The sequence below is a fragment of the Amblyomma maculatum genome, chromosome 2, assembly GCF_055883805.1.
Source record: "Amblyomma maculatum isolate TAMU_Amacu chromosome 2, ASM5588380v1, whole genome shotgun sequence".
NCBI lineage: Eukaryota > Metazoa > Arthropoda > Arachnida > Ixodida > Ixodidae > Amblyomma > Amblyomma maculatum.
Window position 1 is genome coordinate 107,841,661 of NC_139345.1, and position 288,358 is coordinate 108,130,018.

The 288,358-nt window shown below is 46.5% G+C and overlaps 5 protein-coding genes across 6 annotated transcripts; 2 read left to right on the forward strand and 3 right to left on the reverse strand.

The window, feature by feature from the left end:
• Positions 1-1,838: 1,838 nt before the first annotated feature.
• On the reverse strand, positions 1,839-9,492 carry LOC146199510 (sulfotransferase 1C2-like). Its single transcript, XM_084595004.1, has 3 exons — positions 9,271-9,492; positions 3,718-3,771; positions 1,839-2,902 (listed from the first exon to the last, which is right to left on the reverse strand). Exons 2-3 carry the CDS (start codon positions 3,730-3,732, stop codon positions 1,943-1,945), a joined length of 975 nt encoding a protein of 324 aa, XP_084451130.1. The 5' UTR covers positions 3,733-3,771; positions 9,271-9,492; the 3' UTR covers positions 1,839-1,942.
• An 11,233-nt stretch (positions 9,493-20,725) lies between these two features.
• LOC146199511 (sulfotransferase ssu-1-like) lies at positions 20,726-34,556 on the reverse strand. Its single transcript, XM_084595005.1, has 3 exons — positions 34,328-34,556; positions 27,755-27,831; positions 20,726-22,463 (listed from the first exon to the last, which is right to left on the reverse strand). Exons 2-3 carry the CDS (start codon positions 27,797-27,799, stop codon positions 21,501-21,503), a joined length of 1,008 nt encoding a protein of 335 aa, XP_084451131.1. The 5' UTR covers positions 27,800-27,831; positions 34,328-34,556; the 3' UTR covers positions 20,726-21,500.
• Positions 34,557-51,158: 16,602 nt separating this feature from the next.
• LOC146199512 (sulfotransferase ssu-1-like) lies at positions 51,159-58,298 on the reverse strand. Of its 2 annotated transcripts, none has more exons than XM_084595007.1 (3): positions 58,116-58,298; positions 53,961-54,037; positions 51,159-52,314 (listed from the first exon to the last, which is right to left on the reverse strand). In XM_084595007.1, the coding sequence occupies exons 2-3, from the start codon at positions 54,003-54,005 to the stop codon at positions 51,349-51,351; spliced, it is 1,011 nt and encodes a 336-aa protein (XP_084451133.1). In that variant the 5' UTR covers positions 54,006-54,037; positions 58,116-58,298; the 3' UTR covers positions 51,159-51,348. The 2 variants fall into 2 exon arrangements, with proteins under 2 accessions (XP_084451133.1, XP_084451132.1); XM_084595006.1 differs by having other exon boundaries at positions 51,160-52,314; positions 53,949-54,037.
• Positions 58,299-98,255: 39,957 nt separating this feature from the next.
• On the forward strand, positions 98,256-179,891 carry LOC146199513 (integrin alpha-PS2-like). The gene is made up of 27 exons (XM_084595008.1): positions 98,256-98,572; positions 130,523-130,644; positions 133,729-133,835; positions 134,441-134,561; positions 134,640-134,701; positions 135,180-135,228; positions 136,508-136,594; positions 137,992-138,080; positions 141,054-141,160; positions 141,687-141,789; positions 142,395-142,497; positions 144,566-144,754; positions 145,936-145,981; positions 146,909-147,013; positions 149,091-149,146; positions 150,625-150,773; positions 152,464-152,592; positions 152,960-153,027; positions 154,226-154,373; positions 154,787-154,959; positions 155,475-155,564; positions 156,203-156,305; positions 157,028-157,228; positions 158,551-158,637; positions 172,859-173,080; positions 174,954-175,079; positions 176,796-179,891. Exons 1-27 carry the CDS (start codon positions 98,382-98,384, stop codon positions 176,892-176,894), a joined length of 3,132 nt encoding a protein of 1,043 aa, XP_084451134.1. The 5' UTR covers positions 98,256-98,381; the 3' UTR covers positions 176,895-179,891.
• A 641-nt stretch (positions 179,892-180,532) lies between these two features.
• LOC146199514 (zinc finger CCCH domain-containing protein 10-like) lies at positions 180,533-216,474 on the forward strand. Its single transcript, XM_084595009.1, has 5 exons — positions 180,533-180,807; positions 181,285-181,541; positions 182,611-182,763; positions 211,538-211,783; positions 215,273-216,474. Exons 2-5 carry the CDS (start codon positions 181,380-181,382, stop codon positions 215,645-215,647), a joined length of 936 nt encoding a protein of 311 aa, XP_084451135.1. The 5' UTR covers positions 180,533-180,807; positions 181,285-181,379; the 3' UTR covers positions 215,648-216,474.
• The last annotated feature ends 71,884 nt before the right edge of the window (positions 216,475-288,358 follow it).

Consider the following 288,358-nt stretch of genomic DNA (forward strand, 5'->3'; position numbering starts at 1 on the left):
AAGCTCCCTCACTTGAATCCTGGTAAGAAGTGCTGCGTAACGCGAGCCCCGATATACAATTGGGCGCCGTAAACCGCGCTGAAGAAGTCGACGCGAGCCACCAGCTAATCACCACTTGGCTCTTCCACTAACACTACTCCCGATCATAAAGTTTTCTCTCTCTCTGTCACTCTCGCCTTTCATTATGAATGAGTCGTGGCAACAGAAGTAGAAGAGATAGAGCGTATAGCTAACCCAACCAGCTACACATTAGGCATAATATGTAGTTAAACCAAAGCTTTCACTGGTACAGCCAAACCAGAGCATATACCTTCGCAGACCACGTTCTATAGGCGAACTAGTATACGTGAATGAAATCGGTGAAATCAGACTGTCTTGACTAGTAGCGCTCTAAAAAGTCTTAAGCGATCACACGCAACCAATTGCATTACTTTCTGAATGGCATATAAGACTTGAAGCCTTCAAAAATCCATTGCACCAAAGAAAATGAAGTTTTATTATACAAAAAAACAACAACAAATAAATGAGGAAAAGAACCGTGGTAGCCAAAGGTATACGCATATATTTTGAGCGTATTCATGGTTGAGCGAGATGAGATCACAAAGGCGTAAGCTATGAGGTCTAAAATTTTTTTCGTTTTTTTTTTTTTCTTCGCCAGATGAACGCGTGCGAAAATTGAGGAATGATTCTCAGAAAAAGACCCCTCGGATACATCACAAGGTGCGTTACTCTGTTGGTATTGTCTCCCAGTCCCGTTTTTCGTGCTCACTACTTAATACTCGAGATCGCCAACTTCGGGTCCTGTGATGGGTTGCTGCGAGAGAGATTCCAGTAGTGCGTGATAGCAGCGCGCACTTCTCTGGTCGCTACGTGCGCGACGAGGAGGCTTGCCCATCGCGCGCCCCCTGTACGAGGTGACTGAATATGTGTGTATCGTTGGAGGAAGGAGCGAGTAAACATTCTTTGGCCAAGTTGGAAGCCTGTTTCATTGCAGCGAAACGCTTTCTTCCTCGGGCAGGCCAAGTGCGCGCTGCGGTGCCCCAGTGTGCTTGCGGTGACTGCTGGTCGGGGCCCCATCGGCTCGCGCTAAGCCCGAACCCGTGGTGGTCGGTCGTCGCACAGAAGTCGTACTTCGCACTTCATCGTCGCACTTCGCACCGCTAAAATCGCACACTACTGTCTTACTCCCCTCGTTTCCTGCACGACCATTCACAAGCTCGTCCGAAGGTTAGGACTTACCGTTACTTGCATTTTCGGCTTGGGCGCTTTCATCTCCAGCAGTTATCTGGCTCCACTTGCCGGCCAGGGATGTCTATGTTAATAGATATACATTATCTTGGTCTTTGCCTAAAGAAGTAGGTCACCATTTTGAAAGAAAAGGTAACTGTAGCTCCCCACTTAAAGATGCCGTTTTCAGCGCTATAAGCTATAATGAAGCCCGATTCGTGTTAGTGATGGCTCTAGCTAACCACCGAGAGGATAAGCACCTGACATGAACACAACGTTAATAAATGCCAAGTTTGCATTCCCAGGGCGTTTCGGGTTGCATTCAGTTTTCTTACCGATATTTGAAATTGACACAACGGCAAACAGCAACGTCGACGGTGTTTTACAGGCGCACCAGCGACCTCTACTAATAAACTTGCTACTGTGCAGTAGATCAGCATCCTTGCTGCCCTATCATGCCCTAAGGCGCGAGCGAGCATGACGCCTTCGTAAAGCGGAACAGTGCTCGGAAAATCTTCATGGCTGACTACACATGTGCACTTCGGCCTAGAATTCGACCTAGTTGTCATGACACTCCAGGGCTCTCAAACATTTCTGAAGTGGAAGTGCAATTTTTCTAGTCCACATTCATTTATTTGGCAACGCTTAACTAACAGAAGCAAAGAAGAAGTCATTACCTGTTTCGTTATTTCGCGTAACGATCGCCCACTGAGGTTCAAGGTATGTCAGTGTCCTCCCAAAGCTTCATGACGTCACTGTCAGTGGTCTTGAGCGCGATCCGCTCTTTCATCCAAGCGATCTGCTCCGACGAAAAGTGGTTCTTCCAATCTCCCACGATACCTTTACGCACGAACTCTCCTGTGATTGGCTTCTTGAACATCTCCCCCAGGGATGCCATTACAGGCTTCATAGCTTCCGGAATCGCCTCCATGGGTATGCTGCCCAAGTCCTTACTCCAGTTGTTGATCTCTGAATAAATCTTTTTCATAGATTCTAAGCTTACGGCGTTGATAATCTTGTCAAAAAGTTCAATATTCTGTCTCAGATTGTCACTATACTTCTTGTCTAAAAAGTCGGCGATCTTGATGACACTACCACGGGTATCCTTCTTGAGACCTTCGTATGTCAGGAATAAAACGTTGCTGTCATCGCGATGTTTGTACCATGACAAGAGGTGGTCGAAGTAGTCGCCGTAGTCCACCTTTCCTTCAACGAACATGTCAAATAACTGGTCGAACATGCCATCTTGAAGTAACTGTGGAGGGAAATCCCGCATATGGTAGTACAGCGAAACGCAACAGTCGTACGGGTTGCGAATGACGTAGATGTACTTCGCCTTATCCGAGTAAGGAACCTTGTTGAAAGGCAAGTGGGTCTTGATGGCGCCAGGCCGTGGCATAGTACGCGCAGCGTCGGCTCCCATGAATTCCAGAAAAGGAGTCATGCTCATAAATTCCAGGATGTTTCCTGGAGGTACGCCGTCGCGATAGATGCTGTACACAATGTGCTGCATCCACGTGGTGCCGCACTTCGGGTAGCTCGCCACGAAGACGTCGCCGCCTAGCGGTTTGTAGGACAAAGCAGAGCGCACATTCTGTTCCGGGTAGCCGTAGTTGAGGTAGAGTCCATCCACGTCCCGAAATGCGTGGTCAAGCGGCAGGCCGGACTTGCACGCCTGAGGTAAAACCAAATAAATCCAGCATAAGAGACAGCGAGAATATGAGGCTGATTTGCAGCCGCGTGTATTTTGTCAAGACCCAAAATGGGTTTCGTACTACGTACCACTGACTTTACAGGCCATGACTATGTAAAACAAACTGAACCGAGGGTTGAGGGATATACCTCAGACCTGTAGCGAACGTTGAGGCCTGACTTGTAACCTTTGTTTTGAGTTAACAAGAATCCATTCTTCCCGTCTTTGCTCTAAATCATGTAACTATGTAAGAATAAAACAGGGACTTGACGGTTATAATCGAATATTGCAGTCTTTGCACAATCCTTTCAGAGATCATGTGGAAAAAACTGTGTGGCAATGGCTAGGTAAAGCGCCGACCCTGTAGATCTGCTTCTCAAAAGCTGGTTGAAGAGAGTAGCCCTCAGACGCACCAACAGTTGCTTACATCATGCACTCCAAAACTGTTATGCTGTGCGCTTCCCATTATATGATCCCGGTTATGCACACTGCTGGCTTTGTTAGAAACGGACAGCAGCCACAGAAGCTCAGCTTGTGTGGCTGCTCACAAGTCGCGGTCCGCGAAATTCATCGATTCTTGACATTACTTGCATATCACCCTAATTCCTGCATTTTACACTGCTTTTAAGATTGCCAACTTGAACTTGCTGATTCCCAGGACCAACCGCCTTCAAACATCACAGCAGTGTTGAATGGTCAGAATTGACTGTTCGACCATCAATTTATTGCAGCAAGTTGCGGCACTGTTAAGGAAAGTATGGGAAACACTCATGTGACAGATACAAGTGCATACGAACCTCCGAAGATGTCATGATGTATGGACCACGACCTCGAGTCTTGTCCTTGGGTACCTGCGTTAGATGATGAGAACAGCCGGTTAGTGAAGCGATTTGTGCCAGATCGTCAATGGTAGAGCTATATATAACGAATTAAAAATCTGAACGAAGGTGCTTGAACTGACAAATAAATCAAATGCAATTGATGACGTAATGCACGATGTTGCACTAAACACGAGACAATAAGCAAAAGGCACGTACAGTCGTGAGCAACAGCGACTCAGGTATGTCGATAAAAATGGGGCACCGCAACGATTGCATCGATCCTAGATAGCTGCTGCGGGGCAAACCCCGACCTCGACCGAGCACAAGCCACCCTGCTCCGCAGATTACAGACACAATTTTTAGACACTCCAGGCTATCACTAATTACTAACGGGGAATACGACCCTGCATAACCAAATTTCAACAACGGAGAACCTGCCACTCAGGCGCACATCCTCTGGGGATGCGAAAATAACCAGTCCCGAAGGGCCCTCCTGACAGCTCTTTCTGCGGAAAGCTGGAACCGACTCCTCACCAAGCCAGACAAGAACGCACAACTTGCACCTATTTCGTGGGTCCAGGATGTCGCCCCCACCTGGGGGCCACACAGGACCCACCTGCCCTATTTCACAACATCTGGGGCAAATAAAGTTGTTTCTCTCTTTCTCTCCATTCCTTCACTTACCGCCGTCCACTGACAAAACTAAAACAGGCAGAAGCAGGACCCCTACTGTGGGAAATAAAGTTTTACCAAACCAAACCAATCCTCGCCGCACTGGACACAAATTCAGAGCCAGAAATAGACGAACCGAGATATCTATACACCAATTAGGAAGCGGCTCACCATTAAGTCTTCCCAAAAACATGCATCCTATACACCACGAGGGTAGGAGGATGGCCAGGGCCCTTGCTCTTTATAAGACTCATAAGCACCAACCGGGTGTTATCTATGTTGATGCGGCTGTGTATGCAGTTCCAAAAAGAGCATTTGCAGTGGCAGGGGTTACGGGAACACACGCCACAGCCCTCTCGGCCTCAAACTGTGTACGCACATCCGCAATGGCTGAGGAGGCAGCCATCGCTTTAGCCATTACAAATTCAGAGGCAGATATTATCATCAGCGACTCCAAGACTGCCATACACAATTTCGCCCCAGGTATAATTGCACAATCTACTCTAAATATTCTTAATAAGATTCCCTCCCAGATAGGGACATTGAATTCATTTGGGTACCGGCACATTCTGGCAATCCTGGAAACGAGGTGGCTCATCAGACAGCCCGAGGTTTAGTCGGCCGGCCGGTGACTACCTCCGCTCTAGGGAGTCGGGACAGTCAAGGATAACCTGATATCATTTCACGACCTAACCCACCACTTCCGCCTTGAGCGAAGGAAGTTTCTGCCCCCGCAGAAGCGGTTACCTGGAGGAGACTCCAAACAAACTCCTTTTCAAACTCGGTAGTTCTCTCACATATTTTCCCCAGCCCATTTTCTCCTGATTGCACACTGTGCGATGAGAGAGCTACCCTCAACCATAAACTCTGGAGATGTAAGGAGGACCCCCCACCTCCAGAATTATGAGAAATCCTGCATCCAGGTGACTGGGACCCTGCTGCGCAGCTCGGACCCGGGCACCGGATCCTCAAAGCGCGCCTATGAGGTCGCCAATAGGCTTGACCTGCTGGCCATCTAGTAGGGCAATGTAACTCGGCCCTATATAACTATCCGGCTAAATAATGGTTTCTTCGCTCTCTTTAGTTATAATAATTGGTTCACCGGAAAAGAAAGGCGCGGTATCTGTCACACGTGCTCTGTGGATACCTGAACCGCGCCGTAAGGGAATTGATTGATTAATTTGGGAAAGACGCGGTAACTATCTCACAATTGTTTTCTGTGGACACCTCAACCACGTCGTAAGGAAAGGGAGGAAGGTGGGAGTGAAAGTGGAAAGAAAGAAGAGCTATCCCGGGGATCTTTAACGTGCGCACGAGGCAGCGAAGGTGGCTCAGCTACAGAACCAGTAGCAGACCCGACACGCAGCCGCCTCGATCGGAAGGGTGGAAGGTGGCATTGAAAGTGGAAAGAGAGAAGGAGGAGATACAATGGAGGGCTCCGGATTAATTTCGACTACCCGGTGATCTTTAACGCGCACTGACATCGCACAGCACACGGACGCCTCTTCGTTTAGCCTCCATCGAAATGCAGCCGCCTGCGGTCGGGATCGAACCCGGGAACTCCGGCACAGTAGTCGGGCGTCTTTGGTTCGTCGGGATAATAGCGAAAGGAATGCGGATTCACGTTTTCAAAGGACATTTGGGCTCATAATGAACGACATACAATTGGAGGTACATAGGTCGTTGGTTCGAATTCCTGTAGCAAACTAACCTCCAACTTGACTAGCAGATGGATGCTAAATTTGAAGCGGAATGCTGCACAAAGAACGGTTGCGTCTCAATTTTGATATGAAATCGCGTGCACGTTTTTTGTTTCAAAACTAGATTACGGCGATGGCGACACGATGGGATTTAGGGTGACTGCTCCTGGTCCTGATGGGGCTGGGACAGGTAGGTCACTGTCGCTTGCGGCGGGGGCTAGCCTGCCACTGAATTTTTACTTGATGTAGGCCGTCATTTCACCCGCCACCGCTTCGGTGACGGACGACGGCTGTTACGACATGAGTCTTTCTCTGTCCCTCTTCTTTTTCTTTGTATATTTTCTATTTTCTCCCCTCTCTGCACGAGGCAGCGCAGGTGGCTCGGCTACAGAGCCAGTAGTAGGCCCGTGCATTTTCTTTTCTTCCTACAGCCACAACAACAGCGACAAGATGGGAGGGGGATGGCTCGGTGGCTGCTCCTGGCCCTAGAGCGCTGGAACTGCAATGACGGCCTAGAACAGGTACAACCGCTGGTGGCAGACTGGCCCCGCCGCAAACGGCGATGGCGACAAAATGGACGTGGGATGGCTCGGTGGCCGCTCCTGGCCCTACGAGGCTGGAACTGAAATGACGGCCTACAATAGGTACAACCACCGGTGAAGACCGACCCCACTGCAAACAGCGATGGCGACAAGATGGGCGGGGGATGGCTCGGTGGCTGCTCCTGGCCCTACGGGGCTCGGACTGGTAGGTTGTCCCCGTTTGCGGTGGAGGCCGGCCTGCCACCGGCGGTTGTACCTGTTGTAAGTCGTCATTGGTGCAATGACGGCCTATAACAGGTATAACTGCCGGTGCAATGATGCCCTACAACAGGTAAAACCGCCGGTGGCAGGCCGGCCCCCGCCGCCGCAAACGGCGGGAACCTATCAGTCCCAGCTCCGTATAGGGCCAGGAGCATCAGCCACCAAGCCGCGGCGGTGACGGACGACGGCTGTTACGACGCGAGTCTTTCTCTGTCCCTCTTCTTTTTCTTTGTATATTTTCTATTTTCTCCCCTCTCTGCACGAGGCAGCGCAGGTGTACAGAGCCAATAACCGACCCGTGTATTTTCTTTTCCTTCTTACTACAGCCACAACAACAACAACGTCGACGATGATGCTTTTTCGACCGCACGACTGTATGTGCTGTATACGAAAAAAGGCGGTGTTAAAGGCGCTATTGCGCTTACTCCTAAGGCGAAGATTAAGCATCCTCGCAATTTTCACGCTCCGGACGTTCATATTCGTAATAAATACATCCAATAACGATTTTGAACTATTTGTGGCACGTGTCGGTGGATTGAAGACATTTAGAAACTGATTCACTTTGAGAAAAAGACAATCATTCACGAAGCGATGGCAACACGTTGTTACTATCGTCTCCACACACAAGCGTCGCGCTCAGGCTATGTCACGAACATGAGAAAACAAACTCAAGAAAAGTAAAAAAGAAATATTAGCACAGAATTCTGCGGTGGATGGTAGCATAAAACAAAGGCTCTCTTTTGCGAACGTACGGACCAGGTTCAGTAAAAAAACCGTGGAAAGGTTTGTGTCAACCTTTTCTTGAACAGCATGAAAATACCACCACCGCGGCTTAAGCTGCGGATTGAAAAGACATTTTGTCGTTTTCAAGAAGAAGAAGAACTGAGTAACCTATAAACAGGGTTCTAGAGATAAATATAACTGCGAATGGTACATTAAGTTGTTTAATTTGATTGCTTATCTCTCGCCGACTGTGCATTTAAACGGAGACACTTAAAAGATTCTGTGAATTGTCGAACAAGTAGGTTTAAAAATTTGTTAGGAAATATGTCCAAAACTTGACTTGGGATGTGCGAAATGTTAATCCTTCTCGCACACGCGTGGAAAAAAAAAATCCGATTACTCACTGGAACCTCACACAAGCTTGTAGAGATCGCTTACATCTCAAACAGCGATTTCTGAAGCGCCTTCTACTTCCACGTTAGTATCTTGCCGCTGCTGTACCACACGTATTTATAGTCATTTTCATCGGCTCCGTTTTCCACCGATTTCGAAAAACTCGTATTAGTTTTGTTAGGTATTAAGTAGATGCAGTTCTTTGTTTTTTCCAGAAACGTTTCGCCGCTTTGACTACCATAGTTCTTTTACGCTTTGGTTTTATGCGTGGGCTGCTCTTGATAACCAGTCCTTATCAGACTCGGTTTCTTTAAGAACGAATCATAAAAAAAGGCATTAAAAGCGCTTAATGAACTCTGACACATTTTTCTACATGAAACATATTTTTTCCTGTCAAAGTGAGTCTCATGACGTCTTCTTCGAGCAATTTTCTGCCATACATACAGTAATTTAAGTACATGGTTTAGTATTCGTGTATTTAATCTCTAAATGTCCCTCCCTGGGATTTAACTTTTAAGTATCAGGCCAGAGCACAATTTGCAAACGCACTCACACACTCTCATGTTCTGAAGGAAGACGACATGTTTGTTAACTACTTCCAAGGGTACAACTACCACAACTTTCAGACAACAGGCTGCAGCATAAAATCGATAATTACACTCGCAAATATTTACCATTGTCAACCATTGACCACCATTCTCCCTTGTCTGTGCCTTTGTTGACCATTGTTTTATTTCATACAAGGCAACAATCTGGGCCATATGATGTCTATAGATTCAGAAGACACAGCACTAGCGCGAAAGCGCAGGGACGAAGGGAGAGCGGACAACACGAACTCTGCGCCGCTGCGGCGCTCGACTGCTGTGCTCAAGGATGTGAAGTCGCATCCCGGCCGCGGCTGCCGCTTTTCGATGGAGGCGAAAAACTAGGCGCCCGTGTGCTGCGCACGTTCAAGAACCCTTGGTGGTCGATTCCACTACGGCGTCTCTCATAGCCTGAGTCGCTTTGGGACGTTAAACCCCACAAATGGTGTGCATGCACCTAGTTATTCCAACAGGCCACTCTCTGAGGAAGCATGACCATTGTACTGGTCGACGCCACACCTTTTACAGATACAGTGGACGAGTGGACGAGAGAACAATAATAATGATAAATTATAGGGCAAGCGCAGCAGCTGACATTTATGGCCACGCTACGGCCTACTGTTCAATGTAACCGGAAAGAGAAAAGTTCCAAACCTTGGAGCAGACGAGCGGTGGTTCTTTTACACGAGCCCTGTGGAGGACGGCGTTGCGTGGAGGGAGCGACCGACGGAGGCGGATGCAGCGTCAAACACGCTGGATAAAAAAATACAGACAGTGCAGTCTGACTCGCGAGTAGGTTACGTGTGTACGTTCAATTGCCGCAGCGAAGATACGCCATCTACTGCCGCCTCTCGCGACCTTGTACAGCGACGAGAATCGAGTGTATTGCAGTCAAGGCCGCCGCTGTCGACGCCCCTCTTTGCTCTGCTACGCGTCCCGTGACGTTATTTGTGACGTTCCTCACAGATTGTCCAAGGAGGAAGCTGGTAGTGCACAGAGAATGCGACGTTTTCCGCGCGGATTTCGCAAGCACAGTTTGTTACGCCGAGTAGGTGTGCTCTGAGCAGAAGCGGATTCAACGGACTGGGAGCCGGATTTTGGGAAAAGGGGGATAGTACGTGCTTTGCATAACATTACGCAGACGTAGTAATGAGTGCACCCATTCAACACTTGGAATTACTGTACATTCGTCGATTCGTTTATTATCGAATCGTAGATGAACAGCAACATTGGATATGGGGCTATAGAGCTTGCCGGAATCAGAAGTTCAGCAGCATTCCAAACCTGGAAAATGAGACTTGAGAGGGATCGATTGCTGCTCATAACGACGCAGAAACTTATTCCTCCTAAGTGAACACAGTCTCAACACACGAAACATGCGGAAGTAGGCTTCGTTTCCTGTATGTACAACGGGAGCATACTTGCTTGAGATATTTAGTTCAATGGATGCGTACTAGCGTAGACCTATACCAGTTTACAGGACACCTCCTGCTCACGCCGAGTAGCTTCCCCTTGCTCCCCCTGCCCCCCTTAATGCTAAAGCCTCTCAATGAAGTTCATTAAGGAGCTTTAGCCACTGCACGTGCACAGTGGTTGTTCGGCTCTACTCTAGTACGTATCCGCAATATTAAAGGCCCCCTATGTGTGCATATGGGCGTGCATGAAGTTTGGATTATGTTTCGTCTGACTGTTATGGGGTTATCTTGCATATAGCTTTCCAGTGCCCAAGCTTTTAAGGCACCATTGCTAAGTGCCTTTTCTAATTTTTAAATCCAATTGTCGTCGACAAGCACAGAAAATGCAGTTGCACCTTTCCGTAAAGCTAAACTCAACCTGGAGCTGACGGCCCTATCAGCACAAATTAGAACAGGCGTGGAGCCTTGCATCACGGCATCTGCAATCTCCAATATCACTCCCTCCGGATCGGCCAAATGCTTGCACCCAAAACGCAGTCCTTGTCCAAATTGTCGTCGCGAGCAGGAGAAACGAGAACTCCAGTATTATAGTCTGTGCGCGTTATTGCACGCTCTCTCCCGATTTCTGATCTGCTTCGCCTCGGCACCGCTTTCTGAGAAATCGACGATCGCGCGATACTTTTAAGAAAGTGGCCCACTGTACGTATATACAGGAGAGAGTGCGGGTACCTGAACTATGATGCCGCACCGCATTAGTCCTCTCCCCACCAACATGCATGGAGAAGAGGGACGAAGCGCGGACGCGTGCCCTCGAGCACCATTATGGCAGAAAAGACGGCATATATTACGTGGTCATTGCTGGCCCAAACAGCATGAGTAACACCGCACCAAACAGTATGTGCGGTGTTCATTTGACGTTCATGTCGGTATGGGGTGATTGAAGACAGTAGTTCAGACCAGCTCTTAAGTGTTATTCAGGGCGGTAGGGCGGTAGGCGGTGGTGATTGTAGACGCTGGTTCAGACTAGTTCCCATATGTTAACCAGGCGGCAGGCTTCACTTCGTCTTTCTCTTCGCTGTCTCGCGTGATCTGCTGTCTCGGATACGTTACAAGTAGTTCACCAACACCGACAGGTGGGCGGGCTATCCTTCAAAGATGCTGGCTCAACACAGGCGGAGGAAGTGGTCATTGCCCTGACTGCTTCCAACCCTTCTTCCAAACATATTATTACGGACTCGCGATGGGAGTGCCGTCACTACGAGGCCGCACTCCCCTGGCAGAAAGAATACTGCGCTCGAGCATGGAGAAATCATATCCTTCAACAAAGCATATGTTGTCTGGATTCCTGGTCATCAGGGTCTATGGGAAAATGAGGCCGCGAATATGGCTGCCCGAGCACTCATTTCCCGAATACCTCCCGCAGATTCCACGGATCAGAATAAGGGTCAACTCCTCATCAGATTTGGAGAAATTCTGGGTTGTTATAAAGATAGAAATCGCCGATATCCTACGCCCGCTATGGAGCTTGGTAAGAAGAACGAACGCGGGCTCCTGAGACTTTCCACAAACACGATGACATCATGCCCGGCTATTATGGAACGCTTTGACCATGCATGGTCATCGGCAGGCGCGAGCACAGTTGCGACGCAGCAGATACATACCACGTGGCACGGGCCTGCCCGCAAAATTCAACCTTAACCCTAAACCCCAACCCTACACAAGAGGACTGAGTGGCGGCTTTGCTTGACTGCTCAGACCTCCAAGCCAAAGCTCCGGAGAGCCAGGACGGCGACTTCGACCAATGGGGTCACGGACTAGGGACACCACCTATAGTATGTGCACCCCCACTCGGGGTTTTACGCCCTTCTTTATTGTGCAATAAAAAAAAAAAATCACCAGTCACCTATCGTTGCCGCTTACGCACCCGTACGGGGCGATGGGACATCAGGGTGATATATTTATGCAAGTACCCTGCTTTTCAGATGAAACAGCGCGAAATACGATAAAGGTGCAGATGAAAATTCTCCCGTCGCGTTTAGGGGCACAGCACAGTGGGGCCAAACTGAGACTTACAAGAAGGGACTTTCTCCGGCTCCTTCCGATAATAATTAACAATACCTATAGCCACAGCAGCTTTTATTGTCCTTTATTCCTACCATGTTTTTACTGTTTACTGGACCATCGCGAGGCTCCCATATGTAAGCCTCAGATATGGCGTCATATGGCGTCTACAGGTTCTTCGCTGAAACCATGCAACGAAAACAAACTTCACTGGAAAAAGAAAAAAAGGAAGCCCGAACGGAAGTTGCGCACCCACAAAAGCCTTCTGCGATTTGTTAGTCTAGCGAGATGCTTCCGTGCGATGAGCGAAGCTTTTTTACAAACCTAAACCTGAGCGACGCGATGAGCGGCATTGCTTTGGCGACTCTCAGCTAGCTCACTGCGCTGTGCCTTGTGACCGCGAGTTTTAGTCCCATGCGGTTAAAGCTTAAAGTTAGACCGAACTGCCGATATGATATTGTCACGGTGACGAGGTCGACGACACAAATGAAAGGTCGATGATTGCACTAAAGAAACTCTTTATTTGGGCTGACTTGCGCCCGCAAAAGAACTAGGCAACTCGGCGGCGGCGATAGAAACAGACGTGCTCGTCGATCGTCGAACAAAGAATGCTCGTCACACTCGGCAACGCTCAATTTAAAGGCTGCACAGAACAATCTAGATAACGTCGCAAACAGCTACCAGCACGGGTTGGAACATTGTGGAAAGACACCCAAGTGGCCGGAACCTTCGAGACAGATCTCGGTGCATCTTGCGCTACAACAAAACTGATAAAGGTGTGACTCGCGACATCGAGCATTAACAAACAAAGATTACGAAACTGATACGCGGTCCAGAATCAGAGTGATAAGCCTGTATGCCGGCGGCTGTTAAAAAACAACAAATACTGTTTTGAAGGTTTCGCGGCAATATTATGCTTGTTGCGTTCATGAGTACTCTCTTAATCTAGTTCCACATACGCTTTAAAAAGTTTCATTTAATGTAGAATTTGTAAAACCAGATTAAGTGCGTACATGTGGTTATTATTATGTGACCAAATTCTGTGTTGCTGTGCATTACGTTCTTAGTTATTTCTGTATATTTCTTTCCTCCTAATTTTCTGTCAATTTTTCTTTTTATAGATATTTCAGCCCAAAAAATATCCTCGTTCTGTCACCTTGTGTCACTGAAGGTAACTTAAAAAATACTACTTTTGATTTTTTTTCCTGCAAAGAGGACCCATTTTGAGACCATGGTCACTGTCACAAGGAGGAGATGGGACCACCCCCTTCCTCCTCCTCCTCCTCCTCCTCTTTTCCCCTAACGAGCGCGGCATGCTTCGCCATCGCCATCTTTTCGCTTCAGTGTACACGACGAGGGCACGAATTCTGGTCGCCAGTTTCCTTGAATGCATAGCCCTATACCATTTCCGTTATGTGCCGCTGTCATGTTTACGATCCAGGGTAGAACAAGAGGAAGAAGATGGCTACACATTATGAAAGAGGTCTGAACAAGGGTTGAGGTCTCAGTTCGCAGGTCGAGCAAACGTTTCGACAAGTGAACTTGTCTTCGTCATGTTTATGCGCCTAGTGTACTTCGCATACGATCTTCGTAGTTCACCGATACGTTTCCAGACCTCTGAATCGTGTTTATATTAGTTTCCGATTTAGGCATTATTTACATTATCGTGGACCCAATTAGTAGACATAATCATACCATTTCCCTCGTCGTAACGTGATCTTGGCGACGTCGGTCTTGTTTCCGCTTCCATACACCAACTAATAGAAGACCCCCCCCCCCCCCCCCCCCAAAAAAAAAAAAAAAAAAAAAAAAATGTGACCCTGTAAATGGCTTGAAACAGCTCTTTCTTTGCTTGTGTCTGTGCCATCACCATTTCCACTGAAATGCCCAGTCAAGTTGAGAAAGACCTTGCCATCAGAGGTATGCACAAACGCGCGCAGTAGCCGAATCATGCACTAATATAGCTGTTCGAAAGCTTTGCCCTCCAGTCCACTCTTTTCGCTGTTGTAAAATGTACTGTGTAAGGAAGAACTGTCAATCTAAGCGACAGGCCAAGTCTCTGACTTATCAGTTTTCACGTGACCTATTCGCATGACCTAGAGAGATGTTTAATGCTGGCTTGTAGGTTTGCTATGATCAGTCAAGACAACGTGACTTGCGGAAACAAGGCAAGCAGTTCCTTCTTCTGAAGAAATACCACGTGGAATTTTCTCAATGGGTGTTTACATTATTACCTTCACGGGGCACATCGTGAGTTATGCTAGACCGCCTTCTCGCACGAGTGCGATAAGGCAAAGGATCCCTCTAGCGACGCTGACGCGAATGGCACGCATGGGCCAACAGACGCGAGATCGACGCTAATCTGGGCAAGCATCAAACTACTCTCCAGAACTAAAAATCGTAAATGTCGGCGATGTCGACGGGCGGCCAAGTCCAGACGCATAGGGCAGTCACTCGTTCGTGCGTAGCTTGAACAGGTCCGCGTCGCACAGCTTTGCATTTCTTCATAGCGCGCCCGATTTTTCGGGCCCAGCGTCGACGCGTACGTTTCTCAGGAATCTGTCGACAATTGCACGCACGTAAGAGAAGCGCGCGAAATGCCGCGTGTTTGCTCGGTGGACCGCCGAAAGCGACAAGGCATTTGCTGAATTAAGCCCGGCTGCGCTGCCCGCCGCCTGCTGACAGTGACATCATCATGGCGGATTACCCAACATGCATCTCTTCATGCAAGCTCCCTATACGGCTTCACAACGCAAAAATTTTAGCAGTGTTTTAAAAATAGATTGCCCTCACTATGACGTAGCATACTTTGTTGTACATTTCTTCGAAACTCTCGCCAACGTTTAACGACCGGCCACCTCTTGTGGTGCTCTGCAAGACGAGAGAAGTGTCGCGTTGTGCTCACTTGTGTTTCTGGGGGTCGCCCTCCCAACTCACATCTCGGTACCTTTCGCGGTGTTTTAAGCATACTTTGCATCTTAAATGACATTTCATGATTTCACAACCTGGTCTAGCTAGGATGTTCATAGTTCTGTAAAAAAAAAAAAAAAAAAAAAAAAAAAAGAACTGAAACGACATATCAGGTGCCCCGTGAAATGAGAAAACTGCTTGGAAAACTTTTGCTAAGATGGGTGCTAAGCCTGCTTTTCACCCCCAGACTCCTGCGGCGTCGCGAGCGCCCCCTTTGTTTGTAAACACGGTGTTGGTCTATAAGCGGCGTCTATTGTTAACTACTCTCGTGTGAAGGGTCCCCATACGGATACTATATATCTTCTGGAGACTGAAGCCTCTCTGCCTTCGGAAAATCCTTTCCTAGAATCACCCATATAGTTAAGTAGTTAGTTGACTGGTTCACGAGTTGAAACAGACTCAAGAAATGAACGCAAGTGTAAGGTTATACCATTCCACGCATTTTCCCAGTAATCCCCGGAATCGACTTTGAAAATCAGTGACAGAAGCTGCACTAGGCGTTCTATTGCATAAATCATGCACGTTGGAATTTACTAAAGTGATAACAATCAAAACGAGATGCCCATCAAGAGGTCTAACTTCAATATGTGTATTAAAAACCGGGCATAAAAATTGAAAAAGAAACTTTATGCCGTGCATACGGTGCGTCAAAGACGGAGCCTGCAGGGAGGGGCTTAGCGCCCAGCAACAATATCCGAGACTTTTCGAGCCGAAGCACTTCGTTTTGGCTTGTCTTTATCATTTTCTCCAGCGCTTGCGCCAGTATCTATTAAACAATTAACGAACAAGATCAGCACAATTTGTGTTCACAAGCAGCAGTTGTTGATCAGCGCGCTGGTGTATTTGGGTTGGAAAGAATTTGACATTCGCAGAAGTGAGGGTTGCTGCCGTGGATGGCGCTACTGTGCCGCAGTCTGCTAAATAATTCCACTTGAAATGAATCTAGCGACAACACAAATGAAAAAAGAAATAAAAGCAGAGTCCTCAGAAGCACATATGACGCAGCTAGCCTTGCATTTTGAAAACAGCGTAAATGTTGTCGGATATTACGGGAAGTAGAAACAAACCAATCGATACAGCACACTTCAGGCTTGAGCCAGGGCTTTGCGCTGAAACTTACACCGCTGCGGGTCGCCAAACGGCAGCTGACGCTCAAGGTGAAGAAAGTTTTTACATTCCTGGTTAACAAAGCCGTACAACTGTGCAGTTTCCTGCGCGCCCTTTACGACGACTTTGCTGTGAATCGCGGCCAAAAACGACATGCACCACTGGCACTCGCGTTCGCCGTTTTGTTAACTCAGCGGCTGGAAAGAGAGTGATGGAAGAAGAGGAAAGGTGGCAAGAGAAAACGAGAGAGAGAGAAGGAGGGGGAAGGATGATTGTCGCCATCCTAAAATGCGATAGAAAGCATCAGGTGCTGGCATTATGCTTCGAACATCAATCTCTCTCTCTCTCTCTCTCTCGCACACACACACACACACACACACACACACACACACACACACACACACACACACACACACACGCACACGCACACGCACACGCACACGCACACGCACACACACACACACACACACACACACACACACACACACACACACACACACACACACACACACACACACACACACACACACACACACACACACACACACACACACACACACACACACACACACACACACAAGCGCGCGCGCCTTTAAGATAGCGGAAGCTGCTGTATAGTGGACCAAAGTGCGTCTATATATTACGAAAAGGGGTGTGTCGACGTCTTTCTAAAAGTTATACCGTACAAATGAAACAAGCACAATCAAGCAGTATATTTCAAGTAGAGCTTCCCGAAAGCGCAAGAAAATCAAAGGACTTCAGCTGCATCCTCCCTGAAGATTGCTATATGCAATAAAAAGTGTATTTTAGACTGTGTATAAGTAAAAACAAGAAAATCAAAGGACTTCGGCTGCATCCTTCCTGAAGATTGCTATATGCAATAAAAAGTGTATTTTAGACTGTTTATAAGTAAAAACAAAGAATGTGCAGGCATTTTTATATGTAAACAAAGAGCGTGTACCAGAAAAAAGTGCTCTTTCAGGACGCCAAATACATCGTTTGAACGTTGTGATGATATCAAGGTAAGATAGCCGGGGCACAGCAAAAACTATAGCATATTGCGAACGGGCGCTTCGTCTTTAATTATAACCTGCGCACATGCAGGTTCATCCCAATCCTTCTCTCTTGTACAGATACCCATCGTCATCGCTGAGGGCTGTTTGCTTCGTTGCGTGACTTGTTCAGGTGCGAATAAGCCTGATCAGCCGAGCACAGCTTCACACGCTGTGGAGGGTCCAGCCGCGGTCACTGAGAAACACTTGAGGGGCCCCATGGCGCAGTACGAGGGCTCGCAAAAAGAAGCTCGCGAATTCAGGCGCTGAGCCATTAGGCAGGACAAGGTCTCAGTGTGCCGCGTTAGACGGTCAGCGGCGGTGACGATCCAGCGATTACTTTGTGCAGGCAAAGGAAGGGAGCCGTGTAAGTCGATGCCAACGACTGCGAATGGCATGGCGGGGCAAGGAAGTCTTTGGCAGGCCCGCGGTAATGAATTTCCATTTGTGGCGCCGACACAGCAGACAAGATTCGACGTATTTCGCCAAACTGGAGTAGAAGTCAGGTCAAAAGAAACAGCTTCTCACGCGATAATGGGTTTTTGGCAAAACCTACATAGCGTCATCGCTGAGGGCCGCCAGAATATGTTTTCAAAGCGCTCATGGAATCATAGCACCCAACGAGTGTCTTACTAGGGAGAGCGCACCGTTGTCAAGTCTGAATTGCTTAATTCGCTTATGCATCCTAGCCTCAGCAGGGTCAAAACCATTGGTAAAATGGTTCATTAGACAACAACACTATGGATCAGCTCGTTAATGTGACGACAGAAGGGCGAGGCGATCGGCAACAGCGGCAGAATTGACGCAGCTCTCATGTCTGGAACCCCTGATGGCGATTCGCCGAAAGTGCAATAAAGGAAAAATGTTTCCATTCTTACATATATATGTAAGAATGGAAACTTCTTTTCTTTGCGTTGGCGGATGAATACGAGCAAAAAAGCGTAAGCTGGGAAACAATTCTCAACATGGCCGAGGAACGAATAGACATGAAGGCGGAATGCATGACAAGGGCAGTACTTACGTCCGGTAGAGGGCGCACTTATGTACAAGGGCTTAGGGCTCCTCTTACAAGGGCTCACTGCGTACGTTTATTACCTTAGGAATTGTTGACGTCTATAGATATGAAAACCTGACCCTGAGGTGATGATCCCCTGTCTGTGATAACAAGCAGGTCGGCTTGGCACCGGAACAAAAGGCGATAGCGAAGCGGTAATGGAGTTCAAGCTGAAAACGAGGCACCCATTCTCTCTATTGACATCCTATTGCCACAACAACATATTTTTGCGTTGCGCTGCGTAAATACCCATACTATACTTTATTAGCTTATAAGCTTAAATCTGAGTCTTGTAACCTATCCTTGTCTAACCGCACCCATTCCGACCGCACGCCATTCATCAATTAACCAGCCACTCACTATCTCAGAATGCCAAACGAAAGCGATAAGGCGTGGAAATCACACGGTTTCACGCTATAGCTACCCCAGTGAAGTTTACGCCTGCGATTACTCACAATTGGCTACACTTCTTCGTCCTGAAGGCTTTATGGGCCTTGTGCTGTCAGCAGAGGCTCAAGGCCACGCACAGCTGAGCTTCATCCGCGTGTTGAAAGTGATTGAAGAGCGCCGTTTGGAAAGATTCATCACAAAAACCAGCCGAAAAGACGCAACCCGAGAAAAGAAGCAAACAATAAGACAGAGATTGTTTACATCTGTTCTTTTGTAGCGTCTTTTGGGCTGGTTTTTGAGATGAATAAGTACCAACCCGCACAGTCGCCTGGTTTGCAGAGGTTGGAAGCCCCACTGAGAATGACCCCTCCATGCTCAGCTGCTCGGCCAGAGGGGACTGAAAGTCCGCGTTTGATCCGTCGGTTAATAAGGATGTCTCGCCCTTACGTGATAGTTCTTCGGCGGTCTCCGCTGATGAGGCCCGTCGACTGTTTCTCATTTTCCGTCATGGTAGGGACTGGGGAAATTTGTTGCTGTACATCAGGCTCGTTGGAAGGGGCCTCGGAACGCGAATTGGCAGCAAATGCGTTCGCGTACGACCGTGGCAGTACACAGTCCCGCAACGCTTGCGTGCGGCGTTGCAGGCCTCCATCTCATGTCCGTAGGTGGAGATTACGGAAAATAGCACAACTCAGCAGTTTACAAAGCAACGTGCTGTAACGTGGAAGGTCTGTACAAACATCACTCATAGTGCCCCGCCGTAGTGGTGCATTGGTTAGGGTGCTCGACCGCTGTGCACAAGGATGCGAGCGTGAATCCCGGCTGTGGCAGCCGCTTTTCAATGGAGGCGAAAAGCAAGGCGCCCGTGTTCTGTCTGTGCGATATCAGGGCACGTTAAAGAACTCCTGGTGGTAAAAATTTCCGGAGCCTTCTACTGTGGTAGCCTGAGTCGCTTTGGAACGTTAAACCCCTTAAAACAAACCAAACTGCTCAGTCATTACATAATGTAACATGACTCGCAAATTTAAACTTGCGTACGGCAATTTGCATTGTTTGTAGAAACGTTGCCCATAGTCACAGTCGTGACAATTTTTTTTTTTTTTTTTGCGCAGTAACGATAAACGTTTATTGCACAATACCCTTCATCCTCTAGCTTAGGTTAAATAACTGATTCCTGTACAAGCTATGCATTGTGCAATTTCAGTTTCGTACGTTTGCATAACGTTAGAGAGAGTCACCAGCCTTCTCTAAGAGCATTCAGGAGCCCATTGCTCCGCATATAAGATGTAAAATGGCTTATAGGAAAGCAAAGGAGCAGTACTCTCGGTGGACACCTCTACCGTGCAATAAAGGAAGGTAGGTAGTAGCTAGTGAAAAAGAAAAGGAGAAAGAGGCGCTGTAGCCCGGAGGGCAGCGAAGATATATATTTTTTTAATTGGTTCACAAGAAGGGAAAGGCGCAGTATCTGTCACACGTGTCTGTGGACACCTGAACCGCGCCGTAAGGGAAGAGGGGAAGGTGGGAGTTAAAGTAGAAAGAGAGAAAGAGGAGTCGTAGTGGAGGGCTTCGGAGTAATTTCGACCACCTGGGGATCTTTAACGTGCGCTGACATCGCACAGCACATGAACGCCTTTGCCTTTCGCATCCGTCGAAACGCGGCCGCAATGGTCGGGTTCGAACTCTCATATTCCGGTTTAGTTGCCGAGCGTCTTAACCACAGTGTTACCGCGTCTTTTTTTTTGTTTTTTTTTTTAAACATGGTATTTATTACATTGAAATAATGTCCTATGTACATGGACTTTGTACAAATGATTTGGAAAAGAGCGTCGAATCAACACGATACGCAATAGGATACACCAATTCAAAACTCTAAACCGCATCGACTACATTGAGACTTAAGGACAGCAAATGACATTTGCACGGTGTCGCGATAAAACCATCGCGCGAAATACGAAGTCGATATAAATTATTTCCAGCATTACTTCATGCAATATGCAGCGAGTCCCTTCCACTGTACCACTGTCCGAGTCAACAGCATGGGCTAAAAAAAAAAAAAAAAATTGTTATAAAAAGATTCTGAATTCTTAACAGAAAGAAAGGGGCCCATATATGCAATTTTTGTACAAAGTTTTCATTTTCTGTAGAAGTCTAGAATTTCAGGCATATCTGGTGTTTATTTTCAAAATAAGCACAAAATTATCAGTGCTCCTTTATGATAAAGTTGAGTGTTTGCATTGAAATTGATTTCATTAATGTCAAGGTTCTAATTTTTCTTAGCATGCCGTCCATGACAGTGCATGGTTATCTGGCGATACAGCATTTCTGCCTTCCCGCCCTATCGCACAGGAAAAACTGCACTGGACGCTTTGCCTTTGGGACACATTAAAGTGGCACAGAATTGTTAACAATGCCTAATGAATGGAAGCTTAATTACTGATTAAAGTTGCTACAGTGACACATAAATGATTGATTCAATGGCGTTACTGACGCCAAATGCATACTTTGTCGAAATTTTCATATATAAACAACTTCTGCCCGCACAAGGATACACTACCTGCCCTGTCGTTGTGGTGCTTGAGCACGACGCTTTATGCAAGAGCTTCAAGGCATCACCTTTCGCTTACAGAGAAAGCTAATACGATGCACTTCGTCAGCTTGTACCGTGCCAACTGTGACGACACCCCTATCTTGGTCTAGCAGTTTTCTCAACACGTTCACGAATTCTGCTTTATGTTATTTTATTTATAATCATGTAAATAGTGGGAAGTAAATAAGAAATAAGCTTCTTGAAGAGTGCTCGGCAATGAAAATGTACAGCTGGACGTTTGCGAAGGTTCAAGGTAGGCCCGTGTCCTTCCAGAGGTCCATAAGGTCACTGCCAGCAGTCTTCAGTGCGATTCGTTTTTTCATCCGGTCAACCTGCTCTGGCGAAAAGTGGTTCCTCCAGTCTCCTACGATACCCTTACGTACGAACTCGCCCTGGACCGGCTTTGTGAGCAAACTACCCAAGGACTCCACAACAGACCTCGCTCCCGGGGGCAACAACTCCGGGGCCACCGATGTCAGTTCCTGGCTCCATTTCTTGATTTGCTCATTGATTTTTTTCATCGATTCGATGCTGATGGCGCCGAGTATCTTCTGAAGCAGATCTTGATTCTGCCTCAGCTTGTCCCCGTACTCTTCCTTGCCTAAGAAATCGGCAATTTTAAGGACCGAGCCAGGAGTGTCCTTTTTGATGTCTTCATAGGTGATGAAGAGCACATTGCTATCACCGCGGTGCTCGTACCAGGACAAGACGTGGTCGAAGTAGTCTCCGTAGTCCACTTTGCCTTCCATGAACATGTCGAAGAATTGATCGAATGTGCCATCCTCGAACAGGTAAGGAGGGAAGTTCCTCGTGTGGTAGTAGAATGACACGCAGCAGTCGTACGGGTTTCGTGTGACGCAGATGTACTTGGCCTTCGCCGAGTAAGGCTGCTTGCTGAATGGTAAATGGGTCTTAATAGCTCCAGGACGCGGCATAGAACGAGCTCCCTCGGCTCCCAGAAACTCCATGAACGGAGCCATGGTCATGAATTCCATGTGGCTTGCCGGAGGCACGCCGTTGCGGTATATGTTGTACACAATGTGTTGCATCCACGTAGTGCCACATTTCGGGTAGCTCACGATGAAGACGTCGCCCTCCATCGGTTCGTAGGAGAGGGCGGAGCGCAAGTTTCGATCGGTGAACACGTGGCTTACGTACAGCCCGTCAAAGTCCCGGTACGCGTTGAGACACTTGGCTTCAGGTTGGCATGCCTGCAACGCAAGCGCATAAAACCAGTGCAAGAAAGTAGATTAGCACAATAAAACTCTATGAAATTCCTCGAGAGGAGGCACTGCTTGCATATATACTATTCAGCATAATAGTCGAACACAAATCAATAAATTGGCATGTGTCCCTCAAAAGAGGCCTTCCAGATGACAGCATATACCAATTATCGTGATGTTGCGATTAATCTACTGTTGTGCTCGCAACCGTGACTACAGATTAATTAACCATCGCAAATAATTAGCTGCGAAGTCTTTACAATCACGTGGTGCCACTGACCGAATATCCTAACTTTTAAGTCCACTTGATTGGACTAGATTTGACTGCATTTATTTTCATGTATCATACATGAGGAGATGGCCTAGCTGTCGCGTAGTTCGTGAGTTGTATTGCACTACAGACGAGGAACGGTGAATAAACTGTATCAGAATGAAATAGTCGTTAAGCCACGTTGCTACCTTCGTAAATTTGTCTGTGCAATGCAAAACATGCACTGAGGTTGGTGCCGCTGCCAAGTAGAAAAATAGAAAAGGTGCAGAGTGGGGTCAGCATGCATATGTGATTTGTGTTTGAATCATACGTGCATTAAAAAAAAAAAAAAGGCATCCGCACTGAACGAGACAACTAACCATAGTCGAATTCAATCTCGTTGTCAGTCTTCCAAAGCGGGAGTACTATTTCAGCGTTACTGCTGCAAAAACACGCATATATGTTGTCATTGAGCACGTCTGCGTTGGCATGTGTAAATTCCAACGGAGAAAAACAAACAATATTAAGTGAACAAAATGTTTAAAAGATAGTCTTTTCGAAATAAAAGTCCTTAGCTCTGACTGAACTGCGGTAGATAGAACACCTCATCAAGGCGCCGGGCGGACATCAGCAATATCGGCCTCGACTTCGCACACAAAGCCGCATTTTTACCCATAGGAACGTCCATCTAGCGCGTGACTGCGGCGACTGAGAACGCCTAAGCACGGTAGCTGCACTCTGCAATTCAGGATTTTGCGCTACAACATGAGTGCCAGCCACAACAAAGTAAGCTACCATCAGGCAACATACGTTCAAGCGATTTCTGCTGTTATATCAAGTAAGTGTAGAAATGCCGCGCTTAAGAGGGCTCACCAGTGCCAACGTCCATAGAAAATACATGGTAACTTTCAGAAGCTCTAGCGTGTCCAAATGCGGTTAAATTTTCATGGGGTTTGTGGCAGCGTTTTCGTCTTTAGAGAATAGAGGAAATGTTGCGGGCAGATTTTATTTTTAAGGCTTCATTTTATTTCAAATCAGAGAAATATTCCTAAAAATTGCGTTTTTAGATATGTCGGTCTTCCTTGTCATCTCATAAAAAACTAGGCTAAACATCAAAATTTCCTCCGCAACATTTCCTCCCTTTTTCTTTCCTAATTGTTAATCTGCAATTTTTATCCATATCGAACCTATTGTTAGCGTTTTACAGGTTCTGAAAGTTGTGAATGTATTTTCTGCGGGAATTGAAGTTCGCGCCAAATTTAACTATTTGCGTCGTGGCTCCATCTGGTGTCAAACTGCTTAGACAATACTACACTCTACCACCAACCTCTTGCTTGTCAATGTTAGTGCGCGCATGTTTTTCTCGAAATTTTGACCAACTTGACTTCTTTCTGTCCTTTTTTCTTGCTTGGGCTGTGAAGTGAGATGCCAGGCGCAGTCAAGAAGAACCCCTCCCCCGCTGCCCGAGGATATAACATTTTTCGCACCAAAGCATAAGTGACTCACAGGGCCATTTATGTGGGAGAACAGCATTGTTCCCACCCCAACAAAGGTGTGCAGTGGTTCAGGCGACCTATAGTAGGATACAAGTGAAGGCAGGAGCAAACATCCTTGGCACCTATCCATTGTGCATGTAGAAGAGGCGCGACAGGAAAGCAAAGGAGATGAGCCTTTGTTGGCTTTTGTGCCCATGATGTGGGAAGTGGGCTCTTGAGCTCTAATCACCTCGCACCCTTTCTCCAACCTCCCCCTTCACACCTCCGCATGAAAAGCGAACATCCACTCTCCACAGCAAGGGGACAGAATCCTGTCTCCTTCCTTTTCCTGCCTAGCCTCTACTGCATTGCCCACGGATCGGTTGGTAGCGCCAGCTGAAAAATCAATCCAGCGAGCCCTATGATACCTATGGCTTCAATCAGGTTGGAAAGGTCTATACACGCTGACATCTCCCAAGGCAAGGGGTGAAATAACCATTTCGTTCCCTTTCTTGTCTAACCTCTGCTGTACTGTGGCTCCGACCTCATGAGAACTGGTCGAACCGGTCCGTCGTGTAAATAACATGACCTCAAAGGCGAGTAGCCTGGCAGGCAAAATCATTTAGTTCCACTTCTAAACCGGTTTCGCTAAGTCAAGCGTTCGACCACTGCCTTTATTCTCCCATTTAGAGCCGGCTCGGTATGCGCCGCAGCTAGCAGGACCTCCTGCACCACGCTGCAAAATACACAGCGACAAAAAAAAAAATGCAACTCGAAGTAGGGCGCCTACTAAGCCTTCCTTGGAAATCATATGAGGTAAGGAATTTCAGCTTGCAAACCAGTCGGAATTGGTTGGAAGATTTCCTTTTAGGGTTGCTGCCCCGTTTTTGCGTACAAAAGATCATACGCGGGTGGCGTGGCCACCACCCCTCTTTCCTTCTGTTTAGATTGCATTTTTTTATTTGAACAAAATAAACCAGTAGCAAGAAACCTGTTCCAATACATGATCGTGACAGTGACAAAAGGAAAGGGGAAAGATGCTCTGTAGTCAGGAAGGGTGTCCTAGACGATTTCTCGGCTGTCTTCATTTTTAGTTTTTGCATTCAAAGGTCGCTTGAGTGAGCGAGTCATCTGTGCTTCGACAATGTAATGAGGTTCGCGAATTGGAAGGCCACGGCTTCTTCTTGGGTCCACGAGTTCTGGCAGCAAACAGTGCATATAAAATTTTTTGAGACGTGGCAACATCTCGTCCTCCCAAAACGATTCGTGCCTGGAAATCACCTCAATACTCATGCCATTTTTGGTCCAGATTACAAACAAGCACTTTTGACGGCGAGCAATATTGAGCTGGCCTTGTACTTGGTACCAATAATTGCTGTTAGTCTTCAGCTGCCATCTTCAGTACTTGTTTTCGACACAGCAGGTTATTTTTTTGGCGCGAACTCCTTACGGACACTTGACTTCGACGAGGATATCCTCCCCAATGAGTCCGTCAGGGGAAGCGCCAAGAAAGGGGTTTTCCTGGTCAGCAAACAGGCCGCACTCTTTTACCACAACGTTGCATTCCTTCTCGATTTGCTTTAGTGCTAAGCACTCGTGGTCCTTTCCGTACCTTATGGCTTCAGATGTGATTTCTTTGTACAGGATATCGCCAACTGTCCGCCCACATCCCGTCGTTGCTTTCATTTTACACACAATCAAGGATTGAACGAAACACACATGTCTTCTTGGTACGAAGGAGCGGAAGATATATGTGTTCGGCGACGTGAACGCTGGCAGGCAACTAGGCAAAGTAAACGGTCATACACTCGCGGACACCTCTCTGTGGCTATGTAACCGAGGCAATGCTGGAAAGGGAAGCAGACAAGATTTTGTGCACTAGGAGTTCCTTTCTTTCCTTTTATCTGGGGGCTGAATACTAGGGTCCCCAACACAATGGATTGTTTTCCAGTAACCAAAGTCTAATATGGGGGAAGGTTCCCTTCACGTTTTCAACTCTGTCAAAAGATGATTCACACCTTTCTCTCTCCCTAGTCGAAACCAGCCCTGCTTAGTACTGCCTGCAAAGAATCCTCACCCTACCACTGTAAAGAGTAGTAAACCGGTTTCTTTTACCAGTTAACCTCCCTGCCTTTCCTCCTCATCTTCCTTCTCTTCCTTCGCACAAAAGATGGGAGGGGGCATAGGCGACCCAAACTGGAAAACACTACAATGGTGCGCTACTGGAGAAAAGGACCATTCTCTGGCCCCCACTCCGGTCCCCCAGGTTTGGCCGCATATCAACTGAAAGTTCTCGGCTCTACTTTTTGTACGCGGAAGAAGTAACACTTTCGTGTCACGGTGTAATTTACACACCTGGACGGGGAATAGAACTTTCCTCCCTTTTGTGGTGCTTAAGTGCTGCCATCTATCGACAAAAAAAATTCAAATCTGAGTTGCCTTGCAGCTGGTGAGCCCTCTTAAAATCCGCGATCAACAAGTTTACGTGCAACATGCATCTTCCATTAAGCTGAAGGTTTTTGTAAGAGTACTCGGGCACTGGGAATAGTTGGCTGACTGTTGTCATAAAAAGTGAGCGCCTTCAATATTTTTGAAAGCAGTATACATGTAGCATATAGCCAAGAATACGAAATGGAGGTTTCGCCATTTCGGTGCCCGAAAATTGCTGCGCGTTGGGTTTCTTCATTTGGAGGACTGCTGGCTACGCATCCTCGCCCTAGGGTTAACGAGCTGCGTGAAGGCACGTGTGTGGTTTGCTTTTTTTTGCTTTGTTAACGAGGCTGCCCATTGCAGCATGCTTGAATGTAAAGTTAGCACTGGACGGCATAAGAAATTGCATTTTATTTTTATGAGCCAAAATTCCGGTGATAAACTTATCTCCTAGAAAACAGGGCTGAGCTTCTAGCTGATATGCTATGATATCCAGTTGCAGCCTTAGGTTTGGACATCAGCTCGCCGTTTTTGAGCCTGGAGCGAAGGTACCAATTTTCAGTTTTTTTTTTTTTTTTTTGCATGAACGCAACTGGCCTCAGAACTACAGTCTACCCCCGACGCCTGCTTAGGGTCTTAAGCAGTATTCACCTGCAGTAAGAGGAGTAGGTTTAAGGAATCCGAGAAACACTGGGAAAGTTGAGTGAAAGTTGAAGTGCAGAATATGCATGACTACAAAAGGGATTGATAAAACAATTTGATAGCAAAAACTCACGTGCCTATACTTCAACAAAACTTTGTAAACAGCTTCTTAGATAGGGCTCTTAGCCAGAACTGCAATGATAATACCTGATGGAATTCAAGCATCAAAACTAAAATAAATTCCCCGGCTGACGGGCTTCTCCCTGGAAATCAATGCAAAAAAAAAAAAAAAAAGCAATTACAGCGAGATCGAAAAAAAAAAAAAAACAGAACTTGCGCTAAGGAAGATGCGAGCTCAATGTTCTGCGACGATTAAAAAAAAAGAAAAAAAAAAGCAGCCACAGTTCAGGGATATGCAAGTGCCCGACTAGAACAGTGCACTAGTTTTAGGAGATAGGATTCTCGCGATTATCCTCGCAGACCTTTTTAACGGCTTCCTCTTCGAGGGGGTTCCAGGACGACGGCATGGCAGACGTGCTTCACCCTTTGTTCTTCCGACCTGTGTTGTGGAAATAAACACAAACAGCTTTGTTAAGTCATTGATGAAATTCTCGCAAGTTCCACATAACTCACATATTGAGAGCTTCTCAGTAAAACATGGCTGATAGGGCAAGATGTACCGACGCTGCATATGCGCCGTTGGACAACTTGATGTCGGCTATTTCCCTGGCTGAACTGAGTAGTACAATTTCCTAAATCGGAAACAAACAGTGACACAAGGAGAGTAATAGCAATACCGAGATAACTCAAACAAGGAACCCATGACGTTGCTTAAGAGAGCGAGGGCAATTGTATGGAATTACTGTTCAATAATGTATATCGACTATCGCTTTCTTAATGTCTGGATTAATTGACGCTTGTACGACGGCGAAAAGCGCAATTATCGGCGAGAAAATTAGATGTAAGGGCATGACGCGTTAAATTATAGTTAGTCATATACGGTTTTATGGTTAAAATCAAGTTTGGCTATACGACGCTCCAGTGACGCGTTAAGGGTATGACGCGATAACAGCCTGCGGCCATCTGTCCCTCGATGCTGACAAATCTAAAGACGCGAAGTTTATACTGAGCACCTAGTCCCGAGTGAGGAACATTGACAGTACAAAGAAAACACAAAGAATTATTTTATGAAGTTACATCCTTGGAGGCGCGCGACAACATTAATTCGCGTTACATTTCAAACTTTATTTAATCCCTTTCCTATCAACCGTAACATCATGTAGCACGTGAGCGTTGATGGTTGAAGTTCCTGCGCGAGGTCACGTAGCTGTGACGTCATTACGACAACGCCGACGCCGGGTTTTCTGCGACGCGGGGCCTTTACGGTATATCGCCGTTGATAGAGACGTCTGCAATTTATTCTTTAGCCTTCTCTAGCTTATAATTATAGGTAAGTTTTTGTTTGGTTTGAACAGAAGAAGAAAGGCTAAAGTTAAACTTACTTCTCTGTAAGAAAGGCAGCCTTAACAGAACAAAATTATTTTCGTGAGTAGATGAGTTAACTCCAGTTCAGTGCGAGTTACGCTCAGTAAAAGTTGAAATTAACTATATTGGGAACCCAGGGGTGTGATGAGACGGTGGTATTGCTGTATAACTAGTGTAGTTGTGTGACAAAGAGTTGCTGCCACCGGCTCGTCGCCTTGTAGTAAGTAGTAATAGTACAAGAAATCCGGAGAAGAATACTTGGGGCATAAGAATGAGGGAAGGATAGATTTGGAGCTTCAGAGGTCGATCTTGTCAGGTCCACATTCCCCTTTGCCTCCGCCGCCCCTTTGGCCCGCGTCACCAGCATATTTTGTGCTTGAGTCGGAGTCAGTCAGGAGGGCCTTCGGCTACCTTAGGCTGAGACTATAATTTTTTGGTAATAAAGGGCTTTTTTCACACCAAGATCGAAGGAACCACGAAAGAAAGACGGTGAGATCGTCGGAGTTGGACGGGTTCCTAAAGAAACAGATAGGTTTTGCATGTAGATGCGTCCAAGTACAGAACGGAGGAAAATGCGAGATTGATAGCAGTAGCGGACGTGGAAGAAAAGATAACCAACCGTGCGTCAGTGCGCACAATGACGTACATACAATCGATCGCCATATCCCTAGCCCTGGCTAAGGCCAACCGGCAGCGGCTGAGTTGCTGGACGAATTCAATGGCTGCAGCGAGGGCATACAGTGTTGGAAGAATCGACAACAAAGTCATGGGGACCCTCCCCGGAATAAAAGCAACACAGACACAGATCTAACAACACAAACATTCAACGCCTCATCATTTGTATCCCGGACACTGGAGTTCATGAAAATGCCACAGTAGACATCGTTCTGCGATCGTTCATGAAAAGGTGTGATGGTTTGCCGGTGAAACCCTTCAGCATGCCAGCATCTTACGGGGGAGGCAATAGAGGGGTTTTTCGGAGCGCGCGAGATAAGCACTCAACTCCGGCAGACAACCTCGACAGAGAGAAGGCCACCAGGCTCACACGACCGCGACAGTGACCGCAACCCAAGCATACCGACGCACCAAAACATGCGGGCGGATAGATACTTGAAAGTGTGCAAGTGGTGTGAGGTCTGCGTCACCACGACGTACCCCGTCGCCTAGACAGTGTTTGTTTACTATCATCTAATCGACAGCTAGCTAGCTGATCGGTTAAGAAGGTTTATCAACTGCACACGTTTGACGAGGAAACGCGCATGAGCTTCACGAAAAAGCATGCTGTGGCTACTCCCACGATTAAGCGGCAGATTTATCGCTGCTGTCAAAGTGCGGGCTATATACGCGCGATACGTGATGCCCCGCCTTCCCGCTGAACATAGTGCGAAAGCTGAATGCCAACATGTCAACTAGTTGTTTTTCAGAAAACTTCCCTCTGTTTTTCTTTCTTTAACGAATACTCGGCAAAATCCAGCCGAATGGCAGAAAAAAAAAAAAAAAAAAGACTAACTCTAACTTATAAAATTTCGATTTCCGGAGAGAGTGGTATCTGTGCTTCGAACGCAACATACCTTATCAACTTCAGGCCAACTTACATTTGCCTATATACCTTGTCCCTTTAAAACTTGCTTCGACACGTAACAAGCAGGACGCCCATTTACCTTGGATCGAGTAAAATGAATACTTAATGCTCGTTCATGCATTCTCATTAAGAGAATGCCCGATCAACCATCTCCACACAGTGATCATCTATTGTATTCGGCCATTGGGTTATTTCAGGCTTTTTAGTTTTAGGCTCATCTTCTCGAAAAAAGAAAAAAAAAAAGAAAAGGCTTGGACAGATCCAGAATAAGGAATTATTTGATAGAGATAAGAACAGTCGGTATTTCTAATCAGGTTCCTCCGAGGCAAACGTCTGCATGAGTTTGTATAGTCATTATGAGAAGCGTCGATTTGTGAAATGCGTAGCTCGAATTTACTATACGATCTGTTCTTACATATGTGTCTCTTCCCAGAATTAACGTTCCTTCACCTCGCTTACTGAACTCGAGAACAAATGTCACTAAACCGGATATACCGACGCTGGCATGCCTTTGGAATCCATAAAAGCACAAAAAATTCGCTCGCAACAGCGTGACACAGCAGAATGTATACCGGCTGCGCAAAAACTAAAAAAAAAAAAGTTCAAAAACGACCGTTACACCGAGTGAAGCGTATCTTGCTACGCCGTACGCGAAGTTCGTCTGGCTGGAACCGCTCAGTTGCAGACAATGCTATGGGCGAGGGGTGCTTCGTCCTGTCAGAGCTAAGTGATCGCTATTTCTTTTCAAGCTCACAATAGATTTGCTGTAGAATTGTCTGTCACTGTCGCATATGACAGAGCGACCCTCGGTACAGTCTCTGCCAAGTACGTTTGCGAAGAAGCCAGAAAAGTGTAAACACACTGAGGCCGGTTCAACATCCTACAACGAACTCCGTCTGCGTCTGGCGAACTCCGTTAAGGGTCGGTGTTGCGAGCAACACAAAGAAACTGTGGAGCGCCTGCGCTTTCTGGAAAATGTAACGCACCCAGTAGAGAACTGGCGAGAAAAACGTGAGGCGGAAAACTAACAATAGCACGAATTTGTTATAACCAGAACTTTTTTTATTATCAGTTGTCTCTGATAGTGTCCAAAAGATGCGGCTGCTGTACACTGCGATGACATGGAAAGGCTGATTGAGATACGAGCCCTTCTACGAGCTGGATAACAAAGAGCCTGTGCAAAGGTTGAAGCAACTCGGGAACTTCGGATGGAGAAGGAGTGGTACCCTTTATTCAAGACACCCTGTCCATAGGCACTGCTGGATGGTAGCCGAAGGTACCGTCTTTGCCAAAAGTAACCAGGCTGCGTGTATCGCTTCTCAGTCGGGCAGCAGAGAATTCGTACCACTTCTGAGTCCGTAAATTTGTGCACAGTAAAGGCGAGCTCCTGTCCTCACTTGCTAACAAGTTGTGATCATCTGGCAATCAATGTTGGCTTTAGAGTACAAGCGGAAAGCAAACCATGCAGTCTGGTTACTTTTGGCAAAGACGGTACCTCTGGCAGCCTGCGTATACGTGCTAGTGTTATATTGGCGTCTCAATTTATTTATTTATTTATTTCGGATACCTCAAGGGCCCTTGGGTGAGGGCTTTACATGAGGGGTGGGCAAACAACCTGGTGTTAATAAAACAATGTCTCTATGGCTTTCTTGAAATGGTCCGGGCTTGTATGAAAGATGGCACTTGTGGGAAGATTGCCCTCATGCATGCAGAAGAACAATCGCGTCTTTGTGTGTCCCCTTTCTTGTTTGCGCAGCAGTTTCCATAAGCATAAGACTAAAGCAGCATCATGAGAATGATCCAGCTATGATACACTGTTCTAGAGACTGCGTCTGCAAAGGGGCACGTACTAAAGCTTTGCTATCGGTTCTTCGTTTTTCTCTGATTAGTACAATCTTTGGCGAAAACAAGGCGCTCATCTTAACAAGAGAGAGAGAGAGAAGGGTTCAACGCTGCTGAACCGAATATGGAGCGAAAGCATTAGCTGGGGGTGACCGAGCGTTTTTATTCCTCTTCGCGGCTGTTCAAGGTCGTTGGTGGCTGCGGCCACGGACTACGCGACGGGCCGAAACCTGGCGTGGTATTGCTTTCGCAATAAAACAACGAGATTCAATCATGCAATGAAGGATACTTATTGGGCGCAGGCTGACCATAAACGGAGTCATCTTTACGGCCGCCATCTTGGCTCAACTGTGGCACCGCCTGTAGATCGTAAAAATTGCCAATACCCCGTCTCCTCAGACTTGCTAGGCCTAAAAAAACATGCACTGCTCAGAGGCACCAACACTATAGCTCGCTTCTGCAACGCTCTCTGGGTCACACGGATTTATAAAAGCCGCCACCGCGTCTCGTCCTACGCTCTGTTGGCGCAGCGAATCAAGACGGGACACGTAAAGCAGGTTCTGCCTTTGGAACGCAATATTCCGTTCCTCTACAGACACGTGCCGTGTTTTCTCGTTTGTTTTTTGAATGTGCCAGGGACATCGTTTCGCTTCAGCGAGCGTGGCCGGGAGCAGATTATCTCCTCCTCGACTGCGCATTCACCCGCCTGAGACAAGCCATCTCACGGTTTCACTGAAACTTGCGTATAGGCGCCACTGGAAATGCAATTTCCCAAAGGCCGCGCGTACAATGATCGTACACACGCACACTACACGTATCTCTTAGCGGACGTCATTATAGTATTTCGCATGTCGCAGCGTGCATGCGATTTCCTGCGGAATCGAGGACACCTTGCCGCAACGAGGAAACCTATCTCGACAGCACGCGTACCTTTAAGACACCTCGTCCCGAGCTACAGCTATCCGCACTGTATGCACTGAAGCTGAGACAGGGACCATGCAGCTGTTTGATCATTCCATAGTGTTGCGTGTGTTGGAAACCAAGTAGCTGCCTGGTGGTTGGCGCTTTCATCGTAGCGCTTTAATTCCCGCGTCGCCAGTGCACTACCCGTCGCACAAGTAAAAAAAAAAAAAAAAATCAACGCAGCGAAATAACTGACAAGGTGCCACGATAGTAGCACTTGTTTGATTCAGCTCACCGTCAACAAACGCCTCATACACAACACACGTGAATTTGGTAGAACATGGCGAGGCACTTTTGCTTCAAAACTGCTTGTCGCGGGCAAGCTCGAATAAGTGGTAGAATTCACGCAGTTCAACATTTAAACAATAATTCGGTTGCTACATTTAACGCGACAACGTTACAATTTCCGTGCTGTCGCGGAAATTTCTTCATCGCCACCGTTATCTGCGAGCGCAAAACCCTAACGGAAAAGTAAAATTAAGGAGGAGGTCTGAAATGTTCCGATTAGCGCCAAATTTTCAGGGATTCCTGTAATCGAGGGAAAGCATTTGGGTGGGAATCGAACGAAAGATTTTCGGATCACGGACGGTACCGGCGAATCGCAAAGGATTTAAGCTGCATAAAAAAGGGACCTAGTGAGCGCGCGACGAGAACGGGGTTCGCTAACTCAATCGCGTGCCAAAACAATAAAGAAAACAGTGCTGTTTTCGTGATTCCATATTTGTCCAGTCATTGCCCTTGCGTCTGATGGGAGTATGCACCAAGAACATGCACTCTTATAAGAAAAGCTTAAGAGTCCTCCAAGTTTCTTAGCATTCGCTGCCCGTTAACTTCATTCTAGGCTAGTTACGTAATTAACTAAGAAATACAGCATAGCCGACGAACTTGGTGGCAAAGAAATTCGTCGAATAAATGCTTTGCATGAGGCTAACATCATTCGAAATATCTAGCACAATGTGTGTCGTACAATTTACTTTCGCCACTGACCCGATGGGTAGCGATGATGTAGTCCTGACTCCTGAGACCACCATTTTTCACATATAATAACCTGCACACGGCCGCAATATAGTAACTAAGAGAACTGCCGAAAACCAACTCCAAAGCGTCGTACAGAGCACCAATATCTTTCAGTTGAACGTCGCGTAAACATTGCAGAAGTAAAGGGCACAAAATGTCAACAAACCTCAGACAAGGGTACACGGAACTCGCAGAACGACCTCCGGAGTCTTCTTGACCGGTGTAACTCGTACCGAAGCCGGGCGGAAAAGACAATCAGGTAGCAGCGCGCGCGCAACCATCAACACTCAACGTCGAGTAGAAAGCTGGTCTCGCTCTCGCTGGCGCGCGTCTTTTCCCTTTTCCTGCACGCCCCTTCCGACGGCTCGCGTGCGTTTGATAGGCAAGGGCGCTTCTACGCAGCCGCCAGTGGCATTTACCGCGCTGTTGACACAGAAGCGGGGAGCGAGAGCGGGGAGAGGAGGGAAATGAAAAGGACAGCATGCGGACGAGAAGCGTGCCAGCTCGCGCTATCATACTTCCCTTTGTTAAGAAAATCGCCTGGCGAAAGGGAACGCCGACTGGCGGGAATGACGCTTGCTATGAAGGTCTCGGTGCTGTTTCTCGGCCATGTCCCCTGTTGGAGGCGTGGTCGTATGCAGAATTGCAAAGAAAACATAAAAAAAAAAGAAGAAAAGGTGCGAGATAAGCTTTTATTTCTTTCCCGGCATCGATGCAGTGGTGTGGTGCTCTTCAATAAAGCTCACCAATAAGAGAGCAGGGCGTTATCGAGGTTTTATTAAGCGCCTTCGAAAGCTGCGGGTTGATTACTTCCAGACTCTCTTATCACTTTTCGCCCCGCCGGGGTGGCGCAGGGGGTTACGGCGCTCGACTACTGTCGCCAAGGATGCGGGATCGAATCCCGACCTCGGCGGCCGCTTTTCGATGAAGGCGAAAAGCAAAGCGCCCGTGTGCTGTGCGATGTCAGTGCACGTTAAAGAACCGCAGGTGATCGAAATTTCTGGAGTCCACTACGGCATCTCTCATAGCCTGAGCCGCTTTGGGACTCAGGCTATGAGAGACCCCACAAACCAAACCATCTTATCACTTGTCGTTGAATTGCGTGCGTGCTCGATGTTTCCGGCATGATGTCGCATGGTTTATCACCATGTTTCATGTCGTTCTGCTTCACCGTCATTCAGAGCTGACCGTACTGTATATATGCCCTGTTATCATAGTGCAAGAAACGTTAACGCAATACTTTTACTCCGGTAAAGGCCTTACTTGGCTCATGGTGAAAATCTCGCGCGGATGAGATCTGTCCGCGAGAATCCGCGGGATATTGGCGGGGTTCTGTCCAACCCTTTGGGGGAAAAAAGACAAAAAAAAAAAAAAAAAAGCACCGTCCACCGAGAATTGAACTCCTACCCCTCTCATCACCAGCAGAGCGTGTTAACCTTCGTGGAGAAACATAGTTCTCCTTCCCTAGCGTTCTTGCCGTCTCCATGGTAACATCAGGGCGTGACGACTATTCCTTTAGCCCGGTCTTCAGGAGGGACCTGTGCCATCACCGCCGAGTGGCGCTGCTCCCCACGAAGTCAGCCCGGAAGAAGTCGCAGTGCTGCACTGTGTGACCGGCGGGTAATTGCAATGATTGTAGTTCCCCTTGTCTAGCTGATGCTGATGCTGATGCTGATGCGGCCATTCCCATTTGTATCGGGGGATCACAAAGTTCTGGATCAGGCCAGGACTAGTATATCAGACTATACCATATACCCAGATGCCCGCATTTGTTGGTCCCAGTGACTGAGCCAGTACTCTTAGAACAGCAATTGTGAAAGAAGCTGTTATGATACAATAACTACGTATCAAACGAATATCATACACATGTCATATATTTTCATAAAATATCGCGCGTAATGCGTGTACAAGCGTAATGCATGTAATGATAGTAGCGATGACAATGATGATGCAGTTAGTGATAATTATTATGATGATAGTAGCGATTATAATGACGCTGGAGTTAAAGGTAATAATAATGACGGTAGTAGCAATGATGGCAGGTAGTTTACTTATTAATGATGATAGCAGTAATAGCGGTGATAATGAGGATGGAAGGAATGACAATGCCGATGCAGTTAGAGAAAAGTCCTTTTGAGTGGCTTTCGTTGAGTGGCTTTCGCAATCTTGCCATTTTCTAAAAACATTATGCAAACTTTAAAAAGATCACCCTGTGTAAGGTCCACGACAGTAACCACAATACTATATATCAGACTATACCATATACCCAGATGCCCGCATTTGTTGGTCCCAGTGACTGAGCCAGTACTCTTAGAACAGCAATTGTGAAAGAAGCTGTTATGATACAATAACTACGTGTCAGACGAATATCATACACATGTCATATATTTTCATAAAATATCGCGCGTAATGCGTGTCCAAGCGTAATGCATGTAATGATAGTAGCGATGACAATGATGATGCAGTTAGTGATAATTATTATGATGATAGTAGCGATTATAATGACGCTGGAGTTAAAGGTAATAATAATGACGGTAGTAGCAATGATGGCAGGTAGTTTACTTATTAATGATGATAGCAGTAATAGCGGTGATAATGAGGATGGAAGGAATGACAATGCCGATGCAGTTAGAGAAAAGTCCTGTTGAGTGGCTTTCGTTGAGTGGTTTTCGCAATCTTGCCATTTTCTAAAAACATTATGCAAACTTTAAAAAGATCACCCTGTGTAAGGTCCACGACAGTAACCACAATACTATATATCAGACTATACCATATACCCAGATGCCCGCATTTGTTGGTCCCAGTGACTGAGCCAGTACTCTTAGAACAGCAATTGTGAAAGAAGCTGTTATGATACAATAACTACGTATCAGACGAATATCATACACATGTCATATATTTTCATAAAATATCGCGCGTAATGCGTGTCCAAGCGTAATGCATGTAATGATAGTAGCGATGACAATGATGATGCAGTTAGTGATAATTATTATGATGATAGTAGCGATTATAATGACGCTGGAGTTAAAAGTAATAATAATGACGGTAGTAGCAATGATGGCAGGTAGTTTACTTATTAATGATGATAGCAGTAATAGCGGTGATAATGAGGATGGAAGGAATGACAATGCCGATGCAGTTAGAGAAAAGTCCTGTTGAGTGGCTTTCGTTGAGTGGCTTTCGCAATCTTGCCATTTTCTAAAAACATTATGCAAACTTTAAAAAGATCACCCTGTGTAAGGTCCACGACAGTAACCACAATACTATATATCAGACTATACCATATACCCAGATGCCCGCATTTGTTGGTCCCATTGACTGAGCCAGTACTCTTAGAACAGCAATTGTGAAAGAAGCTGTTATGATACAATAACTACGTGTCAGACGAATATCAGACACATGTCATATATTTTCATAAAATATCGCGCGTAATGCGTGTACAAGCGTAATGATGTACATAAAGTAAAATATCGTACTTGGCAATGCATGATATTTCAATACATAATATAGGACAATGTATGATATTTGGATACGTTGTATAATTGCTGCTAAGTTCCATTTACCTATTTGAGGGTTCTATTTAGGTTCTTCCCGCATTATGTCGTTTTTGTGTTGGAAATATGTCTCAAACATTACTTCGTAGTTATTTGCTCGAATTTTTCAAGGACTTGTTTATTAATACTCGAAATTAGCGCATGTTCCATTCATCACGAGAGTGTATGGTGTTTGACACATCTTATTTTTTGCATGAACGAGTTTTATGAGGTCCCTGTCACTCCTTGCTAATCCATGGCGTGCGAGACTTTATGTGCGTTATGTGTTTTTATTAATATAGCATAATAACGTTTTTTTTTTCGTTAAGTTTAAATTGCATTATATGATTTATCAGCCTCCGTAAAGGAAAATGTGATGCTACAATTTTCAATCAAGATGTGTTGTCTAAATGTTTCCATCGTGCGATTTCATATCTCGCAATGCGTAAGCTCAGGCTTAGTCACGTGTCTAATACGACAAGTGTTAAAAGTTCAAGTTGGGCTAGTTGGTAATTTCTTGTTGGTATCATTTTGTAGCAGTAAAAACACGGACAAAAAGATTATGTGTCTTTGTGTCCGTGTTTTTACCGCTACAAAATGACAAGTGTTGTTTCGAAAGTGAAATTGTAGGCAAATGATCCTTGATCGCAATTGCAATCGACGTATAATGAAATTCAACATCATTGGGACTACAGCCAAATGCCGTCGGTGGCAAAGTCTAGCGGCGGAGTCTACCGTCGAATAAACGTCGTGGGAAACTTTCGCTTCGCAGTTGATCAGGCGCCAACTTGCAGGTTGGGACAAGCATCTACAGAAGTTGGCCATTATAAGTACGCTTCGCACAAGGGCCACCCTCGTGCTGTTAGCATCGACATGCGAGGTGTATTTTTGGTACGTAGGCTGCCGGCTTGAAGGAGACGACGTTTCATCTAGTTAGATAGTTTTAAAGAGTTTCATAGGGGAGGCATGGCATCATTTTATCTGCCGAGGCCAATCAGATGTTCTTATCGTGTATGTATTGCGCACTTGTCAAATATGTGACTCCATTTCAAACGATAATCAAGTGCGACATTTACACTTACTAATATAATTAAGAGCTTCAGCTAAAGGAACAGTTTACATTTCCGGTCAGTCCTTCGTGCCAAATTTACGAAACACTTCAAAAGATGCAGCAATTGAGAGAAAAAAGCGCGACGGAAAGACGAAAACGGCTACTGAATGGCCCTAGTGTTTCCTTGTCCACCATATGCATCGTTTCTTGTTCTCACCACCTTACTGAAAAATGGTGTATGGTTCCGTCTTAATTCATGTGTGTAGTTATCGCATCATACATTTGTTTTTGTATAACCGATGGTCGCTTAGGGTAACAAACTGGATTCCAAGGGAAGGAAAGCGTAGCATGGGGCGGCAGAAAGTTAGGTGGGCGGATGAGGTTAAGAAGTTCGCAGGGGTCAAGTGGATGCAGCTAGCACAGAACCGGGTTAATTGGAGAAATATGGGAGAGGCCTTCGCCCTGAAGTGGGTATAGTCAGGCTGATGATGATGACATTGTTTTTCAGCAGCGCAGTTCTGAGATTACTGTCTCAACCAACCAACTGATGCATGTCTCTAGGCGCACTGCGTGAGGCTGATATATGGTATTGTATTTCCTAACTGCACAACTGTAATTTAAGGTAGGTTTTTTAAATTCAGAGTTCCTAACCCTACTTGAAACAGTTGCATGATGCAGTAACCTCATACTAGTTTTATCATTCAACGTATGCAAATATCATACATTGTCATACATGTATTGCAATGTCATGCATTGTCATGTACGATATTTTACGATATGTACACGCAGTATGCGAGATTTTTATGAAAATATATGACATTGGTATGACATTTGTCTGACACGCGGTTATTGTATCATATATAGAGCTTATTTCAGTATTGCAGTTATGAGAGTACTGGCTCAATCACTGGGACCAACAAATGCGGGCATCTGGGTATATGGTATTGTGTGATATATATAATATTGTGGTTACTGTAGTGGATCTTACACAGGGTGATCGTTTTAAAGTTTGCTTAATGTCTTTAGAGAATGACAGGACTGCGCTTAAGTCTGACGAAAGCAACTCAAGAGGACTTTTCTCTAACTGCATCGCCATTGTCATTCCTGCTATCATCATCACTACTGTCGCTACTATCATCATTATTAACCATTATTAACTAAATTCACCGTCATTCGCCCAATTGGAGCACATACCGTCAATTACTTGAAGATCAATAAAGTGGAAGATATGTACATTCAGGATTGTCCACTTCTTGCTTAAGCACAGACACTGCCTTCAAAGCGCCATTTCGTCCGATGCGGCCGCATATGGAACCAAAGCGATACAAACACAGAGTGATCCGACGGAGGTGTTTCGCGTATCCTGCCACTCAGCTGCACTGCGCCGCCAGGTTAGATGCAATGACACTTCATAGGCAGCAGTCGTGTTGCAGCTAGAAGTTGACGGCCATGTATATCAATTACTCTGTAGTTACAAACCGGCCCTTAAAGAAGCTTAGAGTTATTTTTAGAATTACGCCAACTAAAAAAAAAAAAACCGAGGAACAGTATACTGCTTTCTTTATCAGCCACCTTGGTTTGTTCAGTCGTCACGAACTAATTACCGTAAACTTATATCTCAACATATGTTACCATCCATACAAATCACTTTGACGCAGTACAAATTAATATTGCAGAACTATCTCATAAACGTACTACTGAACTGTGTATGTAGTACGCAGAACGCAGAAAACGCAGAACGAGCTAGGAGCTAGAAACTCGTAATGCTTCGATCTTCACGATGAATTCGATCTCCCTCTTTCCGGCCCCTGACCATGTCTCATCTTGCCTTTCTTTACCCTGGGCTCCGTCCAGTCAGGTTCTTGGTCGCTTTTCCTGCTCGTAGATTTTGAATATTCTTCGCTTGTTAAGTCAAAGACGTGCCCAGATGTCCGCTGCTGCCGAAGACAGACTGCCTCCGACCGCGGCCAGACCGTATGACACCCATTTCCCGGGGTTGCGTGCCCTGCAAGGGTCTGTGTTTCACCTAAGCCGTCAGCCATACTGCGCCGGTATGCTGACACATGGCTGACACCAATGCAATGCGCACCTTTTGAAGTGTCTTTGGCCCTTGACTGGTGAGCCGTACTTCCCGCTCAAATGTGAATATGGCAGTCGGTTGACAGTACAATATGGGATTTTTGCCTGTTTTGTTGTGCTCAGTTTTAAGGTGCGTAATCAACTGAGGCTATTTTGCTCCTCAGTTTTTTAAACGCGAGTTTAAAAATCCTTGTTTGTGTATTTAGATTTTAATTATTACATTTTATATTTTAATTCAAAAATTGCTTCTTTCAAAGCCTCATAAATACAGGACAGTTCAATAAAAGCATTTTCATTTGAAAGCAACGCTCAGTGAAAAGGAATGTGTTAATTTAAATTTGGCGAAAATATCCTTTTCCGTTATAGTATTAGGTTGTGGCCACGATAAAATGTTGCTTGCAGTTTTTGATCACCTCTGTATGCATTACCTTGGGGCTTGTCTAGTTTTGTTAATATAAAATTGTGTGCGTGTGCACAGACGGTATGCAATCACTTCCTTGAAACATTGCCTGACGTGCACATGATTTCCGTTCTTGTGTCATGAGCTTTAGTACGTGTAGCTTACCATACTTGGTTTTTACAATTTTAACTTCCATTTCTTCGTCAATATGCAATAAACTATATAGTTTCCAATGATCTTTAAAATGTACGTTTACTTTTCATTCGCTTGTCGCAAGCTTGGCAGCGCATTCGCCTGCCCTCTCGTTGCCTCTAATTTCAGTATGTCTTGGGACCCAGCGGAATTTTATGTTACCTTTTTGAGCTGTGGCCGTTGAATATCGTGCATAATGTTGTGACTGCCCTTAAGGGACGTGCATGCGGAAGTCTGATCATTTCTTCCCATCTTCCTGCTTTTGCAACATAATTATCCGTTTTTGAACCGTAGGTATAAAAGCCGTAAAGCTGCTTTATTTCCTCTAGAGTTCACGGAATTCACGAATGACATATTCTGATGAAGTTTGTGCTTTCTGGAACTGAGTGAGTGTGAAGTCGGAGAAATAAAAAAAAAATTAAAGAAAGCACCATGAAGGTAGTGACTTGGGAGGAGGAGGAGGAGGAAAAAAACTTTATTTCACGAGCGAGTTTGGACCCTTCAAGGGCCCAGGGCCACCGCACGGCCCTCACCTGGACACATGCGCGTGACTTGGGGTCTCTGAGCAATGTCAGGTAAAACCAGTATGCCAACATCTTGACACATTTGTTTAGGTCGCAGGAGCAGTAACCTGGCCAGGGTAGAAAAGTTCCACATAAATCATTCTTCACCTAAATCAACGCCAGCGCCAATTCCTTTCATAGCGGCCGGAAGAAACCCTACTGCGTGAAGCGTTGTTTTGTTGTCATGGAAACTATATCAAAAGAAGGGTACTTGAAGATTCGAAGTATTCCCGGCGAAAAAGGAGTACTTTTCGAATCTCAGTGTTTTACACAATTCGGCCACCGCCACAGCTTATCGCGTCGCATGTGTGCGTAAGAATCATTCATTTTTTTTTAAATTCCCTCCGAGCCACCAGGTGCGCTGAAATGAGTAAAACCGAAACTAGAGAGATTTTCCTTGGTTTTCTACCCACGGCTTTGTGGTTTGAGGTTGTGTGGTGGATATTGCTCTAGATGGGCAGTCCGTTATACCTGAAAAGCAGATTTGTTTTGGTACAGAAGCTGTAAGTACGGTTCTTTCAAATGGAGGTTCGTTTGTTTCTATAAGTGGACTGGTCATCAAGATGCTCTGTGTGCCCTAAATTAAAGGCGCAATCCTAAGTTATGCACTGGGTGGCCTATAACTTAACCATACGCTATGCAACCATATTATAAGCAGGAACGTGCATACAACATAGCGGTAAATTTGCATAAGGCATGTTCTATCAGAATCCCAGTGATTGCTTGAATGGATTTTTAGTGTGTTAAGATGTCGGGGAAGCTTTCTTTTTCAACGCATTTATGTGAGGCGCGAAAGTGCCTATTTTTCTTTTCCCCGAAAGTTCTGTTTAGAACCTTGCGTTCAATTTTTACAGGCTATTCGACTTGATTCAGGTGCAGGGTAGGATCTGTCTATAATCCTCGTTTGAAGCAGACCAGAACGACCACTGTTTTCTGTGGATGATATTGAAAACTCTTTCTGTCGACCCATGCTGCCAATGATCTTTTTTTTTTTTTTTGGCCCGTACTTGTATTTCTTGTGTTGATATGTTGTAGGTCGAATAATCGATCTGCAGATCAATATAGACGGAATACGCAATTTTTATAGCTCACAGGATAATTTTGAGAACTCATTTTTACAACAAAGAGCACTGTATTTGAAGAAGAAACTATGCGGTGCTTCATTTTTCCGTGTGAAATTCCTCGAAAGGTTTCCTCGGTGCACAGGAAATAAACAGTTATAGATAAGAAATATTTTGGGCAGTTCCATATCCTTCCTCAGATGTGAAGCTACTTAACCATCACATTGCTTCATATGCCTTCTCTAAGCCGAAAAAGACTACAAGACAGTCTTGTACAACTTCTAAAACAGTATTTTCAGGAAGAACTTAACATTCAGCTGTGGAGCATACCTAGAAATCATGTTAACGAACGCCAAGAACCTCACGAGCTTCTGACATGAAGGTTAATCTGATGTTCAGAGCGCTTTCAAAAGATTTCAGCTGGTGAGAGCTATGGGGCTATAACTACTGGGTTTTGTTGGCGGTTTTCAGGATTTTGAAAATGAAACTATATTGGCTTTCTTTCATACCTCGCGTATTTTACCCTATACTCAAACTTCATAGTTCTACGACTAGTTCACAAACGTAGACAAGCATCTTGAATTTCATAGGAACAGACGCATTCTACTTAACAGCTAACAGCACTGTATTTTTCTTTATTCCTAATTCAGAGATTACCCCGCAGCGCTTAAAGGCGTTACAGCAGGAAGGTTACAGCACAGAAAAAAAGACATCTTCATTCACACAGCACACTTGCATTTTAGGTAAGCGATTCCACTCTCTAATAGATGCAACACTAATTCAGCACTTAAAGTATAATTGATTTGTTGAAAGAGTTGTTTGTGCCGCCACTTGCTGCAGTCTGTGTTACTCGGCTGGCTTTTTGTATTTTAGAAAAGATTCTGTTGATTGTTACGAACTGAAAGCTGCAGAACGATATTCACCCAAAATATCTACCTGTTCTACACGCTTGAATCCTGGTGCTGTCAGAAGGGAAACTGTAAACGGAAAGTGGCTGCCATTTAGCTTTAGCTTCGGAACCATTTCTCACATAATTGTTTGATGGAGCTTGGCTCCTTATGTACTGCACGTAATTTAGCCACATGGTTTTTTTCGGCACTGCGGCGAATATATCGAACTTTCGCTCTAGCATTTTTCGAAATTTGCGAAATTCTCATGCGTTGGATGTTTACAGAAAATTATCCAGGATTTGTTTTCTTTTTTTTTTTGTTAGTTATTTTGCATACTTAAACTTTTATTTTGTTTTGCCACTCCGGGGGACTGAAGAATAGCTGGGCGTGCACCGCCAATATTATACAGTTTAACAGCGGCCCCACTTGAGAGTTTGATCGCCTGCTCTAGGTTACGGAGAAAGATTTTGTAGTTTTTATGTATGTTTTTGTGCGAACCCAAGTTTATTTCTGGTAAACACAAGGCCATAGGTGCGAGTGGGGCTAATATATCTTCTACGTCCTCCAGGTTACACATCCGCTGCGGGTCGCTAAACGACAGCTGATGCTCGAGATGGAGAACGCTTTCTCACTTCTAGGTGACACAGCTGTACCACTTGGTTTTCTGCACGCCCTTTACGATGACTTTGCTGCGAATCGTAGCCTGGAAGTTGCGGGCCAGAATTGCGTCTATGTATTACAAAAATGGGTGTGTCGACTTTTTTCTAGGTCAAACAGTACGAATGACACGAGCACAATCAGTCAGTCTATTTCTAGTAGAGCTTCCTCAAAGCGCCAGAAAGTTAAGGGTCTCCTGAAGGTCGCTGCGGCAAGAAAAGGTATATTTACACGTAAACAAAGATAATGTACGTATTTTTATATGCAAATGCAAAGAATGTGTACATATGTTTATATGTAAACAAAGAATGCGACCAGAAAAATGCCCTTTCAGGGAGCGTTGTAATGATATCAAGCGAAGACGAAGATTACCGGGGAACACGTAAGTGTGTTGTGAACTTGTGAGGTTTGTGTGGCGCTTCGTCTTTCTAACCTGTGCACATGCAGATTTATCCTTTTAGACTAAGGTTCCCCCCCCCCCCCCCCCCACACACACACACACACTTACTAAATAAATAAAGATGTTTTGTCCTCCTCCTTCTCTTTTGTAGACACACATCGTCATCGCTCAGGGTTGTTTGCTTCGGTGCGCAACTTGGACTTCAGGTCCGAATAACCCTGGTCAGCCGAGACAGAGGTTACACTTAACGAATGTGCGGGGTCCAGCCGCAGATATAGAAAAACACTTGAAGGGCCTCATGGGGTTGACGAGGGCTAGCAAAAAGAAGGCTGCGACTTTAGGCCATTATGCAGGGCAACGGTCTCAGTGTGGCGCGTAAGATGGTGAACGGAGGGGACGATCCAGCGATTCCCTCGTGCAAGCAAATGAAGGAGGCCTTATATAATATAGATATAAGTATATGAATAGGTATAAGTGAAGGGCTGAAAAAAAGATACCTGAAATTTTGGAAAATATAGGTTATAACATAAATATAGGTTATAACCTTTTTTTTCCTTGCAAACCGCTACAGCATGCGTCTGCGAGATACAGCAGTTATCACCACCTGTTTTTACGTTTCATGGTTTTTAACGCCCCCAATCTACAGCGGCAATGAGGGACTCGGTATAGGAGGGCTCAGATATTGCGATTACAGGCTATTCAATAGCCTGCACTGAGATCAAATAGCACAACGGCGCCTTGCGTCTTGCATTGCAACGCGGCCACCACGGCCAGGGTCGACCCGCGTCACCTGACTGTTCAGCGTCTTTGTCATTGCATGTTTAATTCAGTCTTTGCACTGCGAGAAAGAAAGTGGGCTGAAGGCAGGTCACACTGATGCGAAAGGCTGAACACAACAAATGAAATTTAATTTTTCACCTCATGGCTAAAGCTGGAACAAAATGGCTGAATGTGCTGTCGCGCAATGAAAGGGAAGAAAACCAAAAATGCTTCTGCCTAAAGCTGCTTTACTCGAATGCAAGCCTTTTTGCAGCCGTCATTGCTGATTGCATTGGTTGTTTTTGGGAAGGCTGTGCAATAATTATCTATATGCGAAATATAATCTCGCTGCCATACAATGAAATTTAAGGGAACAAGACAAGAGCTTTTACTTAGATGGCTGCGCAGTCATTCCATGCGTACTTTAGCAAAGAAACAAAGGAAACATCTTAAATGCGCTTGAAAGTAGATTACAGTGGTGTATTGTTGCAAACAACGTGAAATGTTCGCCCATAGTTTAATGTCTGGAAGCACTTTTTGTGCGTGAAGCGGCTCGTGGAAAAGGCCAGCAGTATACATTTACTGTGACGCTGAGCATTGTTTTTCAGTGCGACGCGTTTCACATCTGTTGTCATGTATAAGGGATTTTTATTCAGATTGGGAGTGAAGGAAATGAAACAAATACCAAGCTTTAGCGTTGTTTATCAGCGCAGTCATGAGCTTCAAAAAAGTTACTCACTACACTGCAGAGGCGCAGAACAACAAAAAAATGTATTTTCTAGACCGTCTAGAACTATACAAAGCAAAACTGACGCTTCCTCACCTTAAGTTTTTCGATATCTTCAGAGTGGAGCTTTGCTCAACTCGATGCATGCAAGTGAGGCATCATGTAGAGGAGAATGGATCTGTGGCGAGGTACTCAAAAATTGGTCTTGGCTTCGCCAAAATCATTACTCTACTAATGAGTATAAACAGGCAAGACTAGTTGCACTGAGGCTGACTGATGTGACTAAGACGCCAGGAAGCGATAAGGTAGTGTCCTGGACAACACCAGCAACATACATGCAGCCGTTGGTAGTGTTGCAACGAATTTGCACGTATCACTTGAATTGGATATGCGAATCACGAAAAAGCTTTTTTTTTTGCAAGTCACTTAAAATGTCCGAAAATTTTGCATCTCTACATATAGGTCCATGTCGACGAGAGCGACAGGAGGGGTGGGTCAAGGAAGAAGCTGTACAGGACAGCTGTAGAAGAAGCGGACAGCCGTTTGAGCCGCTAGCACCGCAGACAAGATGCGACGTATTTTGCTATGCTGGAGGAGAGGCCAGGCCAGAAGGAACGGTTTTTCAAGCCATAATATGTTTTGTGAAAACCTAACTGACAAGCCCTAGCATCATCGTCGAGGGCAGCCAGAATATGGGTCCATTATTCGGATGATTATTCGATGACAGTATGTATAAGCTCGTTCATATGATACAAGGGCGTGGCGATTGGCACCAGCGGTGATCTCTAGAACCGCTGATGGCGTTGAGGCGCTGAAGGGGCAATATATGATAAACATTTTTTTTTGTCGACGGGTAAATACTAGCAAAAAAGCGAAATCTGATAAATTCTCAAATTGATTCTCAAAATGGCCGAGGAACCAATCGATGCAGCTGCAGGCAGAATGCATGACAGAGGCAGCACTTATGCCCGGTCGAGGTCACAGTTATGTACAATGCACCTTTGCTTTTTTAGGCATTGTTGACGTCTATAGATACGAAAAGGTGACAATCGCCAGTCTTTGATAACAAGTACACCTGTTTGGCGCCGTAGCAAAAGAAGATAGCGAAGCGGCGATGGAGCCCAAGCTGAAAACGACGCAGTGCATGCGTGGAATGAGACTATATTATTGACATCTTTTGCAACAACAACGTAACTTTATGCTCGGCTGCATAAATCGCTAAAGGATAGTTTATGACCTTTAACTCTGAGTTTAACTCTGGGTCGTGTAACCTACTCTTGTGCAGCTATACTCACTATCACCAGCCATTCACTGATTGGTTGGCTGGGTGGTTTGTGGGGTTTAACGTCCCAAAGCAACTCAGGCTATGAGAGACGCCGTAGTGGAGGACTCCGGAAATTTCGACCACCTGGAGTTCTTTAACGTGCACTGACATCGCACAGCACACGGGCGCCTTGCTTTTCGCTTCCATCGAAAAGCGGCCGCCGAGGCCGGGATTCGATCCCGCGTCCTTGGGAACAGTAGTCGAGCGCCGTAACCACTGCGTCACTCAGGCGGGGTGCCATTCACTCATTAACTAACCACTTACTATTACAGAATGTCAAATACTGTTACCAGTACACTATTAACAGAATACTAATCTGTAGCTAAAATAATGGTGCAGTATGACTCCCACAACGCCTTCAGCAGGGACGCACATCGGAAGCGAAATCTTCCTTTTAAGCTTTCGGTTGGTTCCTTTCGCGGCATGAAAGTGAAAAAGTGTAGAAATGAAGTACGAGGGAAGGCCAGCTTCAGTTGCACACGCTATGTTAGCATCGTCACAAGGTCTCACAGAGCTACGCAAACGAAGTATGTGCCTGCTATTACTCACAACTAGGAAATGAGAACTAGTACCACGTCCTGAATTCCCTATCGGCCTTGTGCTGCAAGCAGATGGCCAAGGCCCGTACAGTCGACCTGTCGTCGCGCGCGGAAAGTGATTAAAGAGCGCCGTTAGGAAAAGCTCATCGTGAAAAAAAAAAAAAAAAGAAAGACGAAAAGACGCGTGCAAGAACAGAAGCAAATAGCAAGACAGAGGTTGCCTAGTTCTGTTCTCTTGTTGCCTCTTTTGAGCTGGTTTTTGAGATAAATAAGTACCAAGTCGCCCAGTCGCCTGCTTTGCTGACGTTAGAAGCCCCACTTGCAGATTCGGGACGCCTAGTTCGATATGTCAGTTGAAGTTAGATATACAGCGCGACATTCCTATACGTTTGTGCGGGATTTTCAGAAGGATAATCGCCGTGTTAGATGCAGCCAGCCACAGGAAATATCCAGGTTCGACTGCAACTCACACATATATGTCTAGTGGCCTCCGTGTACGACGCTGCTTTCAGTGCAAAAAACACCATGATGTCCCACTATAACCTAAAGCTAGCCGGCGTGGCAGAAAATTTTGATGACGTTACTGAGCCGGTGTAGAATGTCACACCACACATGTTACAATATGTATAGTCATGAATGATGAGACCAAACGTACTATAAGCTTGCGAGTTATGGCTCATAGTCATTGACTCAATCATTTCGAAGAGTAGCATAAGTCAACGCTTTACTGAGTAACGTACAGTAACGCGGAGCGTCTGTACGAATATTGCTCATAGTCATGACTCACGATTCAGTCATAAACCGTACCCTGACTTGAAAGCTTAATGTTAGGTAAAGTAAGGTGTGGAGTTTGCAAAAGCACTGCGCATAATCATAGTCATGACTTGAGAGATCTTATGAGAAAAATGTGTTACGGAATTGTAATGTTTTCGCATTCCCACACGTAACAGTCCTGTCTGTCGAATGTTTTGCGCTGTAGCTCTAAACTTTTATTAGGTAAAACTCTGCACCCACGATCCTATAGGTTCAAGAAATGTTTCCTGCGCAAGCCTTGCGTTGTGCGAATTCAGTTTCGTGATCTGCATGCGTTTATAGAGAGTCGCCACACTTCTCTAAAAGCAATCAGAAGCACATTGCACCACATATAAGACGCAAATTGGTTTATAGGAAAGCAAAGGCTAAGTACTGCCACCGTTCTCGGCGGACACTTGTACCGCGCCATAAGTGAAGGGAGAAAGATAGTAATGAGAGTAGAGAGAGACAGAGGCGCCGTAGCGGATGGCTGCGCAATAACTTCGACCAGTTGGCGATCTTTAACGTGCATTGACATCACACAGCACACGTACGCTTTTGCGTTTCTCGGCTCCTGCAAATGGGCTGAGTGAAACGGAGGAGCGAACTTTAAGGCGCCTTTAAACATGTACTTTACTCTGTGCTGCCACGGCCGCTCAATGGAGGCGCACCCATCGAGCGGCCGTGGTGCTGCAATCATAATAAACCACGATCCAAACACGGATGAGCGATGCCCGCTCTGTGGGGAGACTTGTAATATGTTACACATGGTGTGGGCATCTACTCCAAATCGTCAGCTTCCCCCTTTCTCTACTCCTTCCCGAGAGGCATATGGGAGACCGTCCTTCTCAATTGCTCTTCGCTGGAGTCTCAACAGCCTCCGGTTAAACGGACTTGAGACGGGGTCTCATCATGCGTTGTCCCGGACCAGGGACGCCGACCATGTAGTGGGGCGACTCTGAGATCCCAAACTAATTATTAAACGTTTTCACCACCGCCACCGAAATCCGGCCGCCACGGTCGGGTTCGAACTCTGGTACTCCGGTTCAATAGCCAAGCGCCTTAACCACTGAGCCACCGCGTCCACCGCATGGACTATATTGAAATTTGGTAAGGAAGTCAAATTTGTACGATGTCGTGATTAAACCATCAAACCCGATGTGAAGTGAGAGTCGACGCAACATACTTCAGGCTTTCTCAAATGCAATATGCAGTGCAGTTGCCTGGTCTCCCCCATTGTCGGTGTCAGAAGTCTGGACTAATAAAAATAGTTGTCAATAAAGATTCTGAACAGAAAGAAAGGATTTGTATGCTATTATTTTATGTACAAAATAAAGCAATAAAAAAAAAAGTAAAATGTAAAAGTAAAAAAATGACAAAAAGTTGTAATGCATATGTGAGGTTAATTTTCTAAATAAGCGTCCGATTTTGAGCGCTGCTTTAAAACAAAATTGAGCTTTTGCATTGAAACTGCTTCCAATAATGACAAGGTTTCAATTTTTCATTACATATGCTACGAATTCTGTCTATGACGGTGTGCTGCTACCTGACGATAGGGCATTTCTGGTAGGGTACAGACAGAACTGAAGTTGGCAAATCACTGCACGCCTCGTCTTGATGGGAAACAATGGATTGATTGATTGGTTCACAGGAAAGGAAAGGCGCAATATCTGTCACACTTGTAGCTGTGGACACCTGAACCGCGCCGCAGGGGAAGGGAGGGAGGTGGGAGAGAAAGTGGATAGAGAGAAAGGGGAGCCGTAGTGGAGGGCTACGGAGTAATTTGGACCACCTGGGAATCTTAACTTGCGCTGACATCGCACAGCACACGGACGCCACTTCGTTTCGCCTCCATCGAAACGCAGCCGCCGTGGTCGGGTTCGAACCGGGAGCTCCGGACAGTAGTCAGGCGTCTTACCACTGTACCACCCCGGCGGGGCACACAGGTACACCACTTGCCCTTTTTTGTGGTGCTTGACAGTGACAAAGTTTTACGAAGGACCTGCACCGAATTCCCTTCGGCTTGCAGCGAAAGTCAATACGATGCATTTCGTCAGCTTGTGCAGTGTTTATTGTGACGACATCCCTATCTTGGTATAGAGCCTCCTCAATATGTTCACAAATTTTGTTTTATGTTATTTTATTTATATCCGTAACTTATAATAAGCTTCTTGAAGAGTGCTCGGCAAAGGAAATGTACACCTGGACGGTTGCAAAGATTCAAGGTAGGCCCGTGTCCTTCCAGAGGTCCATAAGGTCACTGCCAGCAGTCTTCAGTGCGATTCGTTTTTTCATCCGGTCAACCTGCTCTGGCGAAAAGTGGTTCCTCCAGTCTCCTACGATGCCCTTGCGTATGAACTCCCCCTGTGCCGGCTTGGTGAGCAAACTTCCACCCACAGACTCCACAAGGGACCTCGCTCCCGGGGGCAGAGACTCCAGGGGTACCGAGGCTAGCTGCTGGCTCCATGTCTTAACTTCTTCGTTCATTTTCTTCATCGAATCGATGCTGATGGCACCAAGGACATTCTGAAGCAGACCTTGGTTCTGTCTCAGCTTGTCACCGTACTCTTCCTTGCCCAAGAAATCGGCAATTTTAAGGACCGAACCAGGAGTGTCCTTCTTGATGTCTTCATAGGTGATGAAGAGCACATTGCTATCACCGCGGTGCTCGTACCAGGACAAGACGTGGTCGAAATAGTCTCCGTAGTCCACTTTGCCTTCAATGAACATGTCGAAGAATTGATCGAATGTGCCCTCTTCGAACAGGTAAGGAGGGAAGTTCCTCGTGTGGTAGTAGAATGACACGCAGCAGTCGTACGGGTTGCGAGTGACGTAGATGTATTTGGCCTTCGCCGAGTAAGGCTGCTTGTTGAACGGCAAATGGGTCTTGATGGCTCCAGGGCGCGGCATAGAGCGAGCTCCCTCGGCTCCAAAAAGCTCCATGAACGGGGTCACGGTCATGAATTCCTGAACACTGGCCGGAGGCACCCCGTCGTTATATATGTTGTACACAATGTGCTGCATCCACGTAGTGCCACATTTCGGATAACTTACGACGAAAACGTCGCCATCCAGTGGTTCGTACGAGAAGGCGGAGCGCAAGTTCCGATCGGTGAACAGATGGCTGACGTACAGCCCGTCAAAGTCACGGTACGCGTTGAGGTACTTGGGTCCAGGTTGGCATGCCTGCAGCACCAACGCATAAAACCAGTGTAAGATAGGATTATCAGCGAATTAAAACCACATAAAATTCTACCAGAGCAGAGACTGCTCTGCATATATTCTACTCGGCATACTATGTGTGGGGGGCAGGGACCTCTGTCAGGCTTTCACATAGCCTTTAGTCTCTGCCTCCTCTCGCTTGTATGAGGAATCAATAAACCAATTCGAATTATAGCCGGGCACAAAATAGTAAGGAAGCGGCAGACGTATCAAAAAGAAGCCTTCATGCTGTTGGCGTAGGACTTTCATGGCTTCTATTAATGCATTGTCGTCCTCACTACCATGACAAGGTATAAATTTCGTGTTATAGCGCATTAATTAAATACAAATTAGCCATGCAATCATGGAAATCAGTTGATGGGATTGATTTGGTTTACTGCGTTTAACTCTCCAAAGCGACTCAGGCTATGAGAGACGCCGTAGTGGAGGACTCCGAAAATTTCTACCACTTGGGGTTCTTTAACGTGCACTGACATCGCACAGCACACTGGCGTATTATTGCTTTTCGCCTCCATCGAAAGGCGGCCTCTCCGGGATTCGATCCTCCATCTTTGAGTACTAGGAACCACTGCGGGCAACCATGGCGGGGTGATGGGATTGGCTGGAGGGCCTAATTTCGATAAGATAAGAAATGATGAGATAAGATAAGAATCGATAAGAAATGAACAAACTATCGGAATAAAACAACTGGTAAGCTACGAACGCTGTAATTTGTGCAATACAAACCCATGTAAGGTTGATGAAGCAACTAAGTAAAAAAAAAAAAAAAACAATGCAGGCTACGTATGTGATCTGATAATGAATAATCGGTAGATTTCATTTAGATAGGCAATTTCCTTAAACAAGATAGAACTGATCGCAGTCAAATTCAATCTCATTGTCCGTCCTTCAAAAGCAGGAGTACTAGCGTTACTGGAGTAATATGTATAAATGCCGAACTAATCGGCCAAACAAACTAAACAAAAACAGTAAAGTTTCTATAAGGACTAGTTTTTTCGACATATAAGGTCTGGGCTCTGAACAAACTGTTTGGTTTGTGGGGTTTAACGTTCCAAAGCGACTCATGCTATGAGAGACGCCGTAGTGGAGGACTCCAGAGATTTCGACCACCTGGGGTTCTTTAACTTGCACTGAAATTGCACAGCATACGGGCGCCTTGACTTTTGCTTCCACAGGAAAGCGGCCGCTGAGGCCGGGATTCGATCCCGCGTCCTTGGGAACAGTAGTCGAGCGCCGTAACCACTGCGCCACCCCGGCGAGGCTGAACAAACTGTGGCAGGTCTATCAACCTTATTAGACGCTTCGCGCTTATCAGCATTTCTGGTCTCAGCTTAGCATACTTATAACGCCACATTTGTACCTAGGAGCGTTCGTGTAGCGCCTGACGACAGCGATTGAAGGCGCATAAGCAAAGACAGCTGCACCGCGTAGTCTTTCGGAATTTAGCGTTTGCAGTTTAACTTAGCCTTTAAGTGCACCATGAACGTATTTGTGACAACTAGAAAACAAAGATACGAGGCACCGTGCAGTGATATGCCTGTGCACAACTAGAATACTCCTAGTTTGAGAGGATTTGAGAAGAGAGGACTGTCGCGAACCTCATCGGAGACCTTTCTGTCGGCTTCCTTTTCGAGGGGGTTCTGGGACGACGGCATGGCAGACGTGCTTCACCCGCCGATCTTTCCACCTGCGTCGGAAGGAATAGAAAAAATAAAAATCAGTCTGCTTAAGTCGTTGACGGAATGCGCCATTAGTAAAGCGTGCGAGCTGCACATACGAAATAACCTGTTTAATTGATGTCATACTTGAAAAATGGAACTAAACATTAAAAAATGTCAGTGTAATCTTCATGGTATCTCGGCGTGCACATAGCTATAACACACTGTCCTGGAAATTACTTAATGAATATATATCATACCATGCAAGCGAAACACTGGGTTAATTACATTCGAATAAACATCTTTCTGGCTCCATCATCACTAAAATTATTATACACTACGTGTGCACAGCCACAAATTGAATTTGTTTCGTCTCTATGGGATTCTGAACGTGTCACATTGGCGCACACGATAGGATCTGTGTAGAACCGTACATCATGTTTTATTTTCCCTAACTACCATCGTTCAGCTAGCGTCACCCAAATGAAATCGTCCTTAAACCTCATGCCACTAGCTGCCCGCCGAAAGCACACCCGTATTTCTCTGTTTCATAAGATTTTCTGAAATAACACTGAACTTCGTTCCCAATGGATTCAATTAGAACCCTTTATTCATCATCGCCGGAGTCACTAAGTAAAGTCTCAGTGCCCCGTTGCAATACTGTGACACGTGCAAAATCATAATTTCCGAGGACTTTTAAAAACTGGAATTCCTTACAAGTATTATTAACTGGCATCAGTGGAGCTATTCAGTTTAAACGGTCTTAAGCAAAGCTAATTAACAAGGTACCGTTTGCGTTCATTAACTGATTTATTATACTATTTGGGTGCACTGCTCCATATTCATCGAACTTTTTATGCTCTAAGAAAGTTGTTAACCATAATAATTTTTAGCTCAATTAATTTATAAATTATGCTTTGTGCTCTTTCTATTATTGTGAATTGCCCTTCCCTCTGTAATGTATTCTGTACTCGATGGTAAAACAAACGCATATATAAAAAACACACATTGGAAAAACGTGGCTGACAGGACAGGGTGCACCGACGCCATGTATGCAGCGCGTCGGACGACTTGATGTCGGCTATTTTCCTTATATCTACTGAGTCGCACAAGTTCTCAAATCAGAAATGAGCCTTGAAATAAAAAGAGGAATAACAACATCGAGACAAATCAAACAATTAAGGAGCTCGTGGCATTGCTTAACGAGACCGAGGATTACTGTAAGTAATTATTGTTCAATATGAATGGACTATACCTCGCTCTCTGCTGACGATTGTCAAGCGGCGAAAGGAGCAATTGACGGCGCGGGAATTAGGTTTAAAGGCATGAGGCGATAACTGCATGTGATCCACCAGGATGCTTCCGCACTGACAAATCGAACGAAGACCCGCAGCCTTGCACTGCAAACGCAGTCCCGAGTGCGAACGCTGAAGCTATAAAGAAACTGGAACGAATTACTTGGACGCGCGTGGCAACATTTAATTCACAGTACATTTCACGCGAATTCATCGGGGGGGGGGGGGGGGGGATTATAGGTCACGTGGCCGTCAAGCCATGACTTTGTTGCACAATGCGGATTTTCGCGGGGAAACAACGACGACAACGCTGGGTTTTCTGTGACGTACCGCGTAAAAATATAAAGGGCATCGAAGCTTGCGTTTCGCTTGCTAAATCAGCCGTTGATGGACAAAATCTGCCTTTCATTCTTTCTGCTAGCTTATCATCACAGGTAAGTTTTTTTCGATTTGAACTTGAAACAAATAAATGCACTGAGTTGAAGAAATGCGGCGTTAACCGGAAAATGTTAGTAATTATTGGCATTGAAAAGAAAGCTAGTTGTCTGTTGAGTGTGAGTTACGCCCAGTAAAAGTTAAAATTTAAGTGAATTAGGAAGGTAGGGGCGTGATAAGATAACTAGCGTATAGTTATGCTATTTGATGAATTGCTCTGCTATAGATATGACATGGTTCAGACTCCTGGCTTGAGTGCGGCGCCAGCGGGGCAGCTAAAATAGCCAGTACTCCATTTCCTCCAATCCGCTAAGCCTTGCAGGCTCAAAAACATCCATAACTCGTTTCTAAAACGCTTTAGGTTTCACAATGCATTTTTAGAAGTCGTAACCGCGTCTTCCTCTGCCTTCCGTTGATGCAGCGGCGGCTTCCAAGCCATACGGGGCACGTAAAGCGCGGCTCTTACACCACTTCTGCCCTCGGAAAGCAATTTTCTGCTCCTCTCAAGACACGTGCCGTGAATGTTTTTGTTGTTGTACCGGAGACATCGCTTTGTTTGAGCGTGCGCAGAGCCGTCGGTAGACGATTAGCTCCTTCTCCGCCCCATCCACGTATAGAGGCGACCCCGCATTCACCCGCCTGACGCAAGCCATATCGCGGTCAGACTGAAACTTGCGTGAGCGCCACTGAATGCGCAATTCCCCAAAGGCGACGCGTACAATGATCGAACACGCAAACATTACGTACACCTTTTAGCGGGTGTTGTCATACTGTTTCGCATGTCGCAGACTGCACCTGCGTGTGTACGATTCCCTGCAGAATCCAGGGAAACTTGTCGAAACGAGGAAACCTTCCTCGACAGCACGCATATACCTTTAAGACGCCTCAACCCCGAGCGTAGCTATCCACATGGAGGCCGTGTGAGGGCTACTGAAGCTGAGACAGGTCCGTGAAGCTGGTTGATCATGATTGAAATATGCGCTTGCGGTGTGCCAGCCTTTCATTTAAGTGTTACCTGGCGCATTCTGCACACCTAGTGGCCGGTGACAGGCGTTTTTATCATAGTGCTTTAACTTCAGCGTCCCCTGGGCGCTTACGGTTGTTCATAGTGTCACAAGTAAAAAGCGACGCAGCAGAATAACTGGGAAGGTGGAAAAAAAAAAGTGCTACTCGCCTGATTCAGCTGAGCTTCAAGGCGCACCTCCCACACAACATGCGTGAATGCAATGGAGCATCGCGATGCTGTTAAACCTCTGAATAAACATTCGCTTGCTACACCTCATGCAGCAACGTTAAGGCTCGCAGGAAATTCGGCATCGACGCCACTGGTAGTGAGCGTAAAATCCTGAGGGAGCAAGTAATTAAATTAAGCAGCACTTCAGAAGTGTTCGGATTGGCGCCGAATCTTAGTGCTGGTCGTATAACTGAATAAACGTAATCTAGCTGGAAACAAAATCGGATTAATTTAGATGGCAGTAGGAATCAAACACACCACCTTCGGATCACGAACAGGGCGCGATACATTGGACCATGAAGGATTAAGGCTGCATAAAGGCGAGCCTAGGGAATGCGCGCGATGCGAACGGTGTCAGTCACTGTTCTTTTTTTTTTTCTTGGGGGGGGGGGGGGGGGGGGGGGGAAATCAAACACATGACCTTCGGATCACGAACAGGGCGCGATACCATTGGACTACGAAGGATTAAAGCTGCATAAAGGCGAGCTTAGGGAATGCGCGATGAGAACGGAGTGAGTCACTGTTTCTTTTTTCCTTTTTTTTTGGGGGGGGGGGGGGGGGGGAGTAGAACCCTACAAACCAAATTAGAACGGAGTCCGATAACGCAATCGTGTTCCGCTTTTACACGATAAGCTTAAGCGTCCCCAAGCTTCTCTAACGTCGTTCTAAGCTACGCATGTTAGTAACGCAGAAAAAAAAAAAGAAAAGAAAGAGCATAACAGGTGAACTCGACGGCGAAAATACTCTCAGAGTAAAAGTTCTGCATGAAGCTAACATCATTTCAAATATCTAGCACAAGTATTTGCGTTATTCGTCACTGATCCGATGAGCAAGCGATGGTGTAGTCGTGAAGGCACCATTTTATAGCGAAATCAAGACTACGCTAGGTCTAACCGCTCGTCGCGTAGACCCCGTCGAGGATGAGAAGACGACGACCCGCATCTAATGCATTCGCTCCATATTCGGTTCAGCAGCGTTGAACCCTTCTCATTTTTTTTTACATATAATGACCAGTACACGGCCGCATATTTATAGAAGAACAACCGAAAACAAACTTCAAAGTGTCATACGGAGCAGCCAGTATCTCTCAGTTGAAGGTCCCGCAAACATTGTCAGACTAAAGGACATAAAATGCCAACAAACCTCAAGGCACACGGAACTCGCAGAACGGCCTCCGGAGTCTTCTCGACCGGTGTAACTCGTACCGCAGCCGGGCGGAAAAAACGAACACGTAGGAGCGCGACCGCCAGCACTGAACGTCGAGTAGTCTGCTCGTCTCGCTCTCGCCAGACTCGTTTCGCTCTCGCCGACGGCTTGAGTGCGATTGGTAGCCAAGGGCACTTCTGCGAAGCCGCCAGTGTATTTGCCGCGCTGTTGACACAGCGGTAGGGAAAGGGAGAGAATGGCGAAAGGAGGGAAATGAAAGGAACAGCGCGCTGACGAGAGGCGCACAAGCTCTAGCTATCACTGTTCGCTTTGTTGATTAAGGATTCTCTTTGTAAGCTCTAGCTATCACTGTTCGCTTTGTTGATTAAGGATTCTCTTTGTAAACGGAGCGTCGATTGCGGAGAGTGCCGTCACCGAAGTCGCGGTGGTGTTCGCGGTCATTTCGCGTGGTGGTGACCTGGTCACATGAAGAATTGCTAAGGAAGCTTAAAAAAAAAAAAAAAAAAAAAAAAAAAAAAAAAAAAAAAAGAGAGAAAACTGTGCCTGAAATGAAGTTGGTTTTCTTTTCCTGCATCAGTGCAGTGATTTGACGGACTTTAAGGCGGGGGTCCCACTCCGGCAGCGCGAATGTGCCATTTTAGGCAATGTTTGCGTGAGCATTCTGCGCGTTGTTCTTTTTCGAACATCACAATGTAGGCATCATTCGAAAGCTTAATATACTCTCTGTCAAATGATGTGCGCTGCTTTAGTGTGTCAACGTTATCAACTGCATGAGAGGTGGTTTTGCAGATGACAAATTCGCTAGCGTCGTTGATATACCCTACTTCGGATTAGTTCGCTGAAGAAACTGCTGCACTTAGAACAGTTTCCTTTGGCCTACACATAGAATGGGTACTTATATTATGAAACCTGAAGCGTAATTAGTTTTAATTTAATCAGTCTTTGATCGGCAGCCTTTTAAACATGGTAAAGTTTGGCTATTTTGGGCACGAATATCTGCGCTTTATCAACGTGCACAGCAGTAAAATTTTTACCACTTCGGGCGCACATTATAATAGTTGAGTGTACGAAGTTTCATCGAAATTTATTCGCTAGTTCGTTTTTAATTACCTTTCCAATTTGAAGATTTCCGTAATACTGCCTCACATCGCATAGCTTGACCAGAAAAACCGCTCATTCTACAGCCTAGGAATCATGCATGGCGAAACTAGAATAGTCGTTATTTGTGAACCCTGATCGCAAATTGCGCTTTATACAATTAGCACGATTATACTGAGCCTTCAAATATAATCAATTTTTCGTACACGACATTCAATGGAGAAGGCCGTCATACTCAACAACGTGAGCCTTGTTTGAGTTGGCTTTTTTTTAATATTGTATTACTGTAAAATAAAGTTAAAATAAGAAGCACAAACAATGGTGATAATTAGTATTTGCACCTGTATTCGGTCATTAAAGGTTTTTCACTGCTAGCGCCATCTAGGTAAAAGCAGCAGAAGTGTGAGTTCATTCAATTGCCAGGAGAGGCGCGCGTGACTACACTCCTTCAAAGTACTGAAGCTAGTCAAGAAACCTAGAAGTCAGCTTCTCTGCAGTGCAAAAACCCCTTCACCATGGCGGCCAAACCTGTTTTGGGGGCACAAAACTGGTGCAGTGCAGGAGACGTCTATTGTGGTAATAATGGCCACGTACATTTCCTGCACCCCTCTTCTTCTTGTCGCAATTATGGGATTAAGAACCCCTCCGTTTGTGAGTGCCATTCATAACACCTCCCCTGCCCCTACCTCCTCCAGGCTCTCAATAGTGAAGGAATTCTGCTCAACACGTTCGCGCATGACATCAGGCTGGACATAGAAGTATTCTGCGCTGCACCCAACTTCTGCCCTCAAAACAGGTTTGGCTGCCATGGTGAAGGGGTTTTGCTCTGCTGACTTCTAGGTTTCAGCAACCCACCTATACTACTTTTGTGCTGTGAAGTGTCTTGCTTGTTGCTATTTGCATTGCTGTTTGTGAGGCGAGTGTCACACTTTTCAAAAATTCATTGCCTGTCGAAACAACTTTTTTCTGCAGCAGATCCGGTTTCAAACATCCCATAGAGGAAGAATTTCGACAACTCTCTCACCTGATGCAGAGGCTACAATTCATGATATAGAGGAAAGCAGGGAGTGTCAGTGGAGTGAAAGGAATGAATGGATACCTGGAGGCACCACTCGATTGAGAACGTGGTGCGAGACACCGCTGGTTCCTAGCACAAGGAGACGCATCTACTCAAAGTGGAAACACAAACAGTTCATTAGGGAAGGACCACGGAGTGAAAGCTTTTTTTAGGTGACAAGACATGACACGCACACTACGTGCGTGCACATGTTTTGCGCGCATACACTGTGGTTTATGCGGGGGCTATTCGCTCGCACGAAGAGCCTGCACATGGTCACCGCATCACCCTTTGCACCCCTGCATTGTGTGCGAACAGTGGACGCTCGCCTGCAGTGCTAAGCCGCTAACCTTCACGCCCAATCGCTGAGGGGCTTTGCGCTATTTTGTGCTTTTCTGAATATGCTTCTGGCCCTGTACTTTTCCCTCACGCATTCGTATTTCGCCAGGCGCTTCAGGCTCGGATAGCAAGTGACACGGCTAGCAAAATCCAAACAGAATGCGCAGAATCTTCCGGTAAATTTACATGTATCGGGCTTGCTTTTCGGCTGGCGACAAAAGTGCAAATTTATCAAAATTAAGACATGCCTTGACAGATTGCAGGTTGCTTGGACGAGGTTCTTCATCCGTGCGCGCAGTTGGTCCAGTGGTATTTCTCGCAAAATGTAGACATTATGTGTTTGACAGCGAGTGCTACGGATATCGCCACGTTATGCTGCATGGTGTGCTGGCAAAATGCTCGCACATGACATCACGATACGCCAGCTGGCATACCACGCGTATGATCCACCGTTTAGATGCTATGTGCGTCATGCGACCCTCAAATATTGGTCGAAAAAGGAATAGGACAGTAGACCAAAATAAATAGTTTCGGCCGGCGGTATCGACTGGTTGTCTCCTTCACATCTCCGTTGGTGCGTGCTCTGTTCCCTAGAGCTTTCAGTGGCACACGTGTGCTTAGGTGCAGCTGTCCTCTCGGAAAGCACCGTTTTGAATGTAGCTTCGCAGCCGCTACAAGAAATACAACTGCAAAAGGACGACGTCACATACGGAGTACAGATGAAAAAAAAAAGAAACGAAGGAATTCGACGCTGCTAAACCGAATGTCGAGGTTTAGCTGAAATGAGAATGTACACTGTTTTGGTTCAGTGCTTTTCATGCTTATAAACATTACAAATATGTGCTCATAGATAATCAAAAACCAGACGTCATCACCGATAATCACCGTAATGAAACGTAACAGCCGTTGTACGTCTGTCTAATTGTATTTGGTCACTTACGAAGCGTGTATGGACATCTTCGCAAAGGTGGGACAGTTCACCACACTACGCTGCGTGGAAAGAGAGAAGTTTCGACTGCAGACAGCGTAACATAAACAAAGTGACGCCGAGAGGGCAGCTGGGCGCATTTCACTGTGACAAGAGAAAAGTGCTTGCCTACATGTAAACCGAATTACCGGATTCCTTCGGCGCACACGCAGTGGCATTAGTGGGGCCAAGTAGGGCTAATGCGCGTGCGCAGCCGGCACTCTCTACTTCTCTGTGCGTCTACGCTATGCTCCAAATAGTAAGCCTCGAAGCCGTGGATTCATGTTTCAAGGCCAGGGGTCTGTTTTAATAATATTATTATTATTATTATTATTATTATTATTATTATTATTATTATTATTATTATTATTATTATTATTATTATTATTATTATTATTATTATTATTGTTATTATTATGCAATGCACCGTAAACGCTTTCGCGGACATTTAGTGCATGTGGTGGGTTGACGGAATGAAGCGCGTGTCTGTATCGGGCGGTCGTGCAGAACAGAGTACTGATATCCATCGCGGCACACGCACATCGCCACTGTTTTTAGACTGCCGCAATGAAAAAAATCGAACGTATTTATTAGCACAATGACAGCCTCCCTTTACAAGCGCACATGGTCATCCCCGATTAGTCATCGCAGTGAAATTCCAAGCTTTTTGGGTGTTTCTTGCACCTCATTCCGGTTTTGTATCGGAAAAAAAAAGTAAATAAACGTCGCGTTTGGTTTTGACATAGGACATCGTTTTCTTCACACCTTCGAACACGTCAGTTAGTTTTAGTAAAGTAAGTAGAGGAGGCTCAGAATTTTTGCCTCCGAATGGCTGAATATCGATTGACACCACCGAAATGAAATATGCGACGATGTGTGGAGCGGAAATCACATGACAGTCTGATTCGGCGCGCAGTTTTGACGTCGAGGTCACCAGCGGCATTTTTCTTTTTTTACTGAAAGCATTTCCGATAACAAACATGCAAAGCAGTAAAAGAAAATAAAACGAAAGACTAACGCTAGTTGTAATCCTTACTGCTTAGCATCAAGGAACCACGTGGTCTTACTCAAAAAGATTCAGAAATATAAGCATAGTAGCACAGCTAGCAGTGCGAAAGCAATTCCAAGCAAACACGCAGAAGACACGCGGCAATATCTACCAAGGCAGCAGTTGTTGCTTCCCTCAGGAGATAGGAGCCTGAGTCTTGCACGAAGGTGCATTCACGAACTGGGCTGAACCTGTTCAATCCGTTTCGAAATGATTTTTGATAACAATACGACGTCAATTCGATGTAGACAGCTGTATGTCGAGACCTTGCGGTGAAACCCACAGTTGACCGCGCCGAGTTATCGCTATAGCTTCGTTCCCACGTGTAGCGAACATCACCCATTTTTGCTGTGCGCAGATAACAAATGGCGACCACGCCTTGCAGACAACTTTTTTTTTTAGTGATAGGAAAACAAATTTCCACTCCTTTGCAATGATAAAATCGGAAATAAATGGGAGGGAATGGGAGGGAATGGAAACATAATGTCCAAAAAACAAAATGACTTGAAACAGCATCGCCGCAGAAGAAACTGCATAAATATTCGCAGCATCTGCCATTTTCTTGGTTTAGAGAAATTGCTTCAAGGGTCTATCAACTTGCATCTTGAGCGTTCGCGAGCATACTTCAGCCGACTGATTGGAAAGTCATTCCAAGGAGTTCTTGTGTGGACAAAAAAAGGAGGATAAGGGTTAGGTGCAACAAGGGGCCCTGAACCAGCTCTGCCATTGTTCAACTCTAATCCTGCTGAAACGCTGCATGGCATAGTGAAACAACAAAACATTGGGGTGAGGTCAACGAATTGCCACCATGATTTATCTCATGATAGAGGAAGAGAGAAGGACAGGGACTGGTCATTTTGGGCAAGGGCTAAAAATATACAGGCACGAGGGACAGGCAAAGCGCTTTGTCCCATGTCTCTCGACCATCCCTGCCTCTTTTTTGCGCTTTGTCAAAATGAGCAAACTCCACCAACTAGCCCAAGAAACAGCATTGCAGAGAGACAGTGTGCCTAAAGCTCATAGCCGCTTTTTGTAAGCCTACAAAAGCAACTAGCCCAAGAAACAGCATTGCAGAGAGACAGTGTGCCTAAAGCTCATAGCCGCTTTTTGTAAGCCTACAAAAGCTAGTAAATTCAGACTAGATTGACCAAAATTGACCAAAATAATCTGGGCATGCACTGGGAAAATGTTTTGTATAACATGAAAATGAATACATTCCGATGCCTGTGCTGCTTAGCATTCGTCAAGTTTTTTCTCTCAGTGTGGCTATTGAAGAAAGTATAAAGGCATACCACTTCCCCAAAGTACATCCAAAATTGCGTCATGTAGGGGGTAGAAGTGGCGTGGGGTGAAGGGAACTACTGGAATACATAAGCCCCGACTCCAAACACACATGCGTCATGCACTGCCGCGCTAACGTCGTCGCACGCGTCAGCCAAAGCCGGTCTGCGCATGCGTGCATCGCGAGCTCTGATGCTGTGATCTGCGCGGCTGTCCCCTACTCCGTTCTTCTCGTCCTGAAGTCCACTTAGCTCCCCCTGCTTCTTTTCTTCACAGAATAGTTTTCTTCACGGTTTTCAAATTATCTCAGTCCGCGCGAGAGGGTGAGCGAGCCAGCACCACGAACATGCAGGTGCATTCCCCTTTTGCGACGCCTGCCGTGACGGCGGCGTTGACGTCGCGGCGCATGGAAAGTGCTTTGGAGTACCCGCTTTATTTATGGCAGTTACGAGGGTTTACCTACAGAATGGATTGACAGCCATGTTTGTCAGTTCTTCGATTTTCCGTACTGTTTCCTCGGGCTGTTTTTCTTTTTTCCATCAATGATGAAACAAACCCTTCACACATTCGTGGGGACAATGTTCGCAAACGGTGTAGGTTCGCCAGTACTTGTCTAAATGGGGCGATCCCCCCCCCCCCCCTCTTCATTGGAACCGCAGACGAACCAAAAAGGGCATCTCATTGTACGCTCCCCAGACATGTCAAAAGAATTCCGGGGCTGGCAAATTTCAAATTATGAAATCATTGTCAAGAAACACATGTGCTAGTTGCAAAGCGGCGCATATTTAGATAACTGCTCGTGATGTCGCACTTTTCTGGTCGTCTTATTGCTCAGAATATGTTTATTTATTTATTTTATTTACATTACCCCTCAGGGAGGCATTACATATATTTTGAATATATTTCAGAAATATGTTGCACTCACGCTCTCGAGTGCTGCTAGTATGGCAGTCCGCTTTCTCAACGCACCTTATAGCTAAAAATGTCGCAACAAGAGCGCAGACTGACTTGAAACTAGAGCTCGCGGTAGTTATTGTAGCTGGAGTACCATTACCAATGTACGCTTACTACCAGCGCTGGTGCATTCGCCTTCAGCCCACCTGCTCATGTTGCTGTATATAGCACAAGGAGCTCAATCTAAAACATCAATCTATTCGTTGTGTCGTCTTCTGACCTTGTGCTCCCGTCCACGTTCCGCGCTGTCACCTCAAGATGCATAAGCAACACGCCCAAGCTGCTATTCTAAATAAAAACAAAAATGGGGGAGGGGGAGGGGCGGTTAGCTTACCGTCAACACTATATAGCCTCGTGTGTTTCAATGGAAATGCCTCCACCCCCCCCCCCCCCCCCCCACCCCCACCAGGGAAAAAAGAAAGCGGTCAGCGCGTTATGAAAAGGAAAGTACGCACACCCACATATATCAGCGCGCGCGTTTTTTTTTTCTACTTTTATTACAACAGAAAAATTACCAACGATTACGTTACTTCCTAATGCGAGCATATCTCATTGGCTGTTCCAGCTTTTCGATAGATTGAGGCAAAGACAACTTTTTTATTTTATTTTTCACACGTATTTCTTCAAGAAACACTCCACTAACAGTTCTTGACTGTCATGAAGGCAGCTTTGTGGATCAGGAGTTCGCGTAATGCAGCGTATGGACCTGTAGGAGCGTTGCGCAGCGAAGAGATAGCAGCGACTGACTGATGCCGCTGACGCCGCTAGCGAGTCAAGTCAACGTGGCTCTCCGTTTCGGCTTAGGATGTATGCACCGCGATCCACTTACACCGGAAAACACCGTCGCCGCCACAAAGGAAAAAGGTAGGGGGGGGGGGGGACACGCAGCGGCGAATGGTGGCAGGAGCGTGCGCTGCCCTGGCTGCGGAGCTGGTTACGAGGGACAACGCAGACGGCGACGCGAAACGCAGGAACGGGCGCCAAAGAGCTGGGCTCTAAAAAAAAAAAAAAGAAAGCTGTTCAGCACGCCAAATGGCCACATCAGGGCAGCGCGAGGAAGTACATGTCCGGATAAATTCTAGGGGCAGTAAGTAACCGAAGGGCGTCTTGCATTATTCTTTTGTTGCACATACAACCACAGAAACGAATCCTTTCACTCCAAAGAATGCCTCAGTGGCAGCCAGTTATGCATTTTACCGTGGTTAGCACGAGTGATTGCCGTTCTATTCTTGTTATGAAAGCAGGTGATGCTGGTAGTGAATAAATAAATAAGTAAATAAATATATAGAAAGTACACTGGATTCGCAATGCAGCAAAGACGTACATCTAACCAATGAAGAGTACAGAGGAGATTCAAAGGGGAAGGGTCGAGAAGGAGCGGTCTAACGCGCTTGCGAAACTAACCCGCTTCTACTGGCGACGTTGCCTCATAACTGTCTGCTACCCTCCCCTCTCCAATTCATTTCCCCCAAAATTTAGCCTGAATGCATTGCGGCAGCTGCGTGGTGCTTACCCTTTTGGTAGGTATTTCACACCTATTTCGCAATGCCGACTGTCCTCTCTAAGGTAAAATGAAATTGGCCATCGCCCTTTTCTCAGCTCATTAGGTTACCAACGTCAGTTTCTATGGTTAGAAAAGCCCGAACTAAAAAAAAAGAAAAAAGAAAATGATTACTGTTGATTGAAACCGACTTTATTGCAATTTTATTATGTGCAATAACGTTTGATAAAAGTAGCTCTGCACCAGAGAGCTCGCAAGAATATCCTACTATAAATGCCATAACTTCAAAAGCGATAACAGCTCAAAAGATGGGTATCAAAGGAAAGACAATACAGGTGTCGATTTCAGCCAGAGTTCATGACGAAACCACCAAAGATGTATACTTCGTCTCACAAAATGTTTTTAGTACTGTGAAAGGCCTGGGCGCCATGGACCAAGAGCACTTGGACACTTGCGCGCGAGCGAGGCAAACGCGTTTCCCTTTTTGTTTTTGTACTTTGTAACTAATGTACAAAGCTCCCCCTGTAATTTCTTGTTATAGCTCCCCTCTGCACTTCCCCTTGCTTTCCTCTCCCCATCATTTTGCTTTCCCGCCTGCTGCAGCTTGGGCGCTTCAGATTTTAGATAGCAGTTGAAGGGGCCGGCAGCACTCTTTTCCTTCCTTTTGTTTGAATAACCACTATCCACACCACCTATAATAGGCAATTGTGCTCCCACTGTCGCCCTTGCCGATTCGAGGGGTGCGTCGGAGCACAATTACCTATTACAGTGCGCATTTGAATGGGCCAGGGAGCCCCTGCCTTTAGCAGTGGTGCAAATCTTTTGTGAGTCAAAGTATAGTATACAAAGGCCACATAAATATCTTCCATCATATCGCACCTTTCCATTTTTGGTATACACTTGAGCTATCCTGAACATATATCGACTATGTATCATCAACTCGCTCAAGCTTCCACTTTATCCAGAACAGTGAACAACAAAACGAGGTGGTACTTTTCATTTACGTTACGCACATTCGGTCATGGCCGAATCGAGCGGCGGCGGTCCGCGTCGCCGCTCAAGTTCAGCCGTGGTAAGGCAAGCTAGCACCCCGCAGTCCTGCTATCCGCAGTAGTCAAGCTAAGAACAGGTGAACGCTTCCCCCTGCGCACGGCTGGGAGAAGAATGGGGCTTTGAAAACCCACCCTCCAACAAAAGAAAGCTTCTCTACAAAGCAATGGTTGGGCCCCTCGGCCAACTGGGGGCAAGGCCGATAGGCACTTTCTCAGTCCTGAATCAGTGGCGTAGCCTGGTGGCAGAATTTGAACTAATTCCAAGATGGCCACCGTGGGACCCCCGCCTTAACGAGCAAAAACGATATGCGAACACTGCATGGAAGTGGGACTAACAGCAACATGGGAAGAGGAATTCTTCAAATGGCTCACCGACAACAATATTAGCAGGAGCCTTCTCCGGTTCCTTACGGAAAATAATTTACACGTGTTTTTATAATATGTGCTTTATGGCAAGCTTGCATAATAATAATAAAAAAAACACACTTCATGGTCGAGGTATCATTGAGCACCTTCAACGACAGCGGGCTAGTTACTCCCGGACACGGTTGCATTTGTCGCTTGCGTGCGCGCTTCATGTTTCTAAGGCGACAGCCTTTAGGGGTTCATACTCGCATCATGACCTTGTCCGTCCAGCCACGAGAAGGGTCACACTTCTTCACGAGATTCCGCGGGATACCACGAGATTGTGACGTCATTTCCTGGTGACGTTCTCGGCCAGTGTACCGTGAGGAAGATAATTAAAAATAAATAAGTAAATCCTGTTTCCGCCGGGAATCGAGCCGACATTTCTTGGATCCCCAGCCGAGTGCTTAAACCAACGGCGCCATACCATGCCCAGGATTTTTTTTTCAGCATGGTATTTATTACACGCCTTTAAATGCAGGAAAGAGCTCTACGCATTATTTACAAAGTAATCCTCCTGTAGCCGAGAAGTCCAATTCAAATATACGACACAACACCACAAAATTACGATACAGCTTCACTAATACGGTGGCAAGGAAAGACAACACATCAATAATGGCAGAGAGTCTGGTTGATAGTCACTATCTTCGCAAGTGTTTCTAAGCTGGTGCTCCTGTCCATCTGGCTGAAATGAGTACTATGGGAAACGAGAGGTTCAACATTCCGATCCAACATACGCTTTTTCCACAAGCTGTGCAGTCCAAAGAGGAAAATCATATCAAAGCTATAGGGTTCATGGTCATGTTGGGTAGCCATGTCCAGGATAGGGAAAAGCACATCATTATTCTCCTTGTCTACCGTGGGGATGATAGTAGCGATGATGACGCGGCAGTTAGTGATAATGACAGTGATGACATTGGCAATGATAATGACTGTGCATTTAACTCACAATGACAATGAGCACACCAGCCACACCGAGTGGGCCAGACCGCCATTCGCTCTGACTGTAGGTAACAAAAGCCCCAGCAACTCCTGCTAATTAACAGCCGCTCTTCCAGGCTCTGGATTTCCTTCGCGTGCCTGGTCTTCAGCATCTCCAGTTCCGTGCTCAACTCTGTGGCTTGGACTTCGGCTTTTCGTTCGTGTGCCCACATGGCCTAGCCTCTACCTAGCCTTGTTAACCGGCCCCATCTGCCGGTTGGCTTCCTAAAGATCTGCCTCGAGCTTCTTGAGAAGCGTCAGGGCTGCCGACCGCTGCTTCCGTTCCTCATCCAGCTGCGCCTCAAGATCTCGCACCTGCTTGGCGAGGGCCCGCCACTCCTCCTCGGCTTGCTCGTCACGCGCCTGCAGGTCGAGCTCGTGCTGGGCCTTGAGTGCCTGTAGAGTGACGTCCAGCCGCAGCTTGGCGTCCTCGGCCAGCTGCAGCTCATCATCCGGCTCCTCCAGGCTCGTCTTTTGCGCTGCCAGCTGGTCCTTCAGGAAGCGCTTGGGCTGCTCCAACTCATGCACGTTTCGGTCTGCGGTGCCTTGCGAGCTGACCAGGTCGTCCAGTTCCAGCTGCCACTGCTTGCGCGATCGTTCAAGCTCTTTTAAGGGTGTCGTTGCGCTCCTAGAGCTCCGCGTCAGGGACAGGATGCGGGTCTCTTCCTCGTGCCACCCCTGCTCGGCGGCCAGCCGCTCCGACACGGCCTTCTCCTTCGCCAGCAGCTGGTCAAACTTACGCTGCTTCTTCTACAGGTTCGAAACCTTGGCTCACTGGTTCTCAAGCTCGATGGTGACGTCCTCGACCTCGACCTGGACCTTGGGCTTGAACTTGTCCAGCTTGTCGTTGAGGGTCCGCAGTTCCTGGATCTGCCGCTGCTGGGCCTCCATGTCTTTCTGGAGCTGCTAGCGGGCATCCCCCGCCTGCGCGGCCACCTCGCCCTCCTCGTCCGCCTTCTTGAGGGCCGTGCGCTCGCTCTCCAGCTGGCGAAGACGCGAGCTCAGTGCCAGCTTCTGCTTGGTTTCCTTTTGCAGCAGTTCCTGGACCTCGGTGTTCTGCGTCTCAAATGCTTGTGCACTCTTGACAGCCTGATAGGCACGCAACTGGAGCTCCTCGAGCGCCCCGCTGGCCCGGTTGAGATCACTCTTCGGCCTCCGACAGCTCTCAGAAGCATTGCTGCGCGCCCGCTTCAGGTCGGCCAGCTTCCTCTGTAAGTGGGCCTCTTGACCGGGACCCAGCTTGCTCCACTTGCCGGTCATCTCGATGGCGAGGTTCAAAAGCGGCGGGGAGCGAATCAGGGCACCCGATACGTACCTGGCACCAGACCTCGGGATCCCCGATGGCGTAACTGAAAAGCCTCGGTGCCGATCAGTCACGGTGTTCTGAGGCGCCCCTGGTAGCAGATGCGACGCCAACTCCTGAATACCTGCGACGAGGTCTTGGAGGCTTTCTCCGTACCCTATCGACGAGCACACAGAAGCGGGTATTGGAGCCTAGGTGGCGGAGGCCGACCATTAGTCTTGTATGACGTTCGGCGCTGGGCGGGAATGAGCACCACCCCACCGCCGCCGAAGAGTCCCTTTCCTGTCCTGTCCCTTCGTACCGCCCCGGTGAAAGGATCTCGAACGTTGGCCATCATCGAAGCGACAGCTTTCTGAACGCGAAAACCAGGAGGCGGGTATCAAAAATATGAGTAGCCGGACAGCTCGTCTGAGGAAAGGCATTGGCGAAGCACTACAAGAAGTGAAGTGAGACGACTCAGAAATGCACCGACAATAGGAGTTGGAAGATGTTCGTGCGTCGCGGCAGGAACTAGATCGGCAAGTCATGGCCGCCGACAAGCGCATTAGGATGTGAAGTTGCAGCACGATAGTGTCAACGAAGAATTGTCTCCGACTGAACGTGTGTGGCACACCCCCCAGGAAAACCGCGACGGGCTTTGAGAAGACGTAGCGAACGCTATGCGGCAAGTGCAGGCTCTCCGCGGAGATGCGAAGTTGATGGAAGAAAGCCTGCTTTATTTGAAGAAGGAACTCGACAGTGAGAGAAACAAAGCGCGAATACTGGTCAACACGATACACGCTGTGCAGGTTCGATTGGATGACCTCAACCTCACTGCCGAGCTGGTCGCAAAACACAACTCTTCAGAACGGTTCGCGGACGATGCGGTCGTCCACATGTGCCCGCCTGCAGAACATGGAGAAGCGTCTGTGCACGAGTGCCAGTGTGCAGAGTTCCTAGCGGAGCTGCAGAAGGCTAGAAAGCCCACACAGCTCTTGTTTGCGGCTGAACTCGAAGAGCGCCTCGCGAAGGCAGCCAATCTTCTGCTCATGTTTGAGGAAGGCAATCAGACGGATTTTGACTCGACTCTCCCCCCCCCCCCCCCCCTCCTCCCCCAGTGGAAAGTGTTACGGTGCGGAAGAAGAGGAAGCGAGGGCAAACACGGGGATAGGGGTTGAGAAAGAAGAGTAGACCGGTTGGTCAGCGGCTTGTCAGGCGTTGATGCCTGAGTCGGTCCTTAGGTGCCATCCTGCACCTTAACAATATGCTCCCACAGGGAGCAGCTTAGCGCGAATGTTCTAGGGAGTAAGTTCTACTACTCGGAATGTAGCTTCTTATTTCGCCTACCTGGTCATTACCTTGAGGAAAGACAGATACCTTGCTTTCCCTCCTTCTCTCACTGAAAATTGCAATTCGCGCTGCACCACTAAATCATACATCGTTAGTTTAAATCAAGTAAAAATGCACTACCCTAAATACAGATAATAATTAATAACCGTTAAGCAGGTAAATTTGAATAAAAGTCACACCTTTTGAACCCTGTGATAAATTTGCCGAGAGAAGAATAACTGAACCGAAATGTAAATTGTTCCTCCAAGTTAAGCTCTTGGCTTAAGATGTGGAAATGTCGCACTCGGTTATCGCCCCAAACGTGCCACACACTCGAGAAGCGAGAGTACGTACACGATAAGGACCACTGGTTCTGACCTCGGCAGATAAAAAGACGTCTCCACACGTGAAACAATTTTAACCGTTGGAATGACCAATGCACTGGAACGTTGCCCCTTCAGGCCAATAGCCCCTGTTCCAAAAGTACACCACGCACGTCGACGTTAACAGCACCAGGATGGCCTTTGAAGTGTATCGATAATAGCCGACGGCTATTGATGCTTAGCCCGGCCGTGCAAAATTGGCGCCTGATTCATGGCGCAGAAAAAATTACAGGACTGCGCGTAAATCTGCTTAAGAGGGGAAACGGTAGAAGCCACTTTACAGGACTGTTTTATTAACTGCATCGTCATTGTCATCGCTACTGTCATCATTCTCATTATCAACTAAATTCACCGTTACTGTCATCGTTACTATCCCCTCAGATAAATGTACCATCATAGTTATCACTATCACCTTTATCTTTGTAAATAACTGCAGCATCATTGTCATCGTTGCTATCCTTATTACGCTAAACAAGGCGAAATGCAATCTTCTTCTCCCGAGAGAATAATTAAGGAAGCCATTAAGGTATTGCGAAATTATCAAACTTGTGGATCCAGCATCTGTCTGGCTCCAACACATTGAAACATTGCATTTAAAGACTTTTAGTCATGTTATCTCATCCAAGTGCAGTTGAGGTTTTCTGTATGAATATTGTATATTTCAGTGCAATAGAAAAAAGAAAGCCAGGTGCGGAGTAGTGTTGTGCGCACTCGGCTGGGGAACGGAGGGATAGTGGTTCGATTCCTGGTGGACACAGGGTTTTTTGTAGCGAAAGCTACACTGCGCTAGGTTTTCAAGCCGTCGGCGTGTCACCGTGGTATACCGTGGAAGAAAAGGAAGAAGAGGTAGAAGAAGAAGAGGAAGAAGAAGAAGATAACTCGGTAGTTGGTAGAGGCGAACTAATATCTCTAATATCTCTGCACCCCAATTCTTGTCCGATCCCCCTGTGTGGGTATGTGCCATCAAATTAGAGGAGAACAACAACAACAGCCAGTTGTTAGCACAGAAGGTTCGTTCGAACGTTGTGACGGCGGCACAATTAATACAGGTGTCCGCAGAAAAATTCGCTTCTATATACTCACAGCTTTCGCTCTGTCACTAGGTTCAAGCCATGCTTAAACTCCCACAATTTTTTTTTTTTTAAGTGCCAGTGCGAAGGATGTTTTCTGGTGACACTTTCTGCTCACACTTTATGTTCACGCCAATCCTGAGAAAAGAAAGGCTTTCGCCTAAATGTTTCCCTCAATTACTGAAAATATTAATCAAGAGACAAAAACGGTAGAAGTTTGGGAGACTGTACTGCTGAGCTCACACCCTGAAATTCAGTTCAGTTCAGTTGTTCAGTCGTGTCCGACTCTTCGTGACCCTATGGACCATGTCACGCCAGGTTTCCCGTCTCTCACTATCTTCCTAACATCACATAACTTCATCTGCAGTGCCTCGAGGATGCCATCTAACCATCGCGTTCGCTGTCTACCCCTTCTCCGGCAACCTTCAACCTTTCCCAACATCAAATCTTTCTCCAGTGACTCCTCTCTTCTCATCAGATGACCAAAGTAGCTGAGCTTTAACTTTAGAATTTGACCCTCCAATGAGCAGTCAGGGTTTATGGTCGACAATATCGACTGATTTGATCTTCTGGCAGTCCAAGGAACTCTCAAGAGTCTTCGCCAGCACCACAATTCAAACGCGTCAATTCTTCGGCGGTCAGCCTTTTTCACAGTCCAACTCTCGCATCCATACATCACAACTGGAAAGACCATAGCACGAGTTATACGGACCTTGGTTGACAGACTAATGTCTCTGCTCTTTACTAGGCGGTCAAGGCTAACCATTGCTCTCTTTCCCAGAAGCAGGCGTCTCCTAATTTCATGGCTGCAGTCTCCTTCTGAGGTAATCTTGGAGCCCAAGAACAGAAAATCTGTCACAGCTTCCACTTCTTGCCCATTGATGCTCCAGGACTTGATAGGGCAAGACGCCATGATCTTTGTCTTTTTAATGTTCAGTTTAAGCCCAAACTTCTCACTCTCTTCTTGTACGCGCATCAGAGGTCTCTTGAGTTCCACTTCACTTTCTGCCATTAAAGTGGTATCGTCCGCATATCTAAGGTTGTTGATACGTTTTCCAGCAATCTTCACTCCAGCTGAAGACTCGTCCAGACCGGCCTTCCTCATGATGCACTCTGCATCATGAGGAAGGCCTGAAATTCAGCTAGATGTAATCCGACTGGGCGAATTCACGCCGCCCGGGTCCAAGCTAGGACTTAGGCCGCCGTCTCGGCGGATAGGTTGACTCGTATCTGTTGGCAATTAAAGTTTTACCACCTCATTTACTGAACGCTATAGACTTCGCACCACCGACGGTCTTGACTAAGTTCCCAGCGTTTTTTTTTTTTTGTTTCACTACGTCGACAACGATTACGATCAGTGAACATTTAAATGTCTATCATTTTATTTTTGTAACTTTCGTCATATCAGACACGCACTAAACCTGTACGCACCGTGAAATATCAAATCGCATGATGGAAACATTTACAGAAAACATCTTAGAACGCAATACAGATGCTGCATGATAAATCATACAATGCATTTTTAAACATTGTCAGAAACAAATTATGCATATTTTCAAAGAAAACACATCGCGAACCTATAAGTCACGTAATTGATTTCCAGGAACCTCTTAAACTCATTCAAGGGAAAAATAAGATGTATCAAACATTCATACAATCTCGTGATGAATAGAGGACGCGCGAATTTCGAGTAGTTCAGAACAAATTAAGTAAGTCCATAAGCAAGTCGAGACAAAACATTACGAACAAATACTTGAGACTTACGTGTTGCCATAATAAATTCAAAATGGTGTGGAAGAACCCAAATAAGGCCCTCAATAGGCACGTGGCATTGGTATGAGCCTTGGCAACGAGTTTAATGACTTATCGTCGAAATAGAAAGATCTAAACCTCCTCCTGAACCGGCAATGTACATTCTGCCTCTACCCCATTCCATTTTTTTTTTTTTTTTTTTTTGCTAGCCTACATGCGCCCCTGAAGTTACTTGACTTTATCATGCCCTTAGAACCAGTCACTGAAACTACGCGAACAACATAAAAACTAGACCTGCTAAATATGTACTTGACATAATTACTCCTGTATTAGCGCATATATGCACCTGCTCGCTTTCAACAGACCTTTTCCCAGTAATATGCAAATGGCAAAAGGTAATCGCAAACCACAGCATGTTGGCAAAAATACTCTTGGTGATGACTGGCTAGCTTATACGCTGCCAATTTTTTTAGAGGCCTTGAGAAGGTTACAAAGATACCTAGGCACTAATTGGGCTTTAGAAAAAACCGTCAGCAGAAACAATGTTGCTGATGCAAAGAGGAAACAGCACTAAATAATCTAAATAATTTTCAAGGTAAGCTATTAGTTCCCATACTACATTTAAATGTTAATAAGGCCTCGACTTCATCTATCATTCAAATTTACTGCACACACTTGAAAGACATGGGTTCAAAGGAACTGCTGAAAAACTGATGCAGCCTCATCTTGAAGCCCTGTTCCAATTTACGGACGTAAATAATCACCGGTCGCGGCTCCTATGTATTGAATTAGGGAGTTGCCCAATGAAGTATGTATCCTTAAGGCCTATTTTGCCTCTTTACTATAGTAATGATATTGTAAAATTACTCCGTAACTGCCGATTTGTTATTTGCGCGGACGAATTGTGCCATGTTTTAGAGCTGATTCTATCTAGGCTCATGCTAGACGGCCAGCGCTGCGTACAGCAAGCGTCAAAGCAAACGTCAAAGCAAACGTCACCTGAATGTTTACTATTCACTTTATTTCCCCTGTGTTCTTTCATAAATGACTGTTAAGAATGCTGCAGAACAGCGTGTTTTGGTCTGAGACGGTGGTAAACAGGCCCGTGGAGCTGTCACCACTTGCCCAGCTGTTCCTGCTAGGAAACCAGCGAATAAAGATGTTCAGTTCGCTCGGTGTCATCGCCTTGCTGTCCATAGTTCACGCATAGATTTCGTTGCGGAAGGTAAAACCTGTTGTGAAGTTCGCACATCTCCTGCCAGACTCGAACGAAGCAGTGTCACGTCAATGCGCTTGATGTGACGATTGTAAACAAATGAGCTCATCCAGACGAGCTGTCGCCCCAGTTTTGTTGCGTGAATTTAGTCATTTATATGTCAGCAAGAGCAGAAAAAGTCATGCTCTCAGCTCCCGCAACCTCGAGTACGTATACATTTTATTCTGGCGGGATTTAGCAAATTAACGCGGGAGCGCGGTATCAACGAGAAGCCAGGCTGCGCGCGCGTAATCCCATTTAGAACACCGGTAAAAATACCGAAACGCTAGGACAGCTATCGGCAGTCACGCGCTGCCATGTCGCGAGTTTAGCACACTTCATTTAGCTACTCTTAACATCGCGATTTCGACCACAGACATCATGCTGCACCGATTTCTTTTCTTAATTGGGATAGTTGAATTTCCCAGGAGCTCTCCAAGAACCTGAAAATAAGAAAATGGCCATAATATATAAACATGACATAAGAAACTTAATTTAACAAAGCAGAGGCGAGTTTAGGATGTGCGTTCTCCTTTATGACATAGGTTTCTGACTTCCATTTTAAAAAGTTCATACTTGGCATGTGCAAGCAGAATCGGATCGCCAAGTGCAAAACGTATACTAGAGGTCCAAAACTGCTCGTTTTCCTGAACAAAACTTTTCATGAGCAAATAAAAGCTGCCTTTCCATTCGTCGATTCAGCAGTGTGATGACTCTTTCCGCATCGCACCGATAGCCTAATCATGATTAGCCAATATGCTCACACACTGCAGCGTTGTGGCCATTGGCTGAGCACACCTGCTGCAATCGTTTAGAAATTAAGTTCACTGTGCTAAATTTCAACACATCTTGCCCGATATTTTTACTGTGACACCTTACTGTATTTCTGTATTCTCTCATGGTTGTCCTTTTGTGTTGTGTCACATTTCATCTGATGCTTGCATTTGCACATAGCAAGTGACCTCATGCACCTACAGTTATATACCACTGCTTTTTTTTTTACTTCTCTATCCACCCTGCCAAGATCTTGGAAACAAGAGCGCAGTATAATAAATAAATAAATAAATTAGAACATAAGCGTGCCAGCCGGCACTGCACTTTCATGAATTAAGCAGGCTGGCTGGCTGTCGCGCAACTGACATTTGAAGCACATAATGGTTTTCACAACAAATTCTTGCCCTCAAACGCTGCAGCGGGCATATGAAACAAAAAAGCCATGAACACCGAGTCTCCCATATAGTATATGCACTATGCCTATGTATATGCCTTCATTCTAATCATCCCGGAGCACACCTTCAATTCCTCTCCAGCGCATATAGATAGGCGCGCTCCCGTCTGTACGCCGAGCATGCCACCAAATGCACCGTGAGGCGAAGGAGTGTCGGGCAGGTGAAGGCGCAGGTAAAAAAAAAATGATGCATGTAGTTAGCCCTGTGACAGCCAACTCACTTTCAAAAGAAAAGTAAAATATTACTGCACTGAAATCCGGCGAGCCTGGTCGAGCAAGCCAGGGGAGCGGACCTTGCACGGGAAATACGAGTCACAACAAGCCCCGATTGCACAAACAAAAAGGAGCTAACGCAGCTAACGCCTTAAGTGCCGTGGACGAGTAGAGAGAGAAAAAGAATACAGGATCACCTTGAGAGAGATATATAACGGGCCCCAGTCCGACGCGCGCGGCTAGCGCGGTCGTTCGCGTTCTCCCGGTTCAAGTTACGAAGCACGGCGCGCACTTCGTGCACTGGGTGCGGCGTTGGGGTTCCTGCCTATGCATGAGCGCATGGAGAAGGTATGGCACTCCTCACATCCCACTAATTACCCACTCCCTCCTCTTAAAAAAGAAAAAGTCCTACTCTCTGACATTACTTCTCACAGTTTTCCAGCCGCGTCAGCGGGCGCCAATGCTGAATAGTTTTACTTTCACCTGTGCCTTCATCTGCCCGGCCACCCATCTGCCCCACAGAACAAAAACGTAAACAGAACAGAAGAGCAATATGATGTATTGGACCTCTTACCTCGAATTTTCTCTTTTTGCGAAAGCAGCTCTTGGCGGCGGAGAGGTGCTCTTGTGTGCGAAGACAGAAGGCACAGCACCGGTTTTCAATCGCGCAGATTTGATCGGTATCCCAAAAGATCGCATCAACGACAAGCTTTGGTGATAGTCACTGTCACGAAAATGATCTGAGCAGATCACTGACGATTGTGTAGCCTTGAAATCCTTCTGTTCGTTATTCCATGACGTTGGGGAGAACTTTTGAAACAACAACATGAATTTTAATTCTCCAAACTGCACTCACTACAACACTGGTGGGAGAGCGTCTCCATGAATAGTGACGTGACCGCACTGCTCCGTAAACGCTGAGTGTCTGTCACTTGAAGGGAGCACGCGTACGAGCGTCTCTCTCTCGCGCCACCCGCCGACCACACCACAACACACGCGCACACAGCCGTACCCCGCGGTGAAGAATGGGTGATTCCAGTCTGTGTACGTCCACCCCCCGTTGTCAGTGGGATGGCCCAGATGTCGTGCCGTGAAGACTGCGGAGGCGGCACCCGGAATATTCAACACCTTCCTCTTGACCGCGGCAACCCAAAGAGCCGATAGCTTGCGCTCCTTTGGGAATTTATGAAACGCGACATCCTCTCGGCCGCCAGTGTTCGAGCAGCCATAGGCTGCGCAGAACCACGGCATGGTCGTTCTTTTCGTGAAGAATGGTGCAAGATGCACTGAAAAAGCTTGCGGTAACGTTAGCAAGAAGAAAACAAGCGCGAGGCAAGAAAAAGGTTGCACTGCGTTGCCTGCAAGCGACAGGTGATGCACGGCCTGCTCGGGCAATAGAAGCGGAAGAGAGGTAGACGCCGTCCTTGACGTCACTACCGCCTGTCGTATTCCTGTCGTCTGCTACTGACATCCCCCCCCCCCCTTTTTTTTTTTCCAGCGCTGTGCACTGCGGAGAAGCCTGAACGGGGTAGCAACATTAATCGATGATTACGTCACTATTTCAAAAGCTAAAGCCAAAATATTTCGTACTATACTTAACATACAAACCCTGCAGATTCTACCCTCTGAAGCGCATCAAATTCTAAAACCGGTGCAGCTTCCCTTTTAAGATTCAGTCCAAACCTTGCTCATTTTTGACTTAGCGAGAAAAATTTGCGCTGACCACGATGATGAGTTTTAATATGGGGCCCCTACTTGTAGGATCTTCTATTCGGTCTCAGCTTTACACCCCTAGTGACTGCCTCTTAGGCACCGACAAGAGGACGTGCGGGCGCACCGTCACGTGCTCCCCTCTCTGCAGGGTAAGCATGCCGAGGTGAGTCACCTCGGAGTACATTCCCTGTCCTAGCGTGGACGGACATTTCCTCGAAAACTTGCTGGTGCTTCTTTAGCGCATTTTATAACTAGCTGCCGCGTTGTTATTGCAGCAATAAATGCATGTTTCTTGTCACCACGTGCTGTTTCTTTTGTTCTCGAGAGCAGTGCCTGCATGGGGTAGCGCTCGCAATTACGGGTTAGGGTCGGCGGTTTGAATTGTCACCCCGAGTGAGCCAGGAAAGCGTATTTTTCCCCGTTTTTAAACGCCGCAGGTTTTAAAAACGGGTTTTAAAAACCGTCCTAACCATTGAGCCATCGAAGCGTGTTCTTTCGCCCGTTACAACAGCGTTTAATTTAATTAAAGCTGTGCCTTTTGAATAAGCGGCTCCGAGATTGCGCCACAAGAAGGATTATGCTTGGATATGCCCGGCCATCACCTCCGTAATCAAGGGTGTCGTTGCACCAGAGCTATAGACCCTTTGCGAAATCTCGAAAATTTTCTCGGGTTATCTGGCAACCTTGCCGCGCCGCCATGGTGAAGCACAGCGTGGTATGACGCCACTTGGACGCCGTCGACCGCCTTTCTTGCGCTCGCTGTGTGATTCGAGTCTCCTTCGAAAGCTAATTTAGTTAACGTTCATGGCGCCCTATTCAAAACGCATTGTCTTCCCGATAACAGGGTGGGGAAATGACCTCAGCGTTGTGCCGCGTTTAAATGAAGAGAAGCTACTTGCGTTCTACGCGAGCAGGTCTGGTACAGTGCGCTGTCTTGACCAGAGCTAAAATTTCAGTCTTACACGTAATTGCTTCGACCCTGCAGAACAACAACTCCCCTGATGGGGCTGGGACAAGTGGGTCACCACCGCTTGCGGCGGGGGCTGGCCTGTCACAGAATTTTTATCTGTTGTAGGCCGTCATTGCACCCGCCACCGTTTCGGTGGTGGACGACGGTTGTTGTTATGGCGCGCGTCTTTCTCTCCCTCTTCCTTTTCTTTCTTCTCTATTTTCTCTTCTGTCTGCACGAGGCAGCGGAGGTGGTTCAGCTACAGAGCCAGTAGCAGGCCCGTGCATTTTCTTTTCCTTCTTCCTACAGCCACAACAACAACAACTGCAGGCTAAGGTATGTATGTATTTGATTACCAGGCACAGTGTGCATTGTTGACTAACGTTGAATTTGCTGGATTGTTGGCCTTGTATGGGACGCGAGTAGCTTCGTCAAGATAATATATGGCATTTTGTCCATTTAGCGCATTCAAAGCGCACGGCCGTCGGAAATGCCTGGGCGTGAAAATGAACTAAATTTGTTAAATATTGTTTTCTAGATAGAAGTGGCAGGTTAGTGGTGTGTATGCATAGATGAGACGGTGATTACGTTTTACTTTCATCGCAGTTGTAGGCGTCGTCTTCGAAAGCACTCTGTTTGCGCTTTGCGGCTAAAGGGGCTGCCAACCTGCTTGACGGCCAGGAGTGTCAGATACTCATGCGTGACTCAGGAGTAGTACTATGAGGTTCGCTGTCGGATACAGTTCAAGAAAAAAGCGGCAAACAGCCCTCAAAGGACCCCCCTCCAGCCAGTAGCATCGCTCCAAATGTGTGACGTCGCAGCACACACGGGAAAAAAAAAAAAAAAAACAACAACAAAAAAAAAAGCACGTGTTCTTCCGCGCTCACGGTCTCGCGGACTTTTACGAAAATGGTCGACTCCGGTTGTCGCTTCCGTCCGTGCGTCGGTACTGTATCATCGGTGTCGCCAGCGGTGTTGCCTCGTAGGGGGCAGAAAAGAGATGCAGTGCAGCGCAGGACAACGGAGATGTTTCGTGAAAACTCGACAGGCTGAAATTAATTCGTCGTTTTACCCGTTGTACTCTGATGAGCAAACTATATATACTATCGATCGAATTGAGTAAAGGTAGGTAATTTTGCTGGAACTCACGAAGCATTTAGGAACTATTTGCCAGTACGGACTCACTCGAAGAAACCACATTACAAGCGCTACTGTAGGCTCAAGGCGGTAGGCCGTGACGTCATGGTATATATCTGCAGCAATTGGTTGGAGGGTGGTTCCTTTGATAGCTGGATGTCACTTTTTTCTTGACCTGTATCCCACTGCTCCAGAGGAACGCACTTTATCATCCCAGGTCTCACAGACCGAACGTGGCTCAGCTTAATGCAGCGTTAACGAAAGTTCTCGACGTGTTCTTGCTTTGGCAGCCTGGCTTAGAACTGGGAAGCTCGCAACGCGTTGCTGCGTTCTCCGTGCAAACAGCACGTTATCACAAGGCTTTAACACTTTTGTAATAGCATAATTACATCAGTAGCCTCGCAAGCTAAATTTTTCCACTATTTCCGAAATTCCACGCGACATTTTAAGCCTACTGAAGGGAAAAATACATTCCATTAATGTGTCCAGTATGTTTATTTTTTTTTTTTTCAGAGATGGACTCATTTTACTGAAAGGGCCCTGTTACAGAAGCAAAAAGAACAACTCGTCGCCCTACATGATTATTATTCTCGTTAACCAGCCGTTAAGGTGATATAGCTGATGGCAGGATATATCCGGGTTGGGCTGCTCCATCCAGATAGTTGACTGAAGAAGTATGAGGAATGATGGGGTCCTTGTTCCGAAGGTAGCAATGCCAAAAGAGCGCAGACGGACGGACGGACGGACGGACGGACGGAAGGAAGGAAGGAAGGAAGGAAGGAAGGAAGGAAGGAAGGAAGGAAGGAAGGAAGGAAGGAAGGAAGGAAGGAAGGAAGGAAGGAAGGAAGGAAGGAAGGAAGGAAGGAAGGAAGGAAGGAAGGAAGGAAGGAAGGAAGGAAGGAAGGAAGGAAGGAAGGAAGGAAGGAAGGAAGGAAGGAAGGAAGGAAGGAAGGAAGGAAGGAAGGAAGGAAGGAAGGAAGGAAGGAAGGAAGGAAGGAAGGAAGGAAGGAAGGAAGGAAGGAAGGAAGGAAGGAAGGAAGGAAGGAAGGAAGGAAGGAAGGAAGGAAGGAAGGAAGGAAGGAAGGAAGGAAGGAAGGAAGGAAGGAAGGAAGGAAGGAAGGAAGGAAGGAAGGAAGGAAGGAAGGAAGGAAGGAAGGAAGGAAGGATCATGATGGATGATGGAAGGCTTCCTTTTTAATCAGGGTTTTCCATTTTGTATATGTCTAGGGCCGGCTTCTTTTCCATTGAATCAGTCTTTAGTCTCTGTGTTCTTTACCTGTCATTTAAAGTTCTTTATTTCTCCGTCCTTCCTTCCTTCCTACATACTTACTGGTTAGTTTTCTAGTCCTTTTCTGCCGGTCTGAGTGAATGCCCTTTCGGTATAAGTATTTAAATACATTACCTGCCCCCCATATACAAGCGGAGTAGACGCCACGGCAGCGGAGAAAGCTGCGATCGCCTTAGCGTGCGTTAGTACGGAGCGCGAAGGTGATCATTCGTGACAGTAAATCGGCAATAAGGAATTTCTTCAAAGGCAAAATTTCATACTACGCGTTGAACATATTATCAAAAAGCAACATAGACCGAGGGATCACCCTAACCTGGGCGAGTCCTTCTTAGCACCCCCTCGAGAGTCGCGAAGACTAAACTTCCTGTACGCATAGCAAGCGGAATGCAGACATATTAGACGTGACTTTAGTACACGAGCCTACGTATACGTCTGCCGTGCCTTTACCAAGAAGCGAATGGATAGGTCAGACGTATCTTTAGACACTTCGAATTTTTCATGTCTTGGACACCACCGCGCCATGACGCCAATTCATACAATTGCCTTTCCTCTTTTTTCTTTTTTTTACACTATGGCGATGGTTTAGATATACTGCAATACAATAATTTCACTACAATAATTTAACTGCCTTGCTTGGGCATGTATGTATGTATGTATGTATGTATGTATGTATGTATGTATGTATGTATGTATGTATGTATGTATGTATGTATGTATGTATGTATGTATGTATGTATGTATGTATGTATGTATGTATGTATGTATGTATGTATGTATGTATGTATGTATGTATGTATGTATGTATGTATGTATGTATGTATGTATGTATGTATGTATGTATGTATGTATGTATGTATGTATGTATGTATGTATGTATGTATGTACGTGTGTGTATGTATGTATGTATGTACGTGTGTGTATGTATGTATGTATGTATGTATGTATGTATGTATGTATGTATGTATGTATGTATGTATGTATGTATGTATGTATGTATGTATGTATGTATGTATGTATGTATGTATGTATTGGTGGCGGCAAGCCGATGAACAGAGAACAGAGAGAGATGGCCGATGACTATGAAATGATTTTAATCAATTGCGCCGAGCCTAGCGCGAGCGCTCTTGCCTGCGCCACTGCCCGCTTCTTCTTCGTCCGTAACATTACCCAGGGCCACTCTACTGAAAAAATTGTATGAGGCAATAACCTCACATTTTCTCACACTATATCACTCAATTCACATAAGAAATCACATACAAGTCGACTATAATAGCATAAGGTCTCATATCGTCCCGATCGTGGATAGTTTGTCGATGCCGATGAGATGCATGGCATGACGATGGGCGTGACTGGATGGCTGAAGAAGAAGAGGAAGAAATTAGACAACAGTTTGCTCTTAATGCATCTGTTTCATGTACCATCCCTAATATCACCATTTTTGGAATGTGCCGTTTCCAGCGATATCAATACCTAGCCGCTACATGCAATGATTCTTTGCTATCTACAGCTGAATACCAGCATCTCATATACTCATGGAAAGTTCGAGCATGTAAATCACGGCAGTGTGAGGTAACGATGACTCTCCTGAGATGCAGGATTCCTCGCCTAAATCTTTATTTATGTAGATGCGGGATCAGCCCCACAAACCTTTGTGAGGCTTGCGGTGAAATTGAAAATATTGGTCACTTCCTTCTCGCTTGCCGAAGGTTTTCACACCAGAGGAGGGTGCATTTAGAAACTCCAATTGCACGCTTGGGATTTACGTTGTCAGTCCCGCTTCTGCTCTCCTTCGGTGCGAGTGCGAAAGGATTTGCGTTGCCTCAAATTTGTCAGTACTTACATAACTACATCATAGCTACGGAAAGATTCCCTTGCTAATTGCATTCCACCTTTACAAAACTCCAAATTTTTGCTTCATATTTTTTCTTTCAATAACTTTTGTGATCTTAAATCTTATGTTTTTGTTTAGTTGTCAATTACTTTAATACACTATTTCAGTTTGTGTAGGACATTTGGCAGTCCACACTGAACCCTGGCCAATCCCCCTTCGTGGGTATGTGCCATATATCAAGAAAGAAGAAGAAGAAGAAGAAGAAGAAGAAGAAGAAGAAGAAGAAGAAGAAGAAGAAGAAGAAGAAGAAGAAGAAGAAGAAGAAGTTTGCCGCCCCGATGATTCCCGATGAAGCTAGGACGCTTTCGGGCCACAGCCGCCAAGAACTGATGGCGGATGCCTAGGAACGCACCGCATGACGCGGACAGGGGTGATGTCTTCGAGTGTAGCGGCGTTTGTGTCGTGGGGTCTTTGGTCATTGGTGCCTTTGCTCGGCACATCGGGTCAATGGGTTCAATGGTGCTCGGCTCTCTCGTAGTGTCTTGTGGTCGTGTGGGTGGCCGTATTGTGTCAGTCTCTCCTTTGTCGTGTCTCGTGGTCGGGGCGGGGGGAAGGGTGCGATGGAAAGTGCGGCGAGGTCGCTTCGGGTCCAGCAGGCTGGGGACCAGCCAAGCGATGCCTCCTCGACCTTCTGCCGACGACGCAAGAAGACGCAAGGCGCCAGCTCCGGGCCAGGATGAGGAGAATTATGAATTACCTGGAACCACCAACCAAATGTTACGGGGTGGCAAGCAGATGAACAGAGAGAACGGAGAGAGAAGATAGCCGATGACTGTGAAATGATTTTAATGAGTTGCCGCGGCCTGCGCCACTGCTCCCTTTTTCGTCGTCCCTAACATTCATCTAGATGGTTGTATTTTCTCCTATCACTTAAGATGTGCCATATTAGATGTGCGAATTATATTGTTCAATAAAACGTGTTGCTGGGCTAGTTGGTGACACATACTCGGAACACTTTGCTAGAGGCTTTCCACATCCACAAAAAAGCGAATAAATGGGTCAGCGACGCGTCAATAAGTTTGTACTCCTCCGAGCGCGCCTTCCTAGAGAATTATCTATAAGATGAACACTGTCCCTTAGGCGCGTGCCCGTTTTTCTAAAGGCTCTCTTCGGTGTCTGTTGGTTCTTGACACTTTTTCCCGGCTGATGATCCTGTTGCCTGTTTTTTCTGCGGTTGTAGATATGAAATGAGATCTCTATTTCGGTAAAGAAGGGTGACGCCGCCGTAGTGTCGTGTGCGCATGCGATGTGTAACCCTATATTTTGTTTACTACTGTGGGAAATAGTCAGCGGCTAGTAGCGTTCGTGTTCGTGGTTTCTTTCTTCTGAAGTCGTCCGTATTGCGCAACTTTTTTATTCTAAGAACTATATTGATATGATACACAAAGTGCTAAAAGCGTCCTAATATGATTCAATGTAAGGAGAAATTATGTGCTCTTATACTGACTTGGTTCACGGTTACACCATGTTAACGGCAAACACGGCTAGCGCCATCTGCTTTGAGCCTCTCGGCGCAGCCAGTGGGTGGTTCTGCGATCACAACCGACAGATGGCGGAACGTGCTGAACGGTGTTTCAATAATTCCGTGCAGCTCCTGCACAGCGATCGCGCACTGTTTGCGGTATATTGTCGGGAGCAATAACCCCATAATTTAGCTGCACGGAGTACAGAAAATAGGCAGCCATGCAAAGGGGGGCGAGAGGGCAGAATACATACCTCCTCTTCCCATAACTACCTTCTCTACGGAAGCAACGTCTCTGTTTGTCCTAGGCGGATCGTTCACGCTTTCGGCTTTTCAGTTGTTCATTCATGCATTGCAGTGCAGCACTTATTTGCCTTGCAAGCTCGCCGGCATACTCATCGCCGCTTTGTCTTTACCATGGCTGCTAAGTAGAATGTAAAAACGAATATTTAATAACGAACACCCTATTTGCTATGTTCGCAAGTAAAGAAGAGCTCACACAACATTTCTTACAGATTACGTCCTTGAGGTGCATGCTGTGCCGGCTACGCGGGCGCTTGATCCAAGATCGCAGACAGGTCAGATAAAAACCATTTTATAAAGAGCTGTGATGGATACGTTGACGTGGCCTTATTATCTGTTATTGTATTATTATGAACATTATTTTCATGATAGAGTCTGAAAAAAAAAAAAAAAAAAACAATGAAGGAAAATTAACTTGTCAACTTTCTAATTTTTCATTTTATGGCAATAAATACACAACGAAATTGAAGGCTGTCAACATCTAACGTGAGCCCACTTCTTAAGGCTTTTGAATAAGTTTCTAAACCTTTTAAATTACTTTTCAAATGTTTGACATGACGCAAATAGAGTTGCTGCGCGCCTTTGCGTGCTATTTTCGCGAGAATAATGACAGCATTATTCCCCGTCCTAAATGTTCAAGCAACACCACTCGATCGGAGGGCAACGTGAGAAAGCCATACTAAAGAGTTTTACTAAGCTTAATTTCATGTTCGTTACCTCAACGATAGTGACAACTGTGACATTTTAATTATTGCTCTCCAATTCAACGTTAGTGTCCTTAAATTTCGTATATTATCTTATTGCATGAAACCAGAAATTTTTTATCCTGGTTAATATAAGAATATATGAAAAAAAGCTACCGAAACAACGTCGCTTTTTATCCTGTAGCAGATCGTTCACGCTTCCAGCTTTCTAGTTGTTCATCTATGCATTGCAGTGCAGCATATTTTTTACCGTATAGGTACACGTGCAGGTTCACCAGCAGTCACCGCTGCACCAGCATATAGCCCTCAAATATATTTCACATCCTTTTTACCATGGCTGCAATGAAAAATCTAAAACGAGAAATTAATGATGAACATTCTATTTTCTCTGCTTGAATGTGAAAAAAGCTAACGCAGCATTTCTGACCAATTACGTTGTTCTGCACGGTTGAGATTCGTGCTGTGCGGGCTACTGCCGGGCGCTAGATGCCCAGTATATGCCCAAATCGTAAAGCGGCGCTTCAGATGGGCTGCGGGATCACCGAATGCGCAGATGCTACCGTAATAGCTTGCTTAGATTACGAGAAGACTGTGGTGAGAGCTAACGAGTTTGTTTACTAATTGCGAAGCGCAAGTGAGGGAATGCAATTTTAGAATGGGCGAATGTCTTTGTGCACCTCCTCGAAAGTTGCGAAGGCTGGTGGGCTTCACGTACGCGTAGCAAGCAGATTGCAGGCTTTACGTCAGACATGACTATAATCATTGCCTACAGCGACTTCCGCCTACAACGACTTCCGCCGAACCTTTACTGAAAATCGGCTGGACACGACGGACGTATCGTTAGACACTTCTTTTGAAGAATGTCTGAACTGACTCAAATGCATAGCTCGAAGTGGTTTTATGTTCGCTCGCGGTATCGGGCGGAATGACGTTCCGCTATGTGATATTTAATTTAGGAACAAACTATTACTGCGACAAATTGAATCCGGCTTGCTGCAATATTTTCTTCACACGGGCTCCTTCTTAAGAGTTCGCTCTCAGCCGCGGTTCCATTCGTATGCAATTTTGCACTTAAAAAATTTGGCGGTCGTGTATGCACATGCCTTGTTTCTCACCATATACGCTCTGTCGGCGCGAATGACGCTCACGGCTGCTTTAGCTTGCTCGCTCCAAATTTCCGAGTATATAGCGAATGTTCTCGTTTTTAGAGCCCGATAATATCCCGCCAGATATCCGAGCGATTAGGAGCATGTTTATCCTGAAAACTCCAAAATTGACAAGCGGTAGGAAATCAATGACCGAATAATTTGCTTCAACGTGAATTAAAGCACTAGAGGTAAGCACGTTCTAACCAAAAAGTTTTGCCCGTTGTGCTGACAAGAAAAAATAGCTGTCACTACCTTTTACTTACATTTTTTCCTGACACTAGTTTGCTACTACCTAGATTCTTAGGCGTGTTAAAGGAAGCATGCATGGGAACGCTTAACGAAAGCTGAAAGGGAGAATGAGAACAAACTGAAGTTCGTCTTACAGCACGTCCCAATCATATGCAATGGGGCTACTTTGTTCGAAAATAAGGCTGGGCAAAAATAAAATGAATGAAACGCAGCAGTCACCACCACGTCTTGTTTGCGCAAGCAGATTACAATGACGTCAAGTACTTATCAGTAAGCGCGAGTTCATAATTCTTTTTTTTTTTTAAGTTATCACCAAATTCATTAGCGCGAACCTAGTGAAGAAAATAAATTTTATATTCTTAAGTCCAAGTGTTCGAGTAATTTTGCGAAAGAACGAACACATAGCCACACAGAGGTAAACATCGAGCTCTATTAAAGAAAAAAAAAAAAAGATTTGATTGTAATTGTCCTGTGTACCTTAAAGCAAAGCGATATTAAGGTTTGTGTGAGTAGGTAAGAATGATCATATTTTAGAGGAACAAAAAAAAAAAAACTGGCAAAACAGTTAATTGTTATGTATTTGCTCCGAGTACCGGCAGTTTAAAACGATCCCGCTCAAAGGATTTAAGAAGCAGGAACATCGAGGGGGAGGGGTCGGGGAAAAAAGTTTTCTGGCTGGGCGGCATTATTTATTTATATATTTATTTTTGCAACCTTGAAGACCCCAGTAAAGAGAATTATATGAGGGGTGGGCATAAACAACGAGAAGTGGATCATATGGTGCACAATCTATACGGAGGGACTAAATCAAAATTTGACATAGGGAAACAGCTACAGGGTTGCAAAAGCGATAATAGGAAAAAGATAAATAGGCGGCGAACAGTGGATCAAAAACTGGGTAATGCATTGAAAAACAAGGAATAACTGGAAACTAAAATCAAAGTACAAAAGAACAATATTTCAGTAGCTAGATATCGAAAATAGGGGTGCGTAAACAGATTTTTAAAGCAAAATTTTCAGTGGTTACAGGGTTGTTTTGAAGGCCGTTCCGATCGCTTGCTGCCTGTATAAAGAAAGGCTGCGCCAATACTTCTGGTTTTGGACAAGGATATGACACATATTGACTGTTTTTGTGAAAGGGTGAAAATGGGGAGTGTTTCGTTACGTAGGTGCTTGACGGGAGTGAATAGCAGAATCGATTAAAAGAAAAGCTGAACTGGCTAAATTTCGGTGATGCCTTATAGTTGGGTGTGTCAGGACGATTTCGGTTACAATAGTGTACGATGAAAAATCGTAATGGAGAAATATAACAGCGTGATTTTGGATAGTGTCATTACTATCAGAAAGGTACAGTTGATATGAGTTCCAAACGGCGGGCATATTCTAATTTAGGGCGTATTAATGTAGTGTAGGATAATAACTTTGCGTGTGCAGGAGCGTGCTTCATGGAACTTTGAAGGTAGCCTATGGATCGGCTCGGTGCTGAAGTGATGTGGTTAATGTGGGTTGATCACGTGAAATCGTTAAAAAAGTATATAGATATTAACGTGTTTTAGTATCCTGTAACTGAGATCCACAGAGAATATAGCTATATGCCCTTAAATTGAAGCGCCTGTGAAAGTGCATCACCTTGCATACAACAGCGCTTAAGAAGATTTGCCATTTTTAAACCAATTTTATACACCTAATAAGTCGCGTTGCGAGCTAAGACTATCTTCAGAATGGGTTATTTGAGTATAAATAACTCAGTAATCTGCAAAAAGCCGAATGTTATTGTTTATACACGGATGGATATCGTTTATGAAAATGAAAAAAGCGGAGGGGTCCGAGCACCAATCCCTGGGAGACTTCGGAAAAAACATGGACAGGTTTAGATGCTGTCTTACTAATTACTGCAAACTACGTTTTCTCGTTAAGGAAATTTCTCTATCTCTGCAAGGACAAATGGGTCGATATTTAAAAGTGATCATTTGTACATTAACCGGCCAGGTACTCTGTCAAAAGTTTTTTAGGAGTCAAGAAACACAGCGTCGGTTACTAGGTTCTAATCAAAGTTTACGTGTCAGTCGTGAAAAAATTCAGCTGTGTTTCACACCAAAGGCCTTTACAGAATCCGTGTTGAGATGGTTGAATAAAATTATTGTGATCGAGGTGTTTATAATACTGGAGAAAACAAGGTGCACCGTGATTTTAGATGGTAAACTAGTTAATGAAATAAGCCTGTATATGGAAATGGACGACTTATAGCCTGATTTAAGGATTGGCACGACCTTCCCCATCTTGTATTGATCAGGTACACAGCCCGAATAAAGCGGCTGCATAAATAAACTCACTAGTGCCTTCGTGTTTGCCCTGCAGGAATTCCGGCCGGCGGCCTCTTTTCGATGGAGGCGAACAGCAAGGCACCCGTGTGACGGGGAAATTGTGACGGGAGCTCCGAAATTTCCGGAGCCCTCCACTACGGCGTCTCTCACAGCCTGAGTCGCTCTGATACATTAAACCCAATGAACTAAACCAAATCAAATAGTGTTTTTCAATATCTTAGAATTTATATTATCTGTACCGGCAGCTGATGACAGTTTTAAATAGTTGATTACATCAACGATACCGGTAGGCGCAAATACTATTGGTGGCACGAGCTAGAATTGTACAAGCTTTGCTCCTGTGTGAAGTTTGAGAAAAGAGCCGGTTGAAGGCTACTGTGGAAACACTGTCCTTAAAGTGTTGCGGCCGCCAGTGATGGCGGCCGCAGTATAAGGTGACGGATTTATTGCTTTCCAAAACTGCCGGAGGTTTGCCCTAAGCATGTTTGGAAATGTGTCCAAAAAGGCTTGTTTCGCCTTGCGTATACACATTGCGGCTTTTTTATTATGCGAAGGCATTACTTCGCTATGTTCACAGATTTCTGTCCGCAGACCGCGTCAGCAATGTCGTGTCCGCAGCAGTTGTGAGTAATTGAGAACTAGTAGATGTTAATGAGTGGTGTCAATCGATAGAGGGTGATGTAATGTTGTGCCCGAAAAATAATTAGGCCAATAAATTATTTAGGTGGTTAATTACAGGCAAAAATGTAAAAGTTGTTCGCAGCAGTTGTGAGTAATTGAGAAGTGGTAGAGGTAAATGAGTGGTGTCAGTCGATAGAGGGTGACATAATATTGTGTCTAAAAAATAATTAGGCCAATGAGTTAATTAGGTAAATAATAAAGGCAAAAAAGTAAAAGTAAAGGCGAAAATGGTCTCATTAGCCAACGGCTTGGCGCCATATTTGAATGCATCAAATACTAAAATAGTTAATTAAATCAGTCAATTAAGGTGACTTCAAAGTTGGGACGTTACGCAACCTGAAGTCGAGCCACAAAAGGGCGTAGGAAGAGATTGGCGCGCAATTTGAAAGTATCAAATACTAATGTAGTTAATTAAGGCCGTCAATTAAGGTGACGTCAAGGATGTGACGGCACGCAACCGGTAGTAGAGCCGAAAAAGGGCATATGAAGGAATTGGCGCGCAGTTTAAAAGTACTAAAGACTAAAATGGGTAAACTGGAAATGAATTAATGCGACGTCAAGGATGTGACACGACACAACCGGAAGTAGAGCCGATGAAGGGCATAGGAAGGGATTGGCGCGCAATTTGAAAGTACCAAAGACTAAAATGGATAAACAAGAAATTAATTAAGCAACTAGAAGCAACCAAAAGCAACCAACAGCAGCATCCGTGCTTTCTGATTACTCAAATGCAGATTCTGAAGTGCTCTTTTTGGCTTTGTTATATGCCTATCACACTGTTGGACTATTTTTTTAATTTTGCCATCCTATAAAGCCTCTTACTTTTATTTATAAGCGTTTCAATCGAGCTATAGAACCATAGTGCTAATGCTTTATTTCTTATTTTTATTTTTGATCATAGTGGTGGGTATGAAATTCTGAACTAGGTCATCGAGCTTCTTTTGAAGAAGACACCAGTTTTCTTCAGTAGCACGCACATGGAATGCACTTTTGCAAGTGGCATAGAAGTTTTCAAGCTCACTGTTCATCGATTGGTAATCACCGCGTTCGTACAGGCGTGTTTCCATCTTAGTAGGTTTTTATTTATGGCACATTAATGTAAAGGTAGCGAGGATAACATTATGGTCGCTTATTTTGTTAAGGTAATGAAAGGAAAGCATGCTAGAAGATTTAGACGTTAACAGAAGATCCAGTATATTTGTGGTTCTACTCGTTTCCATAGTAGCCTGAGCAATTACCTGCGTTAATTGGTAGTCTAATAAACAGTTAACAAAATCGGTGCCTTCCTTCGAAGTTGGGTATGCGTTTTGCAAGCAATCTATATTAGGGTAGTTGAAATCTTCGAACAGAACGAGTTTTGCACATGGGTACTTTGTATATAGGTAGTTTAGGCGTCATTGAAGAGCGTAATGAAGACTATGCTCAGTTTAGGGGCCGGTAATACACACCTATCACGATAAGCCCTCGCGAGCTGTTACAGGTGACCTAAAGCATTTCCAGGGCAATGTCAACCCTTTGGAGCGACAGATGTTTTTTTTTTTTTTTTTTTTTTTTTTTTTTTTTTTTTTTTATCGCGATCAAGACGCCACCGCCTCTACCAAGCAAGCGATCTTACCGATATATTATAAACTCAGGCAAACAAGGAAAAAATTCCGAGTTTTTGACGGTGGGTGAGAGCCATGTTTCTGTTAACAGAATGATGTCTTATTCACAAGATTGCATTACTGGGCTGATATCGGCTTGATTCGATAGAACGCTTCTAATGTTCATGTAAAGAATTAAAATAAAAAATTAAAATTAGCTTGGTTTAAGTTTATAACGTCCGAAAGCGACTCAGGCTATGAGAGACGCCTTATGAGAAACGCCGGGCAGCAGAAAATTCGGCCACCTGGGATTCCTTAACGTGCACTGACATCGCACAGCCCACGGACGCCGATACCTTTTCCTCTCCATCGAAAAGCAGCCGCCGCGACCGGGATTCGATCCCGCCTCATTGAGCACAGTATAGTCGGGCGCCTTTGCCATGAAAATGAAGCATTGTTTCTATGTCCTCAAGTGCGGCTTCGGGAGGTAAAGGATGGTTGTCTAGTAATACGTCGCGATGGGAGGTGCTTATCTAGTTTTCAGGATTTATTTCCTTCACAGCCTTTTCGGATCTGCTCTAAATATAAGACCTTGTGCATATGATCAACATCTTGTACCGGAGCTTAAACCGGACATCATTTTCTCGTGCAAAACGTACTGTTCCTTGCAGGTTGAGCGGGTTGCGGACGAAAAGTCTTCACCGATACTGTAAGACGTATCTTTAAGTTTGAATTCCTTCGACAGAATGTGCTCTTTTGTTTTAAAAAAGCGCCAAGCCAGAACAGGATGGGGTCGGCATTTCGTCTGAATACAGTCTGACAATGCTCCTCTCTCAATTTAATTTATATTGATTTCGACCCAGAGCTCCGTATCGTAACAATAGTTTATAGGTTTTTCGCTGTCCTGCCAAGTATCTGATTCACCCTCGGCAATGCCATAACAGACGAGATTTTGGCAATGTGACCTATCTTAAGCGTCATCTAGGTGATCATTAATTTCAATGACAACTTTAGTAGTCTCAGCAGATGAAGGTAGCAGCTGAATAGATTAGCCTTTATATCTTTGAGAAAAAGTATTTATGAACGGCATTGCAGTATTAAAATCGCCTCCTCACAAATGCCCGCCATTTTAAGAAAACTCTCATACAGCTGCAAGTAAATCAGCCCCTGCCCCATCTCAATTTTTGTGCGTTCGTTTGAGCGAGAACTTTGCTACGTGCTTCTACGAGTGCGACCCACGGTTTGCATCGTAGGCCCTCTTGGAAGCTACTTGTCGGATGTGCGCGTATGCAGTCATCTCCGGCATAAGCCAGAGCCGGATATTTTTGTGCGTTCGTTTGCGCGAGAACTTTTCTACGTGCTTCTCTATATGAATACGAATGCGACCCGTGGTTTGCCTCGTAGGCCCTCTTGGAAGCTACTTGTCGGATGTACGCGTATGCAGTCATCTCCGGCATAAGCCAGAGCCGGATATATGAACGAGTGTTACTCCGTTGTTATTTTTTCTCGTTGTGCGTCACTCACCGACGCCTGGCAGGACGTCCTTCGTCACCCCGCGGTGGTATATGACACTTGTTACAAGTTACAACATACAGACTCGCCGAAGTGCTCGCGGAAGCGTCGATCGAAGCGAGCCAAGGAGCGCCTGTTTTGCTTCGTCCTGACGGCTGTAAATAGGGATATATATACATCTGCGAGAAATCCCGAACACCGATCTGTTCGCACAACTTTTCTAGTACCAATCCAACAATGAACACAGCAGTATATTTTAAACCATCATTCTAACATCGGCGGATAAGCGTAATTTTGCCTTCGATTGAGAAAGAACGATGATCTTTAGGAAGAAACCATTGCCTTCAATAATGGAAACGCACATATGAAGCCAGCCAGTACCCTGATGTGTACAGTGGTGCTTATAGTTTCCGAAGTTAGTGCTAGTGCTGATTCACTTACGTCATGATGTTTTCCCTACTTTGAACTTCGAGAAACCGTTCGCGCGTATGCGATCCGGACGCCTATTCATCCCTTTTCGTTCGTTTACGAGCAACTACAAAGGCAGAGCATAAATGTGCTTAACGATCATATTCTTTATTTCAGTATAGATGGGCAATTTCAGTGCATGATTTGTGCGCTTGAGAATAAGTAACCAATTTTGCATTTGCATTGCCAAACATATGGTGAACGGTCGAATACCAAATGGAAAACTACCGTCGAGAATAGAGGCAAGCCCGAAATTAACTGGAGGGAAGGCAATACTTCGCTCATGGGCGTCGCACATGTTTCTTCTCCGGCACCGCTGACGATGCGTTTGCGCTACCCGCTTGAGGAATGGAGTAGTTTTGCGTTTTTTCCACAGTGTCGAAAATTTATTTAGGCTCACCTCTGTGTTGACATCGTGTTTTAGGTGTCCGCCAGGGACTGTAGCAAACCTAGAAGCGATATGCTCTCAGTTTTGCACCACGAAACCAGCATGGTGTAAAAGGCCCCACTGGGGCGCATATAGGCTACTTTATGTGCATTGGCAGCGCAGCATGTAGACACCGTTATTCTAGAGCACTATAACACCGTGCATGGTGTGACCCTCGAGACTTCGTTTAGCAATCGCATTCGTGTTCTCCTTTTCTGTTCGCGTCTGCCTGTTACCCCCGGTGGCGCGCCGACAACGGTCGCTAAAAGCATTTGGTGCTTAATAAATGGTTCTTGTCTCTCGATGGGCGTGGCCTTCGGTCCGCTGCCCCAGCCGCCTGTGCTGTCCACTACGGCCTGTCGATCAGCCGGAGCCAGTCTTCAAATTACCTTAGTGACCAGCGCGGCCTTCCAGTGCAATGCTGCAGTAGATCGGGGCAGTATTGGATTTGGGGCATGCACATGCTTTGTGGTAGAGCGAAAGTATTCGAATAGTGCGGGCATCTATTACTGTAGTGTAAGTAGTCCTTGTGAGTATTCCATATAATTCCTTTCTATGTATTGATACAAACAAACATGCAGGGTCATCCGAATAGGGAGTATACGGGACAGCGCTGGTCCCGTGTACTCCCTATTCTGGTGATCCCGCCTGTGTGCTGTGGCAAATATGTTTTATTCGCACCAGATGGTCCGCATGGACACCAATTAAAAAAAAAACATTTCTGTATGAGAATTACTCTAGTCCTGAGCAGTGGGAGGACCTTCTAGCCGACTCGGACGCATAGCAACAGCTCATGCTGGTGCAGCGGGCCAAAGCCGCTGTTGAGGCCAACGGGCTCCTGGACAGAGGACTGCCGACTACTGCTCTTTCCTAACCCACTACCCCTAACCCCAATTTTCCCCAATAAAGTTTATCAATTAATCAAACTAAAATAAAGCATGAACTAGGTTAACAATGGAGTATTTGCGAACACTGGATGCCCCTACAGATGTTCATTTTATGCCAAATTGGACGTAACTTCAAATCGTAATAAGAACTGCCGGACAGAGCGTTGCCTTTTACGCACAATCCGTTAGAATTATGGGAAGCATCCACCATCCGGGCTTACTTTAATCTGCTGATTTTAGTTTCCTATGCTAGCGCATCAGAAAAAGCTACAGATTGTATCCCGTGTAGAACATCCCGGTATCAGAGATAGGGCCCTGAAGATTTCAGCGCTTGCTGAAAACTCATTGCGAGTAAGTTTAGGCTGTTTCACCATCCGTAAAACATATCTTATCGTTCTTGGTTTCACGTCGGCGGCTGGTTGCTCCCCATATCTTGCTTGCAAGTCAGCGGCTAGACATATACTTGTATGTAAGTGTTGAACGAAGTCGTTTAAAAATTCCCTGTGCTTTCTTCTGTGTTTACTTCAGAATTCAAGTTTAGCTTTTTCTTGCGGATATTATTTCCTGACTTTATTTCTGGTGATTTAACGTGGCAACCCTGTAGCGTTAAAGGTCACCTGGAGTATATCCCGGCGTTCGTGTCGAAGTTGACAATTTATTTGCTCGTAATTAACGCGGAGATGGTGGTACTTGGAGTTATGCTTGTTGAAGAATTTATTAAAACAGGAAGACATTATAAATAAGGCTGCTGACAGACAAAAAAACACAATTAAAAACTACATTTAAGAGCTAAGTTTACCATTCGTCGCTATGTTGTCGCGCCCATGTACGATTTCGTTTTTATCCTTACTTGAAATAAAGAATTGGTTAACCGATTAACTGCTCTAATTGGCTATCTCAACTAACAGGCAGTGAAGAAGTTGTGCCTCCCGCGATCGTCATATACCGCCGTGTCGTCCTGCCCTAGCTTCCCTACTTACTGATATTCAGATGTTATTGAGTGCAACTCGTACTCAACTGCCTACTAGCTATGACTGACATGCCAAATAAATTGACCTTTTACGGTTCAGAGCTAATTTAAAAATCTGAATTCAGAGTAGTTTTGTTTTTCTTTCTATTTCTGTGATTTTAAACCTCAAGCGACTTCATCCTCTACTTGTGTGACAATCGAGGGTAGCAATACTTTCACAATGCCCACTGATTTTTGCTAGGAGGAATCAGGTTGATACAGATGCCACGAAGCTTATTTTGCATCCCTATCTTCTCCGCTTACCACCTCCAGTTTTCAGCGATTAGCCTGTGGGGGTCAAGGATTTATCAGTGCAACCCGCGTAAATGCGTTAGTTTGAGACCTTGAACTCGAGAACAGGAGACCCTAATATTTCGGCGGAATTCCGGCCCTTTAATCACCGGCATTCCTTTCATTAAATGTGTGCAGTACCATGTGGTTTTTGTGGAGCCATCCCTTGCAATTATGCACCCGCAGCTCTCCATATGATGACCAAGAAATTAATCTCAGAAAAAATACGCAATATGAATGCTCCAAAGATACTGCGGTCAAGTATCGACAATAAACTTGTTTATTCCTCCTCCAATCAGCTCACGCCAATTAGAGTTCATGCATAGGCGGCAGAGGAGGGCGCATTGCGCAGGCGCTTCTGTCTGGAGCAATGTTTTTCGGTAGTGCATATTGTTTAACACACTCTGTTTTGGAAATAACGTGCTTGGCACGGGCTAAGGAGTGAATCGAGTAATTCGAGAGGAAGTCAGTGCGGGGCCATGGTTCAACGAAAATGTGTCGAGAATACGATGCTTTCAGTAAGTACTGTTAAACGCATCGGCAAAATCGGAAACGGGGACGGAGAGAACGTATTCCCATTTGGGACAGCTCTTCTCAGTAAAGAAACCGACGGAATCTCAAAACCAAAAACAGATGCATAGCGTGCAGGGTGGAAGCGAGGTCGCGAAAGAAAAGTCCCAACCTGGAAACACGGGAGGGGTCGCAGGGCAGAAAAAGAGAAGCGGCGAAAATTAAACAAGCAGAGACAGAGAGAGCGAGAGAAAAACCGCAGCAGCAGTAGCGGAGGGTGTGCAAAGTGAAAACGCTCGCAAATCAGCGTTCTTGCCCTCCGCCTTCCTTCCCCGCCACCTCCGCACCTTTCCCCCTCCTCCTCGCGAGGCGCGGAAGTCGCGGCTGCTCCCCCGTGGCGGAGACCCGGCTTCGGAGCCGGTGCAGCCCCCGCCACCGCTGGCATCGCTCCTCCCGGGCTTCGCATCTCTGCACTGGTGCTTCGGCTTCGCGCCCGTTTCCGCCGACAGAGATGCGGACGAACAGTCGTCCGCACGGACTGACGACGACCATGTACAGCCTCCGGTTGTTGTTAGTGCTCCTCGCTGTCCCGCTATCGCGGGCCTTCAACATTGACCTGCCATCCGCTCTCGTGCACCGCGGAGCCGATGGGTCCATGTTTGGATTTGCCGTCACCGTACACAGGGACCGTGGAGTCAACTGGTGAGTGGACTCAAGCCTCCGCCCCTTCCTTTCTAGTTCCCGTCTTGTTGCTAACACAATGGGAGAGAGCGAGAGGTTGCACACACACTTCGGACATTTTTGGAAGGTGGCCCGAATCCAAGGGGTGTGAAGGCGTACCGGGCTGCGACCCAAGACAAATTAGGGAGACAGAGTAGCAGCACAGCTTTTTCAAATGTATAGTCTCTCGAAGGTGATGTCGGCTTCAAGACGTGGTCGTTGCGCGCATCGCATGATTACATAACGCAGATGCTCTCTCTATGCGAAGGCTGGCCGTTATTCGGATCAGGAAAATAGTTGCACTCCTCAAGACTCATGCATTTGATGGGTGTCAGACACACGGCGGGTTCAATCGGTGCGATGCTGGCGAGGCGCGCATTGCAGTTGTATCAAGCGAATGTCTCAGCTTCCGCATGACAGTTGCCTTTCCCTGGAAGAGTAACGCCACGTACAAAATTCTCAGGGACAAGAGGCGCCTGGCTTTTCTAGAAGTGGTCTACAAACTTTCTATAGTCCTTTTATCGACTATATTACTATCAGTCAGACATATTCTATCTTTCGGCAAGCAGCTCTTTCTGCAGCTCTTTTCATTTCCTTTCTGCTATAGTCTACTCATACATATATGGATAGACTGAAGTCTGTAACAGCTTTTTGGGCCTTACAACATCCTTGAGGATTGATACTGATGGATTTAACTCCATCCTTGAAGAGGAGAATATGAGACAAATTACTAGGCTTCTTGCAACGCACACGAATACCGTAAGGCGTCTCATTCCTTAACAAGAGTCTCCCGGCTAACAACAGTTAACTAGTTAACTGAGGGGCACGGTGGAAACATTTCTAATCGGTTTCCTTTAGCCTGCTACACTGTACACGTGCTTCACACAAAGCACCCGGAAAAGATTCTTCACTGAAGTGCAAATGTACGATCGAAATTTTAACGTACATCTCGCTTGCCACTCTAACGAGTTATTACGTTTTACTAAACCTTTAAACTCTAACTGCTATTTATAATCTATATTGTTTCCACGACTCTCCTAATTAACGCCGACACAGAGGAAATTGCAGGGTGATTGGTATATATTCAGCTTAGAGAAAGGTCGGGATCCCCGCGTCCTTGAAGTAAAGCAAAACAATATGCGGTCTTAATCGGGATACAGTGTCCCCTTTGGATTGTGCGTGACTGTGTATGAGCAGTTAGTTAATCCCGCAAATGTGCGCTGTAGCTAGTACGCTGTAGCTAGCACGTTGTAGCGCGTTGTAACATCTCTGGACGTTACTTATGGTTCAGCGTCACACAGCGAAACCTTGCGCATCTCCACAGGCCCAGTTGGGCTTATGGAACCGTCCTTGTTATGGTGTCGTCTGCCGTCCTGGTTAACTCAGTTGGTACAGCGACTACCCAGGCAGGCGATAGGCCCAGGTTCGAGTCTCGGACCAGTACGAATTTTTCTTAGGCTACGAAATTTGTGAGAAAGTTGTTTAGCTCTCATTTAGCCGTATGACTGTTCTTAAGTGGATCTACTCCGCCTTGGAGGATACCCCTAAGCACTGGACCATATCCACAGACCTGTATGTGCCAAGATTCCTCAAAATTGAGCTGCGCTAGTTATGATTCTCATAAAAGACGAATGCATATTGTGCAAAAATTGAAAACGCCTGGTACAAAACAGCATAAAGAAAGAAAGCGACTGAAAAGGTACGCGAAACACTGGCCGCTCACTGAAACACGCCTGTCTCCTCATCTCTTTGTTGACACCGCCGGAACGCGCTCAGGCGAAGGGAGCGGGCCATGTAGGTCCCACTTCGACGAAGTCTTGAATGGGCCATGCGATGCACACGCCCGCTTGGAGCGGGGCGCGTCGACGAGAGATACGATGCGTCTGGCGGAAACTCGACCCTGCCGCCGGCGGCCGGAGTACCCCGAGTCGCGACACAAGCAAACCCTGCAAGCAAAGAGCCCACAGCTCCCTGCTGGCACTCCTCCGCCACCACGCGCATCTCCAACTCAACAGCTGGGCCGACCCCGTTTGAGCATGCGCGCACGTCGTCGCGTGGAGCAGCAAAGGCGTTGCGAGCGCAGTGTTCCAAGAATGATGCTTTATAGCGAACACATCGTTACAACGAACACAGTGTACACACGAAGTTTATATAAATGTATTTATAAGGGCGTACGTTGTGAGCTTGCCGCGATGCTTTACTACGAAAGCGGACCGACGGGAAGACCACAATAAACAAACAGCCGTCCTTTGAGCATAACGCTTTCCATTCATTGAGTCGCGTGCTGCTTCTAGAAGCATGTGCTGATCGTGTGGCGATGACGTCAGTACGCGAATATAACATTAGAGAGCGGCGGAACTCATGAAAGCTTTACCAACGGCACTGTACACGGCATTTCTTTACTCAGCTTGTGACATTTAGGGCCGATGAGGATTGTGCGTCGTGATTTTGCTCTCCGGCATCTTCGTATCTATTCGCCAGCACCGGACCGAATTATCGTGTTTTCGCCCGACAAAACTTCTTTCGCTCTCTTTCGTGCGGGAAAACAATAACAAAGCAGTTTCCTCCAAGCGGACTTGAGTTCGTCAGGCACGGTTTTGGCAAGTTAACAAAATGTGCGCTTGAAGACAGTTTTAAACTTGTAAATTCTCTCTGTTCTCGGAATGAAAGTTTCCTTGAGTTCCGTTTGTCATTTCTGGGGCTAAGAAAAAAAAAGAAAAAAGCACTTACACGTAATCGCAAGCGCCTGTGGGATGTCTATGCGTGAAAAAAAATAAGAAAGAGAAAGTGAGAGAGAAGATCCGGCAGTAAAAAAAGCGCCCACGGGCAAAGGAAAAGAAAAATAAAGATGAAAAGGTTGCTCACGTGACAGCGCATGTTCTGCTTCAAAGGGGTTGTATTTACGAACGAGGGCGTGTGTTGGTTTGCCTTTCCGGAAGCAAGAGGAAGGGGGAGTCTTCTGTTCCTGCCGCGCTACACTTATGATGTTTGCCCTATAGATTGTTTTTCTGACTTTGGTCGGTGTGGGTCTCTCCTTTTAATTGGGCGCAGGTTGCTAATTGAAATTAACATTATTTATTTTTATGTTACGGACTACTTGGAGATAGTCAAGACAATACACAGGCAAAAGCACATTTCGCCCATGAGCCAAACATATGAATGGAAAAGTCATTTATTTATTTTTATTTTATTTATTATTTTTATTTATCACATAAATGACATTTGTTCAAACAATTAAATCTGTCTGAAGGGTGCAACTTCGTACTGCACAATTTTGGGGTTGATGCTTCGAATGGAGCATTGCTCGCTATGCAAACCATAGACGGATTTATGGGTTGCTCTTGGAGGGGCGAGCAGTGTCATTCGAACTATGTATTTTTTGGTGTTCTTAGCTGGAAAAAATTTGTGCCATGGCATTCCTATTTACCTTTGTTTGTTGTTGTTTTTGTGTGTGTGTGTGTGAGGAGAGAGCGTCCCTGCCCCGTAAAGCCATCTTGTATGCAGCACACTAACTCTCATTGTGTTATCCATCGTTATGGATGAAATAAGGGGGAGGGAGGGGGACGCTCTGGAGAACGCTGTCAAGGTCACCTTAGACATAACTTCAATACACTATAATCTGCAAAAGGCGAAACACTGTTGAGCAAGGTTTTGAGAGAGAACATGGAGGGCACTGCGTACTACTTGCTGAGGTCGTAGGTTCAGATCCCGCGCCTGACATGTGGTCGTGTTTCCTGCTACTTTTTCTTTTTCAAATATTTCCCTATTTAATATGATTGCGCCGCTAATTTTCCACACTGAGAACACTGACGCAGAAATTATTGCCCGATGCTATCAGTGGTTCCAAAGAAAGTTGCCTTTTTCTCACATGCATCTCGTAATAAGCTCCACATTATTACACACGAAAGACGTCTTCTGACGCTCTTGCCGCTCGGACGCTTCTGCATTCCTGTGCGGCCGAGGGGCGGATCTTGCGACTCAGATTGAAGCGAAGGTAAGCGTTTAGGGCGTGCAAAAATGTGCACTGTACTCAGGACGGAAGCAATGATTTCCTCTTAACTCTTTGAAAAACAGTCCACCGGAACGGCAGTCATTGCGGGCCGCGTCAAATAAATCTGCGAGTGTGTCCTCATACGGCGGCGCGGTGGCTCAGCACCGGGGCGTGTGCTTCGACATCGCGTGTTTACCTTAGCGAGCGGGGACGTCTGCCAAATGACGCGGGAATACGTCGTGACTGTCGTCGCCGCATGTTTAAACGCTCCCTCCAGCTACCGCCCCCTCGCCGGACCACTTCCGCTCTTGACTCTGCCGGGCACCCTCTCGCTCACTCACTCGCTCTCTGATTCTCTCCCCCCCTCTCTCGTGTGACACTCAGTCGCCCGGTTCGAACCGTGTTTTCGACCGGCAGGAGTTACGATCCACTCGGTGATGACGCCCTTAACGGAGTGTGCGGGCTAATAATAATAATAGTAATTGGTTCACAGGAAGGAAAAGGCGCTGTATCTGTCACACTTGCTCTGTGGACACCTGAACCGCGCCGTAAGGGAAGGGATGAAGGTGGGAGTGAAAGAGAGAAAGGGGAGCCGTAGTGGAGGGTTACGGAAGGCGAAATGGAAGAGGCGTCCGTGTGCTATGCGATGTCAGCGCACGTTAAAGATCCAAAATATAGTTTTTTTTTTTTTTTTTTTTTTTTTTTCAGTTTTTAAAGCCCGAACACAGCCCGGAATAAGTTAGTGCACCTGAGCAGTAGCCAATACCAAAAGTCGACGAAATGATATATTCATGGCGGCGGCTAATCAAAAAGGCATCTGGCGTGTTACTGAATGAAAGATAAGTTCTGATTTTTTTTTTTATCCATAACAACACTTTGTTTGAACTTGTTCGTGGCGCACATATTTTCTGGTCGGACGATATCCAGGATAAATTTCGACGCAGAGACAGAAATAATATGTACGCTTATCAACACATATGAATTGTGCACACTGTTCCCGGTTGAGAAGACGGCTTATCCAACGCCCACGATACTCCGTCACCATTAATATTATACATCCGGTATATTTACTCGAAACATCAAGCTAAAATTTGGCGTAATTAGGCACAGAAAATAACCAAATAAATGCAATAACAACAATGAGAGAGCTGCAGTCGCGTGCATTCGAACTTGACTCTGTTTATAGGCTGGGCGCAGAGAAGCATTAAAGCCACGGAATAACAACAAAGAGAGACCGGCTTGGAGCACCAACCGCGTGCATTCGAACTTGGCTCTAGTTGCTTCGGGGCTACGGACGGTGACACAAAGCGCTTCCTTTCAGCCAACTGCAGCTACGGGCGGCCGGGCGCGCTCCCTCCAAGTGTGGCCATTTTCGGGCTTCGTAGTAGACGGCCTGGCCAGCCTGGGCGCACGCATGGATTTTCGGCGCGATCACGCACCAGGATGGCACGTGCGGCCCAGCTGGAGCCGTCGCTCGTTACAGGGGGCGACCATCGGGGCCGTTTACGGCCGATGCCAAAGCGCGGTTAACTGCTGGCGCCATCTGGGAGGGGAAACTTCGGCCGACCGACTGGCCTGGCCCTAGCCCGACTCCGCATTCTCCGGGGCAAGACAATGGGGTCACTACGCCTCCCATTCCGAGAATATGGGGTGCAGAGAGGAGAGTGCGGAGACTTCGAGAAAGCAGCGATCTCTTCGCAGGGCTTCAAGGCGAAGCGCATCCAGGACTGAAATCGGCTGTAGGCCTTCTGCCGATCGTTCTGCAAGTTCTTCCGCGATTCTTCGGCCTGTAGCCAAGTGAAGAAAGTCGAAGCACGCGACCTTCACTTCCTTTCTTCTGCACTTCTATGGAAAACTGCACGAGTCAAATAACACTGCTGCATCGTGATCATTCAGTTTAATCATCAGCAGACTGCACTCCGAAGGCAAAGGAGGCATTTATTACACGACGAAAAAAAAAAAAAAAAACGCTGCTTTTGGGCAGCCAAAGAAAGGTATGTGTCCATTATCCGAGCGCGTCCATTACGCGAGTAAATATGGTATACCTGAACGCCAACTGAAAATGAATAAGTGGTTTGTAAATGACGGATGTGAACGGGACTGACATGTTGTAGCATTTGTAATAATGTTTGCAGGCACGCGTAAATAATCAGTCTGGAAGCGCACGGTAACGCGAAGCGCGTAGAAGGGCAAACATCATAACCGCGCGTCAAACGGCTGTCGGTGAGAGCGTTGTTCCGTGCAGACAAGGTCAGCTGATCAGTCTTGTTTCCTGCGCTCCCGCCAGCGATGGCCTCACTCTAATGCGAAAATATTTTTGACAGAGGTAGCTGCGCTATCTTTTATCCTCAGAATAATGTAAATGATTCGGCTTGTTTGACTCCATGCGAATGTCTAAAAACTGTCTATTATTTCGAGCGATGAATTTCGCATGTATAGCGTGCACGGTAATATTTCTTTTTATCAGCTGGCAAAAGGCACATATAGAGGATTGAATGCACAAATTTAAACCAGGCGGAATTCCGAGACTGTAATCGTCGCACAACAGGGCTGGAAAATGTCGTTTGCGCGTCACAGCCATGTCACCCCGTTTCACTGCTTCGACAATCGACAACAAGCACACTAATTCATTTAAGATGAGAGAATAACAGAGTCAAACACGCTTCTCAAGTAAATGTAGATGCATACTGTATTATAGCTTTTCTATCCCTAAAACTTACGTCTGCTATTTTCAGCGAACATACATGCACCTTGGGGCATACACATATATGAGGGGGGAGTTCGATTTTCATGGATTATGAAACCGCTATGCACTCCGTATCCAGCATTTCGGAGAAGGCCAATCAACAACTAGTTTATTGTTTTGTCATTACATATTTATATTACTTGGATATTATAGCAGGCCGATCTATAGCAATGTGACATCCTTTCTTCACAAATGTAGATGTGTCCCAGCTGGCTAAATATATATATATATATATATTCCCCAAGAAAAAGAAAAGCTGGCTTTCGACGCTTGCTAGTACATCATTAGCTTTTGCTTCAATTCATTGACCCACATGCCTCATATCTCGACTGCCAACCCAAACTCCTCGCCATCCTGAAACGGTTATTATCGACATCGCCTCAACTCCTCAACGCTGCGTTTACAAATAGCTTACAGTTCCGTTTAGAACAAGTGCGCAATGGAAACAGTTAAGCATATTACTTTTGAATATATCCAGTGCATGCCGAAGAATATCTAATTAATAACAAATGGAGTCGCTCACCCAAGGGGATTGTGGATTGTGTGTTAGGTCCCTTAACTTGCTATACCCCGCAGATATGTGAAATGAACTTATTACCATCCAATCTTCGGCCATAATTTCTAAAGAGAAGACACTGTCAGCGAATTCGTAAGACATTGCACATCATCTCAAATTATTTTATAGCACACCATTTTATGTATCTCATTCCACATTCATGGCATCCATATTTCTTTTTATTCTCTTTTTTCCTTTCTTTTTCTCCTCAAGTACCTTTCCTGCGCAGAGTAGAAAGTTAGCGGGTTTCAAACGCTGGCTAAATTACACATCAAACAACTTCTCTTTCCCTCTCTCCAGTCTGGAAGCAGCCTCGAATTTGTAAGGAAATGATAGATATAGAAATCCCCAAAGTGAGAGAACAGCAAATGCCCCAAAACGGCTTGAACACACTCAAAGCACTGACACTGCACTGTGCGTTGCTTATGTGGTGAACAGTCAGTTGCTGCATGCGCTGCCATATTATATTGGCAGATTGGCTTTTTAAACACTGAGCGAAAAAATATTTTTATACGCGTGAAACGGGCATGGCTTTTTAAATGAATTTTATCATTTTCACTATTATCCATCTGTATCATAAAGCAAAATGCCTAATATGCTAAGCGTTTCTTATTGTTTATCACTAAGTGCAAATCACACGCATGAGCGCACTTTATCACAGACATTACCAAAGTTCCCATTTTAATTAAAAGGGAAGAAGAGGGAAGATGTAAAGACTAAGATCACAGATCATAGTGCGTGTCATGCAGCTTATGCAGCTCACATAACTCCACTCCCTACTAAAAAGGTGCGCTAATGAGTTGTTTCTCGATGGTTTCAAAAGTAGGTGCCGTTCTCCACCTGATACCAAGTAAATTTACTCATTCATTCATTTATTCATTTCATGGATATATTATGGTTATTTCGCTCACACAGCAGAGGTATAGAAGAGAGGGAGAAAGGTGTGAAACAATAAATGATATCTTGCACATAAGAAGGGTAACGGACAGGCTGGCGAATGTAATCGGGATGAGCATATTAAGCCTTGTTCACTCCAGACAGAGGTGTGTACAAGCAGATTGCGACAAATAAAAATAAATAAATAAATAAAGTGAAATAAACCGGCGTCGAGAGGAAAAGGTGAGAAGAAAATATAAGGAACACAGAAAACGCAAGCCGCGGATCAGGCTTTTGTTAATTAGTAACGCACTAGTGCTGAGGCATGAACTAAAGCTCCTGATAAAGCAGTAAGTAGTCAATATCTAGGAGATTAATTAAATATTTGCTACAATCGTACTATTATACCTTTAACAACAATACTGACGCACATGAAAAGATACACGTTAATTACACGAAGGTGGGAGAACGTGCATGAAACATACTTTTACTAGCTCTGCAGACAATCCGCACTCAATCAAATGACACCAGCTCTAGCTTCCACAATGCTGAACGGTTTCAAGGATGGCTAGTAAACTTCATTAAAAGCGCTTAATTTTGTTTTGCTAGCGCTGTAGCAGTTCAATAGAAATCATTGTACTCGACGCTGAAAGAGAGCAGGTATTACTTGCTTGTCTGGCATGTTTCCAAGAGTAGCTCGAACGTTTTTGGCAGTTTGACAGCAAATGCTCTCTCCTGTATATTAGATAACCGAGCATTGCTACTCAAGTCGGTTAAGCGCTGTTTAATGACCAGGATGTTTCAAAACTACGTGTCATCGTTTTTGCCGCTTCTGGCACGGCTATCTCAAGTTCAAGGCGACCGCGTGGCCGCTACTCCGTGAGAGAGAACCGAGAATGAAAGGAGCGGCGAGACGAATAGGAAAGAGAGAGGAATGGCAAATATAAATGCGCGCGCGCGCGCGCGAGAGAGAGAGAGAGAGAGAGAGAGAGAGAGAGAGAGAGAGAGAGAGAGAGAGAGTGAGAGAGAGAGAGAGAGAGGGGGGGGGGGGGATGGAGATGAAGAGGACGTAGAAGCTCGGCGTTGACGGACGATGTTCGTGCCTCAGCCCCTTGCCCGGACAACGACCGCAGCAGGGTTCGATGTGCCTCCGCAAACCAGGCTGAGACGAAGAGACCATGGCGTTGCGCTGTTCTTGCGCAGTGTGCCGATGGGACTGATTCCTCGGTCGTTGTTTTCAAACTGCAAAGCGCGTTTTGTTTTCTTCAACAAAAAACGATTAGCGATCGGAAAACGAGCGCGACGGTTTCGTAAAAGCCCCAAAACGATTGGCTGGATGCTGGTTGGTCATCGAACAGAAATAGAACGTGTGCATCAGAGCACTTTCGACAATACTCAGTGAAAAAGAACTTGGGATCCTGTAAGCAGCATAGTATTACTCAAAACGCTTAGTATGTTATTTCTTTTCTTGTATGCCGGTTTACGGTTCTTTATCGGGTGGGGTTTTAAGGATAATGACACATGACTTAATCCTGCTCATTCATGATTTATATTTTGACAGAGGAAGCCCATATACAGCTCAACTCGGCTTTTTCATTTGTCGTTTTCATCGATTGTTTAGCCGTGACCGTGAGGCATATGCTTGCTCATGGTACTGTATGCTTCACCTGTGTGTGTGTTTTTTTTTTTTTTTTGTGATAGGCTGTTTCTTGTTACTTGTTTTTTTTTTGTTTTTTTTTGTCAATGCTTTGTTAGGAGAAAAAAATAAACGGTACATGCGCATATGAAGTTTTGACTTCGGCTCAGTCACATGCTACAAAAATGTGTCTGTATAGAACGGACGCATAAGAGCTGCGGTCTAAAAAGGAGAGAAAAATAAACAGGACCTGTAGTAAGGTCTGCTGCTGCCCTCCAAGAAGACAACAGACACCTCTGGCCATAAGTCTATGGACAAAGGGGATACCGAATGCGAGAAGAAACAAAGATTTCTAGTGTTCGTTCGTTCAACACATTTATTCGTGCTGTGGACCTTTCTGTTTGAGCGCCAAACTGAACTCCATGCGAGCCGCTCAAAAGCCGGCTTTCACTCGACCAAACATTTCTTAATAAGGCGTTGCGCTACCGCAGCCTCCTCCACTTTCGCCCTTACTCAATCGACGGTAAGCTTGTCGTATATATTGCGCCAGAAGAAAATGTGAGTCACGACGCCCTCGCCGTCGTGGGTGCGGCAGCAGCAACGGCAGCAGCGTTCATGGGAAACTTTGGCTACTGGCACACTGAGTACGACCCCACCCACTCACTGTCCACAGTAGGAATTTGTTTGGCCCACGTCCAGCTGAAATGGAGGTGTTTATAGGCGAGAATCTCGGATTTCAGAACCTTTTCGACAGTCGCTTTCTGAAGTAGATGGCGATGGAGCGTAGCCTCTGCGATCACCGTAAGAATCGGTGCCTACACATGCATTTTACTTACAGAAATATATTGTAACAGTTGCTACACAGATGTACCGAATGCAGAAGCGCAAAAGTTCAAAAGTGCAGAGAACTACTGCAGCGGCTGAACGAGGGCAGCAAGAACGGGCCAGCACTTCGACGTACTCTACCTCTACTGCATGTGATCTTTCTTCTTCTACACATAACATACGTGTCAATGTAAGGGTTGTGAGGGGCGCCTTTATTTCTCTTGTTATAGAGTTTAAATGCTGTTTTTTTCTTTAGAATGACTTCTTTGTAGTTAGAGTTCTACGTCTTATCGATAAAGGTTTTTCTCTTTGGTGCTTCTTTAATAAACAACTAGACTTTATCGAGCACTGCTTTGACACTTTTTGCTTCGTCGTACGGCTATAATGACAGGAATGTGTGTAGCACCGACCCTTGCTTTACTTTGCTGCTCACGTCAATGACAAGAGAGGCAAATTCATTCTTCTGTGAGCACTCAAACAACAGTAACGTTTTTTTTTTTTTTTTCTGTATGTGCATAAAATGCGTCGCCTGAGGTGCGCACCGACGTTTTTTTTTGGTGCGTGACTCGTACAGGTGTGGGCCAGAGCGAAAAAAAAAAAAATAGGTGGCGCCTGTCAGGAATGCTTAGTTAGGTAAGTGCGATACTGTTGGCAGTTTATTTGGCAGGGCCTAAATGGCTGACTTACTTAAACTGAGGACAACGCAGGGAGCTTGGGAGCAGAAAATGGTAAGGGTAACGTTAAGGGATAGAAAACGTGCAGTGTGGGTCAGAGAAATAACTCAAGTTGCTGACATTCTAGTGGAAACCAAGAAGAAGAAATGGGCATGGGCAGGACATGTAGTTCAAAGAAAGGATAACCGATGGTCCCTAAAGGTAACAAGTTGGATTCCGTGAGAAGGAAAGCGTAGCAGCGGGCGGCAGAAAGTTAGGTGGGCGGATGAGATTAAGAAGTTCGCAGGGGTCAAGTGGATGCAGCTAGCACAGAACCGGGTTAAGTGGAGAAATATGGGAGAGGCCTTTGCCCTGCAGTGGGTATAGTCAGGCTGATGATGATGGTTATGATGATGATAATGAATAAGAGCCCTCATGACATGGGTGCGTTGGAGGGAGCTGCCAAATGGGGTAGGTGGGAGAGTGAGATACAAAATAAACCTGAAACCCTTGAGTCCCGAACTTAACATGCTATCCATATCCCACGCAGACACGTTCGTGCGGCTTGGATAAAACGGGGCTCTATATCTATGTCGAGTTATCTTTCACTAATATGGTAGATCACACCTGTATGATATGTGAGAGAGAACAGATGGGCAAATTAAGGGATTAGTGATATTAAACGGGTAGCAAAGGGCAAGCACGCGAAAGAGGGTCAGTGGTAGTGGCAAGGCCGCAGGCAAAAAAGAGAAGAAAGGTGCAATAAAACTGAAATCAAATCATTATGAGGCTGACTTACACTAGCAAAAGAACTGAACAACTCGGCGGCAGTGATCGTAAGAAACGTGCTCGCTGGTCGTCGAATTTCTACCCCGTCGCACCGACAAACGCCCAATTTAAAGGCGGCGAGGAAACATCTAGATAAATCCGCAAACGATGACTAGCATAATCTGAAACATTTTAGAAACTCACGCGAATGGCCGGAATCTTCGAGATACATTACGGCGCATCTTGCGCGACAAAGAGAAAGCAGCATCTCGCGACGATATATATCAGCTTGACAGTGGTTTTTTTTATGTGCTAAGGACTCCATGCGTCTATATACAAATACTTCGTGGCCAATTTGCGAGGGTTCTTGAAGGTGTGTCACGAAAAAAGAGAGCTGCACAGATTAGACGTGAATCACGAGAGGAGTGCTGACATCAGCCAATCTGCCGGTTTGAAGTGCTCGCTATACCTGTATCGCGACAAGGAACTTGTGCACCTTGCGCACTATGTTTGGTTGCCACTAGAGAGGAAATAGCGAAGTTCAAAAGCGGCAATGTGCGGTTGCCATCGCAAACAAGAGCGCACGTTATTCAGGCTATCGCACGCACTCAGTGGCGCTTGCCAGCTATCTCAGCATGATATTTTTTTATTATTATTCTCCTCCTTTCAACATCTTCACCTGATCGCAGAGGAGCGTTACGCGTCTACTCTTGCCAGCTGCCGTGCAACATTTCTGCTGACGTCTTCCTCATCCTTCCCAGTGCAGTGAGAAACATTTGCTAAAGGAAAGAAAAGCTTTTCAGCTACTGCGCCTCTTTCAGTCTCAGTCTCTTTCAGTCTCTTTCAGCTCCTTTCAGCCCCTTCCGCCTGCAAGGGTGGTGCTGAGGTTTTTCCTGATTTAGGCACTTACCTTTCCAGTTTCTGCTTGAGAATTTCTCCCTTGACAAGAAAGCAGATTATACAAAAAACAAACAAGAAAGCAGAAGCACGTCGTACATAAAAATTTAAGTTCTAATACTGTGAGAAACCATTTTCTTTTTTATCCAACTATGCGCTGTTCAAGCAATAATGCGACCAATTGATGTAGGAAGGAGAATGTAAAGTCGAAAAGTCGAAAACAGCAGCAATAACATCGTACGTTTTCTATTAAAAACTGAACTCTTAAATATCTCGACAACATTTATGCTACCTGCAATAGTCGGTCAGCTTGGAGTGCGTCGGAGCGCTAGTGCCCTCGTTAGCACCGAAAGGGCCCGAGAGGAGGACTAGGTAGATTACAGAATATATATGAACCGCCGAGTGATATTTGCCTAGAGCCACTAAATAATATATATTTTATATTATTCTCCCCTGCTGCATCTGTTTAATCAGTCAAGCGGCGGCTGGGATGTAAGAATTTGGTTAAGGTGACGTTCACTTGGTGCATTAAAAACTTTATTATAATTACTGATTCTTTTTGTGTTGTAATTTTGGTTCTACAGTCAGGGTCAGGGTACAAACGTGTTAGCAAATTAAGGAACGGTTATATTGCAGATTTTCGCACCTCACGTCACTGAACTTAAACGCCACCGCCATCGTGCGGCCTCTGAAAATGAAACAGAGGCTATAGGATATGTCGTAAGTGCTTACTATGTAATGATACATACCTTACTCATTATTACAAACACGTGCTTGGCGCATGATAGCCCTAGTTGTTTATGCGCCATCAAAGTCAACACACCACAGCACTCGTAATTACAAAGAACAGAATGTGCGCGCAAGGACTCCGTGCCAGCCGTAACAGTGCTGTTAACTCCCCCCTCCTAAACTCGTAAACTCAAACAACCATCAGATTTGCTACAAAATGTGCGGCGCCTCATTAATAAAAGGTTCCTAAACCCGCTGCAAGTTAACGAAAAAAGAACATAAAAGGGCCAAATTGTTTCGCATGCCCGGTGCGTACATTCCTTTCCTTCCCAGTTACTTTTATTTATTGGAACTGTATACATAGACATTCGGATTTTCCCACGCTTGGGTCTTAACATATAAGCGCCATGCATGGATGCGTCAGCGTCCCTGCGCGACCGATCTTTCTCTCGTCAGAGTCATGCAAATGGCGCAATTGGCTACGGAGTCACACCGCATTCGCTGCACCAGACGGGTGTGGATCGAGACGCGACGTTGCGAAACGAGTGAGGAATCGTGAGAGCCTCGAGAGAGCTGTAAAAAAAAAAAAAAAAAAAAAAAAAAAAAAAAAAAAAAAAAAAAAAAAAAACACTCTCCAGCGGGCCATGCGAGCCATAGCAGGTGTCGTGAAGCATGTCTGTGTCCTGAAGCATGCCGTGTCGTGAAGGTGTCCTGAAGCATGTCGTGAAACATGTATGCATCATTAAAAAGAAAAGAAAAATCACCCAAAATTTGGTGTCGATACTCCTTAAACGCTGGTTTCGCGAAGGCACGTTTTGCACAAGCAAGAGGCCAAAACAAGGCTTCTGAGTCCTGAGGTCAGTGAGGAATCACTAGCCTAATCGAAGTTCATTTTTATTCTTCCTTTATCCTGCTGTTCGCGCTGCGTTGCGTTAAGTTAGCACACATAAAACTCGCCAATCATTTTTCCTTACTTCTTGGTCAGTTTAACCACATTTTCGCCAGCTAATGCAAGTGAAAAATTTTTTTTTGCCGAGATCACTGCAGAATCTTCCCTGGAGAAATGCGTAAAGTGGAGCGTTGCTGTGTTGTCAGCGAGATGTGTCAGTGGGATTCCGCGAGTGACAGATACTGCGCCTTTCCTTTTTTGAAAACCATTATAAAACGCCGGTGATCTTTGATGCGTACAAAGGAACGACAAGGGGAGTTCCACTGAGACATGTGGAATCCACTGAGACACGTGACCGGAAGATAAGAAGCGAAACTGGAAGTTGACTCGCGGCCATCTTGTCCCCAATTACACACCTAATTGGCTTTAAATGATTACCTAATTAACCCGCATCAACCATTTTGTCACTTGCACACATTATCTTGACGCTCTATCCGATGGTACCATTATTTTTCTGATATACCAACTAGTTCCTCGTTTAATATTCCGACAAGGTCACGCCCATGCGAAACTAGCTAGCCTACATATAGCCAGGGCTTAAAGTCAGGGGGGTCTCGGGGGGTCTGAGACCCCCCCCCCCCCCCCCCCCCCCCGCCAGTATTTAAGAAAGGTCTGAGAACCTCCTCCCCCTCGAATGTGTAAGGACTGCATGTACAAAGCAGGCTGCCATCTTTTATCCTTGTCAGTGGTTGTCAGAACTTAGCCCAGTGAATTTTAATAAGAACATTTAATATATTTTCTAAAACCCAGAACGAACAAATTTAATTTCTCCCCTTTGCATAAAACATTATGCGAAGCAGGTCACCATGCCGCTTTCTCTCTCTCCTTATATGTTCCCCTTTCCGCCTGTGCTCGAATTAGTAGAGACCCCCCTTCGATGGAGCCCCAATTTAAGCCCTGCACATAACCATGCAATGCTTACGCATTAGTAACGCTATCAAGACGCTTCTTTGGGATTGACGTGTAAGCCTGACACCAGGCCTCGAACCGCATCAATGACTTCTACGCCGTAAAACATAACACACGAAATTCATACAAGGGGGTCATTGACAGTCACCGACACAAAAGAAAACATATATTGTTTTTTTTACGTGAGTCAAAGTTACATAATACTTTAGTTGCGTGCATAACTGATTGGAAAGTACAAGAAAAAAAAACAATCACATGCCACAGGTGGAATTTGAAATCACGACCTCCAAATTTCCCCATTCCATCCTTGCCCGTTAGATCACACCATGAATCAGTTGGTAAAGCACCGTAACCGAAATTCAGAGGTCGTGGGTTAGAATCCAACCAGCAACATATGATTCTTTTTCTTTTACATCCTAACCAATGGTCTCCATAATTAAGTTATTACTGCACATAGTCCCAATCCCTCCCCCCCCCCCCCCCCTTTTTCCCGAAAAAACAAAAACAAAAAGAGGACACCCCATTGCTTTCCTTTATGTCAATGCATGTTGGGCCCCTGCGTATGAATTTCATAACAAAGCCCCTCAGTTTTCCCTGCCTTTTTTGTTTAAATTGTTGTTCCATCATTAGGTCTGTCGCCACGCCGAGTCGCGGTGATGGTGGCTTAACTGTTATGAGAAGTAACTATGGATGTTGTGTCGACGTGGCTTGCACTGGCGAAGCGGAACCAAGTATTCACCGCGCAAGTTTTTCTGCCGCTGTCGTAAGACGCCTCGGTCACGGGAGTGACATCATGCGCTGACCTTGTGATGTCCCGTGGGAAGGAAGGTCGTGGTTATGGTTATCCGCCTGCGCACGATGTGCAACCGTATCTGCTCTGCAAAAAAAAAAAAAAAAAAAAAAAAAATGCAAGTAAGACTGCAATTTTTAAACGCGACATCCGCTGCCCACCCCCGATAAGAAGAAAATACAAAAATGCGCACTAGTATTCTCATGTCCGGCATTCGGAGGATCGTACAGGTGCATGATGATTAGAGCAGCCTATAGATTCCTCAATATCTTCCATGTTACCTTGTACGCAGCGCTGAGCTTGTATTGCCTCTAAATTTACAAGCTCAACTGTACCACGCCACTCAACCTCCCTGTCGTGCTTGAAGCTTCGTAGACAGTCGCTGTCAGAGCAGCTCATGAGCTCTATTAAGGGCTGTAGCCAATCATAGCTGGTATCTCTGTCTCAGAACCATTACGCCGTCTTTATTTGCCGCTGTTTATCAGTGCTTACTGAAAGCATTATTGTGTGCTCGGCTTTCCAGTAGGGTGACTCTGATTCTCTACAGATTCCCTGATAACGCGATAACAGTGGGACAAATTTTCCTATTTTCTTCTTGCCGGCAGATAGGCGAGTTAACGGACTGTTACATATTCTGCCCTTAATTTTAAAGTAGCCACATTTAGACTTCAATTCTTTATGAGGCTCCAGATAGTGGACGGTTCTTTGTGTGCCCGCTCAAGAAATAAAGCTTGCTTGCCGGAAACTGCTTTTTAGGAGGGCGTCTAATCCTGAATTTTAATGAAGCGTGATCTCATTCAAAAACGAATAAAATTACTTTTGCAAGTAGGCAGCAATATGCAGACATGTGCGTGACAATCTCTCTACCTCAATAGCTGGTCGTGGAAACTGAAAATACGCCGCCCAGGCTGTCGAGACGTCAATTGAGCGTATGCCCCGAGGCGATATTTCGGAAGTAAAACTTCTCCTTCCATGCCGTTTTTTTGCTATTTTTTTTACTGCTGCGTTCCAGCTCAACATTTGCCTTTGCTTTGGCGGCGAACTTTCTGGTTGGGCGTATCTTCTCCCATTCTCGCGTGCTATTTTCCCGTACGACGGGAGACGAGCCGAGCGCGTGCGTCCCAGTTCGACCGGGAGCTATTTTCGCTTTAATAAGGAGCGTGCATCAATCAAAGCGCGGCCGCGAGACGATGAGAGCTGGAACAGGCGATAGAAAGGAACGCTTGTTTCGCGCGTGACACTGAGAAATTGGAGAGGGAAAAAAGGGGCTGTGATGCTGTGAAGTTTAGTTCAGAGGGAGCGCCAAAGAGGAGCGGGAGGGACAGGGTGTCACATAGCCGGCGCGTAGGCCACGCGGTTTAGCGCACTGCAGTGTGAGGCATCGCCTTTATCCTGGTCTATAATTTCTCATATCCTGTTAATAACACATAGAAGTGCACATTCTCGCTACTAGCTGCGCTGCCAGCTGTAGTGACGTGCTCAGATTTCGAGCGCAGGAAGCCACGTCAATACAAATGGCGTCATTTTCACGCCCGGTTACTCGCGCTCTCTGCGTCGCAGTGAAAGAAATAATTTGAAGCTAGCGTTAGGTAGGACACTCGGCTCCCCATTGCAACTAACGCGAGCCCGCTGGGACGAGCAAATCACACCTCATGTATATTCCCTATTTTTCCCCGCAACACTGAATGTCCCTCTTTTTTTATATATATTTAAAGAAAAATATGAGCATAGAATGAGGGGTAAGCAGAGTGGCTAAACTAGATAGCCTTTTATATAAAGCTTTATCAGCCGGATCTTACCTTACCTCGTGTATTCAGCAATGCAGACGTTTACGTTATAACGATATGATTAAGCAACTCTTTATGTCACATTCTTCGTACTGAGTCACCCATGGTGGCCTTCACGTCAAGGTGTCAAATGAAGCACGGCTAGGTAGGTTTTCAAGTCGGCATGACGGTATTGTACATACTATGCCGAAGAGTTCTTGCCAAGGTAATATATGAGTACCTCTCATTTATGCATGACACTCCAGCTGCACAAGGTTTAATGACCTTCGCCGCGTTATTTGTGAGCGCGTTGATCGTGTCTCTGGTTCGCGCAGCGCGAACTGAATGCGGCGAAAGACAGTATATCCACGACGGCAGAGAAAACAGTGCAGCGCAGCTCTCGCGAGCGGCCGTCGGGGTTTTCCCCCGCCGAGTCCGCGGCGGAGCTTCTTGGCAGGCGGGGCTCAGCCTGGAAATCCGAGCCGTCGGCGTGCCGCTATTTGGGGGCCGGTGGCAGCAGGCCAGGCTGTTTTTAGGCCGGAAGTGACTTGCCTTCGCTGGAGACGACGACGCCCCCGCCGCGGATGCAAGAAGCCGCCGCTGCGCCAGCTTCTTCCACTGGCCGCCTCTGCTGCCCCTGTGGCGAGTGCTCCCTTCTTCTTCATGTCACTGCCACTTCCTCCCCCTCTTCCCCCTCCCCTCCCTCGCCGCACACGAACCCTATGCACGTGCCGCACGTGCAGCTGACTAGTGTTGCTCTCTGCCCTTTCCTCTTTCTTTCTCACCCTCTCCTGATTACGCTAAGAAGCATAGAAGGGAGGAGGCCTGCGGGAGACAGCTTCGGGAAGTGGATCCAAGGTCAGGCGCTAGCCGGTAGCTATCTCGCCCGCTTCGTCAAGTTCTCACTGTCTTTTATTCGTTTTCTTTCTGAGTGGGGAAATTATCGTCATAAGCACGAATTTCCCATTTTTTGAGCCTGTACTGTTGACAGTAGCATCGGCGCTGTGCCACTTTCGAGACTACAACTGGAGCCTGGCACAAGCTGTCGCGTCTGGGTGGAGGTCTGAGACACAAAAAGCTCCCTTTTTGGAGATTTCAATGCAAGGACCCCGAGTGAAAACGATTATTTTAATACCCCTTGCTGAAAACTAAATTTGGCGGCCAAGCACCCGGCGAAGAGTGGAGACTAACAGCATGACAGCGCAGAAGCAAGCAAGCAAGAAGCAACGCAGCAAATTGTGGCTATCGAGGACCCCCCCCCCCCCCCCCCCCCCCCCCAAAAAAAAAAAAAAAAAAAATGATCGAACATACATTCTAAGCGGTGACTAGCCATCCTGAAAATCATCTTGCGGCAACAGGAAGATCAATATCTAGCTGAAATACGACAGACCACGACGCGGCAACAGGGATCCAGCTGGAAATCAACCTTAAAAATGAAAGAGAAGAAAAGAAGACAAGCGCGAGAGAAGAAAAAAAAAGAGGAAAGAAAGAATAATATATTATATATACAATTGGCTTCTTTCACCCAACCTGCCCTACAACGGTGGTATGCATGGATCGAGGCCTATCGTTTTAGACCTTGTCTCTTACTTTCTGCCTGTAACCACTTACCCAGATGCCTCACGCTTCACAATAGTGTCGTCCTAGCACGCAAAAGTTTGCGCTAGGAGTTGGCGCCCAGATCCTTCCGTAATTATCCCGAATATAGATATTCTATTGTTCAAATAAGTTTACTCCTTAGCCTAGCTGAAAAGAAGCACCTTTTATTTTTATTTTTTGAGCAATTATCACCTTAACGCAAAAATGAACTTATAAGTTCGCGAGTAATTATTAAACTTTTGCATGCCAAAGCGACGCACTTGTGAGCTGCGAGGCATGTCAGAGGCCGGGGTTCCGAATTAATTGCCATTGTTTCTAACTCTTACATGCAAATTTTAGTAAGGGAGTGTTTTTGTTTAACGCCACCATCCTGATGTGGTCGCCTCGGGCATGTTCGAACCTGCTGCATAGGAAGAAACAGAGAGCTCCGGCTTCTGGCAACTACGCAACCTCTGCCAATAGAGCATTCAAATGAAAGCACTCCTACTCATTCTTCATAGCGGCCTAATTAAGGGCGCTTCAAAACAGGCCTGTACGCTGCCTGTAAAGCTGTCTTCTCACTGTTGCGGTAGGGCACCGAGGTGAAGTATTTCCATTCACTAACTATGTGCGTACTGTACGGCTATTTGACATAGCTGACCAGCGTGATTTCCACGTTGCTGGTATGAAGCCTGCGAAATTTGCCTGAATCACCACGCTGTTCTGACGTGGGTGCTTCACAGACTTTCTGGGCGGAGCAGCTTTTACAACTAAGAGCTGAGGAATAGAAAGTGTCAGCCTCTCGCACGGACGATACCTGAAAGCCACAGGGTATGCAAGAGTGACAGAGAGAGAGAGAGGAAAGAAGAGAGAGGAACAACTGAATGCGAAACCACGCGCCCCCTATTTACCGTAAAGCATGCAACGATCGAAAAGTCCATTGCGCAGAGCTGAGAAAAAAAAAAAAAAAAACATTTTGCTGCTTTTTGGCGCAGCTTCTCGTTCTGGTTTGGCATGACGCACAGAGATGTACGAAGTGATTAGCGGCACTAATGAATGAGATAATTAGCAGGGGACAAGCAAAACACGTTCGCACAAGAGAGTGCTGTTTGTACACCACAGATAATTTGTGAAAAGTTACGCCCCTTATTTTAATTTCGGTTACTGAACCGCGGATACCTGCCAGGCATCAAAACTTATGCGCGTTTTTATATTTGCCCGCTTTAATGCGCATCTCATAGCTATTTCTGTCGTCCTGCCGAGCCGCGTTTAAAACTTAGTGAAGCCTATGTTTTTTTCTCTTGTTGTTTTAAATTTTACACACGCTCCGTATGTTTTATTGAAGTTGGGTTTTACTTCACTGAGAAGATCGACATTAAGAGTTGTCATTTTAAATTGTGTTTCGTAGCTGTGGTAACCCACATTTTGGTATTACATATATTTGGAAGTCTTTGTAGTGGTTGTGTGCCTGGATGACTGCATTATGAGGTGGAAGGCGCGTTTCACGAGGCGCCATATAATAAACCCTGTATTTTTTGAGGGGTTAAACCCATGGCTAGGTCGTCTCCGCACTTCTTCGTGGTGGTAGGAATGTTCTTTTAGAAAACAGTTGGAAACAGAAACAACTTAATAAGGTGAAATTTCCTATTTTACTTCCGTACACAACGCAATTGGGTTTAATCTGATGTGAGAATAGAAGTATGTACAAAAGGATGGGCACGTTTCAAGGTGGTTTCAATATGCGAATTCCATTGGTAATGTTATGTTGTATGAGCAGTCTGAATGCCATTTAAGCGAGATAATAAGTACGTACTATTCCAAGAAAAACAACTTTTGCTGCGGCGCTTGCCGGTCGATAGAAAAGTATACATTCTGTATTCTACTGGTTTATTGTTTTCGTCTCATAATTTCGGTCCATGCGCCTATGCTTTGAAAATAAAAATGTTTTTCTACGTAATTACGCGATAGCCATTCCCTCCCATCCCACTACCAGCTTTAGGCGGATGCCACCACATTAAGCAATTAGACCTCTGGTTCTGGGGCGAGGTAGGGTACCTCAATATTGAAAGCTTCTGTGACATTGTCATGCGCGGATTTCGTGGCAGAATTTTCCTTACAAGTTTTCCCGCACGGCAGCCGTTTTCGTACGTCAACCTATGCGACACAGGTTTCTGCCGGGCCACACCGAACGGCAAGAGCTATCTCGCAAAATACCGCTTTAATCTGGAAGGCTACTTCTTGCAGCCGTTTTATCAATACAATGACTTGTCCTGATGACATCACCAAGAGGCTTCAATGCAAGAACACTTACTGCTTCGCTTTTCGGGATTTAGTTTTGGTGACCACTGGCCAGATAACGTGTGTTTTATTCAGTACTTACCCATTAATAAACAAAAACGATTAAGAACCTTCCGGAGTTCTCACCCTCCGATGAATGAGAGCAGTAAGGGTATAGTTTGACCACGCTACCGAAAATAGCGCACCTTGAAAGGCTCCCACCCCTCCAGACCATTAGAACAGCTCCATTTGAACCAATTCTTTTTTATCAACAGCTAGGTAAGTCCCCATTGCAGCTTTAGATTACCGGATGTCATAAGTATCCCTCATGCTGCTTCAGACGAAATCGCTAATTTAACTGTTGCTAATGAACGGAGTTATTTTTATCTACTTTGCAGCAAAATAGAAAAAATTCCATTCTGAAAAAAAAAAAAAAAAGAACATGACAACTAGTTACGGAAGCGTTAACACAGCAGTTAAGCACAAGGTTGTACAAGCAAACCTGAAATGACGGAGCGTCAGCCACATCAGTCGCAGGATCGTGAAGCCGCAAGAACGAGAACCAACAATGAGGGCGACGAGCTTCGGAGCTCTCTTGCCGGTGCTTCCCTTGTTATCTCTCGTTCTCTGAGCAGCTGAACGGACCTACCAAAAAATCATAGGGGTGCTCAAGCTTCGCCTTAAGGGTAGACGCGATACGATAGCGCCTTTAACATAGCCTTTTCATAGCGTCAATTAAAAAAAAAAAATGTTCTCGTTGAAATCATTTAAATTTTCAAATTCTTACTGCAACATCAGTACAACTCTCAAGCACTCGTTAGTTAGCCCTACGCTTCCCAAAGTGTTCACTATAGGTGCCCGTTAACAGTCTTGGTACCAACGAGCACTCTTCATATAGCCTCCGAGTTTCTTCTAAAAAAAAAGAAAAAGAAAAGAAATGAAAACACAAGCCCTTCGTGATTTGTGCGTTGCGTGCCCGTCTGGCATGCACTGAACATGGGTTCGAACTCTAATGGCGACTAATGTATTTCATTAAACTACATTTATTTTTTATATACCTCAATTAGAGGAACCTTCTAGCCAATTTCGGCTTCATTTGAACCCTTCCCCAATTCGTTATATCGCTTTGTTTTGAACGTGGGGTGTTAGAAATTCCCGCACCAGGTCGTGTGGCTGTGACGCTATAACGATGTCCACCAATCAGGATTTTTCCGCATAAATATTTCCGACACGATGGTGCCGGCTTTACCACAAAACGAGCTGCGCACGCTTCGCCTAAAAGTTAAATATCATCGCTATCCTATTTATGCAAAGCACCACTAGCACCATGACGTGAAAATCTGTCTGGCGTTTCTGTACACTCAATAATGGCACCCATAATGACGTCCACTTCGCAACAGCACTGTCCAGCCACCTAGGTAGCAAGTGCGACGACGACATGCGCAAAAGGTGGCTCCTCCCCCGCAGTCGCCTCTGGCGCGCCATTTGCTCGTACGGAATCACTAACGGATCTCTCTACGGTACGAGATTTCTCCTCTTTCGTGTCGAATTGTGACGTACGTCACTGTTCTTCATGCAGCGTTCTGGGTGTTGTCATGCCGTTTCGCTTCTTGACTGACATGCCCATCTGCCACTCTAGTTCGATATTGGGATTCGAACCCATGACATATGTATCTCCATCTGTATGCTTTATTCATCTCACCATACCACGTGACATAACGCAGCGGGCGCCGTCAGAGGAATATTACTAAAGAGGGCGCCGTCAGAGAAACGGGAAGAGTACAGAGGACATCGCGCTAGAGGTCACGTGGTGGGGTGAGCATGCTTTGCTCATTCGTACACGTGGGTGGTCCTAAATGTCTGCGCCGGAGTTTTCCTTCAGGCTAAGTTGTTCAGTGCTGTACACGTGTTTATACCGTACTGACCTCCACATATCTGCTTGCTGTTGGTCCTTTAATCGGGTGCCTATAGCGTACCATGATGGCATATCTGTGCAGAGGGGACAGGAACACTAGCTTGGTTTCCCAGCAAAGAGGGAACGTGAAAAGCTGTGATAATGGTAGGAGACTGCTCCTTAAAAAGAAGCAAGCGTGTTCGGCAGTGAGCAAAGCACCAAATGAAGAGGAAGAGAGAGCCGAATGAAAATTGCGGGAGGAAGAAATCACGGGTCCCTTTTTTGGCTTCAAGCCTTCCTTTAAACTTTTCGCTCTTGACAGCTCGACGCACCGCGCTTGCTGCAAGATGGGGCAGCGAGTCTATTTACAATGTCGTGAATCACACACGGCGTCGACAGAAACGTACTTCCTGCCACGGGGGAACTCCCACGAGAAAGGTGACGGACCCCCCGCTGGCTGTGCGTCCAAAAGCGTCGGCGAACAGTTCCATGCTGATTGCTTCTGAATTAAACATACCAACGGCTAAAGTTGATATGGTGCCACTCGGGTTTTGTATTAGCTCGTCTTTTTATGCTTTTGTTATAAGTATTCGACGGGTGCGCTTTTAGGCTGGGCTGTCACTATTAAGGAGGCCTAATGCAACTTTGCTACCTAAAGGAGATAAACACGATGAAGACAATCACACTGGGATGGGGACAAAAGCCCATCATCTTTCCTGTCCTGCCTAGCATTCGCTGTAGAGCCACAAATAGTGTTGAAAACAGCAACCAATGCAATCGTCGACCGTAATTCATCCCTGGCAGTGCGAGTATAGCAACATCGTCCCAGACTATAGTATGACTCCTGTTTGGTGGTATTCGTACAATCGCCCATGACGAGTACTGTTCAGGGTTGTCGGTGAAGGGTTAATTAAGGCAGAAGCTACATAACCATAAGAAGATAGGAAAATTACGATAGTTCTTTCAGTAGTTAACGTGGTTCTCGCTTCTCGCGCTGCCTTAAAAAATTTCTGGCGAGTAACCGAGTTGCCAGTACCAGCGTCTTATCTTAATTAACGTTATAGACTTTGTAGAAAAGGCTGGAAACACTGTGACCGGGAACATAGTTCGCTTTGTGGTTGAATAAATTATGTCTGAACCAACCAGAAATAAAATTACACTGTGATATGTGGATGCGCTAGAGACAAGAGTAAAGAGCACATTCTTGGCATAAGGCTGAGAGTCATTGCTCGGTTCTTTTCTTACCCTGTGTTGCGGGGATGCTTAGCCGAATGCACCAGTCGATGCGGTTTTTTAGGCTATTTAAACGCAATGGGAAGTTTCCTTAATCTGATGGCAGTTAAATGTATGTCTACATGCAACAATAATATCTTCGCGCGGGAAGACAATGATCAAAACAGTGCCAGAGGAGGTATACCGAAGGAGAAAAGAACGAAGTGTGAGATGTATACGCACGAACCTTTCCATCGAACGGTGAGCACGGATCAGACGTGCTGTCGGCGTGAGTAACAGTGAGAAACATGATTCCCGTGTCTCTGGTGAGTGAACAGCGGAGAACAGGGAGGATGCGAAAAGGCGGAGTACAGTCTACGTACAAAAGGGTTTCAGCGTATAAAATCATAATTTCGTAAGTCATGCCCAAGCATCATCCAATATCAAAATTAGCTGTCGCCATTGAAATAAATGTGCCTTTTAATTTTTTTTCCATTTTTACTGAAAAAGATGAGCGTGGTGTATGTACTTTACGTGTAAAATGTCTATGTCAAAGAGGCCTGCAAGAAATCTCAAAGACTGTCACGTATACGTGCACCGAAAATAAAACGGATTGCGAGAGCGGAGAAAAAAATAAAACTTGACTGCGTCGAACGCTGGCAGCGAATCTGCAGGCATGTGTACATAAAGGCGCACGTTACACATCTGCTAGGGCGATATTGTACTTATCATGACCACTTCGTGCGTGGCGTGATCCCAAGCAGCAACTTCTTTTTTCTCATCGAAAAGTCCTTCGGAGTACTTTTTCGGCACCTGTACATGATGCACAAGAAGTATAAACTATCTAGAACATATTGCTACGAAGATGACGAAGCGCACAGTGGCGCGGGGCGGAGCGCTCGCGCCAGGCCCGCTGGCCATTAAAGCATATTTCATCGTCATGTCATCACGTCGTTCTGTTTCTGTGGTGTCGCCGTGTTCCATCGCTTCTCATGCCACCACGTAACAATATTGCATGGAACCGCGGCTTTTGTTATCGGCTCTAACACGGCGCATTGTGTTTGCTACTCTTTAAGCATCGCTAGAACAGGATCAAATGCGCTGTATCGCATGCAAAAAGATTCTCCTTCAGGGACGGAGCATGGGGTGCTGCGCGTGAAGGCACCGTTGCAGTCGAGGTTGAAGCTGCTCGGAGAAAGATGAAAAAGAGGAAAGAGATGGAAACTCCGCGCACGTATTGCAAGGCCAGTGCTGCTCCCTTGCAACCTATTAATCAAACACATACTGCTGCATCCCGTAGCACAAGGTATATTGCAAAAAAAAAAAAAAAAGAAATGCACTGGCTCGAGTATTAACGCTTCACCCGAGAAAAAAATATCGTGACCAGTACGAATCTCGAACTTTAGACATGCGGACTAACATACGTACACATTCACATGTAGATAAAATGAGCCTTCTTTTTTTTCAATACCGGTATGCTTTTTTGCTGCGGAAGAGTTCAACTGTTTCGTGGCTGATACCTTCTGTAGTAAGTCTTCGCAGCCTACAGTGCCTAGGCCTGTGTACATGATGCCGCCCTGAAGAATTTTTTGTGCCTTTAAAGGCGGACGAATGCAGATGAGCATAGAATCAATCTAGATTGCTCATGATTTGCTACATGTACGCAGTGCTAACCAGCTTCAAACCGAATATTGCAAGCGTTAGCTTTCTAATCTTGCTTGTGGGCACATGTGTAGCATAGTTACGCTTGAAGAATAAGCCTCGTTATACCCTGTATGGAGCTGTACAAAGACCTCTTATAAGATATACAGTGGTCTTCGAACGCTGACTGTGCGGTCCCTTTCATGTTGCACCCGGCTATAGTACAATGAAACCTGACACGCATGCGACCTTTCTGTTCCGCGCTCAACGGATCTGCAGCTAACGTAGCCAGGAACTGATCCGTGAACCTAGTCACTATACGTAGCCAGGCGCCTTAGAATCACCGTTTCATACCTCGAGACCCGCCACCTGTGTCTATTCCTTCGGTCCTCTTTTCTATTTTTTTTCCTTGTAAAACATTTTTCGCGTGTCTTCCTCCGCGCAACATATGCGGCGTGCCCGCGGCAAAAAGCAACACGTGTGTGCCTCGTTCGCAAGCTCCCCCCAGAAAGGCCCAGCGACTTGTCCCGCCGTGGCCCGCTTGCCAACAAAGGAGGCTAACGAGACACTAGGCGGGCGGGCCCGCTGTTTCCCTTGAGCGCGCGTATCCGTGTGCCGCGCCTCACTGACAACATCGCTGGCAACGCTGCGGGCGCGAAACCCCAAAAAGCCTGAGGTCAGCGGCGAGCGTTACGTTTCCGGCCGAGGTTTTTTGGCAGCGCCGCCGATGCAACCGGCGGCGACCGTTATCGTGCCAGGGCCGGAGGAGTCACCGCTGCCACTGCTGCCAGGTTGCTGCCCCGACAGCGCGGGAAGACTTCCAGGCCCGTCTGGCGGCGCCGGAGGAGGCGTCTAGCCGCTCCTCCGATCTCCCGCCATCTCGCGTGCGAGCGACGCCGTCGAAGTCAGTTCCGGTGTGACGTCTCCGCTGCCTGCAGTGGTGGAAAACAAAAAGCGGGGAAATGACGAAAGGAAGACGTGCCCCCCCTCCCCCTTTCCCGCAATATCTTGGCAATAGAGCACTGGTACAGAACACGTCGGCGCACGCGACATCCGTCTTTAGTGGTCCGGGTCTGACGGACCCGGGGCTAGTCATACCTGCAATGGCCACGTTACAGGCACGCACAAAATAAGCCTTCCCTCCTGAAAGAAAGAAAGAAAGAAAGAAAGAAAGAAAGAAAGAAAGAAAGAAAGAAAGAAAGAAAGAAAGAAGGAAAGAAAGAAAGAAAGAAAGAAAGAAAGAAAGAAAGAAAGAAAGAAAGAAAGAAAGAAAGAAAGAAAGAAAGAAAGAAAGAAAGAAAGAAAGAAAGAAAGAAAGAAAGAAAGAAAGAAATCATCAAAATTTTCGTCCCTTTCCTTTCAGGGCGCCGTCACTTTACTTCACATAGCAACAAACCAAATACCCCAAGTTCATCCATTTTATAAGAGGGCTCCTGCAATATTTTTATGATCAGAAAACCTGCAACGTTAAGTTTACCGCTTATAATGACCATGGTAACACGCAAAATAATCGAGAAATAAAAAAGGGAGAGGGGGGGGGTGGATAACGTTCTGTTCGAAGGGAGTTCGACGCATCATTTATGCACACATTATACACAACACAAAACTGTGTGTAGCCTAGTACAAACTTTCTCACTACCATGTAGAACATGCGCTATCGCGTACCACACGCGTAGCATAAGCGTAATTGGTATCTTCGTCTCTGTGCGAGAAGCATTGTTGCACTGTGCCGCACAGCATTTGAATTCAAATGAAGGCATGCCCCAAAGATATTCTAAAGTTCGCTTAATTTATGAAACTTCATTTTCTTTTGTAACTCTTTACCGTTTGTAAACATTCAGCCATGGTGGGGCAACCGGGACGGCGGCACGCGTGGCTGGTATTTATCAATAAACAGAACAGGCTTCTAATAGCGGCCTTTCATGCGCCCAAATAAAATTTGAGTAGTAGTTTAGTGACCCATACAAACTGGAGAACCCTGCTGTAAGTAAGGAGCCTGTCGCACATCAGCCCTTGACGGCGCCTGCCCTCAGGCTTGACGCGTGGAAGAATCTTGCGATTTCCTGGGCTCAAAGGCGGGCGGGGATTTGAGTGCACGTTGTAGTTCGTAGGTGTGTGAACTACGAATGACACCTGCTTGGCACAAGAAAGTGCACAAGTCTTCCTGAATTTCTGAAAGCGGTAATCGCAATATGAAAATAACGGTTGTTTTCTGGAACCTGCAACTCGTTCGTTGCTCTCTTGCCATCCGGTAGTCCTCCTCGCCCGTATGGCCCAAGAGACATGCTGGTTCAAAAGGAGGTTGTTAGTCTTGCTTGGCGTGCTGCCCTAGCCCACCGTGGCTTCTATATATTGCTGCCTTACATAGCGGACAAAGTGTGCTCGTCCTGTATGTTCGTTTTCTGTAGTGTGTCCTTTTTCCACTGGTCATGCACCTATAGTAACAGGGGGCGCTACGGCGTCGTAGTCGCCTAGTTTCTTGCGCCTATGTTCTTCACTGTCACTCTCAGCAATAACATTACATAACCACACGGAGCTAACTGCTGACTGACTTGACTCAAAAGATAGTGAAGTTTCTATATTTAGCCACTATTCAATCTTTACCGGCTCAGTGTTTACTAACCGAGGCTGTGACATGAGCCAGCCGCATTGCGCTAAGAAAGCGCATGACTGCTTGCCTAGAAGATTCTTGCCTTTCTTTTGTGGCTTCAAGTTATGCATTCAGAGAAGGCATTTGAAGCATTATTTCTCACTCCTGATAATGAGACATAAAAATGACTTTATATTGAAACACAGAATGGAAGACTTTTTCGATTACTAGACTTTTAAAGCTTTTTTCTTTTAGGCATTCATATACCAGTTAGGTGACAAGTAAACGAACGCAGCTGTAAAGAGAAGTAGTAGTCATCATGACGTGTAATTGCTGATCGTTGTGCTGAGTGCATACTTGAGAAAAAAGGGCGCCAGTCACGCTAGAGGCGACGTTAAGTAGTGTATGAATTCTGGACTTTACCACGTTTTATTCTCAGCGCATACCTGTATAATCACCGTTCTGCATTTATGGAATGGATGACCGCGCTTTTACTGACACTTGATGTACCCAAGAGCAGCGAGGTAAAGCGACAGGGGACACTCCTCAGTTTTTAAAACTGTGGTTGCTATGAGTAGGTGACACCTTTAAAATCGCACGGTATTGTAACAACAAAACACAGAATCGTCGCATTCATAAAAGAACCAGTTAAGTTTTTCATAATTCCCTCTCGCCGCAGTAATAAAGATAGCCGCAAAACTGCGTTAAAGAATGCCTGGTATGCGGAAGCGATGAGCTGCACGCTGCAAGTTCTCTTCTCTCAGCTCCCCTGCGCCGCCAATTAAAGCACCACGTCTTCCACAGGAGGGCCCTCCCAGTCTGCAAGGAACCGCGCGTAATCGCCCTCGACAAATTGAACAATTGACAAACGACCTCGATAGCAACGGAGTCGTCCTCACGGCCAAGACAAGCCAAGACACGGTGCATGTTTAAGTCGGCAGCCATACAAGGGCTCAACTACAATCGGCCCATCCGTTTGATCGCGGCGAAGCGGGCTGTCAGGGCTCGTTCATTAAGGGCAGCGCCATTGAGGGGCTCATTCATTACACTTGTGACGGCTGGCTGGCGCGTCGTCGCAAATACGCTGGCGTGAATGCGGCGCCGTATGTCCTCGGAAGTTTGTAGGATAGTGCACTCGAAGAAGAGTGCCTTGAGAGAAGCCATCTGCTGTGCTGTCACTCCGCTTCGATGGCGCAATGCGACCCAGCCGGGGCCAGACTTCCTTCCGAGTCGTCTTATGCTGTGCAAAACATCTATGTCGAAATTATAACCATTGTGTGATTTTGAAACATTATGCCACGCATAGAGTTGTTTATATCGCTTCCACTGCGCACATGGTCATTTACGTTTAACATCTGCTCAGAACGCCGGTCGTGGCTGTCGGTCAGCATATAGCTACCTTTTCTGCTGCAGCCGCTTCCGCTCTTCATGGCGGATTGCCAGGAAGGTGTTTTATGCATATTTAACAGAATATTTTCGAACGAATGCGTACCATAGGCTGTGCGCCTTGTTACGCAAATGAAATGGTAACCGAACAAAACGTCATTTTTGTCAAAATGGAAAAGAAATGGTTTCGAGTGAGTAAAGAGAAAGTCTGATTATCAGCTGCAGTACAGCAAGGAATTTTTAACATCTATTCTTTTTTTTTTTCTTCTCGCAAACTCGGACAGCCGGGGGTGGATACAGACTTGTCGAGGACTTCAGTGATACTCCGAAGTGAACTTCTTTTTAAATGTCGCTTAAATCAGTGACAGTTTGGACTGTTTACGACTGTTCGGACAAGCTGGTTAGAGAACACGCACGGAATTTGAACGTGAGCCCCATGTGAATACGAACCACCCTTGCAGGTGATTTAAACCCATGGGCTTGCCCCTGAAAGTGCACAGTGAGGTTTTCGGATCCTCTTCCAAGCGTACACTTCTTAGAAGGCCCGAAGCCTGACCGGTGAATGCTCGTACGCACCGTTCCCCAGCGGTGGGTTTCGAACCAACCCCCTACCGCAGCCGACGGCGGATGCCCAAACCATAGGCAAACTGTCACGCACCATCCTCTCTCCTTCTTTCTCCCATTTTCCCTCTAATTCAGATCCCTCAGAGGTTTAGAAGGGAATTCTCCTCTCTCCACTTTACTGTGCCACTCGAGGCAGGTGGCACAGGGAAGGGAGCCGAGGAAAGAGTTAATAAGTGCTAATACTCTAAAATATAAACACTACAAACTGTACGAATAAATCTCGTTCTGTTTTCGCAACATAAATAAGATACGGTGATTGCTTTGTATTATTAGTCTCTGTCAATGTGTCCCTCACTCCAGAGGTGGTTGAGCGTCAGCCTAGTGTTGAAATGTACCGGAGTTCGAACTACCGTGCCATCGCAAATACTTCTATATTCATATTCCCCTGCCAGCTGCTACGGTGCAGACTGGCCATATACCAAGGCTGTTTCTTGGGCTAGTTAGTGGAGCTTGCTCATGTTGGCGAAGCCTGAAACGCGAAATGGACAGGGACGTGATGCTATATGTACTTTTTCTAAATGCTTCATCTCTGTGATAGCCCAGCATCTCAAGGCAGCCAGGGGATGTTTCTGCACTTCATTGAAAAACTGGTGAAACCAGGCAACAGGGTCCAGTGACCTTTAACCTTTCTGCCCGCAGGCTTCTGGTTGGCGCTCCACACGCGCACACGCCGCAGCCCAACGTGAACCGGGGAGGAGCCGTGTTCCGCTGCAGCACCGAGGTGGCCAACAGCTGTCAGGCGGTGCCATTCGACTTGCTCGGTACAGTGCCACCACGACACATGAGCAAGACTATATATACTTTCTTAATCTCTCTGTGTGTGTGTGTGTGTTCATATGTGAAAGCGTTTATCAGGACCCGGTTGTAAATAGTTTTCACCCACCCCCTCCTCCATATCTTCTCTTGTGATTCCCTCTCCTTCATTTTCCCTCATTCGATTTGTCCATACGCACCCTATTCCATTTATTGCCTGCATGCGCCATTTCGGTATCTGACGACAGTGTGCAGCAGTTCCTGTGGTTGGCACCCCATCTTTTTCTTTTATTTTCATCTGCTTTCATCTGGTACACGTTAGGGGCGAAATTTCAGTTTGTGTGAGTTGGTCTCGAAAGAAGACGCTGACAAAGTAACGTTTCGCATCAGTGAAGGCAGATTACGGCTAAAAATTGCACGTACGACGGCTAAACCTAGTATAGACGCGTAATATCATTCCCATTGATGCCAGTTTCTGTGTAAGCATTATGTTTCCTCGGTTATATATGCGCCTATCCTTCATCATTTATTTACTTCGAAAAAACTGTCACCATTTGTCTTGCCTTACCTATCTCGCAAAAAGGGTACATAAACTACAGCATCTCCTTGCTGGTTTTGCCATATATTCTGCCTCTATCTCTTGTGTGAAAGTGAAAATATTAAGGCGAAAAAAGTACACGTAATAATGAAAGATATAAAAAGAAAACAGAAAGCAACGAAAATACTACAGCGGCCAGATTTCGAGGTCCCTGGTGTTGTTTTATGATCCTCTGTAGTTCTCGTTTTAGGTAATAGCTCGATAAATGCATGGCAATATCAACAAAATTGCATTTCTCTAGTCTTAGTTTGTTATATGTTATAGATGAAATAAGGACTCGGTCGTATTGTGAGCGGCGCCGCAGTAGGTGTTCACTGCCTGAATGAATACAATTAGTCCACTGACAGAATTAGAATAAAATGTTTGACATCTTAGAGAGGTGTTTGTGGGTAGAATAACGTGGTAATTTTGTGGTTAGTAAGTTCCTTTGGGAAGGTCGAGTGAACCTTGTTGCCAAGAAAAAATATTTAAAAACAAATCTTGCCTGTAATGCCACCAACGCATATTGTGAAACGTATTCTTTAGGAAGTGATGTCATCTATATCACGTCGTTTGCAATCCTTACCTTCGTTGGCGCAAGCACACTTGCAAGAAAATAACTTCATAAAAGAACGTTTGGTTAACAAAGCAATTCGCTTGTTTCATAGACTGCGTAATTAGGATGCCATCAGAGCACGTTAGGTTTTCAGTGTTCACCCGCCCCCTCCTTCATATCTTCTCTTGTGATTCCCTCTCCTTCATATTCCCTCATTCGATTCTTAAACATTCATCTACAGTTGCAAAGGCTGTCTCCGCTATATATAGCTATACCAGGTGTTTTGAACTGTTTCATCATCATCATCAGCCTGATTATACCCACTGCAGGGCGAAGGCCTCTCCCATATTTCTCCACTTAACCCGGTTCTGTGCTAGCTGCATCCACTTGACCCCTGCGAACTTCTTAATCTCATCCGCCCACCTAACTTTCTGCCGCCCGCTGCTACGCTTTCCTTCCCCTGGAATCCAGTTTGTTACCCTCAGCGACCATCGGTTATCCTCTCTTCGCACTACATGTCCTGCCCATGTCCATTTCTTCTTCTTAATTTCTACTAGAATGTCGGTAACTTGAGTTATTTCTCTGACCCACTCTGCACGCTTTCTATCTCTTAATGTTACCCCTACCATTTTTCGTTCCATAGCCCTCTGGGTTGTCCTCAACTTAAGTAGAACTCTTGGTTAGCCTCCACGTTTCAGCCCCATAGGTGAGTACACGTAAGATGCAATTGTTGTATACTTTCCTCTTGAGCGATACCGGTAAGCTGCTAGTCATAATCTGCGAGTGCTTGCCAAATGCGCTCCATCCCAATCTTATTCTTCTTGTTATTTCCTTTTCATGGTCCGGATCTGCGGTTACTACCTGTCCTAAGTAGACATATTCGCCTACTACTTCCAGTACTTCGCTACCTAATGTAAATTGCTGTTCCTTCCCGAGGCTGTTGAACATTACCTTAGTCTTCTGCATATTGATTTTCAAGCCTACCTTTCTACTTTTCCTGTCTGGGTCATCAATCATTATTTGCAGTTCATCCCCCGAGTTGCTTAGCAAGGCAATGTCATGAACTGTTTACAGGTCATTATTTTAAACCCTGCAAGAGACACGTCAGTGTGGTCTGTGCTGGTAGATTGTACAGCAAGGCGGGCATTATGTACGTGGTATATATGAGTAAATGAGCAAATAATATACTGAAATTAACTAATAAACTTTTGTTTTGTTTTTTATCTTGGGGGCCAATAATTTATTAAGAAAATGAATGTCGTCAATTGAAAAGTCGAGTCCAGTTCATGAATTTCTTTTATCGGCAATGCGGCTCGAAATATGCACATTTTTAAAATGGCGTCATTTTGTTTATTTTATGCCGTTTATTTTATTTCCGGGAGGATACTACGCCCAGTGATGGCTTGTTAAAATTGTGTATTGCGGGAAGCCAGCTTTACGAGCTGAAGATGGCTATTTTTGACGCTAAATATTTCGAGCAACATTGCCGATAAAGGAAATTCTGTAACCGAACTCACCTTATTCAGTTGACGATCTTAATTTTCTTAACCTAGCATTGACTAATAAAATAAAAATAAAAAAGTTCATTAGTTAATGTCAGTCAATTAACCGCTTAATTTACTTAGATATATCACGCACATAATGTCCGCCTTTGCTACAATCCATTTCCAATGACCTAACCGACATATCTCTCGAAGGGTTTAAGATAACGATCTGTAAACAGTTAAAAAAAATGCACCCAGTATAAAGTGTGCTGGAAATTAAGAACTGGCACATTTAACGTGGTATAAAAGACATAACAGTGACCTTATCCCTTGGATAAAACCGTCAGTGTCGTCGTTACTGAGTGCCTCTTGATCACGTGGTTGTTCGCAGTATCAAGGGAGTACAGCAAGAGTATAGAAGGGAGATATCTTCCTTCCTTGTTTCCGTTTATACCTTTTCCCTGGCACTACTCAGGACCCACCGAGACACCCGTTGGGCGGCGCCTGGAGAGGACGGATGACAAGTCGGGACAATGGTTCGGCGCAACGCTGCACAGCGCCGGCGACAACGGCCTTATTGTGGTTAGTATACTGTGTACCCGCCCAATACCCTGCTGGCATCACGGCGTAGCCTCATACACCGTATATTACTGTCGGAGTGTGGCGCTGTTCGGTCAACCAGCCATATTTGTATACGCATCTGCACTGCGGTGCAGATGCGTATGAGCCTTAGACTACACATTTCTTAAGAAGCACTGTCATCGTCATATTCTAGTGAATTCTGTAGGTAGACAGACTGGCTGTATTTATTAAGGGGAAAAAAAAAAAGAAAAAAATTATTGTCATGCAAAACAAAATTTGTTAAAATGAACTTATTAGCGAGGACATTTTAATCTAAAATGTTTGGTACAACACCATCTCGTTCAGGCAAAACAGCAGAGCATTGCGTTACTGAGCTCCAGACCGGGGAGACCAAAACATTTGGACTAATCGCTGAAACCAGTTTGCATACCTGCCATGTTCAGGTGACCTAATTACGAGTAAAGAGAACCCTTTACTGGTGGCTTTTTTTCTGTTCCAGTGTTAACGAACTCGCTCTTGTCAAAAACATATTTTGTGCCTCGTTCGTTGATCTCGACGAGACCTAAGCTCACTTGCGGGGGTAACGCTATCCTCTGTCTCTGCAGGCCTGTGCCCCCCGCTACGTGTACTTTTCGGTGAACCTGCGGCGACGCGAGCCCGTGGGCACGTGCTTCGTGTCCCAGAGCTCCTTCACGGGCTTCCAGGAATACTCGCCCTGCAGGACGTGTGAGTCACTAGGCGAGGGCATTTGCACGGCCGCACTGTTCTTGCGCGCCCATTAACGCCGTCGACCAACCATTGCAGCTGCCTGGGGTCACCACAGGCAAGGTTCCTGCCAAGCTGGCTTCTCCGCGGGCATTTCAAAGGTGACGACCGCATCTGGCGAGAAACCCGCAGCCTTGTTTGTTTCTCCATTAAACTGTCCTCCTGTCATCGACCTCTTGCAGCGTGTATCGCAAGAGAAAGCCGATCGCATGCACACTTTTACTTCTTGGTTTTTGGGGACTCATTATCATGAATGTGCATGCCTTTTATGTTTTTAAAGGCTACACGACTTGCATGCTTTTATCTCGTTTCCTACGAGGTGTTAGACGAGAACTGTCAGGACCACGGGGGGGGGGGGGGGGGTGATGAAGTCTAATAGAAGATACCTTGCGCAATCTTACATCATCACTTGGCATCTTGCTTGCCAGTTCTAGCGGATATGCGTCTCTGGTTAAATATTTACTGATTTATGGGAATGGTAACAATGAATATATGACGAATACTTCGTGCATTTCAGACAGCTTACGTCGTAGCCTTTCTCTATGAAAACTTTTCTGTTTTCTTTGCAAATGTCTGCAGGACAGCCACCGTCTTTTCATGGGAGCTCCAGGAAGCTGGTACTGGCAAGGTACGTGAAATCCGAGGCATTTTCCTGACAACGAAACCAAGACAGAATCATTTGATAGGTATCAGAAAACGTTGCTCAAGGAATATATATAAATTTTAATAGCTGCCTTAACACTGTAGCGCTTTACATTTACTGCATTGTGCCGAGGAAGGCACGAAGAGCAATGATTTTCGTCAAAACCCTGCATAGTTCCACACGCCTCCCCTTTGTACTGTTCAAAGCTTGTTCCCATTACGATGAACTTTTAATAGAAACCTCTGCTATCAGAAAAAGCTTCAAGTGACACGTGTTCATAGTCTGCAGCTTTCACTGCAAGACTGCCTACGTGAAATGCCGGCCGTCACAGTATATACAATAGGAAAAGGTACCAATCATAATTTGTAATGCGCTCGCCTCGCTCATCGTCACCAAATCGTCTATGGCAGTGACGGTAGTTCCTCAAAAAAAAAAAAAAAAAAAAAAAAAAAAAAAAAAAAGCCTTCCTCATACGACACGGAAAAAAACAACACAAAATGCATAATCCGAGCAGCTCCATCAAGCAAGTGTACTTCCGCCAGGGATTGAGCAAGTCTAAAAGTTCACCATGTAACTTAGCGCTGTTTGCGGAAAGTTACTCTGAATATAGCCTTGTATACATGAGCCCAACGCAAGCGGGTCGGGTAGGGGGGAGCCGGTTGTCGAGCTGAGCCAGCCCGACCCGTCCGGGTTTACATGAGCTCGTTTCTGTCGGGCAAAGATCGCTGTTACACCGTGCGTCGAGTAAGTGAACCAGGCGCAGGCGGGAGAGGAGGAGGAGGAGGGAGGCTCAGACGAACAGCTCACGGTCCCGTCCCCGACCAGCAAGGAGGCAAGAGAGGAGGCGCCTGCCCGACGCGTCAGAGTATACATGCCCCTCGCCCATCGGGTAGGGTCGAGCCAACCCACCCCCTGCAGTCGGGCTAGCGGAACCCGACCCGACGGGCCTTTAGCTCGACTCCCTAGCGTATACATGAGCCCGATAGCCGGTTTTTAGCCCGACAGGCCTCCCCGACCCGACTTTGTCGGTCTCATGTAAACCCCCTGAGCGTATACATGCCCCTCGTCCATCGGGTAGGGTCGAGCGAACCACGGTCCTTTAGCTCGACCCCCTAGCGTATACATGAGCCCGATAGCCGGTTTTCAGCCCGACAGGCCTCCCCGACCCGACTTTGTCGGTCTCATGTAAACCCCCTGTATGTGACTTCGACGTGCGAGTATGACGTCGTGCCGCGGCCTGTCCTGCTGTCGTCCGCGGTGGCAGGTCAGGTATTCATGCAGGACCTTGTGGATGTGCGCAATCAGTACAACACTTCCGAGTCGCCCTCCTCGGATGACGACAGCTTCCTGGGTGAGTGAATCCTCCCTCTCTATATTTCCGCGCCTTTCTCAAAGTTAGGTGAGGCTGGAATGCAAAGCATTCGCAATGGCTACGCTAACCTGCATTTTTTTTCCACGAATATCTGCAGCATGCAATGGCCACGGTGTGCATTTGCATTTTTCTCGTTAATTACGCAGAGTGATTTGCAGCAAGATAGCATGTGAGATCTTAAGGCTAATTAGAAACAGTGACAAATGCTGTAGTCCAAGCAGTTCTCAAACAGACCCGCTAGAAAAGGCGACCTATTGAGCGCGCCATATCTCTCTTGATGGAAGTTCGTTGTTGGTCGGTACTTCCGGTGTACAGAAAGTCATTATCATCGTCATTAACACAAAATATTTACTTCAGGGTCTCTAGTTAGCAGCATTAAAAGGTGGGATAAGGCGGAGAAGAAGGGGGGGGGGGATTATATTTGTAGCATATATGTCGGTGGTCAATATACTTATATGCAGCAGAGTCGCATGGCATTAGGAAAACGCACACAAGCGGATAAAATTGGTAACGCAACATCAGCACAAAACGCGCCCGAGATAAGGTGTTTTGGAACCGAAATAAAAAAAAAATGAAAAAATTAACATAGCGTTATGCACTGAATGCTGGAGAGATTTTTTATATGTAGATGGAAAAGGTTCTCTCGCATTCTGCTCTTGGCAAAATGCTGAGCTTTAGCGCAATATACGAGATCTGCAAACTTAAATAAGTCTGCAAGAAAGAAGCTTATGGAATCCTCTATTTTTCAAGGTTGCAGCTGCATCGGTTGCGCACTTATCTTTGCACTTTTACTGACAATTGTTGCAAGAAAAAAATAAATAAATAGCAAACGTGGATATTAAGGAGCTCAGTAGAAAGAATGAATAAGAAATGTGAATATAAAGAACTTCACCGGTTTCTACTTCTCTTTTTTCCTGACTATACTCGTCTGGTGTTTCTGAGAGATGTAAGATGATTTACAAATCGAACAACATTCTTTACGATCTGCTAAATAAATTACTCACCTGTTCGCTTAAACTTTCGTCAAGTGGAAGCTGATGTGCATCCCATTTGCATACTTAATGCAAGGATGAGCGTTCTCCTAAGTCTGAAATGACGCCACAATTATCGCTCGCTAAACAAATTGAAAACAGCTCACTTGTACTACGCGTACTATAAGTACCAGCGCCAAGAGAGCCAAATGCACTGACCTAACATTCTGAAGATAAAACTGGGTGTAGTGAGTAATTAAAAACTATATGTCAACCGCTTCCTTGTTCCATTTACCGCTTATTGCTATATTTTCATGTGCTCGGTTTACGTTTGTTTTATTTTCTTGTTTATTTAGGACAAAGCGAGAACAATTGACGAATTATATATTCCGTCTCTTTTTGCAGGCTATTCGGTGGCCGTGGGCAGGTTTTCAGGAGAAAGTGATCACGACGTGGCCGTCGGGATGCCCCGTGGTGAAAGTCTGTTTGGCAAGGCAAGTGTGGACGTGAAAAAAAAAAAAAAATTAAAACAAGAAATAAACAGGGAAGAGGCACCATTCGTACAATCGTTAGGTGACTGCTGAATCCCCACATTTGTAATTAGGGCTTATACCTTCCTGTGTAAAAAGAACAACGCCGATGAAAAGTAGCCGAATTCTTTTTTTTTTTTTTAATTCGGTTTAAAGCAAGCAAACATGAGTTTTCTGCATGCATTTCATAATTTACCAGCTGTTCAGTACCAGTTACAGGTCAGAGAGGAATGTTAAGTGCTGAAGCAAGGGACGCGGTTGCAAAGCATTATTCAGAGTTTAGCGCCGCGATTTTGAGTCATGAGGCATTGATCCTCGAACTCGGACGCTTCATTGTTGGTTAGATGACCCCACCGCATTGCTAAGCGCTGTCGGCGAGTGTTCTGGTAGCTAACGTATCTTCGTCGCATCATTAGGTACATTTTCCCATCGCACCCAAAAACAATAACTTCTGGAACTGTTACAAGCGACCTTACACTCGAAATTGCGCATAAATGATGCGAAACTGTGACGTTCTGGTTTCTGCGACGGTTTGGAACTACCATCCGTGCCTCAATCACCTCAACCCTCCGATCATATATGGTGTGAGGACCTCCCGTTTAGCACAGAGAGCTACCATAATATCAGAATCGAGGTTTTAATTATAAACGTCCTACGTTTTTATCGCATGGTCCGATTATTTAACCTCGGTCTTTAAAATTTTTGTTACGGGACAGCTCTTTTCTCCAAAGTTATCTCCTAAACGACTATTTGTATCGTAAATACTGACAAATTAGCTGTTGCTTTAAAAAAGTAAAGGGACAAGATATTTTGACCACAGAGGGGTACCTGTACTTGAGCGATGAAAACAGAAAATTCTTAGGCAGAAAAAAAAAAAGATAAAGGAAGCCGTGAGTAGCGTTCTGAAAAAGGAAGCACCGAAAAACTTTGCTGAATTTTCGAAAGGTAAAAACCGGAAGACCAATGCATGAGCCCTTTTGTGCCTTTTCCTGTAAACACTAAGAGCGGAAATCTGCGGAGTGACAACAATGAGCAGAGGTTCTGAACAAACATTTTGCCGCTGCTGCCTTGTTCGTACACCTCACTAGGTGAGACTCTGCAGATTTGAAGACAAACCTTTTTTTATTTTTTTTTTTTACTCTAATTAAAATCAGGAAATTACGCTGTACTATATAATGCTAAATATTTAGCGCGTACTCAGTCACGTACGATACTTAAATCTTAAATGTCGGGATTATGGCCTATTGGCGCAGCCATCACTTGCAGCCGTATACCTTGCAGCCCATTTTCTGCATCTCTGGAGGTTGATGCTTTGGCACAGCTCTGAGAAAAGACTTTTTATGCTTAAAAAATTGCCTGACTGAAAAACTTTACTCAGAATTTTTTATTAGGAAATGGAACGCCATTCTTTTATAACGTCATCCAGATGTGATTTGCAATCGCAAGCAGTAAGTAAAGTGTTATCGGCACACTACTTACGGCCCGCGATACTGAAGGCGTAGTGCGTATGGTAAAAAGGAATATAGCGGGCCTCTCTCTTTGTGACTTAAGGGAAGATGCAAAAGCTTTCAGAAAATTTGTCAAGCTTGTCGAACTTGAATTCGACGTGCCGACGTGATCTTTGGTAATAGCCATGACCATGGTTAGGCTTTTCCGCAAAATGTTCCTCTATGTGGAGAAGCCAAATTATATCATCTGCGAACGAGGCACCCTTCAGATTGTGTAAAATTTGTCGGGCTTCCCCATATCACGGCTGGGCTCAAGCGGCGGCGACGGCCTGCGCCATGGCAGCAAGAACTTTAATTGAGGTGGCGTTTAATTTTTTTTCTTCGGATCAAGTTTTTCTGCGTTGTAAATGTACCACGGTCGCAAATGTTGCCATCGTATACGGCACCTTACGCATCGTACGTCATCTTGACTTTAATCGATGATGACGTCACAGTTTCAAACGTTAACTTTCAGAAACGTAGTCGTGCTTTACCGGCCGGTTCAAAATATTCCGTCCTAAGAAGCTCGCCAAATTCTAAAACATATTCAACTGTCCTTTTACATCCGAGACTTGCTAGATGAACATGTTTCAACCCGACTGCCACACACTAACTCTCTCTTGCAAAACTCTTGGACATCTGAAAATGCTGAATTATAGGGCAATACTGGGCCAAAGTAGGGCATAAAATGATAGATGAAGAGACTTTTGACATGTCTTGCCGATATATTTGAGAGTGGGGCGCGTCATTCTGGAGGAATGCGGGCAAATTTCTTCCACAATGGAGCTACTTAAAGGGCACTAGAATCTCGAGAAATGTACAATCATTGTTAAATATAAAATGTATGGCTGTGAGAATATTGTAATATTTGAATTTTCGGGTATCTAATCAGTAACAAAAAGACGAAAGCTGAAAATGAAAAAAGGAAATCGTTCTTTGTCTTGTTTATTTCAGATTTCGCAACGCAAGCACTTTTTTTTTTTGCACAGCTTGGTTAAAGCGGGGCTTTATAACTATGTCCTTATATGGTCTTTCACACGCTGCGGTAGTTGACGTATGCATGCTAATGAGCATATAAGAGATAATAGAGGTGCAGATTGAAATATCAATGATTAAACGAGTAGCAAATCAGCCTGCCAGGACCGTTGCATTCACTTTACCCTTAAGCCACGGAGGCACGTTCATGCGGCTTTGTTAGAGCGGGGCTTTATATGTGGGCTGGTAGCCGACGCTATCGCGTTATACCCTTAATGGCGGAGGAGCTTAAATGTTCGCCATAATTTTTTAGCTCGTTACGTTTGTAGATATTTCCGTTCCTGTGGCATTGTAGACGACGGTATTTGAAGCTTGGAAGCTTCCTGTGTGTGTTTGGGGGGGGGAGGTGAGGTGCGTGCGCGCATACTGAATCACCCATGCTAATTTTAGACTCATTTTTTCTGTTGACATTCAGGTGGTGCTGTACAACACTCGGTTACTGTCGCTCGGAAACCTGACTGGAGACCAGATGGGCGCCTACTTCGGCTACGCGCTGGCAACATTGGACCTCAATGGAGACGGGTAAGACGGATTAACCGAACGAGGTAGACTGAGGCAAATCGTCCAAGGCGGCATCCTACATTAACTGCAGAGCGCGTGTACAACTGACTGGACACCACGAATTCGAGCACTATATGACACGCACGAAAAATGAGTAGTTTTGTTGCAGCATTCGAATCTAAAAAATGATAGTGACACAACAGGGGTGTTAAAAGCAAGGCCTCACACATTTTAATAGAGGTAAATGATCAAGAACCGAGTTTAAGGTCTTCTTTAAACTCAGTTGGAGAGAATCCGGACTAGGTATACTTAGCTGTCATCTGCAAAACGGTGTGACCTAATTGTAACGAGAGCTAATTTAGACGTTCAGGGTTCACGGTGCTTCATCCCAGTTACCACAGAATTATGACCCTGAAGTGTACGAGTCAAAATCCCCGTTGTCTCAAGGTGTTCAAATACCACAGCTGTGGCCTTACTTTTCGGGGACGGTGGGAAATTAAGAGGGAGGGAGAGATATTACTAACGGTGCTCTGTACATTGGCCGCAGCCGTGACGACCTGGTGGTGGGCGCTCCCCTGTACACGTCGCTGGACTTGAAGGACGGCAGCTACGAGAGGGGCCGCGTCCACGTCTACCTGCAGAGGGCGCCGGTGAGCACGGAGGCCACAGAAATCCGAGCTGTGCGAAACTGGGTCGACACTGCGTCATTAAACGGACACTGATGAACAAGTTGAAGTTTTCCTGGCTGCATCGACGCATTCCCGCGTTAACATGAGTCACACGGCTAACTTCAAAGAAAGTGGAGCGTTTATAAGACGGAAAAGGTTTCCCAGAAAACGATTCACAGTGATCGCAACAGGAGGCGGTTTTCACAAGAAAACTGTGCAGGCATCGACACTCACTAATTGAAGGTAGTTTAAGCAAAATCGCACCGCTATCTACTTCTTGCCGGTGGTCATGGAGTCTTTTCCTTCACTGACGTTGTAAGACTGAGTCGAGGGGTAAGACGAAAACACGTATATTTCGTATGCTGATCATGAAATTTATGAAAGGAAAAAAAAAGAAAAGGTTGATTAATGTTTACTGTACCAACGTAAAAAAAAAAAAAAAAAATTGAGCATGAAGTTTTTCTCGAATTTCATTTTATTATCTGCATATATGCACACCGTACGTTACCCTTATATACAGCAGGACATAAATACGGCCAAATATGGTAATACTGGCTGGTAAGAATAAAATTTCTTTTATTTCGCAGAGAAAACTGGAGCGTGTAACGTTTCTGGACGGAGACCAACCAAAAGGACGTTTCGGAATGTCTATTTGCTCTCTTGGTGACCTGGATCGCGATGGCTATCAAGGTGGAAAATTTTTCTTCATCTCACATTTCACAGTCGAGTGTGTGTGTCGAGCAACATAATAACAAAGGTCACGGTGCCAAATATTTTTGTGGCATGCGTATGTTAGTCCGATTGTGCAAGCTACTGAATAAGGTTGCTAATGGGTACTGCAACAGTTTCTGAGCGAGTTGAATTTATTTCCTTGTCTCTCAGTAGCAATCGTGGTAGAAAATTTATCCGCCAGATGTGGTTTTAGCTGTCCACCCAACATACAGCCTATTTCGAAAGTATGCAGGCCAGCGGGCTCGCGGCTACACACTGCGGCTTGTTCTCCGCTATTTGCATTCTATACGTATAGCCCTAGAAGATGAGAAGCCCTTTCATCCTCATTCCTGTGGAGCTTAATACCTTAATATGAAGTTCACAACCAAACACCAGGTGCTGTCAGTTTTTGAAAAACTTTTAACAATTTGTCTTGGATTGCAGCACAACGAACACTGGTCAAATACAAAACGCGTGCTCGTTTGTTGTTCTTAATTTTTGTGCATATCAATAGAAGCCACCTAAACCTATTACAGTTGAGCCACAATAAATACTTTGTTCAATTGCATCTTGTTTTATTATTGTACCAGAAAAAAAACTTTCATCTTCAAGAACTTGTTAGTCATCTTTGATGTGATAACTTCCATGCCTCCTCACCTGTCATATATGAAAACAGTTCACCTGTCATATACATATATGTAGGGTTGTTCGTTTTCAGGTAAAACCCGATTTTACTCGGTTTTTGAACCCTGAACATGTTCCTAAAAAATCGGGTAAAACCCGATTGTTCCCGGTTTCCGGAACAACTGTGCCCACGGAACTTGTTGAAAGCACCAAAGAATAACCTATTCGAGCAATAATTTCTGATAAAGAAGTTCTTTTTACGAAGGCAGCCTTAATGAGAAATGCACTCGAGTCACTTTTAGATGTCCAGAAAACGCTTGAAAGCGGAAAACTTCTGATGCCAAGCTTCGATCTCCTCGTAAACGTCAAGCTACAGCAGACTGTCAACAAGTTTTCCGCAATGATCGGTAAAAGCGATCGAGCAAAAGGTGTTTTGTCCATTTCATTTAGTGCCACATTAGTAAACATTTGTTGTGAAAAGTTTTGCGCTAAAATCTCCACAAAATGAGGCTGCACTCTGAAATCTAACGTCTCAGACGTATAAGAAAATCAGGTGACATTGTGAAAATCGGGTGCCAATTACTCGATCCATTACAGAAGCGGCTGCTGAGTCAGCCGTTTGATGGCTACCGACCTCTCTATTTCCGTGACATGCGATGTAAGCTCGCTTCGCGAGGCGTTTAACCAGTACTTGCTGGAAGCAAACCGCACAAATTAAAGTTTTGAACTCTTGGACCATTGGAACGACGAAATTATGCGATACCCTAGGCTAGCAAATGCAGCGTTGACATTGTTGTGCCTAACTAACGGCAGCTATGACGTTGAGCGAACGTTCTCAGTTAAGATGGGCACCGAAATGTTGCGCAGGCAGATGATTATGTATGTTAATAAGGGCGTGTAAAACGTCGATTACCACGCTCACTTGAATAAAATGTTTGTTGTCCAAAAACTGACCGTTGCACATCACTTTCATAATCGTTACCCGCCGATTATAAAAAATCGAATAAATTATTAGTTTTTAAGTTTAGCCCGATAAAACCCGAATTGCTGAGTGTTTCCACGAAAACCACGATTTCTCTCCTATTATCAAGCCGAAAAATAACGTCCGATTTTGACCCCCTGAATTTGAAAAAAATATAAAACCGAAAACGAATAACCCTACATATATGCTGTTATGTATATAGGGCATTTTCAGGGCATATCTCGGAATGAGGACTGAGTTTCAGGGCTTATTTATTCCTGATTGAGTATTTCGGGGTTGCGATCATGTTTGCACAATTCAATTTTTGACCTCTTGCGTAAAAAAAAAAAAGAAAAAAAAAAACGAGCCAGTGAAGTTTTCGAAAAATAGAGCTCTGCTGTAGAAGGGGGCGGGTGCCGTTTTCGGTGGAAGTGGCGCAGTTGCGTGTGACCTCCATTGCAGACTTCGCCGTGGGCGCACCGTACGCCGGTCTGGATTCGCGGGGCGCGGTGTACATCTTCCTGGGCGGACCGCAGGGCAAGCCGTCCGCTCCCGCGCAGATCATCGCCGCCGAAGAAGTCAGGCGGGACCTCAGCACGTTTGGCTTCTCGCTCGCCGGAGGACTGGACTTGGATAGCAACGAATACCCAGGTTTGGCTCAGCAGATTTCCATCCATCTCGCAGTTTGAATTTCTTTTGGGTAAACTTGAACTGAGGTTTTGGCGCGTATATGCCGCGGCTGCTGCTCCAGTCCGGCCGTGGTGCAAGCCTTAGAGCTATTGCGCTCTTCTATACAGTTCAGGGACGAGTGATTCCGTTCTCACAACGGTAGGGTTCTCTCAGCAGCATCATCTAGAGGGGAAAAGGTGAAATTTTATTACAGAGCACCAATTAAAAGGCGCTCTTCCTTACACATCTGTAGTGCAATTAATTAGCGGTACATTTTTTAACGCCTAAGGCAATGGTTCTGATCCCCTTTATCATAATAATTTTTTTTATTGATAGTTTACAACAAGCAACTAAACCCATTCTCGGGAGGGGGGGGGGGGGGGGGGGGGAGGTCTTTTAGGCTGCGTTATGGAATGCTTTTGAACCAAGACAGCCGTAAAACCAGTGGTACGCACAGCCAAGACGCGACATCATATGTTAAGGTGCGGAAACGACGATACAATGCAAATAACTGCATCGAAGTCATTTAACGCTTTCAATGAATGTGTGCTACCTTTTAATTAGTAGAGTTCAGAAAACTTTGTGAGCCTAAATCACCGTTTAACAAGCGTACAGACGACCAGGGAGGAGAAGGAAGAATTAAGTTGTTGGACCCTATCGTTGAGAGATCGGAATTACCCTTCAGGAAGAGAGTTGACTATCTAGTTAGTGACAGAGATATATGCGAACAAGCTTACAGCCCCGAAATGTCATCTCGAACTGAAGAGTGCGCCGTTCTAGTACTTTAATTATCCCAGCGGACCCCCGGGTGTGGCACTGCATGCATCCGAAGCAAATAAGATTCAATTTCCTCTAGACTGAGTACAGTAGCGCCCATGCCATCGGAGCGGTATTTATTTGAAGTTACGCGGGAGGCTGCAAATTGCTTATAGCTGTATTTCAAATGAGAGGAGCGTCCCTGTGGCTAGATACATGAATGCGTTTCTGTCAGGTTAATATTGAATACTGAAACGAGACCTGATTTAGATGATTTCATAGAAAGGATCGGCGATGCTCTGTCGTTGAGCCCACCTGTTAAAAAGGACTAAAGAAATGAAAATTTATTGCATATAACTGCCTAGGAAAATAAACAGACCCTTCACTTTCTTTCCTGGTGGCTGCAGATCTGCTTGTAGGCGCTTACGAGTCGGACGCCGCCGTTTATCTCAGGTAAGTAGATCCTGGTTTTTCGCAATTCTCGAAGTGTCAGTACCGTGCTCTGCATAAAAACAAAGAAAGTATGTACTGCCTTTCGCGTTCCGGGCTTGCGTATGCTATGGAATGTGTTCTTCTATACCTCACTCAGCGCGTTTTCAGCGAAGGCGAAGAAATGCCACTATGCTTGGGTCAAGCCGGAAAAATGTCTGCTGAAATGAATACCTAAAAATGTGCTTGCAGAACAGGCTAATGTCGCGAGTCATACTGTTGTGCCCAGAGAAGCGATGTCTCAGAGAGATTGCTAGGATTTGACGGAACGGTGTGTTTCTGTTCTGTGACAGTCAACTCAAGCACAGCATGCTAACAACATAGAGGAACCGTTTAGGATGCCCCTTTTGTTGAAATGATCTTCAATAATATGCTTGAGCATAGTCGTATTAGGTTTCAGGTGCGCCACGAATTGATAACTACATGCAATAAAATTATGTTAGCGGGTTGACTACGCAAGAATGACAAATCATGAATTTCTCTGATTGGAAGTTGTTTGGCTGCCGGCATGCTTTCCTCGTAAAACGATTTATGCGAGCGGAGAACGTGCGTATTGTAATAGTCCTGACATTGCCATACCATACCATAACATACTATACAGTACCGTACCACACAATCAATGCATATACTATGTAATTCCATGCGATGTCATGTCATGCCATACTGCACCATACCATACCATGCCATATCATACCACATCATAATATGACATGTTATACCATTGCAATACCATGCTATATTATGCCTTTTAATGCCGCATCATTACAATATATAACATGTCGTGCAATCCCTAATGTTCCTTATCTCGGTATTTCATGCATTTTTGCGCACGGTGCCTCCTCAGTTCCTTGGTACGCGGACCTCGAAATATGGTTGCGCTGCTTTTCGCAGGAGCCGTCCCGTGATCGACTTGCACTCCACCCTCAACATCGACGGAGACACTGTTGACCTCGAAGACACCAACTGCACGCTCAGGGACGGCACGAGAGTACCCTGGTGCGTGCATCGTGTACATAACCATTTTGTCGTCATTGCATATCCCCAAAACGTTTCTCGCATCATAGTTAATATTCTCTCTTCTGTCCTCACGAGGCAGCGGAGGTGGCTCAGCTACAGAGCCAGTAGCAGGCCCGTGCATTTTCTTTTCCTTCTTACTACAGCCACAACAACAACGACGAAGTAACATATTGTGGTACCATCTAATATCCCAGGCAGGACTCTGGCTGATGCGCGTAGTGAGCTTTTTTTCTATAGCGAGTTTGCGTAATGCAATGCGGTAACTAATTACGACTGCATGTTACGAACATGATTGACATAAGAGAATCAACTTTTTTCTTTTTGTTAGCGATTAAGTGAGGCCATGTACGCAAGAGAGGGTCCACAAGGGGAGCGGCAGACCGGCGCAATTAACGCCGTCAAGTCATTCCCTTAATATCGTAGCTTAAGTGCCTCCCCATTTCAACGCGAAAGTCTCACACGAAAATCCTCGAAAAGCTTCTGGCGTTGTCGAGAAACGTCGGCACCCATAAAGATGGAATCCCTAATACGGCATCCCTAGAGAATCCCTAATCCCTAGCACGGCATCCCTAATAGACCTCCATGCGGCGATAGATTTCCCCTCTTTCATATCGACAATGTGATGCAGCCATAATTGTCGCAGCGTTCCGGATGGCGTCATACCTTTTTATTTCTCATTTACCATGCATCCGCTAGTCAAGTTGCATGCCATTTTGCGACGGGGGTTTTAACCGATGACATATGCATCCCGTATTGCATTGCCCTAATGACCTCGCCACATCACGTGACCTATCACAGCGGGCGCCACTAGTTGAGGAGAAGTGTAGAGGATGCCGTCAGTACCGTTAGAGAAGCAGAAAGAGTAGGGAGGACATAGCGCTACCGGTCACATGGTGAAGCGTGTAGAGCAAGCCACGGTCGGTCTCGAGGGAGAGAGCGGAGAGCGCGCTACTCTCCCTCGAGACCGGCCGTGAGCAAGTAACTCTAGCTTCCTAGAGCGAGCGTCGCCGCACCACATCGCGCGAGTCAGCTTTCAACTTCAAACACGTAATCGGTCCAATTTCTCCACTCTTTGTCGGCGTTGTCCTCGATGTGGACATCGGCGTTGTGAGCGAAAAATAGAAGACATGGCTTTGGCACGTGGCAGTCCGCAGGTAACATGGCTGAAAAGTGATTTGTCTATGGTGCATGACGTAACGATACCACATGACACAACAAGGTTAGGAGGATGGACTAACCCAGATTGCTTATTTGAGGGGCGAGGGTGAGATCGGAATCAAACTTCCTAGGTTCCTGCATGCGTAGTCAGGCACGCTACTTCTAGGCCCCGCAGGCACGTTCGTACGGCTTCGTTCAAACCGGTTTCTACGGCTGTTCGCTTGCGATCGGCACCTGAATAACGTGATAGCTTAGAACTGCGCTAATAAGAGTGTGTTAGATATTAGAGGCCCACGCTAAGGTATTGCTAATTAGGCGAGCAAAGACTGCATGTGCGCGAACGAGGAACCCCAAGGGGGGCCGCAGACGGGAGCCATTGACATGTTTGCGTCATACCCTTAAAGGCGGAGCTTAGGTGTTCCCCATACTTTTCTCTACTTCATTCACTTCATCCCCGAGTAAAAGCAACTCTTCTTAACGATTTACTAAGCAAAGAAGAACAAAAACGAAAATGTATATTATAGTTGCGTAGCTATGGATATAATCATATTTTTTAAAAAGTGACGTGATCTGAACCTGCCAGGATACGGACCCCGCTGGCATTCCTTGCGCTGCGCAATTGCTTAGCCTACAAAAATAATATCTCGAATTCACATTAAATTGAGGAATGAACGTGCACAGCACTATATATGTTTAGAAGCTCCACCGCATAGCGGAAGGCACACGGCACAGCCAATATGAATCTAGTAAAATGTTGATCTGAAGCATCCAGCAATCTGAATACTACCATATGTGAAACATGGAATGTCTGCCCTGGCCATAGTTTGATACATTTAGACATCACTCATGCTATTTTTCACATAAAAATTGATAGCAATATCTTTTTTTCTGCTCGCAGCTATGTGATGACAGTATGCTTGCGGTACACCGGCTTGGGCGCCGCGCCTTCAATTGGTAAGTAAACCAGTAATTAACTAGAACATAAGCCACGCAAGTTCCCAAATCCAAGCAATATCAGGAATCGTAACTTGTTCGGCTTCGGCTTAACATGTCGAATAGCCTTAGTACGTGAGTCGGGCTCAGTGTGTGAATCAGGATATATCGACGTGCACTCCAATTGTTTATTCATGCACTATCAGTGAAGTTGCGTCTTCTTCAGGATTAATGCATCTTATAATGCACTTAAATAAATTCTTCCATGTGCCAGCCGAGACGGCACAATTCCAGCAAATTCGGAAAACTTTCCCTACAAGAGAAAGGGGAAAGTATACAGCATTTGTATATTTCCAGTTTCCAGAGCTCATCCGCGAAAGAGAAACTTGGAGACTAAAGAAAAGGCTTGAAATTGAATTGAGAGTAGCTCAGCCAGCTATGGGCAGTGATATGTTCAATGTCGAAAGGCAGGAAAAGAGCAGAGTGAATCATGGAAGAAACAGTTAATGACATTCTTGGCGAAGTCAAGAAGAATAAATGGATATGTGCACGGCATCGATGAGAAGACATGATGACCGACGGCTGATATTGGCAGATAGTGGATTAAAAAATAAAAATAAATGGTTGGTGTATGGGGTTTAACGTCGCAAAAGGACTCAAGCTATGAAAGATGCCAAGGATTCGAACGAAAGACAAAACATAGCTTAGCGGGAAAGTACTTGCCTAGACGTTACCGGACGCCAGCTACGCAGGCGCAATGGCTGGGTGTGGCCGGGTGGGGCCAATGTGCGTGTGTTTTCAGCGTTCGGTAATCGGGTGTACGCCTCCACTGCTGAATCTCTCCGTTCGGAGATAGGCGGAGATAAGGGGACCGCAAATGGCGCTGCATAGACAGGGTTAATTATATCTTCATCCTGCACTGCGCCCATGCAGTCGGGCTGATGATGATTATGAATTTTCATGCTGCACAATAACATGCTTCTCTTTGATAAGTTCATTTCTTCATCCTGACTACATCTAGTTTATCAAAATCTGTTACATGGAGGCAGAAATATATATTTGCACAAAATTTCAGTGCCGTTTTGTTTTTAATCAATATGCAATCAACTCGACGCAATTCGAACTCAATGGAGACCACACATTTATTCGCATATGCGATGTTCGAACTAAATGGGTCGTTTTTAATGTGATCGAAACAGAAATGGCAGTCCTAATGAACCAGGAGTAAAAATAGGCAATTTTTAGAAAACAAAAATATGATAGTGTACTCTATTATTAGCTTTAACCTTTTCTGATATCATCGGGGGGCAAGAAGGTGAGGGAATGTTGCATATATGTGTGAAGACTACAGGTTCTATCTTCCACTCAGCAGTACGAGTGCAGATAATGCAGCGGATGCAGTACTTTAACTTTATGAGCTCGTCCGAATTTACCAGAATTATCCTCAGAACAAGCATGGCATGTTCCTTCTACTTAACATAGAAAACAAAATCACGCAGCGATCTCATACGAGCTGGCACTGGACACCGAGCGCAAGGGTCCCGCTCGGGCCTTCCTGCTCGAGCAGCAGAACAGCATGGTGCGCAACAGGACAGTCCGGCTCACCAGGGACACACAGTACTGCAACTCCGAGACCGCCTACGTCCTGGCAAGTGCCCTCTTCAAGCTTTGAAATAGCTGGGTAGTATTAGATCGCTGCCGGAGATTTCGCTTTGCGCAGCGCCATCTTTTTTGCTGTGAACGTGTGCTCGCTAGCCAATAGGCACGCAATCCTTCATTTGACAGCCACCGTCAGCGTTACTAACCGTCATGTAAGTGCAGAGCGCTCTACCTTTAGAATGACGCTAAGCATGTAGTTAAGTAACTCTAACGGTGACTGGAGGCGCCTCTAGTTAAATAACAACAAAACTTTGATAAAGCTTCTAGAAATACTTGCTACTTCATGCATCTAATGTTGGGCTGAAGTATCAGTTAAGTGCTTTAACGGCTTTCCTGTGATGTATTGAAAAAGCAGCGGCCGTCTAAGAGGCCACGCAAAACTCTCTACATAATTCAAAAGCTATGATAGTAGCGATAAAAAGGCTGCAGGAGTTGCTAAGTTTGTCGAAAGAATATCGGAAATGGAATCGGCCAAAACTCCCTGTCAAGTTGTGACAACACATCTGGTCGTAATGCAGTCGATCCCGGATATATCGTACTCTAAGGGGCCCGTGAAATAGTTCGATTTGTCGATAATTAGATATATAAAACATGCCTCCTCTGTAACACAGAACCGTCCATACGGTGCACTCAAGCTAGCAGCACTTTTTCCTGCAGCGCATTGCTGCACGCCGCCGTATACTGGCAGCCCACCGGTTGCCCTGGGCGTGCCGACGCGCAGGGAGCACCCATGCGCCTCGCGTTGCCTCGCGCCACGCCAAAAAGAGAAGCGCACTCCGACTTGGCGCTCCGTAGACGCGAGCGCATGCTCTGAATACTTGCTAGAGACCGATTGGAGTGGCGAAGCTCACGCTGCTCGCAAGTAGCGCTGCGTGGCGCATATACCGTTGGGGTTGGGGTCCGCATCAAAGCTGCTGCGTATGGTGCTTTGGGAAACGCCAACACTCACTATACGAGGTGTATTTATGAGACTGGCACAATATAAACGCAATACTAATTGAGCTAGAATAGGGTACATTTGATTTCTCCGCCTCCTTCGACAGCGAAGCAGGCCACGCGACAACCGCCGCCAGCCTTCGGTCAGATGGTCTGGCTTCACCGCACGAACTCCGGTGCATTAGGTTTTGGCTTTGCCGCATGACAGCAGTGTCGCGTTGAAAACAAGCTTGCCAGGCAGAAAGCCACTTTGAAGTGGACTCAACGTTCACCTCATCATGCGACTTTACAGAATTAGCGCTGTCAGGAGGTGTCCAAGGTTGCACAGTTGATCCGGCTCCACGCACGAAAAATGATCGTAGGGTTGCCATTAGGAGAATCGCACCTTGCAGGGGCGCGGCGCGCAGTTCGCTATATAGAATGCTCCGTTGAGCGGGAGTTCGATAAACGCGAACGCAACCCCTATACATTTGCATGGGATTTTCAAGGGGATATTCTGAGAGTTGGATACAAGCAATGATTCGATATATCCAAGTTCGGTATAACCAGGATCGACAACGCCATTTTCTTTTTCCAAAACAACAAGCAGAATCATATGAATGCAAACAAGAGCATTGCCGGTCGCATTTCCACTGCATTGCCCTATATGGGTTATTTTTCACGTGAAGCGTTCAGAAAACAAACATTTGGGTAAAGCAATTACTACAATGCAATTCCTCTTCGTATACTTACGTGTCCTCTAGAAAACAATCCGGGACAAACTGACGCCAATCACGATGCGGTTGCGGACGGAGCTAATCCAGGCCGTGTCCTCCCAGTCGCTCCTCCTGCCTGTGCTCAATGGCAGCAGACCTGCCAACGTCACGAAGGAGGTAAGCATGCTTATCGCGCATTTTTTCTCGGTGCATATATCAGTTGGATTTAAGATAAACATCAATACATTCAGGTGGAAAATGTCCCCCTTCTTCAAACTTATTGTTGAAGCAATGCTTGAGAAGGCCCTTTGTCTCCTTTGTCTTCAATCCACACTTAAAATCAGTTTCTGCACTTGATCACACATTATACTTTGACATTACTAACACAGCAAGACGCTTATCGTACTTCATGGCTTCGTAATAATACGCACAAGGAAAGACAGGATAAGCGTACATACACGAAATCAAGTATATCGGAAGCGCCATATCATTGTATACAAAATAATTCTTGAACAGTTTGGCTTGTTTCGTTTGCTTCTTGCAGGTTCACATTCGCAAGAACTGCGGCGGTGACGGTGTGTGTGTTCCGGATTTAAGGCTCAGGGTGACTCCGTAAGTTCAGTTTACGAATTTATACGCAGTGTTGTATATTTTATGGGATGTGGTTGGAGGAGCCGCTGCAGAACAAGGCTGATTGGAAATGATCTTGGTGATGAAGACATTGATGATGTAACATTGAAAATTTTCGAAAAATAATGTATGGAAACATGAAATGGTGATGTTACGCTTTACTCATGAGATGAACATTTCATGAAATTTACTAATAACGTTGCTTAATGTGGGCACCTGCCTGCTTCATAAAATATAAATAAATTGGAAGCCTGCTTAGTTATTGCCCCTACCGGCAGATTTCTTCATGCAATACATATGCCGATTCTGATGCCCCTCAATTCGTTATGACAATGACAAAATGCAGCAGGCGCCAACAATCTAATGAAATATTAAACTCGTCCGCGGCGTGAAATTCGGATGACAGCACTGCTCGTCTGTGTGCAGTTCCACAAATATGTAAGAGGACATGTAGAGTCACAAAATGAATCATAATTATCTATTTCGTCATGTCTTATAGGCATATTCATGGCTCATTACTCATATGAATTGTGCAACGTAACATCATTGGAATAGCTAGCGCGGTCAACTAGGCCACTTTGGCATACTAACGTAGCATACTCGGCGCTTTACAAGTAACGTATACCGTGAGGTCTAGAGTATGTACAAACATAATGCATTATACATAATTTGTACGTACAGTATGTACAAATGTGTAGTCGTGACTTATGGTCATTATAGTGATTTCGCATTTTGCACACGTAGGCAGTAGACGTAGGAAGTGTCTTTACCTAATGTTTACATTCTTGATTAGGCTCGTAAATGCCGTTTTCGAGGCCGTGTTGATTAGTTTAGCACGTTTCATCGCACAGACGAACATGTCACGGTAATTATGCTGACATAGAGATTGCGTCATCAGATGAAGCCCCTACTTGTCTGATAGTTAGATTGGCTAGTTCTGTACAAGAACAGCAAGATATTGCATGAACAGGTGCAGTGCATAAAGCGTGTGTTAGGACGTACGTGAGCTTCACTTGGGACACGCGTATAATGTACTGCAGTGATTTCCAGGTAGGCGGCCTGTGCAACATTCCTGATCACTGACAGTTAACATGGTATCTTCATGGGAATAATACGGGCTGTGGACTCCACTGAAACAGCCTGTTGACACGTTCCTCATGCGCAATGCGGACGCGCGCAGCAACATGGAGGAGTTCCTTATCGGCAGCACGGGCAACGTGGAGCTGTCGGTGAACGTCGACAATCGCGGCGAGGATGCGTTCGAGGCCATGATGTTCGTCACCATCCCGCCGGACCTCAACTACGTCAAGGTCGACAAAGGGAAACTGGTGCGTGGCTGATATCCACGGTGCACGATTTACTACAGGCTGGCCTCCAGGCGTATATCGCTATCATTCATAGCAACTAGAGCAATGACCGTCCTTGTATGCCCAATAAGGGCAGCGTCGGCGCGGAGATAAGCCTGTTATTGAACCCTAAGGTTGAGCTCACAAACATGTTTCCCTGATCCCTTATTGTCAACAACACAAGGAGGAAAACAAAACATTCACAGCGCGGCTTCGCCGTTTTCCACGAAGGCCTCCAGTAAAAAGGCTGTGCAAAAATTGCGTTTTATTTCTTCCAAGAGCTCCTTTCTTTTCTTTTCTCTTAACTGATATTTACCTTTCTTGGTTACCAAAGGCATGTCTACTGCATGGGTGTATTACGAATGTAATAATTAACCTCTTTCATTCTGCTCCAGGACTCGGTGACGTGCGGCGGCGCGCAGAAGCAGTTGTCGGGCGAGAGCCAACTGGCGTGCGATGTGCAGAACCCGCTGCCGGCGGGCAAGAAAGTGCGCTTCAAGGTCATCTTGGCCCCCGCACGGCTCGTTCCCACTGCAGCTGAGCTCAACATCACTGTTGTCGTCAACAGGTGCGACGCTTGGATAAAGAGATAGCAACCCGCTCTACAATTTGATATTAGCCAGATAGGTCACAAATGGTACCTCTTTCTCTCTTCATTCACTCTCCTCTACCGCTCTTCAATTACAGCATGGTTAAGACACCCGCCGAGAAGACAAATAGTTTCTGCGCCTCTCGTTTCCCTAAAACCGGTTTACTGTGGAAAGGTATCACGCGTGTTCATCCCGCTGATTGTAAATTCCTGGCGGGAAATTAAAAGGAATTGATGAAGTGATGAACAGCAGAACACACATCACAGACGTCAGCTTCATACCCAAAATGTTGGATGAAGTCTATAGCGTGTCTAACCTCCCTCCCTCCCTCCCTCCCTCCCTCTTTCGCGCTCGTATTAGATAATTGCGACCAGTATTCCTTCGAGCACACGTCATATCACCGCCAGACGAGCTATCAATCAGTCCCGGGGCTTAACAGATTTTACATCATCGTGGTATCGCTGACTTCCTTTTATTTTCTTCGCCTATGCAGCACTAACCCGGAAGTAGAAGCAGCCTCGAAAGACAACAGCCTCGTGGTCCGGCTTCCGGTCACTGTCAAAGTCAACATGACCGCTAGAGGGTGAGCAAACAAACTTTTTTTCTTTCTTTCTGCGAGCCTCAATACCGAGCATTTGCTTATGTCCAGCCTGCGAACGACATTATTCAAATAGCGCGAATGGTGAGGTCCCTTTCGCAGCGTTCCGAAAACGTCTTGTGCAATAGCAATTCGAATCCCGTGTAATCTCCTATCAAGAATGATCATTTCGGAACCAAAATGAGTAACCTCGAGTATCCTCCCATTGCTGGCCCCTGCTTTGTGGGATATGCTTCATGATACGTGCAGATTGGCGTCTAACTGTTTTGCAGTGTACAAGAGCACACAGCCGGGAGCGATACTGGGTCTGTTGATTGAGATGTGCAGCGATAAAGTGGCTACAAGCCTCACTACGCTTGGCGAGAGTCTGATTCACACACTTGATCGCAATGACATTTTGCCAAAGCAGAGAGCAAGAATTTGGGTGGCAATCTACAGCCGACAGGCGAGACAAGAGTGTATTTGCATGGCAGTTCTCCAAGGGTTTAAAAAATAATTGAATTGCACTTTAATTCACTGTTTTCCTAATGAAGCGTTACATGAAATGAAAACTGAGTAGCTGTTACATCCGAAAATTGACTTCAATCAATTAATTGTGCCATACATTCGAAATTTCTACACAGCACTTCATTCCCGCCGGAGGTGTTCCTCAACGTGTCTCTCATAGAAGACAAAGAAGTGCAGACATCGGATGACATTGGGCCGCCCGTTAAACACGTTTACGAGGTGAGATGCACAGCATACAGCAAATTCGCTCGAGTAGAAGCAGGCAAACGGTTGTGTGGGGTGCAGTGAGCATGAATACATTAAACCAATGCCTCGTGGTTCCAATGCGTTCCCCTGAAGGCCGGTTTGTGAAAAATTGAAGTCAGGTGCTGTTTAAGGAAAGTGCTTGAATTAAAAACTTAGACATTTCTGGTCAGTATAATCACAATAGATGTGATAAAATGACGCAGTGTGTACTCTCGTACAGCAGATGCATTTTAGCCGTAACAGTATTGTTTGTTGGTAACAGTATGCACGAAGTTGGCTTGGGCTGAGAGTTTTCTGTACTATTCAAATTAATTTCACACTACGTACAGAATTCTCCAGGGCAAAATGAGCCGAGCTTTGGAGCAATTATTTTAACATATGAACATCGAGCAATGCGTATAACTATGCAAATTTTACAAGTTTACCTTAGAATCACTTATGTTTCATAGGTATTTTTCATGACGCTCGTGGCGGCTGGATTTGATGAGGTCAGAAAACCGTAGAAGGACTTCATAACTCAACACTTTCTTATTCAATGGGCACGTGTTGGCTGCAGCCTTCCACAGCACAGGGAAGGTCCACATGCTAGGTATAACGTGCGCGTAACGCGTATGTTATGCCTATCGTTACGCGCACATTATCGGCCCAGTAAAAGCTTACGCTTCAGTTACCATCGTGGCTGCTGAATTGCGCAGCTGATCAACCGCGGCCCGAGTGTGGTACAACAGGCGGACGTCTACCTGGTGTGGCCCACGCACAACGTGCACGACCAGCCGCTGCTCTACTTGCTCGATCCACCCGTGGTCCAGGGCCCGGGGGCCGCGGCCAAGCGAAGACCTTGTGACATCATCTCGCCCGCCACGCCAGGCGAAGCCGTCGACCCAAAGCGACTGGCGGTAGTGCCCCATACGTTTTCTTCTCTTCTTGGGAATGTCCTTAGCCGGTGTCACCAAGGCCAACTGGTCCGTCCATTGATCCGAGGCTAGGCAAATTCGGCACGTTGGGAAGAAGGATGTGGAATGTGAAGGCACTGAATTGCAACGGTACGGAAGCAAATGCGTTCTAAATAAGCTGAGGGTTCAGGACAATCAGGGCACGCGGGAAAGTGTATGATATAGTAGAGAAAAGATTGGGCAGGATGACGCGCATAAAATCATATTTATTCTTTTTTTCTATATATGCGGCCAAGGCACCTTTTTTTTTCTTCTTTCGATACACGCCCATATCAAAGAGACGGCTACAATGGCATCGTCACCATGCCAAAAAAGGCCGTGAAAAAAAAAAGTTAAGATTCCTTCAATTAATTTTTATTATTAAAAATCGATTGTATTCCCTACCTTTAAAGCAATAAATGACGCATTCATAACTGAGAAAAAATGCATATCAAATTTCAACATTATTTTTCAGTCATTCGATACAGTCACTTGACGTCATTGCTGGAAAGAGTCTATGATCATCATCAGGAAGTGCGCGAAAATTTTGCCTTGGAGCCACAGCAGTTAGCTTGCAAAGACGGCGGTGGCAGTGACAAATATATTTCGTTTTATGTATTTTACTCTTCCTTGTTCGGAAAAGCAATTTTCATTTAAAGCAGCTGTCTGCAGGTGAAACGCTTGCTTGCTCTTCTGTAGGCGCTATGGGGCACGATCACTTGTTCGAAGCAAAAACGTTGTTTGAATTAATGTATATATAAAGAGAGAGAGAGCGAGAGAGAAAATGAATTAGGTTTAGGGGGGAGAAAGGAAAACCGAATCAGCCAATTAGGGACCACCGCGTACCTAATAGGTGTCGCTAGTGCTCATGCAACGCAATAGCGCAAATGGCGTTTTGTTTTAATCCGTTACGAATTACGGGGCTAAAATTTTCGGGGAGTTTAGCAATGAAATTTCTTAGTTCGAAAAATCATAATATCGCGTTATTGAGATTTTTAAAGCTTATTTCTAGGTTGTGTGTTCTGCGTACGTTAGCCGCTCCGTACAAAATGGAACGTAGCGTCTACTTGCCTTCTCATGGTTTTTATCTGTTGGAGAGACAATTGCGCTCATGTCGGCATAGTTATATATAAAATAAGAAAACGAAGCTTGTGCGAATATATATATTCGCACAAGTTTGGTTTTCTTTTGTTCTTTGCAAGACGGTCTAACAAGCTGTTTAAGAAACTAGAATTCATTCGAAGAGAATTTATTTGTGCATCTGTTTATTTCTCATGCGCATCCAGGGATCGTCCAGAAGGCCACGCGCTGTTTCCTCGCACGCGGTCAGAGTGCATCGCGACGTCGGTGACTACGAACTGGAAGATGAACTGGTAAGCTCACGTGCACGAAGCAAAACAGAGAAGTGCCTTTTTTTATGTATCGCTTGCTTAGGCAGCGAGCTAGTGCGTGAACACGCTCTGGCTTAATACAGCGGTTTGCATGTGCTTTTCTGCCACATTTTAGTGCACTGAGAAGTACGCTACTAGGATCATCCAAGTTAAACATCGGAATCCGCCTTTTTCACAAGGCCACGCTACGCATGCGCGCCTCTCCCCTGGTTGGAAACAAACCACCAACCCCAGCTGCGCATTCGCAGTTCTTGGCCTCCGCGATCGGCGCAGCCGTAGCTCATCTCGGAAGCCGTGTAGGTAATATTCTTGACAGACGTATGCGATAGATGGCGGTACCTGTCAAGAACACACACCGTCATTTTGCTGGCGCCAATGACGCTTTCAACCAGTCGCAGATGAACTTTCAACCACTCCCAGAGAGCGCCACATTTTGTGAAAAAGGCGGATTGCATGTGCTGTCGCTCTGATCGGCTGGGTTGTTTCGTGACGTCGCAACTACGTGTCATCGCGCTGGTAACTATAACTAAGGCTAATATAACAGCTTGGATGTATCCGTGGCTTACACCTCGCCACACGTTTTCGAAAGCCAAGCCAAGCTGTGATTGTACGGGTGTACCCATGACTACCAAACCAGAAATGGCCTGGTTTTCTTGGGATACTTCAACAAAAGATACGACGAGGCATCCACGCTTTGTCCAAGAAATGAGTGAGAAATTTAATTTGGAAAAGATGAACTAAGATATGCTATATTATCCACACAATATTGTTCGTGTTTGGACTTGGTATTTACAAATACAAAGTACGTTGCCTCTGCGTACGCCATCTTTCTCACTAAAGTGACCATAAGAACGTTTTTGTCAATTTTAAAGTGTCTGTCATTGCAGTAAACGATGATTAGACACTGAATAACCAGGTCTTGTCAATTACTGGTAAACAAAGCTAAACCATTCGCTACTAGTACCTTTAAAGGCCCACTGTCCACCCCCCGGTCGAAAATATTTTCTTCCTCGGTGACTGTGAGACTTCGCCCCTAGAACGCAAGGCCGCAAAATGTTTTTGAAAAGAGTAACTAATAACGCAGTTACAGCCACCGCAATCGCCCGATTCTGTCATGCTTCTCTCCTTCCGTTCCCTCGCAAAGGTTTTTCACTCTCCTGCCCGAGGTCGTCTAGCCTCCGCAAGACAAATTCTCCTTCCTCCTCCGCGTTTGGCGGGAGGTGGGGCGTGGCACTCCGCGAGCGCGAAAAAAAAAAAAAGAAAAAAAAAAAAACGGCCGAGGGAGCGCGCCGCTGGATTCACTCTGGCCGTGGCAAGGGAAAATCGCGCAGCGAGCGGTAGACACCCATCCTTCTCCCGTCAGTCAGCGAGACGGACCAATGGACGTCGTTCGCGGTATGTACGTCATTACTGTGGCCCGTCGGGCCAGCGCAGGAAACGGGGAAGCTGGTTTCCCAAAGGAGAGCATGGGAGAGCTTTGAATTGTATTTTCGATGCTTTGCGGCGCGCGTGTCACTGTAGCATTTTGCACAGACTATCTCCGGTACCTGATCGAAACACTGGGCTCCTTTGCTTAAAAGGGCCTTCCCTGGACAGTGGCCCTTTAAGCACACTGCCATTATCTGTACTATTTTTTTACACGCGCTGAGGAGAAGAGGAGGGGCGTCGTAAACTGCAAAGACTGCTTAGTTTTAATCGAGCGTCCGTAGTTCGTTGTACAGCATGAGAAAGAATGGAGAAAGCAGTTCAAACGCAGGAGCATAGGAAGAAGCAGACCACACGAAAGTTGTGGTACAAAGCAGGTTGTTCTTTTCATCAGTTTCTACTGCTGTAGGAGCTGCAGCTCTTTTTGTGTTCATTTTTTGCACACTACGAACCAAATGATCCGGCTTCAGCCTTTAAAAGAGGACGCGATGGAAAAAATAAAAACTGGCTATATATTATCGGCTACAAGTCAAGAACGAAGCGGCAAATATCCCTCAAAGGAGGCCCTTCATCCAATGAATGGAATTCGTCGCTGTCTTGACTCGTAACCGACTATAGATATCTGGTATCCTGAGTAGCTCCAGAAAGTCGTAAGAATTGAAAATATATATGTACGCATGTATAGGACCTCCTGAGGCTTGCGTGGGATGGCAATTTAGGGGCAATGAAAAAATGGCAGTGGTTTAGCTCCGGTTAAACCTAGTTGAGTTCCGAAAGCAGCAGCTGCATGGCTACGCTTAGGATAGCTTAGGCTGCGCGCCGAACAGCGGCCGGGCTCTCCTCCACAGTTCATCCACACAAACACACACACCTCTTCTCCACACAACCAGAGGAGAGAATGATGCACAGCTGGCGCCGGCTATGGTTATGACGTCAGCCCTTCGTGTAGCCACGGTCGGTAGGCATGTTTGACCGTTAATGACCTCAGTTGACTGTTGCGTCATACCAGCTGGAGAGATGGGCTACCAAGTCGAGTCGTCGGGTGACGGTGCTCGGTAGGCACGGCTCGCCGCGGACGAGATGATGACGTCACTGTGACGTCATGCCAGCTGCCAGATATGGGCTACCAAGTCGAGTCATCGGGTGGCGGCGGTCTGTAGGCACGGCGCGCTGCAGCTGGAGCCGCGCTGCAACCGAGTGAAGGCGCTGCTGTCACCTCTTCTTTCGCAGTTGAGAGGAAGAGGAGGAGGAAAACGATGTGTATATAAATGTTCGCGCTTGCTCAGCTGAGGCACTCGCTATGCATTCTGATAAACAGAAAGAAAAGTTACGCCGTTTCGGTAAAGCCAGGAAATGACAGCGGGCTACAGAGACAAATTAAGGATGGGAACAGCGTCTCGCTCGACAGCACGCTCAAGATGCAGCTAGACGAGCGCGTCGCGTTTCTCTTGAATCGTCCTCAACCGGTGACGACTCCGAATGGAATGGACGCTTTGAACAGTGAAGACTCTTTGTAAACGTGTTCACTCAGCAGTCAAGAACGAATGCAATTAGGCGGCAACGATGCGTTCAGGAAACAGAAGAAGAACGGCAATGGAACTATAACGTAGCCATGCTATTATTGCTTTCGCAACCTACCAGGCTTAACTAAAGCTAAGCCCCAGCTAAATTTTATTTTTAACCTACACCAGCTACACTAGTCTAGAAAAACACCATTGGAGGTATTGGAGATATACTACACCGGTGTACCTGGTGTAGGGTACAAAAATGGCCATACTAGCTGTAGCCTGTGACGTCACGCGGCTTCTCGCGCATGCGCAGCTTCGCCCACGCTGCGCCACGCGAAATGGCTCGACGACTAGCGTATTGTTGCTTTCGCAATAAAAAATATATGGACACTCAAACTCCGCCTTATGGGGTTTCTTTCTCGTAAGAAGATGCGCCACGTGGGGGCTAGACGCTACAGTCGCCTTCTAGCCCCGACGTGCCAGCCCTAGCAGACAGAGCTGTGACCCCCAACCCGCGGTGCGAGAAATCGCCACTGCGGCGGGTTCGGGCCAGAGGGGACAAACACCGAGTTACGTACTCGAACAGAGTTTATTGTGCTCGAGTACACGGCAAAGGAATAGCAATTAAGAACAACCACCGTGTAGCGAGCGAACGCCGCGTACGGGGGTGAAATAAAAACCTAATGGGGAAGCGCGTCAGGGAGGTGAGAGGAAGAGCCTTCTCACCTGACACGGCTTCTCGCTCACATCCCGTTGCGGTAAGTGCCTACGGTCAATTGGCGATTCTCGGTGACGGCGGTGGTCTCCTCGGCGGAAATCATGAACCGCGCGCGTGCGCGCCCATTCGCCGAAGAACCCCGAGCGAGTTGCTACAGTCACGCTCCTCAACACGGAACGGGAGAGGAGGTCTCCCGGTTAGGCCGGCAGGAAAGAGGGAAGCCCGCGGCAGCGTCGCCGCAGGGCCCGGGAGGCGGCGGGGGGTGGCCAGCATGCCCTCTCCTCCGCCAACCTCCCTGCCAGCGCGCGTAATCACGCGTGTTAATTACGCGCGGGCGTTACAATGGAGGGAGGGGATTGTGAATCCCCACAGCCTTTAAAGGCATGACGCGGGGCCATAATTTACCAGCACACACAAAAAGCTCCGCTCTAACCAAGCTGTATGAATGTCCCTGTGTCGCCTAGGGGTAACGTGAATGCAGCGCTCCTGGTAAGGCTGATTCTGATATCGCCCTTCCATATGAAAGGAGAGACCCGAGTTGGCAGCTCCTACCAAACCTAATGTCAGGCACCATACGTCTAGTTAGTGTTCGGCCACGTCAGCTGCCAGTGCTGTTACGACCAAGCATCCGCATTTGCGCGCTCTATTGTTCGCCTGTGGGCATGGATAAGTTTTGTGAATATGTGGTGATGGTCCAATGGCTCTAAGTGAGCCTGTTCCAGGAATCCTGTTTTGTAAGCATGTTTTGCTTTGTGGACAACCTGCAAATGCCAAATTGACCCTGTCAAGAGAACGTCTGGAAAAACACAAAGAAACGTCCCCCTGCGGGAAATAGCAGGAAGTGCTTTCTTTCTTTTGTTCACCCTTCCAGTCGAGAAGTGCTATCCTCCAGTGATGAATGCCTCCTATCCAAAGGAGACGACAGAGTGACATGTCCGCTGACGTGCAGGACAAGAAAGGAGCATGACTCATACGGCCATTAAGTGATTTCCCGGGAATGCAGGAAAGATTTGCAATTGTCGAAAAGGGACCATGTTGGGAGCCCTATGCGGCGCCACGTGCACTCGGGTTTCTGAGAAGTAAAACCCCTTGTCAGAACCAGCCTGTGGTTTCTTTGCTGAAGAATAGAAATGTACCTCCTCTCCTCGCCGTTCCCAAGCTTTTCCCGCCAACAAGTGATCACGCCCAACGAATGAATGCCGGACCAGTCAGTGCTTCAGACCATCAGTGCAGTGATGTGTTCGATTGGATGCCGATACCTGAGGGGCGTGCCCTGGATTTGGTTGGTCAGCATCTTCAGAGAGGGGCTGGACATAGGGGGTTTTTAAGGACGCTGCAGAGCACGAAATGTCGCTCTGAGCCCTGGGTAAACGGCTCATCCAGTCGCTTCTCGCTATGAACTCTTAACGCTTGCCATTTTGCTGATGTACCCTTCTTTTTCGTGTAAATAATCTTGTAAATAAGTTTCCTCAAAGTGCCATTAAACCTGCTTGTACATATTTCACCAACTTCGAAGATTCAGTGCTTCTTCAACCCGGAGTCTCTGCACGCTACCAAGTGAAGGCCGGGTCGACATAGCCCCAGCGTCACGACAACTGGTGGCAGCGGTGGGATCTGGATCTACAAGCCACAACATCTGGTGATTCGAGGTGGATCAGAATCTACAAGCCACAACATCTTGTGATCGGAGGTGGCATCTCAAGCAACAAGCAGGAGCAACAATCGGCCAACAAGAAAGCAGCTCGGAACATCGATCGCATGTGTGGGTGAGTGCTTGGCTTTTCTTCTGATGTGGACCAGGTTCTAGAACAGGGTTAGATTTTAAGAACTGGTAAAAAGTGTTGAAACGCCTTTAGGTTTGGTAGTTTGCACTGTTGTTTTGGAAGTAGCCGACACTCGGAGCGATCATGGACCTACAAAAGCTGCAGAAACCGGAACTGTTGCTATTGTGTGAGGAATTGGGAATTAATACAAGTGGTTTGGCACGAAAACCTTTGATTATAAAGGCAATCACAGATTTGGGAACCGATGATGAGGAGCTCAGTGAAGCATGGAACCTCATCGGTCAAAAAAAGGAGCAGCTCAGACAGCAGAAAGAGCGGGAAAAAGAGGAAAAGGAGCGCGAACGTGAGAGGGAAAGAGAGGCAAAGAAGCTAGACATTGAGCTCCGGAAATTAGAACTAGAGTTGAGCAAGAGGTCGGGCGATTGTCCCCAGCTAGCGGTACCTCGTCTCAACAAGGAGGCAGATTTCAAGATGTCAAAGTACATGCAGCCATATGTGATATCAGGGGATATCGGTCTGTATCTGGCTAACTTTGAGCGAACCTGCGAAAAACTGTCCTTCCAGCGAGACACTTGGTCTCAGAGATTATTGACGGTTCTGCCCTGCGAGGCAGCAGAGGTTGTCGCGCGGCTAAGCAAGGAGGACGCGGACAACTACGAGAAGGTCAAAGCTTGCCTTCTGAGAAAGTATAGGCTTAGCGCCGAGGCGTTCAGACAACGTTTTCGGAACGCTACTAAGTCCAGGAACGAGAGTTACCCTGAATTCCTGTACAATTTAAGAGTAAATTTGGGCGAGTGGCTAAAGAGCACAGATTCCTACAGTGATAGGGACGCTGTAGTCGAGCGAATTCTTTTGGAGCAGTTTTATAACTGCCTCCCAGAAAAAGAAAGAAATTGGTTACAGGACCGAGGCGAAATTAAGTCGGCAACTGAAGCTGCCGAACTTATTGAGGAGTATGCTTCGCGCCGACAATTCAGCAACCCAGCAGTGGATAGGCCCCGCAATCCCAAGTTCAGTGTGAAAAACCGTCAGGAAAGGCACTTTGCTAGAGTTGGAAACGAAGAAATGAAGGTTTCTTCAGGCAAATTCCCTAGAAAGGACGGCAGTGAGAAAAGTGGGGAAGTGACCAACGTGCAGAACACAAAGAATAAGCTTGAGGCTAGGAAGCCGCTCACATGCTTTAGGTGTAATGAGCAGGGTCACATTGCCGTCAACTGCCGGAAAGAAAAGATTGCTTTCTCGTATGTCAGTGACTGCGATGAAAATATGCAGCTTTTAGAACCCTACCTGCATGACCTAGTAGTCAACGGGAAGCCTTGCAAGGTACTGCGCGATTCGGCCGCAACGATGGATGTTGTCCATCCGGCGTATGTGTCGCCTTCCGACTATACAGGACAGTGTGCGTGGATCCGCCAGGTAGTGGAGGAACAGAGTGTGTGCTTGCCGATCGCGAACGTGGTCATCGAGGGCCCTTTCGGCGAATTAACAACCGAGGCTGCCGTTTCAGGAAAGCTTCCTAAGTGCTATCCGTATTTGTTCTCCAACAAATCGGACATGCTGCTGCGAAAGAGGGGCATCCTTTTCGGAGACAGAGTTGTGCAAGCCTTAACACGTTCAAAGGCGCGAGAACTAGCTACACTGCTCATTCCAGAAAAATCCACAGCGGAGGAAACGGCAGTTAAAACAGTGGTAAATGCGGAAGATAGCAGGTCAGAAAACTTTGAGAGCGAGGCATCTCAGATATGTCAACTTGAAAGTGAGCTTGATGAGACGCGGAATGAGGACGTTCTTGAGAGTAACCTCTTGCCGCCAGTGTCTAGTAATCTCACGAGACTTTTAAGTGGAACTCGAGAGGACTTAGCTATGGAGCAAGCCAATGATCCCAAGATACAGGAGATAAGAGAGCGCCACCGCGCCACTAAGACAGCAAAGAACATTTCTTTTGAGATGAGAAAGGGAGTGCTGTATCGCTTATTCAAGGATAAGCGCGGAGTAGAGCGGGACCAATTAGTCGTTCCCCAAAAGTACCGCGGAGACTTACTGCGACTTTCCCATGGCAGCTCGTGGTCATGTCACCTTGGAATAAGGAAAACAAAGCAGAGGCTGTTGCAAGAATACTATTGGCCTGGATGTTTTAAGGACACGGAAAATTTTGTACGATCATGCGACACGTGCCAGCGGGTTGGAAAGGCGCACGATAAGTGGAAAGCTCCGATGGTGTTAGTACCAATCATTACCGAGCCGTTTCACCGGTTAGTAATAGATGTAGTTGGGCCACTTCCTGTGACAGAGTCAGGGTACCGTTATATCCTCACTATGTTATGCCCAGCCACAAAGTTTCCAGAGGCTGTTCCGCTGCGCGAGGTGACGTCCGAGAGTGTAGTGGATTCGCTGCTGTCAGTGTTTGCACGAGTTGGATTCCCTTCCGAGGTCCAAAGTGATCAGGGTAGCGTTTTCACGAGTGTCCTCACCACCTCATTTCTCGAGCGATGCGGCATTAAGGTAGTGCATAGCTCGATCCATCATCCGCAGAGCAACAGCGTAGAAAGATGGCACTCTGTTCTCAAACGAGTCCTGAGGGGACTGTGCTATGAAAACAAGCGCGAATGGGATACCTGCCTGCCTGCAGCGCTTTTCGCTTTGCGGTCAGTGCCGCACGAATCCACTGGATTTAGCCCAGCCGAGTTGGTGTACGGAAGGTCACTGCGCTCACCTTTGCGAATGGTGCGCGAAGCCTGGGAGGGGCGCGGAGAAGACCCAACAGTAGTAGAATTCATTCTGAACCTCTTGAATCGCTTACATAACACTAAGGAACTCGTTGAGGCCAGCATGAAGTCAGCCCAGGCTCGTTCCAAGGTGTACTATGATAAGACAGCCCGTCAAAGGACGTTTTGTATCGGGGACCAGGTGATGTTGCTGAGAAGTTCAAGGCAGAATAAGCTCGAAGTACAGTGGGAAGGACCGGCTGAAGTCGTTGCAAAGCTTTCTAACACTAACTACGCAGTGAAAATTCCCGGTAGGCGTAAAGAAGTGCGCATTTATCATTGCAATCTTATGAAGCCTTATGTGCAGAGGGAAGCCGTGGTAAATCTAACGTTAAACCTTCCCGAGGAGATGGGGGACAACTTGATTTGCCTCAGCGGAAAAGGAAGCAACGCTCAGGAGCTTCTCAAAAAGACGGAGCAGAGAGGAGAACTAAAGAAATCCCAGCTGTCCGATCTGGGCGAGATAATAACAGAGTTTGAGGCCTGCTTCGTGGACAGGCCAGGCAGAACTGATTTGACTGAGCACGATATTGAGCTGACTTCAGACGTGCCAGTGCGATCAAGGTGCTACCGATTTTCTCCAAGGCAAAGAGAAATTCTGGATAGGGAAGTAACTCGCATGCTGGAATTGGGAGTAATAAAACCCTCGGAAAGCGATTATGCTTCGCCTATGATCTTAGTAGAAGCTCCAGGTAAAGACCCTAGGCCTGTGGTAGACTACCGAAAGCTAAATTCTCTCACCAGGGATCAAGTGTATCCTATTCCGAATATTGAGGAGAGAGTAGAACAGGTCAGTAGAGCGGCATATGTGACTACGCTGGACCTTACTCGAGGTTACTGGCAAGTACCGCTCACTGAACGCGCCAGCAGATACGCGGCTTTCGTCACTCCGACGGGCAGCTACCAGCCAACAATGATGAGTTTCGGGCTCAAAAATGCTCCATTTTGTTTTTCCCGACTCATGGATAGGGTTTTAAAGGGGTGTGAAACATTCGCGGTGCCTTATTTAGACGACATTGCGGTTTTTTCCGACTCATGGGCGGACCATATGGTACATCTAAGAGCTGTACTGAGCCTTTTGCGTCAAGCTGGACTAACCGTAAAGGCCGAGAAATGTTGCCTGGCAAGGGCGACCGTGGACTACTTGGGTCACAATGTAGGTCAAGGTTTCAGGAAACCCAGCGAGATTAAGATTTCTGCGGTAGCAGACTACCCGCGGCCGAGCACGAAGACGGAAATTCGAGCATTCCTGGGTCTGACTGGGTACTACAATCACTACATCCCTAACTATTCAGCTTTGGCTAGCCCTCTGACCGACGCTCTCCGCAAGACAGAACCGACAAATGTAGTCTGGGACGAACAAAAGGAAGCCTCCTTCGTAAACCTGAAGGCTGTGCTGATTAGCCGTCCGGTATTGCGAGCTCCAGACTATGACCGAGAATTCACGGTCCAGTGTGATGCCAGTGATCGAGGGTTAGGTGCTGTTCTCTGCCAGAGAGATGACGACGGTAATGAGCACCCCGTGCTCTACTTGAGCAGAAAACTGAGTTCTAGAGAGAGGGCTTATTGCGCGTCAGAGAAAGAATGCGCTTGCATTGTATGGGCCATTCAAAAATTGCAGTGCTATCTTGGAGGGGCCAAATTCACCGTAGAGACGGACCATTGTCCCCTGGCTTGGCTGCAAACTGCGACATCGAAGAACAGTCGCCTTCTTAGGTGGAGCTTGATTTTACAGCAGTACAATTTTGAAATAAGATACAAAAAGGGGAAGTTAAATGGGAATGCGGACGCGCTTAGCCGCTCTTTCTAAGCGGTCCGAGATGTTCCTCACCATGTATCCAAATTGATAATCAGGTTTTTTTTTTTTTTTCGTGCGCTTGTATATGTGTGGCTATGTAAAGCAGCACGTTTGGTTTTCTAGGAATACGTGGGTCCTGAACGTCTTAAGAGTGGGCTTTTCTCGAACAACAATGGCAGTTTTCTTTTAACCTGGTCTCTTCAGACGGGAGCCGAGTGCTTGCTTCGACATGTGGTTGAGTTTCAGACAGCTCGAGCAATTTGGCCTACAACAATCAAGACAACGCGACAAGCAACAGCGAGCTTCAAGCGTTCACGTGCAGGCCATTAAGTCGTCTCTTCATGCAGCAGCTGGGACTGCTGCCCTCCGAGTCTCTTCTGGCGGGGGAGGAGGCTGTTACGACCAAGCATCCGCATTTGCGCGCTCTATTGTTCGCCTGTGGGCATGGATAAGTTTTGTGAATATGTGGTGATGGTCCAATGGCTCTAAGTGAGCCTGTTCCAGGAATCCTGTTTTGTAAGCATGTTTTGCTTTGTGGACAACCTGCAAATGCCAAATTGACCCTGTCAAGAGAACGTCTGGAAAAACACAAAGAAACGTCCCCCTGCGGGAAATAGCAGGAAGTGCTTTCTTTCTTTTGTTCACCCTTCCAGTCCAGAAGTGCTATCCTCCAGTGATGAATGCCTCCTATCCAAAGGAGACGACAGAGTGACATGTCCGCTGACGTGCAGGACAAGAAAGGAGCATGACTCATACGGCCATTAAGTGATTTCCCGGGAATGCAGGAAAGATTTGCAATTGTCGAAAAGGGACCATGTTGGGAGCCCTATGCGGCGCCACGTGCACTCGGGTTTCTGAGAAGTAAAACCCCTTGTCAGAACCAGCCTGTGGTTTCTTTGCTGAAGAATAGAAATGTACCTCCTCTCCTCGCCGTTCCCAAGCTTTTCCCGCCAACAAGTGATCACGCCCAACGAATGAATGCCGGACCAGTCAGTGCTTCAGACCATCAGTGCAGTGATGTGTTCGATTGGATGCCGATACCTGAGGGGCGTGCCCTGGATTTGGTTGGTCAGCATCTTCAGAGAGGGGCTGGACATAGGGGGTTTTTAAGGACGCTGCAGAGCACGAAATGTCGCTCTGAGCCCTGGGTAAACGGCTCATCCAGTCGCTTCTCGCTATGAACTCTTAACGCTTGCCATTTTGCTGATGTACCCTTCTTTTTCGTGTAAATAATCTTGTAAATAAGTTTCCTCAAAGTGCCATTAAACCTGCTTGTACATATTTCACCAACTTCGAAGATTCAGTGCTTCTTCAACCCGGAGTCTCTGCACGCTACCAAGTGAAGGCCGGGTCGACATAGCCCCAGCGTCACGACAGTGCCATGCTCGTGATTATTTGCTCACAACACCGGCGTACGGCCGCCGAAGCCGGTCGCCGATGCCGGATTTTCGGTGAACTGGGCCTTTAATTTTATCGCGTTAAAAAAGTATTTACGTCTCACTCTCCTCACTGCTGCATATAGGCCCTGTGCAAAAGAGCGAACGGCAACCCCGGAACAATCTAACACAAACATTCTTTCTCCTCCTCACGGTGGACTTGTTTTCGCTTTTGCGCTGTCAACGTCATCAGCTCTGTGTACCGGCCTTCATGTCTATTAGCGAGATTTAGCGCATCGTGGTCCGCGATCCGCTACCGTGATCCGCCACCGCGCGCTCCACTGGTCATGCCCAGATCACTTTGATGCCGATAGATGGCGCCACATACTGGATGTCGGCACATAGACCTGCCGCATCGGAGCCAATCAGCTTGAGCGCCCCACCAACGAGCAGTAGAGGGTTACGGTGGCGGATCACGGTATGCTAAATCTCTCCTCCCTTCCGTAATGTAACTAGAATCACTCCCACTCTACTTTGTCCTCTACAATGCTGGCACCCGCCCCTTCTATCGAGGCCACACCGTTCAACAGACAACGAGCAACCATGAGGGAAGTGCTGATGGCTGCTCGCATATAAATAGAAGATACGGTGCGTGCGTATGTACGTGTGTGTGCGTGCGTTTTGTGTGTGCGCGTATGTGTGTGTGTTTCAGCGAACGCAAAATTTCTGAGAGTAGTGGGTTCAAAACGAAAAAAAAAAATGATTGCAGGAACAATTTCTCTGTCGCACCGGGCATAATGCGCTTTAAAACTGCTCTAACTATCCAGCTAAATAACTAAAACCCACTAATTCCTTTTTCAATTATTGCACTTGTGTGGTTAGTCTCAATAAGGGGGCGTTCGGAGCCGTGAGCAAGACGAAGCCGCATCAGTTTTCGAAATTAAGAAAAACGAAATTTCTAAATCCCTTCAGCGCGAGGAAATCCGGCGCTTTTTTTCGTACAGAACCAAAACTGAGCATAATAGACACAAGCAGGAAGCTGGATCCAGAAGCGACGTCCGATGATGACGTCAGCAACGAGTACGGTTGCTACGGTGCTCGGTTTGAACTGTAAGCAGCATTGCACCACGTCGCGTGCATTCCTTTGCCTCGCAGCTTAGTGCAAGGGAAATGCCAGTCATGCATTGCATTGCCAACCGCGTGGTGGCTATTTTCAAGAGCAACTGAACTTCATAAGAAGTCGCAATAGCGCAGGCAGTTTGAATTTATTATATGTATATATTACGGCCGGAGTTGCTTTGGAACGTTAAACCCGGGAATCTCCCTGGAGTGAAAGCGCTGTTTAAACCACCAGCAATGGTGAATTCACTTTGCCAGGTGAAGGCAAGTCTTCATGTCGAAATATTGGCGAGTCCTCACTTCCCTCCCTGGCTCGCAATTCGTTCCTCCTCGGGTGCTCAGCGATTGGGGCCCAAGAAGCCCTTGCCCGCCGTGCTCCTGAGGCGGCTAGGGCCGCCGCAAGGCCGGCATTCACCATCTTCTTCTGCCCGCCTCCTCTTTGATTGTGCGCAGCAAAGATGTTCCACAAGTTAAATCTTACAAACCAAACCAAAGATGTTCCACAAGCAAGCTAGAGCCCTGAGGCTTCGCTTCAACCCTGGATCATTATTTTGCTTAGTGTTCTAAAATATTGCCACCTCCTTCTGTCTACGATGACTGGTGGTCTTAGAAGGCAGAAAGTTGGGCAAGTTGGCCGAGATGCATGGCCGGTAAAGCACAAAAGAAAACGCGGACGACTCACAGAAAACGACACGGACAGGTCCCATTTGTTGGCTATTTTTTGGTTGCCGCTATGCGCATATCAGTGCTAATTGCAATTTATTTTTGAAGGAATGTCTGGCGGTCTGACTAAGTGCCAATTCGAGGGTTACAAAGTTTACCTTCTGTGCCTGAATTCTGGCCTTAGTTTTTTCCGTTTAAGACCAGTCCAAAGGCTACAAATTGGCGTGATATAGACCGATGTTCTGCTGGCTCCCCGCTGCAAATCAGAGCCCATGTCCCAAAGCGATTGACTGTCATCTGTCCGATCACGTGAAAGCTCGCTGTGTTTAAAGAGACAGTTAGATCCAGACGCTTTTTTATAACCAGTTTTCCTGCATGCGGAATGGTTTTGACTGATTTTTCATTTAACCTTTTTACAGGACTTATGCACACCGCCTGCAATGAAGCTTACATTGTCACAAGAGGCAGTGCGAGAAAATAATCAATTGTTAAAGCATCGTCATTGCCTACGCAAAATCACGATGAAATTTCACACAACAACAAAAGTTCTAATCTTTGTATCGTGTTTGATCATTAAATATTGATTTTGTCTACTATGTTGTCGTTGTGACTGTAGGAAGAAGCAAAAGAAAATGCACGGGCCTGTTACTAGCTCTGTAGCTGAGCCACCTCCGTTGCCTCGGGCTGACAGAAGGGAAAAGAAGAGGGGGAGAAAGATGCGCGTCGCAACAGCCGTCGTCCATCACCGAAGTGGTAGCGGGTGCAATAACGGCCTACAACAACAGATAAAAATCCTGTTGCAGGCTGGCCCCCGCAGCAATTAAGCTTCGGTGACCTACCAGTCCCAGCCCCGTAGGGCCAGGAGCAGCCACCCCTTCTCTTTTCCTTATCTACTATTTGAGTAATAGAAAATACAGAAGGGCCGCAGGCTGCTGTGACCTGTATAGTGCCATGACACTTGCTCCTTGAGCTAAGCGCAATTTACAAATACGGACTTGAAGGCGCCTTTCTTCGCTGTACCCTAAGCAAAGTCCTCCCTCGCTGCAGGGCTGCGGCGAGCTGCCTCGGTGCGCGGTGTTCCAGTGCCCGCTGAGCGGCTCCCTGTCGGCGGGCGACCGCGCCGTCGTGACCATCGAGTCTCGGCTATGGCAGCGTACGGCGGCTGCTATGGGCCAGGAGCGGCTGCGGGTCTCCTCCAAGCTGGTTGCGCGCGTCGCCTCCCTCCAGTACGGCCTCGCGCCGGACAATGTGCCCCTCACGCTACACTTCGTACGGACACCATTGCTGCTTCTCGGTCCCCCTTCCTGTGTCTGTTTCCGGTGGCTTAAATTGCGCCAACCGATAACCACTGTTGCGAAACCTTCGCATCGAGAGGATGTGGTATACCCCATTTAAAAATAGATGATGTACTAGTTGGCGCTTAGAATGAGTAATACTCCTCTGCAAGTCATGCTGAATTTTCCGAATGTCGTGCATGACTCTAAGAATATTTAGCAAGATTTTGGCTGACCCTTATGACGTCATCCAGATATTATAAAAAATGTGACCTCTATGTGTTACCGGATTACGAAGAACCTCAGAGCCCTTGTAACTGTCATATTTGCGAAACGTGAGTATACTGTACTGTGAACAAAAATTTGCCTCAACTAAAATGAGGAAACCTTCAAGAAATTGTTGCTGTCGAAACTCCCTCGCTATTAATCACTGCCTCATTGTACGAAGGGGAAAAGCAGCGTGGCTACGAGGACGCGACGTCCTTTCCTGATCCAGTAACGGAAAGGCATGCTGCATATTGTCGCATAGCGAGCTAATCGCCTGATCCCTTTCTTCAATGCGGCGGAGCCGTCGTGCCGTCACGAAAGTCCAACTGGCGAACACTTCGTTACAATATAGTAATGGAACTGTCGCATGAAAAGACGACATTTCCAGAACCAGCTAAGTTCCCCTGGTTTTGCCTAATCGCCATCGTCCCGGCCGCGCCTTCCTTTCATCTCTCTCTTCCGGAATAGAGAGATAAAATAGAAAGGGGAATGGAAGATGCAGAAAGCACCGTGATTAACGGGGCTTTAACTAACTGCGAATTCATGGACTCGTTTGCAGTATAGTGGCCGCAGTAGAAAAAATAAAACAGTAAGTGACGAAGTGGCATATCACTAGCCATAAAGAGAATTTATTGGGTACATACATACATACATACATACATACATACATACATACATACATACATACATACATACATACATACATACATACATACATACATACATACATACATACATACATACAAAAACGCACATTACTCACAAAACAAAGCACTATACAAAACACTATAGGTTACATATACATAATAAACTAAAAAAAACATGATTCCCCAGAGAGGGGAAAACAGTATAAACAGGGAGGGTTCTAATAAAAGACGACAGGCATCTCAGGTCTGCTACCCCTTTGAGGAGGCCATACGTACAGGGGAGCAAAATTCACGTACTCGGGAAGCTGCACATATGCTGAAGACCACAGCCCCCTAATGTGACAGATGTAGTAAAGAAGTAAAGCGCCAGGGCCCGTGCCTGCGTATTCGTTTTGCTACTTGGTGCATGTCCGAGCTAAGCATATTTCAGACTGCGCGAAGCTCTCGTTATAACCCTCTCAAAAGATAATCGCAGTTGTCGAACCGTTATAGTCGCCGCCATCATTGCACCAATCCTTCGCGATTCGTGCAGATGTAGTTCTATTCCCCATTAGAATTAAGATGGGCGGTTGGATATTTTAGTCAATATCGCTTTCTTGCTTGAAAATCCAAGTTCCGTGCTTTTCTTGGAAGCTTGAAAAACACGAAAAAAAAAAAAGAAGAAGCATATTCCTGGTACCGTTCATCTGTACGATATAGTGAGCAAAGCAATGCGGATTCAAATCTACGTACGTGGCATCCAGTACAGGAAACCGCCGAACTAGAGAAGGGGGCACAAGAGTGACAAATAAGAGCGCTATGTGTCTATTTTTATCTTAGTCTATGGTCCCACGGCTTCGAGCATGAATATGCCCGCATGCCATTCATTTACGGTGCCTGCGAGCATGGCAGGCTGCCGCCCACATGTATGCGCTGGGCGCATGCTGTGTGACGTTGTCCCCTGTGGGCGTCCAGGTATCTACCGAGGTGGTGGTGGAAGGCACGGGCACACAGGGTCGCGGTCCCGCCTGGTGGATCATCTTGCTGGCCGTGCTCGGAGGATTGCTGCTGCTAGGACTGCTCGCCCTCCTCCTGTGGAAGGTGCGTACTTTCTCTGTTCTTGCTTGGCTGTAAATTTCGAGCTATTATGCATATTTTTTTATTAATTCCAAATCAATGTGTACAAATACCTAGCAGCTCAGCAGGACCATATAATATCGCCGAGACACTACAGTTCCTAATTACGCATCCGCAATCAGTGCAAATACATGCGCATACTTTTCTTAGCGTCACACGTACAAATAAGCACACGAACGGATAGAAAATGAAATAACGTAGTCACTTCTCGTAAGCTTTTTGTCCCCAAGCACTATCTGATTTCACCTCCCGCTCGCTACATCGCTCGCAAAACTCGCATTTTCGCGTATATTACATTCTACGGAAAATCAGCACACGTTCTTCGTAAGTAAAAGGCTCACGTGATCACTGAACCGAACTCTACGCCATGCCCGCTACCTCTACTCAGTGACGTCAGAGCGTACGTTCTCGAAGCAGTATCAGGTTCGCGCCGGCGCTCTCCCCGACGGCATTGTTTGCTTCTGCCTGCATTGTCGTGTTGTCTCTGCTGCTCAGGTTCTGAGCTGCGATTTCCTCTTTGCGTGTGTCCGCGGCGGATATTTCTGCAGCCGAAGCGATCGGAAACGACTGGCACTCTACAGAAGTCAGCGCAGTAGGGGGCGATCCAGTGCGACTGCGCGCTTGCTATGGGAGGCAGATAAGCGCACCAAAGTCCGACTGCGCCATGTGCAACTGACATGTAATCTCAAATTCCACATCAGCGCTTGTATGCTGTACCCGCTGTGGTTCCTGAACATGCCAAAACATGGCCGAAGCTTAATGTCCATCCGTTGTCTTGGGCAAGCAGATACATGCTCGCGGTGCGCCGGTTCCGAATCCCCCGTGTTACACTCGGCTAATACCAGCTGAGAGAGTATCTCAAAAAAGAAATGAAGACTATCTAAACTATTACAGCTACGTTGCTGAATTTAATAGAGTAGTGTAGCTGGTTGTCAGTAAAAAAAACACTTCATTTTTTTTTTTTTTTTTTTTTTTTTCAGGTTTCGAAAATGTTATTATCCATGCAGTCGGGAGCCAAGCTGTAGTCGGATACAAATTAAAAAAAAAAGAAAAACAGCGCGGAAGATGCCTTTCAAAGGGGACCCCCTGCAGCTGATGGATTTGACCAATTCTCGTATCACCCTGCCCGCTTTATGTATATATATTATATATAAAGCGGGTACGGTATTCACCACTTCTTAATCGGAATACTCACTGGGTCATGAGGATCGGTCGACGCCACTTGCTCGGGGGTTTCCTCTCAGGAGCATCTGCCGCTTTTTTCTGAAGTTGTATCCCCTTTCGAAAAACGCGCGACAGCTGCCACGTGACCTTTTCGGTTACACTCGCTGAAGCTCAGGATCTGCCCAAAGGAGATGCTATCTCCACATGATAGCCGCTCCCGGAACAAGCAGGATGTACTCATAGGTGTGGCTCTGCCCGATCCATTAGTACGGCATGTTGTTGTGGTTGCTGTTGTTGTTGTGGTTGTAGGAAGAAGGAAAAGAAAATGCACGGGCCTGCTACTGGCTCTGTAGCTTTTGCAGGGGCCTGCTTATGGCTCTGTAGCTTTTCTTTTATGTCATATAATCAAAGCCAGCATATGAATTAAATTCGCAGAACTCATCAACTCGTGTTCCAGGTTGTCTTGTTTTGTTTCGTTTTCGCTTCTTTTACAATGGTGCCGTGGTTTCTATGCAGCTGGGCTTCTTCAAGAGGAAAAGGCCTCAGGATCAAGAGCCCCTGAATCCACCCGAGAAAAATGGCTACCGACTGGCGCAGGGCGACGAAGCCTTGTGAGGCGTCGGCGGCGAACCAGCCAGCACCTTCGACTAAACCGCTCGCTGCCACAGGCGCGGCATGCGCACGACTTCCGCCGCCATCCTGCGCGGCACCTTGTTGGACTTTAGGTTGGACTCTACAAATTGTGGTGCAGTGGGCCCCTGCAGACGTGCGCCGAAAGAAAAAAGAGAGACAAATTACTGTTAACTGTGCTGGGCAATGTGGAGCTGTGCAAATTTGAATACGCGCAAGTGTCGTTAGAGGAGTTTTTTTTTTTCTTCCTTTTTTTCTTTTTTATCGATCGACGTACTTCTGCTTGGAGCAGTTTTGGGTAGGCCAACTTGAGCAATACGGGATACGGACGGCGTAGGGAGGCGGACTGGACACTGCGGTGCACGATCTGTAGCAGGACAGGTGGATGTGCGCCCTGCCCGCTGACCTGCGCCCACCGTATCCCACGGTTAAAGCCGCCCTATTCAAATGGAATCTAGCCAATTAACCCGGAACCATGTCATTCAACAGTGCTTGGAGCAAGTTGGTTCCGACGTTGCTGGAATATGAGGTACTGTGCAGATGGAGCACCTGTCGCCCGTATGTTTTATATTGTACTCTCCCATGGACAGATCCGAGGAGGATTGGTGAGGCAGGCAAGTGCTCCGCTCCCACAAAAAGTGCGAAAAGAATATTTTAGCTCCGCGCTTACCCTCCCTGCACTCAGCGTACTCTTTTCTTTTCTTTTTTTTTTTTATAATGCAGTTGAGAAATGCACATTCGACCGCAATCGTCCCCAGCCCTCATTCGAACCAACCCAAGACCTGTCCTTAAATCCGTCCCCATTCTAGCCTGCACGTGTATCGTTTCGTGCCTTACGTTCCAGCAATGAAGGAATTTCGTCCGTAAGAATTGGCAAAGACAGGCTGCTGAGTAAACATGGCGAGGTCGAACTATGTGCACTGATAGCAAAAAGTTGCATTCGAAAAAAAAAAAAATATGTGAGAACCGTCTATTAGAGACAGGGACGCTTCATGAAAAGAGAATTTCGCCTGTATATCTGTCGGAACGTCCCCCGCAATGAAAAGTGTGGCATTGGCCGACTGGCATGCATTCGTGGTGGCAAAAATATTTCTTGCTACCTACGGCGAAAAGTAGAGAGAACGTGCGCCACGCGTTTCCACAGTCTTCCGACGGGAGGCTGGGTAACATTCCTTCGATCCCTTCCGAAGGCTGTGTGGGGTCTCTAATCATTCTGGACAGACCAGTCGAAGTTTGTCGGGAAGTAGGACGTCAAGTTTTACACCTGGGCCCGTATTCCGAGTTTGCGTCGTTATCGAAGTGTCGCTACCTCACTTGACCTCGAGTCATCTGATTGGTCGAAACGCCGGAACCGAGTGTTGCCACTACGGAACCGGGAGAGGTGGCAACATCATGTTCCGGCGTTTCTATTTATACCAATCAGATGACTCGAGGTCGGGGAGATAGCGACACTTTCGATAACGACGCAAACTCGGAATACGGGCCCTGCTCTCAACCCTTGCTGTTCATGATTTCTTTTCTTTTAGAATGAGAAGAATATTCAAGTCTCGATTTTGGTTTTTCAAAGTACAGTGTAGGCTGCTCATGACATCCCGAGCTTTAGTTCTAGACTCATGGAGTACTGATCTGAGTGCAGTCATGAAGAAAAAAGGAAAAGAAAAACGGCTTACAGTTAATATGTTGGGCAAACTCACAGGCCGCGTGGTGCCGCAGATAGGGCCGTTGCAAAGTTGACGTGAAGTGCAGTGGAAGCGTGTGCCGTCTCTAAACCTGTATGGATCTTATACACTCGGTAACTGCACACTTTTTACCTTTACTGTATAACTGAGCAAGCATCTCGCAGTTATACAGTAACGGTAAGGTATGCCTCCAGGAAGTGACGATTTTCAATTGGTGCTAGATATATGCTATAAGTTTGTCAGGTGGCGTGATCCCCCCCCCCCCCCCCCCTTTTTTTTTTATATTGAACAAAATACTCGATCAGGTCAGGCTTTCTCGAACACATGACCACTGGGTTCGAAAATCTGGTACATCTGTTACGATGCCCTACCGCTTACAACTTCTCGTGGCGGCCGCATCATGTTTTAAGAATGGCCTACACTGTAACAATTTTTTCGTGTACAGCGGAAATATGTGGCCTAAACTATGAAGTACTAGTTTTTTGTACTTGTCACCGGTACAGGTGTGTACAGGTCAGTGGGACAAAGCTTGCGCAGTGCACCGAACTAGCTGTGTATCACAGAGCTGTCACCTAGAATATGCCCCTTGGAACATGTTCTTGGCAACAAAATATGATTAAGCTACAAAATAACTAAAATAAATAGAAAACTGGAGCTTAATAATTACGAGGTCGTACAAAGTAACTGTATATGCTACTGTTTACAGTTCCCGATACTTTCATGTTTTGTTCATGGTATTTTTGTTACTCATTTCCAGCCATGTTCGTATGAAAACCAAGTTTCCATCATAATCAAGTTTTATGCAGTGCCATTTCGTTGAATAACAATGCGGAAACTGACGTTTGTAGTGGCGGCGGTATGATGTCTGTCGGCGTGCCACTGTGGGCAAACGAAGCACGAACGGGATGATAGACATGACGACCCGAATTTAAAAAAACACAAAAGAGTAAATAACGTCGACTTTTCTTTTCACTCGCGACGCGTGCTGGCCACAAATAAGTGACCTGACCACGCCGTTATTACCTTCTGTCATCCGACGTCTCTCTCTCTCTCTCTCTCTCTCTCTCTACCTTTCCCTCCCTAACATCCCGTCTCTGTTTCGTTTGCCAACGATGCTTGCATTTATTCGTCACGTCTGATGAAAGAAGCGCAGTTGGCCTTTTGAAGCCCGTGTTGGCTTGGCAGCAGATCTCACGATTCGCATTGTGCGCGCGCTTTCTATTTATTGGGCTGTTATCGGCCGGGACTGAGTTATCCGGTCGACAAAGCCCGGTTGTCACTGCCGGCATGGCTCAGAATAAAAAAACGGTTTTGTTCGTTTTTGTGTCTGTGTTTCATTTCACAGGTTTTTCATTGCTTTATTAAAGTTGTGTAAGTCGGTTTTGTTACTCATACGGCAGAAAATTCTAGCAAATCCCCGGTATGCATCGTGCTACGCAACGAGTCTGTGGTTATTTCTCTCCCTCGTCAGAAGAGGTAAGGTTTAATTCTGAAAGTCATCAATGTGAACTTAAAAAGTATATCTAGAGCCAATTATTTGCAGGGTAGATATGCGTATAAATAAACACAAATAAAATAAGGCCCAAATGAGTAAGCAAAACAGAAACCGAAACCGAACCACCTGAACCAGAGCCAGAGGTGCTGTCCGTGCTGTGCTATCGCATATGCTTTGCGCAAACGAAATAATTACAAATTTTAAATAAACGACGCTTTTATAACAATAATTTATAAGCGCATTATTTAGAATTTTCTTGTAATCACTCGTAGTTTTTATTTTTTTCTTGAGGTGTGCGCGCGATGTAGCCGATGCAGCGAGCACAGGCGCAGCCTCCTTCGTGGAAGGCCTTGCCGGTTGCGTGCGCGATAAGAACTAGTTCTCGGTTGCGCTTTTGACTGCGCTATACATATAAGCATTGCAGTTTATTTTTGCCAATATATGATGTTGAAAAACAAAAATATACAGAGCCAATTGCATATACCTAAATGATGTTCGAGTACTTGTAAAGAGACAGCGGCTGTACACTACGAGTCAACAACCTAAGCACTCACGCTTCGTGTTCCGTTTCGGACGCTGATCATACTTGTGCGTGTTGCGTCGGATTTATGTTTCAACTTAGGGCATTAGCGATCAAAGCTGTAGCTTCTCAGTGTGAATAGCCTATCAAGCAGGTTTTAGGCGACGCTGGCAGAGCTACAGATGCGGCCGGGCACATCATAAGGTAGAAGCAGTTCATGTCTATTTTTTGTAGTCTGGGGGGCCCCAATGGCGATCTTGAGCAGCGAATTGACAATAAAACTGAGCTGCCCACTTACGCCGCGGATTCTTTACTGCGCTATTCGCGGCGTGACTGTGGGCTACTGGCGCGCGTTTTCTTCGTCGATGCGTGCTGATGGCGTAAGCGGGCTTGCACGCGCTGCTGCTGCTGCTGCTGCGGTCGAACGTTGTTACCTTGGCCGCGCATTGCTCTTGTTGACTTCTCTAGGTCTCTGGTAAAGTAAGTGCGATAGCGAATATTTTCGTGATTTCGGGTTATTTCCTGGACGAAGATGTTGAGCTACTTGTGGCGAAGCCGGGCATTTGTGTTCATTTCGTGTGGTATAGGTAGCGGCTGCAGGGGTAGCGTTCCATAGCTGTAGCAAATGTTCTACGGCGGTGTCCTGAGCTACCTCAGGCTTGCTGGTGTTCTTTTGCACAGGCTACGCTGCCGCTGCAAAGGCGCATGCTTGTGCGGCCCGTTGCTGCTGCTGCTGTTTGCATCGCTCGACTTTGCTGCGTACAACCATCGGCTCGATGACCGACAATCAGGACTTGGGCTACGCCGTGAGCGCCGTCAACGCCGTCGGCGCCGTGACTGCTGTGGGTGCCGTGCGACCCAACGAAGCCCTGATGGCGGTGGGGGGCACAAACGGCGGTCTGGATGCGCCGAACGTGTGCCGAGACTTCCTACGCAAGGTGACCGCTAGAAACGTTGCAAACTTTAGCCCCGTTTCCATAGCCCTGCTTATCGAGCGCTTGATCTGCGCTAATGCTGCATGGGTTGGAATAATGTTCTTAGGGCCGTGTGTACGTGATCTGTAGTGCATTTTTCATTTGTCTGAAATATATTAAGATTTAAGAATGCAGCTTGATTTCCAATCTGAATAATACTTCTGTCACACGGACAGTTTCGATCCTCATTGAACTCAATCTGCATTCAATGCAGATCGAGGTTGTCACACGGCAACAACTTTCAGGTAAAATCGAACTCGAGCCTGCTTGACTTCAAGCTGCTTCTTCAATCGATCTTGAGATTTCAAGCACACTCGAAAGCGGTCGTCGACACCCTCGTAGCGCGCATGAGGAAAATTTCTCAATGCTCATTGAAAACGCCCTCCGTCACACGGTCACTTTCGATCCTCATTGAACTCGATCCGCATTGAGGTTTTCAAGAAGGATTGAAGCATCCCATGCTACACGGGTGTTTTCAATTAGCATTGAGAAATTTTCCTCGTGCGCTACTAGGGTGTCGACGACGACTTTCCAGTTTGCTTGAAATCTCTAGATCGATTGAGGAAGCAGCTTCAAGTCAAGCAGGCTCGAGCTCGATTGCACTTGAGAGTTGCCGTGTGGCAACCTTGATCTGCATTGAGTTGAATGCAGATCGAGTTCAATGAGGATCGAAACTGTCCGTGTGACAGGGGTATGGGATGCTTCAATCCTTCTTGAAAACCTCAATGCAGATCATGTTCAATGAGGATCGAAAGTGACCGTGTGACAGAGGTATAAAGTGGCTTCGAACAATTCATCAGTTACCATTCTGTAAACTGTTGTCGGGCTCTTGTGTCGTGATCTATTGGCATGGATTATGCGTGATTTTAATGCTGTGTTATGTGCAGTATCAACAACAGCGCACGAGTAATTATTTCAAACCTGGCAACATGTTTTATGAGCCTTTTATTAACAGCACCTTCAGTGTCTCGCCCCTCCCCCTATGTAGATGTTTGTTGTATTGCAACAGTACTGAATTGTGTTGACCCTTCAGGTGTGCCACAGAGGCAGCCGGTGCAAGTTCGTGCATCCCGAAGGACTGGACAATGATGACAACCGTGGCACTATGGAGCCGGTCTTCTGCCACGATTACCAGAACTCTGAGTGTCTGCGACCTAACTGCAAGTTCCTGCACTGCACTCGTCAGGTAAATATTGTTTAGGATGCTGGCGCTTTCAGCGTAATATCTTGCTGAAAGTCTATTTCTCTCATGAAACAATGTTTTATGTAATAATTCAGATGTGATATTTTCCACGTGTTACAAACCTCCAGTCTCACAGCATGGTTTAATCTCTCTGGTCACTGAGCTATATATTGCTATACACCTTTGTAATGAGGGCTCTCTGGGCATTACCACATTGTCCGCTGGACTGTTGTGTGCACATGGCGCTAGCACTGTGAAGGCGGTAGCCAAACTAGTTTGCAGCACTCCAGAGAGGAGGTGTTTAAGTATCCTCCTCGCCCGATGTAAAGGTCTATATGCAAGCACTTCGGGGTTATACCAGCTGTCCCCTACATCTGCCGGCATTTGTGGGGTGTTTATCGCAAATTCATAATAAGAAAGCAGTCAAATGGCTTTAACAAAAGCTAAGGACGAATCTACACATCATAGCTGGCTTCTGAAGCATCCGCACTGAGCTTCATGTATATTTAGATGCGTTTTTTTTTTTTTTTTTCTGCATGGAAACGGCATATTCTGCAAAGCCGCAATTGTATCTTACATTCATGATGCAGCTGGTCACATTCTTTGATACTGTTCTGAGATTTATAACAGGTGAGCATGTTGGGGTGGATCTTTGTGGCAGAATCCATTTGTTTGACTTGACTTAGTGTAAGGCACTGCCTAAATCAACGTACTGAAATGAGCAGTATGGAAATGACTTTATCCCATAAACGATTCATTGAAGAACCTACGAATTGACTGAGGTTCCTTTCTGTTTTTGGATTTATTTGATAAATGCCCTCTATGTGGCTTGGCAGAATGATCTAATTGTCTCTTATGTTGTTTTCAAAAATTAAGCGTTAATTAGAACTAATGGCTCTATATTATGCTGTCAGGCGCTGCGCTGGCTAAGCCATACGTTGTCAAAGTAGCTGCTAATTGCTAACATAAAATTGATTTTTGTGGTATGCAGTTCTGATTGCCTTTTTTTTTTTTTTTTTTTGATCTTGCATTTGCCACAAATTTATCGGGTGCCTTGCTGTCACAGGGCTATGGTGTTGTATTTCTTCGGTTTGGTTTAAGGAGTTTAATGTCCCAAAACGACTCAAGCTGTAGACATTTCGTGGTGGAGGGTTCCGGAAATTTCGACCATCTGGCGTTCTTAACCTGCACTGACATCACACAGCACATGGGTGCCTGGTTTTCGCCTCCATTGAAAAACGGCCGTCGCGGTCTAAGTTGATTTTCGGAGAAATGAAGAATTTGTGGTGCAGAAAATCGCTGTTTGTTGCTAAAAAAGCTGGGCTTTCTGTCATGACAGGATGAGAAAGGGTTGACTATCTGGTCTCAAGCACGAACATGCTGTAATGCGCCGTCCCAAATTAACGCTTGTATCCTTTGAGCACCAGTCAGTTCATTTCGTGCTTGCATCTTAGGATTATATTATGTGACAGCTATATCCGGGCAGGCTGATTGATGTGAAACACGGTCACAATGTGGGAGGGACCATCACATGTAAACATGCCGGAACATGCCGGCATTGCTGCTTTCGTAATTGAGCTGGTCAACCTGCTTCCTGAAACCTGCTGTCCAAAATTCTAGGGCACGCTCAGATCTGTATTTAGTACCGCATCTCAATCTTCATCTGTCTAAGTCGTAAAGTGTTCTCTTGTACAAAATGCGGGACTATTTAGGCTCAAGTGCCGACCAAAAGGTAGCCTGTGAGGGTCTACGTTTTTCAGTAAGTAGTCATAGCCATCAGAACTTGCACAAAATTTCTAGAATCAGCGAAAAGCTGCAGTCGGCTGCGACAGGACCTTTCATCGATATGAGTGGAGCAGTACGATATTTATTGTCTTGTAGCTAGCCAGATGCCGCCGTCTGTTGAATGAGCAGCTCTGCTCGTCACGACGAAAAGTTTTTGCTGCAGCTAATTGCGTCCTTTCGTTGATTCTGCAAAATTCAGGGAAGTTTTGATGTTGAGTTGCTTATCAAAAAGCGTAGACCATAACAAACTACCTTTTTTACAACTGGAACATGTAAATACCAGACACGCAGTATAAAATAATCTTGGAATGAAGTTTCTTTTTTTTTTTTTCTTTTAACATTCGGAATGAAGTGGCACCTCTCATAGCATGAGTGGCTTTAGGACGTTAAATCTCATAAACCAAATCAGCCTTGAAATGAATTGGAAATTGCTGACGCCATCATGAGGTTTTGATCTGTGGAAAATTATGTAATCGGTTTGCAACCATCTGGTGCACTGGTGAAATGTATGGGCACATGCTTGTAGCTTCTGTTCTGCTGTAGTTGTCAGTCAACGTGCACAAATTTTTTAGATGATTTCAAAGGTCACATGGTGAATTCATTTTGATAGAGTTGTCATATCTTGGGAGTGAATTTCACCTTGATTCTTTGTGGTTTCGAATTCGAAATAAAATGTCATGTCCACGGGCACTCAGAAATTTCATGTCAACTGAGTAAGCTTCAATAGCACTATGTTGTCCTACCCTCACGATCCATATGCATGAGCTTTCTCGCAATTCTTCTCGGCTACAATGCCACAGGCAGCTGTCTGCATGTATAGGGCACATGATGAAAAGCTTGTCCTCCTAAAATTTGGCAATTTTGAAAACTCTTCTCTGCAGATGAAGTCGAATCTAGTGTTTGTGCCTCGTACCTGCACTCTCGAATTTGTTTTTGGCAGATTTCTCTCCTACTAGAATGCAACTGGTTATCTTAATTACCATAGATGCCCAAGAGGGCGTGCAGCTACTAGTTCTGCCAAATCGTTGCCAGAGCTGTTAAACTGCTCGCATGCTCTTGATGGGGTTATGCGCATCACCACTGGTTGCACTGGAGCAGTGGCTAATACATAATGAGGAGGCATCAACTCGCATGCAACAAGGCGTGATGTTGTGCATTCTGTGCTACTTCAACTTGCACTGTTGTATTAAACTTGCCATATGGTGCTACAAATAGGTTCTTTTTTTGATTAAAGAGCTCCACTGCTGTTTTAAAATATTGTAGCGATCAAGAGCCACGGTGAATGTGAAATGTGGCTGATGCTTTCAGGTGTGATTCTAGATCCTAGTCTTGGTTGAAGTGTGATGAAAATGATGACTGGCAGAATTCAGTCTTTCTTCATTTCTAGCCCTTCCAGGGTTTGCACAAACCCTTGAAATCGTTGAATATACCCTTGGTAATCCGTGCATATTTACCCTCTAGATGCCACATACTTTGGGAAGGCCCACAGCCTGCGTGCTGAGCTTTTTTTCTGTTTCAAGCATGCATTTTAGCATTTTAAATTGGAACGTCTTAGACACTTTCTGTCCAGTTTATGATGAATTGCGTGTTGGAGAGAGCAACACAAGCGAAATTTATTTAAGCTCAGTGTTTCGAGAGACTCATTGTTTTGAGGGGAAACTGAGGAATAGACAAGCAGCGTAGTGCAGCCTCTGCTGTCCTTTTATTACCATGAGATGCAGTCTTTTCACATATGCAAAGAGGAGAGTTCCTGAAACCCATTCCTGGTTTCCTTTGTGTGGCGGATACGCCACAAAATGATGCCAAAGTGTGTGTCCGTAAAGAAAAACAAATGGTCATCATCTACAAAATTATATGCTGTAAGTGCCTGCTATCATACATTGGCAAGACAAAGAACCTTATTTAAGGAATTTGACTGCACAGAAATGATATCCGAACCCCGCCAGGGTGGCGCAGTAGTTAGGGCGCTCGACTACTGTTCCCAAGGTTGCGGGATCAAATCCCGGCCTCGGCGGCCGCTTTTTGGTAAGGGCGAAAAGCCAGGCGCCCGTGTGCTGTGCGACGTCAGTGCACGTTAAAGAAAAGAACCCCAGGTGGTCGAAATTTCCGGAGTCCTCCACTAAGGCGTCTCTCATAGCCTGAGTCGCTTTGGGACGTTAAACCCCACAAACCAAACCAGAAATGATGTCCGATGGCCATCATATATAAAATTATATGCTCTAAATGCCCGTCATCATACATTGGCGAGACAAAGGACCTTATTTAAGTAGAATCGGACTGCACAGAAACGATGTCTTATCAAGGGGCACGAAACATAGCCCCCTCGCTGTGCACTATGAACATGCTGACCACAAGGAGAGGGGTAAACTTTGTGATAAACAAAAAGTAGCCTACAGGTGTTGGGTATAGCATCATGAAGTGGCCATGAGCCTGTGACACTTGGCAACTTTTGAGGCTTTTCTCAAGGCCAGCATCTGTTTGTTCAAATCGGAGTTGAGCAATGTAGCCTCTTACTGGTCTGGATTCTAGAGGTGTATACATGGAAGAGTACCATGTTGGCCATATAGCGTTCAGGAATGGGAGTAGCCCCCAGGGTATATGTGAGCTTACATTGCGGGGTTTTGGAAATGTTTGTTTGGAGTTGCTTCTATGCGACTCCTTAGGGTTTGGTGGGGGAAATATGTGTTGCAGAATAGAGAAGTCTACCTAAGCGGTGTTACATGATGTCACAAAATGTACCCATACAGTCTCTTACTGTCCATAAAATGGGTGATGCCACAATCTGTTCGACGAATCGTCGGGCATAATTGTGAGCTGCCTCATTCCCTGGATGTGATGAGTGTTCTGGGACCCAGATCAAGTGGATCTGGTGGAGTCTTGAGATCGCTGGAGTGGAGGAGGGTAGGGTGGCGAGGGAGACCTGGTACTTGGCGAAGTTATGAATTGTGGATTGAGTCACTGATGCCCATATTCACAAACGCGCCTCGACTTGACGCTCCACCTCCACTCCTTGGAGCGGAGAATACAGCCGCTACTCCACTCCAGGGCCGATTCGGATTCAAGAACGCCCCTCGGCGTTTCCTTCGACAAGTTCTCCTCGAGAATACCTCCTCCACTCGGAGCAGCGCAAGTGGCATATGGGGACGAGATTAAGATGAACTTTTGGCCCGAAAACTGCGTGCTGAACTGTGTAACATGCTCAGTTTTTCATGTCAAGTCTTCTAAAAAAACTTTCGCAAGCGACCTCGATGTTAACAGCATAGTGTAACTTGTTTTGTGAGCTGGATTTAAAGGACGGCTGTGAAAAATGGCCGAAAATGTTTTTGCATCTGGCAACAGTCGCTGCTGGTGACGTAAGCTTCGAGAAATGGTGTGGATACTTCGGTTTATTTTTTGGTGTGAGATCTATGCTCGGCCTTTGCTGCTTTGCCTTTGTGTTATTGCCAGGCTTTGAGCGACCTTTTTTTATTGCCAGGCTTTGACAGACTTTATTTTTATTACGAGGCTTTGACAGACTTTTTTTATTGCCGGGATTTGACAGGCGTCAAAATATATAGCAGGAAAAAAAGTGCAAGCCGCGAACTCCTACGGGCATGGCTCGGAGGCGAGCTAAACTGCTAAACATGCGTGCTGATTCGCAGCGCATTGCAGCTCATGTACACTGAATTCGACACTCCAGAAGAAAATGCCGCGTGCGGTTTCCAAACAAGTAGGGAGCCCTAATTGAAAACGTGCTTGAAAAGCCATGCTCTTCATCGGCCGCGAATATCTCTCCGTAGGACAAGCACACCAACGCGCTCCCACGACAGCACCGCAGGTCCGAAGACGTATTACATACCCTCGGGCGACGAGCAAGCCATTGATGCGCGGGGTGCAGCACAGATGTCCGCACAGTCCCACCGCGCCTCCGGTGCTCGCCAGCTTACTACATACAATACGTTGTTCCCCCACAAGTTCGGCGCCGTCTGCGGAAGCGCGCGGGGTGAGCCACGGAGAGAGCGCCGCCGCCGCTAGACTCCGGCCGCGGGGGAGCTCACCATTTACGGTCAAATCGCGCCTCAACTCTGCACTCGGTGGGCTCAGAAAAAGTTGTTCATTTATCCAGTGACGCCTTGAAATATGCCCGCGCCACACAAGCGCACTGCGATGATGCGAAGATCAAACAGCACAGACGTACGTTGGTGGCTGATCACGGTTATCCATGTTCGGCGTGAGCGGCAGGGACGGACGGAGGCTAGCCATGGCCGCATTCGTAAAACGATAGCGTGCCAGAAGTCCCGGGTCACTGTTCCTCTCACTGATGCTTGAGAGAAAGGTTGGGTGCATCCTTGTCGTATCTTCTTTCGTGAAAAGTTTGGTATACCGGTAGAACGAATTCCACACAGCGAGCGAGCGATGCGATGTCGGCCATGTTTACAAGCGGAGTGGCGGTCGAGGAGCGGCCAAGGTAGCGTCGTCGCAGACTCGAGATTCTCGAGAAAACTCAAGTTTTCTCCACTGCTGGAGGAGCGATTCGAGTGGAGATTGCTCTCTGAAACGAAAAACAGGCCTCAAGGGCCACTTGGAGTAAAAGTTTGAGTGAAGGCGTGTTTGTGAATACGGCGGTGAAGCTTGCTTCTGCAGAGGTGGAGGCCATTGCCAAGGCTGTGGCCGCTCCCTCGGCCTCTTCTGACTGGATTGGTGCGTGCAACGAATAGTTATCCACAGTGGTTTATTACTGTAGACAGCTGTTCAATTTGTCTCACACGTTTTGTGCTGGGACTTAGCCGACAACAAAATCTACTTCAAAGAAATGTGTGGGTTAGCTGCGGAGCATAACCTTTTCAAGAGGCATCACATTGAGTTTTGGCATATCCATCATGTAAAGGTGACCGTGAAGGGCTCTGAGAACATTTCCCTCTGCATATGTCAATGGCCTGCGTCACTTGGCGATCCTGCTGCTGCTCGCCCATATCTGTCACCCCTAAAGAAGAGACCGAGGTGGTCGGGGTTTAAAATAAATATTTTGGTTGTGTTGCTAGTGCAGGTGTCCAAACATGTATTTTATGGTAAGAACCTACTACTAAGCTTTGTAGAAAATAGTGGATCGTGTTGAACATGTTTGTGACCATACCGCAGCATTTATTCTCAAGAAAACATACATTGATAGATGATACATTTTGGTTATGAAAGGCTGGTTATTACCATCCCTTTTTTCACTGGAAAAACCGCTGGACTCGTCGCATTCTTCAGTTTAACTTTTATCAGAGTCAGAGTTCAACAATTCCTGAATTTCAGCATCAATCAGGTATCGCTTTGTACTCCCATGTGCATCCACCATGTTGAACACTATGGAAGGCAGGGATAAGGTGGGCAAAAATCAGTGGCGACGTGGCATCTTGTTGAACCAAGGGCCCAGTTTCTCTACAGGTCCTAAATCCTTCAATTCTTACTTCACTGCCATCACCCATCACTTCCCCATAATAGTAATAACCTTGCCCCGCTGTGGTGGTGTAGTGGTTAGGGCGCTCAACTACTGTGGGCACTCAACTAAGAATGCAGGATCGAATCCCGGCCGCCGTAACCGTTTTTCGGTGGAGGCGAAAAGCAAAGTGCCCGTGTGCTGTGCGATGTCAGTGCACGGTAAAGAACCTCAGGTGGTCAAAATTTCCGCAGCCCTCCACTACGGCATCTTTCATAGCCTGAGTCGCTTTGGGATGTTAAACCCCACAAGCCAAACCATATTAGTAATAACCACAGTTAAGACTCGCTTCCTGCTCAAGCTCCAGCTCCTCTGTTCTTCCGCTGTTTCATTAGACTGTCCTTGTCTTGTCCGAACAAACTGTTGTGAATTAATCAGTGTTAATGGGGAAACCTATCGAAAGTGTAAATTTTCATACGGAATACTTGTTTTCGATGTCGACTCCTCATCTTCCACTATTCATTTTGAGGGTAACTGATAATTTCAAAACTAGTTCATGCTAACCGTGAAGTCATCAAGTGCATTCGTATTGCGGCACCATTTCCCTTTTGTGCTCACTGCTGTGTAATATGAAATAGAACTTCTTGCGGGGCAAAAACTCTTAGTGTTGCACTTCCTGGCCTGAGAGTGCACTGAGCGATTTGCATACAGTGATGCTCCTTGTGCACCAAACCAAGAAATCTATACCCTCCTGATAAAAATGAGGAAAACTGCTCCATACTCACTGCTCTTGAATTCGTTTCCATTGTGCTTCAGCAATTTAGATAGGTGCAACCTTGGTTGTCGCCGCAGTTTTAAAATGTTAACATCCATCGATTTCAATTTTTATGGCTGTCACATGGCAGCACATACTTGCATAGTGCAGTTCTTATGCCAGGTAGACAAGTCAGCATCAATCCAATGGCCGTTTTAGGGGCATTGCCCTTTTATACCTTGCTTCAAAAATGAGCAGAGCATGCGTCAAGATGGAGACAGGTTGACACCCTGTGGCATGCATAGGTTTTAATTTATTGGTAGGACCACCACTGGCCAGCTGGTTAGGCCTAGCATGAGTCAGCCTATTGTAGGTTGCCTTTAACATGATGCAGTGGTAATTTACATGTGTATTCCACATGTGCAGGTATTGTCATTTGAGCTTATATGGCACATTGCTTCAGCCAGAATATTGTCTTTCTGCTGAGTGCTGCCAAGCAAGAGCTTGTGGGAAGAACTTGGGCTGATGCTATGCACGGATGTGGCACCGTCACATTGGTGCATACCATACTACGCAGTCAGATGTTCGGACGAAACAGAGGACAATCACTTTTGTGAAGTCCATCTGTGAAAATTTTGGGCTGCATGGCCGACAGTGAAAATAATGCTTAGCATGACCTGCCCACCGAAATGAGCACTGCATGGGGGTGATTTGTTGGCACTTCGCCATTTTGTTTCAGCTTTGCAATGTGGTAACTTTGGCATTCCAGCGTTTGTTTTTAATGGTCTGTTATAAAGATTTGGGCAGGATTAGCCTAGGTTTTGAGTGCAGGCAGAATTGCTACACCGAGCACAAGGCGAGCCAAGTCTGATTAATTACTTCTGCTTGAGTGATGCACGGGTGTGCATAGAATGTGACAACTGGACGGCAGGCATGAACAATTGGAGAGGTTTTATTGTGGAGGAGACTTTATTATATAATAAAGTTTTATATATATATATACGTAATAAAGTTTTATAAAAAGTACGCAGCCACACATCAGCACATTTACGCTACTGTGCTCACAAGTGTGCGAAATATACATTCTTTAAGTAAGCATCGTCTGAAGCATTCCTTAAAGGCCCTCTGTCCACCCTTCAGTCGAAAATATTTTCTTCCCCGGTGACTGTGAGACTACGCCCCCAGAACGCAAGGCTGCAAAGTGTTTTTGAAAAGAGTAATAACTGTTACGTTTGGGGTCGCGAGTGCCTGGGGTAGCGTACCACTGTCAGCAGTTATTACATGCGGCGCGCGGCCCCTCGGTAGCGTTGGCCTGGCGGCTCCGTGGACGGCGGACGGCATCAAAGGTGCCAGCAAAGACGAGGCGTCTTTTAACGAAACAACCTTTACTGCAACATCATGAAGAAACGGGCAGTGAAGCTGACCCGGAGAGATTACAGACACTCTCACACAGCTGGTGTCGCGTCGTGCCAACGGCGCGTCAAAGTAGTCTCTGTCTCAGCGGAGTCGGCCGCTGCTTTTTATAGGTTTTCCCGTTCACAGGGAAAGGGTTAACCCTCACAAGAAATGGAGCGCCCAACGTGTCTGGGCAAGATGGGATGGCTCAATCGCAAGTGGTCCGAACGCATCTCCTCCACCTCCTGCAGACGGGCGAGGGCGACGCTCTCTCCCTCGAGCTCCAGGCTTGGCCAGCTTTTGCACACACACGCACGCACACACATTTGGCGCGTGGCAGAAACATGCTGAGACTTGTTGGTGGGAGGAAGCGTTGCGCGGCCGATGAACGGCGTCGAAATGGCCGATCCGCTCGCGGTTCTGCCTGTTGCTATGCGGTGGCCGCGTCAGCTGTCCCACTTGTCGGTGGAGAAACGTAACAGACTGCCCCGCCGGGGAAGGGAGATCCCGAAGGGCAGGGGACTTCATCCGCTGTCCGGAGGGATCGGGATATTGCTGCTAGCCGGGGTCGTCCGACTGCTTCTCTTGAGCCAGTCAGCCTGAAGAAGTCCTTGGCAAGTCCGGGTTTCCAAGGCACTCTGCAACTTGTCTTCAGGAGAGTTTGCTGATAACCCACAACGTCACAACCACGCTAAAAACTCAACCGGTCAGCCAGCAAGCACGGCACAATCTTCACTAAGTTATGCCAGACTATTTCCCTCTTACGCCCCTATCTATACTAAAGGGCAGCTCAGCAGCACTTGGAACGCGTCCACAAATTTGAAAATTGCGCTTTCAAAAACGTCCCTTCAACAAAATTAATGCAATGCAATATGTTCAAAATCCTATGTCAGGAAGAAAAACACCAACAAGTGAAAACAGGCTTCTCACGTTAGGAGCTTCGACTTAAGCCATCGGTATTACCGTTGAGATCACCCTTTTCACTAAAGCTTCGGCTGTCCGTTTCACGGAATAACCGTACCTTCCTGTTTCTGTGCAAAGAAACATACGAGCACGAGTCACTCGCTTTTCTAAACAACCTATCCCTCTCCTTACGCTTTGCGCACCAGTCACGCATTTTCTCGGCACGGGCGCATTTGTGCCTTTGGGATAGTCGCTTTCTTTTTCGCGATAGCTTCAATTTGTTCCATTCTTTCTTGCGCCTGCCTTTCCGCTCTTTTCTGCGACAGCACTGGAACACATGCTTTCTGCTTTCTTTTCGCAATCTTTGGAGTTTTCTCTCCTTACGATGGCAGCATTCTTTCTCGCGCCTGCCCTTTCGCGTTTTTCGTCGGCCGCATTGGAATACTAGCCTTCTACTTTCTTTCTGGGCCATCTCTGACAAGCTAGCGGTCAACGTTCTAGCGGTAACCGGAGCTAGTAGGACACCGGTGTCGTCTGAGTGGTCAAAGTGTGGTGCCGCGTCTGCATCGCGGCCAGCAGCGCATGACTCACCTCCAGACAAGTCCGAACAACAACTGCTCACGCAAGCCCTCAAGCTAGGCATTTCCTCTGGCGGCGCCGCGGCTGCATTGTATGACTCACTTTCAGTCAAATCCGAACAACAACGGCTTACGTCAGTTGCGTCAGTCCCACCTCTAGGCATTTGCTCTGGCGGCTCGCCACTCAGTGCGTCGCCTCGCTCAGAGCTAACCGGAGCAAGATCGAGTTCCTTCAACAGCTGGGGCGCTTCGGATTGCGTGAGGGTCATGTGTGTTACGTCCGCGTTCACACTGGGGTTGCCTTTGCGAATACAACCTAGCGAGGTATTGGGGCACGAACTATTCTGACTCTGCTCTGGTCGTTCGCTGTCGCCTTCGCAAGTCTCGCTCTCTACAGCGTACTCGCACTCCTCGTCGGTCGGCCCTAGCTGATCACAACTCGCGGGCTGCGCAGTTTCCCTGATCGGCACTTCGTTTTTCTGCGTGCCCTGCTCTACGAAACAGCTGATTTCGGAAACTGAAAGTTTCTCTTCTCCTAGCTCATTTCCATCTCCGTCGCGCTCTACACAAGCTTCTGCTTTCGACTCGAGAGACGGTTCAGTTACTACCAGTTCCCCACACTCATTTGATGGAACTGTATCTCCTGCAGCTACTTGGGTCGGCATGCAGTTCACATCGCTTAATGGCGTCACTTCGGACTTCTCGCCGATTAAGCCTGAGCTAACCATCTCAGCTAGTGGCTCGACCAAGGTAACACGATGCTCTTCTGTTCGAGAATCGGTCGGCTCACTACTGTGGTCACGTTGCTCGGCCGCTTCCCCAAGCTGTTTCTCACACTCTGGTACCTTTGACTTTTCAGGCTCACTTGTGTCTACGGCGTATGTGGTCTTAATCTCAGCGTGCTGTACCTTCGACCCTTTCTCATTGCTTGACCACCTCTCCGGTACTACCGCCTTTGCAGCTAGCTCCTGAGCTCTAGATCTGGTCAAGGCCTGTACGCTACCCTCTCCAAACACAAGCCCATTTTCGCGCAAGAGGTGATCGGACTTGTTTGAAAATAGGTACTGGTACTGAGGAGGAAGCACAGATGACACCGCCGCTTCTGTCTCAAGTGCCTCGAAAAGTCCCTCAATAAGCACTTTGGCTATTGGCAAACGCACGCTGCGAGCTTCCACGGCCAGTTTGATCCACGCGCACTCACCCGTGAACATCTCTGGTTCTACGTGAGAGGAGTGAACCACATCCATGGTAGCCGCAGAATCGCGAAGCACTCGACACTGTTTCCCGTTCACGAGGAGGTCTCGAGTGTACGGTTCGAGAAGCTTCATGTTCTCGTCACTTCGGCATAATGACAAAAACACGATCTTTGGTTTTGTCTCTGGACACTGTGCCGAAAAAGGACCAGGCTTCTGGCACGTATAACAGACTCGCGATTGCCTTGCCTCGAACCTCTTTTTCCGTTCGGCTTCGGTTACCACCGTCGCTTTACCGTCGGCCAGACTGCTTTGACTCGCATCCGCACCACGTTTCTTCTCCTTAGCTTTAAAGGGCTTGAACTTCGGCCTCTCAAACTTAGAGCCGAATTCCCCCTGTTGACCGTCCTTAGCTCCACGAGCCCGACGTGTCACAAACTCTTCAGCTAACTCGGCGGCTCTATCCACCGTACTAACATCTGGCCTATCCATGACCCAATACCGCACGTTCTCGGGTAACCGACTGTAAAACTGCTCTAGCCCGAAACACTGTAGAACCTTATCGTGGTTACCATACGCTTTTTCGTCTTTGAGCCACTCATACATGCTTGACATAAGCTTGTAGGCAAACTCTGTATACGACTCACTTTTGTTTTTCTCATACTCCCGAAAATTCCGACGGAATGCTTCTGCTGACAGCCTGTACTTTCTTAGCAGACTCGATTTCACTTTGTTGTAATCATCTGCTTCCTCTTTTGTCAAGCGAGCGATTACGTCTGCCGCCTCACCGGGTAACAAAGTGAGCAAGCGCTGTGGCCACGTTTCCCGAGAAAACCCTTGCCTCTCGCACGTTCGCTCGAAGTTAACCAGGAACAAACCAATGTCCCCTCCAAGCTCAAACGGCCGCATTAGGTCCCTCATTTTGAACGATTCCCGTTCTCCTGCACCGTGAGCCCGACTTGCACTACCACCGCGTCCCACGTCTACCTCGATACGTTTTATTTCTATAGCGAGTTGACGGTCCAGTTGCTCTTTCTCTTGCCTTTCCTTACGGTCACGTTCCTCTTTTTCTAGCCTTTCCTTACGTTCACGTTCCTCTTTTTCTTGACGTTCGTTAATGATCTCAAGGCATTCCAAAAGCTCGTCATCTTCAGCTTTCGACTCAAGAATAGCCTTTAACACTTCTGGTTTTCTGAGTTTGTCTGACAAATTCAGACCCAGCTCCTCCGCAAGCTCCAGCAATTTCGGTTTGCGCAACGACTTCAAGTCCAAATTCATGGCTGTTCCGAGTGCTGCCTTCTCTACTGCTCACTATTGCCTTGCTGCAATTAACCCAGCAACAACGACAACACCATTACCAGCTCTGTTCTCTACTTAACAAAAGCCTGGCAAAACTCAGTAGAAGAAAGTCCCGCACTCACCAAACCTCGCAGCCAAGAATCCAATGCAGTCGTTCCGCAGCAGGCAACCAGTCATCACACAGGGCTCGTTGCACTGCTCCCGCCTTTCCGCTGAGCTGCTTTGATTCACGAGTCACGCCTCGGACATCTCCGCTCTTCCCACCAGATGTTGCACCTCGGTCAGGCCTGGCTCGTTTCACCGACCACGGTCACTGCTTGGTCGTCCTCGTCTCTCCGCTGTTCACCAGTTGTTGGACGACGGTATCGCCTGGCTCGTCCCTCCAACCACGGTTACGGCTTGGTCGTCGTCGTCCCACCGCTGTTCACCAATTGTTACGTTTGGGGTCGCGAGTGCCTGGGGTAGCGTACCACTGCCAGCAGTTATTACGTGCGGCGCGCGGCCCCTCGGTAGCGTTGGCCTGGCGGCTCCGTGGACGGCGGACGGCATCAAAGGTGCCAGCAAAGACGAGGCGTCTTTTAACGAAACAACCTTTACTGCAACATCATGAAGAAACGGGCAGTGAAGCTGACCCGGAGAGATTACAGACACTCTCACACAGCTGGTGTCTAGCGTCGTGCCAACGGCGCGTCAAAGTAGTCTCTGTCTCAGCGGAGTCGGCCGCTGCTTTTTATAGGTTTTCCCGTTCACAGGGAAAGGGTATACCCTCACAAGAAATGGAGCGCCCAAAGTGTCTGGGCAAGATGGGATGACTCAATCGCAAGTGGTCCGAACGCATCTCCTCCACCTCCTGTAGACGGGCGAGGGCGACGCTCTCTCCCTCGAGCTCCAGGCTTGGCCAGCTTTTGCACACACACGCACGCACACACATTTGGCGCGTGGCAGGAACACGCTGAGACTTGTCGGCGGGAGGAAGCGTTGCGCGGCCGATGAACGGCGTCGAAATGGCCGATCCGCGCGGTTCTGCCTGTTGCTGTGCGGTGGTCGCGTCAGCTGTCCCACTTGTCAGTGGAGAAACGTAACATAACGTAGTTACAGCCACCGCAGTCGTGCTTCTCTCCTCCCGTTCCGTCGCAAAGGTTTTTCACTCTCCTGTCCGGTCGTCTAGCCTCCGCAAGACGAATTCCCCTTCCTCCTCCGCATTTGGCGGGAGGTAAGGCGTGGCACTTCCTGTGCGCGGGGAAAAAAAAAAAAAAAGGAACGGGCGAGGGAGCGCACGCTGCGAGATTCAGTCTGGCCGTGGCGAGGGAAAAGTGTGCAGCGAGCGGTAGACACCCATCCTTCACCCTCAGACGGCGAGGCGAACCAATGGATGTTGTTTTCGACTAAGACGTCATCCTTGAGGCTCGTGGAGAGAGGAGGAAGCTGGTTTCCCGACGGGGAGGATGAGAGAGCTTTGATTTGTATGTTTGCTGCTTTGCGGTGCGCATATCGCTGTGGCATTTTGTACAGACTATCTCCGGTACCTGATCGAAACACTGGGCTCCTTTGCTTAAGCCTGGTTCACACTGCGGAAACATTTGGTCGACTCTCTGGCGACAGCGTGTTCCCGTACCTGATCGAAACACTGGGCTCCTTTGCTTAAGCCTGGTTCACACTGCGGAAACATTTGGTCGACTCTGTCTGGCGGCAGCGTGTTCGCGTAATGTCAGCTACCCTGTCACACGGATTCAACACGAACTGTCCAGAAGTACGTCTTTGTCGCCCGGCTACACGGAACGGCAAATTCTGCAGGAATGCTTGCCGAACTCTTCATCACACTGAAAAAAACTTCAGTGACGCTCCTCTGCTGCCTCTTCTAGCGTGGCTGCGGGCGACTAGGGAATCCGGCACACAAAAGAGGAGGGGAGCCACGACGGCCCCACCACAAGGAAGGGCCTTGCGCACAAGAACAGGCCGGAGATAGGAAGGGGACCACGGCGGCTCCACCACAGCTGGTTTCAATTGCGGCCTACTGCCCGACTGCATTCAAGATGCCGTACCGCGCGAGACAACAAAGCGATGAAGGGGAGCTGTTTTCTTTTTCTTCCTTTTTTTTTTAAAGTGCTGTTTGTGAGCACGAAAACCATTAAAGAACGATCAATCACGGTTAAATGAATGTGAGGGTGGTGTGTCGTCGCCGGTATTTTTGCTCAGCCAGTGAACAAGTCAAACACTGCCGACGACTGCTGTTTGCATTTAGTTTTCGTCGCCCAAATCTGTAACACCGATGTAGCACCCCGGCAACCTGCCTTGTTCCTCATCTGCTTGTGCAGTGTGACAAGCTGTTTGGAAACAAGAGTCTTCGGAAACATGTCTCTGGCTTGACGGGCGGACGTGTTTTGTCGACGCCGCTGTTGTGTTCCCGCAGTGTGAACCGGCCTTTAAAAGGTCCTTCCCTGGACAGTGGCCCTTTAAAGGTGTCGTCTGTTTTTACTGTAAAGGGTAAAACCAGGATCGAAAGCCTATCAGTTAAAAATTTAATGGGGTAACACTCCGTGCACTTTGTTTTTAATTTTTATGGCATTGTTTGCCATCTGAAGAGGCTTAGCAATAAAGAGTTCATGCTGCAGGGTAATTCAGTATAATGTTTTATTGCTCCGAAGTGCTCTAGGTTGAAAATGTGAGGTTCCTACAGCGACGCTGCTCTGCACCAAAGTACTCCACAGGTTGATAATTTCAGTGCTCAAAAAATTTCTTCAAATTGCATCTTGCATGTACAGGGCGTATGTTTTGTGATAAGACGTTTGAAGTGGTTACAGTTGATAAATGGGCACTGAAAATTTTTATGCTTAGCTCGAAACACATCTCTAGCTTGTCAGCATGCAGACACAGCTGTGCTATTGGAAAATTTCATGCATGCTGGCAAAGAAGTGTCCAGAACATCTGTGCATGTACGGGAGGAGATACCAGAAAGGTGGTGGGCAAGTCGGAAAAGAAAAGCAATGGAGCTGCTCAAAATGGGGTCAAACATAAGAAAACTATATAAATTGGTCAGATTTTTCTGAGAGTCTTCTGGGAGAGATTTCTGCAAGTTCTTGAGACGTTGCCGGCAAAGGAAACGGAAACAGGTGGTGCTGATGGAGGAGGAAATCGGAGCTAAGTGAGGTTCAGACAATACTTGGCCTGCATAATTCAAAAAATATTTCTTGCTTTCCTTGAATACTGCCCCTGTTCTACCTTTTAAATTGTGGAATTATTTTTGAATTTCAGGCCAGATATTTTGTACAAACTCTGGGGGATTTGCCACCTACTGCTGGTGCACATTGTTCTCCTGCATTGCTCACCTGCCTGAACAGTACTGATAGCATTGTCCAAAACTATCTATTGAGCTATTGTCCATCATGTAATCTGTCCTGTAGGGGCAATATATAACCGAAAGGTTTCAAAGATACCAGCTGTCAGTTTATTTGTACAGAAAAACCAAGTTAATTTTAACTTCCAGGGTTTAAGGTTGGTAGGCACTGGTAGGAGCCAAATTGAGCTACTTTGAGTGATGGGATTGTATTCTCTGTGGATAGTCATGAACGAGTGATCTCTGTCTTATGTCATCACAGGACACCCTTCATCACATGAGCTTGGGTTATAGTTACTGTGAGGAAACCATCCGAATGGAGTCACTTCATAACAAACACGTGAAGAGGAAACAGCAAACTGTACAGTATACACGTGGCAATGCTGAGACCATGAGTTAAGGAATATGGCAGTGCTCCTTGAGACGCAGGCTACGCACACAACTTAGTGCTTTATTGTGAGAGGTATGGCCTTGTTGTACTGTGAGAGAGTGTGTTGTGCTCTGAAATGACGAATGACAGCAGTGTAGTTGCACTTCTCCTGAAACATGATTCTGAAGGAGCAAACTGTTGGTATTCATTCCAGAATGATCGCTCTAGCCAGTGTCCTGTTTAGTAAGGCGAAAGCCAGGAAGTGTTCGCAGCGAGCGACAGTAAAATCCAGTCGTGCCTTACTGGTTGCCATAGCAACTAGGGCACTAGCCATTGTTGAGCCACTTAACCCCTTCATTGTCACAAATGTACTGGTATGTTTTCGCACTTCCCCCCACGGTATCACCGACATACCGGTAAATTCTCTACTGTGCCTTCAAAACTTCGCACCTGAGTGCGAAGCTGGCGCACTTGGACAGGCTGTGCCATCTGTGATATCTTTCTACAAGTTCTTATTTTCGCCCCGCGTTGTGTTGGTACATATGTATTGAAGAGTATGGAGCGACCGCTTCCACTCCCGCCACTTTCTTTGCTGGGGGGCGCGGTTGCTCGGCGTGCGTTTCGCGGTGCATGCGTGTGGTTACGGGCTCAAAGGTTGTTCTGCTATCTGCCGTAGGTTTGCAGGTTTTTATTCGTATTATGTTGGCATGTCTGCTACGACGTCTCACGTTCAGGGGCTCGTGCTGTTGCCTCTCCAATAGGTCGACATGATTCGATCACTGCATTCGCTTTCTCTTGCCACGCCCTTGCTCATGACTAGCAGCAGCAAAGGGGGTTGTTTTAGCCTCTTTTCATCTCCCTCTATCATCTTTATTTCACAACGTTCCATTTCTTTGTTGTTCGGGCCACCGATAGTGCGCCTTCCGTGCGCATGGTTACTTTCAGATGGCTGACCGCGCGGAACCTTTGACTGCTAACTGGAGCGGTGGCTCTTTTGATTATAAATATGAGCCGAGCTTGAATTCGGACTCTAAGGAAGCATCGAGCAGCTTTTTCTTATATTATTCTCATTTTCTAATTTATAATCAGGCTAATAATGATGAAGTTAATTAACACCTGCAGAACACTGAAATGTGCAGATTCCATTGACTATGTTATTTGTATAACAATCTTAATAAAAAATAAATCGCTGTACTCGTTCCCTGAAACCAAGCCGACACAGGGGGTGCGTCGCAGCCATAAACGCCCGATATCGAAAGGGTTAAGCGGCAAGTGAGACGTTACTAGCACAGCGGGCATTGTCAGAGGAGTAGGAGTGGGAAGGGTGTCCTCGGAGAAGCAAAAGGAGTACAGAGGTATTGTTCTCTCTATAGGGCATCGTGTTACTGGTTACGTGCTGGTGTGTGCCACAGGAGAAAGCGTTGGAATCTGTCTTAGCGGCAGTGCGCACCTTATTGCATAAGCTAGCTTTCACCTGTGTACTTGTAGGTAGTCCTTAGATTGTCTGCTGAATATTTTTACAGCAGCTCTCCGTAACCAAGCTCGTTTCATCTGAGCATGTTTCAGGGAGTTACTGTGGAAATACACGCTATCGGAGCACACATAGCCATGTATATTTAAAGAAACTCGGCTGAAGTAGTCATTTTAATGAAAATAACGAAAATCAGCATATACAGTCCAGCCCACTTATAACGAACTTGATCGTCACGCGGCATCTGTTCGTTGTATCCAAAGTTCGTAGTAAGTGAACCACCTATAATACGGGCAAAAAGAGCAAGCGAGACGAAAGTTAACTTTATTTTTGAAAAAAGTCTGTGATGCATGTCTGCTTCTTCAAAGCTGATCGCATCACTGCCGTTTCTAATTTTTCCAGCGCGGTAATATGTTCATCGCTAAGGCCTCTGCTGCACATGAGTTCCTTAAGCGAAGGGATGTAACAGATCGCGGTTGAAGCGTTCACAGCAACCGGCGGTAGAGCAGCATCCTCGTCATCGTCCTCGTCGGTCTCTGGGCAGTCAAAAAGGGCTCGCACTTCACGCACAATAGCTTCGTCAGTGTATGGCTCCGCAATGTCGGCGTCGTCATCAGCAGAAACGAAATCGTCCCAGGCAACGTCAGGTCCGCCCAGCTGCGTGTCAATGACGCGTTGCCACAAGTCCTCGTGCGACCGGCCTTCCAGTGGGTGATCTATGGCGTCCTCGGTGCCTGGGCCCATAAAACCCGCCTTGCGGAAGCAATTTGCTATGCACTCCACGGTGAGTTCCATCCACGCCGCTTTCAACATCTCCACGGCGGCAAGCAAGCTGATGCGAGCTGGCATGGCAGCATCAATCGCGATCAATAAGCGTTGGATGACGCGCCGCCGGTAGCACACCTTGAACGCATGAATGATGCCCATATCCAGCGGCTGAATTTTGCAGGTTGCATTGGGAAGCAAAAAGAGCACTGTCACTGCACTCAAGGAAGGCTGCACATGGTGCGCCGCACAGTTATCCAGCACGAGCAGGACCTTCCCGTTTTTTCGTGCCATGGCGCGGTCGAACTCGACAAGCCACTCTGCAAATAAGTCACGACTCATCCAGGTTTTTGTATTGCTCCTGTAGTGTACGGGCACGTAGCTTCCAAAGCATCGCGGCTTACGTGACTTGCCAATGACAAAAGGCAGCCGCCGGTCACTGCCGTCCATATTGACACACAGAAGAACGGTTATGTGCAACTTTCTGTTCTTCCCTCCTGCGCACTTGTCGCCTTTCAAGGCATGTGTTTTAGATGGCAACGTCTGATAAAACAACGCAGTCTCGTCGGCATTGTAAACGTCCCGTGGAGCATAGCTCGTGATTGTTGGGAGGTTGTCAGAAAGCCACGCATCGATGTCCTCGTTGTTCACAGAAGCGGCCTCGCCGACGACCGCCTTGAAAACAATTCCGTGGCGAGCCTTAAACCGGTGGAGCCATCCATTGCCTGGGCTGAAATCGGGAAAGTCCAAAAGGAAGGTGAAGCCTTTAGCCTTGGAGAGCATCAGCGGTCCACTGATCGGAACGTTGCGAGACCGGGCGTCAGCGAACCACTTCAGCAGTGCGTCCTCAACGTTCGTGTAGGTCGCCTTCCGAAGGCACTTTCTAGTCGTCGGGTTGGCATTCACGGTAGCACCAAGAATCTTTTCCTTGCCCTTAGCAATGGTTGAAATGGTCGATTTCGACAGTCCGTACTTCTTGACCAGTTCGCAGTTTTTTGCACCTTGAGCAAGTTCATTAACAATGGCCATCTTCGTTGCGATGTCGACAGCTTTCCTTTTAGCACCTGAAGAGGTCGACGTACAGTCCTCCATCGCACCAGACGCAAGTCAAGCCCTTGGGCTCGCGCGTTGAGGCAGCCTTCAACTCCCCGATCTGGGAAAGGCACGGATGCTGCAACGATGTCAACGCAGTGCCATCGCACAGAAAGAATCGACGGCGCAATGCCCTCGGCGCGGGGTGGCAACGGAGCAACAAATGGAGAACCGGTTTGAGCCGGTAGAGCAGGCGCCTGACTTTCCGGATTGGCCGATGCAGATCACGTGGATGCATCACAGCGACGCGGGCGGCGCCACTTTCTCTTTCGTCACCGAGCGCGCGCGCTTTTTCGTTTTCATTTTTCAACGCGCGCTTTTTCTTTTTTTACTTTATTTTACCCGCAAAGGAGCGCCGGGGGACGCTTTGTGCGCTCTGTGTTTGCGTCGTGTCAAGGGAACACAAAGTGCGCGAAATTCGCCTGCCGCGGGTTCGCAGTCGAGTGAAACCGCGCCAAACACCGCCGGCTCGGTCAACTACGGGGGCCCGACAGCTTCGTGTTCGCTCTAATCAAGTGTTGAGGCCACAACAGTTCGTTCTATGTGAGACACTGTGCCATTGCCCCAATATATATTTTGACGGTAGCACCGCCCTCGTTCGTACTAAGCGAGCGTTTGTTATATCTGCGGCTGTTATAAGTGGGCTGGACTGTATTAACATTATTTACAGCTTTGGCATTTAAAAATTTTTGCTTAAGGTAGTAAAATGTTTATTTAGCTTTGTTAAATGGAAGTTTAGGCACGTAATAATATATGCCCACCTAATTATGGTCATTACTGCCTACAACCTTCCGGTATTGGTACCTTCATGTCAAGCATTATCGGTTTTTAGAATCGCAAGTTGAAGAAGCTACTTCAACTGAATTTTCTCTTGCTTTTATAGCAAGCTTACTTCAAAATGCTTACGATCATTTGCACCTCTAGGCATGTTGGAATTAATAGGTAAGCATGTGGACTCTGTCTTGTTGCTAGCCACATCACTATGACCAAAGAAACTTCTTAGTGGTGCAAAGATAGTGTGAACATATATTGTGTCTTTGTTTTAAATATAAATTGTAACTGTGGCTTGTTTACTTTGCTGATACTTTAGAATATACTCTTTCTTTAAACTGTATTTTTATTGACTGTTGCATGATGGGTGGTACTTGGCTGCTGCCTTGCTTTCTAAGTGGTCGATTGGTCTTATATTTGCATTTGTTAATGATAAGCGATTTTCTGTTTAGGGATTTGGTGATGCCCCTACGCTGTCTACAGCTTATGCGAGGAATGTTAACTTCAGTGGCTGAGGTATGCCATCTGGGAGCTGTGCAGTGATCCTCTAAAAAGCATCTGAATGTCGTGCATGAAACTTTGCTTGTAAATATTATGAATTGGGATGTGTCAGAGGCTGAATTGCCCAGAAAAAACTTGCTTGAACATTAAGCAGGTGTGTATACCACTCATTACGGGGCTTGCTGCTTATGCGGTGCCCAGTGGCATTCTTGCCAAGCAGGAGGGCCACAGATCAAAGTGAGCAAACTAACGTGTCTCCAGATAAAAATGATGGTCTTACTCCTCGCAGTGGTGGAACTGCTGCGCCAAACTGCGCCATATCAGAAATCCTGCTACATGCTGCTACAAAATCAATTTTTTGCCTACTTCAGCGCTGCGCCTGCACCAAAAGTCGCTGAATAATTCTGCCGACAGCGAAATCGAGCTGTCTCAAAACCAAAACTGACATTTGCTGGCAACACTGCAAGGTGGAAGAATATTTTTGCAGTTACTGGGTGGACAATCGCATGACATAAAATGACTTTTTTTTTTCTTAGGAAAACAAGACAATGCACTCCTGACACACTGACAAAGAGAGAGACTACAACACCGTGTGTCAGGAGTGTGCTGTTTTGTTTTCCTAAGATGAACTGCCAACTGGCCCGTTCTTCTACCCTTGCATGAAATTGACGTTTGTCTACGTTACTTCAGCATTTCCTGCCGGTGTTTTTTTTTTTTTCGTCTACTGGGAGGGAATGATGAGAGGGGGCTGCAAGATATTTTTAAGTCCAATGCGCAGGAAAGGTGAAAGGATGGGCTGGCAGGCTGGCCGTCAAAGGGTCGAAGCATGTTCAAATGTGTGACGGCTTCGATCTGCCCTGAGGGCTCGCTTAAATTGTGCGTGTGTGTTTGTGTGTGCGTGTGTGTGTGTGTGCGTGCGTGCGCGGGCGCACCCGCACGCGCAAAGGATGTGCAAGCAGGCTGGCCAACGCTGACGGCAGGGTCTCAAATGAGTGAGGGTTTGAAACTGCCTTCCGCAAAGCACAGCTGGAGTAATATGCACGCTTGCTTCCTTTTTTTCCGTACCAGTGAGGTATGGGCGGCGATGGCCTGAGTAGCAGCGGAGGAAGCGCTAAGGATTTGACTGCTTCTGTGCGCTCGCACTGGACTCTATTGGCTGCTTTTGTACCTGGAGTTCAATCCCTTATGTGAAAAATCTTGTATAATTTCACAGCTTAACTCCAAAAGTCAACATTTACGCGCCCTTTAGGCGATTATCTTTCTTGACAGTTCGATGGAGGCGAAAAGCAAGGCGTCCGTGTGCTGTGCGATGTCAGCGCACGTTAAAGAACCCCAGGTGGTCGAAATTTCCGGAGTCCTCCACTACGGCGTCTCTCATAGCCTGAGTTGCTTTGGGACGTTAAACCCACAAACCAACCAACCAACAGTTATTTCTTTCCCGCCACTACAAAACTGCTTGTCTGTGGGCACGCGCGTGTGCAAATAACTCAGTAAGTACCCTTGGACGTTTCCATTACAATGAGGAAAGCATACGCACAATCCCTGCAGTGCGCTGCGAAGAAGCAGAGTCACGACTCTGAGTCCCTGCGTCGCCTAGATTAACCAGCCACCCCGCCAAACCACCGGAAGAAAAAGAATGAAAGCAAAGATTGCAAACGCATGGGATCGATGCTCACTCTACATCCCTGCGCATCACGCCTTTTGACCGAGCAGTGCCAGCAGCGTGCCTCTCTCGAGGGGGAAAAAAAATCTCCAGCCAGGACCTGCAAAAGTATTCTTCCCCTTTCCCTGCAATCAGCATGGGTCTTGAGAAAAAAAGGAGCCTCGACGTTACCCTGATGTACAGGACAAGGATGCCCAGAAATTAGGTCAGAATCAGGAAAAGGTACAGGAAGAGATCAGGCTGGCCAAGAATATGAGCACCAGTGCTGAGCTGCTTTTCTCAAAAGGCATCAAGTCTAAAAATTTTGCAGATGTTGGGAGTGGACAAGCCCTCCTGAAGAATGGACAGGAAAGGCTCGCAGCAGCACTGTCCAAGCTGTAGTCATCAAAGCAAGAGAAGAAATAATGCCTTAAAGTTGCAGTTTTAAGAAGCGACAGCTCTCAATTTCTACAAGGAGTGTTTATATTGAGACAGCTAGTTACTTTCTTTCCAAGGCTACAGTGTTTTTAGTGTTGTTGCATATCGCGTTATGCCTTCCCTCTGAAAACAAAAAAGGCTTTGTTTTTAGCAAAACCTCCTGTTTGCTTAATTTGGGGCATTTTAAGGAAATAACGGCACTTCAAACTGCTTTTGAACTTGAAGCTTGGTATGGCTATGGTCATTATAAACACCTGAGAAATCGGGTTCCAGAAATAAACTAGCCTTCTTTATTTAAGCGTCTCGAAATTTGAAATTTTGCTACAAAAAGTTTTTTTTTTTTGCTACAAAAGCTCAAATATTTGCTACAAAATGCCATTTTTTCTGCTACAAACTGCGATTTCTTCTGCTACAAAAGCTGCTACAAGAAGTCAGTTGCCAGTTTCACCACTGACCTCATGACTTTGCGACAATGCAGAATAATCGAAGCTCGAGTGGCTCACACTGCATTTACTCCCAGTTATACAGTGATTTGCATTACGTGGGCAATCTCCAAGTGTTTGGAGTAAGAGCTGTTGGCAGCACTTGTAGATCAGCAGCGTTGCTGTCATTAGCAGCTGAGTTAAATGGAAAGTGGTTATTTTTTAAATGTGCAAATTGACATGTTAGCAGTTGATAATGTTTTATTAGCCAACTCTAACATTTTCCAAATACAGTATGCCTTGATGCATGAAGTATTGGTTCTTGCTAGCTTTGACATGAGTCTACTACCATAGTTAGGCTATCCTGTTTGTACAATGAGTGTTCAAAAAGTAGTGCCTCCCCCTGCCTTGCCTTTCTTTCTTTCTTTCTTTTTTTTTTTTTTTTTTTTTTTTTTGCACGCAGTTTATTCAAAATTATGAAATTAGCACCTGCTGCAGCTATGTTACATTTCAATGTAATCTCCATCAAAATGTATGGTTTTGCAACAGTGGTGAACAAGGGCATATGTGCCTTCTTTATACCGACATTTTTCCTTCAGGTGCCTGCTGCCATGTCCTCATGATGCAAATGATGCTGTCACTTCAAATGATGCTGTCATCGTTCTGAAACTTAGATCTACAAAGTGGAGATACGAAAAATCAGTGGCCAGACAGGGACTGTAAAGAGGATGGGGCATAGTACAGCCAAATTTGAGTATCATTTTTTGGTTTCCATGCTGTTTTGAGGGCTAGCATTGTCCCTGGGAAGGGAAAAAAAGTTGATATGCAACAAAATCATGCATGCTCTTGTCCACTAGTCATACAAGGCTATACAAAATAATGGACACTACATCAAAAATTTTTATAGGTCCGTCAGATATGTGGACATATTTTATGTGAATTTCAGAAACTTTGAACATTGTTCTAGAAAAAAAGGCATTACTTTTTAGACATCCTTCATTCAAATGTGGAAGCTTGTTATATAGTTAGAAAAAACTGGTGCTGAACACTAAAGCCAACTGCATCTTTATTGGGTTATGTTGGCTGTCTGTTAAGTGCATACAGGGAGTTACACTATGCAAGGATTACGGTTTGCAGACATTAAAATTTAAACATTAACAACCTGAATCAATGAGATGTGACAAAATTTATAATACTAGTAAGATAAAGGGACACTGAAAGGATGACCACTGAGGATAAGAAAAGGCTGCTCATGCAACACAGGTGCACTGAAGGGGCACAGTGTGTTTTCTCTGACCACTCTTTCAGTCACTGCAAGCTTAGCCCTTTTTCAGGAACACCGCATATCTCTCGAGCTTGTTAAATAAATACAGTTGAGCCCACTTATGACAGACCTGATGGTCACGCAGTTCACTTTTATTGTATGCAAAGTTCGTAATAAGTGGACTTACAGCCAAGAAGACGCCAGAAAAAGGTTGGAAAGCTACCACAGTGCAAGTCCTCGCAGAATGCTCAGTGGCCCTGTATATATGGGCTCGGCAGGGTCTGGTCGAGTTTGTCGAATAAAAAACCAGTTGCAGGGTACATGTATATGCAGTAGGGTTTAGTGAAGTGATGGAGCTAGCAGTTAACTCAGTTGCAGGGGTTTGGTTAACTCGCTTGACCTGTTTGTCTAGAAGCGTGTAGATGCCGTCGAGTCAGGGAGTCTAGTAATAAGGAACTCTGGGATCAAAAAGGCTCTCGTGCATCGAGGAGCAACAATGAAATTGAATGTTTTCAATCCCTCCTCAAGGAAACAAATAATAAGCTAAGCTCTCGGTAATAGAAGGCATCAGAATCAAACCCGGACTTGTAGCTTGCATAATAAGTGCAAATATAGATGCAAGGCACAGCTGCTATACTCGCTCGATAGCGTGTTCATTTAGACACCAACTGGGCAACCGGGTCGAGTAAGGGTGACCTCTTTTACCTGACGCTCACTCGACCCAATGCTGTCATATATGGGGTTAGTATGAGTCACTTCTGTGTTAACCGCTTCAGAAATACATTGGTGTCCTGTTGCACTACATCTTCCCACAGCTGCAAGATCATTGCGGAAAGTTTATGTGGAAGTAGAGGTGCTAAAACCTAAAATGTGGGAGGGAACTGACACCTTTATCATATGACTTTTGATTTCAGACTTTGCTGATTAGTGCGCACTCACTGCCAGTCAAACACCAGTGTAACACAGACTGTCTGCGGTCTGTGCGTTGTCTGTAGATGGCAGCAGACTATGCAGCAGAAATGTCAGACTATGCAGACAACACAGTCATCACTTAACCCTAGTAGGTCATCGTACCACGTGACCGGTATTCAAACTTTTCAGATTGCTCTCATCAACTGAGCGCCAGACCTCTGCAATAATTTAGTTTCAATGCTGCCCCTATTTTGCACACATCAGTTGCTCTTCTAGCCTGCCAGGGCACAGTTTGCAATGGCTAACTGCAGATTGAATGTTCATTTTTATTTTTTCTATTTGCTTGGGGGTAGGGGGGGGGGGGGGCAATGGAAAGAGGCTATCACTGGAGCTAGGAGGCAATCTTTGAGTCCCACATTGGCTGGAAGCATATTTTTCAACCCCTGCGGGAAGTTGCGGGGCTTCCTTGTTCAATATAACCGCGTGGTGTGGCCGTGACTATCTGTTATTTGAGACAGAGTGTCATAGCCCCTATAGATGTTTTGATGGAAATTCCACCTTTCTTCAGCCGTAGCCATTATAACTAGGCCATGCATCTTGAGTGGAACTAGAAGAGTGGCAATCTCAAGGGGGTGCTGGTATTGAAAGCAAGACTACTGCCTAGGCTAGCCCAGTTTATAGAAATTTTTCATCTTCATTCTGTTGTGGGATGGGGAGCTTAGAGAATATGTGTTTGACAGCTCGGTAAGTAGGCATTTCCAGATAAAATGGTGTCATTGCACGTGATATTCTCACGGGAGCTATGTCAACGTCATGTGTATCCAAAAAATGTAATCTTCATCTGCAGTTTATTAAAGAGAGGTCTGTTTTATGCAATGGAAGGTTGGTTCTTATCCCACACTCACACTTCAACTGAAAAATCCAAGTTGGTAGCTCCTCCTAACTTTGTGACAGCATTTGGTATTGTTACACCACACAACCCATTGGCGAATTAGTGCTCAGCCATATTGCCGGCAAACTACCACCTGCCTAGGCCTGTGATTTTTCGCTGGCAATGCCAGATTTTCTGCGGAACAAGGCAGTTATGGTAACACTGTCAGATTAAAATGATTAGTTAGATCTATTTTATTATTAGTCTTTTCATGGCACTTAATCGTATAACTAATGATCTGTCAAGGGTGGTAGCCTGTAATGGGCTTTCTTAGCATAAAATTACAGCGAACTGAAGTAGTTTTCATGGGTTTTAAAAGAAAACAAAATACTCACAAGGATGCCAAGCTGGACAAGTTGGAGCTTTAGCATTTTTCGAAACGTAGTGTGAAAAGACGAGGACACAGAAGAAAGCAGAGACGCGACATGAATGCTTGTTTCACAACAGAATTTTTATTGGAAGGGTTAAGGGTTTTATTCTTTGTCTGATTTGGGGCTCCATTTTGACATGGCTGAGCTAAGGTGATATGAAAATGGCTATGTACTTCTTACATCTAAGTTTTTCTTACTGGCTTAGTATATTGTCACATGTTATGATGCATGCTTGTTGAAAGTTGAAGATGTGTGCAGTTATTCTGCTGTGCACATAAAGGCTCTTAATTGTAAACAAAAGGTGGTTGGGATAGCATGTGGGCTCAGGAATGTGTAATGAATGCTTGATTCATAGGCACATATGAAGCTGAATGAACAGTTTGACAATGGCAATCAGTGCTGGCTAAAGTTGAACAGAAACTTTTTTCAGATCCAGCTTCTGCTATGCCCTGGTGTGGTGGCTCTATGATAGGGCTCAAGTTTGCTGATAGTAAGGACGTGGGTTTGATCCCAGCCACGGCTGCGTTTTGATGAAGGAAAGCCAGAGGGTGCCCATGTGCGGTGTGTTTTCAGTGCATAATAAAGAACCCTGGGTAGTTAAAATTGCGTAGCCTTGCACTGTGCCACACCTTGTAAACTGGTGGCACTGTGGGACATTAAACCCATATACCTTACCATATGCCAAACCAGCTTCTGCTGTAAAAAATAGACAAATGCACTGATTGGAAGTTGCAAAGCCTGCTGCAAAAAAACAGTGCTTTGATTTGGTGAAAATTCGGGTGTTTACAGGTTGTGACGATGCCTGGTGTTATTAACTGGTATTCATTTTGTAAACTTTGAGATTGTTCATAAATGCACAAAGACACAGTACCAAATATTGATAGACTTGCCAGTTCAGTGGATAACTAAGAGCTAAAAGAAAAGAAAATGCCTTTCAGAAGATGATAGAGGCAATAAGCGACAATTTTTGTTGGTTGCTTCACGATAGCGCTGCCATTCGTACGCAGCTCAAAAGTGCACACTGAAGCTAGCCATGTTTTGAAGTAGAGTTTTCTAGCTGATATCGCCAAAGAGGTCTGCCGTTTGTATTGTGTGTGCAGTATTAAGAAAAGTAGACCACCTCCAGCACATTTGGTCATTAATGGTCGACATCTCCACCGGGTTGTGTTCTTTTTTTTTGCACAGGAGGAAGAGCTGTTCCGTACCACTGGGCGCCTGCCGCCGTCAGCCGGTGGTGTGTCGGAACCCCCCCAGGTGGTGGGCATGATCCCACCCGTTTGCAAGGATTTCCTGAAGGGCGACTGCCGCCGAGCTGGTCGCTGCAAGTTCCGGCACCTGGGTGAGGAGGAGCCCGAGGCCAAGCGCCGGGCCCTGGACGATGAAATGGGATACCGGGTGCTGCAACAGGAGAATGCCATTCTGCGCCGCAAGGTCGGCCGTCCCACTCCCTACTCCCGATTTGTGCAGCATTAAAGGCCTTGCCCCCCGCCGGGCACTCACCCCCCACTCTGCTGGCTCTCTTTTATATGGGAGGGGAGGGGAGCGCGAGCGCAAAAGCGGCAGTGCAGAAGCGTGGGCTAAAGTGCGGTGCGAAAAGCGCGTGGCGGATGCGCGAGCGAAAGCGCGTGGCAGTAGTAGAGTGGTTGAATGCAGAACGAGAGCAAATGCGGATCGTTGGGGTTAAAGCGCGGGCAAAATGCAACGCAGTGATGGCGAGAGTGCGCAAAGGTTGCAGAACTGCATCTTATCACACAGTTCGACAGCTGCAGCGTGCGCATACATTACTTCAAAGCAAAGGAGAGCATAAATGCTTATGTTAGTGGTTGCAAATTTGGAAATGGGTACGTTGGGCAAAGATTCAAGCCATTGCTGTTAAAAAAGGAAAAAAGCAGTAGCAGTACATACGCACCAGCTTATTTGGCACATGGAGGTCATGATAGCATTAAGTTTGAACAGCGTTGCGAACAAACAGCTTGAGTGGGTGAAGGTGAGTGCAAGGCTGGGTCAGGCCCAGTGGCGAAATCCTATTGTAGGAAAATTATGAAAGTTCTATTGCCAAGCTCATCTCTGTGTAGAAAATGTGGAAGTCTAAAGTAGCATCTGCTGCTGTTGTGCTAATTTTTTAAAATTTTTTCTTTGTAAAATCTGGCTGTGTTAAGACATGCTAGCAGATATTGTCATTATGGTCTTTCATATTGATCTCAACCATTTGGCAGGTTCTTTTGGCTTGCTGTGCAATTTTTCCTTTCAGTCGTGGAGTCCCAAATGGAGGATGGGGTAAGATAAATGGTCTTCTGCATTTCTTTGATGGCAGTTTCAAACTAACTTCATGCTGAATTGTGATGGTAAGTAGGGAAAGCTTGCCTAACACATCCGGCTGCAAATTGTTGCTTTAAAGAAGGCTGCCACAGAGCAATTGCGACAGAACCAAGAACCAAGGTAGTATGTTTCTGTATTGTGCCTGAAGAAAGCTAGTAGAACATGCCCTATTACATTGCATCTTGCCAAGTTTCATACCAAGAGCTTGGTAAGGGGCAGTGCGTGGCTGAAGGTATTGCTGAAACAAAAAAAAGCTTTGCAACACTTCGGATTTTGCATTGAATTCTGATGTGTCACAGGATGCAATGTAATAACAGCAGTCTTGTAAGTGCACCTGTATGCCACTGTTCTGTACCCATGGAAAGGGTTAGTCATAAATACAATACTGTTGAATTATCGTATGTGTGATTTTTATCCCATGCCACTTTTCTCAGCTGTCTATCAAGGTGCTTGCTCTTTCATGCATGCAGTTGAATTAAAGCTTACATAATTATGTTTAATGGGGCGCCCATGGAAAGCCATTTATTAAAATTATAAAACGCATGCTAGCAATAAATATTTCATCAGTCTTTTCCTCAATGCAAAAATATTTATGCTTGCTTCATTATCATCAAGCACACGGGCAATAAAAAATATTCCTCCTCGCCCACCTCAACCCACGCTGGCACGCAAGAACGAAAAAAAAAGTCACGATAGCGCCCCATCACACCTAGTCCCACCCGTGTAAGTCCAGTAGCATCCAATGAACAGGTGCTCCCAACAGCCCAGCTGACCTCAGTGGGGAGGTTTGCACGCGGGGATGCGTCACCCAAATCGGCTGCGTGTGAACAGTCACCAGGTGCACTTTTAAAAAATTATTTGTAAATTATTGGCTCCACGCAAAGCTTTAAAACTTGACTCTAATACTCACAAAGGTCACCTCTATGGATTTCTTGCATGAGAGTTGTACTGGAAATAGCATTTCAGAGGCCCTATAAGGTACATAGTGTCATGTTATAATGGAAGGTTTGTGTGTTCTCTTTTCAACTACATCATGTGACACAAAACTGAACCACAAAAGTATTGCGAACAGGGTCGATCTTTAGCCTAGTGCACTCTTGTGGCATGGCAGCTCCTGCTGGTAAGGTTGCCAAGTGGAAGACTATTCTTTTAAAGAGACACTAAAGAAAAAAAAGTGGGCTTGCATCGATAGAATGCCAGTTCCTGGTTACAAAAAAAGCCACTCTTACTGAAAACAACAGTTATGAGGTAGTAAAGAGGAAGAACAGGAATACAGGTATCGCCACCACAGCCGAAACGGCCTAGACTCGCAACTACAAATCACGTGACGCGCAAGAGATCCCGGAGGCTCACAAATGCGAATTATGTTGACCGATTGAATGCGGTAGTCGGTTTTGTCTCGAATATGATAACATGCTTTTATCATACATAAACGCTAGCGAAAAGACAACTTAAATGTTGCAAGGCAAATATAAATATATACTCATTTCGTCCGCCTGTCGGTAGGTGCCGCTAGTCTCTCGGCTAACACTGTGCTACAGCCGTCCACTTCAGTTTTGCTTATGTTCTGGCTCAGGCACATTGTATGGCTCAGATAGTTTGGTTTGGGCCTGCGGTGAATGCGAGCTCGGAGCAGCAGATGCGCCTACCCTAAGTGCTTATTGAATCAAGATCATGACTCGGCACGCACCTGCAAAGTATCCTCCGCTCCCTGCGTGCCAGCAATCATGGAGTATTCTCTTGCGTCATAGTGTGCGTCATCCTACCCTACTACGTAGTAGGAGAAAACAGTTTAAATTCGACTGGCGGGAGCAAAAAAAATCTCAACTTCTTGTCGCAATATCTCGGCAATAATTCGAATTTTTGCTGCCAGATATGCGGTGACACTGTCACCAAATGCTGTTTATTAGATTTCGATAGCTTTGGGTGTCTTTAGTGTCCCTTTAAAGTTTGGGCTTGTGCACCATTTTCTATGTAAATAGCGGTTGAAGCAAGCACACGGTCGTACAGCAGCCAAACGTTTTTTTTTCGTTGTTGGCATTCAGAGTGGCTTAAGCTAGCCTGTACCAGAAGAGAGTGCAATGCAACAACAAGTGTGCTACTTTTTCTCAAAACGGAGATTTTATGAGCTATAAAAGGCAAAACATCAAATGCAGGTGCAGCCGCCATCGGCCATTTTCACATACGAACTGAAGTGGTGCAGGTCTGAATTGATGGTTTCGGGGACAGGCCTGGGGGAGGTCGCTTGCTCACTTTTAAGTGGAAAATTTTGCATGGAACAACGTGGCTGAGTTGTTTTTTTTTTCGACAAAAGAAAAAAGGAAGTAATATGGGGTTAATATAGGCCAGCCCCCAAGAGGAACCCATAAACCTGCCTCTGCAGCAATGTTGATGCCTGGATGCCATAAGTGTGAATTGACGGGGTGGGAAACAAACTGTTTCAGTTTTAAGCTCGGTTTGCTAGTGAAATTAATGTATATTCGGACAAGAAGTCAGGTCAAGGCATCTTCATTCTCCCTGTAGGATGTTTGGGCAGGCGTGTCGATAGTCACTTCTATAATTGGCATGAGTTCACAGCATGCTTTGAACACTACCTTGCAGGTGGATGACCTAAAGAAGCAAGTGGCTGACCTGATGGCCACCAACGAGTTTCTGTTAGACCAGAATGCTGCCCTGCGGCTGAGCAAGCAAGCGCCCGCAGGCACCCCCCAGCCCCTGGGGGTCATTCCCACCGCAGCGGCCCTGGGACCCGTGACACCCCTGGGTGGCACGGCTGACCTGACCTCCACTCCGCAGAGCATGACACCCATGATGCCCGTAGTACCAGTTTCCATCTCATCCAGCCTGCCGGCCTCCCTTTCACAGAGCCTGGCGCAAACCATAATCACTATGAGCAGCCCATCAGCACCGCTGGTCTCCTACCCTGTCATGACACAAAGCCTACGCCCTGTCATTGCCCATCGCATGACTCACTAGGCCTGTCCATGTGACGGCCATTCTGCTGCTGATCTCCGTGCGCTGGTCTGGATCATGATTGAGGGGTGTGCTTGCGTGTATAACTCTGACTCTGGAATGCTGGTTCTGGCCTTGAGGCGACACCCCTCTTTTTGATGGGCTCTGCTGTTGAGATGGACTGATTGCTACTGTACACCACTTTTGGTGTAATGGCACAGCACACGATCCAGACAAGTTATATGGAGATCAGTGGGCCATTTGGATCCTTTCTTTTTTTCTTTTTTTGGACTCGTGCCATTTCTTGCCAGTCTTTGATGTGATGACTCATAAATTTCAAAACTCACCAGCTTTCCTGGTGCTTCTGGTGCGTCTGATGCTGAGCCGAACCAGAGGGCTGTATCATAAATAATCCAAGACCGGCCTTAAGTGGCTTGAAGAAAAAAAAAAACCAGTTGTGTTCGTATACACCTGATGAAAAATTTATTCCCTGTGCATTTTTTGGGCACTTTTTGTTAGTGTTAGCACCTTTTCTTGAACTTTAATTCTTTCATTGAGGCAAATGCAAACTGGGGATTTTTTGCTGCAGTTCATATTTTTGATTATGTGATGGGTGTTCTGTGTTGTGGGGTGGTGTGAGGCAGCCACAAGATTGTCAAAGCATGCTTCTACTGCTGTGTTCTGCCTACTTCTTACTTTGTATGTTTTTATACTTTTGCCATCAATTTTTACATTTGGTACTTTGCAGACTGGAATGTTACACGTGATTTACAAGCATTTGAATGTTATTCCACAGTGGGACTGTACCACAATACTGAATTTGACTGACATCCCACAATTTTTTTTTTTTTGACACCAGAGTGGGATACAGAGCCTTGTAGTTGATCCATCACATATTTTTCAGGCCAGCCTTAGAGTGGCATTTCTTTTTTGTTTTGCTTCATGTTATCACATATTTTTCAGGCCAGCTTTAGCGTGGCATTTCTTTTCTGTTTTACTTCATGTTGCTTTTAGGGAACAACCATAATCATGTACAGTTGGTGGGACAGCTCATAACTGCATGAAAAACCAGTGATGTATATTTTTTTTTTCTTGTGTTATGAAGCCTTGTATGATGTAAGTGGTGCTTAAAAAAGCCAAGCTTGTCTCACTGGGTTGTGCAAACAGCTGCCTTGCAGGAGGTTGGTTGTTTCCGATATAGTAGTAGTGATTGCTTGCATGATTAGAATCTTTCACATTTCTTCTTTCATAATTGCCACTTTCCATGCAACTGCACAGCAGGTTGCCTGGATACGCAACCAGCGTTCCCAAAGTACTTTGGGGGTTGGAGTATGGTTCCCCTTCATTGTCTGACGAAATGCAGGTGCCAAACATTGCTAGATCAAAGATTGCTGGCAACAATGGCTGGATGCTAGGAAACTCATTGCTAGAAAATACTAGGTTACTCATTGCATTACCGACACCAGAGCTCATAACCACACCCACGGAGCCTGTATACTTGAGCTCCTTCAGTGCTGGCTACTCTTGTATTGAAAGGTTTGTGGCTTGTTGCGACAGATTCTTTTTTCATGACAGAAAAAGAAGGGCACCCAATGCATGTGCAGTCATAATAAAAACACGGCACCATTTTTATTTTCACCACATGCTACAGAAAATAAAACGGTCAGTTTGCACTGTCCAAGCTGTACTAAATTGCACTTATGGCAGGTAATGCCCATTAGCATCATACCAGGTTTTCTGGTCTTCAAACGTGTTTTAAACCTGGTTTATACAGCGCTGGTCATTCTTCCCTGCATCTAAATTGCAAGCACGGCTGATGTATCTCGACTATAGTTATGTGTGTGAATTCTGCTTCAGGAAGCGTGGGGTGAAACAGACAACTTTGTTTTGTTTTTTTCAACATCCCTGTCGGTTATTTTATTCCATGTTGCTTAATATTTACACTTACTACCAAAACTAAGAACAATATACCATTTCTGTCATAGATTTTTGAAAAGTCATGCATTCAGGGGACCATGTAAAAGTAGTTTGGTTGGCAGTGACTAGCACAATGCTGTTCCAAACAGTCCTTAGTGTCCAATTTTATTTGGAGTGCATAAATGCTAGGCAAGAAAAATGTGGACATATGTGGCCATGACCCGCCTGTACTTTACTTCCTTCCACCCCCTTCCACGATGGCTCAGTGGTTACAATACTCGACTGCTGAACCCAAGAGCGTGGTTTCGATCCCAGCCATGGCAGTCACATTTTGATGGAGATGAAAAGCAAGGCACCCGTGTGCTGTGCAATGTTGGTGCACATTAAAGAAACCCAGGCGGTCAAAATTTCCATAGCCTGTCCCTTGTAGCCTGAGTTGCTTTGGCACATTAAATCCTATGAACCATACCAACTTCCCTCCACCAAGTGTTGCAGTGCACTCTGCCTTGCTTTACGCAACATGCACCAACCAGCTCAATATGACAAGTATGCTTACAAAAGCTAAAAATGACAGAGGCCAGCACTGTTTTCAGTCAAGAAAAACTTCAGTTGCAATTCTTTGCATAGTGATTATAAAAAGGCACATGTCTTCAGGCTAAAATTAAAAGAACTAAATGACTGTGTGCATATCTATTAACAATGTAAAATAATTATAAAAATTCGTATTTCTTGCTATGGGCATCTCGGACCGTATTCTCCTTGTCAGCTTCCAGTGAGAAATTAATGGGGGGCCATAGTGCTATGTTGTCTACAGCACTTTTGTATGGAAGGAAAGAAAAATCAAAAAGCTACGTGAGTACAGTAGTAATTCTTGTTTAGACATAAAAGGTGTGAAAACTTTCACTTCAGTGTTTTTTTTTAAAGAGACATTCCAAATAAAGCCAATATAAGTCTGAAAACTATAACGACTGTGAATATACACTAAAGCAGTATTGTTTGCTCTCTTGAAGGGAGGAAAAATTTTGTCTTACCAGGAGTTCCTCTTAACAGGACTAAAAAAGAGATACAAGCATGCTACATGTTTGTATATACGTTACGCGAAAACAATAAGATAGCTAACTGCCTTTCAGGGAGAAAACAACTGCAGATAAAACATTTATTGTGTTATGAATCAAGTTAGTTGAAGACTTAAAGCATGAGGCCAGCTCGCATCCTATATGAGGATGGCATTGTTCTAATTTCTTTTTATATTATCTAAAATAGTGGCCACTGTCCACAGTGGCTGCTGTTTATTATTACTCATTTTATTTTTAATGCAGGCTATAAACGCCCAAACAAGAGGCCCAAGCGCTTTGGAGGTCTTCAGTATGATAGCCTTGCGACTATCTTATCTCGCTACCTCTGCAGTATGTACGTTGCTCATTATAAGAGCAGGTATTCTACACCGTACGCCTTTCCGTACGTTGTAAGTAGTATGCACAGCATCAATACCCGGTCATCTCTACGACTCGGTAATACGCATTGTAACACTCTGTCGGTTGAAATCATGGCTCCATGTTTATATGCATCAAGTCAACGGGTGGGCATACTTTGCATGCACGTGTGTTTTAGTATGTGGGCGGCGAGAAATTAATCTTTTCTCCAAGTAGTGTGATCCCGTGAGACACCTCAAAATGACAGATTATGGGGCTCGTTGCTGCATGATACCCGGGAACAGCAGTGCACAGACAGCAAAAAGTGATTACACAACACATGCTCATGCTGCCAGCTGTTAATACGAACACAAGGAGCCGAACTTTCTTCGCACCAACCGACAGCAATCTCATATAACCCTTATATCACCTGTGGATAAGGCTAATCAACAATAAAATTTTTCCCTTCTAATTTTTTTTGGAAGGAAAAATTTTTTTTGTTGATTGCCTTTATCCACTGGTGTTTGAAGGCTTGTGTGGAATTGCTGCAGGTGATGTCATTCACGGCAACTTGCGATTTCTCTAACAGGGCTGTGATGCTGTATCCCACCTTTAAATTTCTATCTTTACAGGTCTGGTTTGGCACTTTCTCCAGTCCGCATTTTGTGGTGAACAGGAATCATTAGATCACTTTTTATTGTTTTTCCGCCGCTTCACTACTTTGAGAAGACAGTTGATGGAAAGGCCATTGCAACAGCTTGGCCTCAGTTCAAGTAGCCCGATATTATCATTTGGCGCCACCATCCTTGGGCACAGTCACAAGTCTGTTTTCACTGCCATGCAAAATTTTTTACTGGAATCAAATCGTTTGTCTTGCTAAATATTTAAACATCACTTGTTCTACAATTGCAGTGTCAATCTCCCGTGTGTGTTATCACTTTTCATTTTATATTTCACTTACTTCCCGTTTTGTTTCTTTCCTCTACCCCTCAAATCACTTTTTTTTTTTTTTTTTTTTTGTGCAAGTATATTTCTAAAATTTTCTTTGCTACCCAATTCTTGGCCGATTCCCCTCTGTGGGTACGTGCCATAAGTTATTTGGACAACAACAACAACAACTAGATGAGTGAAGGCAGACAAGAAGGAATGTAACGGCTTGCCGCCTTGATGGTGACCAAATGAGAACAGTGAGAATGGGTGATGTGTATTGTGTTTGCTCCACTGTGACTGTGTTCTGCAGTCTTCTCCTGACTGCTTGTGCCTGCCTCGACTGCTTGCCTGACAGTGCTCTTCAGTGAGGCCGTTTCACATTGGAGGATTGGTCGGAAGTAGTTTTTGTAGAGGAAGATAGGGTTCATGTTCCCATAAGTCTCGGACGATGTCTCATAGACTACCCAGATGGGGGTTTGGGGGTTTGGCATGCTGTTTCGCCAGTTTGTTGGCCCCAAGCTTGGATTTGGAATCTTTGGCACAAAAAACAGGTACAAATGCTACACCGGTAGCATTTGTACCAGTTGGAGCTCTGACGTAAAAGACCCGAAAATGACACAGGAGCAGATAAGGGTTGTCACCAGCCGCTACTTAGAAATCTCTGAGGTGCGTCCATTGGGCAGGTGGGGCACTTTTTGCAGATCCTCGGACTTGCAATGTGTGTCGGCTTGCAGTCCACATCATTTGCTAACAGTGAAACCATTCGTCCCTGAAAAACATGCTTGTTGAAAAGGTATCATACGCGACGTGGATCCATTGGCATCTCCCCAGGAAATACTTGAGAAATTCAGCATTATTGCACTGTTCTGCTGCATCAGAAATACTGTTGGCTCCCGGGTGCTGACAGAACCACGATTGCGACATTTGTAATGTCTGTGTGTTCATCAGAGGTTAAGGTATGGCCTATTGTGTACCACATCGATCCACTTCACCCTTGTCCTTTGCAGTTCTAAAATTGCTGCTGCTTTAGACATTGCAGCAAGGCTTGCAAATCAGCAATACATTGACAACTTTGTGGAGATAATCATTCCTCTGACCTTTTTACGTCTGGTAGAACTATTTGTGCTCTTTGTCACGGAGATGCTGATGATGCTATTTGCCCAAAACGCTCAGATGAACAGTGTTCTGGACATCATCCTGCACAAGAGATGCTCTAGAGCAGATGTCTATGCACAGCTAGATTGAAAGTGGCATTTATATGCAGGCTGTGCAAGGACAATAGGGTTGAATGTAGAAGCAGGTTTAACAAAGTCTCTTGTTGCAACTGTGGAGAAGGCGTTTGAGGGTGTCCTGGAGTGCATGCTGATCACCTTTAACAAAGCTCTGTCACAGGTCATTTCTACACAGTTGCATCTACCTTAATTGCAGCTTTGCCAATTTGTAATTTTGTTAAAACTGCAATGCCCTACTGCTACTGTTACTTGGGGCTCTACCCAGTCGCCTGCTCTTTCTGTGTCCACAATAATGCCGAGGCAAGGTCCTGAGGATACATGCCTGTCCACGGTTTGCTCTTCAATTGTAGAAATGACATGTCCATCCCAAAAGTTCTGTGCTTATTCCCCCCCACCTTGAAGTCTGCCCATTCTAACACAAAGCAAAAAAAGGTTCCCCTAATCTTCAGCATAAGACTGACATTTTAAAGAAGGCTGTTGCAGCCTCCCTGATTTTACAATAATCACGGCGGGGTTAGAATACAACGGTGAAATTGCCATTCAATTGCATTTTAATTTCACATTTTACAGAACCTTGTCTCTAAATTCAACCCAGATATAATTTCACTTCAGGAAGCCTTGCTTCCACCAAATCGGCCATTTTCTTTAAAATATTTTCGAACTTTCAGAGCCAATTGCACTAGCGGCTATAGTAGTGGCTTGTTAACATTAATTTCTCCAAAAGCATTTCATCGGGCAAAAGTGTCGCACAAAATTCTACAACCAGACTGCAAACTACTAGCAGTTGATACTGTGATTCCACAGTGTGCTCCTCTCACTATCGCAAATGTCTACTTCCCAGCAGGTGTCCGTACAACAGATTGTTTAAGGGATCTGTTGAGTTCAAACAACAGAGTGATTATTGCTGGCGATTTTAATTCTCACCATTTCTTTGGGATTATCGTTCAGACAATTGGGCATCGTCTTTATAACTGGATGTCTGTAAATGATGTGTGTTGCTGTAATAGTCCAGGCATAACCTATATATGATAGCAGCTTCTAGGTCAGTAATTGATTTAACAGCAGCGAATTGAGGGAGGGTCTTACCATGGGCTACAGTCGATTTTGCTACGTCCAGCGACCACTTCCCAATAATGTTTAATATAATGTGCTCTTCCTACTGTGTGACTAGTTTGTGTTTTTGTGCGAAAGTGTGACTACCTTTGCAGGGAAATTTGTTTACCAGGAACTCTTTAAAAAGCTTGTGAATTCCTCGCTATCTTCAATCGCATCATCTGAGAACACTGACCATGCTCAACAAACGATCTCTTCTTTGTTAGATGCAGCTGACCGTTCCGTGTTCATGGTGAAATTTCTGGTCAGTAACAAAACGGCATGCCGATGGTGGAATGAAGATTGTGAAAAAGCATACTGTCATAGAAAAGCTGCCTAGAAGAGCCTTTCCCATAATCAGAGTCCTCAAAATTAGGAAAATTACAATTGTATTTGGCTCCATTTAGAAGAACTATTTGTAAAGCTAAGGACGAATAATTCAAATATCAACATTTATCTCTCCCATCCAACTAATCGGAAAGCATTGTATATATTTATGGAATGCAACCAAAGTTCATCTGCATCTCATGTAACAGAGTCTAGTGTTACCACCCATGAAGCAAAAGATAAGAGTAGCAGGCCAGATTTTAATCATTCTGGCCATCCTCTCTGCCTTTCCTTTCAATAAATCCATCTGTAAACTTAATAAAATAGCAAAAAGCCTCGCCCTTCGCTGTCGGGCGCAAGTGATGGTTCTGTTAGTTCGACCTTCGTTATGTGCAGATTTCATCGCCAATGAGGCATCTGAGTTACGTTCTGTAGCGTCTTGTCTGAAACTAACTCCTGGGTGCGATGGTGTTGCAGGCAATATGCTTATGCTGAAAACTTTAGTGCAAGACATCTTCTCGGAGGTCTCCTGGACCTTTTCTTTGGAGACGGCTGGCTGACTGAAGATTGAAAAGTCGTTAAAATTATGCTACTAATCTTCAAAGATCCCAAAAAAAGGTGTTGATTTGGATAACACTTGGCCGATTTCCATAACGTCAAACTTAAACTTTTTAAACGCATAGTTCACATGTGCCTCACAGACTATACCATGTATTGTTTCTAGATGCATTCAGGGATGCATAGATTGAGTTTCATCAAGGATGCTTGATTTGGGCAGCTCATATAGGCTTAGAGAGCAGAATTGGGGTTGTAGTGGAGAGGAAAGGTCTCTGCATCACTCTGGGTATCGCCGAAGTACATGACAATTTGAAACACTCCATGCTCTTGAATAAGCTAGACGAAATTAGGCCACCTTTTTACATTTTGCATGGTTAAAGAAATTTGTATGGAGTAAAAAATTTTTCTATGCTAGAGGTTCTTTTACTAACGAAACTTATCATCAAACTAAAAGTTTGCCTGAGGGGTTGGGTCTGTCTCCATTATCTTTTAACATACTAATGCTGGGTATTCTTGCTCATCCTAATATAGAAGCATATATGTGTATTTGGATGACATTGCCGGTTTTGCATCTGCGAATGACATTTATTCGTTATACCAGTTACTGCAAGCCTACCTCAACACCCTTGAAGTTTAGATGAGTATGGTAAAGTTATTAATGTGAACAAATCCTCCATACTCATTCCCCACTGGCACACCTTCTTTATATCTCCTTTGTGTATTCCAGTTTGCAGGTCTCGCAGGTTGAATCCTTAAAATAGTTTTACGAGTACTTGAGCCTCTCCGCCTGGAATGGCTTCTCCCATTTTTATGACACACCAAGCTCAAGCCCTGTTTCTTCGGAACCATTGGCTGCAGTTCAAGCAACAACAATTTGTATTTATAATGTCCTTGTTGTCCAAAATTGCAGTTTCATTTAAGTAAATATGACATGTTAGTAATATTCAAACTACTACTGTACTGTTGGTTGCTATCTAACGCAAAGCACCTTACTATACTAATGTGATAAGCGGCCTCCTAGTGGATTGATTGCTTGTTACAGTATCCACGACCCATAGCTATTTTCACAGATGCCTCCTAAATGATGAAAAATCAGCAATAAGTATTTATTCCCAGCACTTGACGTTTTTCTGTCCAAATCCCAGATTAAACACCAATATTTACTGCTGAACTACTTGCAATTGGTTTAGCCCTTCAAAAAGTTCCCTGTAATATTACTCACAAAATTATACTATCTGACTGCCTATCTTAGCAGTGTAGGAAAGCTGAAAGACTTGTCTTTTGAGGCAATCCCTTTTGTTTTTCTTTCCCTTGCATGCACAAAAAGTGTGTTTTCAGTAGGTTTCGGGGCATTGCTTCCAAAATAACGGCCAAATTTTAGGGAATTCACCCCTCAACAGGCCTGTTGCCAGCGTTGTAACGAATTTTATTTTGCCGACTATGTTCCAGTCTGAAAGGTTCCAAATGCTGCACTCCCCAAGCCATGAGCCGCTCCTTGCTACTGCAGACTTCGAAGATTTAAATTTTCATTGGAATATTCAATATTGCGACGAGGCAACGTAGGTCTCTATGATGATCTTGCGTTGCAGAATTCCTTGCCTCCATCTTTATGTTCTAGATTGACGCCATCGAATCTTAATATGACGTGAAAACTATAGCGCTTTACATTCTCTGCTGCTGAAGGTATGCTCCTCAGAGCACAAATTATTTGCAAATTCCTTTTGCTAGCTTAAAACTGCCGTTTAAAATTTCTATTCTCCTCTCCTTTGGTGCAATCGTCAAAGGGCATGCCCTAAACTGTTAGGTGAGTTACTTCATAGGTTCATGGTTGGTGAGTTACTTCATTGCGACAGGAAGATTGGTTTGTTAGCGCTTCTCTATCTTGATTTTACTTGAAAGCTTTATTTGCTTGTTCTTATATATATTTTCTTTCTTGATCACCGTTCCTACCACCTCAAAAATTTTTTACCAGCACTATAATTCCTAATTCATGTTACATACAAGCACTACACAGCCTTAGTTCGAATCATGCGTGATTCGGATGTATACAGTTTTTTTACTTGCACTGAACCCTGTCCAGTCCCCCGCTCTGGATATGAGCCATGTGTACCGAGGCGAGAACAGTTGCTAGTGTGCGCCTGTTTTGTGCTCTTTCAGTGTGCTGTCTGCGGTGCTGTTCCTGGGTCGGCCACAAGAGCTTTTCCGCAGTCCTCCGTGACATGTGGACAGAAGCCTTGTCGGGGTGTACTTGCAGAGGGACGCGCGAAACGCAATTTTAAAGCGGATTTCATTTTTTTCATTGAGTCCTGTCCCTCTAAATGGTCTCACATTGTTCATCTTATCCTAGATTTGTGTTCAGCTTAACGGGAGGATACTGTAGTTTGCTTTGTAGGGTTTAAAGTGCCCTAAATTTTCTATTCGCAACTACAGAACATTGCTTGTCTGTATTTGCTTGCCTATCATGCGCGCTGTGATACTATCATGATATACCGTCGCGCGGAGGGCAGAAAACGAAAACAAGAACGTTGTTTCGCGCGTGCTTTCTATTTTAGCTGGAAATTCGCACATAATACAGACTGTTTTGTTTCCCATGACGTTGCCAACAAAACGCTCACGTTCTTCGTAAAAAAAAAAAAAAAAAAATGACCTTGACAACAGTGCGATGTCAGCGCCCGTTAAAGATCCTCAGGTGGTCGAAATTACTCCGTAGCCCTCCACCAGCTTTCTCTCTTTCCACTTTCACTCCCACCTTCCTCCCTTCCCTTACGGCGCGGCTCAGGCGTCCACAGAAACTATAGTGCAACAATTACTGCGCCTTTCCCTGCTTTTGAACTAGTTATTATTATTAAGCTGAAACACATACAGTGGCTTTAAGACAACAGCTAGATTGCAGGGGCAGATGTCTGGCAGTGAACTAATTAGATTGCGCGATTCGTCACCGTGACCCTCTCGCGCGCGGCCGGTATGCACGCGCTGATTCGTCACGACGCGTTACTGGCGTTAGCGACTTCCAGCACGTGGCGCCGTCTATCGGTATCAAGGGAATAATGCGCAGTGGAACGCGCATTGGCGGATCAGGGTAACGGATCGCGGTACACAAACTCTATTACAAGCATTTCTACGGCGACCAAGATAGAGTGGCTAAAGGGGAGGTGTGAAAACCAGCCAGGAAAAATTGGCTCCTTCCGTGTGAATGCCGTGTAGCAGCGCTGTTGTCGGGGGCGTCTTCAGCGCGCAAGACAAGGCTGTCTGGTGGTGTTCGCGCGTTCAAGTGTGCGATTGCAGATAGCAGGAACGCTAAACAACACATCTCGCGGAATCTCGCGCACAGATCCAACGCTTCCTAATAGGAGGCGTTGACAGATATCGCGCACGGGCTTTAGCCTTAAAATGTATAACACTTCATTAAAAGCGCTTTTAGGTGTTGTTGCATCGGCGAAAACACTGGTTGTTTTGAAAGCAGTAAGATATGCTTAGAAATGCTGGAACTATATGTACCTTGCGTCAAGCCTTTCACAAACAGCTCAGTCCTGTTGACTCGATATGGCGCGCGCCCACTTCGAAAACAGATGTGGGCAAGACGGCGCACGAAACACTCTCTGTGGACATTAAAAGGCAGACACACCACACATCCTATACTCATGTAATCAAGACAAGCCATCACAGAGTCTGCAGCTCTCTACCCAATCTCAGTGTGAGGCCGCGCTGCTCAGCTCTGACCCGGAGGTTCAACTCCGAGTCACGGAGCGGGCTGAAGAGGTCGCCGAACGACATCGTCGGTCGGCCACCTGGCGTCCGGCCTAGAAGAGGAGCCCACCGCGGGGACGGGAACGTCGCGCCTACGACCTCTTCTTTAATAAAGCTTACCTCCTCCTCCCGCACGAAACACCTTTTCCGAACACAACTTGCAACCCAAATCACCTGGGAACAAACCACCTCTGACTTTTTTTTCTTCGACGTCGACGGCATTTTTGCCACCACGCAACAAGGGTACTCAAACAGTACACGCGCAGGAAATCGCAGTACCGACGGGCCAGACCTCACCAACTACGCACTGACTACCTTCACCTGCTGCCGTCTCCTGCAGAATGCTAATGGCAACCCAGAATGCAGCGCCCCGCTTAGACTAAGCGACAGTCACGCGAAGAGGGCCACCCTCTCTATATATGTAACGCGCGCCTCGTTTATCACACCTCCCCTTCTAGCCACCCTACCAGGTCCAGCATGTCAATTGTACAAGCACCAATTGAAGAAATACTAAAGAAAAGAGAGCACCGCGCTGCGCGTACACGCACCTAACAGCAACTTTCAACGGGTTTCTATATCCCCCGCATATGATGCACTCATTTTAGTCAGTGGCTCTCGTAAGTCGAGTGGCAGTGTTTAGTAATATTTGTTTAAAATCTTCGATCTGTCGACTTGCCTTTGTGCGAACATTATGCAATTGTATTCCCAAAAAACATGCACGCTACTTGGCCAACCTAGTGAGCAGCCAACTACGGCCCTACTTTGGACCATGTTTAGCTGCCAAGCATAGAGTGCTGATTAATTATCTACCATTTGCCGATATCTGGCTGGCTCAGAGTACTTGACCAACCTCATGGGCAGCCAACCATGGCCTTATACTTTGAATCATATGTTTGGCTGCCGAGTGTTGGGTGCCAACTATAAATAATTCCTTACCGTTTGAGTTAAGATAGTTGGCTGAAAGTATGTCGCCAACTATTCACCAGTGTAATGAGCAGGCAACCATGGGCCCAGCTTAGGGCCTGCTGGGCCTGCATTGGCTTGCTGAGAATACCGGATCACCGGATGCCGAGCTCTTCCCAGTCGCTTAGCGACGGTCGGTCGTCAGCCAATTTCAGTTGGGTCGACGCGCACCAAGAGCGTTATTCGTAAAAAAAGAAAAAACAGAAAACAAAACACTACTAACGAAAAAAACCACCGCAACCATAATAATTCCTAAAGTGTGAATCTGCATGTCCCACCAGTGATGCTGAAGCCCTTTCTGAACGAGAATGGTAACGCACCACCAATTAACGCGTATCTTTTCGACGTTTGGTGAGGGAGCAGCTTAAAACAAGCTGTGCGGTCCCGCGGGGCAAATTTATTGCTTCCGTTCCGCCAACAACCCAGCCTCTAAGGGGTTGCACTTATAATAGCTGTATCAACCATGAGCTTCTAAATATGTATTTGTTACAGCCGCTGGCATGCGGCCTTATCAGTGTGACTGTAGAGCACATATCAATTCTGTATTCTTTGTTTGTTCATGCTCGTTGTGGCGAGACGCAGCTTTATCGGTTTCTTTGTCACGAAAGACAAGCCGAGATGCGTATCAAGATTCGGGCTACTCGTGTATGTTTCTGCAATGCTCTAGGTTGCGCTAGTCACTGCTTGCGGCTTTATCTGGATGTTTCTGCGCCACCTTTAAATTGAGCGTTGACGGGTGCGACGGGAATTCGCAATTCGACGACCAGCGAGCACGTTTGCTGCAATCGCCGCCGCTGAATTGTTCAGTTATTTTGAGGGCGCAAGTCAGCCCAAATAACGAGTTAATTTCAGTGCGATTACGCCTGTCTTCTCTTTTGCTGTCTACGACCTTGTCCCCACTACGTGACATTTGGTGGAGGTGCTGAATCCCGACACCGTGACGTAACCCGAAGATGGCACCTGTCGAGCAGAGAGCACCCTTAGTTTTCATCCAACCCCGTGAGCCCCCTGACCGGACGACGATGCGGAAGACTGGCTCTACCTGTTCGAACGCGTGGCAACTTTCAACGCCTGGAACGACGAAGTGAAGCTAAGGTAAGTCCACTTTGCTCTTCAAGGATCTGCTCGTATAGGGTTTAAAAATCATGAGGCAGCTTTGAAGGTTTGGGAGATTTTCAAGAAAGAATTTTAGACCGCCTTTACATGCGTTATCCGGAACGAAAGAGCCCAGGTCCTCCTTCAATCAAGGCTTCAACTCTGAAATGAGCCTGGCCTGGATTACATTGAGGAGATGAAGCGTCTCTTTCGCCGCGCCGAACTTAACATTACTGAAGGGGAGAGAGTGAAATTTTTGATGCGAAACGTTAGAGTCGCTTTTTGCGGGACTTGTCAGAAATCCGCCAGAAACCGTGGCGGAATTTGAAAGCAAAGCGTCCACCGTCGAGAAGACGATGGACACCCGGATGCGCCGCTACGACCAACCACTTGAACCGGCCGGCACAAGTCCCTACAGCAGCGCAGCTACAAGCAAAGACAACCTTCGAGGCCTTATCCAATCGAGGTTCGCACGTATGTCTATGCAGATGACATCGCGTTCTTTACGGCTGCACTTGACATTCAATCCCTCAATAGGCGTCTGCAATCGTACCTAAGCTCCCTTCAGAGTTGGTTATGTGACTTAAGATTTACATTAAACGTAAAAAAGTGCGCTTTCCTTGTTTTCCATATTAAGGATCCGGTAAATTTTTCTCTAACATTTAAGCAAGAAATGATTCCTCAAGTTAAATCATTGAAGTATCTAGGGGTGATTTACGATGACCAACTTGCATGGAGGGATCACATTGAACATGTTGCAGCGAAAGGGGCTCGCGCTGTGGGTATGTTGCGCGGGTTAAGCAATCCAATGTCTTGGATGCGGCGAGACGCTCTTTTAATGATTTATGTTATGTATGTCCGACCAATTATAGAATTTGGATCTGTGTTGTTTTCTGGTTGACCTGTTTACAAAATTCGTCCGCTTATTCTTTTAGAGCGGGAAGCGTTTAGATGATTTATGCCTTGGGCTCCCCAAATTTGTGGCTAACAATGTATTATACCTTGAAGCCAGAATACCGCCGTTGTTAGCTAGATTACAATTCTTGACTGTCCAGACGTATCTAAAAATATATGAATCACAATTCCATCACTCCCTATCAATTTTTTGTGGCGAGCCAGCCTCCTTTTTTGGAGTCAGATGGCCTTGGTTTCATACCCCACAGGTAATACTAGGGCAAAATCTGTTACAACCTTTGCACGTAGTCCTTTTTAACATCCTTCCAACAAAAGTATGTGGATCTTCGGTTGAAATTGTATATGATGACATTTTCTGAAATAATGCAAAACACATCACCTCGAATTTTAAATGGATTATTAGAAGATCATTTACAAAGTCTTCCCGTTAGCATAATGAAAGCAATTGATGCTTCTCAATTTCATGAAAAGGCCGGCGTTGAAATATACTGTCCACTTCTAGACTGGGCTTTTTCATTCCGTCTTCCGGATTTTGCCCCAATTCTCCAGGTGGAGCTGCTGGCGGTGGTGCCTGCTCTGCGCAAACTAGACCCACCATACTCAACAGTGGCTGTAATTACAGACTCTTATTCTTTGTGCTTGTCGCTTTCTTCGAATATGGATTCTCCAATATTAAACGCCTTTCTTTCATTGCCCTCCTCACATTTGAGCCTCATACATATAGTGTGGGTACCAGGCCACAGTAATGTGACAGCCAATGAGGTTGCTGATAGACTAGCTAAAGAATCTCTGAATGGCCCTGTGTTGCCTATCCTCCCGGCAACAGCGTACATAACAGCAGCACGATTTCGTAGGCGTTCTGGATCTATTTTATCATCGGACGTCTACCTGCATCTCAAGTATTCCTGGAGTAGGAAATCATGTCATTCAAGGCAGACTGAGGTCTCTCTAACCAGGCTGCGCTATCGTATTCCGCCCCTAAATTTCTATATGCACAGGTCTGGTTTGGCGCTTTCTCCCGTCTGCGCATTCTGCGGGGAACCGGAAACAGTAGATCATTTCTTGCTATTTTGCCGCCGTTTTACTATGATGAGAAAACGATATTTGGAGAAGCCGTTACAACAGCTGTGTCTTAATTTGAGCAGCCAGATTTTATTATCGTTCGGTGCCACCATGCTTGGGTACAGCCACAGGTCTGTTTTTAACGCCATTCAAAATTCTTGATAGAAACAAAACGTCTGCCTTGCTAATATGCTTTGAATTTTTAATCTGTACATATAAATCTCAGTATTCTCCTACTGCCTGCGTTAGTAAATACCTTTTTTATTTTGCTTTTTCATATTTAAATGTCCTTCTCTATTTCCTATCATTAATTTCTATTTATTTTTTTGCAATACATCTCAAAATCTAATATCTCTGCAACCCAATTCTTGGGCGATCCCCCTGTGTGGGTATGTGCCATCAAATTAAAGGAGAGCAACAACAATAACAACAACAGCCGTCGTCCACCACCGAAGCAGTGGCGGGTGCAATGATGGCCTACAACAGATAAAATTCGGTGGCTGGCTAGCCCCCGCCTCAAGCGGCGTTGACCTACCGTCACAGCCCCGTCGTAGGGCCAGGAACTGCCACACCCAAGGACAGTGTTCGTCCAGACCCAAAGAAAACAGCTGACACAGTCCAAAACAGTTGCGATCGCGCAGTTTCCCCAGCCAGGTGATAAGAAAGCTCTGCCTCGATTCCTCGTCCGCAGTGCGGTCGCGGAGAAAGGCTGCTATATATGAGTGGGTGCGTTCTCCTACCCCTAGGCTGGAGAGGGCGTCAAGGATTGAGTCATGTTGTATATTATCAAAAGCTTTGGTGAGGTGGCTCTCGTGTGGTTTCGATGCTGCGGATGTAGAATTTTTTCGGAAATTTGAAGCGTGGCTTCTGAATCCCAGCATCGCGTGGGGGAAGAGATTGCGAGTATATACATGTGGTTGTGTAATCTGTTAAGGATTACATGCTCGAAAAGTTTGCCCATGCATGATGTGAGAGAGATTGGTCGGAGGTGGGTGATGTCTAGTGGTTTGCCTGGTTTGAGAATGAAGGTGACTTTTGCGTGTGCCCAATCCGAGGGGAGAGTACCTGCCTTCCAGTGCTTGTTGAACAAGTCTGTCACGGCTTGGACAGAGTTTTCATCGAGCTTGCGCAGAGCTTTGTTTGTTATCCCATCTACTCCCGGGGCGGACATAGTGCGGAGTTTAGGCATCGCTGCTCGAACCTCCCATGCCGCTATGTCTGCATCGATATCGGGGTTGGGCTTGTCTGTGTATGAAGGGAAAATAGTTCGTAGCGTAGTTGTGAGGTACTTGGCTTTTAGGGTTTGTATTAAAATGTCATCATCCATCTTTAAGCTGTGGATGAGACGAGTTACGTTGCAGTGTTGCAGAGTTTTTTGTGTGATTAGGTTCTAGAAGGCACCGCAGAAGCTTCCCGTGTCTCGAAGTCTGAGGTTGCCCTCCATGCGGTCGCACACATCTCCCCCCTATTGTTGGGTTAGTTGCGCTGCATGTGACCTAACCTAACCTAACCTAACCTAACCTAACCTAACCTAACCTAACCTAACCTAACCTAACCTAACCTGGTTATGTTTGGGTTTGAGCCATCGCTTTTGCAAGCTGTTGTGTGCCTCCCACATATGCAGCAGGGGGCTATCGGTGACGTCCGACGTTTTGGTGTTCGGGATCTCCGACGTTTCTGTGGCGGGTTAGGTCATTGACCCAATTTACGAAGTGATCTATTTGAGCGGGGGCACCTTTTCGGAGGTCTGGGAACTGGTCCCAGTTTGTTATTTTGAAGCGCTTTTTGACATATGGGGTGATGGAGCTTAGTGAGAAGGAAGTTTGGATAATGTAGTGGTCGCTGCTTAATGACGTCTGCGTGTTCGACCACTGGTATTGTGTGAGATTTTTTGTAAGTGTAAGATCAGATGTAGTGTTTCGCTGCACCCTGTTGTCAATACGCGTAGCTGCTGCGGTTCGTTCACCAGTGTAAAGCCCTCGTTTTGTAGAAGCGCCCGGAGTTGGGATCCCTTGTGGCAATTTGATGTGTAGCCCCAACTGACGTGTCGAGTGTTGAAGTCACCTACCACAATCAGCGGGTGGCGTGTGCTGATCTGCAATATTTTTCGTAGTGCTGCCATGAGGTGAGCTGCTTTACCCACAGGGTGACTGTAAATGTTTAGGATAAAGCGACTGGCGCTCATTGTGGTTCGGGGCAGGAGTTCAATGAGATGACAGTCGATGTCTTCTAATTCCATCGGGTGATCTTTAGCCGTGTAGTTGCGGTGTACCAATGTAGTTAGGCACAGTTGTGTTTGTTGGTATGTGGGGGTGTAGTTGAGGAGTTTAACAGGAGCATACGTTTCTTGTAGTGCGATGACTGTAGGTATTTCTGCCTCGGACAGAGATTGAATGTGGTTGCTGCGCTTGGAGATTGAAGAGCAGGTTGCTGCACTTGGAGCGAAAACTCCTGCAATTCCACTGCCACACTTTAATTTCCTTGCGGTTTCCTGCCATCGTTAGGTAGGTTGCAAGTGGGGGTAGTCGATGTTTTGGGATGAGAGACTATGATGTGACTGAGCTTGGACTGGAGTTCGGCTACGATTTTCGCTTAGGAAGCTTGGTGCAGCTCGATCGCTGTCAACCGAGTGCTGAGGTCAGTGGCCCATGAATTTGTGCTTTGGGCCATTGCTTCAAACTTTCCGGCTAGCTTTTGTTCTAGGAGAGGCAGAGAAGTGAGGAGGTCTGATTGGTTTTGGTTTGTCGTTTGCTGTGGAGTCTGTTCCGTAGCCTTACGCTTGGTCGGGGCGTTGTGGGAGGTGGAAGGTGTGGGGCTTGCTGCGGGGACTGGAGATGGGGAACGGGGTGGAAGGTTCTGTGCTGGATGGGGGTGAGGGGTTGGACTTCTATTCACTCTGTTGGGGACCATTTCTCCAGTAAAAGCTGTAGCTGATTACTAAGCTTGGCTATTTGCGCGCTCTGTTGTTGAATTTGTTGGTCCTGTTTATCTAACCGGGCCTTAAGAAGGGCGTTTTCACAGACGAGGGAGGAAGATCACGGGCGCCAGCTCACCTATTTGTCTGGAATGGGCTGGTCTGTGAGAGGCGGGAAGGATGGCGGCCGGTTCCGGTACTTGGGTGGTTTGGAGTCTGTTGATTCAGAGCGGTTGTGGGGGGGGGGGGGGGGGGGGGGCTGCGATTAGCAAAGTTGTGCCGGTGCCTGGTGCGGGACTTCCAGGCAGTCGACTGATCCAATGCGCCATCGGCAGGGGCGGCTGTTGTTCTCTTGTTGCCTGGGCGGTTGTAGCGTTCTTTGCAATCCTTAGATCCTGTTAAATGGGGACCGTTGCAGAGAATGCATTTCGCCGCGCACGTAGGTGGTTCCAAGGATGTGTGAGCGCCCATATCGCTGGCATAAATTGTTCTTTGGCTTGGTGCACACATCACTTCTATGGCCAGCCTGGCGGCAATGAAAGCAGGCTTCAGCCTTGGCTAGGAAGGGGTAGCAATTATATACAACGCCGTAGAAACGGAGTTGCCAGGGGACCGTCTTCGTATTGATGAACGTAACCAGGATTGATTTAGTTCTTCCCAGCTGTTGGGCGTCCGTGATGGTGAAGGATTGACTTCGGTTGAACATCTGCAGTTCCTGGAAAACTTCGTCTGGTGTTTGGTCGTATATGGCGTTATATATTATGCCTCTGATGGCGGTGTCAGGTTGGACGATGTATGCCTTCATCGGGTATTTTTTATCCGCAACTTGGAGGGATGCAAGTTGAACGTAGCATTTTGCTCTGTATGGCGAAACAATTGTTTCGGGGATTGATTCGGATGACGTCTTGTTAACTGACTGCTTCCATTGGGAGTTTCAGATTAGTACTCACTAGTGATAATATGTATCCTCCGTTATGCTTGTTGAGGTCGAGGCCTTCATTTGGGTGGTAGATATAGTCTTCAAATCATCGGCAGGTAGCTAAGGTAACGGGGCTTGACGCCTCATTAGTGATGGATGAAGACTTGACTGGGTTTAGTTGGGCCGGTGTGGCATGGCCGGCCGAGGGCGGAGGTGGCGAGCGCGGGCTGGGCTGTCCGGACGCGAGTGGCTTCGGGTGATTCAGTGTTCGGGCTTCAATAGCCCTAATCCATTTCGGGTCGAGGGTCCGGTTGCACGAGGGTGACGAAGCACAGCCGCGCCTGGGTTCGGCGAAATCACTAGACCTACTCTAGGCCTAGCGGGCGGCCGCCGCTTCGGGTAGAAATTGGATGGTTCCTGGCAAGTTCGCGCTCGAAATTCCAAAAAAGTAGTAGTACGGAGGTGCAGAGCAGTTTCACAAACCGGTTGCAGCACTTGAGTTCATAGGGAGTCGATTAGGCTGCATAAATCAGTCATAGAAGTGAGGAGTCGATGCGAACGCGTCTGTTCACGCGGCGGCTGCGTTTCCTCGGGTGATTCATTGCAAGAGCCTCCTCCACCCAAATGCAAAACTTGCACCAACTCGCCTTCATTAGACAGGCGCCTCGACAGACGCATGGATAACACTGAAGACTTTATCAATAACACTTTTCAACTGTTTTTTACCCAAGTTCTCACTCAGCTTCAGGGTCTCACAGAGACCATCGTTAGGCTGACACATGCACAAGAAGCTCATGGAGCTAGCTAGCTTCATGCAGGTCGAAACGCGAACACAGCTCTTAGAGCAATGCTTCAACCAACATGGCTCGCAATAGCACTTCCACCCGTCTCACCCTCCGTCAGTGGAACTGTCGGGGGTTCACCCTTAAACGAGCTCTCATCTAACATTTTCTGCCTAGAGATCACTCTGAAATAATTGCTCTCCAAGAGGCGGGGTCCACCTCCAAGCTAGCGAGCTATCGTACTTTTCACAACTCTCTCTCTTCATCCAAAGTGGTCACCTTTGTCAAAAGGAATGTAACCGCTCTCACTCACGACGTTAACATCTCCACTATCGATCATCTTCTATTGGAAATCCGACCCCATCGCAAACGAGACCACAGCCTCTTGCTCTTGAACGTGTACAGCTCCCTCCGGGGCAGGCGTCATGCTTTTCATTCTCTCATTGCGGAAGTCTCACGTTTGACCGGTTCCTGTCCCATTGCCATCGTCGGAAACTTTAACGCCCACCACATGGCCTGGGGCTACCAGACAGATACACTGTGGCAAGCTCTCCATGATCACCGTCTCATCACACGTAACAGTGTTCAGCGCGACACTACTCCAGATCTTTCCATCATCAGCGAAGGCCTCGATGCCTTCTGGACAAACACGCACGTAAATCTGGGCAGGGATCACGATCTACTAGAGCTCGTGTTTATGTCCCTCAGGCTCATAACACTGGCAGCTTGGCCGATGGCGATGGTCTGCACGGCTGGGTCCTACGAGCACAGCAGAGTCTTCCAGTCCTCTCAAGTCTTCAAGGACTCTAGGCTCCACGGGGGAGGGTCCCCCGGCAGAGAGAGAGTGTGTGGAGGGAGGAGGCAAAGGGTTCTGGGCATATAGGGTATACAGGAGTGGGCAAGGGGGATGGTAGTTTGATAAGGTAAGGGATGATGGAAGATAGTGTGTAGTCTGCGCCATAATGTTGCGTGTTGATTGTCTAGGGAGTGATGGGGTGGGGGTGGAGCTGGTGGGAGGCTTTGTAGGCCTGCGTCAGCATGCTGAACGAGTGCGTGCGCTTCTTCATGAATCCCGAAATAGAGGTCACCTGAGTGCGGTTTAAAGAGCCTCGGCCATTTAAAATGTTGGCAGCCTCGTTTCTGGGATTCCCGTAGTGCGCAGGCACAAGTGTAAGGTGCCGGGCTGGTTGGTACTGCATAACGAAATATAACAGCGCAAAGAACGGGACGAAACACGGAATGAAGAAACACGGACACGGGCGCTGACTAACAACTCAAATTTTTATTTCGATGCAAGACGCATATGTAAAGGTACAAAGAGGGGGGTGTAGCCGAGGCCATCCTGCACAATCACCGAAACAGTGTAGCCACGTCCAAAAGTAAAACCGATAAAAAGGCCGAAACAAATAAAAACGTTAAAAACCACAGTGTAAAAAGCCGAGATGGAAAGTAAAGCCGGTAAAAACAGATATACACATAGCCGAAAAAAGCAAGTGAAAGCGTTAAAATATAACGGTGAAAACACAGGACGAAAATCGCAGCACAAGGTAAATAACGAAAGTGACGGAAAGGGGCACGTGTAAAAAAATTAAACATTTACCCTGCCTCTATGAAATTCCACTTCTTTTTGCGAGATATCCAGGGAAATCGCAGAAGCATTCGAAATTCACAGCGCAAAGGAACAATGTGTGAGTACACCCTCCCTGTGTTCGTCGCAAAAAGAATTGAAATTCCTGAGAGGCAGGGTAAATGTGTAATTTTTTTCACACGTGCCCCTCTCCGCCACTTTCGTTAATTACCTTTTGCCGCGATTTTAGTCCAGTGTTTTCACCGTTATATTTTAACGCTTTTACTTGCTTTTTTCGGCCGTGCATATCTGTTTTTATCGGTTTTACTTTTGGACGTGACTACACTGATTCGGTGATTGCGCAGGATTGCCTTGGCTACACCCCCCTCTTTGTACCTTTATATGTGTGTTTTGCATCGAAATAAAATGCCAGTTGTTAGCGCCCGTGTCCGTGTTTCTTCCTTCTTTGTTTCGTCCCATTCTTTGCGCTGTTATATTTCGTTGCGCAGGCACCCATATCAGCTCCACATGGCGGGGCAGGGGTGCATCGAGCAAGTCCAGTATGCTAAAAGCAGGAACATGGGCTCGGCCTCGTGAAAAATTTAGAATCACTGTTTTCGAATCTGTTAAAATGTTTTGGGCTTCCGTGTGGGTTATGGCTATTGCAATTGAGGCTTAATATAATAATTGGTTTACAGGATAGGAAAGGCGCTGTATCTATCACACTTGTTTCTGTGGACACCTTAACCGCGCCGTAAGGGAAGGTGGGAGAGAAAGCGGAAAGAGAGAAAGGGGTGCCGTAGTGGAGGGCTCCGGAGTAATTTCGACCACCTGGGGATCTTTAACGTGCACTGACATCTCACAGCACACGGACGCCTCTTCGTTAATTTCGCCTCCATCGAAACGCAGCCGCCGCGGTCGGGTTCGAAACCGGGTACTACAGCACAGTAGTCGGGCGCCTTACCACTGCACCTCCGCGGCGAAGCTGCAATTGAGGCTTCGTCTGCAGCTTCTCGGGAGGTGTCTAGGGGAGAGGTATTGTGATGAGAGGGGATGAGGAGGAATCCACCGCGCTTCATCACCCGTGCGTACAGCGTCTACCCATACGGCGTCCGACTCACCGCCATAATACCGGTGGAGCGCCTTTGCACGGGCTGTTGTTCCTGTTGTGGCTGTAGGAAGAAGGAAAAGAAAATGCATGGGCCTGCTACTGGCTCTGTAGCTGAGCCACCTCGGCTGAACTGATTTATTATTTTTTTTTTAGGAAGGAAAAGACGCGGTAACTGTCTCACTGTTTTTCTGTGGACGCCGAAACCGCGCCTAAAGGGAAGGGAGAAAGATGAGAGCGAAAATGGAAAGAGAGAAAGAGGAGCCGTAGTGGAGGGCTACGGAGTAATTTCGACCACCTGGGGATCTTTAACGTGCGCTGACATCGCACAGCACACGGAAGCCTCTTCGTTTCGCCTCCATCGAAACGCAGCCGCCGAGGTCGGGTTCGAACCCGGGTACTCCGGCACAGTAGTCGGGCGTCAGCTCGCTCAAATGTCGCATTAGGAAGAACGTAATCGTGGGTAACTCTTCTTTACTTTCTCTCTTCGGTCCGCACGAGGCAGCTGAAGTGGCTCAGCTACAGAGCCAGTAGCAGGCCCGTGCATTTTCTTTTCCTTCTTCCTGCAGCCACAACAACAACAACAATAGATCTGAAATAGCCACAGAAGAGGAACACACAGTAGCTGAAAACAAAACAAATTGTGCAATAATGTGATTGATTTAGATTTATTCGAAATATCGGCTGTTCATTTCGGTTAAAAATTTGGTGCAACATCGTGAGGGCAGCTTCACAGATCTCAATGCAGAATTTTCCTCTTTGAAGCGTTGGATACGTTTCATTCGCATATTAACTGACCCACCTCAACTAAATCCTTTGAATACAAAAGCATGTGATGCAAAGTAACTACCTCAATGGTTGTTATAACGTTTCTTCATAACACCTAATCATTGCCATTATGAATGTGAAAGCATTACATCGCTTTGATCACAAATTTCTGTCCGCAGAGCGTGTCCGCAGATCGTGAGTAATTGAGAAGTGGTAGAGGTTAATGAGTGGTGTCAATCGATAGAGGGTGACATAATGTTGTTGCTGAAAAAAATATTTAGGCCAATAGTTAATTAGGAAGTTAATTAGAATAACTTGTTCACAGGAAAGGAAAGGCGCCACACTTGTTCTGTAGACACCTGAACCGAGCGTAAGGGAAGGGAGGAAGGTAAGAGTGAAAGCGAAAAGAGAGAAAGGGGTGCCGTAGTGGACATGACGTCAAGAATGCGACGTCACACAACCGGAAGTAGAGCCGAAAAAAGGGCATAGGAAGAGATTGGCGCGCAATTTGAAAGTGCCAAAGACTAAAATTGGCAAACAAGAAGTGAAGTAAGCAATTCGAAGCAAGCAGAAGTAACCAACAGCAGCACCCGTGCTTTCGCATTACTCCAGTGCAGATTCTGCAGTGCTCTTTAATTTTTTTTTTCAGACTCCAGGTATACACAATCTCTAATATAAGAACTTGCCTTTTGTGAGTTCGTAGACGCCAATGTGTAATGCTGGGCCTGGTTCTTTGGTGGAGCAGTTAATTACCCTTGCTTTATTTTTTGCTTTTCCGGGAATCGCCATGCCTTTATTTTAGTGTGTACCCGACAAGGATTGTCGCAGTCTTCATTCATTGTCATATGTTAGTACAAAATAAAATTTCTCTTGCTGCTTTCCTATCCCGTTTTCACGTCGATGCCTTTTTTACGTTCTCGCATTGGCGGTGTTGTGTGGGTGCCGTTTTATGGAGAAAGCCTTTTTTTCTTCTTGGGTGGTGGGGGTGGAAGTGTCGACATAAATTTCCGAGAGCACTGGAGAATCTACGAGTAGAGGGAATTCATTGTCTTCCACAAACATAGGTACCACATACACATGTATACACAAACATAGGTGTGTGTATATACACACACACGCACTGTAGTACATACATGGGAGGACAACGAAAGGTGCGATACTAGCAACAATCACATATTAACATTGGATTGGATCGGTAAAACGTTTATTCGGGGCCTGCAGTAGAACGGAGCCTACGTCGTCCTCTGGGCACCGGCCGCGCGGCCTGGGTCCCTGCCGGGCCAGTGTCTTGATGACCTGCTGGACGGCCCAGAGTTGTTCCTCTTGATTGTCGCTCCCTGCGGCTGCTTCCAGTCGCGGCGGGATCCTCCCAGACTTAGCTTCTTCCTGGTACTTGTTGCAATTCCACAGAATGTGTGCGAAGCCGGCCGTCTCCGTTCGGCAGACTCTGCATTTATCTGTCGGGTGCGTCTCGGGGTACATTCTATGCATCAGCAACGGACTGGGGAGTGAACCCGTCTGTAGCTGTCTGAATAAAACGGCTTGCACTCGAGTCTCGACTGAGCCCCGAGCAAGAAGGTGGAAGATCGAGTTCTGCGAGCTAGGCGGAACACCTTGGTTATTTCATTGTAGTCGGTCATGGTTTTTGGTGCTGAACCACAGCGGCCAGTCGACCGAGGCGCGTTTCGTTAACGCGCGCGCCTCGGCGTGTGCCGTCTCGTTGTGGTTGGCATTGCGGTCTGACGCCTCGCCCGCGTGCGCCGGGAACCACTTGATTCTCACTTGTCTGCTGCCATCGTCGTTTTTGGTTGCCTGCAGTATGCGCACAGCTTCTTTCGCTATCCTGCCTTTGGCGTAATTTCTCACCGCCTGCCTCGAGTCGCATAGCACTGTGTGGCAGTCGCGGTCGGCGATGGCCAGGGCGATGGCCCCCTACCTACAGAACGCAAGCTCAAAAGCAATTACAATGAGAAACTTAATGACAGGTGATTAAATCTTATATGGCAATACACTTCCTCATGATTCGATGTATGTAACAAAGGGGGGAGGGGTTAGTATGGCAAAGCTGGCATAACAAGCCTGCCATCCCGAACGACGAAGAAACGGGTGTGCCAGCACTGCAGAATCCGCGCCTCTCCATCTCTGTCCAGTTGATCAGAGGAATAGAAGACGCAGTCTCTGCGGCGCTCCTGAGCGTTGCTGCTGCGCATGGTACATCGCGAGCTCCTTGTCGAACACAACCATCGTTTCGCTGAACGCATCAAAGTTTACAGGAAATGAAAGGCGCAGTATCTGTCACGCAGAATCTCGCTGACACATCTGGCGGACAACTATCGGCGCGAGATTTTAATCATAAGCCTAGAAAGCTTTTCGCCTTAAAAATTGTGGGGGTTTAAGCATGGCTTGAACCTTTTTATACAGATAAAGCCGTGGGTTGCAGCGAAGCCTCTGCAACACAGCGTTTTCAATCCGCTGTTTTTTCGTACTTTTTCTTAAATATTGGTGTGCAGACGCATGTCCGTATGAGCTCCGGCTAGTTTTTCTGTTTTGAGTGACGTTTTACCTTCCACTGTTCTGTATTGTGTCTTCCACGGTTCATGAAGGTGCCCGGCACCTGCTCAGCCCATTTTCAGGACCGGCATTCCTTTTTTTTGACCTGCATGGACACTTCATTCCGCCGAGCCCAGCCCAGTCTCGCTAAGCCTATCGGCATTGGCAACAGGCTTCGCTTCATCGCCGATCCAAGGGCTATGACAAGCATGGACATCGTCCCCGTGGAGGGGAAGGATCTAACCCTGAAGAGTACGCACCCATGAACTGAACATGCGTAGCCTGTTGCTACGGACGCGGCTCCGCCGCTTCATCGTCTTCGAAACGACCCAAACCGCCGCTTGAGTTACAGTCCTCGTCTCAACAGCATAGCGCATCTCAGCATTTGTCTCCCTCCACGTTACGGAAGCTGCTTTGCCGCGCTCCGCCGCTGCCACGTCTCCCTCTTGAAGACTTCAGAGTCATCATTTGCCATCGCGGAGGCCTCAATCTACGTTCTTGGGATGAGAATGCTTTTCGCAGAGCGATCATCTCAGCCTCGGTTTGTCTTACTCCGACACCGAAGCCGACGGCGGGTGAACTGAGTTCACAGCGCCGTGACCTTCAGCACCCCGAACCGTGACTGTGCCATCACGTATACTGTTGTGGGCGCCACTGACGACAGCGCCCCAAGCGGCAAGCTAACCAGGCGGACCGCCGGAAGACCCCGGCATGGGGGACCGCGCCAAGCACAGCGAAAACGGGCGCCATGGCCTGATGTACAAATAAACAGTTTTGCTTGTTATAACGGCTACGTCTACCACATGGCGGCAGCGGTGGTGTAACCAACGCATCGAGACACCTAAATGGACAACGAGCCAAACGTAAGCGGCCGCAGCGTCATGCCAGACACTCGCGGCGCGAACGCGCGAGCGGCACTCCGAGAATGACGTTCAACCCGCTCGCCGTGGAACTGCCGACAAAGCTCGATTTCCGCAAGACCGAAGATTGGACACGATGGCACCGCAGGTGGGAACGCTACCGACTCATCTCCGGTCTGACAGGACAGGACGAGACGACGCAAATCAACACATTACTCTACGCCATGGGCGAAGAAGCGGAGGACGTGCTCGCTGCTTTAAAACTGACAGACGAACAGATGGCATCATACTCCGCTGTGGTGAGTGCTTTTGAAAAGTATTTCCTACCTCGAAAGAATGTCATCTATGAAAGAGCGCGATTTAACTCTCGGAAACAAGAGCAGCATGAAAACGTCGACGCATTTGCGACTGAACTGTTCCAAGATGGCCGAAAGATGCGATTACGAAACTCTCAAAGGCGAACTGAAACTGATTCGGGACAGGCTCGTGGTCGGCTTGCGAGACGGAAAACTCAGCAAGAGCCTGCAGCTTGACGCAGAACTCACTCTCGAAAAAGCAATCACAGCTGCCCGCAATTCAGAGAGCGTGAAACTTCAACACAAGGAAATTCGCTCCATCGAACAGCCAGCTGTCGACATGGGAGAAGTTCGCGGCCAGACAAACGTCAAAACTCGCCGGAACGAAGCGAAGGTGCCTTTCAAGTCGCGCCCTCAACGTACACACAAGACGGGAGACGAACGCTGCAAGTGGTGTGGTGGTGTGCGTGACCACACGAAGAAACAGTGTCCCGCGATAGACAAGAAGTGCAACCAGTGTGGGAAAAAAGGCCACTATGTCCGCGTCTGCATGTCTAAGCCGAAGGACGAGACCTCGAGTATCCGACAACGACCAAAAGATCTCGGAGAGCTATATCTAGGCGAAATCAAAGTGGGAATGAACACTACGTGGAGGATTACTGCTACCGTGAACAACTTGCCTTTTACCTTCAAGGTCGACACCGGCGCGGGTGTGACCTCAATCGCACACGACCAGTACGACAGAACCGCCATGGGACCCATCAAGTCAACGCAACAGCTGTTGATAGGCCCAGGCCAGACAGCGATAGCCACTGTTGGCTACATCGATGCAACAGTCACCTGGCGCTACACTGAAGTCCAAGAAGCAGTCTTCATCATCAAAGGATTAAAAGAACCGCTGCTCAGTCGACCAGCTATAGAATCACTTGGTATTCTACAGCGCCTTCTTGAGCTAGACGAAACCCTCGCACAATCAACTGATGTCCCTAACTTCATGGCGTCATACCCAAAGCTAACGTCTGGGCTTGGAGTCATGAAGACTGAGTACCGCATCAAAGTCAAAAAGGGTGCTGTGCCATACGCAGTCAGTTATCCCAGGCGCGTGCCTCTTCCACTGCTTCCACTTGTGAAGAAATAACTAGAAAGGATGGAGGACTTGGGAGTCATCCAGAAGATCGAGCGAGCAACCGAGTGGTGTTTTCCAATGGTTGTCGCACGAAAAAAGAACAATGAGCTGCGCATTTTCGTGGACTATGGTCAACTCAACCAACAAATAATACGCGAACGTGTGCTCATGCCTACGGTGGACGAGCGTCTTGTAAAATTAGCAGGTGCAACAGTTTTCAGCCGCCTAGATGCACGAGCAGGGTAGGTGCCACTGTCTAAGGACTCTCGCAAATACACAACCTTCATCACACCAGTTGGCAGGTTCCAGTTCCTGAGGCTTCCCTTCGGAATCTCCACAGCGCCAGTTCTACCAACGAGAAATGCTCCGTGTGCTCGAAGGACTAGATGGTGTGAGTTGTCTACAAGATGACAGCGCCAGAGTTCTACCAACGAGGAATGCTCCGTGTGCTAGAAGGACTAGACGGTGTGAGTTGTCTACAAGATGACATCATTGTCTCAGGGAAGACAACTGAGGAACACGACACCAACCTACTTCTGGTGCTGAGGAAGCTAGAAGATGCAGGTGTTACCCTCAACATCGACAAGTGCTCCTTTCGACAAACAGAATTAACATTCTTAGGACACATCGTAAACTCAACAGGAGTCAGCGCCGATCCGGAAAAGGTCAGGGCCATAGTCCAGCTCGACCCACCATGTGATGTATCAGAAGCCAGGTCTTTGTTGGGCTCTGCAAACCACCCAGCGAAATTTCTTCCAGAGCTAGCAGACTTTACGAAGCCTCTCAGAGACTTGCTCCACCAAGACGCCTACTGGCACTGGGGCCCAGCTCAGCAGCAGAGTTTTGACAAACTCAAGCAAGCTTTAAGCAGGACGCCGATTCTCACTCACTACGATGCTCAGTCGCCTCACACAGTGTCTGTGGATGCTTCCTCATACGGTCTTGGGGCTGTACTTCTACAGCAGTCGCACGAAAAGCTCCTACCTGTGGCATATGCATCACGCTCCCTTACGGATACAGAACAAAGATATGCCCAAATCGAAAAGGAGGCACTGGCAATCACATGGGCTTGCAAACATTTCCGCAAATACCTGCTGGAATCAACCCTTCACGTGGAAACGGACCACAAGCTGTTAATACTGCTGCTGACGACTAAACGACTTGACGAGCTGAGTCCTCGCCTTCAACGTTTCAGGATGCGCCTTTTGGAGTACGACTACACCATGTCCCACACTCCCGGCAAAAAGCTGTACACAGCTGACCTGTCCCGGAAGCCATCTGGGAAGCCAGCAGACAAAGAAAGAACTCTCGAGAGTGCAGTGCCCGAGTTTGAAGAATTAGCACTTGAACAGCTCCCTGCTTCAAACCAAATGCTGGACAGAATCTGGGTAAGCATACAGTCAGACGAAACACTTTCCAGGGTGGCTACCTTCTGTACTACACCATGGCCAACTGTGCATGGGCTGTCACCTGACCTGAAAAGGTACGTCGAGGGGGCTAGTGAGATTTCGCTCGTTGATGGTCTGCTATTCAAGGGCGACAGAATAATCATACCGCCAGACATCAGAGTAGAGGTTCTGGAAAAACTCCATGCAGGCCACTTGGGCACTACGAGGTGCCGAGTGAGCGCAAGAGAATGCATATGGTGGCCAGGCATAGGCAAGCACATTGAAGACTACGTGGAAAAGTGTCCAACTTGCAGAGAGCACAGAAAGCCAGAAACAGAACCCCTGCTTCTAACCCCATTGCCAGCACACCCTTGGGACACAGTCGGCATGGATCTCTTCACGCTGGAGGGGAAAGAGTATGTTGTAGTAGTAGACTACTACTCGTGATTTTTCGAGCTAGAACAACTGCTGAGGACAGCTACAAAAAACATAGCCCTAGTCTTGGAGCCAATGTTTGCACGGTATGGTGTTCCACGCACAATACGCACAGACAACGGGCCGCAGTTCACTTCCACAGAGTTCAAAGAACTAGTGCCTCACTGGGGAGCCTCACGCACAACCTCAAGCCCTTACTACCCGCAGAGCAACGGTGTGGCTGAGAGGGCTGTGCAGACAGCAAAGCAGCTTTTGAGGAAGTCTTCCAACATACACGAAGCGCTGCTTGCCTACAAGGCCACACCCAGCGTGGAAGGGTTTTCACCAGGAGAACTCTTAATGGGTCGTCGTTTGAACACCACAGTACCAACCACTTCGAAGCTGCTAGCCCCGAAGTGGGACGACAGCGAATTCAGACAAAATAATGAAGCCTACAGAGCTCGTGCAAAACGATCATACGATACCCGGCACAAGGTACGGAGCCGAGAGCGCTTACCACCAGGCACAGCGGTGCGCATCCTCGCTGGAACAGCATCATACGGCGTGGTAACACAGCCAACATCAGAACCAAGGTCCTACGTTGTACAAGCCGACAGAGGACAAGCAAGACGTACAGCAAGACACCTGCAACCGTTGCAGGACACGAGCACCACAAGAAGTGGACGTGTTTGTAAGCGACCAGAACGCCTGGATCTGTGAGATCAAACCTTTCAAGAAAAGGGGTGTTGTGGGCGCCACTGACGACAGCTTCCCAAGCGGCAAGCTAACCAGGCGGACCGCCGGGAGACCCCGGCATGGGGGTCCGCGCCAAGCAGAGCGAAAACGGGCGCCATGACCTGATGCACAAATAAACAGTTTTGCTTGTTATACCGGCTACGTTTACCACATATACAAAGATACAGACAATCACCCTGGGTTCGACAAGCTACCCCGTTGCCACCTATTTGGGCCCACCAGATGAATACGCATGAGGTATCATTCACTATCAATACGTAGATGAGACCCAGGAAAAAATCATGGGGTACTTGATACCTCAAAATCCAGAACACCCATTCTCCGCCGTTTCGGTCGCACCCAATCCATCGTTATCACTTTCGCGGTGACTAAGGTCCTCCGCCAGTGTCCTACGCCGGCAGGGCTGTGCGCTACTATACCTTCAAGAACAAGGTGGGAGCATGCTTTAACTGTCGCAAAACCGGACACCGAAAAGACGTTTTCCCGTCTCCCAAGATCTCAATATGTCCTCTCTGCGGAGTTCGCGACCCTAACCAAGACCACGAATGTACCCCCCTTGTGTCGTTTGTGTAGTTTGTTCAGGTCCTCACCATACTGGTTCTCCCCACTGCAAACGCCGGTACAAAGTGCCTCCCGCTGTGCTGCAACGCAAGCTTCAGGCGTGAATTCAGACAGGCCGACTACCGGTCGTCCTCGGTCTCGGAATAAGGTTACAAATGCACGTGACCGATATATAACAACACTAGACAACTGAAAGGAAAAAAGCCGAGTATGGGGGCGACTGCCACCTCCCCGTTTCAATGGGGACGCCCCTATATTTCATCGATCCATCAATACATACTCTTAATTATTCCACCGTTACAGCGCTTCGCGCAAGGCATAATAAAAGAGTGAGGAGAAGACATGTTTTGTGTGTATTGTAAAGGCCTAAACGCTGACTGAATATTCATTGAGTAGAAATTGCATTGCGTGGTCTGATTTCTGCACACGAAAGGGGCACATGAAATACAGCAAGGAAAGATACAGCTGAGGTTAACTGAACAATGCCTGCTACAAAGGCTCAGAAACAGTGACTCGCAATGACGTATAGTGTATAAGTTGTTACGAGGGGGATAGTTGCCGGCGCGCCGAACAAATCGAGAAGGCAGAGTGCTTTGCTGGGCAACGGCTGCGTGTCCGGCACGAGAGCTTTTCCCAAGGTCTTTATTATTGTCTTCTACTACCAACTTCAACTTCTCCAGGACTTCTATATCTTCCCCCTGGAAAGCCGAACCCCCCCGGGGCAAGGCAGTTGGTCGTTCCCACGGGAGTGACACAGCTTCATCCGGGCGACATGGGTGACCTCCGTTGTGACCGAGAGACGACTATATATGTTCATGCGTGCTATTCGGTAATTCACGTCCCTGACGCGGTCGATGACATTGCAATGGCCTGATTAATGCGCCAACATTTTCTGAGCTAAACCTCGCTTCCAGAAAGGTCGCCAAAGCCACACTAAGCCTCCAGGGGCGTAAGACACAAGGCGATGCCGGCTGTCGTACCGAGCTTTGTAACGCTTTTGAGGAGCGAGAATTCGCAAACGAGCGAGACGGCAAACTTCTTCCGCCCGGCAAAGAGGTTTGACGATGCACAGTTCGTCGTGGACGGACTAAGGAAGAATGGTGTCTAGGGAATACCGAGGAGCACGGGCATAAGAGAGAAAAAACGGGCTATAGTCGGTTGTCTCATTTGTTGCAGTTTTGAAGGCAAGCGTTACGAACAGCAGGATGGTATCCCAGTTCTTATGGTCAGATGCTATGTACATAAAGAGCATGTTGACGAATGTATGGTTTGTGCGCTCCGCAAGGCCATTGATTCGAGGGTAATGTGGTGTGAGTGTCTAAAATGCCACGCGCACAAAAGGAGCTCTTCCACAACATCTACTCTAAACTGGTGACCTCGATCACTGGTGATCACTCGTGGAGGTCCGTGGCGCAGGATGAGAGAAAGGAGCAAGAACAGGGAAAGGGTAGAATATACCACGTGATATGGAGTTACAGGATGCAGCAGGCCCTGTGACGTGGACTCAGTGCAGCTCGCCACATATCGCTGAGTCGTCTGGCGCAGCTTCGACCAATAAAACCGGTCACGGGCATGGTGATCATGCAGAGGCCAGGTGACCAGAAGTGGGGTTGTTGTACATGGCACGCAGCACGCACGAGCGGTGGCTGCCGGGAGCAACGAGCAGAAATTTCATGGCAGTGTTTGAATAAGCTTTTTTGTACGGCAGGTCATCACGGAAACAAAAAGGGCTGGCAATTGGGATGGTAATCCCGCACAGGTACAGGCAGTGGCTCGAGGCATATGTCGGTCGCTTTCGCAGTCCGCAAAGCCAAGGCGTCGGGAAACTCAGGTAAGACGGAGGCGATGTAGTGATCGAAGTCGGCAGAGTCACATTCGGTCATTGAAAGGGGAAGCCCTGAAAGATAGTCTGAATCAGCGTGTTTGCGGCCACTCTTGCACGAAACAGTAATGTCGCACACCTGCAAATGAAGGGCCCAGTGTGCCAGATGACCAGATGGATCACGAAAGTTGATGAGCCAACACAGGGAATGATAGTCCGGCACAACCGTGAAATAGAGTCCATAGAGGTAGCGTTAAAATCGTTAAATGGCGAAACCTACAGCCAGGCACTCCTGCTAGCTACGCTCAAGTTTGCAGAGGGAACAGCAAACATACGCAATGACGTTTTTCATTTGATTATTGTACAAAATGTTGATTTTTCTACCCCTGGCTGCCATGATTATTGTGTTCTAGCTGTGTATATTTTTTTCTTTATATATAATGTAATAATATTATTGTTGCCACTCCTGCTTGGGCCCACCAAAGGGCCTGCAGTATATTGTAAATAAATAAATAAATAAAATTACATGTTTGCCGGTTTCCGAACGTTTTACAAGCACAGCTCCGACATCAATCTCACTTCCATCAGTTTGGGCTTCGATGACACATCGCAATCCGAGGTTCAGTCGAAAAAGATGTCTTTTCCTTTTGGAGAAAGGATGTCAGAGGGCCAGCTATGTCGGCAATTCGCAGGATAAATTGTCGAAAGTAAAAACACAGCCCCAAAAAACGACTGACCTACTTGTGTCTGGGGTTGTTGGAATGGAGCAACTGCCATAGTCTTCTGTGGATTGGGCCTAACGCCGTCCCGATCGACGAGATGGCCAAGTGCGAGCGCTTGACGTTCGCCAAAACGGCACTCTTTAGAATTTAGGAGAAGTCCAGCCTTCTATAGGCAACAGAATAATAGCGAGTCGCGTGTTATGTTCAGTAAATGTCTGTTCAAAAATAACATCGTCTAAGTAACACATGAAGATGTCCCAATTGAGGACATGAATTACGGTGTCCATAAATCTTTCAAATGTGGCTGGCGCATTGCAAAGAACGGCATCATACTATATTCAAATAAGACGTCCGAAATGACAAATGAAATTTTCTCCTTTTCCGTAGGGTCCATAGGAATCTGCCAATATCTCGATCTGAAATCAACAGAAGAGGTACAATACGCGGAGAAAAGGCAATCTGTGGCATCGTCGATGCGCGGGAGAGGATACACATTCTCTTTCGTGATGGAGTTGAGGTGTCGGTACTCGGTGCAGAGCCTCCATGTTCCTTCTTTTTTTACCAGTATCACGGGAGCAGCCCATGTACTACAGGACTCCTGAATTACGCCCCTGTTCAATGATGAACTTGCACTCTGACGGCGATACACGGTACGGCTTTTGGCGGATCGGATGGACAGGTCCCATGCCAATCTTACGGCATGAGTGAGACTGAGGAGACTATTGCGATCCCTGGGCCTGCGTTAAATCAAAAACAGGGACGCGCTGAGAGAAGAAGCTCTTCAAGATCTGCCGTTTTGGTGTGTACAGCGATGCGCTGATCATTGGAAGAAGCTTCTGGTCAGCGGGCTAATGAGTAGCGAGGTTTTCAGAGGAAGCAGAAACGAGAGCCACGTAATCCGGGATAGCTGCGCTACATATCAGGCTGGTTTAGGGCGGGTTTTGATGCGCATATTAAAGTCCGCAATCCGGTACGGCCCTCTTTCAAGTAAACCAAGCAATGCAACACTAACACATTTTTCTTGACGCACTGCAAATGAAGAGGCGCCGCAGTAGGCTCAAAAGAGTCATTTAAAGCACGAGAGCGGGATACCTGGACGTACACTGCAGAATGGGGCCGTACGACGACTTCATCACACACGCACACAGAATGTCTTCATAATTTGAAGACCCTTCCAAAAGTTCATGACAAAGAAAAAAAACGCTTAGCGCCCCCGCCGGACAATCAATTGTAGCGCCGCACATGTGCAGGACGTCAATTTCCAAGATCACTTCGTATGTACATAGGGCAGTACTGCAATCTCTGACGGAAATACTGTGCCCCCCCCCCCCCCCCCCAAAAAAAAAAAATGTTTAAAGCTGCACACCCCAACCGATAAAATACTTTCCATTCAATTATTAAATATTAGCCCTTTTGTAAGAAATAAACAACTTTGTTCTTCATAAGGTTCTTAAAATCTAAACTCTCAAACACTAGTGCCAGTATCTACCTACGTCATTGTACACAAATCGCCAGCAAGCACATTTACGTTGTTCCATCCATCGGCCGCGCTGGCTAGTTTTCCTGCAAGGCTGGCAGAGATTGGCGCCATGGTGACGTGGACCGGCACACACGAAAAGAAGGAGGCGGTGTCACACTACGGTGAGACGCGAGAGAATGGCTTTGCAATCTTTGCATTGCAAACGGCGCCTCCGGGTAGGATGATCTGGCCAATAAGCGTCGGTGTAGGACTGGACGGCAGGTCAGATCGATGCTGTCAGAGGACTGTACCTGAACGGTGCTCTTCGATTGCAGGAGCGGCAAATGTGACTTGCGACACCACACCGGTAAAATGCCGGAATAAGCCGATCAAAAGGGGGCGTGTCATCGGGCTCCTGCATAGTGGGACGCAACGAATATCCGCATGGTGGTTACGGTATCATCAATCATGTAGCTATCCGGCGGTCAGCGTGATGCACGACTGGAGAAAGAGCAAAGGTCTCTGCGCTGATGGTAAGAGAACTGCCACTAAATCTCGGCGGGCCTTTACCGCGGAGTGTCCAGGTCGTCGCGGCAGGCGAAGTCTGACATTCGCTGATGTGGGTTGGCACGCAGGTGCATGGATTAGAAGAGCATATGCGTCATCTCCGAAGCCAGTGGGTCAGGAAGCTGCTCACGTCGGGACATCCCATGCCAAACAATTTAACGGATTGCGCACAAGACACTTTGAGATGGAGATTCGTCAATACTGGCCACAGTAGTTACATTTGCCAGCCGTCCGAACTTCAGTGCAATGCGGTAAGTCTTTACGGTCTGGAATGTCTGGCAGTGTCAAATAACCTCGGATACCTAACGAGGAAGTGGTATAAGTCTCCCGAAATGCCCTTGAGCACATGGCCTATTTTATCTTCCTCATATGTGGCTGTTTACGATCTTGCACAATTTTAGTATTGCCTCGATATAGATGGTGCAAGTTTCTCCTGCTGCCTGGGCCCTCTGAGCGAGTGTCTGCTCGGCCTGTGTTTTCTTTCCACTTGGGTCGCCGAAACATCCCTTGAGGGCTTCGACAAAAACACTCCTGAGCGGTCAGGAAGTCCTCGTGGTTCTCATACTATACAAGGCGGTCTACATCAAGAAGAAAACGACATTTGCGTGATTAGCCACCGAATCCTAGCGGTTATAGCGGCTAGCACGTTCATAATGAGTGATCCACTCATCAACAGCTTCCCCTGCTTGACCGGCAAAGGAACGAGGCTCTCGAAACGGTAGCTTCACATTCGTGGCAGTCAGGGGCACAGCGCCAGGCGGGGGAAGATGGTCCCGCGTTAATATTAGGGACTGCTCGGTAGACTGCTGCATTCTCGGAGTAGCGGGAGGGAGGCCAGCGATGCAATAGCTCCGGCAAAGTTCCAGCGGTTGAGGATGCGTCGTGAGGGTAGGCGTACCCCGCACCTGACACCAGTTTGTTACGACGGGGTTGGTTGCCGGAGCGCCAATCATATCGACCAAAAAACAGCGCGAACAAACAGGGATGATGGTTTCTTCCTTTCGTCCCCGTTTGTTCGCGCTGTTTTTTGGATGATGTATCACCAACTCGCCCGCTTACCTATCCTGTTGGTTCATATCGAGAAGGCAGAGTACTCAGCTGGCCAAAAGCTGCGTGTCCGGCCTGAGAGCTTTTACCAACGTCTATATCCTTGTCTTCTGATATCCACTTTAACTTCTTCAGGACTGCTATATTGTGTTCTCAGGGTAAGATATTTACAGACCTTCCAAAACACCGACAGCACTGGACAGAAAGAGTAAATTAAATCTTTGAACATGTCGACAGCACGTTCTTTTACCATGTCAAGCTGCACTACACGGCCCTTAAGAATTTTGTTAACATCAGTGCAGACCTTATCACTTTACCTTATCACTTTTACTGCGAAAGCAATACTACGCCAGGTCTAACCGCTCGCCGCTGTGTGCTGTGTCCGTGGTCCCCTGGCAGGAGCTGCCAACTTGGGTCTCTCGTTTCACATGTGACGGTTATGTCAGAATCAGCCTGCCAGGACTCTGGCATTCACATTACCCCAATAGGCCACTAAGGCACGTTCATACGACTTGGTTAAAGCGATGGATGGATGGATGGAAAAACTTTATTTTCGTCAGAGAGCATGTATGGATGGTTCCGTGTTAGATGGCCATCAACCCATGGCTGACGGCGACCTGGGTGGCCCACTCCACGGCCCTGGTCTGGACGACCGGGTCTGAGCTGGCCAACACGGCCTCCCACTGCTCGAGGGAAGGATCACGCATAATATCCGCCGGTGGCGGTGCTATGCTACAGCTCCATAATATGTGGTCATAGGTTGCCAATTCCTGACACCATTTGCACTCCGGCTGAATGTCCGGGTAGATTTTGCTCAACACGTATGGGTTGAAGAAACATCTAGTCTGCAATCGTCGCCAGACGCATTCCTGCGCCTTCACCAATTGCTTGTCCGGGGGTGGGTAAATCCTCCGCTCAAGTTTGAAATGATTAGTAATGTCATGAAAGGATACCAGCCCATCTCTCGTGGACCTTCCCGGAACGTCCGGCTCACCTACTCGGCTGACGAAACCTCGAGCATTCATGTGAGCCGTCTCGTTCCCAGGATTCCCAGAGTGTGCTGGTACCCAGACAATTTCCGCCTCCGTAGTCCCTCGCCCCGTGGCCCGATTCAGTAATCGCGCCGCTGTGACAGATATTCTGCCCCTCGCCAAATTTCGGATGGCTGTTTTGGAATCGCTGAAGATCAAGTCAGCATTACTACTAGTAATAGCTAGTGCTATCGCCGCTTCCTCTGCAGTTTCTGGGGAGCGGGTTTTGACTGATCCGGAGGCGATGAAGCGTCCCCGCCCGTCCACCACCGCAATTGCAAATGCGTCCTTGTCCCTATACTCGGCGACATCTACATAGACTGCCCCGTTGTACTTCCCGTACTTAACATGTAAAGCTTTGGCTCTTGCCTTCCTGCGGTCCTCGTGATGTATTGGATGCATGTTCTTGGGCAAAGGTTTTATGTACAAGCCCTTGTGCATTTCCCGCCTAATCTGAATTTTAGTGTCACCAGCTGGAGCATCAACTCCAATGCCGATCCTTTCCAATATGTCCCTTCCTGCTTTTGTTTTTGAAAGCCTACCAAGCTGCATCACCAAGTGCGCCTCCCGTAGTTCTTCTAGGGTGTTGTGCACCCCTAATCCCAGCAGCCTTTCGGTAGACGCATTGTGAGGCAACCCAAGGGCCGCTTTATATGCCTGCCTAATCATAGCCTCCACCTTGCCTTTTTCCGTCGCGTCCAACTTCAAATAAGGCGTCGCATACACTATTCTACTGAGCACAAACGCCTGCACCAGCTTACACAAGTCCTTTTCCTTAACACCTCTCTTACGATTAGCGATTCTCCTGATTAACCTCACGGTAGCATTGACCGTATTTTTAAGCCTTTTCAAGGACTCGCTATTTTTCCTGTTAGTCTGCAGATACATACCCAGGATCCTGATCGTTTGAACCTCAGCGACCGGTACGCCCCCCACTTTGACCTCTAAAGGCGGTGGCGGCACATAGTGTCTCGCATGTATCCCTCTTGGCTTGTCCCTCAGCACAAAAAGCTCGGACTTGGGCTGAGAGCACGAGAGTCCTGCTTCCCCTGCTAGCTCCTCAACAATATCCACCGCGTGCTGTAGAGTTTCTTGCAAATGTGCGTCACTGCCTCTTGTTACCCAAAGAGTAATGTCATCCGCATAAAATGTATGTTTAAGTCCCGATATCCCTTGCAGCCTGGGTGGTATCTTGATCAATGCGAGATTAAATAGGAACGGCGATAATACCGACCCTTGCGGTGTCCCTCTGCCCCCCAATGGGAAGGGATCCGATTTCATTTCTCCGACTATAATCTCCGCAGTCCTACCCTCCAGAAACGATCTGATGTACCGGAAGGTTCTACCCCCCGGTCTTATGTCCGATAGGTTCCTCAATATTGCCTCATGGGTAACATTGTCAAAGGCCTTAGTTAGGTCGAGCCCCAAGATAGCCTTGGTGCCCGTGCCGTACCCAGGATCAACAACGTCTTTTTTTAGTTGTATCATGACGTCCTGCGTTGATAAATTAGCCCTGAAACCAATCATTGTTTCAGGTATCAACTCCTTGTCCTCTACATAACCCTGAAGCCTGTTCAGGACCACATGCTCCATCAATTTGGCTAAACACGACGTTAGCGAGATGGGACGCAGATTCTCAATGCAGAGCTTCTTCCCTGCTTTAGGAATAAATGTAATCCTAGCATGCTTCCACTCTGGCGGAATCTCCCCGGCCACCCAAAATTTATTCATCAAATTCGTGAGTGCCCCTACTGACTTGAAATCCAGGTTCCTCAGCATCTTATTAGTAACCCCGTCCGGACCCGCTGCTGACGTGGTACGAAGCTGACCCATTGCAAACTCCACCTCCGCCACCGTAAAGTCTGCATCTAATTCAAGGTTTTCCTCTCCCGAGTAATCCGGCAAGCAACCGCCCGCCTTTGCGTTTACGTAACGTCTTCGGAGTTCATGTATAAACTCCCCAGTCGTGCCTTGATACCGATGCACTAACCTAGCCATTTGCCCCTTCTGCGCAGATTTGGTTGCCGTCGGGTCTAAAAGGTGCCTCAACAACTGCCATGTTTTTTTTGCATCCGAATTGCCCATTCATCCGGTCACAAATCTGCCCCCACTGTTTGCACTGCAACTCCAATGTGTACGTTTCGATTTCTCGTTCTAACTTGGCCATCTTTCTACGGAGCACACCATTATGCCTTTGTTTCTTCCACCTCCGAAGGAGACTCGCATGTGCTTCCCACATGTGTAACAATCTGGAATCAGCCGTAGAGCCCTCCTCCTCCGCTGGAACCTCTTTTGTGGTACTCTTCACGGCCTGCTTGAGTGCCTCAACCCAGGCTCCTAAGTCCTCGATTTCCCCGGTCACTGTATCATTCCTGACTTCCCGAAATCGGTCCCAGTCCGTCACTCGAGTTCCTTTCACCTTGTCTTTGTGCTTAGCAGCACTAAATATCGTGGAAAGGATATAGTGATCACTTCCCAGTGGCTGTCCCGTGTTTACCCACTTTGCATCCCTGATACCATTCACAAATGTGAGGTCTGGAGAGGTGTCTATGCTCACGCTGTTGCCTATCCTTGTATGATCTAGCGGGTTGTTCAAGATCGTCCATCGCAGGTCCTGGGCAACCTGCCAAAGTTTATTTCCCTTCGGGCTGGCTCGGATGTAGCCCCACTCCGGATGAGGCGCATTGAAATCCCCCACCACGATGAGTTGAGACCTAGCCGCTAGCCGTTGCGTCTTTATCAGGAGGTCTGGCAAGCCCACCCCCTTATCTTTTGGAGAAGAGTATACATTAAGAGCAAAGAGACTCTTATCGCCTTTTCTTTTGGGTAAAATCTCCAGCAGGACGTAGTCCTCCCTGCTGCTATCTATAGTATGCTGAATCACTGTGGTGTTACGATGGACTAGCATGGCCGTAAAGACGCTCGATACGCCCCCTCGATCAATTTCTGGTGGTGTAAATGTCTTAAATCCCGGTAATTTAACCGAGCCGCTAGCCTCCTGCAAAGCTATAATGTCCGGCTTACTATCTAGATTTTGTATGTGCAACTGCAGGTTCCCCCGCTTGCGACGGAAGCCCCTGCAGTTCCACTGCCAAACCTCAATTTGCTGGCGAGGGGCCATGGTGAGGCACTAGGTTCACTAACATCGGCTCCTGGCCGACTACGGGAGGCAATCTAGCCTCTAGCATAGCATTTAGGTGTTTAAACATACCCATTACTTGGGTCTGGAAACCCCTTAATTCATTGGTGAAGGCGTCAAGACGCTCCTCAATCTTGCCTAGTCTGGCTTCGATCTTGTCGACCCGACCTTCCAACCTATCCTGTCTTTCTTCCAGTTTTCCTACTCTCTCTGCAAGGGTAAGCATGTCCCTCCTAAGACTAGTGACTTTAACTACTGGCTGCGGCGTGTCCGCCGCCGAAGTTTCTGCTATTCTCTTCGCATGAGCTCCCTCATCTGCCGGCGGCGGCCTTTTGACCGTCCCCCGATTCTCCACTTCCATAGCTGTACAGTTATCGTCCACGCTAGAAGCGTTCGCCTGCGCCGCTTTCTGTGGGGCGTCCACGCTAGAAGCGTTCGCCTGCGCCGCTTTTTGTGGGGCCTGGGCCAGCGGCGTCTGTACCCTTTCTACTCTGCCGGTTTTAAGCGCGCGTTCCATCTCTGCCATCCTAGCTTCCATCTTTTTGATAGTTTCGGCTTGCTGCAACACCTGCCTTTGTAGCTCCTTCTCTCGAGCAGTCTCATTTTGGGAGCCCGCGTTTGGCCAGCTCACCTTTTTCCTTGTGGCACTGGGACTTCTTCCATGACCGGAACCTTGCCCTCCTCCTTTGCCAGGCTCGGGTCCGGGCAGTGACGGGAAGGAAGCTGACCGGTCTCTTCTCTTGCTATCGCCTCTCGCACCGCTAGATGACCGCTTCCTGGGCCTCGAACGCCGCTCTTCCTTGCCAGTTTGGCTCTTGTCCTTGTTGCTATGGTGCGAACGCCGCTCTTCCTTGCCAGTTTGGCTCTTGTCCTCGTTGCTGTGCTGCAGACCCGTCGGCTGCTGACGGGCTAGACGAAACTTGCAGTTGCGGCTTCCCGTGCTGTGCGCCCCATGGCACACGATGCAGTCCGGCGTGCAGGTCAGCGACTCTCCGTCCGGTGGTGCAGGATGTTCCTTCCCGCAACGGCGACACAAATTAGTCTTCGGACGATAGCAAACGTCCGCCCGATGTCCCACTCGTCTGCAGTTATAGCAGGTCTCGACTAACTCTCTATACGGGATCACAGCGTACAGACAGTTCCAATAAATAACTTGCCGGGGAACGCGCTTCCCGCCGAAAGTGATCTGAATCGCCTTTGACTTGCCCAAAGGTCTGGCATCCAAAATGTCCATGTCTTCGTTCTTCTTCAAGAATCCTGCGCGAACTTCTGCCAATGGGCATCCGTTGTACGCATTGTAAATTACTCCGCGCACAGAGTTCTCCGGCGCCGCCACGTACGCCGAAACCTCAAGGTCACGACCGCCCAGCTTGAGCGTCTTTACATTCGCATATGCCCCACTACGATTCATACACGGCGTGCTCACCGTCATCGTGTTGTTTGTCTCATTGACCCGCACCAGGTCTTCTTCCACCGCAGTCGCGTTCGTCAGCTCTGCTGCCGCTCTCAAGGCACATCCGAACTCCCTCGGCGTCACTATACTCAAGTCCCAATTCTTGGGCCGGCACACAACCTTGAAATCCTTGGCTGGCATCTTCAGAAACGGTCCCCGTTTCTTCCACACCGGCGCTTTCCCCCGCTTGACTTGGGCTGCTCCGTGCGTCTGGCGCCCGTCGCTGCCCGCCTGTTTCTCGGTAGGCCTACTCTCGGAGTGATCCCCGTACACAGACTTCTTGAATCGATCTTGCGCCTTCAAAACCCAGGTCCATTCTCCCGCCTCGAACTCTTCGGGCGATATAGATTCTCCCTCAACGGAGTACTCCATTGTATTCAGCCTCGCAAAGGCCCACAACCACAAGTCACAGCCCCGGAGCCCGGTGCCGCAGGCGTCGGCTCGGCCTAATGATTAGGCCTGATTTGCCGCGCCGTGGTCGAGTACAAATCGTGAAAAAACCCCTAAAAGGGGGGAACACTTGCCAAAATATGGTGTCCACAGGTACAGGGCAACTGCCTGCAGACGAGTCCACAAAAAGCAAGTCCAAGGCACAGCGCGTTCCGCCGAAAATCGGTCTCAAGGCGGGAGCTCATGCGGAACACGTCCGCACAGCGTCCGCTCTACAACCGCGTTAAACCCTTCTATTTTTTTTTATAACGACGTTCAATTGCAACTTATAAAAAATGCGCTTGGTTCTAAGTGTCTCTCATCTCTATATTTTTTACTCTTCTGGCTCCCACAAAATGCACAAACTCCACCAACTAGCCCAAGAAACAGCCTGGCTTATTTTAGCAATTATGGTGGAAAAGGGAGATATTGCTATAATATTCTATGGACAGACAGTCAGCGTTTGACATAATATATGCGAAGAGCATGGCTTTCGTCTTGCATTTCGGTCCTTACGGCTGGTACGATAAAGGTCGCTTTCAGGCAACGGCAGATCTGCAATGTTGCCTGTAGCACCAAACCTGAGTGTAAATTTTATAAATTACAGAAAAACACCTGTAATTATTCAGCACCTCCTGAAGGTATGCACACTCCCTGTGCGCCATTATATGAAATTGCAGAAGAACGAGGATTTTAGGATATTGATGGAAAGTTGGGTTTGGAAGCTGCCTCTTAAATCAACAGGCCGCTTGAAGTCAAGCCTCAGGAAAATGTAAGCCTAGAAGCCACTTGGCTATGACGAATTATTCATCTTATTACAGAGCTACGCCTTAGCACATGGCTGAAATAGAAATAGTCTTGTGCAGATAGTTGGCTGCATGTTAGTTCCGGCTGGGCGCCTAAAATATTCGCAACGACAATTATGAAAGCACTGCGAAATATTGACAGAGAACACCCACTCTGCTGAGCACTAATGAGAGCAGCCGTTTTGTTTATAGTTGTTTGCTGATGAAGAAAACTTGTGGACGTAGTTTACAAAGGTGTGTTGTTGTGCTTGTTTTATGTCCTCTCGGCGTTAGTTGTGTTCAGAGCAACAATAAATTGTCAACAAAGTGACCGATCACGTGCTTAGCCAATGCTGTCGTGATGTGTCACATAGCCACTCTGCTTTCTAGCCATGAATAAGCACATAAGGGAATAAAAAAGGGGTAGTATGTCCTCTAGCAGAGTCATTTTTAAGGTCATGGCATTCTCTCCAAGCTTGGGGATAGATTTTAGAAACGCAAGGTACGGAATGTTATATTAATGGCAACACAGGTACACTCCATGCTCAGGTCATTTTACTTCATGCAATTAACTGTGACAGGAGACATTTAACGGCTGCCTCAAGTCAGAAAACATCCGTTAAAAGCTTCGTAATTGTTAGAGTTTCGCATATTTTCAAGAGAAAATGAGCGCCCGTTGCCGACCATAGGTAATCGGTCCACCTAGGCAAAAGTCTGCCCCAGAGCTTGGTGAGAATTCCTTGCCAAAAAACAGCTTCATATTCACACTAATAAGAGGCTGAATCGTTTGTTGGATGGCGGCAGACGTTTTCCACATATTTTATTCTGTGATCTCGCTGAATAAACTGCCCTGTCAAAAAAAACTACAGAACTTTGTCAAAAATACGACAAAATATCCTGTAGTTCTGTCGTAACCATCAGATTTTTCTGTAGTTCTGTAGTACTTCTCTGTAGTTCTGTAGTTTTTCTGTAGTATATTTCTGTTGTCTGTAGTTCTGTAGCACTTTTTGTTGTAACTACAGACATTTCTGATGTTACTACAGAATGTTCTGTTGTCACAACAGGTTTCCAGTCCGAAACCGCACAGACATTCTGTCGTAACATCAAAAAATTTTCTGTAGTTTTTTCCGACTGGGTGAGGATATAAAAGAAGGCCCCAAAAGGGATCACAACGCAATAATTACTCAATTGCGTATGAGACAACACAGGAAACTTAACCACATGTGAAAAAATAACCTACTTTATTGACTTCAAAACCACGTTAACCGAAATTGTTAATTTAGCTGTCCAACGGTCCTCTGATTTGAGAGAAAATATCGCAGCGTGTATAGAGCAGCTGGGCAGAAGAGACAATATGAAAGAACGTACACCAGGAAGTCACAATTCAAGTATGTATTGATTAAAAAAAAATAATAATAACGAAGACAACTTGTGGAACATTCTGACTTGGTATATTTATAGAAGCATTTATTTAACACACATGACGCGCTGTCTTAGTTAAGCTCTGTGAAGGGGAAGCGTAAAGGAAGTTTTTATTTTGCTGAGCAGGTTTTGCATTCGTCTCAGGTAAGTAACGAGCGGTCGGTGAAATTGGTACACCTGAAGCACTTGAACTGTCCTTAGTGAGCTCACGTTGGTTGCCAACTGTGCACGACTAACATCCCTTATTTTTTGTTTGGGTTGCTGTGTGTATTCGTAGTAAAATTATACATCAGGTGATAGACCTCATCTGGTCGGTCAAAAGAGGCGTAGTGACCGGCCTCTAGCAGAAGTACCTCCGTGAAACGGGGCACTTTCTTTACGTAACCAGCCATGCCATAGTAGTTTTCGTGAGGTCTCCATGGCTTTCGTTCAGCTGCTAAATACTCCGCAGCATACTTCCAGTGCAGCTTTTGCAAGTAGGCTCTTTGGTTTGCTGCTGGCAAAAGTGTGTCCATTTGAGCAAGGTATACTAGAACGTTGGTTTCGTTAAGCACGTGTTCTACAAGCTTGGTAATATCTCTTGCAATGTCTGGGAAAAGGCTGAAAGCAACTTGAGGATCAAACATATAAAACGTAGCGTTTTCTCCGACGTGCACTGCTGTCTTAAATTTTGTTGTGTTGACATAGTTGATAAACTGCAAGATTTCTAGTGGCAAAGCAGAGTACAGTGCATTCGCATGATTACTGTACGAGGTCAGATTTTCAAACAGGGTTGGATTCGCCGGATCGTTGAATATAGTTTGTGAGAGAAGCAACAATGCTTGCATAATATTCTGCGTAGAATTTGTCGCGGCGAGTTGTCTCATTGTTTCAAATTTTCTGGCCAACTCATTTCGTCCATCATTAGTCAGCATAGAAAGTTCATAAAGGAAATTGCTGGAGTCGAATACGTCAAACACTGGAGCTACAAACGGGACGCCAGCAACTACTCCTTGTAGTTTAACGGGCGCAAAATCGTTTGGAGCCGTTAAAAAGTTGTAGGCGATAGCAACAGAGTACCTTCCTGAAAAAAAAGTGAGAAAAAAAAAGGGTAATGTCACGCCAAACTAACAAACTCCAAGTCGCTGAAGAATGCTTAGAGTTGTGTAACTTCGTCAGACATAAAAACGAAGCAAACAGCGTGAAGAAACTGAACAGGAAAAAGACAACGCACAAGGTGCACTGCCTTGCCCGTTGACACTTTCTGCTTCTCCGTTTCTAAGTGCTATTGTCCTGCGCCATGTATGCATGATTAATTATTCGAAAACGTTAGTAGCCCCATCGGGCACCAGAGCGGCTCTAAAATCACTATACTTTTTTAGCCACATCACCTTTCTTGGAAATTTCAAATTGCCCACAAAGTTCTCGCTGAAAGAGACGCCATCAGTGGAATGAAAATGACTCAAGTGTGACATTCGATGTGATATGAAAGCTCAGCAACTGTCAAATGATTTCCCGTTATAAACTAATTGAGATTAAAGGTGCGATTCGAACCAACCATCCTTGAGGCTTGAAGAAAACACTCTTTCTACTCCTTTATGCGCAGAAGACGTACGCAGGTACAAACATGGGCATTTAATTTAAGCTCTGTTACAAGACTGCACGCGGCTGACAACTTGAGACGGAGGAGGCGGCATGCAGCGCGGCAGGGGAGACGCATGATACGTAAGCAGAGGAAATGGCTTCAGGCCGATCTCCAATTTTTTGTAGCCAAAGCTACACTGAGCTAGGTTTTCAAGCCATCGGCGTGGCACCATGGCACAGTCCCACGTGACTGTTGCCTAGCAACTATCACATGCTATAGACCGACATCTGGGCCAGGAGTTGGAGGAGGAAAGAAGAACAAAAAGAAGAAAAAGAAGCGGAAGAAGAAGAAGGAAGAGGAGAAGAAGACGAATATGAAGAAGAGGAAGGAGAAGCAGAAGAAGAGGAAGAAGAAGAAGCAGAAGAGAAGAAAGAAGAAAAAGAAGTAAAAAAAGCAGAATAATAAGAAGAAGACAGATAACTCGGTAGTTGGTAGAGGCGAATGACAACAGCTAGTTGCTAGGACAGAAGGTTCGTTCGAACGTTGTGACGGCGGCACCTTAAATCCAGGTGTATGCAGAAAAATTCGCTGTGACACTCACAGCTTTCACTCTATCATAGGTTCAAGCCATGCTTAAGCCCCCACAATATTCTAAATTCCGATTTTGACGCTTTTATTTTGTTTTTTTTTTTTTCGCTCATAGTGGCTGCATACATAGCCGCCAACATGGGTACAAGTTGGTTGCTATCTATCATAAATAGGGATCCCTATTTACGAGATCCCAAACTAACTTTGCCACAACAAAATAACAAAGAAAAAATTATGAGGACACAAAGTTTTCGGACCCACGGGGAAAATTGGAAATTCTAACTGGTTTATAAGTTATTTATTAGAGAATAAGGATTTTTCCCTTTGTAAGGCATATAATATCAATATGCTGCTAATTAAATGGTCTTTAAACACTTCATAGAAGAACAAAAAGTTACAGAAAAATCTCACCTCGCAACAATATATTCCTGAAAATATGCATTAAAAAGTTGTAAACACTTAAACATGAAAGAAAAAATCCGCAATAAAACAATTTCAGTGTAAAAAGAAGCGCTAAATTCCCTCATTTCCTTGCTTTACAAACTTGGGATGGCTATCTGTAGCTTAATGTCTTAAAACCCTTGCGCGACAAGATATGAATAGGGAATTGTGATAGGTGTTAGAAATGTTGTAATAATCTTATTTTTGCATGTCCTCTTTATAACTACATCGAATTGCAGTTCTATAAATATTGTTTCATAAGAAGAACGCTGGGATGCCGGAATATATGAAAGAGGAGAAACCCCGAAAAGAAAATTTTCTAAACACAAAGGTAAATAAAGAAAGCCACAAATGTTTAAATATTGAAGTAAAACACACACACAAAAAAAAAACAGGATACATAAAATATGCTACATTGCCTTTTTCTAACACCCAGAAAAAAAAAAAAAAAGGCACCTATTTCGGTTTTCTTTGTCCACTGCTCCCTACTCACTTCTGGGACAGTTGCTTATGTCACTCATGGCAAAAAATTTGTGATGTGTTGACAAGCAAATTTACTTTGCATTCACTGTAAAAAAAAAAAAAAGACTAGTTTGTACACTGATATTCTTTTGTTCGTATCATAGATTGCAATGCAGTCATTTTATTTCTCAATATTTTACATATCCTGGAACGGGTGTGGGGGAGGATGTAGTTGAGGAGTGCGAGCTTGCTTGTTATCATCGACTGAGAAGCAAAAAGCAAAATCTTCGTCTAAGCTAGATTATTTATTTGTGTTGAAAGGGGGTGTTTCTGTCCTTTAACAGGGATAATAGCCCTCTCCAAGTTGCACAAAGAACCACACAAGAGCACAGCCAGTCTAGGCTTTCCACAAGCGAGCTCGAGCAGCGCAGCAGCACTTTGTCGTCCTTATCCTCGTCTTCGTGGTATTCTCGCCTACTTCATCCTTGTCTTCGTATATCCTCGTGTAGTTCACTACAATTTCCCCCGGGGCGAGGTGGAGCCATCCTGGCGACCTATGGTGAGGGCAAGAGGAGCGGATTGTAGTACGTTTTAAGGCGGCTCACGTGCACAGTTTCGCGGCCGCGATGACGCATGTCCGAAGAGGTAGTGAGTGGCTCCACGATGTAATTCATAGGGGAGGTTTGACGGATAATGCGGTACGGGCCGTGATACTCGGTTCGAAATTTTGATGACAGTCCCGGTGGGGTGCCGGGAACCCAAAGCCAAACAAGGGATCCTGCAGGAAAAACGTGTGGCGTCTCATCTTTGTCGTGGTGATGCTTTTGGCGGCCTTGAGATTCCGATGTAAAACACCGGGCCAACTGGCGACATTCCTCCGCATGTTTGGCAACGTCTGAAAGGAGAGTACACTCGGAGGAGTCAGGACGATATGGTAAAATAGTGTCCATCGTGGACGACGCCTCACGCCCATAAAGGAGGAAAAAAGGGCTAAATCCAGTAGTTGACTGCGTGGCGGTGTTGTAAGCGTATGTCACGAAAGGAAGAACAGCGTCCCAGTTCGTCTGATCGGCGGCAACGTACATCGTCAGCATATTTCCGAGAGTACGATTGAAGCGCTCAGTCAGCCCGTTAGTTTGAGGGTGGTAGGCCGTTGTGGTCCGATGTATGACGCGACATTCGGCCAGTAGAGCTTCAACGACGTTGGATAGGAAGACGCGTCCTCGGTCACTTAGCAGCTCTCGTGGTGCGCCGTGGCGAAGAACAAAATGATGGAGTAAGAACAGGGCAACTTCACGGGCAGTAGCGGCGGGTAAAGCGGCGGTCTCGGCATACCGGGTGAGGTGGTCAATGCCAACGATAATCCACCGGTTCCCAGAAACCGTGCAGGGAAGTGGCCCGTAAAGGTCAACGCCAATGCGGTCATAAGGGCGGGCCGGGCATGGAAGTGGTTGTAAGGGGCCAGAAGCACGAGGTGTGGATGACTTCCGGCGCTGACAGGCGATGCAGGAGCGGACGTATTTGCGAATATAACCGTACATGCCGCGCCAATAGTAGCGTTGAGAGATTCTTTGAAACGTCTTGACGACACCAGGATGGGCACACTGAGGGTCGGCATGGAAAGAGGCGCAAATTTCATGTCGTAAATGGCGAGGAATGACGAGAAGCCATCGTCGACCATCAGTCATATAATTGCGGCGGTAGAGAAGACCATCTCGTAGGGCAAAGTGTGGTGCTTGACGGCGTAAAGCCCGAGAAGGTGCAGCAGCGTTAGAAGTGGACACGACGTCGATAAGAGAGGCGAGCCACGGGTCTTTGCGCTGCTCCGCAGGCATGTCAGCGATGGTTAGAGAGGAGAGGACGGGATCAGCCGCCGTAGAGCAAGCAGGTTCGTTGGAGAGGGGAGAACGAGACAGTGCGTCGGCGTCCATGTGTTTACGGCCAGAGCGATATATAACGCGGATGTCAAATTCCTGTAGGCGGAGAGCCCATCGTGCGAGGCGGCCGGACGGGTCTTTAAGAGAGGACAGCCAACATAACGCGTGGTGGTCCGTGACGACGTCAAACTGGCGACCGTAAAGGTAGGGTCGGAATTTCGTCAATGCCCACACAATTGCCAAACACTCCTTTTCCGTAACTGAGTAGTTGCATTCGGCTTTAGAGAGGACACGACTCGCGTACGCGACGACGTATTCGTGAAAACCGTTTTTCCGTTGTGCCAAGACAGCTCCGAGGCCAACGCCACTCGCATCAGTATGGACCTCGGTGGGTGCTGTCGGGTCGTAGTGGCGAAGGATTGGTGGCGAAGTCAAAAGACGGCGCAATGCGTTGAACGCTTCGTCGCACTCGACCGACCACGCAGTTAAGTCATTGTTTCCTCCGAGTAGTTTCGTCAGGGGTGCAATTATTGAAGCAAAATTCTGCACGAAGCGCCGAAAATAGGAGCATAGACCTATGAAGCTTCGAAGTTGCTTGAGCGAAACCGGCTTAGGAAACTCCGCCACTGCGCGCAGCTTGGCCGGATCAGGGCGAACACCTTCCTTAGAGACGATGTGCCCCAAAATAGTCAACTCCCTGGCACCGAAGTGGCACTTCTTGAGATTCAGTTGCAGGCCGGCGTCAGTAAGGCAAACCAAAACTTGCCGCAAGCGCTCTAGGTGCGTAGCGAAGTCGGTGGAAAAGACAACAATGTCGTCCAAGTAGTAGAGGCAGATGTGCCACTTGAACTTCCGCAAGATGTTATCCATCATCCTTTCGAATGTGGCGGGCGCATTGCACAGACCGAAGGGCATCACATTAAATTCATAGAGGCCATCCGGCGTCACAAATGCGGTCTTCTCTCTGTCACAGGCGGCCATTGGTACTTGCCAGTAACCTGAACGTAAATCAAGAGATGAAAAGTGCTCGGCACCTTGGAGGCAATCAAGAGCGTCGTCTATACGCGGAAGGGGGTAATTGTCCTTGTGGGTAATCTTGTTGAGGCGCCGGTAGTCGATACAAAAGCGAAATGAGCCATCTTTCTTTTTCACTAGCACCACTGGTGAAGACCAGGGGCTTTGTGATGGACGGATTACACCACGTTGTAGCATGTCCTCAACTTGCTCATTGATCACGCGACGCTCTGCCGCTGACACACGATAGGGGCGCTGTCGAAAAGGCGAGTTAGAGCCGGTCTGAATGTGATGCGCGACTGTGGAAGTACGGCCGAGAGGTGTGTGGGCGGCGTCGAAGGCGAAGCGAAATGTCTGTAAAAGGGCCACAAGCTGAGTCCGGTAGGTGGAAGGAAGAGCGTCATCGATGGCGGTTCGGAAGAAGTCGTCTGGCAACGAATCAGGCGTCGGATCGGACTGCAGAGCATCAATGTAGTTGCTGCGGTAGGTCTCGGAGGCGTCCAGGTCAGAGAGAAGGTGGGCTGGTTGAATAGAACCCGGAGATTCCCCACGTAGCAGAGTAATCGGGTGCGGAGACGGATTGTAGATGAGTAGCTTCGTGAAGCCACCGTGAACATCGAGAACAGCAGATGGCAGCGGCAGGTGCTTGCGGTGGATGAAGGATGCAGACGGCGTAAATAAAACACTAACGTCTGACACAGCAGGACACAAAAGAGGCACAAGGGCACAAGCCTCTGGTGCTACGTCGACATCTTCAGCGATGGTGAGCTTTTGAGGACACACTGAACGGTTGTCGTCGGGCAGTGCGTCGCACAGTGCAGAAAATTCTACTTCAGCTCGGGCGCAATCGATCACGGCGTTATGTTTAGACAAGAAGTCCCATCCGAGGATCACGTCGTGGGAACAAGATGACAAAACGACGAACTCGACACTGTACAAAATACCTTCAATGACGACACGCGCTGTACATGCTGCTAAAGGTGCAATTCTCTCTTCACTGGCAGTGCGGAGTGACAAACCGTTAAATGACGTCGTAACTTTTCGTAATCGTCGGCAGAGTTGCTCATGAATCACTGACACTGCAGCACCCGTATCGACCAGCGCATATACGGACAGACCATCGATAGAAATCATTATAACGTTCGTGGGAGAAATATGAGGCCTTGAGCTTTTCGCAGAGTACGCAGTTCTTGCCTCAGGAACCGCGGAGCTTAGTTTCCCTCATCAGCAGGGGGTGGTCGCCGGCGCATTGGTGACAGTGACCTGCGACGTGGAGAAGGAGAACGATTGGTCGTGTACGAACGCTGTTCGGCGGCGTATGCAGGAGAAGACGGAGCAGAACGAAGCAGCGGTGGGGAGTACTCCGAAGACGCAGGCTCGGGACGCGCAGCCATGCGGCGACGGCACCGACGGGCCACGTGTCCAGGGCAACCACAGTAGTAACAAATTGGGCGATTGTCAGAAGTACGCCACGGGTTGTAATAGCGCGGAGTCGCAGGATGAAGCGGAGCCGTTTGAGGAAGCGGTGCATGGCGTAGGACAGGCTGCACGGGTGGTAACGGCTCAGGCGGAGGCCGCGCAGCCACTGCCGCGTAGGTCAAAGGGGCTGGGACAGACGGTTGGCTATATTGTAGTGGTGCTCCGACGTATGTCAAAGGAGCGACGGCAGGAGCTTCAGGAAGCGTAGGAAGTGCTTCTGCGACTTGTTCGCGGATGACTTGCTGCAACTTTGGCGCCAAAGAAGAGGAAGCGTCAGGACAATGGGGAACGAGGGACAGTTGACGGGCAACTTCTTCTCGAATGAACTGCTTGATTTGTTGCAGCAAGGGGGACTGTTCTGCGTCAGCTGTTAAAGCTGCAAGAGGCTCCTGGTGTGAGAGCGAAGAACGAGTGATTTGACGGCGCTTGCGTAATTCCTCAAAATTTTGGCATGCATTGATGACGTCGACCACGGTTGCTGGGTTTCTGGCCAGAAGCATCTGGCACGCGTCATCGTCGATTCCTTGCAAAATATGACTAATCTTGGCCTGTTCTGTCATTGAAGCGTCCACGCGCTTGCACAGATCTACAACATCTTCAATATAACTCGTAAAAGTTTCGCCGGGTAGCTGTGCACGGCGGCGCAAGCGTTGCTCAGCGCGCAGCTTGCGCACTGCAGGCCTACCGAAGATATCGGAAAAAGTAGTCTTGAAAGCAGACCACGAGGAGATATCGGCCTCGTGGTTGCGGAACCACAGGTTGGCAACGTCCGTCAGGTAGAATATCACGTTATTTAATTTGAGACCGTCGTCCCATTTGTTGTGCGTACTGACCCGCTCATATGATGACAGCCAATCTTCCACGTCATGGTCGCCGGTTCCGCTGAAGATAGGAGGATCACGCTGGCGCAAAGCTCCAGCGCAAAACACGGCGGATGAGGGGCCGGTTGGACTGGGGGTGGTAGCGTCGGTCATTGCTTGTGTCGGGAGTGTGCGGCTTCGAAGCTCCAGGACGGCAGGAAATCCTGACCTCCACCAAGTGAAAGGGGGTGTTTCTGTCCTTTAACAGGGATAATAGCCCTCTCCAAGTTGCACAAAGAACCACACAAGAGCACAGCCAGTCTAGGCCTTCCACAAGCGAGCTCGAGCAGCGCAGCAGCACTTTGTCGTCCTTATCCTCGTCTTCGTGGTATTCTCGCCTACTTCATCCTTGTCTTCGTATATCCTCGTGTAGTTCACTACAGTGTATTCGCTGTCATCTTGGATGCTGATGAAAAAAATTGAAAAAAATCCAGGCAACTCAGAAACCTCTCTCTGCAAATTGTGACCACACCAAAACTTCACTAAGGCGCACACCAGGTGATCTGTCGGGGAAAATACGATAAACATCTGTGCTGTAAGTACGATATTTTTATCGCCGTTTGCGAAAGCCCTGGCGAACAAGGGTCAAATAGTGGACACATTTACCTGATCACTCCGCACCTTCTTCAGGGCGAGAAGAAACTGACGTTTTCTCATATTTGGTCAGCCGTTAAAGGTAAAGCCCGTTGTGTACCTGTATAATTACGAGCGGAAGTCGGAGCTTGAAAACTGAAAATAGCGTAGCCCTATGGGCGAGTTGGTACGACATTCAATCCAGGCTGACAAGCTCCCTGCTTCTGGTTTACCCATCAATCTTCTCGCCTCTGTAGCGGAGGGGATGTTAAAAAATTTGAAATTTTGCACTTCCTCTCCTAGCAGTAAAACAAATGTGACGGTTATTCCGTACCTTCATGTCGTGTCTCAACATTTGAAAAATATTAGGGAAAAAGTGGGAAAACAGTGGGAGTTGACGCTGTATTTTCGGCTCCTCTGCGATTTGGTTGTGTCGTTGTGTCTGGAAACAGTTATTTCAGACTCGGCACCAAACATGGAGCCACGATCAATGTTTTGCTTAGAAAAACAAAACCGTTCCGCGCAAGGAGAGGCACATGCTCCGAATAGCTAAGCATAAAAAAATATCAGTCAAAAGGGCGTTTGTGAACCCTGAGTGCGGAGGCTTCGGCAAATAATAATAATTCTGGAGCGTTGGCACCTCAGTCACTACTCAAATTTATGAGAAACATATTTAGCACCTAGGTCGTAACTTGTAGTGCATAAATTTATAAGTCCCGAATATTGTACAAAGGTTCACAGCCCCTCGGGCCAGTAAAGTTGTAAGTTCTTTACGCTTAAGGCAACAAGTACATCTTAGAGCAATACGGAGAGTGAAAAGCTTATTCAGTTGGAAACGAAGCGCGGTAAGTGTAATTAGGAACCTTCCTATAGGAAAAAAATATTGATATTGATTTCCCCGCTAAATGTAACTAATTCGCCCCGATATTCAGTATGCTTCGAGTGTTACCGTTATTCTCGCACGATGTTCTTTAGGATTATTTTTTTTGTCTTCTTGCTTGCGGCTAATACGCGGATGATGTTTGTAGATGCAACGGTTGTTATGCCTTACTCGTGTTATCGTCACCCGCACCTCGATGACCTCTCTCGGTGGTTTTTTTCTGCCCTAGCTCATGTACCACTACCATTACCACTACCTTCACTACCATCAGCGTACAGTCGACGAGGACTGGTTAATTTTCAAACACACAATTAGTAATCTAACGAGCAGATATATTCCAAAGTGCACAATCAAATCTGATTCACAAAATCCTGGGTTCAACAAAACACTCAAAAGACTAAAAAATAAAGAACAGCGGCTGTACCGTTCAGCAAAACTTAAATCCAGCCCTTCCACGTGGGAGAAATACTACAGCGCAGAAGAGGCGTACTTGTCAGCAGTGAAAAGCACGAAATATTTCTTTCTTCACAACGACTTACCCAAAATGATAACAAGTAACCCGAGAAAATTTTGGAACGTGATGAATCCCCAGCAATCGCACGACATCACCCTTACTGATGATAACGGCGACACTGTCAGTGATACTCAGCGTGCCGATATATTCAATACTGCCTTTTCATCAGTATTAACGATAGAACCTGAAGAACCATTCTCTTTGCTACCCCCCATTACTGAACTGGCAATGCCAGCCATCACTTTCCATCCAAATGGCATTTCGTGCGCAATTGACAAATTAAAAATTTCATCGTCAGCCGGAATCGACGAAATTAACACAAAGTTTCTCAAAAACACTAAAGACATTTCTTCCAAATTTTTATGCTTGTTGTTTTCTCAGTCACTCGCCACAGGTATCATCCCAGAAAACTGGAAGATGGGGAAGGTCGTTCCTGCTTTCAAATCAGGTAACAGAGACTCTCCACTCAACTATCGCCCCATTTCCCTTACTTGCATCCCTTGTAAACTCATGGAACACGTCATCTACTCTCAGATAATGCAGCATTTAGATTATATAAACTTTTTCACTTCATCCCAACATGGATTTAGAAAAGGCCTATCATGCGAGACGCAGCTTGCCATATTTCTTCACGATCTTCATTCCAACCTTGATGCTAACTTACAAACTGACGCCATCTTTTTAGACTTTGCCAAAGCATTCGATAAGGTACCTCATCAACGACTACTCTTAAAACTTTCCACATTAAACTTAGATCGAGAAATTATTGTATGGATAAAAGAATTCCTGACAGATCGTTCACAGTCCGTTACTATTAACAACTACTCCTCTAACAGTCTACCGGTAACATCGGGCGTCCCTCAGGGAACTGTCCTTGGCCCCCTCCTATTCCTAATTTATATTAATGATCTGCCACCAAGTTTGTCATGTCATTTCCGTCTATTCGCCGACGATTGCGTTATTTATGTCCCAGTTTCTAATACCGCTGGTCAAGAAGCCCTCCAGGACAATCTTAACCACATTCAATCATGGTGCAATCACTGATTGATGACACTTAATGCCAATAAGTGCAAGCTCATGTCTTTTCATCGTCGTCGCAACCCGCATTTCTTTCTTTATAAGATTTCTGGCTCTCCTGTCGAACTTGTCCCGTCCTATACTTACCTCGGCATTACTATCAGCAATGATTTATCATGGCGTGAGCACGTGTCAAAGCTAATATCATCTGCAAATAAAAGACTAGGCTTTCTTAAACGTCATCTTCACGACGCCCCTCAAAATGTAAAGCTACTTGCTTATAAAGCTTTGATCAGACCAAAACTTGAGTATGCATCCGCAATTTGGAATCCACAGCTAGCATACCTCATTGATTCATTAGAAGCCGTGCAAAACAGAGCCGCCCGTTTCATTCATCGTTCATACTCATCCTATGTTAGTGTTTCATCTCTAAAGCTACAGTCTCAATTACGCAGTCTTTCCCTCCGTCGACGCGTTTCTAGCCCATGCCTATTTCACAAATTTTATTACTCCCAGCTCAAACAGCAGCCATACATCTGCGCACCACCACCACGCACTTCTCAACGCATTGGTCATCCGCTGAAATTTGCACGCCAGCGTGCCCGTACGACTACATTTTCTAAGTCATTTTCCCCCCAAACAGCCAGCGACTAGAACGACCTTCCCCATGAAATTGCAGCCATAACCTGCCCAACAACCTTCCTAGATAAAGTTACATCCCACCTGTCATCATGAAATAAATGTTTTGCTTTCTCATGTTAACCCCACCCCTTATGTAAAACCCCCAACAAGGGGGTCTTTAAGGAAAATAAAATGAAATGAATGAAATGTGCATTCGGTACTGCATGAGCGAGTACTATGTACGAAAAGAAGCCGTCTTAATTTGCAAAAAGAAATGTTTTTGTCTCTGCACGCAGGTTGATAGCGCGTTAGGAGCTGGTCCAGGGAAAAAAAAATCGAATAAAGGAACAGAAATCACGTTCTTCGCTACGTGATGAGTGATCGTTTTTTGGATGCTGATAAAGATCTGCCTTTAAAACCTTTCGCTTCTGTAAGTAGGTGGTAAGCGAGGGTGTCGTTAAATGGATACCACGGACATCTGTGTGAATGATGTTTCTCTTTAACATCAAATATCTAGTAATCTGTTGACCCACAAGGTATGAAGCTTTTCCCTTCAGATGATTCCATCTAGCGGTTGTCTAATCGAAAACGACGGGTTGCCGCCTTTTGAAGTGAATGGCTATGCATCGTAGCCGGCAATTTTGGCGTGCCGTAAAGCAAGGACAGGAAGAAGGCATCCAGAATAGCTGCATGCGCACTTTTGCTTCAAGACGGCGGGTTTAGTGAGACGTCTCGCCGAGCATGTTCTCTACGAAGCCCCAGTGAACGACTTCCTTCAGCCCGTGTTCCGAGAATGTGTGAATGTGTACTCCCTCTCCACCCAAAATAGAAACAAACAGAGCTGTTAGCGCCGATCCGACAAAACGCTTACAGAAAAGCAGACATACACTATACTCAAGCAATACGCCGCCTCCGAGAGGACCCATGGAGTTCGTGCCGGCGAGGCATCAGGTCAACGCCGTTTTCCGAGATCCTTCATACTCCAATTGCTTGCGCTAACCAATTCCTTAACCAACTGTTGTAACAGATCGCTGTCGTCACCGCCCAGAGAGTTTTGCCTTTCGTGACGCCGAAGCATAAAATCTGCGCTCAATTTTCCCCTTAGGGGATATTGTAATCGCCCGCAGGTCTTTGTGTCTCTCTTGCATCACACATTATCATCCATCATGACTTACGACATCACGCGACGAACCATTTAACATAATGGATTCAGAAGCCAATAACTTGGTTATAGTATACTATTAAGGGTGTCTGTCAAATGCATGAATTGGGTTTCATTCCTTTCTCGCAACTGTACTTTGAACGCGACAACCATTCTGATCTTGTCGCTAAGAGGCCTGTAGTCATTGACAGCCCCGATGCGCTGGACGCAACAGAGGATCAAATGCTCTTTAGAGATAAGAGAGAACAGGTACTGACAGTGCAAGAGCGTTGTAGCTCTAAGTTAGCGCTCTAAGTTAGATGCTCTAAGTTAGCGCTTGTCGTTCGTCTTCACTCACTTTTTCGTGTAAGTTACCATTCGCCACGCCGACATTCGGTCTCAAAATAAGAAAAAGCGGTGCATGGGTGTGTATGACGATGGTCAAGAAACAAAAATAGCTGGACAGTTCTTGTACGTTTGCTGCAGTAGTCAAACTGTGGCCTTTTAAAACAAGAAATAATGGTGGTACAAGGCGGCTCTATAGACAAAAATACCTGTAATCTATATACGATACGTATGCAATGAATAACGTTTCATGCAAAAACGATATCCGAGCGCTGCTTTCAGAGTCCTTTGTATAATTGGAAACATCTTCAGCGATGCTGGTAGCTTTCGGGGTAGTGTTTTATGCCCTCTTTGATTCTGTGAGGTTCACTGAAAGTGACAGTCACTCAGCGTCGCAAACGATATAATCTAGCGTTCACTCCATCCTCGATTTAGTGTTTTTAACGTACTTGATTGCGGCGCAGATGCGGTCACACTAGCAAAACCAGCCTTCCACTAGGCGAAAGGTTGTTTTTGTAGGACGACTTTGAGAATGCCGTAGATGATGGTTACAATCGTGCCGCGTAAAATTAAAGGGCGAGGCTACGGTAAATTTTGGCCAGATGGAGGTGCCAGACCGGGTAGTTTAGCTTCACGGAAAAGCATAAGATATGTTCTCGTTATCCACCACAAAGACCTCTCACCGATTACACGTACAGGACAAGCGAAGACAAGCGGTGCACTCACCTGCATATGACTCTCCGGCAACGTAGAAATCTCGATTCGTGTACTCCGGAAAGAGACACAAGAATTGGCGCAAAAACTCTTTCATGGCAGATGTCACATCCTCAAGACTAGAAGCGTACGCAGTTTTGTTCTTCGTGAAGCTGAACCCAGCTCCAACCGGAACGTCCACGTAGAGTATATATTAACATGCTTTTGAATGGTATGGCTCCTATTGAACAGCTTTCCTATAGAGTTGACTCCCAGCGGACCATTTTGAAGGAACTGCCCGAATAGGGATGACATACCTGGACCCCCCTGGGTCCAGAGCATCAGCGGTGCAGTGTCGTTGTTTTCCTGCAAGTGTACGAGGATGTTAAAATGCGACGGACTCATATGACCCGTTAGCAAATATCCTGCAATGGCGGTAGTTCACATGAAATGAATGTCATAAGCATGCCTATTGAAGGTTTCAGTTGATAGATGATATGGCTGGTACTAATTGGAGTGCGGTTTGTGCGATGTAACCATATATCCAAAGATCCCCGTGACCAAAGATTCCCGTGTGCACACATAAATCCATTTAAGCAGCCGAAAGCTGGATTTACGCAGCGGCCGCCACCTACCTGGGATCACAACGTCAACAACGGCCACTATGACCTCTGAGGCAGCTCCTACCCCGCACCTCCACCAAGATGATACGTGGCAAGGTTAGTGCACGAAGGTTAGTCCAGGATGACGCAGCACACAAAGTACAGAATCACAGTAGCGTTAATCTTCTAGCACTAAACGTTGCTGCCACTTTGTCGTCTTCTGTGTTACTGCTTCTGATCGCTGTCTTCTTTTACGTCCAGCGATGCAGGGCATATATGTCACAATATCATGACCGAATTTCTAGTCACAACCAAATTTCGCAGCGCATGTGAGATGGGTAACAAATCCACAGAGACCCTAGAATTTCGAGTTGGACAAGCTAATCCTATGTTACGGAGGTGCGTTCGTACGCCGAGATTAATGCGCGGCATTACTCCTGTGTCACTGCTGCCAATTTCGTCGGCATATGATATATAACGTCCGGCCGCACGAGCGTCCCAGTTGCAGGTCCTAGTTTACAGGTGACATTGATGGGCACTAACTGGTCAGCCGCTGCATGACTCAGTACATTACAAAATATCGTACTGTAAGGGGCAGTGTTTATGGAAAGTATACGCATAGTCACGACTCACGAGTCACAGCCATTGTAAAACGTCGCATGACTCACACTTTACACAGTTAACGTAATGAAAAGGACGTAAGGATTTCGAAATCTCACCCGTAAGCAGTCTTTAGCGTCTTTGTCGGATTTCGAGTTTTCATCCCTTAACGAGAGAATTATTTATTACCTAAATTTGTACTACATATTACAAGCATTGGAGCGAAAACGTCCTTTTATTGAAGAAACGTAGCTTGTTCGGCCAGTTGGTGCACTTTACGTGGAAAAAATATCGGAAAGGATGCATTCACAAGACGAAGTAGTACATAGGAGGACGCTGGAAACACAACTGAAACTTTCCTTGCTGTAGAAAGGCCTTCGTATATCAAACTGGTCAATGCATTAACGAGCGTATAAGGCAGCACCGCACTTAGTTCCAAGCCAGGCAGATAGCAAATCTGCCAAAACTTTGAAACCACTGTAAATACTGCACTTCTCTTTTTCATAGTGTCAGAACCATCGGCCGCGGGAAAACGCAGATAGAACGAGAAATCTTAGAAGCTCTTAAAATCGAGAATTTAGGCACTAATTGCACCAAATACAGCTTTGTCAGGTTTACGGCAAACAAATACGGGTTCGTAAATAGAACATAGTCCGCCACAAGATATCTTCTCGCGCTCAATAAATATTTTCTTCTTGTTGTTTTGGTAGCGTTTGTTTGCTGCCGCGCATGTGCGCCCTGTTCTGTGGTTGGCAATTCACCAAGGAAAGAAAACTTTAGTTGTGTTTCCAGCATCCTCCTGTGTACTTCTTCTTGTGAACGCGTCCTTTCCGCTCGATTTTCCCACGTCGCTTCATGTGTTTCTAGTTTCTGTTGTTTAAAGGATGCCCGTGCGAGTCCGAATGTAAGTATATGGTTCTCTACATTCCGTTGTATGTGTAATCATTCTTTACCTATCGTCGATGAAAAAAACATTTTTTTATTATCGTGACAACTGGCTGTGCATTATGCCTTTACGTGGATGAGGAGAAACGAAACAAAGCCGGGCTCTGCACCAGACAGTGAGATAGGTGCGAAAAGGCCAGAAAGCTTGTTGTAAGAATGCAACCGCGGTTTAATGAATTCGAGAAAACAATTAGGAAAAGCGTCCGTATTTCAAGAGATTGAATGTACAGCTTAATATATGCGAGTGCACCTTAATATTAACATCGCTGTTGCAGATTTATGACACATGCCTGTTTCAGTGCGTAAGCGTTCATACGCTGACTACCGCTGCCCAAGAATCTTTACCGATCTTGTTTGTGCCGTCGCCTTTGTTAACTAAGCTGTTCATGAGGTGCCAACTGCGTAGACTCGCGCGGGTAATCCAATCTAATCTGCTATAGCGGGTCAAATGCACGAGTCTTCCCGACCGGTCTCTCAAGTTGGATAGCCAACAGAGAGAGTGATGGGGCCTACTAAACTAAGACTGACCATGACCTCTTAATGCGTTCCGTTTTGCAAATAAAAATACTCGACGGGGGATAGAACCGCACGGGTTCGAATCCGGGCACTCGAATTCAGTATGCGTGCCTCTTAAACACTCAAACACCGCCTTTTTACGGTGCGGTATTTATTACACACGTTTAAACGTAGAAAGGTTTTACAAGGTACTCTGACTGTAGCTGAACAAGTTTAATTGAAATATACGACACCACACAAATAAACCACGTCAACACAATTCAAAGAAAGACCACACATCAATAATGGGAGCCAGTCCGGTTGATAATTGCGGTCTTCGTGTCTAGCTCCAGTGAGATGGCTTAAATTTGGTTATGATATCGCGTTATTCCTAAGGTTTAAATTAGCGCAGTTAATTTAGGTGCATTGCACAAGGTACGTACGTCATCGGCCGGTTTCGTACAGTGGCGTAATGCGATACCACCCTCGAGAAGAAGCAAGGATGCCAGAACTGATAGAATGGTGTTGCCGATAAGAATGCATCTCCTTGTGCCCTCAAGGCTAAGTGCGCCAGAGGTTGCCCTAAGGCTAACAGCAAAAGAGAGAAACAAGGACACATATAGACTGTGCCGCACGATATGGATTTAAAGCCCTGTATATACAAACTGCGGGTGCGACGAGACTATAGGCCACATTCTCTGTGAGTGCCCCATATACAGTGAGGAAAGACAGTGTCAATGCAGTGCACAGGAGCGTCTAGATGGACGCCCATTGACTGAAATTAAGATTTTAGGTTCCTGGCCACGGTGATCGTCTGCGGTGAAGGCCTCCCAGGCACTGCTCCACTTTATGAAAAGCACAGGCCCGATCGAAAGACAATGATTTTGCTGTTATGTTACGTGATATGACTGTGATGTGATGTTATGTGATGTGATGTGATGTGATGTGATGGGATGGGATGTGATGTGATGGTACATGTCTGTGATCTGACTGTACTGGCTTCACCCATCCCTTTCTTAGCCAGAACTTTTATATCCACTCACCCCTTTCCCCAAGTGCAGGGTAGCAAACCGGTTTATTTTATCGGTTAGCCTCCCTGCCTTTCCTCATCTTCCTCCTCCTCCTCCTCTGAGTGCGGCACTCACCACTGGCCCGAAATATATCACTATAGCCCACGAGGTTGTGCACCGCTAGAATTACCTGGTATTTATTACGTTCAAGAAACTCGGCTCGAGGACAACATCAAATGCTGATTATGTAGAATTCATAGTGGGGCTGTATATTTATATATTTTTTTCCCGATAAAAAAGAGGGTAGTTTTGCCGAGCTCTCCAAACAAATATATAGGACATCTTTGACTTTACTGTTACTTACTGGGCCGCACAAACGTGGCACACGCTTTATGATCTGCAATTTAAATTCCTCTCGTATAATCACCATACCACTATTCGCGGGTTCGTCATGAAGTACGTCACCGTTATTTCGCAGGTCAGCCAATTGGTATGCTTGCTCAAAGGTAGTGCTAGATATTGGCCCTATGCAGCTAGCGCGAAGGGATGCAGTGAGGTACGTGCTTGTCTGATCAGTCGAAAACAATTACAGAACTGTGTCAAAAATACGACAAAATATCCTGTAGGTCTGTAGTTTTTTCCGACTGTCTATAAAACCTATAGGTTTTATAGACAGAAGATCTAGTTAGACGGGAAAATTAAGAAAGAGCGACAGGAAAATGGTTTTGGCCTATCTCACGGGTTTTCCTAAAAGCGAAGATGTTGACGAACAACGTGATGCTTTCTACATTTTCTGAACGCGCGCGATTCCAGATCATCCGAGCGAAGCTTATCTTTTCTCAGCGAATTCCAAGGCCCGGATTGCACCATGGTGGCCGTACAAAGCTGTTTATGGTAGCCATTAATAATTTTCGGATATTCTCAACCAAAATGAGGCTCCTGTTGCCGGTAAGAGAGCCTATAATCGAGCCTCAAAAGGCTTCAAAACGCAGATATTCTTTCAGCACCTAACGGAAGAGGGCATTTAGTGGAACATGCGTATTTTACGGCAGGTTGGTGGACCATGTGCGTCTCAGTAGTTTATACTACAATGTACTTCAAGTAAAGGTGTATAATTTGTTGCTGTTGCTTTCTCGTGTACTGGGGACGATTATATTTTTGAGCTTTTGACTGGCAAATGATAATTACATGTGCTACATACCTACCTGTATTTCTAAATATTTAAAACATAAAACTTTTGAGAAGAATCTAAAGTTAAAGCAGAAAACCTGGCAGTGTTCATTCTTATGAGACTATATAAAGTGCTTTTTTTTTTTTTTTTTTTTTAACCGACATGCATTCTGCCTACTTACTTGTGCAAGTATGTGAAGAAAGAACAGGTTGCTTTCTGTGACGTTGTTCACCGTGATGTATCCAGAGTATGCTGTAACGTCTGCTTCATTTTTAAAAAGTTCCACATGGCTCTTTGTCTTTGCTAGTGCAATGCTACCATTCAATATTAGAGGTGTTAGAAACAGCGGCCCTGGATCTGTGGAACTAAATGGCGCAGCAATATTACTTATCAATAACAATTAGAAAGAGCTCTAAGGCCACTTTCAAAACAATTTCGTATTATCGGGAATCAAACGCCGTAGCATGGAAACACTGAGTCACTAATAGCGTGCAGTGCATGAATATTAACTAAAAAAATCAAAATTATAAGGGTATAAACCAAAAGGATGCTTTCTGAAACCAAAAGTATCCAGCTTGCATATATGATGTTTCTTCAAGTCCAGAATTGGGCTTCGAGCAGTGCCCGCAACATAGATATGCTAGAAAGGCAGCCTACAGGCCGCCACTGCAGTGTCATGCTGCGGAAAATGTGATACATCCAATGCAAAGGAAATGCATCTGTGGACAGTTCTGGAGGTAGGGATGGATCAAGAATAGAAAGTAGAGAAGCTTTCATCAACACTTACTTTAGACTGTCCCATTCTGTGTGGTTTACCTTTGTGCATTCAAAAATAGAGCCCTCGGGAAGGAGACCACAATCTGGCTTGTTAAATTCAGCATGTACAGCCTTTATCAAAAGTTTACAGCCCAGAGGATTTGCGTTTAAGCCGTATAATATGACTTCTGTAATAATCGTGGAAGTCCTAGCCATTGGAGAGGGTAGGACGAAAAACCTTCGTGCCTTCAGCAGGTATGGAAACCTGAGAATGCCTTATGAGCTACATAGTATCGCTCAGAATTATACCCCCTGGGTTGTAAGCTTCTGATAAAGACTGTACCCTCTGAAATAGTTGATTCCACCAGTGGCTTTCGAACGCAGCTTTGGTATATCTGATCTCCAACAATGGGCTAGACTCTCTACCTGTTCTCAGTTTTATTTGATGCCTTGCTCACTAATTTGGTCTCCGAGGAAGTCTGTTTCGCTTCCTACTTGCATTTCACCTAATTAAATGGCAGCTTTCGTAATGGCTGCTTTTAGCGCCTAATAAAGTCTTTTTGATGATCCCCCCATGAGGCACCCCAAACAAAAGTATCATCGTTATAAATTCGACGCCAGGTAGCCCATCGAACATTTCAGTCGTTGTATGAAACACTTCTGGAGCCGATGCAACACCAAAGGGTAGCCATAAGAACCGGTAACGACCAAATGGGCTGCTGAATGTGCAAATCTTTAAAAACGTTTCACAAAACTGAATTTGGCGGAATCCACTTTTGGCATCAAGCATTCTGAAATACTTAGGTCCTGGAAGTTCTCTTTCAATCTCCTACCTGCGCTGATGTTTAGTGTTCGCTCCTAAAAGCCTCGTTCAATTTTCTGGGATCCATGCAAACACGAATAAGTGGCTTTACCTTGTCATGTCTCTCAGACCTTGACAATAATGCCTGCAGCCTCTAGATGATCCCGGTCCTCGTTCCTGCGCGATCGAATTACATAGGATACTCGACGCACAGGCTCTACGCCTGGATAGGCACCATCATCGATCTTCATGATGTACACTTGGTTAAGCTGTCACTTGTATGTAAACAACCTTAAGATACTGTTGGCGAACGCACTCGGCCAAGTCCTTTTCTGACTGAAGATGAAGCGCACGGGAAGACGCACACAAGAGAAGAAGACACAGGACACGCGCTAACCAGGATAGCGCGTGTCCTGTGTCTTCTTCTCTTGTGTGCGTCTTCCCGTGCGCTTCATCTTCAGTCAAATTACAATGCACCATCTAGCCCAACTTCAAGTTTTGTTAAGTCCTTTTCTGTAGAAGAACGGCTGCGTGGGCGAGTTGGTGTCCACTTCTCCTCTTTGTCTCGTCTTTTTGCGCAATATACATTACTGTCCATCAAGTCCTTTTCTTTGTGACTAAGCTTAGTGAAAAGGCCAAACTGCTTGCATTCTTGCAGTCCTAAGATCGACAACGAAGATTTCTACCTGTTGAGTGTCGGCGCCAAACCGAATTGGGAGGCATACCTTTATCACGTGCGCTATTTTATTCTCGCCCTATCTGCGTAGTGCTGGCCCGGCTGGTTGTCGCTTCCTCTTAGTTTTTAAGACTTCGAACTGGGCATCAGGAAGGTACCGACATGACCCCGCGCTTCCCTTCCCGAAATGTTAGTCGCTACTCCCGTTCGTTCCGAGAAGCACCGCTCACTTCCTTGCATGCCATAGATATCTAACACTGTAAAGTCGTCATCGTTGTCCTTTTACTCGGCTATTTCATTAACATTGGATGCTCATGCCTTGCAGCCAACTGCGAAATGATGTCGTCTTGCGCATGCAGAAAATTTTTGCCATACGCTTTATACTCTCGAGACCTACGTAAGCGGTTGCAGTAGCCGCATCTCTCGATTGGTGTCTCCATTTGTAGTACTATAGTATATAGTGCGCCTTCCCTTTACTGTTGACGCTTGCTTCTCTCCTGCGCCACCACTTTGATTTTGGCGGCTGCTATTTGTTCGGCCTTCACCCATTCGACAACAGTGGTCAGCGTCAGGTCCTTTTTAGCTAGAGGTTTTTCCTTTGGCTCCTGACTAGATGCGACGCGTACTATTTGTTCGCGCAGCATGAGTCTTTGCGGGCTCCAAAATTTCACCTATTTGAATTCCTTTGCAGGCCCTATACAAGTGTTCGAAAGGCTCACCGTCGCCTTGCGTGGAGCTCCGGAACGCATCGCATTTGAATGCTTTATAGCGAAAACTTCTACTATTTCCTGTCTGCCAAGGTCGAGTGAGGCGAGAGTTTGACCTTGACCACAGGTGCGGCCCACAGAGCCGGAGGCGCTTGCTTCTTCGCTGCTTCTTCTTCTTACTTATCAAACGCGCTACGGAGTGGCGCTGATGCAAGTGCTCCCCTAGCGCCATTGAAAAATTGAAATTTTCCATTGAATCTCCGCTCGCCCTGCTCTACCCAGTGATTCCACGTGACTAAGAGAAGGTCACCGGCTGCTTCTCCTATTTCGCAATGAAGGCCTCGCGCCGGACCGAATCCGTCAGTTCTTCGGTGGCATCGTCAGGCCGCGTCCGATCATCCAGAAGAGTACTTCGTTTTTATACATAGATTTAGAAGAGTTAAACCACATCAAAGTTTCATTGCTATGCTGTATGCACTAGACCTGGAATGCTTGTAGCAGCCTTTCATAGTCGTCCTTCTCTTCCACGTTAAGGTCAAGGTGGCGTAAGCATTTACGGCCTCTTGACAGTCGAGGTGAAGCAAGATGGCGGCTTTATGGGCGTTGCTATCAAGCTTTCCTGGTTCCGGAGACTACGGGGCGGTGAAGTACAGCTCTTTCTTCTGCTTCAATCGAATCCATGGTCAGCCACATTTACCGCCCAACCGTAAGGGCTTTGGAGGTGAAAGCACTTAAAGTAGCCGCTTCTGACAACATGAATTGCATGAGAGCGACACATTCAGTGACTGATGAACGTCTGATGATTTCTGGCCTGTACCAGAAGCGGCCGAGTACGTTGTCAGACTGACGAACATGCGCCGTAAAGTTCTGGCTGTTATCAATACAGATGTGACTGAATCAGTGGATTTATCACACGCTCAATTTTAGTTCATTTCTAATAACGCCGAGCAGAAGGCAGATTCATGGCACTGTTTTATAGTAAGGGGTCTTTATAGTAAGCCTCTGTACGGTAAAAGGGGCGCTGCGCGGAACAACGGCTTGCACGCCATCCCTAAATATGGCGCCAGTCTCATGAAAATAATCATTTCAAGCTTGCATGGGATGCAAAAATGTGAGAGGCAGTAATTCTTTGCCCATAATTTTATGTGAACAAATCATAAAGGTTTGGCAGCGATTTGAGCAAAGTTGAACGAAGTCAGACGAGTCACCGGTCGGCTTTGCATGGTTTTTGGTGGCTTAGAGTTTTCTTTTCTATCGCACTCTTCAAGACATTTTCGGCGATATATGAGTCCATTTTAGACTTTTGTTGTAATTTTGATCAAAATGCATTAGCAGTGGTAAATAATTAGGACCTGTATTAGGGTAATACAATAGTAATAGATTAACGTATACAGCAGTATATGACAATGGTGTATCATAGTATTTGAATTTCAATAAAAATTCACAAACAACTGTAATTAGTTACGACGCTTATATTTAGTGAAGCTAAATTATGCTCGAAATAAGCTATCCAATGATACAACACCTGTGATGTTATAATACCCGACATATGCTGCACAACGATATAACGTTAATTTTTTAGGTTCGGCTTCACTCGAATTAAGGCTTGATATTAAGGCTCAGTTGAAGGTCAAAGTGACGCATACCGCCGGTGCTCCAAAATATGCGGCATTCAATTCACAATTAAGTGGCGATCAATACAGTGGCATAATTCCTGATAAGCAAATGGCTTTATCCTGAACAACAAAACTATTTAACCAGCCAAAGGACGAGACACAGGGAAGAAGAGGACAGGACAAGGCTGGACTAGCAACTGAATGTTTATTGAACGGAAGAAAACAACGAAGACTCCTTCCGAAAAGCACGCGCACAACCCAACCGGTGGAATGGCAGGAAATTCCAAAGTAACGATTCAGAAGTTTTTCTGACAGGCCTGGACGCCGGACAGGTGTCCACACCCAGACTTTGTCACCAGGCTGGACACGACGTAGCGATGTCAGTCGTTATATAAGCGTGCCATTGGGAGGCTCTCTTGTGCGAGGTTGTCTACAATGTCACGAGGTCGTTGACCGAACGTGCGTCTAGGTGCGTTGGTGTAAAAAGCATCCGGTCCGAGTTCCCGACAAGGGCACCACCGGAAAATGCGACCAGGTTCCCTACAATGATAACAAAGGCGACGGCTGTCAGGGGCCCGCCAGACGTCTGTTCGTCGTATGTGTGACCACGGTGGTCGCACATACCGCATTGGTTGCTGTACAGGAATGTATTGCGTTGGCTGCTATCCACTGGGTTGGTTGTAATGTAGACAACGGAGCTTGGGCTGGAACTGGGCGTCGGAGAATGTCGGCGTAAGTCGGACGAGGATAATCAGGAACAGGGGTACCTTGAGCTTCAGCAACATGCAGAGATGGCTGCGTGACTTGCTGAATCTCTTCGCGGATTATATGTGCGAAAGAATCCCCCCTGGGTTGGAACGTGACACAAACCTTCTGCAGTTCCTCGCGTACAATTGCACGAATAAGTTCTCGGAGGTGGTCGGTATTGCTTACAACAGTGGTAAAAGGCTCGGCAGCAGTCGTAGCGAGGATTGGGCTGTCGTAGACAGCCGAGCGCTGGTGCAGCATCTTTTTTCATTGTGACCGCCTCTGTTAAAAATGAGGTAACTGTAGTTGGTGGGCTACGCACAAGACCGGCAAAAAGCTGTTCTTTAACCCCACGCATCAGGTGGCGCAGCTTCCTGTCTTCAGACATGTTGGGATCCGCACGCCTAAATAGTTTCGTCATGTCCTCAACATACACCATGACGGACTCGTTTGGCATCTGTATCCGAGATTGTAGAGCACGTTCTGCTCGTTCGCGCCTATCCAGGCTGACATACGCCTCTATGATAAGACGGCGGAACTGAGGACGTGATGTTAATGTGCCTTCTCGGTTCTCATACCATGTCAAAGCATGGTCTTCCAGGCAGAAAATGGCGTTCCGTAGCTTTAAGTTGTCGTCCCACTGATTAAAGGATGCGATGCGTTCGAACTGAGTTAGCCAGTCCTCAACGTATTCCTGCGCATGGCCATGGAACGATTTCGGCACTCGGGGGGTTTTGAAGGTAAACAGGAGTACCTTGCTTGACCGACGTAGAGCTTTGCGTGGCTGGCCGGAGGCTCGTTGTTGAAGTGGACTCTAAGGGCCCGTGTTCGGGAGGAAGCTCAGGTTCCTCCGACTGACACGATGTACTGGCGTGTCCACAGTATCGTTGGTTCGCGGAGGGGTGTACGACATTGAGAGGTCAAAATACCCAGCACATCCACCAAAACTGTCATGAGGACAGGAATTTATGGGAAACGGTAACGGGGCAGAGGCACACAGTCAAGATAGGGATTCACGGGAAACAGTAACACAGAGACAAAGAGTCAAGATACCACAGACCTAGCTAGAAGAAGCGCACGAGAGTTTACAACTTCTTCGTCTTTCAAGCGCTACCTCAAAACCACAGGTGGCTATGTATATATTTTTTATTTATTCATTGTACCCTTAAAGGCCCTCTCTCTCGAGGGTATTACATAAGGGGGGGGGGGGGGGGGGGGCAAAAAAACATAACTTACTTGTCACAGCATAATTGGAACAGAAAAGTCAATACAAGAACAGAAGTAGAATGTTAAAAACAGTAAGGAGAAGTAAATTGAAAAAAAAAAAAAAAAAACAAAACATTGAAGCATAAATAGTGGATCATAAATAGTGGATAACCACAACGTTCGCATTTTCTTAATAGAGGAGACAGCAAAGCACGAAATGGATAAAAAAGAGTCTGGTACTCACAGGGACTGCATTCTGTCAGATATTATTGGAACTGCGAATTAGCTCTTGAAATTTAGTTGCATTAGACACGGTAGCAATATCAGGTGGCAAACACTTCCAATCAATGATCGTGCGCTGTATGAATGACTTAGAAAAAAGGGACGTGTGGCATGTGGCGCGCTAAAATTTGTTAAGATGATCACAGAGCGGAAAGATAGCTGCAGGTTCCTGAAAGAAATCTTCATGAAGCAAGGGATGATGATAAAGTTTGCGGAAAAGTGTAAGGCGTGCGTGTTTGCGTCGGGAAGATAGGTCTGACAATTGAGCGCGCGTTTAAAGCTGAGACACTGGTGTGACGGGAATAATCGGAGTAGATGAAGCGCACCCCACGGTTTTGGAAAGCCTCAATGTGTTTTATGATGTAATTTTGGTCGGGATCGCAAATTGCAGATGCGTACTCTATTTTAGGACGGATTAAAGTGGTGTAGGCAAGCTTGCTTAAGATTGCGTTTAAGAAGACCCAAAGGAACAGTTAGCAGATGCAAGTGTGAGATTGATGAGGTGATACTAGGATATGTCAGACTGAAACTGGTGTCCTATGTACTTATACGTAGAGGTAAGTTCGACTGTCTCATTGTTGATCGTGTAGGAATTATGAAACCCGGTTACATGATTGGTGAAGGACATGGCCTTAGGTTTAGAGAGATTGAAATGCACTAACCATGAATGGCATCAATCTCCTATTGCATTTAGGTCGGATTGTAAAGCAAAGCTGTCAGTGCAACAAGAAATATTCCGATAAACCACACAGTCATCAGTGAATAATATAATACAAGTAACAAATTCGGATAAATCATTAATAAAAATAAAAATAATAAGTGACCAATAAAATTGCCTTGAGGAACACCAGACGTTACGGAACCAAATGAAGAATTGTAATTATTAACACAGGTAAACTGGGTACGTGCTGAAAAAAAATTGATCTAACCAAGCAGGTTACAATGGAGACTAAGACTAGTTAATTTTTGTAGAAGTCAGTGATGAGGGATACGGCCAAATGCTTTGGAAAAATCTAAAAATATTGCATCTACCTGAAAACCAACATCTATTGATGTAAGCGTGTCGTGAGTAAACCCCACGAGCTGTGTTTCATAGGAGTAGCCCCTCCGAAAACCGTGTAGGTACTTATATATAATGTTATGAATTATCCTCTAAGTAGTGAATGACCTGGGTGTGCATCACATGCTCTAGTAACTTGCATATGGTACTTGTTAAGGATATTGGGTGATAGTTTAACGGTGAGGACCGGTAGCCGGACTTGAAAATGGGTATGATAGCAACCCGTCAATCATTTAGAAACGTTGCGGACAATAATGATTGCGAGAAGAGGGCTGATAATACTGGGCTCAAAGTAGGTGCCATGTTTTTAATTATTTTGTTATTAAATATCAAGTGCTCTGAAGATGTTGATAGTTTGAGGTTTTTTTGGCAAAAAAAAAAAAACATCTTCACAAATGATTACTGCTGGCATACAACTATCTTGCTGAATTTGATGTCTTGACAGGAGAGGGCGTTTTCACGAGTAAAAACAGACATGAAAGTGTTGTTCAGGAGGTCGGTACAGTCAGATTCCGGAATTGATTCGCTATTGTGATTTGCAAGAGAAATGTCGGGACAAGAACGAGGGTTGATAACAAGCCAAAATCTCTGAGGGTTACTTTTCAACATGGATGATAAATCATGATTGAAAAAGTGACGTCATGCAGATGACATCAAGGACTGATACTCTTTTTCGCATTGTTTGTAGTTCAACCATGAATCTGAAAACCTGTCTATATTGTTATTCAGACGGCGTAGATTTAGATTGAACCAGGGTGCATTGTCGTGATATTTTATTGTTACAACTGGAATAAATTTGTCAATTACACAAGATGAAGCATTCTTCAGCAGGGTCCAATTTACCTCAATCGTTCTC

What these genes read in the sequence shown, in the direction of transcription:
- LOC146199511 (XM_084595005.1), bottom strand. Translation starts at nt 27,799, where the DNA reads ATGCCGTCGTCCTGGAACCCCCTCGAAGAGGAAGCCGTTAAAAAG. An exon ending in AAGAGGAAGCCGTTAAAAAG is followed by an intron (nt 22,464 to 27,754) that starts GTCTGCGAGGAT and finishes CTTGCGTTGCAG; the next exon opens with GCATGCCAACCTGAAGCCAA.
- LOC146199512 (XM_084595006.1), bottom strand. Translation starts at nt 54,005, where the DNA reads ATGCCGTCGTCCCAGAACCCCCTCGAAAAGGAAGCCGACAGAAAGGTC. An exon ending in ACAGAAAGGTCTCCGATGAG is followed by an intron (nt 52,315 to 53,948) that starts GTTCGCGACAGT and finishes TTGGTGCTGCAG; the next exon opens with GCATGCCAACCTGGACCCAA.
- LOC146199513 (XM_084595008.1), top strand. Translation starts at nt 98,382, where the DNA reads ATGCGGACGAACAGTCGTCCGCACGGACTGACGACGACCATGTACAGC. An exon ending in TCTCCGCGGGCATTTCAAAG is followed by an intron (nt 134,702 to 135,179) that starts GTGACGACCGCA and finishes AAATGTCTGCAG; the next exon opens with GACAGCCACCGTCTTTTCAT. An exon ending in TTGGACCTCAATGGAGACGG is followed by an intron (nt 141,161 to 141,686) that starts GTAAGACGGATT and finishes CATTGGCCGCAG; the next exon opens with CCGTGACGACCTGGTGGTGG.
- LOC146199514 (XM_084595009.1), top strand. Translation starts at nt 181,380, where the DNA reads ATGACCGACAATCAGGACTTGGGCTACGCCGTGAGCGCCGTCAACGCC. An exon ending in GCCGAGACTTCCTACGCAAG is followed by an intron (nt 181,542 to 182,610) that starts GTGACCGCTAGA and finishes TTGACCCTTCAG; the next exon opens with GTGTGCCACAGAGGCAGCCG. An exon ending in TCCTGCACTGCACTCGTCAG is followed by an intron (nt 182,764 to 211,537) that starts GTAAATATTGTT and finishes TTTTTTGCACAG; the next exon opens with GAGGAAGAGCTGTTCCGTAC.